A 288,358-nucleotide genomic window follows, 5' to 3' on the forward strand; every position below is an offset into this window, starting at 1 on the left:
AGGCACAGTTGGTTAGCTCCCTGTGGGGGAGAGCAGGAAGCAGGGGTTCTTGACTGATGTCTCAGCAGGAACCTCTGGGTCTGTTCTACAGGGGGCACTGTGGGCTGACTCTGCTCCAATGGCCTTCCCTCCTAGTGTTCCTCCACAGGAGATTCAGCTTACAGGGATAGGAAGTTTACTGATTCAGCTTGGGTCAGCAGCTTGCTTCTCTAACCAGAGGATGTTAGATTCTGTTGATTGATGCCTGGAAAGGGGCCTGGGCAGCCGTTTGCCATCGGGAAGGGGGAAAGAACAGCAGTTGAACCAACCCCAGGCAGCGTCCTGATTTTTGCTTTGTTTTGTTTTCCATTTCTGTGTCTCTCACACCTTTAACTTCTACTAGGAATTTACCCAGATTTTCTTTTTTCTTTCCTTTCTTTCCTCTGTCCCTCCCTTCCTTACTCTTTTTAATTTTTAAAAAATATTTTAAAGTTTATGCATTCTCTCTCATTCCCTTCTTTCATTATTTCATTCTTTCTTAAGCAAGCACTTGATATCATCGATACAAAAAAATGCTGTAGAGTGTGGGGGCTAGAGCAATGCTGCAGCAGTGAAAAGCACTTGCTGAGCTTGAAGAGGACCCAGGTTCAGTTTCCCAGGGTCCACATGGTGACTTGCAATGGTGACTCCAAGTTCAGGGAATTGATGTTGTCTTCTGGCTTCCCTGAGCAGCAAGCACATATGTACACACACACACACACACACACACACACACACACACACACACACACTATATATATATATATATGTTTTTTATTTTTTAAAAAGCTGTAGATTTTGATAAACTTGGAGACAAATACACAGCTAATGCCTAGCCTTCATATGCTGTGTAGTTTTTTTGTTTTGTTTTGTTTTGTTTTTTTAATGGCTCTTTGAGGCATAGGAGACAATTCTACCAAGAAGGTCATATATCAAGCACTAATGAGTATCCTCAAATATCATTGTTTACTCCCTGATTTTAAAAGGTATATGTAGATTTTTAGTGAAATAAAGCTTGTATCCAGTATAACTTCGAAACAGTCCAGCATGGTCTTGCACACGGTTATTCTCAGCACTTAAGAGGTAGGAGGGGCCGGGCGGTGGTGGCGCATGCCTGTAATCCCAGCACTCGGGAGGCAGAGGCAGGCAGATCTCTGTGAGTTTGAGGCTAGCCTGGTCTACAGAGCTAGTCCAGGACAGGCTCTAAAGCTACAGAGAAACCCTGTCTCGAAAAAACCAAAACAAAATAAAACAAACAAACAAACAAAGAGGTAGGAGGGTCAGGAATTCAAGGCCAGTCAGAGCTACATATGATATTTGGGGTCAGCCTGTGCAACGTGATACCCTTTCTCAAAACAGCAACAACATGAAAACGTGAGACTTTGAAAGTGAAATTTCTTTTTTTCCCATCAACAACCCTAATAACAGCAGTTCATGACTTAATCTACATATACCAATAACACATGTGCGATGGTTTCCCTGAAGTGAAAGGAGAGTTGACATGCATCATTGGCAGCAATCTTTTCTTCGTGTAGTACTTAAAATATGTCAAAAAGTAAAATAACAGCCCTATAATCACAGATGGTATATTAGTTACTTTTCTACTGCCATGGAGAGACACCAAGAAAGCATTTAATTGTGGGCTTGCTTCTCACATCAGAAGGTTAGCCCATGATCATCATGGCAGGGAATATGGCAGCAGGTAGGCAGGCTGGCATGGTGCTGGAGCAGTAGGTGAGAATTTTCATCTAAACTACAGAGAGCAGGAAGAGAGAGTGGCCTGGAATAGGTTCCTGAAACCTCAAAAAGCCCACCCCCAGTGGCACACCTCCTCCAACAAGGCCACACCTCCTAATCCTTCCCAAACAGTTCCACCAACTGGAGACCAACCATTCAGATATACGAACCTATGGGAACCATTCTCATTCCAACCTCCACAGATGGTAATATGTAAAATCTGACAAAAGTGTTGCTTCATTTAATATTATAACTTATTTGTTCCTCTCGACGATCAGCGCAGGTCCATCAGTCCTGTTTCACAAATTTAAAACAACAATAACAAGAAGTCAGGATCAAAGTGATTTCTAAATCTTGCTCAAGGTCATGTAAGCAGAGTCAGGGTTCAAACAGAGCTGATGTGCCCTTGTGATGCAGAAAAAGAGGCCAGACTACTGGTGTCTGTTTAAAAGTCTCTTTGTATTTGACCAGATGGAACAAACTGGATCTGTTAGCTGAATCTGTCAACAAATCTTTCTCAGAAAGTGACTAACATCATGTAAATACTGGACAGATATGTGTTAAGTAAATAAACAAATGTATTTCATTTACAATAATCTTGTGCAATGCTATTCAAAGTGCTGAGAAGTAGTCTGTGTATCTTACAGGTATTAGCTAGTATATCATTCTCAGGCCAGTATCCAGGCGATTTCAGCTCTTAAGCGTTAAAAGCCCCTGGCTAACTTTCTTCTTCACTTATTCCAAGTTAGGAAGCACTCTATTTTTCAATGTTCTTGACCTTTGACCCCTGGATCCTGCTACTTTTGCATCAGATTCCTAAAGATCAATTCAAAAGCACGACATTGAACACCCATTCTTACGCTGAATTCTAGAGGGAAAGAAGAACTAATTGATTTTCATCTGTGACCTAGCAAATGCATCCTTAGCTTTCAAAACCTCCTGACAGTTTTCTGTGTTAGCATGGATGGGAACATCAGATCTCCTGAGGATGGTCTCTGCAGGCCTTCATGACAGGAAGTATGTGGGCATCTTGGTTTATTTCTGTTCTGATTTTAGTTCCTTTAATAAGTGCTAAATAGTCTCCATCCGGTTATTTTCCAGTGCGTTTCTTCAAATCACCCAGTAGCATGTGCTAACACGCCTGTCTCTTGCTTTAATGAAGAGGTTGCAGCCTCCTCATCTGCAGTGTGCCCTGGGGACACAGGCTAATTTCTATCCTGATAAATCAGTGTAGACTGGGAGAGAGTTCTAACGATGGAAAAGTCACTTATTTTGTCCCATCCATATTTGTCTGACGTGCACGTGAAGATGACAGCCGACCTAGTGACAAATGACGCTTTCATGTGCAGTGTTGTAATCATTACAGAAAGGAACAAATGCAGCCACTAGGGCTTGGATAAGGATCCCTTAAGATCCACGTAGCAGAGGCCTGGTGGCCAACCTTCATTATCAGACAGAGCCTAGAAATTTAAACCACTGGGGAAGTGTTCTTGAAGGGGTTTGGTATTGGTGAAATTATTAAGGCCACTCCACGTAATTAAAAGGGAGGTTTATTTTGTGGGGTAACTTACAAATGAAGAGATAGGTAGTTTGCAGGGTCTGGCAAAGGTATGGCACAGTCCGGCGGTGTTCCCTGGAGAACTCTGCTCGGACTACCTCCAGCATCCAGGGTCCCTGAACCAAGAGAAGCCTCCCCTCTCAAACCTGGGTCTTCAGCATCCTCCCTCAGCCCCACCTTGTGAACGTGACCATTACCGAGGCCTCAGTGTGGGTTGGAACTTCCAGGCCAAGGCTGCAATGGCTACCCACTACAGTTTGGGGATTCCATTCTCTTCCTATTTTTTTAAACTCACTCTGAAACTACCATAAAAGGAAGAGACTGACTGCCACTTGCTCTGGTCATAACACACCTTGGTTTTTCAGGCTCAGACTGATGAGGTCATGTGACCACCGATGGAGCCCTCTGAAATCTCAAGTCAAAGTAAACTCCCTTCTTTCCTTTTAACTTGTCTGTCTCAGGCATTGTGTCATAGTCATGAAAAGTAGATTAACTTTTTACTCGTGGTCAGTTCATTTGCTCACTATTCAAAATCAGCCACAAACATGGCCCCTGCCCTCTAAAAGTCCACAGACTGGGCAGAGGTTGGAGTGTTTGAGATATGTGTGTGGCTGCTGGTGGTGGAAATGTGTGGAAAGTTAAGCAGATAATTAGAACACAGTGTATCACAGTCTATTGCGTTGACTTTGGGAATGGGCTGCTGGAGTGATCTGGGGACGTACTGAATGTGGTAGAGGCAGGCAAGCCTTCCTATAATGGTTGAGCTGAGTTTTAATATCTAAATAATGATATTAAACAAAAGAGCCAGAGAAAGGAAAGGGCAGAGGCAGGTTGGCACTAAGACAGTGCTTCTTAACCTTCCTAATGCTGTGACCCTTCAATACAGTTCCTCATGCTGTGGTGACCCCCAACAATAAAATTATTTTCATTGCTACTTCATCACTGTGACTCTGCTACTGATATGAAACATAATGTGAGTGTCTGGATTGTCCAATGGCCTTAGAGACACCTGTGAAAGGGTCATGTGAGAACCACTGGTCTAAGAACTTAGTCATGTCAACCCTAGGAATGATGTGAGTAGACTTGAGAGGGGCCAGATGGCAGGACAGGAAAAGATGGGTAGCCGGTGTTATAGAGCTTGGCCTTGGGAATCTGGAAAGACCTGAAATCAGGCAAAAATCAAAGTGAGATAAATGTTTAGAAAAAAAGTTTCTTTTGATAAAAGTCTAACAAACATGGATTTTTTTTGACATAGTGATTTAATGTCTAGGAAGTTGCATTATTGATAGAGAATTCTTCATGAGATTTTCTTGTTTTGTTTTTGTCTTTATGAGATTTTCTTTAACTATAACCATGGAAGCCATCTAAGGTCTGTTAAGGCAGAGTTTTGAAGAATAAATTTTAGTAAATTCATATGAAAATGAATATTAGGTATTTTAAAATATGAAAATAATTTGTAGCTAATGTAAATTACTCATAATAACTACACAAAAGGGAACTGCTAGGGACAAGGCAGTATATTCTGTGATCTTTCAAATATTTCTTCACACCTATCTATAAGAATACATTCAATGACATATATTTAAGTATGGGCGGCTCTCAAATAATGAGATTATTATTTTTTCTTTTAACTTACTTACATTTTATAATTCTAAGTACTGAGTAATATTACTTTTCCAACAAGAAAATAAATATATAAAAATATATTACATCGACAGGCCCACCCAGCCCTGCTTGGCCTGGGCAGGTGGAAGACACCCATGGGCACACTGGACACTATTACAATGAGCAACTACATGGTAGAGAAATGGGAGAGAAAGAGAAGCTTTCATGTGCTGTGGAGAGAGGGCTAACTGAAGAATCAAAGAAGACGGTGAGAAAGAGGCTGATGTGGATGGCCTGTTCTGCCATCGGGGCCATGGTGATGTCCAGGCCCAGGCTGATGCTTAGGGTCATGTCCAGGTTCATGGCCCTGTAAACATCCAAGGACTATGTTTATGTCCACGGCTCCTGTTACCACTGAAAGCTATGCAGGTGCCTGGGGTCTGGCCCTCATTTGAGACCATGTGGTGCCCAAGGGCCATGCTTTTCTGAGTGGCCTGCACTAATACCTGGGGCCATGGTGACATCTGAGCTGGGCTGCTGCTGAGGACCATGTTTGGATCAGTGGTCCTACCCAAGCCAGGGTCTGTGTTGATGTCCGTGGCCCATGTTGCTACCAAAGGTCATAAGGATGCACTGCTGCCCGGGACCATGGCGATATCCTGACCTGAGCTGCTGCCAAGGACCATATCTGGGTCGGTGGTCCTGCTGCAGCTGAGGTCTTTGCTGACATCCATAGCCCATGTTACCATCGGGGACCATGTGAACCATGCCTGTTGAATTCTGAGGGTTGTGCTGAGCCATTGTCTCCATTCGATGGCCCTGGGAGATCTGACTCTACTGGCTGCTGGCCGCTGCAGTGGGAGAGCTGGCACCACCCCACCCACATGGGAGAGCTGGCTCACATGACCCCTGGAAGAGCTGGCTCACTCCTCACCACCAGTGTAGTAGACTGATCTTCCAGATGGCATGGGTGCAGGAGAGCTGGCTCTGCCCCTTGCCTGCAGGGTTAGTCCCAGTGGAAGCTTGAACTGACCTACTCAGCTAACACCCAGGTCCACATCCAGTGCTTTGAGTTGGCCCACCCCAACATCTATATCTACGACCTGCATGAAGGGACTGGTCCTATGGTACCAGAGTCACAGGATCACCATGACTTGGGGCAAAAGCAGGATACCTGAGAGGAGATTTGGTGAGGTCCAGCACTGATGATATACTGAAAGCCAGAGGCCTTGAATCAGACCAACAACTCATTACAAAGAACAATTGCAGGTAAAGCTGATTGGACAAAAGGGTAGACTGTGTGATATACCGCAGCTCTCAACGCCGCTAAGACAAATGAAGAGGCGATGGAGAGGCAGGAAAGATGGAGGAGTGAAGTGTTTTTGTCTTTTTGTTTTTTTAGTAGGTTTTTTATTTTTATTTTTTTACTTCCTTTTTGGAGGGGACTCTGCAAGGGTGAAAGGCAGATATGGAGGGCCTGGGAAATGAATGGGACTGAGGTGCATGATGTACAATTCCCAAAGAATCAATAAAAAAAATTACGTTTAAAAAATACATTACACCTCAGCACTTGGGAGATAGAAACTGGAAGATCAGGAGTTCAAGGTCATTTTCAGCTAGGGAGTGAGTTCGAGGCTAGTCTGGGGTACATAAGCCCCTTGTCTCACACAAATGAATGAAAACCAAGCAACCAAACAAAAACTACCCTACCCGAGGGTGATTCGTAGTTTACGGGGAGGCGGGAAGTAGAAAGACTCCCTTTGGGATTTGTCTTCTTTTGTTGTATTACCTCCTGACATGTTCTGTGTTTTCCTTCTTCCTTCAAATCCTGTGGCCTCAGACAAGCTTGACTTTCAGGACTGTTGAGCACTGGGTTTGGAGTAACCACATCTGAGTCCTGCTCGTAGGAGCCCTGGGATGGCAGCTGCCTGTTGCTGCCTGCCTGCCTCTGGGCTTACAAACCATCAAAGGCTCTTCCTTGCCTTAAAGAAGGGAAAATCCTCCCCAAACTCCATGCTCAGCCCTCAGCCCTGTTGACTCTCCCCAAAGGACTGTAGATAGCCAGCAACTCTTGAGGCCCTCGAGGCTCTGTTTCTGAAGTCATTTAAGCACCCCCAGATCTCAGCAAAGCCCCTCCTAACTTCCTTGTGTCGACTCTGTTCAGACCCAAGTTACTCAGACTTTACATTTTATTCTTTTGTTATGGTTGGTTTAATTTTTTCTTTTTTTCTTTTCTTTTTAAAGTATAATATATTTACATCATTTCCTCCTTTCCTTTCCCCTCCCATATACCCTGCCTTGCTCTTTTTCAAATTCATACCTTTTTCCATTTATTGCTGTTACATGCACATGTATGTATATACGCACACATATATTCTTAAATATAAGATGCTCAGTCTACATAAGCTTACATGCACTTTTAAAAAACCATCTTCCGCTAGCTCCCACCCCTTGCTGAGAAACTTTGGATGGTTCATAGCTTCCAGGGGAGGGAGAGCCAGTTTTCTTTAATGGTGTGGTACCTGATAGGTCGGCCACACTCCAGTGGATAGTCACACACCCATGAGTTTATGGGCAGCACAAATTGGACCTGGCCAGTTATTTGAAAAAAAAAAAAAAAAAGGATTCAAAGTTGGGAGGAGATAGAAGATTTAGGAATTTGGAAGGTATTAGGGCTGACTATGATCAAAATACATCCTATGACATTCTCAAAGAATTAATAAAAGATTGTGTTAGGAATGTTTCTCAAGGTTTCACACAAAGGAACTCATTGGGAGTTAGCTCAGTGGTTAGGGACGCTTGCCACCAAGCCTGACCACCTGACCTGAGTTTGGTCCCCAGAATCCACATGGTGGAAGGAGAAAACCAACTCTTACAAGTTATCTACTTCCACACAGCAGCCACGGCATGTGCCTCATCCTCACACAAATAAATAAATGTAAAAGTTAAAAAAATCAAGCCATGTATGGTGGTGCAGGTGTCTGATTCCAGCACTCAGAAGGCAGAGCCAGGTGAAGCTCTGTGAGTTTGATGCCAGCCTGGTCTACAGAGTGAGATCCAGGACAGGCGGAACTACATGGTGAGACCCTGTCAAAAACACAAACAGAAACAAAAGAACTCATTGGGAAGCTTGCTCTAAGTTCAGATTCTCAGTCCCCATCCCGGCTCTCAGCTTGGCTATCTGTAGTTTGATTGACATCCCCCATGGATGCTGGTGGACTCCAGTCGTGACAGCACTTTGAGAAAAGTGTCACACTTTCTGCTCTTGCTCTGCACAGTACAACTCTTGTTCCCTGTTCCTCCAGTCTCTCTCCCTCTCTAGCGGCTCCAGGAAACTGCATCATCACGCTGCACTTGCAAGAACAATGTATCTAGAGGCCGGGAGAGCAGGATCCCCATAGACTTCTTTGTGATAGACGGTCACAAGGTTGTCTTCAGTACCTTTGAACTTGCAGATGATGTGAGTGTGCACTTGATAATTCTTTTTTTTTTTTTTTGGAAATAAGATCTAAACCTTTGATCAAACTCTCAAAGAAATGCAATGGATGTGCCAGTAAATCATCCTAACAAGCCATGGAGCACACCTAAAATCTTGGAACTTACTTACCTCCATGTTTTTCATGCTCTATGTCTGTGCAGCTTCGATTGTTTTTCTGGGGCGTGACCCCCATCTTGGCACAGACTCTCCTGCTTTGGTGAACAGAAGAATAGCAGATGCTGGGAGGTGTGGAAATCATGCCTGCTGACCCTTCTCCATCCCTGGCAGCCATGTCCCTTGGCTCTGTTATTTACATTGTTGTTATGTGGGACTCTTTTTAAGCAACTGGATAGCCTCCTGCTCCCTCCTGTGTCCATGAACACATTTTTTTCAAAGGCAGAATAAGATTAAATTCTGGGTGGACAGTGGTGGTGCATGCCTTTAATCTCAGCACTTGGGAGACAGAGACAGGCGGAGCTCTGTGAGTTTGAGGCCATCCTGGTCTACAGAGCATGTTCCAGGATAGCCAGGGCCACACAGAGAAACCCTGTCTTGAAAAACAATGATAAAACAATAACGGCAACAAAAGATTGAATTCTGTTTAAAAAGGAGTGGGGTTTGGGCAGATGTATGGGGTTTTGTGTATATGGTTGAGTTTATTGCTACCAAGGATGCTGCAAAATAATTGAAATATTTCATATCCTCTGAAGCTGTGAGAGAAAGAGGGTGCCAGAAACTTGAGAGAGTGAGCTTGCTTTCAGGTTAGAACTTGGGCACAACACCTAGATCTACTAATCACATCTAGCATTGACCTTGGATTGGACAGCAGAGAGGTGAAATAGTAGGGACTATACTGAAATGATTTTGGTGGTTTGGGCCACTTTCTGTCTCCAAATGGGATATTGTGACAGTGTAATCGAAAGTTTCTGTCCTGCCAGCAACTCCCAAATACCCAGTAACTGCTTCCCAAATTACCACACAGAGGTATATATATTGCCAGAGCTGAGGACCGAACCCAGGGCCTTGCGCTTGCTAGGCAAGTGCTCTACCACTGAGCTAAACCCCCAGCCCCGAGGCTTATGTTAATTACAGAAGACATGGCTGATGGCTCACACTTATATTAACTAACACTTACATTTAAATCAACCCATTTCTATTCATCTATGTATTACCGGTTCTCTGGCATCTTGCTTCTTCTGCGGCTCCTTGCTTCTCTTCTGATTCCACCCTTCTTCATCCGAGTCCTCAGTTTTGGACCCCTACCCTTATCCTGCCTTGCCATAGGCCCAAACAGCTTTATTATCAACCTATGAGACAATACATATTCACAATGTACAGAAGGATCATCCCATAGTATGACAAAGTCTAGTGTTTGGGGTGCAAAACCGATGTTTACTGTCCAATGATGGCCTGAGTGGTTGCTCCCTAGCCCAGTTCTATCATGGCACAAGTTACCCAGTTGCTCCTACAGGCAGATTTACCTGTTGGGCTCTTCTACTTTCCTTGAAGGTCTAGAGAGACTTTACATTTTTCCTAAGTCTCTTTCTGCTGAAGCAACCTTAGTAAGTTTCCACTGGTTCTTTTCCTCAAACACAGCATGTTCAAATCTGTTTCCACAGCCTTCTTGTGTCCCCTCTTATTTTCCTTTGGAATTATATGCTTCTAGTTTTATCAAAATTTAAGACATGTAAACATCATTGTGGCTATAGAGATGGTTTAGCCCGTAAAAGTGCTTGTCACACAAGCTTGATCCTTAGACTTATCTAAGAGTGGAAATGTAAGTGCTTCAGGGGACTGTCCTCTGACCTCTACATGTATTCTTTGTGGTGTGTACTTCCCCCAATAATAATAAAGTAGAAGAAATTGGAAAATCATCGTGACAGAGTGTCCTATCTTCCCTAAAATTACTTGGTCATGGTGACTTGGCAGAATGTTCACTTGGTAAAGGGCTTTTGATGAAAGCGTAGGGACCTGAGTTCAATCCCCAGAACCACAAAAGAACTGGGCTAGATGGGATGTGCTTGTAACTTCAGTGCTGCTGAGGCAGAGGAATCCCTGGGGTTCACTGGCCAAGTACTCTAGCCAAATTGGTGAACTCCAGGATAGTGAGAGATACTGTCTCCTAAAACAAAGTGGATGTGACCTGAGGAGTGATATCTGACCTCTACACACACATTCACCTTTACACATGTGAGCACAAACAGAATGTGTTCTTCTATCCCATCACCTAACTTCAACATGTCACCATTCTTTTCTCATTGTCCCTTTCCCCAGGCCTTTTGTGATTAGAGAGGGAGGAAACAGTTTAAAACACCTCACTTATGAGTAATTCCTGTGTATCTCTGAGATAAGAAGTTAAAAAAAATACAGTGGTGTTGGGGGTGTGATCCAGTGGTAGAACCCCTGTCTATTACAAGGGAGGCCCTCCCTGGGTTACATCCCCAACAAAAATCAAACAATTAACAACAAAAGCATACTGCCATTGTCAGACCTGATAACATTATTCAGTTTGGGCCTGTGAGTTTGTTTTAGTGAAGGTCCAAATGCATCCCACACAGTATGTTTAGGAGATATATCTCTTTTTCTCTATTTTTAAAACTTGAAGTGTAAGTCACACGTCGATTATATCTCCACAAACTGATGACAAGTTTTTCTTTCCCATTTGTTCCATGATATTTGTTTATTTAAGATGGTGTAAATATTAGGGTCTGGAGAGATGGCTCAGTGGTTAATACATCAGTAAGTCACCCATTTTCAAACCAAAAGCCTATATGGGATTCAGGATCTCTTCCAAGTCTTTTGACCCCTTCTGGGTCAAGGGCTTCCAGGTAACAGGTTGAAGCAGTGCCAGGCAACTCTAGCTTGTTTTAGAGCAGTTTCTGTCCCTTGGGGTTCCCCTGTGCGGGAGTTGTTCTTCACAGAGGCAATCCCCACACCATCGTTTTGGTGTGCAGGAAAAGGCTTGTGAATGGGTACTTGCGGGTCCAAGTTCGATCTCCAGACAACGTTGGGGTGTGTCCTGCTAAATTTATCCAAACTGGGCGTGTCTTGCATCATATGTTGGTTTGAGCCCCCTCGTCCAGGGTTAACTGCCCCTTCCCTGTTGGCTGTTTGTGTCTCTGCGCCCCCCCCCCCCACTTCACCTGCTACCTGCTTCTCATGCCTCCATGCCAAGATGACTTTTTGCTCAATCACGCTCCCAGTTTCCCCGATGCACTAACTCTGCTGTTCCTGCTGTTTGCTCTTAGTGGCACACCTTGGCAGGGACTGTTGAAGGGTGTCCACTTTGACTTTGCTTACCAGGCTTCCCTGGTGGTTTGTTTTTTTTTGTTTTGTTTTGTTTTGTTTTTCTGGCCACACTGGGATTCTTCTTACAATAGATCTGTTCTCTCTGTTCCTAGCTGTTCTCCCACCCTAACCTGCATAAATGTCAAGTTCTTCTGTTTGTTACAACATGTAAATGAAAGCTGGAGACACCTGCTGCTTCATGCCCAGCACATGGCTAATCGCTCCCCTCCCCCAACAGCCTAGGAAACCCACAGCTTAAGTTCCAGCTGGATGTATTCTCCATGTGGCTCTGGGTCTTTTGGCCTGCAGACCCACGTTGCAGAGTCTCTACAGCTCTACTTCTTCACTCCTAAAAAATATTTTATTCCTATGGTTTTTTACATGCTGCTTTATACTGTAAACTCTTATTTCCAGATTTTTAAGTTGGTCATCTGACATGGTTTCCCTCAAAAAGTTTTGTTTCTCTTTCTTTAAAAAAAGTCCCATCTATTTTTGTGTGTGTGGATGGAAATGTGGCCACTGCATGCTTGTCTCAGACTGGTCTTGGATGCCTGACTTTACATGTTCCATGTGTCTTGGTAACAGCTAGCTGCCTGGGCTCAGAATTTGCCTCTGGGTTTTCCTGAATCTGATGTGATGACAGAGAAGATTATTTTATGCTGTTCTACCTTAAAAAAAAAAAAAAAAGCCCAGCTAAGGAATTGGGTATGATTAAAATATCTGTTACAAAGGTTAGCTTAAAACTTATTGGAATTGCTCTGAGGAACAACATGTGGTCGGTCTGCCACCGCCTTAATTAAGTGCAACACATGGGCAGCTACCATTTTGACTTAGGATGGAAAAGGGGGAGGTCATATGACTTCCCTGCCATCTTAAATAAAGGTGACCACATGAAGTAGGTCCACCTTTATTTAAGACAAGAAGTCTCCAAAATATTTTAGATTAGGATAGATTTCTGTATGATAATCTCTATCCTGTCTTAGAAACAAGGTTTGTAAAAGATAGGATTTAAAACAATGCTGGTTTACTGAGGTATCAAAGCTATACCTCCACGTATTTCTGTACTGAGATGTATCATGTTGGCAGCCGTATTTTTTAACATAAGAGTAATACCTTGATATTGATTTTAGAAACACTAAATTGTTTACACTGTGAAACTAGGTTTTGCCTTCTAGAGATACTAAGCTGCTTATACCTAACAGATATATCTGATCCTCAAACACTTCAGAGACCTGAAATATGGCATTTAATAGAAAAGCTTCTCATGATGGAGACATGCCAGCTCCTGAAAGCATCCCTATATCCTCCAAGGAAGATGGATGGTCTAAGAAGAGCTTCCACCTGGAGCTTGCTTTAAATGTAGCAAAGCCAGCCATCAGGGTGTGGGGGGACCCTGCCCAGACTGTGCACAAACAGGACACTGGAGAATTGATTGCCCCACTTTTGAAGAGAAGTCTGTCAGATCTTCTGTGATTGGCAGCTGAAGATTGACACTGCCTTGGGACCTTTGTTCCCAACGACCAAGGAGAAAACTGGGATAGTTGCCTAGGTACCCAGAACGCTGTCTCAGTTCTGTTTACTGGGGCAAAATTTATACTTCTCAGGTCTGATGCTGTTTAATGACTAGGGTACTGATAGATCTACCAATTTCATAGCTCCTCCCCCAAGGCTACCACCACCCTGGTAACCCATTACTTCATTAGTTAAGTTTCCTGTTGAAAAATAGACAAGATTGCCTTGTTCATAGGCTTCACAGTAAAGGATAAACGAGGTTCAGAGTTTTAGCACTGATAAATACAGTTTTGTTAAACCATTTGTTAAACTTTGATAGAGCACTAACTATCAACAGTTTTTAGAAGTTCTTAAATTTCCGTGGATTTTATTGGTCCCAGATTTTAGAACTGCTTGGAGGCTTTTTCAGCATTACTATATTGTCTCCAGCCACATATGGCAAAACTCTGCTGAAATGCCAACTCCTCCTCCTCTGAAACAGGTTACCATTAAAGAGGGTGTGGAAGCCTGCGGACATGTTCAACTCTGTTCCTGCTCCTCAGTCTTCTTCCCTCCACCTCTTTCACTGGCTCAACCTCTTTTGTTCAGTAAATTTCCTCTGGTTATCTTCTAGGTATAGACTTAAAGGTATGTTTTATGGGATAAAACAGGCCCTAGGGAAAAATATTCATGCATTTTTAACCCAAAGACATAGCCTTTGCTATGACGCCAAGATATAAATCTGTTCTAGCTGTTTTACATGCACTTGCAGGTTCTTAGGGAAAGAGTTATGCTACTGTATTGAGAAATCTGGCCTGGTGGAAACTAATATCAGTCTCTAGAGCTCCTCTTTTATCCCACCCACCTTCAAGCCTGTATTTTACAGGTTCACTCTTCCTGCCATACTTATGCCAATGCCAACACACAGGGGGCCTTCCAGATATGTCAGCCCTTGCACCAGTTCCAAGGACATGAGGATAGCAGCTGGCAGGTTGAGTTCATCCACATGCCCACTCATAAAAAGCTCCATTATCTCTTAACTTTTGTTGACACCTTTACAGAATGGATGGAGGCACTCCCTGTCTCAAGGGAGACAGCAGACGTGATGTCTCAGGTACTGGAACATATCACCCCCCAATTTGGCATGCCACCTGCCCCCCAAGCTCCTGAGACATCAATGTTGGTACCATCTCTCCAGGCTCAAGCACACACCTATCCAGGATAGATGGTCTGTCCAGCAACCGGAACCCTCCATCCTCCATTTTTCCAAATTGTCCCAATGAAGGGCCTATCTGCCTTTTGCCTTACTCATTCATCTTTGTCAGTACAACCAGGGTACATCTTCATTCCATTCTTCCTGGCAATCTCCAGTCTCTCCATGGCTAGTCCCATTCATTGGGCCAGTGTTAACAACCTATTTTTTTCTCCTAGCAACTTGCCTTCTCTGCTTCCTCAACAAACAGATCCCTGAGGCCTCCAGGATGGCAGTTAATGGAATGCTTGTTCACCCACACCTCCCACTGAGCATGAGCCCACTGACTGCTGACTCCCTCTCCCCAAGTCATCTCATGCCAACAGGAAGTAGTCAGACTTGAACTGGTACCCATATATCCAAGAAGATTGGGATGTTCCAATCGGAAGCTCCACCTCAGCACCCTCACTCCAAACCCTGCACATTTCAGAAAGCCCACCAAACAGAGGAGCTGCTCAAGACTGTGCCTACAGGGCGTTTAAGCTACAGTTCATAGACCTGCCACATGATTTCTCCTCCTCCCTTCTCCTGAGACCACCCAGGAATGCTTTGCTCAGATTAAACCTAGTCTTTTACTTTTAAATCAGCTTGATCTTATTGTATTGGTGGAGAAACCTAGTACCAGGGATTAAAAAATACTTATCAATATATAATGAATGATATAATGGACTGTTTATAGTTTTTAGATGTCCAATTGTTTGGGTGGGAGCTCCACCTCAACCCCTGGCACCCTAGCACCCTGGCATCCCTATACCCAAAGAGTCTGAAATGTTTGGGTGGGAGCTCCACCTCACACAGCTCCTCCCCAAACCCGCCCCGCCCCTTCAGAGCCCACTAAACACAGATCCTTCTCCAGAGAGGCTCAGAATGACTTCCACAGGGGATATAAAAGTGGAATCCCTGAAAACAGACTTGTGGTTCTTCCAGTCTTTTGTCCCTGTCTCCTCTCTGAAGGGCCGGGGAATCATCCAGAAACACTTCACCCATTAAACCTGGGCTTTTCCTGGCTTGCTCTGATTCGGTTTGTTATGACAGTGGAGAGGCCTTTAGGAGGTCTAAAACTTATCACCAATGTAGCCAATATGATGATCTTCAACTTCTTGAAACCACCTCTCCCAAGAGCTAAGATTATAGGTGTGTGCCACCACACTGTTTTATGCAGTGCTGAAGAATGAACCCAAGACCTCATACATGACAGCCAAAGGTTCTACCAACTATGCTATATCCCAGGCCTCATTATAGTTCTAAACCTCAATTCTGATACAAGTCTGCAACAGCCTTTAAAAGACAAACAGACAACAATTAGGCACAATGTGCTTCTATTTATGCATCTTAAGAAAGAGGTGCATAGCTTTCTTCAGTTTAGAAAAACTCCCATGGGCCAAGAGCTTCAGACAATGAAGAGGCCCAATGTTTCTCAATGTGGGCACCAATGACATTTGACCAGAAAGCTTGCTGTCATGCACAGTGTTTAGCATCTACGGTTCACACCCCATCAGATGCCTGGAATTGCTCCAAGCCCATCATTTCCTTCTCTCAAATTCCAGCACTGATAATGGAGGACTTGGATGAGATTAGGAGTCTAAACACATGCTCCCTTCTTGGTTTACTTTCCCCTTCCATTACATCATTCCTGAAATCCAATTTCTAGTAGTTCATATATCAAAGAACATCTTGAAACCTTTAAGGGTGATTTCAGATATCCTGTCATGTTATTGTTATTGTGAAGGGCCAAAAGAAGTATTTTAGAAACTATATTCAGTTACAAAATTTTGGTAATTGCTACCTCAGTGCAGTGTGCACTTGTCCCAAATCCTCAGTTCTTAATTACCCATTCCTATTGGTGATCTTTCCGATACAAAATAAAAAAAAAATGCTTTGTTGTGAGGCAAGAGATAAGAGTGCCCAGCCATCGGTGTAGCCTTCTTAGGGCAATCATTATTTATTACTTTTGAAAGTGAAAATACACAAAGAGGTGCTAGTTTGAAAAGAATGTCTTACGATGGGGGGGGGGGACCCAGCCAAAATCAATGATCTTTGAGCAGTGTTTCAATTAAGAATTAATTAATTAATTAATTGTGTGTGCTTCCATGTATGCATATGTGTGGGCACCTGTATGTGGCTGTCAGAAGACAGCTTTCAGGAGTTAATGGTTATCTACTTCCACTCCTGGGTCCTGGGCATCAGTCTCAGGTTGTCATGCTTGTGGACAAGCACATTTACTTACTGAGCCATCTTGCCTGCCCAGCAGTTTATCAGGTTGCCAGTCAATTTTTCTGACTTTTGACCTTGCAACCCCATCTCAAACAGGTTTCCTAATCTTTTCTTTTATAGATGAGGAAATTGAGGCTTCTAGGAATCAAACTGACATGCTTAAGATTGCACAGGATTTCTTAGAAGAAATCGGCATTTCTAGAATTTTAAATGGCACCCTTAACACTGACGTCTCAAAGCACTTGTTGTTGTATACAAAACGAAGAGTCCAACCGGAACTAATCAGAAGACAGGTCTGGAAGGACAAACAAGCAAAAGTGCAGTCATTTAATACGTTGCCTAGCTCCGTGCCTTGAAGCTGCACTGTCTTGTCTGAAATGTTAGGACAATCTCATTTGAACTCCCAGCCCGCTGAGAAATCAAAAGCAGATGGTGGCGAAGCTGTTTGGTAACTTGGTGCCTTTTAAAATTAACTGAATCCTTCAAATGCTGCTTTAGATCAGATGTGACTAATTGGATAAAAGGAAAGGAGACTTTCAGCTGATGAAGAGCATTGTGAGAGCCCAGACTGAGTTAGTTCCAGAAAAGGAACGCACAAGAACAACTTCTCCAGTAATGTTTTCATTACAAGAGTGAAGTTTCCAACACTCTGTTCCAACTGAGGACAAGCTGATGTGTCGCTGCAGCCCAGAGAAACTTGGGGGCGAATAGAAAGCCCTTTCATTTTAAAGTGGGCTTTAACTCTGAAACTTTCTAGTGCCAAACCCCTTAGTGTTTTATTTTTTAAATGAACACTAGGCGTGCTCTCACAGATGTCTGAGCTGGGAGGGACAGTAGGAGATCAGGCTGAGTCCGTTCTTATTAATATTAAACAGCCAGGTCTGTACCCTTGAGGCAAACGGGAGAGACACGGAGAGGAGCTGCTGACATTGACAAGGAATCCAAACAGGACTCGCACTATCGGTATCCACCACGTTGCCGCTCCCCGGTTTGGCCTTCTGGGAGTTGTAGTCTTTGTGGAAGCTGCTCTCCTGAAGAGCTGGAATGCTCGGACCGTGAGGTACTACAAATCCCAGGATGCATCGGGCTCTGCCCCTCCCGCCCTGATGTGAGTGTAAACTCACCGCGCCGGGGCGGGCGGCCGGCTAGCGGGCTTAGCGGGGCACTGCGCGGGGCACGCGGCGGCTTGGGGGACCCAAGTCCCCTCATCTTTGTCAGGTGCCGTGATTCTGCTCCAAGTTCCAAGCAGTGGAAGGCGGGCAAGCGGGAGCCATGCAGTCAGAATCTGGGATCGTGGCGGATTTTGAAGTCGGGGAGGAGTTTCACGAAGAACCCAAAACCTATTACGAACTCAAAAGTCAACCTCTGAAGAGCAGGTGAGTGGTGACAGCTGGAGGGAGGCGCAGTGGGAGGCCTAGGGGCCCCGCGCTTGCTACCCTGGAGCGAGAATAGCTAGTCTGACTAGCTCTCGGACAAGGACCCCGTGCCCTTGCCTTGGGGTACAGGGCGACCTGGCCCCTGGCATTTGGGGTCCTGCTCTCAGATGACTTTCTTGCATCCTAGGGTGTCTGATAGACACTTCAGGGACATCATGGGTCTCTTGGGGGTGCCACATCCAGGCGCAGGGACCCTCGGCTTCACGTGCCAGCTGCTGAGCTGAATGGGGGCTGGGGCTGTACCCGGCTAAGGTGGGGTAGGAGGAGCACCGGACTGGGACGGTGACCTGGTGCTATCAAGAGGAGTTTTTCTGAAGATCCTAGCAGGCTGAGGGCTCAGAGGGAGAGCTTGGGGTGGCTGGAGATCCTATGCTCCAGGGAAGCAATGAACTGGCCTGGAGTCTCTTCTTGTAGTTCTGCCTCTCTGGGAGAGACTGCTCTGGATGGTCCCTAAGTGAAGTTCACCTGGGCTTTATCCGCCACCGGCCACCCAGGGGGAGCACCAGAGTCAGGGGGTGGTGGTGGTGGCAGCGGGTGGGCGTGTCTCCCCAGGCTGGACAAGCTCTCAGGAATAGAGTTTCTAGTGACTGCAAAAAGAAGGATGGATGGATGGATGGGAGGGAGGGAGGGAGGGAGGGAGGAAGGAAGGAAGGAAGGAAGGAAGGAAGGAAGGAAGGAAGGAAGGAAGGAAGGAAGGAAGGAAGGAAGGAAGGAAGGCAGGCAGGCAAGCTAGTTCAGAGGCCTGTGGTGGTTGGGAATGATCTCTTTTTGGCTGCTACACACGTTTAGTTCCCCAAGCACTTCAGAAACTTTGGGACTGGAGTGTAAATGCCCTCTGGTCTGGTGCCTCCCAACGCTGTGCATCTGCAGCACCCTCATCCTTTGCATCACTGTCCATTGCTATTTACCCTACAGAGTGGGTTCTCACTCTCTTTGGTCACTCTGGATCTGTAGCACTTCTTATTTGTGGTGATTACAGAGAGCAGGATGGTCACTGGAGTCTGTGAGAGTCAAAGAAAGGCTTTATTTCCACCCCCTTCAGTCGTGAGCTAAGGCTGAGATTGGAAGCATCATCCTTGTACCTCAGTTGTCACTAGGGCCTAGATGAGTGAGATTCCCCTGGCAGAGGAGCAGAGGGTCTTGTTTTCTGGTGAATGAAGGACCAGGAAGGTAGGAGTGAGGGGTGGGATCCTTGCTTTTGGAGAGAAGGAGGCTGAGTCTGAACTCTGCTGGAAAATGGAGCCAAGTTACTTTTCTCCAGGGCTGGGGCAGGACCTTGAATCCAGTTCTGGGAATAAACTCTGGGAAGAGCAGATGTCCTGGCTGCCCTTGCTAAAGCAGGCTTTTTGGACATGCTTGTGGCAGAGTGGAAGGAAATGTGTTAGGCATTGAGATGCATAACCTCAGCCTTTCCCTGGTGGCTTCTTTTCATAATGGCTATTTTGTATGTGGACATAGATTGTGTGTATTGGGTGCTCTGAGTGATATTGTGTAAGGGGTATTGTTGGGTGTGCTCATTATGGCTTTATCTGCATGTGGCTGAAGGGACCAGTGTTTTACTGAGCAGTCCCCTGCTTTTGCTTCTATAAGCAAATGCTTACATGGCCAGAATGAGTGAGTGTATGTGTGTGTGTGTGTGTGTGTGTGTGTGTGTGTGTGTGTGTGTGTGGTGTTCCTGAAAGAAATGAATGAACTGGATTGTTTAGAATATTTTGATGGTGGGTGATACATTAAATGAGTTTGAGGGAGCGAGGAGACTATTCTCTGGAGAAAACCAATGAGTGCTCTGACACTTATGTGGAAGGATTTGGTTCTGTTCTTTGTCACAGTCAGCAAGAATGGCACGCAGACGCACATGTCCTCTGTAGCTAGCTGGGGCAAGGAAAAATATGGGTATGTGGGCATAAACTGCTTCACACCTTGGTACTAGAAGCAGGTGCTAGGTAGGATGGAGGAAACATGTGCTCTTTGAAATAAACCAGTTAAGTAAAATCTGTGAGTAAGTATCTGGAGTGGGTGACATTTCCTTATACTGTTTGTGACAGTTGTCCTAATGGTATTGTCCTTTACATATGTTGTGTGACTCTAAGTGGGCTTCCCGTGGTCAGGGTCTTCTCATTGTTTTTAGTGTGAAGTCTTTCCCGGCACCCCTGGTTGGGAGAGTGTGGTAATGAAAGTTGCAGACCGTAAGAAGGCCATAGCCATTGTGTTGTTTAGATCAGTGATTCTCAACCTGTGGGTCTCGAGGCCTTGGGGTCAAGTGACCCTTTCACAGGGGATGCATATCAGATATCCTTCATATCAAGTAATTACATTATGGTTTATAACAATAGCAAAATTACAGTTATGAAGTGACAATGAAAATAATTTTATGGTGGGGGTTCACCACGACATGATGAACAGTATTATAGGGATGAAGCAGTAGAAAGGTTGAGAACCATTGTTCTAGATTGTTCTAAAATTCACCTATTTCTTGCCTGTTTCTCTGCTGTGACTTTGTCCAAGCCAGTGTCAATCCCTGCCTGGGTTATTGCAGCGGTCTCTTGACTCTCTCCTCCTTGACCACTTTTAGATTTTTAATTTAGCAGCCACAGTATTCTTGTTAAACTGTCTCCTCCCCCCCCCCCCCCCCACTTAGGGCTGAGACCATGATTCAGTCAGTAAAGTGCTTGCCATGCAAATACATGGACTGAGTTCTATTTCGAGAACTCCCATGAAGATGCCAGGGATGGTGGTTGGCAGTTATAATCCCAGCACGCGGGAGGTGGAGATGAGCTTGCTCACAAGCCAGTCTGTCTGAATTGAAAAGTGACAGATAAAAGTGAGAGACTCTGTCTCAAAAAATAAGAAGGAAGAGTGACTGGAGGAAGGCACCTGAAATTGATCTCTAGTCTTTACATGAATGTACACACACACACACACACACCCCTGTGCACAGCGTGCCTGCACATACATGTGAACACGTATACATAGACATACACACAAACACAAAAATAAAATTAAAAAACCCATGTGATTTTTCAGTCAGCAATCAAATCTCTCTTCCTCTGGAGACCTTTAGATGTCACTGTGGAAGAGAGCTGTGATTAACTTTCAGCAGGTAGATTCCAGGGATGCCCTAGCCTGTACACAGGACAGCTTCTACAGCAAAATATCATCTGGGCCCTGTGCTTAAACTCAAGCTGGATCATGCTATTCTCTCTGGTCAAAGCCCTCCAAAGCTCTTATTTTTCCTCAATCCTTTACATGGCACAAGGCAGCCGAGGTAGTCAGGCGGCCTGCCAGCTCTGACCTTTCCTCTTGCCATTTATCATTTATCGTTCTAGGAAGATCCCAGGCTCTCCCCTTGCACTTGCCTCTGCTTGGATCATCCTTTGCCCAGACAGCCACAGTCCTCGTTACCCCACCAACTCCTGACCTTCTTCTCAACGTCATGTTCATGTTCCCTTGATTCTCGTCACAGGGATAGTATGGCCCTCTGTGGCCATCACATTCTTTCTCTCCAAACTCTTGCTCTTCCTTTTCTGGCTGTGTCTCTTTCATAGTGTTAATGGTATAATTTATAATGCAACTTGATAATACTTTTGTTATATATATATATTACATATATAATACACATGTATATATACACATACACATATACACACAGGTACACACACACACACACACACACACACACACACACACATATACACACATGGTATATATCAGATCTCAGGGCAAGGATTTCTCTTCATGCCTTGATGACTCTGGAGTCCCCAGAACCCAGAACATTCAGCTTTGGAGCTCTGGATGTTCCGCGATAGATGATTCTTTACTGTAAAGGACTGTCCAATGTGCAGAATAATGTCTGGTAGTATATATTTGTTGAACACATACATGGCTTTTTGCTTTAGTATGCCACAAAGGTATCATGTTTAATTTTTGTTTTTGTATTCACTATTGTATTTTTAAGATAAATTCCCAGTAGGCTTTCTTCAAGGATGGATTTCCATATTCTTCACTGGGGCTCAGCCTGGATATTCAAATATTTCAAATACGTTGCTGAACTTAGATTCTGTGAACCTCATCTTGGTCTTACTGACTGGTGAAGTGTTGTAGGAAGAGACACAGTAGGAGCAAAGGTTCTCCTGATAAATGACGCTTTCCTGGGAATAACTTCTCCACAGTGGGTCACAGAAGAAACAATCACAGTAGACCCAGATTTACACACTGGCAAGTCACACCAGAGAAATGTCTTTGAGCTCCTGGGGACAAGGAGGCACAGCCTGTAGGGGTTTTGGTCTGAAAAGCAGCATTGCAGACCACAGTGGCATGGCCCATGGCCTTCTGATGGGTTTGTTCTGCAGTAGCCTACAGCTTTGTAATTGCTGGTGTTCCTTTCCTGAGCAGACTTAGGAACTAGCTTCATTTGGTCCCAGTTTCCTCCTACAAATTTTAGTACTGTTTCAGACAGGATTAAAATTCCCGCAGATTAGAAGTGGGAATGTAAACCAGTGTTAAGTTAATCATGGCAAGATGGGATGCTGCAGCCGTGCCAAGTGTGGATTCAAAGAGAGGTGCATGGAGTTTGCATATGCTTGTGATGAGATGAGAAACCTAGACTGTTCTCTTCCCCATACTCACAAGCCCACTGGCTTTTGCTGAGGTCTCCCCTTCGGTTTTCTTGCTAAAAATGCCCCTTTATTTTAGGAAATAATAATCCATGCTTGGCAAAACAAAACTGCTAAGTCAATCTCAATCTCCTGGCCCCCCAACCCCTGATTATTTGTTTCTGGATATTTTCTTGTTTGTTTGGTTTTTTTCCCCCCTAATCTTTCAGATCTGCAGGGGACCATTAGCGTAAAAGCCTGAAAGTCTTTCTTTGTCATTGTATTTTTCTGTCTCTAGCTGGGTGATCTTGGGCAAGCCTGGTCATCTCTAATTTAGTTTCCTCATCTAGCAAATAGGAGCTTCTTCCTCGAGACTGAGACGATTGAGAATGATACTAAATTTGGGGATGGTGCTAGACCCAGTCATCACTCACCAAAAGCAAGTATATGTGGCTTATTGTTTTTCCTTTCTCTTAGTGAGCTCCGACATTCTGGAATGTGTTTGTATTTAGTAGATTGTGGCTCACTTCTCCAAGGCAAGTCTTGTTATGTAATAAAACTTCCTCAATCTTGCAAATTCTTTCTTGCTTTCCTTCTAACAAAGTGTTCAGAAATTTATTTTTGCATTTTATATTTTTGAACCATCTGATAATGGTTTATTTCTGCAGGATAAAAACTGGCAAGTGTGGCAATCAGCACACACATAAAAATCTATAATCAGCATGTATTTTCAAGTCTCAGTACACCAAAATTAATAGCTGTAATGATGGCTAACAGGCATTTAGTATGTACCATGTGCCAATCCCTATTCAGAATGTTTTTACATGAATAAGATATACTTAATCTCAGGCTTACGAGGTGGCTCAGCTGTTGAAGACTAAGGCTCACCACCAAAAAGAAACAATACATTTAATCTTTACAAAACCCAAGGAGGTGCTAGCTGGGAACAAAGGTGGTACTAGTTATGATGTTAAAATGATCTAGTCCTAACTTTTCCAGGCACTCTTCTCAATATACTAGTTAATTCTCTCTTAAGCCTTGGGCATCTGTATTTTTATTTTCCACTTTTTTACAGAGAGGGAAACTGAGGCATATCAAGTACTAGATAGGGCCCAGATTTAAAAAGAGGTGGTCTAGTTGGACCTCCAGGTTCTTGTCAACGAGTGCGCACTGTCCTGTACATGATGATGCAGAATCCAAAACTGCCACCAAAACTCGTGGTGCCTGAGGGATAGACAACATGTCCATCCAGTGACCACACAAGGCAGAGTGTGGCTTGCTGTGGGCATCAGCAATGGGGGTTTATTTATTAGAGGAACCAGAAGTGGTGTAGTGGGGGGCAGTGGTTCTGTGAGTGAATGAGGGAGTTTGAATTTGACCTTCAAATGAAGCAAAACTCAAACAGCTGAGAAGGCATGAGATGGCATGGAGGGCTTACTCCTCAATGCTAGCAGACACTGGAAGGTTTAGGGCTGGAAGGTTTAGGGAGCCACATTAGTGTTGTGACCATGTCTTGGCCACTTACCCAGTGCATCTGGCATCATGATGCCTAATGTCATGGAATCTCAATGAACATACCTCTAAGATGAGACCAATAGACCTTATGTTCTTGAGATTGGTATATGTGTTAAAACAATGGCAAAAAGATGTATATATGCTTAACATAGGCATTTGGTAATTGATAGCAGGTCTTTCTTTTCTGGTAGAATACACTGTAGCCTTGTCTCCTCTTAACAATAACTCAGCTCTTATACGCTCAGAAGCAAACTAGACAAGACTGAGGTGCTTCAACCTGGCAGATGTTCCAGCCTCATTATGCAGATGAGCTTTGCGATATGATTAGACGGAACACTTGATTAAAGTGGGATTCTAAGTGTTGGTTTTGCCTGTTATTGGAGATTTCCTCTTCCCAAGTGCCGCTATTTATAGAGTTTCTTTAAGTGTGCGAATGTTTAATTCCCTTTGAGTTCTGCAGTGCAGTTTGCACGAGCTGATGTTTAGATCTGCTCCAGTTGTGCAAGAAGTGGAAAATACCCTTTTTTTAGAACAGGTCACATGCGCTTGCTGTCAGGAATAGGACCTCAGTGTAGAAAAATGTATCTCGGGACAAATCAAAGTTACTAAACTTCTCTCTCCAACTGCTTTGTTTCAGAACTGGCAGTATTAGGATAAATAACAGGAAAAAAAATAATCCTGAGTTACTGTTCTTTTTTTGGTCATCTGTCAAGGACAGCAAGAAAGTTTGGTTTGTTTTTGTGTGTGTGCTTGTGTGAGTAGTGAGTATAAAATGTGCTATCCTGTTAGGTTTGTCTAATCGAAATAAATCATAAAAATATGTTTAAGCACCCTCCAAGGGTGGATGATTTAGAGGAAATGATCAAGAAGGCAGGTCAGAGACAGTCACTGTGGTAATTGCAAGCTTTTGGTATTAGAATGATGACTCTACAGTTTATCTGAGGGTTTTCTGTGTCTAAATACTGTGACAGGAGAAATGGAGTTACACCAAGACACAGAGTCTGCACCTCTGTGGACTCGCGGGCTGAGCTCTCCACTGGAAAGTCCCCTCCCAGCTTCTGGTACCAGCATTTCCCAAGGCTTACTTTGGCTTCTTACTGCTAAACCCATTTCTCTGGGTTGCTTCTTAAATAGGGGTTCCATGTTTCTTTGCTCCATTGTTTTCTTCTGTGTTGGGTCAAGCATATTGTGGAGGATGAAGGGGTGGCACCTTGAGGTGTTCACAGGAGACTCTTCTCTTGAGGTTCCAGTGATGAGTCTCCTATCTTCCACAGTCACTTCCTGGTACTTCTCACGTGCTGTGTGCTGTGGTCCAGATGCACAGGCACAACAGATGTGACCTTACCGGTGGTTTTCTATTCCAGCTGGAAGCTGAGTCAGGGTGGGCTGAACAGCAGAACTCTGGGGGAAGGGAATAAGGGTAATTGGTGAGAAGAGGGCTGAAGGTCATACCTCAACTTCATGAGGGCCCTCTCTCAGCTCCCCAATCCCTGTCCATGCCAGTCACTCAGTCATGTAAGCAGAAGAAACACAGCTCTGAGGTCAGAAGGACCTGGACATATTTGTTTTTCTTCTTAAACACCCCACTCCATTTCTCTCCCTTCTTACAACAATTATGTATTAAGCATTTCTACTGTGTCTGGCTCCTGCTGGCTGCAGGGAATGAAATGTAAATTAGATAGCCAGAGTGTTTTACTAGCATGGTGCTTCCATCTTGGTGGTAGGGACCTCTAAGTTAATAATGAACCAAAGAAACAAACAAGGTGATTTTGGTAACTGCAGCAGAGTGTGACTGAGAAAGAAGCAGGCTGTGTGAGGTGGGAAGGCCAGGGAGGGATGGTGAAGTAAGTGTTTCTGACCTGACACTACAAAGAACATCTGGCATAAAGGTACACATCCTGGTGCTACCACTCACCACCTCTGTGACTTTAAACAGGTTACCCAGCCTCTCTGAACTTGAGTTCCCTCTCGAGTAAAACAACCGCTTTGCAAAATTTCTGCAAAAATAAAAGGTGTAATGTATAAAAAGCAGCTAACATTAGTTTGATGGTAAGACTTATTGAAGGTAAGATGTGAAACGTGGGGAAAGAATAGACATTAATCTTTGTTGTGAATATTTGTAGCTTGGTTTTGAGGGTTTTTCTTAGTATTGAATGAGTCAAGTTTCACACTTAATCTTGGTAAAATTAACCCTGGACTAAGAGTGGAGATGGGTCTTGCTTTTTATTATCTCTGATTTCCTTCAGAATTGTCTGGCTTTCTGTTGTTGTCCCTGCTATGACTTTGCTGATGTCCCATCTGACCCTGGCTGGCCTAGGAGTGGGCTTTGGGTGGGACTTGGGGTTACTTCTTTGGTTGTTAAGGTAAGGTCTGAGTAAATGAGGATTCGACAGTAAATTTCACAAAATACGCCCATCCCCCTGACTCCCAGATGTGAGCCTCCACAGTGGGCCATGCCTCTTGATGTGCAGTGGTAGTGTTGGTGCAGAATCGAAAAGAAGAAGCTCACTTCCCACGCTCCGCCCAGTTCTTGCCAGCCTGACTGTCACAGATGTGTCCTGGCCTCTTGGAAAACAGTTTTGTTTTGTTTTTTCAACCATCATTTGGATTTTGATAGCTGTATTCTTTCATTCACATACCTGTGGAATGGCAACTTTCAAAAGGAAAGGTCCTACATAGTGAGACAATGAATATTTTCACTCTAACTCAGTGAGTTCAGGTCTAGGGGGAAGCACTGATGGACTCCAGTTCTTCTAGACAAAACTGAGGCTCATTGAGCAATGTCAGGAAGGCGTGTGTGGGCTTCGCCTTCCCTACCCTGCCCCTTCCCCAAAGTGAGTCACTTGCTGAATCATTCCCACACATTCCCTCACTTTCCATCTGATCAAGAACAGCATTGGAAAAGTGATTTCTTGCCCTAGTGGAATCTACACAGCTTATATTTGCAGACTATACATTTGCATCAGGCAAAGCTTGGCTTGTCTAGAACAAGTTGTGAGCAGAAAAGATTTATTTAGCATAATGGCTGGGGTTATATATGGACTTACAAAGTGACAGTCAGATGAGGCTGCTGTGTTTACTCTGGTCCCTTTTTATGTGGAAATCGCAAACATGGCTTTCTTGTTTAACTCAGGCACCAGAACCATACAGGTGAAGTCTGCCAGAGGACCTAGGTGACACATGGCCCCACTGTTATTTTGGTATGAACAAGGTCTCTCCTGAACTAGCAGAGACACTACTCTATAGTTAAGTGGGTGAATCCAAACATGGGTATGTCTGTGGTCAAGTCTCAGCTACCATTCCTTCAAAAGGACTGGGTGCATTTTATCTTTCAGTTTTCTGCAGAGGGAAGTGAGTTCCTCTGGTGTCAGCTTTCCCCAGTTGTATTTCTGAGCCTGCAGAGTGGCCCCATACAAATTTAGTACATTGGTTAGTAGAACCCTTTGCAACCAGTTCATCATGCTTTTGGCTGAGAATGACAGAGAATAAACATTACGATAGTATGACCAGTTAGAGTCCTTTATTTGCAAAGCAATAGGGTAACCTCAGGTGTGCATTCTTGACAAGTCTATTTGTTTTTAAAGCAAGCATTTACAATAGCGTAGGTGAAGCAAGGCCAACAAATATGAGCCCCTGGCGCAATTCCCTGTGACAAGTCCAATGCGGTTCTGTCCATTTTCTGCAAGGAAACGCACGTGGAGAGTAATTTGAGAGGTTGTCTACTGACCGGAGTGTCCTGGACAATCAGACTGCAGACTTTTTGGAACCACACCTTGCATCATTCATTATAGCATGGTAATTTCCCCCTGTCATTCCACTAATAATATTTTACCCAGGTAAATGCTGGGTGAGTAAATGGTGAATGATGCGAGTTTGGAATGCAGTTCCAATGATGCAGATTGCAGAGGAAAGCTTTCCATCTGTTGAGTTAGAAATGAAGGAGAGGGCTGATTGGGCTTGCTTGGTCATCACAGCAAAGTCATTGAAATGTACAATTTAACAGAAGTGAGTGACAGAGACAATTAGTCGAGTTTTTTTTGGGGGGGGGGTGCGGGTTTCAGTGATACTCTATGGCACTCCATGACTTGGGAGACTTTGCCTTGTTACCCCCCTTTTATGTCTCTCTCGACTCCACATAACCGCCAGCATTCTAGCTAGTTCTCACTGGCAGCCGGTATCCCTTCCCTTGAATGTTTCTCCTGCTGGACAGTTTCATTTCACTTATGAACAGTCTCTTTCCCAAGTTCAGTCTCTTTCACATGCTCTGTCCTTGTGGTTGAGTTTTGTGCTAAATGCCTGGTCCCAGGAGTTGGCTTCAGGGATGTGCTGACTTGTGAACCCTAAGGGGACCCCAAGATTTCCTTGGGTATGGCCAGATCATTCATGTAGTTCCGCTAAAAAATCTTTCTAGAGAGAATTACCCTCCTCCCGTAAACAAACAAATAAACAGGTGATGGTTTTTTATCAGTGGTTGTTATTTATCTCTGACATGACAGACAATACAAGTAACACCATGATTTTTACCGAGAGCATTCCATGTCAGGGAAGTTTTCATTCTAAACCATCAATCTAAGAATAATTTAACGTAGAGGCATGGGATTTATGGAACTGTATTTGAACAGTAGTTTTCAGTAAGTGTGCATCGTTTAGGTGTACTCCCCCTGGAGGGCTCCTGGAATGCTCCCCTCCCTTACTGATCTAGTAGCCCAGGATCGGGTCTGAGAAGTCGTATTTCTAACAGGTTTGTAACTGTTACTCTGGTAAGGAGTTGGGGTGTGTGTGTGTGTGTGTGTGTGTGTCACACTTTGAAAATCATTACTATGAAGAGGTGGTAGATGGTGATTTTGCTCAATGAACTTGAAATTGCCAACATGATGGATATAAATAGTGTATAATGACAAGGTTGGCTCCTGTCAGATGACAGAATATTCAAACTAATCATGTCTAATTAGAAAAGGAAATTGATGGTTAAATGACCCAAAAGTCCAGGGATCTGGATAGCAGGTTTGCCCAAGAGTTCGACTTTCAAGTGGCTTGCAGGTCACATCTCGAACTGGGGTAGTTTCTTCCCACCTCTTCGAGGGTGGAACTGGAAGCAGACTGAAGTCACTTGACTGAGAGATTGGGTTGAGAAACAGGGTGATGGTGGTTTGGGGCACGTCCACATGACTGAATTGTTTTCCACACAACTTCTGCTGAATAAAACTTGAAATACGACTGTCAGCCTGTTTTCCCATCTCTAATGAATTCCAGACAGTTTGTAGAGTGTGGGAGCTTCCAAAACAGAGGGGCGGAATGACTGGGCCCAGCCAATGTTCACTCTATCACACACAAGGCTGCCCTGACATAACAGACTCTTCCTCTTTGTTCTTAACCTCACCACACTGCTCATCCCTCGGCTTGGGGGTGAGGGTAGGGTGGGGGGACTGTGAGAAGGAAGGTCAGAGCCGGACAAATTAAGTTCATAAGAAAGTTCCAGACTCTGGGTTTACCAGAAATGCAACCTGCCTGTGTTTAATCCACTTAGACCCAAATGTTTTGAATTATGTGTTTTTGCTGTTGTTGCCCAATGAACTTATCCAGAGAAAGAGCCCTCATCTGTTCTGACCATAAACTGGTTAAGAGTTTTCTCCACCAGTTCAGGAAGTCTAAATTTAGGAGAAGGTGGAATTGAACTTAAATTGCACTTTTGCCGCCCCTTAGCTGAGTGCCCTGAGCATGTTATCTATCCCTGGGGCCCCAGCTTCAGCACGGGACTGAAAGGAAGTAATGAATGGGTAACACCCCAGTGTGAAGTTAGAGGGTAATTATATGAATTGACAGAGATTTGTAGGGGCTGGAGACATAGCTCAGTCAGTAAATGCTGGCAAGTGTGAGGACCTGAGTTTGGTCCCCAGCACCCATGTAAAAAAGTAGGGTGTGGTGGCATGTGTTTGTAACTGGGGCTCAGGTGATGGAAATAGGTGGATCTGGGGGCTTGCTTGCTAGAGAGTTCAGCCTACTTAGTAAGTTTCAGGCCAATGGGAATCCCCCCCCCACACACACTCCTATACACACAGAGAATAAGTGGATAGCATCCGAGGAACCACACTGGTACTTGACCTCTGACTTCTGTATGTACTTGTACATATGTGCATACATACCCCCACCCCCACACACATATGTTTCTGTGCACATATGGACTTTCTCACATACACATAGAGAAACGTGAAGAAATATGGGAGTATAGTCATTTGCCCAAATTCTGGCTGTTAGTCCCTCCCAGTTAACCTTCATACATGTCATCTATTGGGTTTTTGACGTGGAATGAACGGTTAGTTTTGATACCAAAGTAAGGAGGGGAATGACTCAGGAGCAGGCAGCACGAGAAGTTGGTCCGTAGCAAAGGCCCGAAGTAGTCACCAAGTTGGGTAATCAGCATGGGGATTGTTGAGAGTTGATCCGGGTCAAATAGTGGGGAATGGTGGGATGCCTCAGAGGGAGATATTTAAGGCTGGCACGAGCTGTTTACATGCAAGGCGTTACCCTGTGTGGCCAGCCTGGTCTTTATCAACCTGTTTCCTTTCATCATAATTACAGCGCATGGCTGGGTGGAGAACGCCGAGCACTAATTGGAGTTGTGCAATAAATATCATGGCAGCTCAGTGCTACTGCTGTGTCTGCCCAGGCTCCTGTGATTGCTAACTGTCCCCATCCAGTCTTGTCCGTGGTGACTTCTGTGCTTACACTATCATCTCTTTATGTAGTCACATTCATCCCAGTATCAGTCAGAAGACCCTGTATGCCCAAACTTGAGGACTTTCTATCTTCCTGTGTACCTTAGGAGGTTAGAAACTGAGTTTGAAATGCTCTCCTCCTACACCAGTATGATTGCATTTCTTGGCCATTGCAACTGTTCTCTCCTGAAAGTGGTGGGTAGCTAGCTCAGTGTTTGGAAAATAGCAAGACCCTACCTACCATCTCAGCAAACCAAACCAAACCAAGCTAAAACAGAACAAAAGACGTCGTCGTATGCCAGCTGTGACGCCGGGTGTAACAGCTACTGTTACTCACTCTGTGCTGGTTAATGGCCGTCCTTGCCCACTATGGCAGCCTGTGCTCTCTGTGCCCCTACTGGTGTCTTTGCAGTGAAAACTGAGGGGCTTGCATGGCAATGGAAGAAGTGGAGAGTCATAGAAATGTTCCTCTGAAGGAGCTGTTGATTTTTCCATTGCTCTGACACACCTAAGTCACAACTGGATTTTCTAGGCTTGATCTTCAAATGTGTATGGATATATAGAGCAAAAATTTGAGCCCATACTAGTCCTGAATGAATTGAAGAGTCTTTCACACTTCTTCCCTCAGCTATTTGCTGTTGTGTGCATAGGAACAGGAACAGATTTACCGACCAGTTAATTACACCCACCCGCATACACATTCACACACACACACACACACACACACACACACACACACACACACACACAAACACGCACACACACACACACCTTCTACCAGAATCCATATGTGCAAACACAGTATTTTTTCAGGGTTGTTGTAGCCTGGCTCTGTCATTCCAAATAGTGCTACTTTGTTTCCGAGGAAACAGCTTCTATCCTGAGGATTAAAAGGAAATAAACAACATGAAAATTTTCTTCTTTCCATGTTGTTGAAACAAAGATGTACAGAGCAGGTTTATTGGGGTTATAGAGGATGGAGCTTGAGCAGTGCTGCTTAGAGCCATCATGCCTGATGGGTTTCTCTGAGCCCTGAACTTCAATGAGAGGAATGGACGAATCTATGAAGAGCTAGGGGCACGGCTTGAGGGGAAGAGCCAGGCAACTATGATGGGAAAATTGTCAGAGTAGATTTATTTATTTATTTGGCACCTAGGGGTTTGGCTCTTAGGAGATCTGCCTCTTGCTCTGATTTTTCTGAATCTTGGCTAGGGAGTTATCTGTAGCATCCTCAGTATATTTATTTTGCTCTTCTAGGTGAGGGTATATCTCAGGCATTGAACCCATGTGGAGTCAGGAAATAATGATGAGCAAGAGAGTCAAACTGAATGAACATTGTTGCCCTTGGCCAGCGGAAGTGGGGCTTGCTGGGTAATGACTCGAACAAGGGTCAGAGGAGGTCTTTCTGGAAGTAATGAACCTGATTGGTGGTTATATCAGCTACTCTAGAAATAAATACACTTTAAATGGTATTCACTGAGGGTATCCTTCAACTGTCACTGTTTTTGAAGACCTTATTTAAAAACTAATCAAGCTCCTGTATTTATAAATAGGCCAGTGGTAACACTCACTTTACTGTCACTGAGTACCCGGGAGAACAGAGACTTTGTCAGTTTGTTGGGCATGTCAAGCACCCAGGACACTGAGTGGCCACCATATCTTTTTGGAAGAAAGAATAACTAAAATGTGCCAGGGATGTAGCTTGGTATCTAGAGTGCTTGCATAGCATACACCACACACAACACAGTGCTGTCCCCAGCACCAGCTAAAGCCAGCTGTGTGGCATACTCCTGTAATCCCAGTTCTCCCAAGGTTGGAGGATCAGAAGGCCAAGATCATCCTCAGTGTGGCATGGGATACACAAGAATCTGTTTCATAAAACTAAAAATACAAGAAAGCCCTAAATAAGAATTGAAGAAAATTTTCTTCCTTGTTTTTTTTCTTCTCTCTCTCTCTCTCTCTCTCTCTCTCTCTCTCTCTCTCTCTCTCTCTCTCTCTCTGTGTGTGTGTGTGTGTGTGTGTGTGTGTGTGTGTGTGTGTGTGTGTGTGTGTGTGTGTGTGTTCAAAGGGCTCTTCTGGGAAATGGGCAGGAAGTGGTTTCAGACTTTACCCTTATTAGCTATCCCCCTTGTTAGGTTTTCCTGAGCCTAAATTTTCTCTCCTGTGTAATAAGACTGTTGATAGAATTTCCGTCTTGGGACAGCAGAAATGGCATGTAAGGTGCTCGGTATCTACAACCCTCAGAACAGTAAATGAGTAGGCAGGGGATTGCTGTTGCTCTTGGTGCTAAGAGGGGCAATAAATTGCAGCTAGCATGCATTATTTTTGGTGGTTATGCTCTGTAAAATCACTAAAACCATCAAATTTATGGATATTGAATTATTCCTGGGGACAATAATGAGGTAGTTTCCTGACAGCCCCTGGTCTCAACAGTTTTTGTTAACCAATCAATGCATAACAGTCTTCTGTGTGGTTTCTTTTTAAGGCACTGTGTTTTGTGGATATTACTGAAGAGTTAACACTGAACTGACCAGTGATACTGTATCTCATGGCTGAGGATGTTCACTTTACTCTCTGAGTTTTCTCCTCTCCTGAAAGTCCCCTTCACATGTAGCTGTACAAGGGCCAGTGACCCAGCCTCAGCACTGTGCCGGGAACTGTTAAAGTACGTGGGGTCACCAACACAAAACACAAAAGTGCACTGGCAGGCTGTGGGAGGATGCCTGTCTGCAGTGTGGAAGTAGGATGGAAGGTCCTAACCTCATTTGACCTCAGTGGGGGAGTGTGTGCATTGGGCTATTTGGATTTCTTGCTAATCTATACATGTCCACCATTAACTTCAAGAAAACCACGAATGTTGATATTTGGGGTTACAGAGTTTAATTACCAACTGAATTTGAAAATGGGGAACCCATAAGTAATGAAAACTGACTTTGCTGAAAATGGTCTTCTTATAGCTATCCTCCTACAGCTTGGTTGTTGGATGTGGTGGGTTGCACATCAGCCATGCTAATGAAGGAACTTAGTCTTCCATTTTGCCTGCTTGTCTGCTCTAAACATGACCCATCACTGCCAAGTTGTTGGTGTCTTCTGGGCCTCACTGTTCAGGTATGGTACTTTTGACTTGGGTATAGTTCCTTTAGTTTGTTACTTAGGAAGATGGATTATGAGAGGCAAGTCCTGGGGGAAAAAGATAGAGAAACTATGAGGTTTTTACTGAAGAACCCAATAGAGAGCAGATGGTGTAGAAATGCTGGTGTAAATAGTTCTGAAGTACCCAGGCTGGCTCACTCAGGTCCTGGAGCTTACAGCGAGGGTTTTGATTTCCTCCTGTATGGAAACCAGCATATTATAGTTATCAGCCGTCATTGTTGTGAACATTACTTGAGTACTTGTTATTAGTGCTTGGAATTCTTCTAGAAGGAAGGAAAGAGGAACTAGTTTCAGACACACAATTTTCTAAAACAAGAAAACACAAAAGGCCACCAGTAATAGCAATAGCAGCCACATCTAGCATTTTAAAAACCCTTATTATGGCCTGTGTCTTAGGCTGTAGTTTGGCTTGTTTTCTTGTGTGTTTGAGTACTATAGTACTATAAAAAGTACGTGAGTGTGTGTGTGTGTGTGTGTGTGTGTGTGTGTGTGTGTGTGTGTGCGCGCATGCGCGCGCCTTAGTTCTGGGGTAAGGAAGCTTACCTGTGTAATTTTTTCCTAGACTTTTCAGTGTTAAACTATCAGGAATGAATAATTTGTACCTAGGTGAATTTCAAACACATCAAGTCATCTGATATCCAACAGATATGGTGTGAAATGTTTAAAATGTTTTTTATACTCTAATTCTCCCGTGAGATTGGCTGGCTCCCATTTAATAGATGAAGAAATGGAGGCTTGCCTGACTTCTTTTCCTTGGATGTGTTAGGCTACTCAAGTAAAGATGACATCAAGTTTTTAACGTAGGACTGTCCAACGTGGGTGCTCACCTCTTTCTCCGTCACTCTCTGGTGGGTGCTGGCTATGTTGTGGTTCAGAGGGAGTGGTGGGTGTGAGCAAGGGTGACAACTCATTGTTTTTGGAAAGAGGACTAGGTTTCTAATGAAGTAAAGACCAAGGACTCAGGGTGTGGCTGAACATTTGCTTCCAAGATAAATAGATCTGCGTATTAAAGGTGCTCGCAGCATACCTGGATAAAAAGCCCTTTGTTTTCCAAGTTGCTTCTGAAGGAGGAAGGGGAGATAGGTTGTGATGGCTCCCACAGAAGATAGGATGTTGCTGCCTTCATTATTCTCAAGGGCATGGTGGGTAAGTTGTAGGTTTCCCTCGTCATCAAAGCTGTTCCTTCAATGTTGCTTCCTGATAGCTTCAAACAGTCTTCTTATTGACACACCCAGCATCGTGTTCCTCCACTGAACATGTCCTTCCTAACATCTGGATGTTTTTCACTAGTTTCTCTTAGTCGTTGTTGTCCTCCCCCCCCCCCCAACTTGTTAATTGCTTTTCTTGTGTGCCTTCATAAAGTTGTAGCCAGTCTGTTCTCTTTTGGACTGTTTATCTTTGACATGCCAGACTTCTTGAAACATCATAATGTTGTGTAATGAGCATAACTTCTGCCTTGACATGTGGGTGTTAAGAGCATTAGTCATTGTAAAGTATTGAGTTAAATATTTTCAATAAAAGGCTGTAATGATCTAACAGAGAGGAAAGAAGCTATAACCCTCCCAGTTGATGGCGTTTATAGTGAGCCATGCACTTAGTGGGTTCCCCAAGCAAGTTAGGAGCCTTAGCATAGATGTACAAACCTTCTTATTCTGCATAGTGAGCGAGGAGAGAGATGGACAGTTCAAAGGGATGTCATGAAGAAAAACACCAACCGTTTAGGTTTCCAGAGCTCTTGCTCCCGAGTCTTTATCGGTCACGTATCTTTAACTCCCACAGGAAATGTTAAAGCCTGCTGGGAGACATTATCAATAGAGACTCCTGGGCTGTGTCTTAAGCATCATTAAAGGCCCTTAGGTTTGTAATAATGATCAGTCAGTGTTGGAGAGCCATCAGGGAGTTCTCGACAGTGCCGTGGAGAGCCAGAATCTTTGTGAGTGAATGAAAAACTCCTGCACTACCAAGTTGGCTTTATGAAGAGTTTTGGGCAGCATTACTCACTGTGAAACTATGTTCCTGTTGCCCTGGTTTATCTCCACAGACATCAGTCCATGGCAGAAGGTTGACTACTTGTCTCTCCGTGTCTCTGGGCATCTGAAGATGGTTGAGGTACATTGCTTTGGCCTTTTCTGGGGAGTGCATCATGGGCACTGGCCTTCTGGGAATATTGTCTAGATAGTGTTTTGGTAATCGGTTTGTTAGAGTGATGGGCTGTCTTGTCCTTTGGGTTGAAGGTTTGAATGGGATCGTGGGCTGCTCCTCTTGTTCCTTGCCAGAGTTCTTCAGTTGTTTCGTCAAACACCCTCAGATCCACCTTTTCCTTCCTAGAGAGTTTGCAAACAAGGGGGTTGTTTTCTTGTCAGAGCAGTGTCTGTTAAGGTATCTCAGTGCTTGACATTTTCAAAGGAGGTCTGAATCAGAGTGTATTACTTCTTGCAATCATTTTCTCTTGTAGTATGGTGTCTTGTACACATTGATCTCTATTTTCATGATCTAATAGGCAAAGGATAACATTTCCGGGCCCGGAGGCTTTGTGGAGGGGAGACCTATCTATTCTCATCATTTACCTTTGTGTTTTGTCCTTGCGAGTATTATTGATCTCTTGTCCCCCTGTATGAGACATTACATTTATTTGTTTTTACCATTCCGTGAATCTATAGATAAGGACACACTTTTGAATGGGAGCCCAGTAACCTGTTGATGTAAAGTGGCTTTTACCTTTTATGATTATCATCGTTAGCACCTCCCTCCTTCCTGGCTGGGTTCCCTGTCATTTTAAGCAGGCAACAATTACAGGTTTGCTAAAGAAGCTGGCTTCTGCTGCCAAGGATCCTATTAATTATCACTCTATCTCTAATTTAGCCTTCCCCCCATGTTGAGAGAAGGCACATGTAAGCCTTCTGCTGAGCGGCTATAATGGAATCTCCATAATAACCTTTCCGAGCAGGTTGCGTGGCCTCTATGTTCAGCCAAAGGGCCAGGGTGGCCCTGGTGAGTGTTTTCATCTTTCTTCTGTAGGTTGCTTGGTTGGTCAAGTTTGGTATGCTCGGTTTTCTCCTTCTGATTCTGACCTGAGTAAGAGCCAAGGGTTGGTCTTTACCTTGGGAACTCAGACCAATTTCCAGTCTGTTCTTGAATCGAAAATGAGGCAGCTTGGAAACATGTAAGTGATTTTCCCACCAGCTGCTTGCTCTGTGGGTGAAGAGTGAAAAGGAGACCATGGAATTGACTCTATGCTTCTCTTCCAGAAGGTAATAATACAGATGTTAACCAGTGCATAATAATGCAGATGTTGACCAGTACGTTCCAGTTATGGTTTATAGTGGTGTGTGTGTGTGTGTGTGTGTGTGTGTGTGTGTGTGTGTAGGACGTTGTTCTTTATTTGATATTGACTCTTTCCTCTCATTGCTCAGAAGTGGCTGGATTGCTTTTGTTTGTATTCAGAAGCGTTGAGTTCACTTGTTTCCGTGAGCACTTTTTTAGAAGTTTCTAGGGCTCATTTGATCAGGGCTGGAGTGCTTACGCTTCCTTTCCCACTTTTTCATGTTATTTTTGGCATTGCTGCTGTTGGAAGCTGTGGAAGTGATTCACTACAAAGTGAATTAATTTTCCGAGTTTTCTGATGAGTTCTCCAGTCGCCCCCTGTTCCCTTCTCCCCGAGATGACTCTGCATTTACACTGCTGTCATCCTCGCTGGCTCAGGCAGAAATGCTGATGTCACTTGGATTTCTTAAATTACAGCTGGTCGGAATTAACAGAAATCGTAAAAGTGTACCGCTTCCTCATTTTGCTTCTTTCTGGACTAATTATTGTACTTTCAAGTCCTGTGGGAGGTTGGGGACTTGGAAGCAAATTCTCTGTCTTTGAGATCAAAAGGCACTTTTCAAGTTTCTTTTTCTGTTACTCCAGAGATAATGTTGTCCTTAGGATGGAGCTCTGGTGTGACTTTCAGTAACCCCAGACTGGCTCCTCACTCAGGATCTTACAGGTTGGACTGTTGGACCCGTCTTCTGGGTGAAGAGTTTCCAACAACTTCCCCTAAGTAAGTTTCCTTATATAGAGCATTTTTACTCAACCATCTCTTGCCAGTTCCAGACTGCTCTTGGTAGGAGGTGAAAGGTCCTGACTCATTTACTAATTTTCTTCAGAGCCTTTGCTCTTGGAGGAGTGCTCTCTTCTGACCCCCTCGTTCTCTTGTTTAGAACGTTTGCCACCCTCACACATTTGCTGTGTCCACCCCCCATCTCTGGCAGCTTGGTGGCCGGCCTCTGGCTCTCTGCTTGGTGCTTTGAGTAATGGCTCTGAGAACCTGTGCCCGGAATCCCCCAGGCTTTGGAAAGGCCTGTGTGGCTGCCACCTGGAGTGAGCATCAGGATGGCCATGCCCCCTTTGGCTCTATTGATTGAACTGAACCTCATGGAAGCAGAAATAGAAGGGTTCAGCATTTGCACTTTCCTGTGCTGAGGTTTTTGCTTATTTCGTGTATTTAGAAAAAGCACCCATTTGCAAACTGCTGACTTACTATTTTCTCTGGAATGGAAACTATTTGGATTATTTCAATGACTTTTAGCTAAGATTTGTTTGTCTATAGTATTAGTTTTGTTTTCTGGTGTCCTGTTTAGAATAAGGCCAGAATGTATCTTTTTTACCTTATAGAAACAAATATTCCTTGGTGCTTTGGAATTTTGCAAACCAATGTGCATTTGAAATATAATGTTTACCCCACAATGTCAAAATAGAAACTCTAAAGTGAAAATTGTAGATGTGTAAATATTTCTATCTTGGGACATTTGCTTTCTTTGAAATTTTTTCTCTTGATTGAAACATTTTCAGATTGTAGAGTACTCCCTTTCACTGTTCATTTTCTCACTAATTGATTTCTTGGTGTTTTGAGAGAAAAGCAAGGTTTAACAGCAGACTTGTAGATGGAAATCATATGTGCGTCATGACTGTTTGATGGGAGGCGGCAATGGGAGCATTGCTGTTGGCTTTCACTGAGTCGATTTAGTTTATTTATTTTTTTCTGAGACAGGGTTTCTCTGGGTAGCTTTGTGCCTTTCCTAGAACTCGCTTTGGAGACTAGGCTGGCCTCGAACTCACAGAGATCCACCTGCCTCTGCCTCCTGAGTGCTGGGATTAAAGGTGTGCGCCACCACCGCCTGGCTGATTTAGTTTAATTTTAAGACAAAAGATTTAGCTTAGGAGTATGAAATAGTATTTGATAACTTGAAGATCCATTTAGCATCGATTCAACATTCTTAGGATGAAGTGTCTTTGTTGAATCTCTGGACATCTTGTTGCTTTGAGATCTGTATCTAGTTAGTTAACATTTCTGCTGATAGTGGCGGTGACGTTTGAATTGAGATTTTAGAATGTCATAGGAGGAGCTGTAGATTAAGCATTAAGCAAACTGTAAATTTCACTAGATTGGTGATTGTGCATGCTTTATTTTTATCCCTACAAGTAGTACTGTGGTAGAACTAGTAATTACTTAGTAAATATTGAATGAATGAATGCATGCATGAATGAATGAATACATTGGAAATCCTGGTTGTAGGATCAGTTGTGCAGTAATTAATTGCAGGGCCATGGGTTACTGTTTATGAGGAGACTATCTCTCCTTTTTTCCAGTGAAAGGGAGGGAATAGATTAGGGATGACTGGGAAGGGTGCTTGCTGGTCCTCGGTAGGAAATGTGAATCTCTTTCTCACCTGCCCAGAGGCTTCCTGCTTCTACCATTCACTGTGGTAGGGTAGATAAAGCCATGTGCTATCTCTGAAGCCTTTTTCTGAGGTTTCTTATTCTGTTTCTTTGATTTGAGGCTTTGTTTATTTGTTACAAGTCAGCAACATTCTGTGAAGCTTATTGGTCAGCAGGTGTTGACCTAAACAACAGCAATGGCATTAGCATGTAGCACTGGCCTCTCCTTCAGCATGTACCACTGGCCTGTCCTTCAGCATGCACCATTGGCCCTTCCTTCAGCATGCATCACTTGCCTCTCCTTCAGCATGCACCACTGGCCTCTCCTTCAGCATCCACCACTGGCTTCTCCATCAGCATGTACCACTGGCCTTTCCTTCAGCATGCACCATTGGCCCCTCCTTCAGCATGCACCACTGGGCTTTCCTTCAGCATGCACCATTGGCCCCTCCTTCAGATTGTTTTGATATATCAGCACATGTATGCACAACTTAATCAAAAGGCCCAGTCAGTATTTCTCTAGTGGAGTAAGATATGAAGAAATCCACAGTTTCTCCCCTTTTTCCTTTGAATCCTTTTTATACATGTGGCTTGTGATTATTGATACCTACTACATTCTGGACTATATGCTAGGGATAAAATATCTGCCTATAAGACACTGGATCTGTCTTCTTGCAATTCTCTGTGTCATAAATATGAGGCTAAATCTGTAATTGTTGCTGTTAGTCTAAAAGACAGGCAGGTTCTTCTGAGGGACCATAGCATGTGAAGAAAAGTCTCCTAGTAGGAGTGAGCTTGACTTTATCACGAAAGGGCATTGCAAAAGAAGTGAGAGGGAAACATTCCTGATGGAAGGCCTGCAGAGTGTGACTGGAGCTCCAGGAGCATGGCTGGATCCGTGTAGGTGAGGGACAGCACTGCACTTGCCACTTGATCTGGAGCTGCAGATCTTGTCCTAGTTAGAAAGCTTCTAGAGCAGCGGTTCTCCACCTTCCTAACATGGGACCCTTTAATACAGTTCCCCATGTTGTGGTGACCCCACCTGTAAAACTATTTCATTGCTACTTCATAACTATAATTTTGCTACTGTTGTGAATTATAAGGAATATCTCATAGGCAGGTTATCTGATATGTAACCCCTGTGAAAGGGTCCCCCGACACCCCCACTCCTAGGGGTCACAACCCACAGACTGAGAACTGCTGTTCTAGGTGAAGCTTCTTTGTGAGGAGAAATGACAAGACGTGTGTTATGCCACCGTGAAGATGAGTGGTGACTGTAAGAGGGTAAAAGTAAGGCTGGCACGCTACTTACTGGTGACAGGAAAGTGATTGCTCATTCATTCTTCTATCAAGTCCTTCCTCACATAGTCAGGAGCCTCTTCTGTACCCAGCATCATGAGTAAAGCAGACATAGTCTCTGCTCCCTGGAAGCCTCTGCTCCAAGTGGAGAACGGACTTTGAATTCTTGATAGGGTAAATGATCAGCATTCTGTTTGTCCATCTTGTCCACACTCATTTCTTTCCTCCAGCTAAGTTAGAGACTGATGACATGCTCCTACGACAGGAGTTGGAAGGTGAAGTTAGATATGGGGATACGGCCCATGCCTTGCATTGCATATGCTTGCATGTATGCACAGGACCAACAGTGAAGTATTTGGGGATTTTCATAGGCAGATTTGTTCCAGGAAGAGTTCCAGACATTTCCCCATACTTTCCATGGAATAACCCTGGCCTTTTAGTTCACGATCCAAGAAGAAAAGTCTTGAGTCTTGTGGACCTTGAAGGTGGGTTTGATGGCCGCTTTCATGTCTGTGTTCCTGTTGATGCTAGTGCTTGGGATTTGCATTGAGGAGCAAGAATTGGTCTCAAGGCAGCAGGACTGACAGAGGTCAGATAAGTAGCATACTGAAAAAGGGATGTTTTGGTATAGAAATGGTAATCAATTCCTCCACCAAATAGAAATGTTCCCCTAACGTCCTCATCCAGGCCAGCATTGTCCATAATAATACAGAGTCACGATTCAGCTGACTGAGTGATACAAATTCCTGGGAAGATAAAGCATCGGAGCTGATAACTACAGCTGGGGATTGCGGGTTTGACCGGAGAGTCTCCCTTTCCTGTTTTGCATGACTGGCAGTAGACTGCTGCTGAAAGAGCTGTGGGGTCAGCTTATTCTAGGTTTGAATCTCAGCTGTGTTGGGAAGAGCTGGGTGAGTCTAGGTGGATGATTAGGGCCCTCTGTTCCTTCACCTGGGAAATGAGGTTGTGGTTAAGCACCTAAGACCTTTTCTTCAACTTGCCTGGGTTTGTATGTCTGCTCTACTGCTGTGTGACAATGGACAGTGTGTTCTCGTTGTGTCTTAACTGTCTTATCTGTACAATGATAATGACAAAGGTGATAATAGTAATTCTTACCTCATAAGGATGCGTTAAGAATTACATGAGATTATATGTACAGAGGGTTGACACAATGCCAGGCACTTAATTTTCTCTCAGGATCCCTTACTCAGCCATCTTCCATAGCCTCATTGTACTGTGCTTTCTAGAATGTGCTGTAATACCATTTTCAGACTGGTATTTTGTTCTGTCTGAAAATTAGTGCTGTATAAAATACACTTGCTGCTATGTGCATTCCTTGGTGTGTGGTGTGTGATACAGTCTTGTTCTTAGCCTTGGCTAGACTGGAACGCATAGACCAGGCTGGCTTTGAATTTGTGACAACTGACAATTCTCTTGCCTTGGACTCTTGAGTGCATGGGATTATACTATGTTCCATTATGCTTGTTTTTTTTTTTTTTTTCTTTTAAACTTAAGACTTAATTGTAGAATTTCTGGGTGAGGAATACATTTCCAATTCTTAATAATGGATGTCCAGTTAAATTTTAAACAGAGAACAATTTTTTTGTTTACATATGTGCTAAGTGTTTTACAGCATGCTTAGATTAAAAATTGCTCATTTAAATTTAATTTCACAGACAGCCTATATTTTTATTTGCTAAATCTAAAACCTAGTTCCACACACACACACACACACACATATATGTATGTATATATTATTTTTATTTTTGTTATAATAACATTTATTATGAAAACAGGCTGGTGTTTTCATAATATGTATGACACTTTATATACCATATTATGTGAAATTCTAAAGTGTTTTGACATAGTTTTAACCTAAAAGGGACTGGTAATGATGCCCTACTGGGTCGATGCACATTCCAGAGAATCCTGAAGGTCTCATCACCATTGAAGGAAATTAGCTCATTATTCAGAGTCACCTAGCTGGGGAAGAAGGTCCTTCCTTAGGGTTGGCCCAGTTGGTTTTCCAAGTAGAAGAGTAAACACATCCAGTGGTTAGGTTAATATCTGGGAATGATTTCATCATATTTACACCCGAAGCTAATTTGTTGAGTAGCTTTGGCCTTGAAGCTACTAGACTAGTTGGCGACTTTCAAAGAAGCTGCATCCAAGATTGAGAGCCTTTGAATTCATTCTTCCCCAAGCATTACTGTGCACACTGGAGAGATAAATGTTTCTGCCTTCAACTCCTTTCATGTTTGATGGTACCAGAGCAAGAAATGACACTAACAAAAGGCAGACTAAATAAGGTCATGGTCCATGGCAGGTCAAGCCAGGTCTCAGTGGGTTGAATGTTGGCAGGAACTAATTGTGGCAGCCAAGTGGACTAGAAACAGATTAAATTAGAAGTGGCTTCTTTAAGGGTACTATTTGAGAGAACTAGACAAAAGATGAGAATAATTTCATTTGGGGAAATGGAATGTTCTAGGTATGGGGCTAGCATGAACAAATACCTGCAAGTGTCCACAGTTTGAGGTAAACATGTTACTTAAATGCTACAAAAATATGTACAGTACCCCAGTGTCTTCTGCACACTTCCTCTCATGGGTAACTGCTGATGGTGTAGGATACCCTTACTTGACTTGAGATAGGTGGAGCTGGATGTGTTCCATGTTGGGTTCCTAAGTATTAGTTGTGTACCTGCTGTTGTCATGTATGAGCTGGCCAGAAAGACTTGGACAGTATTTAGGGACTCTAACTTGGTTACTTCATCCAACTAAAATGAATAAAGTGTGATTCCCCAGTAACCTCTGGTTTAAATCGGACAGGAAGATGCCACAAGAGGCCTCTTGTGAGGCATCCTTGCTTTCAGTATTTGCTTAAATGACTCTGAAAGCCAGTTTACCTCATTTCCTGTTGGGATGGCAGTTGTTTATTAAATTTGGTCTAAGTCACAGTTAATAGGCTTAATGATTTTGAATGGTTCCAAATAACTAACTCTCCATCAGGGTGCCATTCGTAACCAGGGAGGATTCCCCAAATGGGGCACAGCACATACAGAGCTGCCTGAGAGGGCCTGCCATCATCTTAGACCTCACTACAGAAACCAAGAATCTGGAAAGAAAGCAGTAAAATTGCAGTCAGTGTTAAAATATGTCCAACAACTCTTCTGCTACTTACGACAGCAATAGCAACAGCAGCAACAGCAGCAGCAGCCATTTCATGCGGTTAATGCCATTTGAAAATGACCTGTCTGTAGAATTTACTGTGACCAGCACTACTCCTCTAGCAGAAGGATGAAATAAAGTGTGGCAGGGCACTCATCTTGGTTAGGAGCTGTGGTGTGGAGAACTAGGCTGGGTAGCCTGCCCTGTGCTTGAGTGGGACTACTGAGATGGTTGGGGATGGGCATGGGAAACTGCCATTTGTCAAGTGACATCCTTTAGATGGTAAAGATCCAAGCTAGAATGGAAATTAGCAAAGCATTTGGGGTCTCAGGTATATTATTTTTTTTCCATTAGGATTGGTGTGTGTGTGTCTCAAGTCCAGGCAGGTTATTTGTGGTGGATGTTTTGGCTACCTCAGGTACGAGTGTGGTGAGATGGAGCCTGGATCCAAACCTTTATTGGCTTCTTAAACATGAAAGAACATAACTGCTTATGTAAGTTTGGGCCTGGCTGAATGTTATTGTTTTTTCCCCTTGATGGTCAGGCCAAATAGTAGGTAGTTTAAATATCTACTCATGATTCTTACTGCTTTATTTTTGGCCATGCTTAATATCTTCCTTTATATATCCATCATTAAGTTATAATTGAAGGTTCATGTTTTATATTTACAATGATGCATGGAAATTGAACTATGCCAGCCATTCAGACTTAATAGCAAATGTTGGCACATGCCAGAAAGTTTTTAAAATCTGGCTCTTTTTCGAGGATGTCCAATCAAAGCGGTCCATCTCTCTTCCTATCAGGCTGTGACTGCACAGGGAGGCACTACAGCGTCTATGTATGTACATGGGAGAGTATCTGATTCTAACCTACTCCCAGTGGTTTGCTTGACAAGACTTTCTGTCACTCCATTCTTAGCTCACTGACTGTCATGCAGGGTCTCAGTGAGTATCAGTTCAGGAGTGGCCCCATAATGATGGTAGGTGACACCCATGCCACAAGCTGTGTCCGAGGGCCTGCCAGACACTATCAGACATTTCACAGCCCTTGAATTCTCTGGATTTGGCCAATTTTTAACTCTACCCATCAATCCATGGAACCAGCTGTTGGAGACTTATAATGGAGGTTTTCCCACATGCCAGGCATTTGCTTTGGTGTGAAGAATACAGTGGGATGCTAAAGTGGTGGGTGCTAAAGTGGTGGGGTATTTGCACCCATGGAGCTTTCCTGTTCCTGTGTGTGTGTGTGTGTGTGTGTGTGTGTGTGTGTGTGTGTGTGTGTGTGTGTGTGTTGGCATGAAGAAAAAACTAGATAAGTAAGTGAAATATCTATGTACTAAATGTACTAAATGGTGATTAATGTTTGGGAAAAAGAGAAAGCATGAGTAGCTTTACAGTGATTTGTAATTTAAAATTGAGTGGAAAAGGAAAGACTTGGTAAGAAAATGGCAACTGAGGAAAGGCCTCAGGAAGATCAGAATGGAGGCATTGAGGGAAAAGTATAGCAAACAGCAGGGGAACATACAAGGTCCCTGAACAGATGTGGCTGATTCTGGAAGAACATTGTGACCATGCTCCCTGGGACAAGCTGAGCAGAGTGAAAAGTGCTGGAAGGAGAGAAGATGGGCAAGGGTGGTTAGAGGAGAAATGCCATCTGGCCAAAGGCAGACCCGTGGGGTCTGGACGTCTTAGCATTTTACTTACTGAAAATGGTAAACCAATGTAAACTTCTTGCCAGAGGAGTAACAGGATTGATAACATAGATAGTGGTCCAGTGTGATGGGACACAATGGTATAAGAATTTGGATCAGGAGCCAGCAAGATGGCTCAGTGGGTAGAGATACTTGCTATCAAGCTTGTCCACCCAAGATTGATCTTCAAGACCCGTATTGTGAAAGAAGAGTACCAACTCCTACAATTGTCCTACGGTGTACATGTGCATGTGGCACATGCTTTGGAACCCACCCTACCACCCCAACAAGAATCTGGAGATCAGCTAAGCCATGGCTTTGTCCCCATTAGAGGCAACTATATTCAGTATTTAGAACTTCGATTTTTTTCTTCCTGCAATATAGTACTCTTATCTATCTATCTATCTATCTATCTATCTATCTATCTATCTATTTATTTATTTATTGTTTTTCAGACAGGGTTTCTCTGTGCAAAAGTCCTTGCTGTCCTGGAACTCACCTCACTCTGTAGACTAGGCTGGCTTTTTTTTTTTTGGTTTTTTGAGACAGGGTTTCTCTGTGCAAAAGTCCTTGCTGTCCTGGAACTCACCTCACTCTGTAGACTAGGCTGGCTTTTTTTTTTTTTTTTTTTTTTTTTTTTTTTTTTTTTGGTTTTTTGAGACAGGGTTTCTCTGTGTAGCTTTGCACCTTTCCTGGATCTCATGCTGTAGACCAGGCTGGCCTGGAACTCACAAAGATCCACCTGGCTTTGCCTCCTAATTGCTGGGATTAAAGGCATGTGCCACCACTGTCCGGCTTAGGCTGGCTTTTAACTCACAGAGATCCGCCTGCCTCTGCCTCCCAAGTGCTGGGATTAAAGGTGTGGGTTGCCACCTTTAATTAATATTAAAAACCACCACCATTAAAAATGAGCTTACAGTGCTCATTTTTTAATGACCTTCCAGCTCTGCTGGACCAGCATCTTCATACCAATTTCAGGATGCTGAATGTTGCGTATATGTGGCTGATTGCATTTCACTTTGAGCATGCAGAGCTGGATCACTCACTAATGTGTAAATGATCTTATTGCCCCTTATTTTTAATTTTTGAAAAATATTCCTATAACTATCTTACACTGAGAACCTTGAAAATTATGAAGTAGGTTTATATGTTGATGTCAAAACTTGCTTGCAGGTGAAATTTGTGGGCAATCACAGATCTTAACTGTTATCTGTAACCTTATTGTTATGTGGAACACAGAAGATAGATGTAAAGTTTTGTGTGTTACAGGGAGCCTGGAACACAGTAATCAACAGAACAAGGGTTCTCAAAAGTTGAGTAAGAGGAGGAGGAGGTAGTTTGGGTTAAGGCGGAACCCTGGTCATCTCAGGAGAGAGGGAAAGGGCTGGATAGTTGGAGGCCTGTGAGAGTCTTAACTGATGTTCAGGTCCATCTTTCCACCAGTGTTGGTGAAGTTGTTTGCAACATCCACCCAGTCCCAGTGCCACACAGGGAAGATGTGCCAGGACCTGGCAGACTCTCTTCTATAGCCCTGAGCCATTGGGCTCTTCCCCAAAATGGCATCATGCTGCTTAGCACATCAAGGGCCTGTAATTAACCCTCTCTAGAGGTAGTGTAGGACCCATCTTTTATTACTCTAGAATATCCTTGGGGAGTCTTAGCCCTGTCCCTTCTCTTGGAACATTTCTTCTGCTTTCTTTGTTGCTGTAGTGTCCTTTCTAGATGGTGCCCAGCCCAGCTGGCATTTTGGCTGGCAGTTCATCTGTGCCGTGTGGAGAAGACCTTCCTTCTTTTTGCCATGGCTTCAAGTCTCAGTGTGAAGGGTCAGGGGCCTGTGGAACCCAGGTCATGTCATCCATGGCTAGATTCCACCCATACCTCCTCTTCTGTGGTTGTCTTTTTCTTGGGAAGCCCAGAGCTAAGTTTCTATGTCAAGCGTTCTGGAACAACTTTCTAAGAGATAAGAGGTCTACTGTTCTCCTAGACTGGCCTTCTGTCCGACTCCTGGTTGATACTGAGGAGTGAGGTATGTGGATGAGGAGAGTGATTGTGGCTACAGGGCTGCAACTCTCAAAAAGGTGAGGCCTGGGAGCTGCCCCTGTGGTGATGCTTAGGAGGCAACTAACTCTACTTGTAAGTACCATCACAGAGTGGGTGGGAATCTGAGGGCAGGAAAGGTGAGCGACCTGCTGAAGTTAGAGATCTGGTTGGATCACACACACACAGGAATCCTTGCCTTCACCACACATGGCTTCACTGTATTTCTCCATTAAACTGCAGGCCTTGCCATACCTTCTTGCTGATGTCTCCAACACCTGCCTACCGTTCTTCAGTTTGCTTCCTGTAACGTCCTCAGTGTAAAGGTTGCTCCTTTACTTCCTTTCCCGCCATCTGACTTGGGCTGCCATATCCTTCCTTTATGGAACCTGACCTCTCTAGTTCTGTTTACCTGTGCATACAGGGTCTGCTTTCTACCTCCGTGAGGCCAGAACTCATAGCTGGTGTGGTCACGATAATGTTTCCAGAGGCTAGACCAGACAAGGCCACAGATAGGCTTCGTAGACATATTTGTGGGTTAGATTAGTCATTCCATAATCAGGAGATTAAATGGTGGGAAGGCAAACTTTGTGCTTTCTCTTATGTATGTACATGAAATGTCTGTGCCTACCCAAGCTTAGACTAACAATTGTTACCAACTTGGGATATCATCCAAGGATATAGGAGATGTGATTTCTGTCCCTAGCATGACTCAGTCTGTGGCTTTGTGGCATTTTTATTAAGATTGTCTTGGCACACACCAGAATGTAGTGAATCATAAAAATCTGCATTCTTGAATTGGTGCATGCAAGGCTATGATTTATCAATTTATTTAACTATAGTTGTGTTTCTGTTCCTTACTTCTGTTTCCCAAAGTGAGCTTTAATGCATTTTGGGTTCCCCATTCAACTTAACTAAAAACAAAGAGAGAAAGCACTGCTTGACCTTACTAGGTCCCATAGAGGGTTTCTTTTTGCGGGGCAGGAGGTTGTTTTGACTTGTAGGTTGAAAATTTTAAGGGGCAGGAGCAGAAAACTAACAGGTATTTCTCCAGAAGAAAGAGCAGGGTTTCTGACTGTATAAAACAACAGCTGTGGACTTCATTTCTGAAAGTATTGATAGAAACAAGATGTTTTTTCCCCTAGCTGAGTCAGTGTGTCTGATGCACAGAGAACGTGTGCATCGTTACATAGGGCACTGAGGTCTGTTAGATTCCAGAAGATCAGCTCAAAGGGACATATGAACAGTGACAGCCTAAAGTGCAGGAACTGAACATGTTTAAGGAGCTGGCAAATCTGATTTACACTGCTTCCCAGCCGGTCATGCTTTGAGGAAACAAGTGGTCAGAGTGAAACCTAGATGTTGCTGTTTTATGTTTATTTGTGTGACATTTGCTAGCTGGGTGACCCTCAGTTACTCAGTTTATTGTTTTGAGCCCCAAAACTCTCATCCATAAAGTGGAATGGAGACAAAAAACGTCAGCTGCCTTCAGTTATTTGTGAAGATTTCACGAGTTAATGAATGGGAACCCTCTCAATGTTATTGAACACATCCCCTCTCAATACTATTATTTTGTAAGGGGAAAGTCCACTGGATAGGGTAGTAGGTAGTTAAGTGTTGGACTTTGGAAGAGCCCTCACCTGGGTTTGAACCCTGCCTCTGTGGCTTCCTGGCTTAGCCACCTTTTGTTAATCAGTAGCCTGGACAGTGGATGGATTCCCTGTGTAGAGTAGTGGTTAGATAGCTACAGACGGTTTGCCTGCAGATTAACTGAGTTAGAATTTGTCAAGTGCTCAGAGCAGCTCCTGGGAAGTGCTGTGCAAATATTTTCATTATGATTGAGAGGCCTGAGCTGGGCTCCATCACTACATTGGAGCCATGAAGTGGCTTAGCATCTATGAGCCTCAGTTTCATTTTATAGTGTGAGGTGATTGTGAAAAACCACCTGGGAAATCAGTGATACCAGGTATGCATTAAATATTTAGTTAAGGCTTAGAACATGGACTGCCCTGTGTTCTCATTCGTCTTCCCCGTCATAAAACATCCGACTAAGAATGTAAGAGAGGAAGAGGTTATTTGGGGTCCTGGTGTGTTCATTACATCAGGGATGGTATGGTAGCAGGAGCTTGAGCCTCTCTAGTGAGGAAGCAGAGAGAGATGGACACTGTGATTCACCTGTTTCTCCTTTTGATTCAGTCTGAGACCCTAGTGTATAGGATAGTGCTGTCCAATTTCAGGGTGGGTCTTCTCTCTTCCGCTGAACCTTTTTGGAAATGCCGTTTGCAGACAAGTCTCCTAGGTGACTTTGAATCCCATCAAGTTGATGGTGAAGCTTAACCCTCACATTAAATAAGTCATGAGTGTGTCTAAGACTTTCCTTACAGTTGTTTCTACTATTACTATTTTAGTTTCCATTGTTTTTATTGCTACTACTACCATGTTATATACAGCATTACAGTTCAAGATAGATTCCCCAACACTATATCAAAATGAATATGATAACATGGACATGAGTATTGAGGTCTGCTTCTTCCTGTAACTAGTGGGATAGTTATCCAGATGAACCCTTTTGGTACACTGAAAAGTATATAGTGAAAAACTTATAATCAAGCATGCATGGTTTTACAAGTCACAGAAGATCAAAGGGTCAATGATAGGTATAAAGCTATATCTATTTGTGGAAAATGATAAAGAAAAAATGGGAAGTGAAATTTCCAAAAACAGCAATAAAGTGTGAGCAAATCCTGTTCAAGTCAAGTCTGTATCATTTCCTGTGTTGACTGGGGTTGAGCTCATAATGACATAGCTTAAATTTCCAGTGTCGAATCTCAAGTGTGGCTGATAGTCGTGCATCTTCAGGGAGTAAATAACCACCAGTTCCACCGTTGTTAGCATTTTCCATACTAGTCATTTGTGTCATCCTCAATACAGTAACTATATTTAGACCTTTGATTGTTTTGCAATGTGTCTTTAAGTTCAGCTTCCCCCTTTTATTTTAGAAAGAAACTAAGAGAGTGACACAGCATTCACTAGAACACAGAGTGATGAATGGTGTTGGAGAAACCTAGAGCTTTGACTAGTGCAGTGGTTCTCAACCTGTAGCTCACGACTCCTGGGGGGGTGGGGGGGTCAGACAGCCTTTTTATAGGGATGGTCTAAGACCGTGTGCATATCAGATATTTGTATTACAATTCATAGTTAGCAAAATTGCAGTTATGATGTAGCAGTGAAAATAATTGTATGATTGGGAATCACCACAGCATAAGGAACTGTATTAAAGGGTCACAACATCAGGAAGGCTGAGAACCACCTGTTGGGAGTCACCTGTGCTTTAGTGAAAGGGGGAGACTTGCATCCAGCCATTATGTAGGCAAAAAAATGCAAGAGTCCGAAGCTCTGAGAACTAGACACCTAAGTTATAGTAGAGAAGGGCTGATGAAGTCCCTAAATTGTGTGTCCAGGAGGGAAAAGAGCAACTGAAAATATATGAGAGGGCTAGAGAGATGGCTCAGTGACTAAGAGCACAGGCTGCTCTTCCAGAGGACCATTTCTCAGCACCATATGGTAGCTAATAACTGTCTGTATCTCTAGCTCCAGTGGATCCAACACCCTCTTCTGGCTCTGTCAGCATTAGGCACACATGTGTTACACAGATAAACATTCAATCAAAGCATCCATACATAGCAAATAAAACACATACATCTTTCTTTTTAAATGAGAGACCTTCATTTTGGCATGTGAAGATATCTTTAGAGTATGACTTTATTTGAAGGCTAGAACCTGCGGGGAGCGATAAACATGGGTTTTTTTTTTTTTTTTTTTTTTTTTTTGAGATTGGGACCCGGCCTTGTAGTTTCTTTAAAGCCATGATAGGAGTGATGGGCTTTATTCCAGGGCTAAGAGGGAGGCCCAGGAAAGCTTTAAGTAGGGAAGATGGGAATCCTTCATGTTCCTGAAAGGTCACCGTGACAGTACCGAGGAGACCAATTGCAGGCAGTGGTGATGGAACCAGTCACAGGCAGTGCAGGCAGGGGATCCACAGTGGCCAGGGAGATGGAGAAGATGGGTGTAAGGGAGAGGTATCAGGGAGACAGAGTCATAGCTAGGATGATTGGCAGCGCATGCAATGGTAAGATGGGGAAGAAAGGATGTAGTTAGATTTCTCACTTGGACAAGTGGGTAGAACAATGGCACTGTTCATGGTGATGGCTGTTGGGAGAGGCAGATTGAGGAGGGTGAACATTGTTTGATCATGTAGGTGATGGAACAGTTGTTATAGTGACCTGCGTGGGGCAGACTTTGTGTATTAATCTGGTTTTCATTTTCATCTGTGAAGTGTAATAGCCAATTAACAGCTGTCTAAGCAAAATGAAGCACAATGTTTTCTGTACGAGAAGCTCGGGAGTCCTTTACTTTAGTTACTCCAGTCAGAACCAGCACTGATTTTTCTTGTTTTTTTTTAGCTAATGTTTGTCACCTGGTGATGGCGATGTGACATCCCATTGACTTTAAGAAGAGGGGAGCCTCCAAGGCGGTAACAGTAGCCAGGAAAACAAACTTTCCCCAAACTGCTCCCAGAGACTGTCAGAAAGTCATGCCTCCGTGCTCATCTTGATATCCTGAGCAAATTATGGTCCTTGGTAGTATGAAGTAGGAGATGGTATATGATAATTAGTTGTTTTTGCCTCAGCTAGGTTTCAGTCAAGGGATGGAGGGATGTGTAAGGGTTGAGAATGTAGAAGAGCTTAATCATCTGGTCAAGCAGTTTCAATGAACACATTTGCTCTCAACTCCACTGTAAACCCCACATCACAGCTTCTCATTAATATGGAAATGATGGGATTTGTATAAAGTTTGATGGAGCCTTTCTTAGAGCCCTTCAGACACATACAACTCTGAATTGTCTTTACAAATGTTAAATACAGCTTTTCTCAATCTGCTAAGAATCTTGACCTACAAAAGACATGCTTTTGTGCTCAAATATATTCCCAAATTTTCCTTATTCTTCAGCCCTCAGCAGACCTAAGTGCAGACCAAATGTGGAAAATTCCACTGGGTGTTCACCAAGTGATATGCCAGTCAAAGCCGGGGATGCATGATGGAAAATGTCATACCCTTGACTTTTGTCTCTGTGAAGAAAATAATTATTCTGTGTAAAAGTAGAGGATGAAATGCTTGTTTATTTGTTCTGAAGGTAGTATTATTTAATATTATATCAGTATTATATGATGCAAATATTTGTTCTCTACTCCACTTTAATTCAAGACAATCTCATCAGCTGATAGACCCGGAATTCTGAAAGTGACTATTTTAGGTAACAATGATTCTGAAGATACATATTGTTCAGGCCCAGAAGAATAGCAGAAACAGCAGATAGATAGTTAGGAAAGATCCTGCTGTGTATACTGGGTGAATTTGGAAATGTTCTGAACTGCTTTCTTTCTTCCTTAAACTTGGGATGAGATATAAATGGTCTTACAGTAGGTATACTAACATCATATCCATATCACCCTAAGATTGTAAGTAAGCTGAGGAAAGATTATTGTGTGCTTTGAGATGTTGTGGGGAGGGGATTAAAACTGCCTGTTGGATGGTGGAGGGGAGTTCCAGGGCAACTGTAGACAACCCCAGTATGCAGGTATGCAGTGTGAACTGTGTGTGTGTGTGTGTGTGTGTGTGTGTGTGTGTGTGTGTGTGTGTGAAGGCTTCAGCACCAGTATGCAGGTATGCAGTGTGAACAGTGTGTGTGTGAAGGCTTCAGTCCCAGCATGCAGATACATTATGTATATAGAGTGTGAAGGCTTCACCCTCAGTATGCAGGTACGGTGGGTGAAACATTCGGAGGTTTGTTTTCAGTAAGGGTTAAATGAGGAGAGACTTGACTGGTTGTCTGTCGAGTGAGTTGGGACCTTGTTCTGTCAGTAATGTGGAACAACCAAGGACTTTAAGAAGGTTTATGTGAATTTAATTTTGGAGAAAAATGGAATCAATGTGTCTGAGATTACAGGCATTTAACATTTCCATAGATACTTTGAGATAACTATAGATTTTATATGCAGTTATAAGAAGTACTGGAGCTGGGCATGGTGGTGCACAGCTTTAACACCAGCACTTAGGAGGCAGAGGCAGGCAGATCTCTGAGTTCGAGGTCGGCCTGTTCTACATAGCAATTTCCATGCCAGCAAGATCTACATAGTGAGACCCTATGTCCTAGTCAGGGTTCCTGTTGCTGTGAGGAAACACCACACTAAAAGCAAGCTGAGGAGGAAAAAGTTTATTTGGCTCATACTTCTACATCTTAGTCTATCACAGAAGGATATCAAGACAGGAACTCAAACAAGGCTGATGTTGAGGCCATGGTGCAGTGCTGCTTACTGGCTTGTTCATCATGGCTTGCTCAGCCTGCTTTCTTATAAAGCCAGGACCACTAGCCCAGGGATGGCACTACCCACACTGGGCTGGGCCCGTCCCCATCAATCACTAATTAAGAAAAAGTCCCAGAGTCAGATCTTTTTTTTTTTTTTTTTTTAAACTACAACCTTTACTTTTAACCAAGATCATGCATTAACATAACAATAAAAAACACAGCACGACTTCAAAAGCTCCATGATCTTTAAAAATTTCTACACTTTAAAAGTCCAACATCTCCTTAAAAATCCAAAGCCTCTTACTTGTGGGTCTCTATAAAAATCTCAAAACTTAATTGCAAACTTTCTAATTCCAAAGTGGAAGAACCAGGGATAGTTCTAATCAGATTTAAGTAAAAACAACTTCCCAAAGTATAGTTAGCTCAACCTCAAACATCTGGGACTGTCTCATGATTTTCTGGCTCCAAAGGGCTCAAACAGCTCCATGTCCCTGGCTCTGCTACCTGCAGCACACACAGCTAGGCTCAGGATGGCTCCGTCCCATATCCGTCACTAGTGGCCCTTGGTGGTTAAACCACAGTCCTGACATCTATATTATCTTGAGTTCTCCATTGCATGAGCCTTCACCTTCACCAATGTCATTTCCTGGCTTCTCTTTAGGGACTCTAACCTGACCACATGGCTCTAAGCCTCAGCTTCTTTCTATGACCCCTTCAATCTTGTATCTTCCAAGCCGCCAGAACCAGTATTACATGAGAGACTCTTATACATTGCTAAATATGGCTACCAATTGAAGACACGTCCTTGGTCCTGCTGCAGCATGGCTTCCCACAGTCGGATCTCATGGAGACATTCTCTCAATTGAGGTTCTCTCCTTTTGGATGACTCTAGCTTGTGTCAAGTTGCCATAAAACTAGCTAGCACACTTATCTCAAAAATAAAAATATTGGGACACCCGTGTGCCCTTTATCCAGTTCCTCCCATGGTAACATTGATTGTATCACAACCTGAAAATGAGCTGATGACTGGAAGTCCATGGTTTGTCAACATCTGTGCTGATGTCTGTTCCTGGGACCTATGCCTGGGATGTAGTGGAAGCCATGGGATAGCATGGGCACAGGGGTGCCCTTCTGGGGCTGCTGCAGTCATCCAAGATGAGCTGAGACAGTGATGGAGGCAGTGGGTATTCGGCTAGTAACCACAGGATCTGGCAGACCCCTGGGGATGCTGAGAGCAGCTTGTCTGTTTCATTGAAGGCTTCTAATAAGTTCACATGAAAACTAGCACAGTGTATTTTACTCTAGGGATATGTGTATCACCCCTAGAAAGAGGTTGGTAGACTCTAGACAGGTTACCATAGTGCAGGACTTTGGGGGCATGTCAGAGATTTGCAGCCCCTGCCATGTTCAGTGCACCTTCTGAGTAGCCATGCATGAAGGCTCTGACATGGAAGATGATCAATCTGCTATAATAATCTACAGACGTGTTCAGGGATCTGATTTTTGAAAAGAACACATGAGCCACTCCGAATTCCTTCTGTGAGCCCTAGCCTGTAGCATCACCAGCTCTTAATTTTTTAAATGGGTATTCATCAGTAGATGCCAAGGCCAAATTATGTTCACACCCACACACTTGACCCTCGTGCTAGAATAATGGTAGCTAACTTTTATTGAGTGCTTATTATGCGTCAAGCAGCCTGTGTGCATTATCTAGCTTGACCTTCACAACAACCCCATTAGTGACTGTTATTCTTCTGCTGAACAGATGAGATCACTGAGGCTAACTGGGGCTATGTGACTAAGTGACAAACTGTGACTGGAACCCAGGACTTCCTGATTTCTAAGTCTGAGCATGTGCTGTGCAGTTTTAGGGTTCGTTGGGATGTCAGAGTATTCACTGTGCAGTTTCTTTTCTTGTCGGCCATTCTTTCTTTCTACATCATTACCCTCTTAAATACTCTCAGCCTATTTTGAGTTCCCAGTACCTTTGACTCTTTGCCAAGTAACCACCAGTCCTTTTAAGTGGGCTTTTGCTTTCCTTTGTTGCTATCTGCTTGAGTGAATGTGAGGATATTTAATATGAATTGGCCAAAATTAAAATGGCGGTGCACATGCCTTTAATCCCAGCACTTGGGAGGCGCAGAGCCAGGCAGATCTCTGTGAGTTCAAGGCCAGCCTGGTTACAGAGTGAAATCCAGGATAGGCACCAAAACTTCATGGAGAAACCCGGTCTCGAAAAACAAAAAACAAAACAAAAAACCAACAACAACAAAATGGCAAATGCTTAAGGAGATTCCACCCCAGGTGAATTTTGCAGGTTCTTAAGAAACCATGGACTCTAATTCATAGCCTTGACACAGAGCCAAATGTCAGTTACCTGGTATACACTTTAGGGAAGAGGGAAGAGACTATTATTCCTTCTTTCCCAGATAGCCATCAGAATGTTCTTTACCCATCAGAGTGAAGTTCAGTTATATTCACGAGTGCCTTCCCAGATTCGAGAACAACACTGGCTTAGAGGCAGAGACCCAGTAGTCCCCTCATACATCCTAGGAAAGTTCAGATGCAGAAGGAAGCTGGCATACTTCTTGTCTCTCTTCCCCTTCCTTCTGTATTACATTCCCCACAATGTGAGAGAAGCAGTCTGCTGATAACATGGTTACTATTGGCTGGCAGTTTTTGTTGGGTGGGTAGAGAAAAGAGTAAGGTCCTTGTTTGGTTACTTCAGTTGCTTAGTCAAAGATGGATATATATATTATATGGATGTGTGTGTGTGTGCACGCACACACTCTCGTGCGTGCATGCATGTACAAGCATGCATGTTGATATGTATCACTGTCTTTTGATAAATGGGAAGTCTGGTTTTATTGTTTCCTGTATCACATGGAATGGCTGAGGTCCTGCCTACTCACTTGCCTAAGAAATATGGGATGCCTTATTTTTATTTATTTATTATTTATTTAGGTTTTTTTTTTTTTGTTTGTTTGTTTTGAGAAAGGGTCTCTTGTAGCTCAGGCTGGCCTCAGACTTGTCTGGTAGCTGAGGAAGACTTTGAACTTCTCATTCTCCTGCCTTCAATTCCCCAAATGGCCTGTGTACCACAACCACAGGGTGCTTTATTACACTCACAAAGTTCTGAGTTTAAATCATCGTGGTATTTATTTGTAGATCCAAATGCAGTGCCATCCAGAGTGCAGTTTGAGGACCACCTGTGTCACAGTGGCCTGTGGTGCAGTGACAGTTCTGAATTCCTGGGTCTCAGACTCCAGCCGTCCTGACCTGAAGGCTGCAGGCATAGTCTGATGTATCGGAGTGAGGGCCAGGATGGACTTCGAGTTTGTCCATTCTTTTCTTCCTCTTTTCACTGTGCTGTCCTCCTTCCTTCTCCCCTTCTTCACACAGGGTAGAGGAAAAGATGGCAAGGGTTGATCTGTCCGTTGTTATTGTTGATGAAAGGCTTTTGTCAACTTACTGGAATGGCATTTCAACTCCATCCTTCCCTTTGTGGTCTGTACAAAAGGAGCCATTGCACAGAAGGTTTTTCCCCTCCCCCCTTTCTCTTCATTTGTCCCCACTCCTGTTTGTCTCAGCTCTGCAGGAAGGAACAGCGTGCTGTTTGTCTCTCAGGACGAACCCTGCCTTCCTTGGCCACTGTGCGTTGTTATGGAGACCCGACTGGAGCTTGCTGGTCCTTCTTGACATAAGTCAGAGCACTGCAAACGTTTCTCCATTTACAGAAGGGACTTTTAGAGGCATCAGAACTCTGAGAAGTCAGTTCGCCAATTCTTTAGTGCCTCAGAGTCACAAAGCCAGACTCCAGTGGATTCTTCTTCTTCTTCTTCTTCTTCTTCTTCTTCTTCTTCTTCTTCTTCTTCTTCTTCTTCTTCTTCTTCTTCTCCTCCTCCTCCTCCTCCTCCTCCTCCTCCTCCTCCTCCTCCTCCTCCTCCTCCTCTTCCTCCTCTCCTCCTCCTCCTCCTCCTTCTTCTTCTTTGTCTCCTCCTTTTCTCCTTCTCCTCCTTTTCCTCCCCTCCTCCCCCCCCCCCTCCTCCTCCATTTGTGATTTGGGTGAAGTCCTTCACACTGGAGAAAGCCCCTGATGGAGGGTACTGCAGTAGAAACTGGTCCCCATTTCAGTCCATGGGACTCATAGTTGCATTCTTAGAGATGAGGAATTCTAGGTTATTTGGGACTCCCTAAAGATGTGTGAATCTAGACAACTCTACAGAGTTACATTCTTTGTTTACAGAGGGCTTCAGAACAAAGAAAATGGCAGTTTGGGTGTTATTAAGTTAAAGGAGTATGTGCTGTGATTTCTTCCAAAGTGTCAGACCCAAGGTGTGTGTGTGTGTGTGTGTGTGTGTGTGTGTGTGTGTGTGTGTGATTGGAGATCTTCAGATCAGTCTCAAGGCCCTTTATCCTTATCTAGAATTCTGGCTGGCCCATGGGTGCTGGTCCCTAATCCTTTGACCTTGGACTTTTGGGGAGCCTGCCGTCTGTTTGGGCTGTGCTTGAGGTTTTGTTTAATAGCACAGACTCTGTCTTCCTGTCTTGCTTCTTCCACAAGAGCTTCATGTTGGCTGAGAACCTTGGCTGCGGAGCTTTATGTAGAGTATCCTTCAGGTTGTTTAGCAGTAAGGGCCTAGAACATTCCTCAGGAGGGCTGAGCAGGGCAGGCTGAGTGGAGCCGTGAGTCACAGCGTGCTGGGGCAGTGCTGTTCCTAGAATAATAACAGTGGCAATGGTAGCAGCTACGGAAGCCCTTTATTGGCAGCAACCAGCATTTATGGAAGCTTCCAGTGTGCCAGGCCCTCTGCTAAATGCCTTCGCTACATTATCTCATTTAAATCGGGACAGTCCCATAGAACAAGGGCATCTTTTATGTCAGCCTTGTAGATAATGATCTCAAAGTCATGTGACTACTAGGAAGTAGGAGTGGGACATGAACCCTGATCTCTAGGATGCTAGAATTCATGCATTTAGCAATAGTATCACATTGTCTTTACCAAAAAGGGTGTGGTGGGAACAGACTGGCGAGATGGCTCAGTGGGATAAAGGTGCTTACAACTAAGCCTGGCAACCTGAGTTCAATTCCCCAAGACCCATGAGGTGGAAAAAGAGAACCTATTCCCACAAGCTGTCCTCTGATCTCCACACACATGTGTGGCATGCATGCATACCCCCAATAAATGTGATAAAAACTATGTCACACATGTGTGACATGCATGCATACCCCTAACAAATGTGATAAAAACTATGTTAAAAAAAGAGATACTTTCTGTTACTGACTTTTTCTGTTTTCCTTAAATCACATTACAACCAGTTTTCACTTTGTAATTTAAGCTCTAGTGACAGGAAAAAAATTTTCCCCTAATATTTTTTTTTTTTAATGAGTTGAGGCTTGTAAGTGATAGGAAAATACATTATGGGAAGCCCAGGTTTGGGAGCTAGGCAAAACCTCTGGCCTGACACCATGTCCACCATTACATGGTCAAAGACAAAAACTGTCTTGAGAAGTGAGGGACTGAAGAGGTAGCTAGGCAGAAAAATGCTTGCTGACCAAGCATAGAGACCAAGTTTGATACACAGAACCCACGTGAAAATGCCAGATGTGGTGATGTGCACACACATCTGCATTGATTGGGAAGGCAGAGTCAGATGGAACCCTTGCAGGTAGCTAGCCCGTCAGTCTAGCCTACCTGGTGAGCTTGAAGGTCCCAATGAGGGACCCTTTCTCAATAAACAAAGTGGATAGCTTCTAGAAAACAACACTCAGGGTTGACTGCTTACTTCCTCATGCTCACACATGTAAGTGCCTGTGGTCCCTGACCCTGTTTCCCATCTAAAAATGAAATAATGGTTGGACAAGGGGGGAAAAGGAGACAGGTGGACAAATCCAGAGACATTTCTACTTTCATACAGGAGAAAGATTGACATTAGATAGAGTGTCAGAATACAGTCAGTGGTCCACTGCATAATGATAAGCGCCACTGTGGGCATTTAATGAAAACTAAAGTTCAGTAGTCATGCCAATGTGGGAAGCTGTGCATCCGAATACCCGTAGGGATCAGGTGTGTAAGCACCACAGCCTAGCCCTGCTTGAATGCCTCTTGTTTCTACTTTAAGTGTTTGTATTTACTAGCTGGATGAAGTCAGTGTTGTCCTCATTCCCATTCACAGGTGACGACAGGTGACATGATTAACCAAGGCTGGGATGCTAACCACAGTTAACCAGGGCAACGATAGTCCAGAGCCTGGAATCCTTATACATACCATGCCCGTAAAAGCCTGACTTAGGGTTTTCTGGTGCTGTGAAGAGACACCATGACTATGGCAACTCTTATAAGGAAGGCATTTAATGGAGCCCCTCCATTGAATGTTTCAGAGGTCATTCCATTACCATTATGACAGGGAACGTGGCGGCGTGCAGGCAGATGCGGTGCTAGAGCTGAGAGTTCCGCATCTTGCAGGCAACAGGGAGTTGACCGTCACACTGAAAGAAAGCTTGAGCAAAAGAGACCTCAAAGCCCGCCTCCACAGTGACACACTTCCTCCAACAAGGCCACACCTCCTAAGAGTACCACTCCCTTTGGGGACCATTTTCTTTCAAACCACCACAAAGTCCTTTACTTGTGTGGGTGGCTTCTCATCTAGCCTTCTCCACAATTACAATGAAGAGTTCTAAAATGTCCATCAACTGACTATCAGATTTGGGTATGTTTATGTCCCAAATTTATTTGACTATAGACTGTTCATGTTTTCAGAAGGGGAGGAGAATTGATGGAGGAGGTCAGCCAGTGTACTTTGGCAAATGTGGAAAAAGAGACCCATTCTATTCTGATGTTGCTCCTCACCAAATATAGGTTTAGAACAAGTGACTTTCAGAATAGAATGGAATAGAACAGAATAGAGTGGAACAGGGAATCCTTAAGAACCTGGATTTGTCAGTATTGCCCATCATCTGCTGATCTTAGTCAGCAGCATGGCTTTACCTTGCTGTCTTTAGCAGGTACATGTGTACCTGCTCTAATGCTTTATGGACTATTGATGTAAAGGAGCTCTTTGGGCTCCTTCTAAGAAATACATGTTGAAGTCTAAAGTCTTTGTTATGTCTCATCAGATGTCCATAGTCATTCCATAAGTGATTGTATATCCAAGTAGTCCAGATGATGTAGGTTTAGTTCATACAGAGGAGAAGAAATGCATCTAAGCAACCTTTACTGCTCCCAGGAGCGAAATCTTGAATTTTTTTTTTGGGGGGGGGGTAGGAGATGTTTTTTTTTTTTAACCACCACAGACCTACCTTGAATGATATTGTTTCATATAGGTATGATTTTTATCCTTTTGAAGTCCAAAATTTTGGGGCCAAGGGCCACAAGAACACACTTCTGGTACCCCATCCTGAGAACTATATGTTATTTACAAGTTTTATTTTAGAAATGGCTTGGTCAGGTTAAAAGCAATTCTGTCCTAAGAGACAAAGGCAGCCTCAAACTGCAGAGAAGGCTTGCTAGTTCATTCAGGTGCTCAGTCTCTCCAGTCCTGAGTACTTGGTTCTATCCGGAGGTTACTGGTTGGGACCTGGTTTCTGATCCACCTTTTGCTGTTGACTTTGCTTCCTGTCAAGGTGTCTCCTGAACACTTCTGTAACTGCTCATTTCTTCAGAGTGTTGAGGGAGAGGGAGAGAAGGAGCATAGAGAGGGAGAGTGATGGAGATGGAGGGCAGCAGAGAGAGAGAGAGAGAGAGAGAGAGAGAGAGAGAGAGAGAGAGCGAGAGAGAGCGGAGGGGCGTTCTTTAAGGCCTATCAGAACAGCACAGAAGAATGCCAAGCTGTTCTTAGTAGTCAGACACGAGTCCTGTTACCAGCTGTCAGCCACTTTCTCTGGGGGAAGAAGAGTCTCGAGACTTGGAGTGCAGATGCTCTACTTGCAGATTCTCTAATGGAGTGAGCTTCACCCAAAAAGTAGATGTGAGAAGAAAGTAGGGCATTTGCAAGGTCAGTGAATATCGGTACAGTTCTAAACCGTGACCTGGTGGGTTTCTTTCATGTCGGTGGTTTTTGATGAAGTTGGCCTTTGATGAATGGAAGGCCAGATCAAGATTTAATGGCGAATGGGCCTGGCTGGCGGCAGCAGCCCATCCTCTTCATGTTTGCTCCTTAGATAATCTTCGTGGTTTAGTATTTGAACCTGTGCAGCACTGCACTGAGTGTGTGTCTGACCAGTGGCTCTCCCCCACCTTCCTTGTGGGTTCTGTGTCCGTGACCCCAAGCTTTCACCAAGGCGGTGTAAATTCCGCTGAGTGGACTCCTTTTGTCTTTCTTATCTCAGGAAGGCTCCTTGTATCTGGCATTGGCCTCCATGACCTTACATTTTATTCTTTCAAAATTACACTACTGATGAAATTGAAATAGTGATTACTAGCAGGCACTAGGAACGCCATGGCGGTCAAAGTCCTCGGGTGCTGATTGTACTCTAGGCAAGCACTGTGCTCAGTGCTGTAGGTAAGTGCTGTGCACAGTCTCCACTTTGAAAATGAGAAAACGAATGTTGAGCAAGGTGTACAAGGCAATATGGACAAAATCTGGCAGAGCCAAAACTTAAACCCATCTTTCAATGTAAAAATAAGAACAACTTGTTTATATATTGAGGATAATGATGATAACGTGTATGTGAAGGGGTGCACCTATGTCCCACCCAGCACATGTGTGGAAGTCAGAGGACAACTCTGGGGACCTGGTTCTCTCCTTCCACGTATGGGTTCAAGTGATCCAACTCAGGTCTTCGGGCTTCGTGGCAAGCTCTTTTACATGCTGAGCCCTGAACTCAATTTTGTTTGACTCTAGGATCTGTGCCCTTAACCTCAGTTCCTTCGACTTGCAAAGCTGTGAAGCTCGGATGTCTTCACCTAGTGCTGAGTCAGCAAGTTCTTGGACTCTGTGCTCTGCTGGTGAATTCTTCCAATGCTCCTGCCTCTGCCTTCTAGTCATGTGGATGGTGGAAAGAGGACAGTTTCCAGCCTGGACCCAGGAAGAACCTGATTCGGAACTATTGTAGCATAAAACCATGTTTTACAGAAGAGACGGAACAGTTTTGAGAAGTGAAGCACTGGGTTGGAGGGTGAACGCATCAGGATTTCAAAGCACTTTGTGACCATCGAGTAACCCATGCTAGGTGGGGCTGATGTGAAGACACAGCCAGACCAGAGAACTTGAGTAGAGAGGCGAGCCGTTAAGTGCTCCTTCACACTGGTGCCCAGACATAAACAGGCCAGTTTACTCAGTGAATGGGGATGGGAAAACGTATATCCACATACAAAAGCATGAAGCCAGATCCTTACCTTACATTGTACACAAAGGTTATAAGGCCCCAAATGATAAAAAAATCCAAGAAGAAACATTAAAGAGAACCCTAAATGATGCTGGGGTTGCCAGTGACTTTATGAAACTGTATTCATAAAGGACAGAATTCACAGAGTGCAAAGGGACCACACACAGAAAATTTGTGCAAATCATGGACTGGATGAAGAGCTATGATCAAGACTCTATGAAGAGCCTAGGAAGACAGCTCAGTAGACAGAGTGTTTGCTGGGTAAGCATGGTGGCCACTTGCAATAGTGGTAACTGGGAAGCAAACACAGAGGGTCCTAGTATCAAGATGATTGCTTAGACTAGCCAAATCCGTGAGCTCTAGGTTCCCAGCGAGAGGCTTTGTCTCAACATAAGGTGGAAAACAACTAGGGAAGAGAACATCAACCTCTGGGCTGCGCACACATGTGCACTCATACATGAATATGCATTTCCATAAGAAAAGAAAAAACACTTACAACTTGACAACAATAACAAGGAAACAAATAAAATAATCCTACCAAAACTGGACAAAGGGCCAGAACGTGCAGAGATGATCTAGAAACAGCCATGAGCTGGTGAAGCGGTTGAATATCATTAGTCCTCAGAGAACTGCAAGTCAAAGCCATAGTGACGGACCACCTCCTGTCTATCATGATGGTTGCCATGTTTTCAGAAAGGAGACGGTGTTGATGGGGCCTGGAGAAGCTGGAGCCCTGGGCACTGCTAGTGGACCATCTGATGGAGCAACTGCCGTAGAAACCAGTGTCAAGATTCCTCAAAGACTAAATATAGCACTGCCACATGATCCAGCAACTTCAGTTCTGGGCATTAACCCAAGTGAATTGAAACCGGAGACTCAGAGAGAGATTTCACACCCATTTTCTTGATCACAATAACCAATAGGCAGAAGCAACTAACAGATGAGTAGGTGAGGAAAGTATGTTATCTATACTGTAGGATATTAGTCAGTTTTAGCAAAAGAGAGGAAATCCTGATCCGTACAGAGGCATGGATGCATCTTGAGGGCATTCTGCTGATGACATAAGCCAATGGTGAAAGACAGACACTGCACGATCCCATTTATTGTTTTCTGCCCACTGAAGTGGATGATTAATGGATGCCATTTAATTTTGCAAGAGGAAAAGTTTCTGGATCCACTATTGTATTGTGGATCTTCTTAACATTGGCGAGCTGTAGTCTTAAAAATGGCCAAGAGGAGGGCAGGGCAGAGGGCTCCATGGATACGAGTACTTGCTTTGGAAGCGTGAGGATCTGAGTTCAAATCCACATCACCCACATAAAAAGCCCAACATGACTGTGTCTGCCTGTGACCCTGGTACTGTGTGGGATGGAAACAGGAGTATCAGCGGGGCTCTTTGGCCCCGATCCAGGTTCATTGAGAGACCTGTCTCAAGAGAATAAGGTGGAGAAGGGTAGAGTAAGATAGCTTGCATTATTTGGCCTTTGTGTGTTCATGGGTTTATGCACCTGTGTATACATATGCATATACACCATACTCATGTCACACACACACACACACACACACACACACACACACACACACACACGTGCTTGCGTGCATGGCACAAACACACACATGCATACACAGAGGGCAAAACAAAAAGTGGCTAAGAGAGTAAAATTTTCTATTGCCTGATTTCTTTAAATTACATCAGTTTCATGTAATTATCTTTGTCTCTTGGTACTAACATAAGTGCCATATTTGGAAAGTGGAGTATCTTATTTGGAGTTGTATACCTTGAACTCACATAGTGAACATGACTTATAGACACATATGTTCACATGGACTGACAGTCTGCTACTGACAACCTGTGACTGCATGGAGCTTAAAAAGATGGGGTCGGAAGGGCTCAGATCACAGTCCCCCCTGGCCAGCTTCTATTTCTGGGCCCAATCCTCATGTGCAGGCTTTAGTAAGTTTTAAAATCAACTTTTGGTTGGCTGCCTACCAAATGAAGGTTCTCTTTGTGTCTCTACTGTATTACTGATTTTCCTCTTATTTGTATTCCACCTTTCTCCGCCTCCATCCCCCACTGCTCTTCTTGCTCTCCCCCAAATAATACTCCTCCATCTGCTTTTTAAAGTGTTATATATGCACATGTGTATGACACATTCATGTGAGAGAAAACAGCTGGCGTTTGGTCTTTTATCCCTCCATTCCTCTCTTTTCTCTTTCCCTTCTTGGACTCAGTATTTGTACTTTTGAAATATCAAACCCTTTCACTCCTGATGTCCCCTCCCACCCTGATGGCAGGTACCTTGCCAGCTCTGCACTCCCCACATTTTAGAGTCACTGAGCTCTTGGTGTTCTGGTCTGTCTTAGATCTTACTATGATGTGATGACCGCAGGTCTCTATAGGAACAAGCACAGCCTGACCCGCCCTGTTCCCTTTGCCATCTGGCAGGCAAGAAATACTGTCCTGTGAGTCATATTCTAAATGTAGATGGGTTAACTTTCAGATGTGTTTTTGGCGAGTCTCAAACCAGTCAGCACAGAAGGGGAAGTGCCGTGATTGGCACCTGTCCTTGCAGGCCTAGGAGAGGACTGTGAAAAGGCTGTCCAGCTTCCGCAACTGCCATTCAACTCTGGTATGAAAGAAGGCTCCAGAGCCACCCCAAGCTGTTCATCTTCTTTCAGGGTAGTGGGTGGAGTACTTTGAGATTATAATTTAGAAAAGCTAAATATATTTTCCTAGTCTCTTTTACTGGCACTGGATTAATAGATGCTAATAAATCATTATTCTGTAAACAAAAAAATATTCATGTTTTGTGAGTCTTTCATGTGCAAACCGTCCAACATAATTCTGTGTAGTAAGGGACCCAGAGACCCAGGGTGACCTCTTCAGAGAAGGCTGAGGGTGGTTCTGAAACAAAGTATAAAGGTCTTGACTAAGGGATGGAGATATGGTCTAGTGGGTGTGGTGATTTGGTTGAGAGCCGTCCCTAGGGTCTAGGACATGTGAATACTTGGTCCCTGCTGCTGGTGCATTTGGGGAGGTGTGGTGGTGCAGCCTTGCTGGAGGAAGTGTTCCTAGGGACTGGTTTTGCCTTGCTCTACTCCCAGTTTGCTCTGTCTGCTTTGTGCCTGTGGTTCAAGACTTGAGCTCCCTTAAACCTGCTCCATCCGCCACATTTGCCTGCTGCTTCCGCCATGTCATTAGGGACTCCGGCCCTCTGGAACCATCATCCCAAATAAACTCTTCATTTTCGAAGTTGTCTTTGTCATGGTGCTTTCTCACAGTGAATAAGAACACTTATTTTGCTAGCCTGAGAATCTGAGTTTAAATCCGTAGCACCCGCCTAAATCCCTCACCTGCAGTGTACCAGTGCTTTGGGGAGCAGAGCTATGAGGATCATCATGGCTTATCGACTGCCAGTCTAGTTCCATGTCCAGAGACCCTGTGCCAAAGGAATAGGACAGAGTGCAATAGAGCAGGACATCTGATACCCTCCTTTGGTCTCCACATGTCTGGGTATAGAGGCATGTGCGCTGCATACACATGCTAAGACACACACACACACACACACACACACACACACACACACACACACACAGAGTGTCTTGGCTATTTGAAAGTTCAAACTGGCTCAGGTTTTCAAATCTTTAATCATGTAAACATGATTAGCTTATTGTCCTAAGATAGACTCCCTATATCCAGTGCTTGTGGGAAACATAGCAGCCATCTATTAATCAAAGCCACACCCACCACAGCATTCACATGTGTGCATAGGACATTAGAAATGCCTGTGTGTTGCATGCTGAGTCTCCCTGATTTGTGCCCTAGAACCTGGGAAACACAGCCTAATGCTTCGAGTAATGGTCAGCAGACCTGGAGGAGGCCTTTGTTTCCAGGATGGGGGAACGGAGGAAACATTCAGAAATGAGCCTCAGCTAAGGAGGCCCTTGTGTGCTGACAGTAGATCTTTGTTGGCCTGTCCTTCAGAGCAGGCAGGCAGTGTCTCTGTGTTGCTGTGGCCTTCTGGATCCCACCAATCTCTAGTGAAGACCTCTCAAATGAGTAGTAGAAGAAAACACAAATCAGCAAGACAAAGCAGCCTGCCGCCGGACCACACTCTCCCGCTGTGGGCCTGGGCCACTGGCCAGATGTTTGGAGGGCTGTTCCTGGTTTTGTTTCCCTGCTTTTCTGCACCGACTTGACCAACAGCAGCACTAGCTGGTGAAAATGGGAACAACAGAGTATTTTCCTCCCACTTTCAGGGGCTGCCTTCTTCTCTTCTGGGTTACCCCTCTCCCTTGCTGAAGCCTGAGTTTACTTCCGAGGGCCTTGAGATCCCAAGAGAACACTAATACATAGTAAGTTATCCACCTTCCTTCTCATCCCAGACCCTGTTGTTTTAAAGAAATCAGCATTGACAGTTTGGTTTGTCCCAACAGCTCCTCCCCGTGTGAACAGTGTTGCTCTAGAAGCTCATTTGTCTGGGTTTTTAGGGGCGTGTGCTCAGGCTGTATGCAGTGATGCTTTTTATCTCAGGGATAGCTTACAGCAGACTTCCCAGCTCTCTGGCTCTTACACTTTTTGCCCTCTCTCCCATGACGTTCCCTGAACTTTGGATGCTGGAATATAATACAGTGTGGTCAGCCATGAGATGATATACACACAAGCAACACCAAACTGATTCAGCAGGTTGTATTTATATATTTATGTTTATAGATGTGTCTATATATATTTATCTCAGTAAATTTATGTCAGTAATAATCCATGAACCATGCGCACAGATGCTCAGGGAAGCAAGGTAGCCAATGCCCAATGCAGTGATATATATATGTGTGTGTGTGTGTGTGTGTGTATACATATATGTGCATTTATATACATATATGTGTGTATATATATATATATATATATATAAAACCAATAATAATCAAAGGAAGAAAAGATCATCAATTTGAGAGGGAGTGAGGGGAGTATGGGAGGGTTCAGAGGGAATAAAGGAAAGAGTGGAAGTGATGTAATTATACTTTAATTAAAATTAAAAAAAAAAATCACCATTTTTCCAGGCTGCAAAATGTATCACAGTGTGATTTGATGACAGTTTATCCGTGTAAGTCTCCACTGATGGACTCAGATGGTTCAGTTTTTCCAGCCACTGGAATAAGTAGTGCTGCATATTTTAAGTGCATTTAAAGGAGGACTAAAGGGTGTTGCATGTGTTTTTTTATGTACCACTTCTAGTTTTTTCCCCTCCCCTCCATTCACTAAAGTCTTTCAAATTTCCAATTTACTAATGGACTGTCTGGAATCCTTGCATTTTGCCCATCTGGACTATCACCTAGTATTGACCTCAACACTTTCCAGTCTTTGTCTTAGATAGTTATTTGGTGGTGGTGGCTGTCCTGTGTGTCAGGGGATGCCACAGAGCATCCCCCATCTAGTGCGTATCTAAACAATACCTCAAGTTGGGATGACCCAAAATGTCTCTCTAGACATGCCAACATCTTCTCTGTGGTTGGGGATGATCCTGATTGAGAAGCGACATCATCCTGTGTGATGTGTATCAAGTGTGTATTATACCAAAATCAGATACATAGCAGCAGTTGCTTTTCTTATATATCCATCTACACCTGATAACATGAGCCTCAGTCCACAAAGTAGAGCCACATGCTATACAAGGACACTTTGGTCAGTGATGGGTCACATACATGACAGTTGTCCTGTAAGTTTGTATCACCTGGTGACATTGGAGCCATCTTAATTCCAGAATGTGTAGCAATGATATTCAGATCACAGTGAAATCACCTTTCAACATATTTCTCAGAACAATTTCCCATCAGTAAAAACCACTTGGCTGCACTGGAAATAAATCTCAGTATTGTGTTCAGAATAATGACTTTCAGTTAGTTCCTTTGTATACTTGACACTAGAAATAATCAGTTTATATTTTGTGTTTAGGAGCAGTGTTTTTGTTTATAAAGCTCTCAGTGTCATTATCAGGAATTTGAGTATTTTCTGATTGTCACGGAGGCAACACCTACCCTCTCACGTAGCCACAGAAACAGCACAAGAATTCCATTATTTTATCCCCAACACTTGTGTCTAAATGGGGATTCAAACCATTCACATTGTCCTTCCCAGGTCATTGTGGACACCTGAAGTGCGTAGGATGTAGTGATGTCAGTCAGCCGTCACCTCTGCCCCCTCTTCTTGTTACTTCACTGCACAGTCTTCCCAAGCTCTTGGCTTCCACTGATCCCAGGGGACTCTGCCCTCTCCACTCTTGCTCCTGTGAGAAGATGCACTGTAGCGTTCTTTAAGTTTCTTCATTTTTTTTTTTTTTTTACAAGTGGCTATCTAGGTGATTTGTTTAATTAAAAGAGGGTGTGTGTTATTATATCTAACAAATCTGGCATCAGGCCTATAATTAAAAGTGTGACCTCTTATTAAGGCTTTGTTTATTTGTTTTTACAGTAGGCCAGGTGGCTAGGTGACTTACTGACTTAGTGCCCTTGCCAGATAGCCTACTATAAAGAGTCCCTGATACTCTGTGACTGGTCTACTTATCTTCATGGTGAGGGAGGATTATTGAACCTCATGTTGTGTCTTTGGTTGGTGTCGAATTCAGTGGTCAGAGTAACAGGCAAACATGAAGACCTGTCCATGTATAAAAATTAGCATTGTCATCTGGACCAGTGTCATCTAAACCTGTGATTTATCAATTTATTGACCCTAGATTGGAACCTATGCAGCTACTGCTCAAATCAACAGCCAGAAGGATCCACTACTCTAGAAGACTCCTTTGTGCGCCTCTCAGTCAGGAGGAAACTGCAGTCTATTCTCTGTCACTCTGATGGAGCTCCACTCTGTTTTGAGCTCCATGGTGTTTGTTCTTTGCTCAGTGGCCTCCTTAATGTAGCAGAGCATCTGTGAGACTGCTTGCCTGTGCTGCAGAATGGGCAGCAGATTGTGATCTCTGCTGCTGTGGGTGCAGTAGGCCAGGCAGGCATGAGCACACCACGTTGTACTTACTCTCTTCACTCACTGCATTGGGCGTTGGCTTCCTTGCTGCCCTGAGCATGTGTGCAATGGTGTTGTTCATGGATGGTGGGTGCTTCTTTTTGGGGGGACTGCCCAGGAATAGATTATTTGCCTCATCTTTTGTTTACATTTATTCTTAGTGTCTTGAGCTTCTTGGTATTTATTCTGCATAGATTTTTCTCTGCTCTCCCCCAGTAACACATTTTCACTTGCACACCTTAGTATAATTTAATAGATGTCATGTAGCATTCGTTAAAATATCCACCTCTTCTAAAGCAAGCATAATGTAGAACATTCTGATTATTAAAGAATATATAGAGCACTGTAAGTTCACTCTTCATGTTACAAAAGATCTCATTTATTTAAGAATAATAATTTCCATACACATGGTTAGTACAGTAAATAAGTCTTATTTCAAATGAGCATATTTAAAAATATGTGCTCTTACACAATATACATTTAAAATTTTAATTTATAACTTACTTTTTTATATGTATGGCTGTTTTGTCTACATATATGTCTGTATACCATGTGCATGCCTGGTTCCTGCAGAGGCCAGAAGAGGATATCAAATTCCCTGGAACTGGAGTTACAGGTAGTTGTGAGCCACCAAATGGGTACTGGAAGTGGAATCCAGGTCCTCTGCAAGAGTACCCAGTGCTCTTAACCACTGAGGTATCTCTCCAACCCAAGAGTGCATATTTTTAGAATATCTGTGTTTTCTGGTATTTTTATTCACGTACCTACTATACTCATTTATATAGAACAGGATTCATATTCATCATAGTTCAAATGCATTGTTACAGAAAAAGAATATATTTTTATGTTTGAAGATCGGGTTTTATTACAACTTATTTGAGGCTATTGTGTATCATGTATCATTTTTGGTTTAAAAATAGAACCTATTCTGAAAGGTCTTATTGTGGTTGCTATTGTTCATTGGTTTGCTTGTAGAGTCTGTCGGAGTATCTTGAGATGGTTTTGGTGTTAAAGCCTCGGGCCCACCTGGATACACTGCAGGTGTGGGACTTCCACACACTGTCTCTTTAGAATCCTCCTGAAACAAAACCCAGGGCAGACTGACTTTTTATTTAGGCCATATCTGTTGCCTTACAACAAGCTCAGCATCCACCTTCTTGCGTTGCCACGAGCAAGTGATGTCTAGGAACCGCACAGTTAAAGCAGAGGGACTGGACCACCTAGGCAGAGGCTGCAGGGGCCACAACATCAATTTCTTTCGAGTCTGACTCTGATGCACGAGAACCGCAAATAGCCGAGAGGAAGCCATCCATGTACGTTGATAATTTTTTAAAAAGCAGTATGCAGGAATTTGTAGGGTGTTTTAGTCCAAACAAAGCATTTCTAATTATATGACTCTCTTCAAACCAACTTCCTGCCACATCTGTTTGTTAAGCTGTATTATACTTGTCCTGTCGTGGAAGTATGGGCCCACAGGGAGATCTCAGGTAGCAATCTTTTTGTCCAAGTAGGTTTTTGTTGTTGTTGTTATTTGGTTTTTAAACCTGTACACACTGTACAATCATGCAGAAGTTGTTTGTTTGTTTGTTTTGCTTGGGAGGCAATATCTATAACTCATACAAGATAGTTTATTGAAACATCTACTGTTATACTAAAGATGATTCATTAACGATTTCTGGGGAGTGGGTAAATTGCAGGAAAAGAACATTCCTTTTGGCCTAACAGAAAAGCTTTTCTCCTTTGGTAGGTTCCATGGAAAAATTAGAGAGCATTTAAATTTTGTTGCTGTGGGAAGGTTTTGAAAGGGGAGGGTCATGGTGGAGTAATTAGGAATTCAGGAGTGTGGTTCACTTTCTTCTGTTTCTCTAAATTCTTTCTTTGCTGTTTTCTTGTTTATATTTTTATGGCTCTGGGCATGGAATCCAGAGCCTTGGACATGCTAGGAGAGTGTTCTACCCCTGAGTTACTTACATCTCCAATCCTGTATTCTTTGATTGGAAGTAGCATTTATTTGCAGTCTTCTGGTGCTGCTACTCTCAACTTACATTTTGGGAGGACTTCTGACTCTACATGGATTACTTAATTGCTGTTTCTTCTGACCATCTTGGTAGATATTGTCCATACTTCTTACTTGTAGCCGAAGCTATCTGCATCTTTGTGAGCTGTCAGAGTGAGGTGACATACAGCGATATGAATCAGGAACTCCCAGCACTGTGGGGCAGAGATTATGAATGATGATTGCAGAAGTAACATTGGTTTTACATTTTTTCAGAAGGCTTTAAACTGATCACAGATAGAATGGTGACTCATAGTTTTAGTTTTTAATTAATAATCATACAAACTCATGAGGAAGAATCATCCACAGCTTTATTGGTTTAGGTGGCTCAAATTCCAGTCCTGTGATTTTTAAAGCCTAGAAGTTTTGTGTTTATGGTAGACTGTGCCTCAGTTTCCCCTCCTGTAAAGAGCAGCTTCATATCACAGAGCTGTTGAGAAGACTTAAAAACACAGTGGGTAGAGACAGCTGGCCCAATCTCATGGGAGCTCACGGACTCTAGACTGACAGCTAGGAGTGCCCGCATGGGCCTGACTAGGCCCTCTGCATGTGGGTGACAGTTGTATAGCGTGGTCAGTCTGTGGAGCCCCTAGCAGCGGGACCAAGATCCATCCCTGGCACATGAACTGGCTTTTTGGAACCTCTTCTCTATGGTGGGATGCTTTGTTCAGCCTTTTGCAGTGGGGAGGAGCTTGGTCCTGCCTCAACTTGATATGCCATGCTTTGTTGATTCCCACGAGAGGCTTTACCCTTTCTGAGAAGTATGGGGGACGGAGGGTAGAAAGGAGATCGGAGGGAATGGGAGGAGAGGAGGGAGGGGAAGCTCTCATTGTTATGTAAAATAAATAAATAAAAGACAAACGAATATCAAAAACAAAACAATACCAAACACAATGTGTATAAACAGGTCTTGCACAGTTCCTGGCTTCATAGATTTGCTGTTCTTATTCTTGGTGAGGGCAGAAAACTGTATTAGAACTAGACAGCTGTATCAGCTAGGGTTCCCTAGAGGAATAAACTCACAGAATGACTATCTATCTGTATATGCATACACATGTCTAGACATATACATAGTATGGACATATACCTATATCCACATTTATATTCTATACATAATATATGTTGGGGTTTATTAGAGTGGTCTTACAGACTGTGGTTCAGCTAGTTCAATAATGGCTGTCTCCCAGTGGAAAGTCTAAGAATTCAGTAGTTGTTCAGTCCACAAGGCTGGATGTCTCAGTGGTTTTCAGTATATTTTAGAATCCCACAGAAGTAGGCTCTAATACCCATGAAGGAATGTTCTTGCCAGAGAGAGGGTATGTAGGCAGAGAGAGAGAGAGAACTTCCTTTTTCCATGTCCTTTATATAGGCTTCCACCAGAAGGTGTGCCTCAGATTTAAGGTGGATCTTCCCACCTCAAAAGATCCAGACTTAGGGTGGGTCTTCCCACTTCACATAATTAAATTAAGAAAAATCCCTCACAGGTGTACCCAGCCTCTTTAGTTTTACTTAATTCCATTGGTAGTCAAGTTGACAACCGAGAACAGCTGTCACAGAAGGGCAGGGAGAGTTTATTTAGCTCCTGTTGTATGCACATGCCAGCTGCATGGTGTGACTAAGTATGTCTCGAGTGACTTCACCTCCTGTGAGTCTCAGTTTGCTCACATGCAAAATGAAGACCACACATATGCATCACCCAAGGCAGCTGTGAGAAATTATGATCACATATTTAAAGAGTACTGCTCTAGGCATCTAATAAACTGTTATCAAATAATGGATGCTGGCATAATTATGGTGCTGGTCGCTCTTGTCATTTTTCTTAAGATTTGACTGCTTATCCACGTGTTATTAATTTTTTTATTCCAATAGGCCAGCTGGCACCCCCTCCCTCTGGATACCTGTGGCCACCTTCTAACTCTTGGCCTTACCTTGGTAGAAAGATCCCGAACCATCTGGCCTTTCCCACACTGTCTGTTTCCCTTACATTGCTTCCTTTCTATTTTCTTTGCACTTTGGCACAGAGGAATTCACTTCCGTTGAATGTGCCATGTTTCTTTCTCGCCCTGGGCTTTCATGTCCTGTTTCAAACACTGTTTTCCTCGTTGGAGCAGTCTTTCCATCCACTCTGCTACCCACTCTCCAACTTTCCCTCTCTTAGAGCTCTCATGTGTCTGCACTTGACTTGTATTGTGCCTTGTACTAAATCCAAGCTTGTTATTGTATGTCTATTGGGGTGATGGTCTGCTGAATTCCGGGTTTGAACCTTGTCTGTAGGTCTTCTTCCAGCAGAGATGTCAGGTTTGGATTGCCACCAGATCTTCAGTGAGTCTCAGAAATTTCCATTTGATGAGGGGATGAGGGGATGAGGGAAATCAAGGAATGATTAATCGGATGGGCACCATTGGCTCACAGAGAGCCTGTGGCGGGGAAGACCTGTCCTGGAGAGCATGTACTTAGAGAAAGCAGATATTTGCTGTTTAAGGCTCCATGGTGAGCTTATATGGGGGTAAGGCAGGGCCTGAAAGTCAAGGCCTGCAGGTCAGAAAGCGGGAAGATGAGCAGGACTTAGCTGTGAAATAGGAAATTTCTGAGAAATAACTCTGACTGATTTCCTTTGCTGTGGTTCTGAATTTCTCTGACCTGAGTGTCTGTCACCTGGGGAGTTTTGCTTGTTTATGATCCTGATTTATAGTGTTTTCTTCACCCAGGGATGCAGCATCCATTTCACAATTGTGTTAATGCCCCATAGTGATCACAGGAGCAACAGTGGTCGAGGGAAAACATTTATCTGGCCCTTGCCGTTCTTCCCAGGACTTGCTCTTCCCTCTCCCTTCAGTTTGCCTGTCTTGTTACTTGCTCAATCAAAAACCCACTGGGTCTTTCTTGTGGTTCTTTGCACCTAATGACTTCATCTATCGGTTTGTGGTCTGTTGTGTAGGATTTCCCTTGCTAGTTTCTTGCTTCCTGTGCCCTGGCACCTAAGGCAGCAGGGAGATGATTTTAATAGATGGAGTCTGTGCTGTCCGGTGCTCACAGAGCGAAGAACCACCAATGTCTGTGTTGCGTGTTTTCTTGTTTAGTTACTAATATTTTCTCATTTCTTCCCTCCCTCCTTTTTTCCTCCCCCTTTCTTCTCTCCCTTCCCCTCCCCTCCACCAGGGTCTCATTTAACCAAAGCTGGCTTTGAACTCTTGATCCTCCTGCCATTGTATCCCTAATGCTGGATGACAGGCATGCTCCGCCACACCAATTTTAGCATCATTTTAAACTGAGATACAATTCACATAACATTATTTTATCATTTTTAACTGACTATCTTTAGTATGTCTGCTGGGCTGTGGAGTCATCACCGCTATCTACTTCCAAAAACTTTCTCTGGAGTGGACTTGCCTAGTGGATATTTCAGGTGTCTGAAATAATGCATTTTGTGACCTTATGTGTTGGTTTCTTTCATATACCATATGTCTCATCTAGCACACTGGTGCATACTTCTTGCAACATTTGCTTTCTTTTTTCCTGGGCAAGTAGAAGCCCTGTGCTAAGACAGAGGGCACTGTTTATATTCCTTGGATGACGCGTTTGATGCTTCTGTTATTTTAGCTATCATGAATAATGCTGCTATGACAGAAATTCTTACACAAGTTTTGGTGTGACCCTTTGTGCCCGAGTAGCATTATTTGGTCATAACTTGCTGTGTAATACTCTAGAAGCAGCTGGATGCTTTCCTAACAGCTATCATTTTCCCTTCTATAATGATGTCTTAGAAGGAAGTCCAGGCTCCAGTGTTTCTATGTCCTTGTCAACATTTGTTATTTTTTCCCCCTCTATTCTTGGGTGTGAAATGGTCAATATATCTTATATTTTTATGGTGGCTTTGATGACCTTAGTTAGTTCCTTTCCTCTTTCATTTAAATTTTGCATGCTATTCTTGCCATTTTTATTGGAACTGTTCACTGAAATGAGCCTTCTCAATGACCAAAGGAATCTAAAGCAGTATTGGAACCAGGTATGGTGGCCCACACCTGCGCTTCTAGCTTTCAGGAAGCTGAGCAGAAGGAACTTGAGTTTGAGGCCAGCCTGAGCTGTGTAAGGAGACCCCATCTCGAATAAAAACAGTAAAAACAACCACAGACAAAACTAATCAAATGTCCTCAGGATATGGATTTATTGTTGGGAACCAACATATATAGAGAAGCTAAACAAACAAGAAAAAGGTAGGTATTACCTAAATAAAAATTGGATTCTTGCTACCAAGGGAGGTCTCAGTGTATAGGTGCCCATCATCATATCAAGCTGAAGAAGCCTATATCATAGAAATGTGCCTCTCCCCACAGCTTTGTCTTTTTCCCTGTGTTACTTGTCCTTCCCTTTGAATGCTCATTCCATATACACTGTTGCTATGTAGTGTACAAGGAGTGTCCCTGTGTGGACCAGCGATGTGAGAGCCTTGAAACCCTGTAGAAAGCTCCACCAAGCTTTTATATGTTTTTGTTTTGAGTGGATGAAGCACCATGGTAGCCAAAGCCTCCATGCTAAAATGTTTAAATATGAGTGTAGTTAGAGTTTTCCTGCCTGGCCTACAGTCAGGTCAAATCTCTCAGTGCTGTGGATATCATTCTGTATAAATAAAGTGCTGTTTGGCCAGTGGCCAGGCAGGAAGTATAGACGGGACAAGAGAGAAGAGAATTATGGGAATAGGAAGGCTGAGTGGAGAGACTCTGCCAGCCACCGTCATGACAAGATGTAAGGTAATAGTAAGCCACGAGCCACATGACAAAGTATAGATTAACAGAAATGGGTTAATTTAAGATAGAGGAAGTAAATAACAAGAAGCCTGCCACGGCCATACAGTTTGTAAACAATGTAAGTTTCTGTGTGTTTACTTGGTTGGGTCTGAGCATCTATGGGCATGGTGGTTGAGAGAGATTTGACCTGACTGTGGGCCAGGCAGGAAAACTCTTAACTACATATGAGCAGATCTTCTTTCTTTCCATTCATTAGGTATAAGTTAGCATTTTTTTTTTTAAAAAGGGAGAACATCAGTAGAAGTTCTGTTTTAGCCCCTCTAATGTTCTGTACATGACATTTTTCATTGTAGAAGATAATTTAAGATTATGGGGTTGGGGATTCAGCCTAGCAAGCACAAGGCTCTGGGTTCTATCCTCAGCTCTGGCAAAAAAAAAAAAAAAAAAAAAAAAAGATTAATGACAATATGAGTTTTGTTTTGTTACAACCTAAGGCTACTAGTATAAGTAACACATAAGGCACATATTGTACACGTTCTGGTTTTTAGTAACATACTGCTGAGTGCTGAGATCATTGGGGCCAGTGGGTATGTGGGGTGGGAGGTGTTCTTAGCAGAGCTGGCTGGAGGGAATCCTTAGAAGATTGAAAAGAGACAGTTTTGATATATTTTGCAGGAGGATTTTAAAGAGATCTTTCTAGATTTTATGTAGCCTAGAAAGACATACTGAACTAATTATTGAGGGAAAAGAAATAGGTGAACAGTGTTAGAAAGTTAGGAGTACCTGTTGAGGTCTACTTGGTAGCACACTGCTGGTTGACCTTGTTGTACGTATGTGGTAAATAAGAACCAAGGGCCTTGAAGTCTTTCAGTTTGAACCTTGGCTTTGGCAGTTGCTGCTTGCACGATCGTGTTTCAGTAGGAGCACCACACAGTCCCTGCTATTGTGAGGTTGGTGGAAGTTGACTTAATTATTCATTTATTCCCTGCCTAGTACAGAAAGGAGAACTCAGGAAATAATAGCTTTATTATTGTTAGGATTGTAAATTTTTTTATAATTTAATTAATACAGCTATTATTTGAGGAAACTGGTCTTACACTCACTTTTCATATAAACAAATGAGGCATAAATAGTCAGAAAGATTTGACTGGAGTGGTACATCTCACCTAAGTTTAATTTGAGAGAAACTTGGCAATATCTGAATAGATTTAGGTAGTTGAAACAGTGGCTGCAGGGTGCTGCAGGCATCTAGTAAGCAGTGGCTGGGATGTCTCTGAATATTTCACAGTATGTAGTATGGCTCTCCATAACAGAGAGTTTCTGGATTCAGAAGAATGTGTGCATCACCAAGGTTGAGAAACCCTGACCTAGGGATGTGGGCCTCTAGGGAAAACAAGAGTATTAGAACCACCTTTTCTCATTAATAGGCTTAGATTCACTGAAACTATTGTATTTCTTCACAAGACCTTAAGGAGTAAAATAAAGTAAGCTTTTGACACTCTTCCTCCAATGTGTCTTGGCTGGACTGTCTCTGAAGAGACGCTGTCACAAAGAGAGCAATGAGCCAAGCAGAAGAAACACAGGACACACCCAAGGGACCAGCCATCCATTATCATTCATTCTCCTGTGGATTCACTACTGGCCATTAACTCTGCGTTCTTAATGAACACTTGCCCCACGTGGTAGATGGCCCACACTAGCCTGTGTTTACTTGCAGCTTCTGCTTTATTAGCCAACTGCTCAATGCACTGTACTGGCCTCATCCTGCAAGGGTCAGTGTTGGTCCTGACAGTGGTTTCCACTGTCTTTTTGTGAATTTTTGTGTGTAATTGTAGTTTCATTGAAGAACTGGATCTGGGATGGACCTGTCCCTCAGGAGACTATGGAATTGAGGTTAAGGTTTAGGGACAGAAGAATCTTCTGTGAGTGTTTTCTCAGCTCTGAGGTTGACATTCAGAAGTTATCTTGGTAAGAAATGGTTTGTGGTGTTTGTAGGAAGTATTATAAAGTATCCATTTTCCTTCAAATATGGGATTAACTTACAAAAAGATTGGATTTAATAAAATGACTAATTTTTTAAGGTGTCTATTTTGATAGACATCGCTTTAATGACAGAAAGAAATCACGGGTAGGCACACACACACATACACACACCTCTCAGAATAATGATTTGAAGGCCATGACTTTCAACAGTTTTCCTTTTAAGCCATGAAAAAACAAGACTGGCTTCTGTGGTTCCTATTTTTATGAACTCTCTTGAGTTCATAAAATAACTCATCGTTATTTCATTAACCAGAAAATTTCCCACAGTGAGGAAGAGGTAAACTGTTTCCTGGGTGACGGGAAGTCCCTGTCTCAGCAGTACATACTCATCATGGATAAGCTGGGCTGGTACTCACATTTTTCTTTCCATTCTTGTCTGAATAGAAGACATCCCACGAGGCAGATTTTCCCTCTGTTCTACTTATGTCCTGTGTACTCATGGAAGAACTTACATTCTTCTGGACCAAAAGCCACTGTCTCTGCAGCCACTCTTGTGTCCCCTGAAGAGTTCTAACAGGTCAAATGCACATGCACTCTCTCAGCAGTTGGATGCTCTCACTCTTAGGACAGCCAATTCTGGAACTCTATGTGAGGTTGTGAAAATAAGTAAGCATTTGTTAGGAGGTACCACACCATGCCCTAATTGCTCCCTTCCATCTACTGTTTCTTCCTTGACCAACACACAGTGAATCTGTATGGTTACAGCTCTTTAAGGTAAGGGTAATCTTGGGTTTGTTATTTTCACCATAACCTTGGGAAGTTCATGTATAAAAGTGCACTGCCATTTGCAGTCTGAAGATGTGCAAGACTTTCCTTCCTCTTGATCCTAACATCTGCATCCAACTCCTGCTTTTCATGGAACTCTTCAGACTTTCAAAGAGGTTTAGAAGGTCGGAGACTTGTCCTCCACAGAAGTTCTAGCCCAAGGAAGGTGTAGATGTTGATGATTTGCTGAGTGGAGGGTTGGCATGATACAGGCTATATTTTGCCAAGCCACACCATGGTCCTTGAATTTGCAAAGCTGTGAAGTGCGTGTTTTGTTTCTCAAAGCCATACAAGCACATTATTGTACAGGTAGAGGGCTCATTCTTGCTACACAGGTGTGTGCTGCTCCTTCTGAGCCTGGGTTGCCATTTGCTGGCTGTTTAGTAGAGACAGAAGACAAGGGAATCCATCTCTGACTCTGTGCTCCTTCTCTTTAAGCAAATGAGGAAAACTGAGTCAATGCTATGACATAGCTTTGCCTTGTAACTTTTTAATGAGTGTACAATTTCCTTTTGCTTTCTTAGCTAAGCATTTCAAATTAGAAAACCAATTTGTCTGTTGCCACGTTTCTAAATATTTTCTCCACATCTTTCCCATATGTAACTTTTTGTTCTTATTCACATGGAAACTAAAGTCTTAAAGCAACTAACATCTTGATGATTGTTATGATTTTAACTAAATATTTAGTAATAGTTTGATAGTTTTGGATGATTCCTTATGGTCCCTTCTGATCTGGATTATTTAAATATTTGCTCTTTGTTTCTTGGACCAAAAAATAGTGACCTGTGCCCTGTGACTCTCTGATGTGATGCTCTGTCACAGATACCTATTGGCTCCGTTCTTTGACAGGAATTAATAATTAACATATGTGATCATGCATGTCAATCATTTTCATATTTGTTTGTTGTCATTTCTTTTCCTGTGTCATGAGGACAGGAAGAATAGTCACATTGTTCACAGCATCTCACCACTAAAACGTGATAGATAATAGACAACAAATACTCGGAAAATTAAAAACATATGTTTACCTGACTAGATATGTACAGTTATAATTTATTCTCCCTATTGTAGACTGGTTATGGGGAGTACTAATTTGCAAAGTTTGGATGAATGCATGAGTCGCAAGAAACTTTGATTTATGTTCATATTCTTTTAATAGTTTTTTTTTAGTAAAAGGATTTATTTGAATGTGTGTATGTATGTATCTGTGAGACTATCCATGTGTGTGTATATCTGTGAAAGTGTGTATCTATGTGTGTGTGTGTGTGTGTGTGTGTGTGTTTATGAGAGTATGCCACACGTGTGCAGGTGCCCCTGAGGCCAGAGGAGGGCACTGGAACCCCTGGAGCTAGAGTTATAGGCAGTTGGGAGCCATCTGATGTGGGTGCTAGACTCTGGTCTTCTGGAAGAACAGTAAGCACCCCCAGCCATCTCTCCAGTTGCAATTTTATTGTTTTCTTTTGTTTGTTTGTTTTTCTTCTTTGTTAATATCTCCCCATCCCCTGTGTTAGTGATTGAATTCAGGGTCTCAAATGCACCAACCAGCATCGCTAAGTAGCTTCCTCACACACCAGCCCAGGAATCCATTTGCTAGTAAGAAAAACTTTAACATTGGAAATCAACTGGATTTATAATTCAAATGTTCTTTTTTTCCAGAAGCATACATTTAATCCTTTCTAAGTTTGTGGAACTAGTTACAGTTTTCCAGGCCTTTATAGTGGGTCATCAAAGCCATATGCAAAGAGCCCGGATGCATGCCCCAGTTACTTTCCAGGCTGGATTTGCAGCAGCTGATGAAGGTGATGATTCTTGTCAAAGACATAAGACAAAAGAGACAGATGCAGATCAAGGGAAGGCTATCTCGCTGAGGCCTTTAATTCTTGCCTTCATTCTCTATGAGGTTTTCTTAAGAATAACACGATTCTAATGATTTAAAGATGAGGCTCTTTTCCTGAAGACTTCACGAATCTGTGGACTTGAAATTGGATTTGTAGTTACTGCTAGTTCGATTCCATGTGTAATTAAGACAGGCAAAAATGCAAGCCAGTAAAATGAGTAACACAAGGAATGTTGATGCCCAGTTTCCTTTTGAAGATGGCCACAATCTTTCCTGTCTGGCTCTTTGTTGGAGATTCTTATCTTGGCTGTGGAGATTGTTGTCAGTGTTTAACTCGGAGGACAACAGTCAAGTGGTCCTGCTTGTCTTGGGGGAAGTCCCCAGGGAGATATTTCTGACTGGACCCGATTCTTCCCTAACTGACATGATTTTACTTGACATGGAGGTGGTATTGCCTGCCTCCTTTTTTACTACATTGCTGTTGTGCACCATGACTTTGAAGCCATGGGAGGGATGAAAGGACACATGTCCTTGTGCTGCTTTCTTGAAACATTTTCCATCCACAACCTCTTTTTGACTGAGAAATTTGTATTAGTTAATTAATTTTGCATTCCAATACAGTTTCCCCTCCTTCTTCTGCTCTTTGTCCCCTCCCCCATCTCCCCTCTGCCTCCTCCCCCATCCACTACTCATCAGTTTCTGTGTTTCTTTTCAGAAAGGGCAGGCCTCCCATGGATAGCAACAAAACATGGCTTATCAAGTTGTAGTAAGACTAAGCACCTTGCCTTGTATTAAGGCTGGGTCAGGCGACCCAGTATAAGGAATAGGGTTCCACAAGCCAGCAAAAGAGTCAGAGACAGCCCCTGTTCCCGCTGTTAGGAGTCCCACAAGAGGACCAAGCTTCACACTGTCACTTATATGCCGAGGGCCTAGGTCAGTCCCAGTTCAGTCTCTGTGAGCCCCTGTGAGCCCAGATTAGTTGATTCTATGGGTTTTCTTGTGATGTCCTTGACCCCTCTGGCTCCTACAGTCCTTCTTTCCTCTCACCATTAGGATTCCCTGAGCTTAATGTTTAACTGTAAGTCTCTGCATCTATTTCTACTACTTGCTGGATGAAGCCTCTCTGATGACTATCAGTCCCAATCTATGAGTATAGCAAGGTATCACTAGGCATCTTTACATTCACATTTGTCTTCCTCCAGCTGTGTTTGGTTCTATGCTAGGTCTCTGGGCCATCCTGCCTCTGGATCCTGGTACCAGGCCTTGTCAGTGTTAGGCTTACTCTCTGGCATGGGTCTCAGGCTGGACCAGTCACTGGTTGGCCACTCCCACAATATCTGCACCACCCTTTCTCCAGCACATCTCATAGGCAGGACAGACTGACTGTAGGTAAAGGTTATGTGGCTGGGCTGGTGTCCCAACACCTCTACTGCAAGTCTTGCCTGGTCACAGGAGATGGCCAGTTCAAGCTACATACATACCCACAATTGCTAGGAGGTTTAGCTTGGGTCATTCTTGTAGATTCCTGGGAGTTTCCCTTGCACCAGGTTTCTACTTGATCCCCAAACGCTCCCTTTTCCAGTCAGCTCTTTCAGTACTCTCTGTCCCATCCTACACACCCCCCACCAGATCCCTCATGTTCCCATTCCCATCCCCCCACCGCAAGTCCACCTATGAAATCTATTTCTCCTTCCTAGGGAGATCCAACTGTTTCTTTTGGGCTTTCCTTGTTACTTAGCCTCTCTAGTTCTGTGGATTGTTACATGGTTATCCTTTACTTTATAGCTAATATCCACTTACAAGTGAGTATATACTATGTTTGCCTTTCTTGGTCTGAGTTACCTTATTCAGGATGATTTTTTTCTAGTTCCAGCCATTTGCCTTCAAATTTCATGATGTTATTTTTTAAAAACATATACACATTTTCTTTATTCATTCTTCAGTTGAAGGACAGCTAGGTTGTTTCCAGGTTCTGGCTATTACAAATAAAACTATTATGAACAGAGTTGAGTGAGTGTCCTTGTAGTATGAATAAGCATCCTTTGGATATATGCCCAAGACTAGTATAGCTGGGTCTTGAGGTAGATCTATACCCAGTTTTCAAAGAAACTGCCATATTGATTTCTAAAGTGGCTGTACAAGTTTGCACTCCCACCCGCAATGGAGGAGTGTTCCTTTTGCTCCACATCCATTGTAGAATGAGCTGTCACTTGTATTTTTGATCTCAGCCATTCTGACAGGTATAAGGTAGAATCTCAGAGTCATTTTGATTTGTATTTCCTTGATGGCTAAAGATGTTGAACATTTATTTCTTTAAGTGTTTCTCAGCCATTTGAAATTTTTTTGGTTGAGAATTCTCTGTTTAGATCTGTACCCAATTTTTAAATTGGATTATTTTATTTTTTGATGTCTAGTTTATATAAGAAATCATCCTTTTGTCAGATGTGGGGTTGGTAAAGATCTTTTCCCATTCTGTAGGCTGCCATTTTGTCCTATTGACAATATCCTTTGCCTTACAGAAGCTTTTCAGTTTCATGAGTTCCCATTTATTAATTGTCGATCTTAGTGTCTGTGCTATTGGTGTTCTATTCAGGAAGTTGTTTCCTGTTCTAGTGAATTCAAGACTATTCCTCATTTTCTCTTCTATCAGGTTTGACTGAGAAATTTTTAATGGACTTCTTGTATATGGGCATGTAGAAATGACCCCTTGCATAAGAGCATAGAACAAGGGTATACAAAGAGCAGAACTTTGTCCCATCCAACAGTTTAAACCATATGCACAGTCATCTCCACTCTGAGCTGGTGTTTCAGGCAGTGTTTGTTGGTGCTGCCTGTGTTGATGGGTACTGTAAAGTGCACACATACCGTATTTCAGAACCAAGGCTATAGTGCAGTCGCGTGTTGCAACACCAGCAAGCTCTGCCAGAAGCACTTTGTATTCAGTATGAATTTCATTTAGAATCAAGTTTACCCATGGGACATTCAGGAATCTTTTACTATTGCCAAATTTTTGTGAACCCCCTATACTCAGTTCTATGACACCATATGGGTTTGTGAACCACAGTTTAAGAAGCTTGGATCTAAACTGAGGAATGCTTGGATGTTATTTTCTGATCTTTGACGACTTGAGAGTCTTTTCTTCAGTTTGATTAATAGGGGATTCAGACATATAGTTAAAGAATAATTCACATGAACTGTCATTGCTTTGATTGATTAATGATCAAATACTGGCGAATGCCCAAAGCAGATGATTTCATGACCTCTGTTTAAATTTATCTTTCCTTTTTCAAGGACAATTGGTAATCAAAGACTTTTTATGTTCATTAAAGTCTACTAATAAATGAAAATGTAACTTTCTTTCTTCTACCCCCATGGCTGAATTTGATGAACCTGGCTTATCTACAACAACATGCATGTGGGCAGTATCTTCATTTACTAAGTGTGGCAATTAAGAGAGAACATTCCATGCTGAACTTTTGTGCTGGATAAACCACATTGATTCCTTTATTTGGGTCAATGTTCTTTCTACAGCATTTGAGGCACTGACCTCATCAAAGCAGTTAATCTTCTGGTGACCCATTTTGTAGTGCTGTGGGTACCATGTTGCTTCTCTGGAGTCTGTCTAACATACTGCTTATTTAGAATCTAAACCCAGTGATTCAATTGCCAAGTACAGTGACAGGAGTTAAGGGAATCTTGATAATGCTCTCTGTTGAGTGATCTGTAACATTGGAAAGCCGCTTAGTGGATCTCTGTTTTTATTGATAGGAAACAATATATGTTTAACATTAGGGTGTACTAGGCTGGGGATGTAGCTCAGTTGGTAGAGTTCTTGCCTAATATGCATGAAGACCTAGTTTTAACCTTCAGCACTGCATAACTCTGGTTTGGTAGTGCTCACCTGCAGTCCCAGCAGGCAGGAGGTGGGTCAGAAGTTCAAGGACTCCTTCACTACACAGCAACTTCTAGACCAGTCTGGGATAAGACCCTGTCTCAAACAAGATTAGGGTATACTTTCCTAAGATTTTTATACTTATTAGTAACTCAACTATTACTTTATAACTACTTTATATTGTGGCTGTGCTTTATCCGTGGGCATTCAATGGTGAAATAAGATGAACATACAAATTTTAGACCAGTTAGACACTTCTGTGGGTCAGATGGGCTACTCTTAATTGCTTTGGGCTGTCACCTGAAGACAGATTCTGTTCCAGGAAAAGTGGGAGGAATGGTGATTTTTGCTTAAACTGGACAATGCCTCTGTTCTGTGAAGCTCTCAGTCCATGAAGGAGGCAGAGATGAACTCAGTAATGATAGTATCATTTTATCAATAAAATCTGTTACCTGTCATATAATAAGGGGATTTGGTCTGGTTATGGTCTAACAAAGAGCTTCCTAAGAATCAAAAGGTTTTATTGTGACCCCAAGGAAGATTAGGGAAAGAGTCTTTCAAAAAGAAAAAGCCAATGTAAAAAACAAGGTTTTGGATGGTAGGGGAAGATGGTATGTTCATGGAATAGCAAAATGACCAGAGTGACTCAAGCAGGGGCCTCCTCGTGGAGCGTATTGTGGGAGGAAACTAGGAAACCAGCAAGCATCCACATTGTGCAGGACTTTGAGCATCCAGGTAAAGACCCAGAGCGTTACCCTACCTGCCGTGGAGAGTCCTTCCAGACGTTATGGAGAAACAGGGATTAGGAGGATGTGACTCACATGACTGTTATGTGACAAGTTCACTCGGACTGCAGTGCAGAGAAGAGCTGAGCTGAGCAGAGCCGTGTGAAGTGAAGCAGGGAGCGTGGCAAACATCTGGGGAACATGGGTAAGTGGCTCCGTGAGTCAGACTGAGGGGCTCTTAGGACTTTAAGGATACTGGAACCATGGAGTCACAGCAAGGAAATAATTAGAGAAGAACTTAGCAGCAGTGCTGCATGGGGTGTGGGGAGAAATATTATTAGGAGTGTAAGGGGTGGGGACACTCTTCTGTGTCCCCTATTAAAGACATAAAGTTCTGTTGTGTCTAGTCAGCGTAATTTGTAAGTGGATTGGGAACACTGAGCAGATGTCAGTAGCTCTAGGGACTTTGGTGATAGTCCCCAAGTGACTGAGAAGGTTTTGAGAAGTCTACATCTCAGAGAATATCAAATTTATCAGTTATTAGGTGCCATCTGGATTCCATCTATTGAATGGCCATAGAATAGTATGAGGTGTCTATTGAGGAGAGCCACAGGTATTTAAATTTGTATGCTGGCTAGCTCTTCGGCGTCATTGATCTCTTACCTGATCTCTACCACATCAGTCTATTGGGCAGTGTGACCAAGGTGTCATTTAGGATGCCAGAGCAACAATTTTCTAAACAATAATAGCTTGGTGCATTCAGAGGTTAAGGTTGTAACTCCCAGCTGCTTCCTTATGATCAGGTACATCTTAGACACTGGGTCCAACTGGTTTATCATGTGATCCTTTTACAAGGTTGTTGCTCATATTAAAGTATGGTGTAATGGAGCTAATGCATTGAAAATAAAACCTCTGAGCATCACGTGAGCATGTACAAACACTACTAAACTAAGTATGCCCTTCTTTGTAAAATGTATGCTGTGTGAAGACTTTTGCTTGGGCCTACAGTGGAGCATCAGGCTAGCAGTGGCGTCTGAATGCAGATATAAACACAGAGGTAAAACACAGAATAATGTGCCATAGTTTGCTCTGTTTATAGGCTTGGTGAACTCATTCTGCCTTCTTTGTGTGCATGGCCTTTTGGCGATAGTTGAGCAGGTCTGTCTCGAGTCTCCTATAGTCTTAGCTCAGATATGGCCTAAGAAAGTCAAATTTCTATTTGCAAGAAAAATTCTGCATACGCTTTAGAGATTAAAGGTTGGCTTTCGGCATCCTAAGATTCTTAAGATGCTATTTTCAACATTCTTCCATAAATACTTATTTTAATTAAATAAGGGGGGGCCCTTTGATGAGTTTCTCTTCATTTCTTTTGCTTAGCTCTTGGTTGCCCCAAATGATGACACTTCTACCCTAATAAGACACAGAGATTTAGTTTCCATTGATGGTCCTCTTTGTAGTTTTAGTGCCTGTCTTGGATCTTGCTCTGTAGACCAGGCTGGCCTCGAACTCACAGAGACCTACCTGGCTCTGCCTCCTGAGTGCTGGGATTAAAGGCGTGAGCCACCACTGCCCAGCTGGATGATCCTTTTTGATTGAATGGATATTGGGGAATGTTAGAAATCATCTCTGATGTTCACTGTCCGCCCCCTCCCCTGTTTTCATTTTCTTTTATTCATCTTGAGCATTTATGGTAAGTAAGATCATCTAATTTCGGTCCTCTGTCCTGAATTTTCCAAAGTTTCCCACAGAGTTTGAAAACGACCTTCTGGTAAGATTTGATTCTGAGAATGACTGAAAGGTATCCGTGTTCAGGGACAGCCTAGGTGGCTCTGACTTCTGCTGGCCCATTCATTCCTTTACTAAGCTCCAACTCACACTTTATACTGAATGTGGTAAGTGTCTGCATTCAGTTTTTGACACTTCTAACATGGAATTACGTATATGACATCCATCCAGCCTCTTTACCTGAAGCCTAACCATTTTATTATTGCCCAATATGAGCTTGGGCAGCCCAGGGGTTTATATGACAGCATTATGCTCACCTTTGAAAACTAAATAATAAAGCTAGTATTTAGAATAGTTTTCTTGTTGTTATTGTTTTGTTTTTTTTCCCTACCAATTTTGATCTTCAATCAAAAGATGAATCTTGTATGCAACTCTAGAAAGACATGATTTCAACACTATAGTCAGTAAAGGGCACATGTTGCTTTAAGTCTTTGAGGGTCTTTCTTAGCTTCAAAGTCCTCATTGGTAGCTGTCCATGATGGTGCACGCCTACAGCACCAATCTCCTGCCTACTGAAGCAGGAGGATTGTGAGTTTAAGGCCAGTGTGGGCTACATAGTCAGAATATCTCCAAGGAAAGGGGGAACATTTTGCCATACTGTCATAGATTCTTGCAGGGGAAGGCGTTTTCTGAGCCTTTCACATAGCAGGTACGTGAGTGCAGTTCCACATGTGAACAGAGTGAGTAAGAATTGGAGAGTGCGGGTCTGGAGAGATGACTCAGCACTTAAGAGCACATACTGCTCTTGCAGAGGACCTTACTCAGTTTCCAGGACCCACATCCTGTGACTCACCACTTGTAACTGCAGCTCCAGGGGATCTGATGCCCCTGACCTCTATGGGCAGTTGCATTCATGTGTACATACTCACATACAGATACACATACATACACATTTAAAAAAAACAATCTTTAGAATCCTTAATTTTGAAAAAAAAAAAAAAGGTGGGTGGGTATTGATATATTCTGCATTGATTTAAAAGTTCTGTTAGTTCCTCTTATGTTTGCCTGTTAGAATGAAGAAAAGAGCTTTGAAAACACTGCTCTCAGGCTGGGAAGAGTGTCCAGTCAATAAAACACAAGGACCTGAGATTACATTCTCCAGAACCCACACAAAAAGCCAGGCATTGTGGCCTGTGTCTAATCACAGCACTGGGGAGGAATGTATGTATATCCCTAGACTTCACTGGCCTTCAAGACGAGTTTACTTGGTGAGTTCTTGGCTGAATAAGAGACTATTCATGACACACACACACAGATACAGACAGACAGACACACCACTACCACCACCACCACCAAAACCGAACATTGCTGTCTGAGATTTGGATGATTGATTGGAGTTAAAGTAGGGCACTGATAATACTATTGAGCAGCTGGAGGTGAGGCTTCATGCTCTAAAGGTAAGATGTTTTAAGAGTTACATGCTGGAGTTGATGATAGACTTGCCATTAGGTATCAAGGGATATAGCTTGATATACAAGGAGAGCTATACCACTGGCTGTGGACTGAGCCAGTTTGATGGTCAGTTTCTGTGCTTCTGAGGTGCTGTATATAGGGGCCATGGACATGGGAGCTGTACCACTTCTTGCCACCTTAGTCATGTCACTAGGTAGTGTCAGTAGTCTCACCCATAAAATAAATAAAATAAAAAAGGGCCTTGGTTAAATCAGCGAGGGTGCCAGCATAGTGGTAGCATTCTTCTGTTCTCTAGTATGTTGATGAAATGGCCCAGTGTATGAGCTGTCTATCACCAGAATGGTTTCCTGCCTTGTTGCCACCTTTCCCCACAATCAAATTAGTGGGCATTTGTCCAGAGCTTGCCCTATTATCAGCTAGTCAACATAGAAGAACTTCCTTGAGAGAAAATGGTGATATGCATAGTTTTATCATTCGGGAAACACAGAACGAAGAGGAAGGGCTGGGAGACCTTGATAATCACCTTGGACCCTGTATGAACCACAAAAATGTATATAAAGGGTGACATGATACAGTAGCAAGCAAAATGTGTGGCACTATAGCTACATGACCATGAGACTAAATGCTGGTAAAGATGCCTTTGCCTCTGACCTATTCTCAGTTCTAACCCCTAGGGATGTAGCCATATTCACTCCTGTCACTGAGCTACTGTGAGATTTCCTGCTGTTTTCTGGCCACTTCTTCTTCCCCACATTCCCCTAAGTGGGTTTCTGTTCCTTGGTAACCTCAAATGCTTTGAGTAGAACATTAGGTCAATAGACACTTTTCAGTAACCAATAGGGCAATACTAAAAATAGAAATGGGGCAGAACAATAAGCTAAATAGTGCAATGTTGTGGAAAGAATGAGGATAGTAAATTATAGTCTTAGCCTTATCCCAAAAATAGCACTGTGACCTTATCCAAGGTGCTCGACACTACCAGGGTTGTCTAAAATGGGAATAGTGCAATCTCATAGGGATAGTGTCATGAAAAAAAGTAGACTCTGGTTGTAGAAATGCTTTGGGGAGGCAAAAGGGCATGCCAGTGAGGGGTTCTCCTTGTTAGCTATTTGGAGATTGCTGGCTTTTAGATGTTGGTTTTCAGCCAGGTGAAGGGTGTCTGCTAGGCCACCTTTGTTAAGGGTTCATTTCCCTCTCTAGTGAGATTTCTTTGCTCCTGACTGCTTTTGATAGTCACAGTCTGATTTTTCTCCCAATGGTTATCATTCATTCTTACAGTTTCTGATTACTAATGCCTGGATTGGCTCCAAGTTTTCAAATATATATTCTGAGGTATCCTCAGTATTTTTCTGTTTGTAATATGAGTTGTGATACTAGAACAACTTTATATCTGTGTGCTATGGGTTAGTGACCAAACCATTGGCATTCTTTCATTTCATGTAGGTCAAGAGTTGGGTTGTGCGTGTAAAACACTTGGTTGGTTGGTTTTCTTGTCCTCTGCTGGCACATGTAAAATCACTGTGTTGTCTCACACTCAGTGAATTGAGGGTAATGGGAAAAATAAGGGTCAAATGTTTTTCCTGATTGAACATGCTTAGTATCTGCAGAGATGGATCGAGAGTTAGACATGGTTTTCTTATTCAGAGATGTTGCTGGGGCCCCCTATCAACACAGTAAGGGAGATAAGGAAAGGTGAGGTAAAGTAAAAATCCAGTGTGCTCAGACTCTGTCCAACCCTTTACTTTCCTTATGCATTTACACCAAGTGGAATATACTTCTCCTTCCCAGAAGTTCTTCTGCGTCTGAGAACGTCAGACGCAGTAATTTTCCTTCTCAATGCCACCTACAAATTCAGGTTTTCAAGAGGATTTTTGATGGATGCTCTTTGTGGAAAGACCGAGGCCAATGTTCTCTGCAGTCCAGATTGCTTTAGGGAGAAAGTAGAGTTATCTGGCCCTGCACTAGAATTTTCCTGGACCCTTAGCAGCTTTCTGGGACTCCTCAGATCCCAGACATTTGAGTTTCCTTTAGAAGGAGCAGACTTTTTTCTCTCAGGAAAGTGTGAATGGAGACTCCAGCAACGTTTTTGGGAAAAAAAATTCAGTGACAGGTGGTTAGAGATCATAGTGTTGGGTCAGGAGACCAGTAAGTTTTAGAGGGCACCCTTCCTCTCCCCACACATTATTATTATTACCTTTTTGATAGGTATCATTAAAAAAAAGTGAGGAGATGTAAGGCTGTTAGGTACAATTCTGAAATGTGCTTCACCAGGCTCTGAAAGAGGCTTGGCGAATCCATTCACTACTGTGAGTTCATTGAGAACCACAGTAACCAATGAGGGACCCGTGTCTCTAGAAGGTGTTAGATGCACATAGACAATATGGTTCTTCTTTGTTTCATCTGGCCCTGGTTCACGAAGGAAATGGCAGCAAGTTCAGCTCGTGGAAACTAGAAGGAGTGCCATGCCATTGGCCAGTCAGCTGCGTATCTGGACTGCTCCTTGCTGTCCTTTCACAGACATGGGTCGTCTTCCCAAATGCAGTGAGTTGACAGTGCCTCATGGTGTTAGCATGGTGTATATTATATAATGTGACTAAGTAATCAGCTGCTTGATTCATTTTAGTAAGTCCTCTAATTGCATATTTTAAAGATATTTTGTTACATTTAATTGTGTGTGTGTGTGTGTGTGTGTGTGTGTGTGTGTGTTGCACACTTGTGTGCATTCATGGAGGTCAGAGGATAACCTTTGGGAGTCAATTCTTCCACCACGTGGCTTAAGGGGATTGAACTCGGGTCATCATGCTTGGTGGCAGGCATCTTTCCTTGCTGTGCCATCTCATCAGTCCTCATTCCATATGTTTAAACTATTACTTTTATTTCCAGTTTTGTAAAATCTAAATGTTGCTATTGCTATATATCAAAGAGATGCAACAGATATTATTTCTAATGCTTCACGTGAAACATGGAACAAACTTCCAGGTGTGCTCTACCCATGGCAAGTGTGGCCAGCAAGCGAAGCTCTCTAGCTTTGGTGTCCAGGGTTTTCATTAGAGTGCATATAACATCTCTGGGAGCTGAGTCAGATCAATTACTCCAATTCCAGAAGCTCCTCCCTAGTCAAAAGAAGCATCTACCCTAAATCATGCTATTATGATAACTGGCTCTGGTAAACTCATATAGAATGGTCCAAGGCCCCACAGTTATAAAAATAGATACTCACTATAAGTAACATGAACCAAAACCTCAGACATATAGAAGAAACACATAGCAAGCAGCAATTCCATGTAGATCTTTGTTTGGGTTTAGGGGTTAACTCCCAGAACCACTCTTGAAGACAAGCCTCTCTTGGGACTGTGGCAAACTGTAGGGTATGAGCAACTCTGTCTTGATAAACTGATTTTTTTCCCTTCCCAGCCACATATCTAGTAACCCTGCATTGGAAGCCAGTCATTATGAATGTTGAACCTGTTGGATTGTGGATTTTCATCTTCCTTTAAAGAGTGTGGTTTATTTGTTTGTCGATCAGCTTGCTTGTTTTCAGGTTTACTTTTAAACGTTGAAGATTAGATCTAGAGTACTCTTACTTATTGTCTCATTCCCTCTTCCTCTCACTGTCTGTCTGTCTATCTGTCTGTGTGTCTGTCTGTCTCTGTCTCATGCAGGTAGATGTGTATGCAGACACACGTAGAAGCCAGAGGACAATTTGGTGTTGTCCTCGGGCTCCCATTGTACCTTGTTTTTTTGAGACAGGATCTCTCACTGCCTGGAGCTTGTCAAGTAGACAAGCTGTCCCAGCCGTGAGCCTCGGGCATCTGCATGTCCTCCCCCAGCACTGTGACAAGCATGTGTCACCACACCAGGCTTCTAGGGATGGAACTCAGGTCCTTAGACTTACAAAGCAAGCGCTTTGCTGACTGAGCCTTCTCCTCTGTCCTGGTTTTTCCTTTTCTGGGCATTCTAGGGTTAAAGAGGTCTCTTCTCTGTGGCAGGTTTCAGTCCTAACATCTTACACCCCACTGTGAGTTCTGAGAGAACTTCCTTATCTGATTGCCTGTTCTTTTTCTAGAAGGTGCTCTCTCTCTCTCACTCTTTTTTTTTTTTTTAAAGTTCACTTATATATTCTTCTCTCATATATTACATCCTGATCCCAGTTTTCCCTCCTCCTTCCTCTCCAGGCCTCTCCCCCTGATCCACTCCTCCTCCATTTCCCTTCAGAAAAGGGCAGGCCTCCCAGGGATATTAACCAAACTAGTCATTGTTCTTGGCCAAGACCCAGAAAACCCACCTGTACATGCATATCGATATCTAGCTAAAGACTGCAGGGCCCTCTGTGAAGTTTTCCACATCTTTGTATTGTTCTAGTAGGGGAAGCCGTGCTTATCTTGATGTTGCTTCCCCCAAACACAAAGTAGGCATGGAGTCATTTGTCAAGTGAGTATGAGGAAGAATTACAGTCTTGGCTTTTGGGCTATAGATTTTGGTGTTCCATTTGAAACACATTAGATTTAAGTAAAACTTTGTGTGTGAATGTTAGTATCTACTTTATAATTGGATTTGAGGTCAAAGATCTATGTTTAAATTATGGAAAAGGGTATATGAGTATCTCAGTGAGTGCTTGTCTGATGTGTGAAGCCCTGGATCTCCTCTTCAGAAGTAGATAAATAAGAGAAAGTGTTTACTCTTAAGGGAAGCTACACTATATTCCATATCAATAGTTATTTAATTTACTAAACTATTTTAAATGTGGCAGCAGTGGGCTGAGGAAATGAATAAGTGCTTGTTGAGTGGGTATGAAGACCTGAGTTCAGATCCCCAGCACCCATGTAAAAGCTGGTAGGTGGCTGTAATCGTCTTACTAGTGAGCTGTGTACAGGAAGAGCCCCAGGACTTGCTGGCCATCCAGCCTAACTGAGTTACTGTGCTCCAGGTTCAGTGAGAGACCCTGTCTCAAAAAATCAGGTGGGCTATGAAAGAGGATGACACTGCCCTGATGTTGCCCTCTAGCCTCCATGTCTACCCACACATGTGTGCATATCTCCACGAACACATATACACACATAACAATACATGCAAATACAAAACATGATTGCAAAGTTTAAATGCTTATGGATAAATTCAAAGACTGACTTGTTTAAATGAAAAGCAGAAATTGTCCATCTCTTGTCAATCTGATTGAAAGGTTAAAATTTCAGTAAGTTACTTTTGAGAAGAAATATGTGTTTATGTCTATTATTGCTACACTATTTAGGAAAGGTAACCGTACTTAGTGAGTTAAAGGCCAGATGGGAATAAATATTAGCCTGAAGTGACTTTAAAAAAAAGTTATGTAAAGACAGAGCTCTCTCAGTGTTAGATGTATTTCCGTTAACTTTCCTCAGAGGCCCACCCTAAACAAGGCTAGCCTTGCTTTCCCCCTCTTTGCAAAAAAGACACTATATTAAAAGAGCCACTAATTTAAGCCCTGACAATGTCCAGATGCAGCAGCTGGAAGAATGGGGTTCAGAAGGTCACCGTTTGGAACTGCTTAAGCCAGGCCAATCTTCTTGCTGTGGTTGCAGGTCTGCTTGGAGAAGTTGGTAGTTCTTTTGGGCCAGCCTCATTCCATTACAACAGATGGGCCGCAGTGTAGCTGGGCAGAGAGAAGCCAGAGTGTGAGCTTGTCTAAGGGATAAGATGCCACCCCAAATAGCTGTTTCTCTTGACAATGACCATGTTCTTGTAGCCAGAACTGTTTGTGTTGGAAGAGAGAAATCCAAAGAATTGCATTTTCTCATATGGTAGTGTTACATACAGGTGGCCCCTGAATCCTTGAAATATAGCTGGCCCTAATTATGCTTATGAGGGTAAAATCCACAGCAGATTTCATAGATTTATTTTTTAATGTAAAATACCTTAATTTTCATATTTTATTCTTTTGACAAATTTGCACATGTATATAATTTACCTTGATCATAATAGTCACTTGTTAATCATTTATAATATGAGTCTATGTTGAAGTAGTAGTATCTGAGGCATGTTGAGTTAAATATGATAACAAAAATGATTTTTACCTCCATTTTGTTTTTTCCTTTCAATACAGCTGCTGGAAAGTGTGTATGTGCCTGTTTGTTTCAGTTCTGTGTCTGCTGAACAGGGAGTCTGTGGGGGCATCTCTACTAGGAACATGCACAGATACTGCTCCAAATTATACTTTGATTTTCCGTGTTGATTTAGGAATCCATCATCAAGTATGGAATTAAGTCCTTTGGATTTCCAAGCTAGTACCTCAGTAACCCATTAGTCATGTGCAATAATGAAAGCAAGAATGCAATCTTTTTTTTTTTTTTTCAGTTAAAAAGCAATTTCTAGAAACCATGAGCTTTGCAGAGCTAAAAATTCATTCTCATTGTTTTATTTTTAAGCTCTATTTTAAGTTTCTGCCAGGACAAAAATGTCCAGTCCCCTCTGGGTTCTGATGTCCTGGTAAAACTTCTTTGTGGACTTTGGGGACGTGATAGAATTGGCACAAGAGAAAATTAATTTGGTTGGGATCCATGAATGGAGCAGAGGTAATGTGCGGGCCTTGCAGAGCCTCTTGTAATCCATCACTGTACAAGTTTGGCTAAGTTGCTGGGCTGCCCAGCACCTTCTGCTTTGGAGAGCATCATGCCAAGATTCACTCCTGTAGAACTTTGCTTTTCTGTATTAGAAGAAAGTATGAGCATAGAAGTCATGGGCATACACATTTGATAAAATTGCTTGTATCTGTTCTTCTGTACGTATGGTGTGTGTGTGTGTGCATGGGTACATGCTGTGTGTTCTATAATAAAATTAAATGGGGTTTACCAGGGTTTTTCTTGCACACTAATTATAGGATATTTTCCTACTGCTTATTTTCTAGTAATTTGGACTCAATACTCACTGCATCAAAGGTGAGTCAATGCCAGGAACCCTAAAGTCTGTTTATTGCTTGACACTGGACATGGTGATATAATTAGAACAAGCTGCCCCCACCCTCATCCTCAGGCTTGCTTCTGTTTTTCTTCTTTCTCATCACTGAGGCCCAGAATTCAGAATTGGTTTGGAGGTTCTGTGTAGAAGTGCATTCCAGAGCATGCACACTAACTGGGCTATAAATAGCATCTGCCCTGACAAAGCTGGGATTTTCTCAGCTCTGGAGACATTGAAGCCTTTGTTTTGTGGGTTGCTGCCCCCTCCCCTCACGCTTGAGTCATAAAGCCCGAAAAACTAATGAGGTTGCTGAAATGTAAAATCTAATTGGTAAGATGTATGGGAAACAATGAGAGAGCAGATCCCTAAACCACCATTCAAGGCCACTTCCCCATGGTGGCCCTGCGGCTTGCTCACTTTGCTTTGTATTGTTCCAATCCCTCTAGTTAAGATGTTTCTTCCAGAAGGATCAAATTAGGCTTAGATTGGGGTTAGGGTGTATAACCATATAGATTAAATAAGGATCTTGCATTCCCCATTTAGAATAGGGGAGAAGTCCATGAAAGAAAAAGTATGTTGTATTTTTTTGATTTATATATATATATATATATATATATATATATATATATATATATAAATATTTATATATATATATGTGTGTGTGTAATATACATATATTTGATTACATGTGTACATACAGATATAAACTTGATTGTATATATTTGTACATGCATATAAACCTGATTATATATTTTTACACATATACAATTGTTTCTATATCTGTGTAAACATGTACATGTGTACATAAATATATGTTACACTGTACTATATATAGCATCTCTATATACCTATACAACATATTATCTATTATACCATAGATAATATTAAATATATTATATGTCTATTAAATATTTATTATAGTGTATGAATATTAAATATATATATATATATAATAAAATATATATCCTAAAATATTTTGCTATTATATTCTGTGTTTATATATAGTAGTTTATCTATGGAAGGATAACCTATATCTGACCTGCCTATTGTTCCTGAATGGCCCTGAAGTAAGAATGGCTTTTATGTTTAGCATTTTTCCTAGTCATCTGAAATTGAAGAATCAAGAAACAAGAACAGACAAGAAAGAAAGGAAGGAAGGAAGGGAGGAGGGAGGGAGGGAGGAAGGAAGGAAGGAAGGAAGGAAGGAAGGAAGGAAGGAAGGAAGACAGACCAAACAGGCCCCTCATGCATAAACTACATGCCTGGTCAATGGGTTTCTACCCCTGTACCCCAAAAGCTGCCTGCTGCCTGCTGCCTGCTATAGGATGTGCTTGCTGTTAGATTCACTAACAAACCCACAATTCCCTTCTTAATTTCCCAATGTTTTTCTTTCTATCCCTGCCCGGTCCTATCATAGGCACTGGGGAAGTAAAGTTTACAAAGTGACGCCTCTGCCTTCACAGACCTTTCATGCCTGTGGAGGAAAAAGCCCAGGCCTGTGGAGCGCACAGAAATGAGGAACTGATAAACAGTCACAGGGACACAAAGCGGAGTGTGAGGCCCGGTGTCCCTCACCCAGGGAGGCCTGTGAGGCTCAGTCTCTGCTGGCGCTCTCTGCTGTGTGCTGTGGAATGGTGACTAAGCGATTTTCCAGTTTGAATTCATCCATTCCCACCCCCACAACACACCACCTGCTTGCTTTTCCTGGTTGCTTCCTTATTTTCGGCTTTCTTTCTTCCCCAAAGTCTCCTTCTGTCCTGGGTAAAACTCATCATCCCCCCATTATCAGTTGGCGGCTCTGAGGTATGCCTGCTGGTTAACGTCGTTTTTCCCTGTTAGCTTTTCTGTGACTTAACGTTTCCTGCTATGTCCAGCTTGGAGCTGTGCTTCCAGCCTTGTTTTTGTAATAATGAGCCCAGGTTACCTTAACAGAGTACTCCCTACAGGCCAGGTGGTGCACAGAACAGATACTTATTTCCCCAGACTATGATGTGTAGAAGTTCAAGGTCAGGGTGCTGGCAGCCCTAGTTCCCAAGGAGAATGTGTTTATTTTGCTGTTACCTATCTTCTTTTTGTGTCCTCACATTGCCTTTCCTGAGTGCAGGCAGGTCTGTGTCTTCTTCCAGAGAAGGTTCGAGTCCCACCTAAGCCTTCCACCCTTGACCCCATCTCTACCTGATAACTCCAAAGCTCCCTTTGCCAAATACTTTAGCTTTGCTTTGCAGGGAGAGACTCCCCATGTGCGAATTTTAGGAGCCTGTAAACAGCTCATAACAATAGTTTATGATTATTTCTTTATTGTAGAAACATGAGCTTGGGTTTTTGAAATTCCTTTTGGCATCAGGGTCTTCCCAGATGTGTTCTCTAGAAAGCCAGGCTTTTCTGCCTGCACTCCATGGACTTGGTCACAAATGTTTGACCCTTGTCTTTATTTTGGATCCTTCCTGCTTTTAGAATCCTTTGTACCAGATCACAGATGCTGTAGATGACAGCAGTCACAGACTGATTTGTTTTGTTGTTCAGAATATGCCCTCCAGCCTATGTTTTGGCTAGCAGACTGACCAGAGCATGGACAGAAGGCCACGGCTGCCACATCCTGAACACACGTAGGCCTCAAATTGTCCTCTTTCAAAAACAGTCACAACAGTCATGTAAATGGCTAAGTAAAGGTCAAATATGAGCACATTATTTATGGCTCAGTTAGAGATTTGATATCCAGAGTGTGTCAGCATTTGTCAGAAGACTGGCCCTGCCCGTGACTGTGCCAGCCTGCGGAGCATCGCCACCAATGGTGATTGGGGTGAATTCAGAGTCTAGTAGGAAGAGGACCACCAGGATGGATGCCAGGACACAGAAGCACCACACATGACTCACAAGTAGTTGCATTATTCTGGCCTGCTTACATCTTGACAGTTCTCCTGCCACAGAATCAGTTTCATCACCAGTGATAAGGGCATCATCTCTCCAAAGAACATGTCCATGTCTGTGGCATGAGCATATGTCTATAGTGTGGTGGGCTCTTAGGGTTTCATGTGGTTGATTGAAATTGGTACATCCTAGTTTTTTTACCTCTAAGATCCAAGTTGAGGGGTTTAGGGGGATGGCTCTCTTGGTAAACTGCCTTCTACCCAAACATTAAGACCTGCTTTGGTTCTGGAGCATCCCTGTAAATATCCATAGATGGTGGTGTTTTCCTACCCCCAGAGCAGAGAAGAATGAACTAGATGCATCTCTGGAGCTTTCTGAGCAGCTAGTCTGGCCAGTCTGTGAGCTCCAGGTTCAGTGAGAGACCCCATCTCAAAAAACAAACCAAGGTGGATGGAGAGTGAGTGAGGAAGCACCTGACTTTGACCATGGCTTTCTACATGTGTTACAAACGTGAACATATACCTCACACATATCACATACACAAATGAGTGTAATATATATACAAAAAGTAGGGAAAACAAACATAGAAGACTCAAATTCATCCTTAACTCTCTGAGCTATGAAAATAGGTGTGGGCCTTTTAGATAGTACAATGTTCAGCTGTGTCAGATGGGCCTGGACCCTGTTGGTGGCACAGTGTTCAGTCAGGTGGGATGCTGGAGAGACATTGCAGGAGGAAGGTGTTTTCCTTTTTACATCTGGGTGCATGCTCACTGACTCCGGCAGCTCTCCTGGCTTCTCCATGGCTTGGCTCTGGTAGCATTGGAAAGATCACCAGTGCCTGTTTTCTGCAGTGGTTGTGATGTCTTTATCTCCTGGCTGTCATGGTGTGGGTGGCTTCTCATCATCAGAGTACTCCCGTTCCTGATGTACTCATCTCCATCACCAAGGTTGTTAGTAGCTCCCCTTAACGTCACTCCTTGGGCTGTTATGTAGCAGGTAACTTTGTTGGGACAAGTTCCCATGACCAGCTTTTCCTGGCAGCCTAGGGGATGGATTCCAATAAGATCCACAGATAAAGCATCACTGCAATACACCTCAGCTGAGGAGGGAAAGGGCTTTAAGATGAAGCCTTGCTCAGAAGCAGGTAATGACTGCTCCTTCTATCTGCCTTTCCTGTATTCTTTAGGGCTCTCTTTGTCGCTTCCCAGCTGATCTGTTCCTGTAGCTAATCCTATCTTCTGTTAGCCTGCCATTTCAGGCTACTATGTGCTTCCTCCCTCTGGCTTGGACTTTCACACCATGGCCCATTGATAGATTTTGGTTCTGTTCCTGCATTGTGTGTCAGCCAGATTTTCTTTGCTGTAACATGTACCTATGACACATAAGTTCTAGAAAGAAGAAGTTGATTTGGCTCCTAGTTTGGGAAGTTTAAATCTGTGAGTGATCGGTTCCTTGATTGGCTTTCTGCTGGAACACCATAGTGAGAGTGCATGGTGGATCAGAGTGCTCATGCCCAGGAAGAAAAGAGAGTAAGAAGACACCATGGTGAGTGGTGTCATCTTTGGGCTGGTGGTTCTGGGTTCTGTAAGAAAGAAGGCTGAGCCAGGCACTGGTGGCGCACACCTTTAATCCCAGCACTCGGGAGGCAGAGGCAGGCAGATCGCTGTGAGTTCAAGGCCAGCCTGGGCTACAGAGTGAGTTTCCAGGATCCAAAGCTAAACAAAGAAACCTTGTCTCAAAAAACAAAACAAAACAAAACAAACAGACAAAAAACAAAAAAAGAAAGGAAGAAGGCTGAGTGAACGATGAGAAGCAAGCCAGTAAGCAGCTTCCCTTCATGGCCTCTGCAACGGCTCCTGACTCTGGGATCCTGCCCTATTTTGAATTCCTTTCCTGACTTCCCTCAATGATGAACAGCAATGCTAAAGTGTAAGTCAGATAAACCCTTTCCTCCTCAGCTTGCTTTTTGGTCATGGTGTTTCAGCATAGCAATAAAACCCTAAGCAAGCACGACTGTAGAGAACAAGCCTTTGAAGATGTGGGTTTTTAGGAGACATTTGAAATGCAAACAGTAGCATAAGAAGTAGAGGGGTTCTGGTGGATTCGTGCAAAGGAGTCTGCATGTAATAATGGTGCATGTATGTGCTGTTATATCTGGCTGAATAACTTAAGCTCAGGAAAGTCTCTGGCCTTACAGTGAGAGAATGGTGCTTCTGATCATCCTGGGGCAAAACATCATAAACTGACCATCTTGCCTGTGCTGGGAGCTTTCAGGGGCTGTGGACTAGGCTGCTGAGGGGCCCAGTTGGTTTTGGGGGACTGTCAGCAGAGCTGTTTATCTGCACTGATGATCCTGAGTGATTAAATGGTCCATCAAGGGTGGACTGCTTCTCCCTTACATCCTGAGATAGGGCTGCAGGCAGGCCTCCTTCTGTTCCTCTTTCCGTGTGAGTCCTGCAGCAGGGTGACAGAGCAAGTGTCACGCCCAGCAAAAAGGAGACAGCACTAGAATGGGCTGCCTTGAGCATGGTCTGCTTTGATGCTTACGTGTTTGAGGTTGAAAGATGGCCACAGGTGAAATTGGGTGTCCCCCTCTCAATGTGCATGTACCCCCTGAGAAAAAAATCCCTTCAGTCCATCTGAGTGTCCTCATCTTCCTATAGTTACTATTTATAAATCTTGAAACAATATCCTGTGGACTTTATTAAAGAATACTTGGCGACTGAGGGGATGAATTCCTGAGTAAAGCGTGAGGACAGCAGTTTGGATACCCAGCACACACACACATGTTAGCCTGTGTGGTGCCCCCCTCCCCTGTAATCCTGAGCTCTCCTCATATGGAGACAGGAGATTCCCAGGATGAGCTGACTAGCTAAGCTACCTGATCACTGAGCTCTGTGCACAAATTAGACCCTGCTGCAACATATGAGGTAGATGTGTGATTGAGAAAGGCATGTCATATCGACCCTTGGCCTCCAAACAAATATGGATACATGTGAACATGCTTATGTGAGTGCATCTCCACCACATATGCACACAAAAATATTCAGGGGTTGGGCAAAGAAAGACATGTATTTAATGTGTTTGGATATATATATATATATATATATATATATATATATATTCCATAATTAAAAGATATATGACCTGAGAAGAGAGGGGTGACTATTTGTGGTAAAGGAAAGGGACCACCTGAAGACAGGGTTATGGAAGAGCAGAAGGGTAACATGAGCAAAACACAATGGTATGTATGTGTGAACGGTCATAACAAAACCATTTATTTAACAAACAGCTTAAAAGTAAATATTTAGTCTAGATATGTGAAAAGGTTAGGTTGGAAATGGTTTGAATAGATACATCATTTTTGACATGATATCTTACTTAAGTCTAATATATGGAGAGAAGAATGCATAGTTCTTAAGTGGACAGTATGGCAAATATTTTGCAAATATCTGATTAATTGATCTGATTAATGAATTTTCAGATCTATTTATTGATTACTTGTCTCTAGATCAGGGGTGACCAACCTGCAGCCCATGGGCAATGTGCTTCTCAGGAATGAATGCTGCCCACTGTCTGTAGATGTCAGGGATCATATTGCTATGTCAAAAGGTCAGACACCCCTGCCCTAGTGCCTCCTTCATTCTTGTGTATGCTTATTAGCAACCTCTCCTCTCCTCTCTTCCCTCCTTCCTCTTTCCTGTCCTCTCCCCTCTTCTCTCCTCTCCCCTTCTCTCTCCCCTTCCTTCTTTCTTCCCTCTGCCTCTTCTCTTTTTTGACCTTTATATGAGCTGTCATGTCAAACCAGTAATCAGACAATATACCAACTACACAGAAAACCAAGTTTGTAAGATAGGGGCCCAGGCCCCGAAAACCTCTTGTTAGTCATTAAAACATACCTGAGCACTGGGCAATGGTGGTGCACGTCTTTAATCCCAGCACTCAGGAGACAGAGCCAGGCAGATTTCTGTGAGTTCGAGGTCAGCCTGGTCTACAGAGTGAGATCCAGGACAGGCACCAAAACTACACAGAGAAACCCTGTCTCGAAAAATAAAAACAAAACAAAACAAAACAAAAAACATACCTGGGTATCTGTGATGGGCAGCATGTAACACCCGAGGAATCCACAGGATAGAAGCTCTAGGAAGCTTCAAGGTGGTGATATTGGATTCTGCTGCTGGGAAATGTGTGTGTGATTTCTACTTAAGACCATCTATGCCTTTGTGTGCAGCTGGCCTCAAGCTATGACTCGAGGCCCCAGCACCAGGCTAATCAGAGCTAATGCTATGTGCAGCTTGCTTTACTCTGGAATGCACATCGCTTGGGCTTTGGGAAAATCATTAACTCTCCTTGGCTTTAAGGAGCTTTGACGAGAGATTGCAGGATTATGTGTGTATAGTTTCAAAGGTTGTATTTTAAGATGAATAATTTAAGAAGATTAGCTAGCATCCTTCATTAATCTGCAGCTATTTTAATGATAAAAAGGACAACCTACTTTTACCCCAGAAGAGAAATATGACAGTTTTGCCTATAGGTTCCGTGTAATTAAAGTTTGTGTCAGTTGTAGCAGGTAGCGTCAAGTAGATGATGCTAGCTAACCTGGAACGGATGAAGGAAAGCATCTGTGGCCCAAATCTACGCAGACTCAGCAACTTTTCAAATCTTTACCATACTAGTTTACATGACAAATATGCTTCTGTACTGCTTCAGACACAGAAATGCAGACTGTAGTCATAAGGAGAACATGTCCTAAAAAGAAGAATTTAAAAATTACTGGACATGAGATGAATCTAGTGGGAATTATTCTCCTCAACATAAAACCTGTTATGAAATGAACAATAATCTGACTTGATTTCTGTGTTTAAAACCTGGTTGATTTTGGTCTGAAACCTAATCAAATGCTAACTTACCTTTAGATCTGATATCACAAGCATCATGGACTTGTTAATTTTATTCCTTGGTGGTTCATATAAGTGAGGGGCAAGAATTAGCAGGCGGCAGAGAGCTAATTGTTTCATTATTTGCTGGAGAAGAAAACATTGGCAGTGAATTAAAGGATGGACTCCAGTGGTGTGCGTGCGTGTGTGTGTGTGTGTGTGTGTGTGTGTGTTGGGGAGGAGTCAGTATTACTGTAATGGGAATGTGGTATAAGATTTAAAGCCACCTTGACATGGATTATAAATACGGAAGATTGTGACTCATGTCCCAGTAGGGTTTCAAAGTCCCTGTCCTTTTATTTTTAGCACAATTATTTTGTTTGCAGTGGTATTTAGATCTACCTAGGTCCTAGACAGCAACTACTCAAGCTTTCTCTATCTACATTTTCTTTTTTCATGAAAAAATTTTAGTTGATACAGGCATATAAAATACATTTGAAAAGCAAACATTTACTGATAATAAATCATAAAGAAGTTTATTCAAAATGACTTTTGGTATGCATGTAATTTTGTTTTTATTAAAGACTTAATTCACATACTAGTAAGTGGATTTGGCTATATATTTTTATATAAAGAATTAAAATTTGGCTGAATCTGTGACACTAGAGATCACAGAACATCTTCGGTGGTTTTTAGAGTTAGCTTATATTTTGATCTTATGATCACGGTGCAGGGAACATTGCCTTATATAATAAACAGGTAGGATAGCAAGGCATGGTGTTGCCATAACTCTGGATATATCTCTTTCCTTTTATCTTTCCAGGCTTCAAATAGTCCCACGTGGCATCCTCTTACATTTCCCCCTCCATTTGGTCTTCCCTCATCCCACAACTTAGCAGGAATGGCAAGTTAGCCTTCCTGTCTCCACACTTCCCTTCCCTCTTGCTGTTGAGCGCTGCACTATCGCTAGAGGGTGAAAGGAGGTGGTGCATAGAAAGTGGCCAGCATGGTGCTGGCTGTAAATATTGGCTGCGGTGATGCCCATGGAGATCACTTAAGGTACAGGTCAGCATGATGCCTGGCAGTTTGCCACGATACTTGGCACGAGGTTGGTGAGAGTAAATGACGGCTGTGAACAGTTGCATACCTCCATCATTACCTTCACTAATGATACCCTTGCTCCCAGATAGTCAGCAGAAAGGAGGATACTAGCAGAAGATTTCAGACACCCAAGCGCTGGCTTGGCTTTCCTTTTCTCCTCTTCCTTTTTCTCCCTTCCCTATGCAGGTAGTGACTGGTTTTTCTCTCCTTGTTACGCAAAGGAAGGTCTGTCAGATCTAGAGCCTATCTGTGGTTGTGTGCTATGATGGTGGTTGTGAGGGCGGACTTTTCCCCCTTTATTCTTTTTCGTTTTGGGGGAGGTAACATTCTGTGTGAGTGTCTCTCATTAAGTAACTTACCTGGATCCTCAAGAAGTATTTCCACATATGTATTCCACAGCCACGTGGTTTTCTGGCTCTGATCCCGTTTTCATGAGGGCATTTCAGGGAGCTGCCTTACATATTCTGAGATTTCCAGGTTACTTGCCCTCCCTCATTTACCCCTCCGTAGCAGGTTAGTCAAGGCTGCTCCACTTGAACCTGACAATGAATTGCTCAGTCAGCAAGTATTTAGTGTTTGTCCATGGAGGGATGGCAGACAGACATGGTGAAAGGTGAGCTTTAGAGAGGTTAATCTGGAGGCCGAGGCTGTAACTGGCCTCCCAAAGGCAGCGGGGAAGGGAGGATACATAGGAGACTCAGCCAGAGTTGAGTGGAGGAGGCCTCACAGGAGTAGTATAAGTATGTATGTATACCCAGAGTCCCAGAGTCCAGGCAGTTCCTCAGCTCCAGTGTCTAAATTTGCATTTCATTAGCAGTGATGATCTGGGGTTCTGCTTGGTCCTTGCTCTTGCCTATACTTACTATTGCTCAAAAACTTAGTAAGTGAATGGGGTACCTGTTGCCCCATTCTCTTTCATGACTTCTATGGAGCTGGGCTGGGCAGTCCTGGCTCCGTCTCTCCTGAAGTCATAGACATATGGTGGCTACCAGGCTTTCAGAAGAGGAAACCACTGGTGTCACGTTTATGTCCCTGTTTACAGTATTTTTCCATCTCCGGGATAGGGCTGCGCTGGGGCAAGGCAGAGAATCTTCTTATTCAGCGTCAAGCAATGTGATCCTGCAAAGGAATAGGCAACTATTTATCACGTGTCTACTGTGCAGTAGGCTTGGTCAAGATGGTTCCCGTTTTTTATGGGTGATTTCATTTTCTTTAATCTGGTCTTCCCTTTAGAGTGAATTCTTGGACAGGCCTGTCCTTGGCCATTCTGCCTTCCAGGGCACGTTTTCTTTATCCATCCCCCACTTCAGTGGCCTCATAGCCCTTTCTCTGTTTGTACTGGGTAGCTGTTGGATGACTTGCTTCTTGTATAGATATTGCCTATGACACCAAGCAAAGATCTGTGATAGCCACTCAGGTATCTCTGTTGCTCAGGGGCACTCAGTAGGAAGATTCTTAATGCTAGTAAAATCTGCATTATAGATGAAAACAAATAGCATTTTAATATACATATAACCCGAACAGGAGACTTTAAACAAAGTATCAAACAGGGGACAAGCTTGCAGTGAGAACTTGCTTGATTTTTCTGAACCTCAGATTTAGCGGGACACCTGGTGGTGTCCTTTGCTAAACCTACCAGCCCTATTAACTGGAATTTGCTACAGTGTTGGATCACAGACACTCAGGATGTGTTTGAATGAGTGACGAGTAAATACATTAAGGAATGTATTTCTTTATCCTGAGCAGTTATTGTATAGCTATGAGATGTGCAGACAATATAATAAACCTGTCCATGGGCCCAGAGTCAGTTAGTACGACATGGGGATGGGAGTCCGTTTGTGGAGGCAGAAGTCTTTGGCTTTCAGGTCATGTTCAGATCTATGTACTGCATCACTCTGCCTCACTTCATTAAGAGAACTTGACTCCTGTGGCCCCTAGATTTCTTGGCTGTGTCCTAAGCTGGACTCTCTCTGGAAGCCCAAAGAGAGTTTTCAAAGGGCCTAAGAATAAGGTGACGATGGGCAGTGAGGAGCTTGAGAACAGCGGGGTAGTGCTGAGCCCACGGGGCTACTGATGTTCTTAGACTGCCATTTCCGTCATTGATGCCTTCCTAGTGCCCGCTCACACAGTACCACACAGCCACATTCTCCCCATCAGTGAACATGCCCACATGCTGGTTCTGACTTATCTGATTGGCTGAGCTTACCTGTCTGCATCCTACATGCAGAGGGGTCAGGGGATGGAGACCTTTGGCTTCTAATGCAAAAACCATCTCTGTCTCCTTGTAAACTCATGACAAGATGTTTTGTTTGTTTGTTTTACCCTACGAGGTGTCTTCAAAGGTGCTGAGGAGCCTGAAAGATAATGTTTCCACATGGTGCCAATATAAAACTATGGTAGCACTGTGCCTTGTGATGTTTTCTTGAACAAGCCATTGTTTTTAACTTGTTAGAAAACTAGAATGGTGTTTTCTTTGGTGTGTGTGTGTGTGTGTGTGTGTGTGTGTGTGTGTGTGTGTGTGTGTGTGTGTTGTCTGTATATGGCCAAGCTGGTACTCCCAGGAAGTATGTAATACATTTACAAATAAAGCCCTCAGCTCTCTGTGTGGTGGGGTGCAATAGTGGTTTTAATTATTTCTGAATATCCTGTTAAAATTTCCCTTTATGAACGTATGTGATCAAGACAGCCAAAGTATTCAAAACTTGGTTACTTCACTGAGCAACACTATAGGTCAGAAATCCCTCATCCACAGTTCTGAAATCAAAAAGTCTCTCTGAGTGTTGAAGGGTATCAATTTTTTTTTCTGAAGTTTCATTTGGCAGAATTCCCTAACCTGAGATGACAAAAGGTTATTTATAGTCTTTATTATACCACTTAGTTGAATATTCATGTTTCCCATCCAAAATATTAATGTGCTTGATTACAAATATTGCTTTGATCTCAATGAGGATATTCTACTGTGTGTGGTCTCCATTACCCTAATAAAATTTGGAATATTCTCATGTTCAACACTTACCAATCTCCAAGGTTTTAGTGTTTTTGAAGTATATGACTGTGTTTGTATATGTATGTTTGTGTGTGCACGCTTGATCATGTGTGCCTGTGTGTGTGTGTGTGCATGCGCGCACATGTGTGTGCATGTGTGCGTGTGTGCCTGCAGGAAATATGTACATAGAAGGTTCTAGAAGTACACAGTGCTTCGTTGCTCAGTTTTTAATGCAAGGATCAGGTAGAGAGACAATGAGAAATTGATTAAAGCCTCAATATTTCTAATAATTAGAATCAAACAATATTAACTTTTTCAGTTCAAGAGGAGAGTATAGGGTTGAATGGATATTTCACAGGGCTTAGACAAATAATAGAAGTATAGATTGTCAAAGCTGATTTGTCTACCAGGCCATGTCTTCATATGTTAGCTCAACATTGCTGCCTGCCAACAGAGACCCAGAAAAAGTGATACATAAAACAGGCAGTCTCCTGCCTCTTGGATGAGGGCAGGGAATCGACATCAGCAAAAAACACTAATTTCACTAAAGAAAATAAATAAAAGCACATAAAAATGTGGTGAGTAAATGTAACTGCTCTTACTAGTGACGGGTTTGGCATGTTTGAATGAAGTCGCAATGATTACTCATCCACCATACATTTGCAGAAGTTTTTTTACAGAAGCCAGACGCACAGGCAGTCACAGGGGTGAGGTGGATGGGAAGATTAAGCCCGGTGAAGTTAGGTAGCTTGTCGTCAGGCTCTTCTGTGTCAGCCTAGGAGATGGCTCCTCAGGGTAAGTTTGATTTTGCTTTTTCAAGGCTTACGGGTGAGTGGCAGAGAAGGGCTGGGTAGCCGCCTTTTGCATGGGTTACATAAATCACCGATTTCTTCAGTGAGAAGGGCATTTACCGGACTCTAGCATATCCTGGAGTTTCTGCTTCCTGGCTTCCTCCTCTCCTGTTCATTTTTAGTGTCTGATGTCCCAGGGTTGAAAAGGCTTGCAAGGGGACTTTCTGAGCTTGCATGTGAGCATGGAGCTGGTGTGTGGAGATTGGTAGGGCTCAACTGCAGTCTCCAGTTCTTTATGGGGCAGTTTCTAGTCATTGTGGCACACTGCTTGAGCTCGTTTATGAGCTTAGCCAGGGTTTGGTTTGCTGACTGGTGACCACTGGTGCTTTGTGACATGTAGCAATGGTTCTAATTTTTCTTTCAGACTGGAAAAATGTCATACACCAGTCAATGTTAAGTCAGTTTTTTTTTTTTTTTTTTAAACTTATGAAAACATTAAACATGACCTTAAGTCCTTTGGTTCTGACTTCAGAGAACATTGGCTGTTGGGGTCAGACAAAGTGAGGATTGGCCACGCTGTTACAAATGAGCTTTGTAGTAATTACTGCTTAGATCATAAAATGCTGCTTTCCCACTGGATGTCAATGCTTCTTTTCATTACAGTGTTAGAGACAAAAATCATGTGATTTTTTTTTTTTCCCCTCAAAGTTTAACTATAACCATGCTTGAAAGGCAGTTTTCATTTTGTGGCTTTTTTTTCCTTCCCCCTTTCCGGTGTCTAGTGCAGCCAAGGATTTTATCTTCTTGTATCTTTTTGACACTGTACTGAGAAATGGATTCTGAGTTACTTTCTCAATAGAGGAGCCTAGTTGCATCCTTAGCCATGGCTGGCTGTTCTCTCCCTTACTTCCTCTCCAGCTCAAGGAGGTCACTAGGGACCCAAGACATGGCTGTACCCAATTACTTATGCAAGTGATAGTGACATCTGAATGGAAGCTCATCTGGGGCGTCACCTGGATTCCCATTGACTAATATTCAGTATCTCCATAGGGAGCATGAGCCTGTAAATACAGAGCAGTTTCCATAAAGATTGATAGGTAAAAAATGTAAGGGAATTTCATTGATATTTTAACAAATGAAAATATTTACACGAGGGCTTTTATAAAGCAAAGCCCTGACTTTCTAGTGTTGAGGGTCTCACATGAAACACATTTGCATCCTTTAGACCAGGGACCCTGAGCCAAGGGCTTTGGGAAGATGTGCCTCTTTACTCTCTGAGGTATCAGTAGTTCTTAGGTGTTTACAGAGACACAGATGTGTCTGTAATTCGGCTGGTCAGTAACAGAGTGCTCTCTCATACTGATTTCAAAACATACAATGGAGCAGAACATGTAAAGAGACACTTGCTGTACTCAGGGTGGCTTCAGATCACCTCTGAACATTGCCACTACCTGTCCTTGAGAAGATGGTCCTGCCTTCCCTGTCCTTGACTGTAAGTAAGGTGGGCTTTGGTAGAAACTTCTCGAACACAGCCGCTTTAGAAAAGTTGCTATGGGCCTAAGGGGGAGTCCTGGGATGTCTGCAAGAGTTACTGGCTGGGTTCATCTGGACACTGCATCCTTCCTGTCATACACAGAGAAGCTTTGAGAGAGGCAGGAGTCTTGACAGAAGGCCATACTCCCAGGCAGATATTGTTGGGATAATGAGGCCTTGTGAAGAGAAAGCATAGCATCAAATGTGGAGGTAATGCTGGAAGGCACAAGGATGTAACTGTAATTTCCCAGAGTTCTTCTTTCCTCATTCTTAGACCACAACAGTCACTGACAGAACAGCATACTCTTAAATAGGAGAGAAATCAAGTATAATTTCAGAGCTGGCAAATGTATGAATGGGTTGCCAACTCTATTTTTATTTTTGGAGCAATGTCTCCTGTAGCCCAAGGTGGCCTCAAATTTACTATGTAAATGAGGGTGCTCTTGAACCTCTGACTTCTGATTCTCTTACCTCTGCCTCTTTAATGCTGGAATTACAGTCTTGTACTACCACACATAGTCTATGGATGTTGGAAATCAAACCCACGGCTTTGTGCATGCTAGGCCAGCACTTTGACAATTATGCTACATTTCCAGCCTTTCCAGGCTTTTTTTTTTTTTTAATTTCATCTTGCAGTCTTTATTTCTAATTAGTTCTTAGTGTCTTATCTAAAAATGATACATGGAAAACCCCACACAGCTTTTAATGCTGACTTGTGTGTCATCTTTAGGAAATTTAACTTACTCAGAAGAAGGAGAATCAGGCTTAAAGATAATGCTCCCATATTATATGTAATGCATACAAATACATATATATGTTAATAGTTGTATATATGTCCATAGCTATATATCTTTCCACATAATTTATTAAACCCTTAAGTATACACACACACACACACACACACACACACACACACACACACACACACACACACACACACTCAAAATAACCATGCTGAAAGAAGAAAAAAGGAAGGAAAATAGTAGTTATTCATCCTGACATTTTAATGTGTGTATTTACTACTTAAAAATATTCTGATGCAGCTTTTTTTTATGTAGTTAATTTTGGGGGTACAGTGTTTTGAGGGTACAGACAAAAGGGCAGGAGGCAGTTGTTAAAGTTGTAATTTGCAGAAGCTTAATAATACAAGTCCATTTTCTTTTCTGAATGTGCTATTTATATAATTTGTATTTTTAACAAATCTTAGAACTAGAATGAAAATAGTAATTAATCTTAAGAGTAAAAAAAAGGTTAGAGCTAGAACAAATTTGGAAACTAAGAAATCCTCTTGGTTCAGCCTACTCCACTGAACACTCTTGTTTGTATCACAGAGCAGATAACGAATGCTCAGTTAATATCAAGAGGGTGGCTCATCTGGGTAACACTGCGCTGTCATCTCAGGAAAGCATACTAAACTTAGAAGTAGCAGTTTAGTTGTAAAACTGAGTTAAGAGAAATAGAATAAATAGTTTAAGCCACCATTAGAGACCATTGGAGACACAGTGTTCATAGCAGGAAACCCAGAAAAGGGACAGAGCAAGAGTTGAGAGTGTTTGCATGAGGGGATGATAACAAAGTCATTTTTTTTTTCATATTTTGTTTGCTTTCATTTCCTACAGTGAGTAAACACACTGTTTGGAGGATGGTGCTTTTGGGACACATAGCAGACTTACTTATAAGCCTATTTAACATGTTCTTTCTTAAACTGAGTTAATGAATTCACAAAAACTTGAACTAGTGCCTGTTTGTATCTCGTATCTTTTGGTTGAGCTTGCCTTCTAGCAAAATTCATATTGAAAATAATACTTTGTATAGATTACTAGTTCAGTCAGTTATGCTCTAGCACAAAACACTTGAAAAATTATTTTTGATCTTATGTGTGTGTTTGTATGTATGCGAGTTTATGTGTGTGCATGCCAGTAGTCATGGAGGCCAGAGGGTTTGTCGGATCCCCTAGTTCTGGAGTTACTGGCAACTGTGAACATCCTCATGTGTGGGTCCTTTCTCTGCAAGATTAATATGGGCTCCTACCTGGTAAGTCATCAAAGTCCCATAGCCCCATATACATTTTTTTTTTTTTTTAAAGTCACCATCCTGTGCAAAATCATGCATAAACATTTGCAAGGTTATATAGGTAAAATCAAACTAGAAGTATAATATTAAAAATCTTTCAGAAAAAAGAGAAGATAGGAGGCTAATGAAAATAGTTGCTATATTTATGCTTGTTAATCAGTTAAGCAATGCACCGAACACAGTACACTTGGCATTTCGTCTTGTCTATGACCTAGAGGTTGTCTATGAATGTGGCCTCAGGTAATTTGTTACAGAGCCATAGAAGTCAACTTATCTGAAGTTGGGCATGGTGTGTATACCATGTGTGTAAACTGAGACAGCTGGTATGTGTTTACACTGTACATCTGTGCTTTCTGTATGGCCTGATGGGTGTAGTGTCCTGTGGTCACCTAGTGGTTCTTGTGGTCAGACCCACATTCCTTGGGTTAGTCTGCTGTTCTCTAATACTTGTGCTGGAACAATGCATTTCCCAAGCAACACTGGAATAGAACGGACTGCATGTGAGGGAGATGAAATTTAACAGTGCTTGTTCTAGCTGTGATAAGAGCCCGGTTTGAAATCAGCCTCCCCATCATTACTCATTACTTCAAGGCTTGCATGAAGCATCCCTGTGCGGTACTCCACTCCACCATCCTTTAGTTCATGACCTGAACAGACACAGAGCAGCAGCATTCTTAGGGAGACATTCAGCCCTGCTCCTGTATTCCCCCTTGGCCAGTAACTGGAGACCTGCCAAACTCTGCAGCTTTCCACATTCAGTTCCGTTACCAGATGGGCTGTCCAGCCAAGCAAATGGCCTTGAACTTGAAACACCATCAGATAATGTACTCCAGGTCCTTGTCTGGAAGTTTAACCTTGATCATAGTGCAGCTCAGTCCTTGTAAAGGCTGCCATGGAAACCTGAAGTTTATGCATTGTTACCTCAAAGAAAGAGGTTCCCATTTTGGGACCCTACTTCTCATACTGGATTGCCTTGCACAGCCTTAATGCAGGGGGAGGAGCTTAGCCCTACAGCAACTTGATATGCCATGTTTTGTTGATATCCGTGGAAGGCCTGCCCCTTTCTGAACAGAAACAGAGGCGGAATGGGTTGGGGGCAGATGGGAGGTATTGGAGGAGAGGATGGGAGGAGAGGAGGAAGGGGAAACTTCATTCAGGATGTAAAAATAAATAAATCAATTTCATTTAAAAAAAAAAAAAAGGAAAGAAAGAGGTTCCCCTGTTCCTTCTGAATACCTTATTACAAAGAAGGGAGAAAAGTGTGTCATCTGAAACATTTAAGGAAACTCTGGGAATTTTATAAGTAACAAAAGTGATCACTTAAGGGAAATCTATTGCACAATCTGTGCCTGAAGTCATCCAGATGAGCAGAGATTTTGATTATGAGATACACCAGAGATATCTTCCCTACCTGCCCACCACTTATGTAACTTAAACTAAATTCCATTTAGCATTATGCCTCTACCCTTATTACAAGAAGATCAATACAAGGTAGGGATTTTAATGCTGGTTATGTGTAGTGCCTGCCTTGTGGGTTTTACACTGACCTCTTTATGACTGTTGGGAGAAGTGTCCCTGGCTTCAATACCGCAAATGACTGTGTTTCTGAACAGCTTTGGACTTGTCCTCCATGGATATAGTTAGTCATACCACTAATGCTGTCCTCTTCCTCTTCATGGCCGCAGACTTCTTTGCTCTGACCCACACATTGGAAAACAAAAATGACCCAAAAGAAAAATCACTTGCCAACCAAGAATGAAGTTTTCCACCAGTGTATTTGAATGATCAACATTTAATTCAACACCAGATCTGGCCACATTGAACTCATATCTCCATGGTGATGGTGGGGTCCAGTGAAGAAGTAATACCCTTTCCCTAATATAGAATAGGCTGTCTCCAGTTGCTTTAGCTAATTCCACCTGCCTCATCCTAGAAGATGCCGGACTCTGGCTTAGAAAGCAAATTGGGACTCACCTCAGGAAGCATGTCAACTCCGGCTTGCCTCTGTCCTTACTCAGGAAATCATTCCTTGTTCCTCTTGAATTATCTTTCGTTCATCCAGTTATACTACTTTCTGCCTTTGTTCTTTTATCTTGGGACACTACAGACTCCTTTTCATAAAGTTCTTCTAAGTCTTTTAAGAAGAAATGAGTATAAATAAGCAGAAACAGGAAACTGACTTTGTTCTCCCAGCCATTTTATTTTTACTTTGCCAGGTGAGTTCTGAAGCATTTCAGTGTTTTTCCTGTGACCTCTTTTTGAGCATACTTGATTCTAGTACCATTGAAGAGTTGGCAATTTTTTATGCATTTATTTTGCAAGTCCACACAATTGTGATTGTGTGGTTTCCTTCCTGACTTGCATCCCTGCTTCCTCCCCACCCCCTTCATCTTTCCTTCCCTCTCTTATGCCTTCTCCAGTCCTCACAGAGACTAAAGACATGGGAGTTTGTTTATTAAGCAATTTTTTAAATTAAGGATCTGCCCTGCCAATGACTGCATTGATGTTAGGGATAGAACAGAGTAGAATGTGTGCTGTGTCAGAGATTACAGGCTATCAGGAATGGGGTGGAAACCAAACCATAACAAGCAAACAAGCAAACAAAAACAAGAGATTTCTGATCAAGGCTAATGGGTTAGGCCTCAGTGTTCCAGTTTCTTCTGATCGGAGTTCTGAATTAACAGTAGAGTGAACTGTACAGACATTTAGGGAGGGGCACTGTGATCCAGAAGGACAGAGGCAAGGGTAAAACCCTCCCTTGGAGGAGGAAGCATCCTGGGTCTAGGCCCAAGATGCCTCTTTTATTCTGCATGCTGCCTCCATGAAGACTATCAGGAGAAAGGCCTCTGGTGTTGATCCCATATTTAATGGTACACAGCCTTGGCTTTTCGACCTGGCAGCATTGGCTTATACTCTCCAGACCATGTCTGAGAACTTACTTCACCCCCCCCCCCCCCCCCCCGAAGGCCACATTTTCCTTGCTGGTTTCTGCTCTGCTCCAACTTTGGTCATTGGCTCTTCATAAGTGGTTAGTGAATATTTGTGCAGTTAAAGAATGAGCATCAGGAGTTTCAGAAGAATAACAAGCTTCTCTGCAGCAGAGTTTATTAAGCTATGTTCTCGCAAATATGGGTAAAGCCTTTTCTTTTGATCCATAGTCAGGGCCATTATCTATTGTGCCACTGACCTACCCACAAGGTCCTTTTCTTTGGTGACATTTGCACAGTTTTTACACTTAGCAAGACACACCCACTAATAATTATGAGGGCTTGTCATCCAAGAAAGGGCCCCGAGGGTCTCCACTAGGCACTAGGGTTGGGAATGCATCCTCCAGGCTCACTCACTTATTTGGGCAGACTGTATCTTTTCCATCTGTTGTTTGCCATTTGTTTATTCCAGCTTCCAGCACAGAACTTGTGAGCTCAGAGTGGGAACCTAATACATACTGAAGAATAACTAGGATTTAAGTATGGTCACTTTTATAGAGTAACATTGTGTCCACCCTGGAAAACTGCTCTATGTTCTGTGATGGTCTCCTAAGGACACCTCAGAACCAGGAAAGACTAGATGCCTAAGTGGGCATGAAGGCCAGGCCTTCCTGTTGCATCTGTCACTCATCCTTTGCCTCAACTCCTTAGTTTTTAATCTCTTTATGCACAGGGAAACTGAGGTTCAGATTAGTGAGGACAGAGCATTGTTTAATTGTAACCATTGTGTTTCCAGTTCTTAGTCTTAGCGAAGAAAATCTGTGGTTACATCAACTGAAGAGTGAGAAAAGTTCTCAGGACAAAAGGAATCTTGATGGGGTCAGCAGCCTCCTTTCCTGCTGTATGCACTTGGGGACCTCCCATGTGACTGGCGTCAGGTGCAGAGGAAGGTCTGTTTTGTAATGCGCCCTTTTTGGTTTTTCTGAATGCACTTCAAAGACTGCTTTAGCTCCATGTCTTGAGACTTCACCTGGGCTTCTACAAAAACATTTGGGAATTCCTTCTTTGGAGGAATCCTTGCTTTGGCTATGATAAGACATTGGTATTTTATAATTATTCCATTCCAATCCCCACATGATGTTCAGCTTGTCAGCCCGTTCCTTCACGTTCTCAGGCAGGGATGCTAACAATTTTATCCTCTGGCCACTCCTTCTCTCTGTCCCTGTGTCAGGAACAGATTTTTCTCCTCGCCCTAGAACAATTGGATTTTCTGCTTATTTTCATTGTTGACAGACTTGAGCTCATCAGCTTCCCTGCTTTTGCTGGAACACAAATTTAAAGTGGTGGCGGGGGAAGGTTGGTGGATGCACCATAGTCACTTGGGTTACAGAGGCTCTTTGGAATCCTTGCACTCCCCTTTCATGGGGGTGCATTGAATCGAGGAGACATGGCGACTTTTGTAGATCATGTCTGTGGAGATGAAAGAGATAAGCAGGTCAAACCCAGGTAACTTTCTGGGGAAGATGACATGGCCGAGTCTTCTCATTGCTTCCTTTTTCCCTAGCTCGCTCAGTAGCAGCATTGCTCTGGCAGATATTGGCTGGCCATGGAACATTTGAAAGAGCAAGGGTCTCGTGAATGTTCTGTGTGTCACCGTGGCTGAAGAGTCAAAGCAAATCATCCTTGTAGTCAGAAGTTTTCCTGACCCAAGTAAACACACAGAGGCTTATATTAATTCAAACTGCTCAGCCATTATTAGCTCAGGCTTACTACTGACTAGCTCTTACACTTAAACATAGTCCATTTCTGTTATTCTATATATTGCCACGTGTCCTGTGGCTTTACCTGTGTGCCATTACATGCTTCTCCCTGGACAGCAGGCGAGTGTCTCCTGATTCAGCCTTCCTCTTCCCAGAATTCTCCTTGTCTGCTTATCCCCCTTTACTTCCTGCCTGGCTACTGGCCAATCAGCGTTTTATTAAACCAGTGTACAAAAGCATTATCACACCGCACATCCTCCATGTGTTTCCTCAAGCGCTCATGAATAGATTCCAGCTTTTGTATCAGTCCTTTGATCACACTGTTAACTGAAAAAAAAAAAAAACTATTGATGAAAAGATAATGGTAAATAAATATTGGACAGACATTTGTGCCATTGTTCTCTTGGTTCCCATGGCATGCTCAGATGGTAACACACACTGGTAATTGAATGTGGACAGTCTTTAAAAAAATCACGTTCTTGAGTCTGCTTATGGGTGTGATGTTACTGACATAATCTCATGAGTTTTTAGTAGTGAAATACATTCTCATTAAAGAGTAGATACTGGTGTTTTTAAGAGAACCTGACATCTAGGCAGTGGTGACGCACGCCTTTAATCCCAGCACTCGGGAGGCAGAGGCAGGAGAATCTCTGTGAGTTCAAGGCTAGCCTGGGCTACAGAGTGAGTTCCAGGAAAGGTGCAAAGCCACACAGAGAAACCCTGTCTCAAAAAACAAAACAAAACAAAACAAAAAGAGAACCTGACATAGATACCCCGAAGACTATCATAGTTTCCCCTCCTTTTCCGTACTGTTCACCTTGTGCTTTGGTACTGATGAGAATAAAACAATAAGGTATGAGCTTCCAAGGAGAATATTTGGTAGTCTCCATTCACCTGGAAACTTTTCAGGCATAGAACCTGGCAAAGTGCCTTTGGATGTAGCAGGGTAGTGATAGTTTTAGTGAGGCCGTGCCAGCCTCAGTCTTTGGTTATGAGGCTGTTGGTGGTGATGGTGTTTTTAATGAAAATGTCTACAGTGTATCAGACACTTACACTTGTCTGTTCCAAGTGTATATGAGATAATACTCCCTGTGCCGTGGCAGAGCCTATCAATGGGACTGTTCTTATTTCCGTTTTGTAGATGAGGAAACAAAGGGGTTGAATAGTTTCCCATTGGGTTGCAGTTCCTGAGAGAGGGGAGGAGCTTGGATGTGAAGCTCCTGTTACCTCCTCCTCACACCCTTTCCACAGGTCACAAACTCATGCCTCAGGTATGTTTGAGTCTGTTACCTATTTCTCTGCTTTGCTCCTCGTTCTTCTCATATCTTCGCCTGGGGCTCGCTTGCTGGAATGCTTATCAACTGTCCCAGCTCTTTCCATCTTAGTCTCTGTGGATAGCTCTGTTTTCAAAACTTCCCTACCCTTTGAATTCCTGGCAGTGTACTGTCGCTACTCAAGTAATCCAGGAATCACCAACCTCCACTGAAAGTATTCAGTGAGTTTACCCTGCTTACGTGTGCTCGAGTTTTCTCCAGAAAGTGGGGTTTTCCTATGAGTCTCAGAACAGTGATCCAAGAGGTGACCATACTGTTGTTGATAACTCTCTTACAAATGAGTACCCAGAGGCAAGGAACATGTCTTCTTCATAGTTCTTTCTGTAGATGGATTTAATAAGAATATAGTTTTAAGTGTCTGGATAGATGATAATGTTTACTTACAGCCTGTGATTTAAAGAACATAGGATGTGGGTTCAACTCTCCTTGGGTTGACTTCCTGTTTCACAAGTAATCTCTCAAAGCTACATTCTCTTCATTGAAAAAAGGCCATCACAATGATATAAAAGTTAAAGCATTGTTATTGAAGATTAAAATAAGGCGTGCATGGACATACTTAGTGTGGAGGCTCCTTGTGTACCTTCTATAGTCAACCACACTTACTACTGCTTCTGATTAAGTGTCTCTGAAAGGTCTTGAAGGAAGAAGTCACAAATTTCTTTAGGACTCTCACAGACATAAAATGTCTTCATGTCATTCCTGAGCCTTAAAGGCTTTGAGGCACTATTGATGAAGTGACAGGTATAGGCAGCTATGACCCTGAAATGACATTATCAGACATTCTCTTTCCCTGTAGCCATGACCCTGGCCCTACCATGACCCAGGCTTAACAGAAGGACACCCATAATGCCATCTCATAGAGCTGTTATTATGCTCTGTATACACTCTGCCCCCTAGGATTCAGACATATGCTTTTTATGTTTAAATCAACAGAAAAAAGTGCAGCTCTAGCCATTGTGGTGCATAATTGTTGAAGTAGCCCTTTTTGTGGCATGCTCTCAGAGTCCCCAACCTCTTTGCTTTTCACAGGTGTGTGTTTATATTAGGTCAGTTAAAAGTCAGCAGCCACTGGGCATTGCCACTCGCTGACACCATAGTGATGAATAGTTGTACATAAATCAGGTTGTAAGTTTGTGGAAGTTCAGCCACAAGGGCCATGTTGGCAAAAATGAGCCATTTGGAAGCTGCCTCGGTGGGTGCTTCTGAACTCCACCTTAATGATGTACACTCAGAACAGAAAAGGTTGCTTATAGTCTCTGAACAGAATACATTCTGAAGTTTATTGATATTTGGTCAGGGGCTCCTTTTCTATAGTTTGATGGTCCTTCCTTTCTCCCTTCCTTCTTCTCTCCCTCCCTCCCTCCCTCCCTCCCTCCCTCCCTCCCTCCCTTCCTTCCTTCTTTCTTTTCTCTCTCTCTCCCCTCCACCACATCCCATCTCTCTCTCTTTCCCAAACAGGGTTTCTCTGTGTAGCCCTGCCTGTCCTGGACCTCACTCTTTAGACCAGGCTGGCCTCGAACTCACAGAGATGCATCTGACCTTGCCTGCCGAGTGCATCCATCATTTCTTTTATCAGTGCTGTTGTTTCGGTTGAATGATTGGTGAACACCCCTTTCCCCCCTAGTCTTCAAGAATGGATAGCTCCTTTATGACTACTCCAGACTGGAAACCATCCTGAATGCCCATTCCCTTGTAAATGATCAACCAGTTATGGTTCCAGGGAAATCTAATTAGCAATTAAAAGCAATAGACTCTTGATATCTGTACCCTTGTGGGCAACTCTCGAATCCATTTGCCAAGGGGAAATCCCAGACTCCAGATGCTGTATATATTTGGGGCTGGAGGTGTTGGTAGAGCACTTGTGTAGTGCAAAGCCCTGAGTTTGACCCTCAGCACTGCATAAACCACGTGTGGAGTTTCCCACCTATAATTCCACAGCTCCAGAATTGGAGGCAGGGGGATTAGTAGTTCAAGGTCATCCTTGGCTCTGTAAACTAGCAAATGGTTTCTGGGAGATAGGACTCCGGGGAGTTTTAACTTCCTCTGGGTTAGCATAAAGGAGTGGTGTTCTCACATCTTGACTTTGGGAATGACTGTTACCAAACTCTACATTCCAAACCTTATAGAACCATACACCAAGAAAAGGCATATTTTTTGGTTGTGAGCCTAGCCTTTAATGGCTGAGCCATCTCTCCAGCCCGAAAAGGCATAGTTTAATGGTTATAAATAACAATTGAATAATAAAAGTGGGGAAGATGGTAGCTACTCCATGTGCTCATAAAGAAATGCTTTTGAAAGTATAATACATGTGATTTAAATTCTATAAATTTTATATAAATGCCATAATTATTTACTGCCTAGTTGCAGTAATTCTTTGCTTCCTGGGGGACCTTAGAGGAAATCCTGATCCATGACATCTCACTGTCCTTTCATAAATAAGTCCAAGAGGTTATAAGGTAACTTTAGGCTATAAATTTTCTGATGGGAATGGATATTGGGGGGAAAACACATCAGTTAATATTAGGGAGTTATTGTTGAAAAAGTAAGAAAAGTTTGTCCACAAATGATCCTGAAGGGATATTGGAGAAGAAAGAGATCTATTAGTATTAGGAGGTTATTAAGAAAGTGAGGAAGGTTTGCCAAGTAATGATCTTGAAGAATGGATTAATTTTAAATAGTTTTAGAGGACTGTTACTTGAACTATTATAGCCTATTGAAACATTTTTAGGTCTTTAAATTTTATGTTATGGGTATACATGTTTTCTTGCATGTATGTCTGTGTACTACATGTGTGCCCCTAGAGGCCAGAAGAGGTTATAAATCCTCTGAAACTGGAGTTATGGACAGTTGTAAGCTGCCATGTGAGTTCTGGGAATTGAACCTGAGTCCTCTGAGTGAACAGCAATTGTCCTTAGCCACTGAGCCATCCCTCCAGCCTGAACCATAACATCTTATAGAAAGTATGCAAATCTTAATTTCACTTCCTGATCATTTTTAGCAGGTTGCCAACACCCAGCTTGTGAATGAAGAAAGATGAGCACCCTTTTGGAACCCTCCATTACCCCGAACTCTAAATACCAACCCTCTCTTCATTTCCTTTTCATATATGTTGTATCTACATGTCCATGTGGATGTGTACACATGTGTGTGCAGGCTCATGTGCATGTGAATGGATATACGTGGAGGTCATAGGACAATGTCAAGTATCTCCCTTAGTTGCTCTATCTGTTATTTCTTGAGGCAGAATCTCTCAGCTCATTGAGATGTAGCTAGAGCTCATTGATTTGGCTGGGCTGTCTACTTGTCTCTGCCTGCTGCCTCTCAGGTGCCACAGTTACAGGTGCACATTGCCCATGCCTAGCTTTTGTGTGTGTGCTGGAGATCTGAACTCAGGGCCTCATGTTTGTGTGGCAGGCACCTCACCCAGTGAACCATCTCTCTACCAGCACCTTACCCTGACTTCTAACCCTGCATATAAATGCTGTTCTGAGTTTTATTTAAGTATGCAAATAGAATCATACATTATGTACTGCCACATCTGAATTATTTTGTTCATCTGTGTGTATGTGAATTTACCTCTTTTAGGTGGTAATGGTAATTCGTGATGTAGTGGCATCACCAAGTGTGGATTCTGGTATCGATGAGTTCTTTGGTGTTGCTGCAGTTTTGTATGAATCTTGTCCCATTTGGGTAGATAATAAGAACCATTTTCAAAAAGGCTTTGGATGAATCTGCACAATTAGCCAGGTGTGCCATTGCTCTCTTGCCCACTCACACTGGTTAGCACATCTGTCTTCCATTGTTGAAGAATGAGGAGACCTTGGGCCAGGAAGGGAGTGTGAGTACATGAAGGGTGTTCCAGGAAATAGAGCAACCTCAGTGAGCACGCACAGCCAGACTTAGAGCATGAGTGAGCTGCCCATGTTGACTGGAATCATTAAGTCTGGGAAGGTATGTTGGCCCTTGATTGGCAGGCTAAATAAAACACTTGAAATTCTTTCACTGTTTATTGGTAAGCCATTAATTGCCTGAGAACAGCAACCCCCTGCCTAGGAAGGGGTTCTCTAGTCATAGGCAGGGAAGTTCTGCAGTCCAAGTCAGCGCTGAATCGTGTCAGAATAACTGAGGAATGGTGAAAAAGAAGGTGCTGTTCTGCTCTTGCCAGATGAGGTGATAATGCTGCTCCTTCGGAGGTGAGATATGTTTGACATGGTGGTACCACAGGTAGCTATATGACGTCACTGTTGTCCTTTTTAACATCTCTAGTGACTGACACTTGCTATCTCCATTTCCCCTTTATCCTTACTCTCCTTTTTGGATTTAAATATATCCTCCTTTCCTTCCTTCTCTCCCCCCTCCCCCCTCCTTCCCCTTTCCTCTCTCCCTCCCTCCCTCCCTCCCTCCCTCCCTTTCTTCCTTCCATAGGGTCACACTGGAGTCCAAGATGACCTGGAATTTACTATTTAACCTAGGCTGCCTTGAATTCATGGCAATCCTCTTGCTTCAGCCTCTGGAGGTTATAGATATGAACCATCACACCGGTCTTATTCTTAAATATACCTTACATTTAGAAAAGCATCAAAACCCATCAGTTTACTAAAGAATAATGAAACAAAATACTTGCGAGCATGCCAGCCTTCTTAAATATAGAACACACTTCCCACTAAGATAACAGCCCTGCTGAATACTGTCCTGACCACTCCTTTATTATTATTATTATTATTATTATTATTATTATAGTCTACCGTCAATGGATCTTTATTATTATTATTATTGTTATAGTCTACCGTCAATGGATCCAATCCTAGACAGTGCCTTGAACTTTCAGTTGTTGGAATCACATGACAGTGTTCTGGTGTGCCTTTTCTTTTTTCGTTCAGTATTTGTTCTGACTATCCAGAGAGGATTATAGTCGTGGCTCACCTGTGTGTCATGGTCCACTGTATGGCTCATTCTCACTTTAGTGACCTGTTCCCTCTTTACCTTTAATTGCTGACACACTGACCCACATATTGTGGCACGTGTGATAGATTCAAGTTCATTCACACACTGTGTCCCACAGACCAAAAAGCTGTCCATCAACTCACTAAAACTTTTGGTTAATAATTTAATGTTTATAAAGACTTGGAAGGACTTTGTGTTCTGTGTGGGAGACACCTCCCCTCTCCTCCCCCCCCCCCTTTTTCCTTTCTCCTCCTTCACTTATGTCTCTGTATGGTAAGCATTGTGTGTATGAGTGGTCACATTGTAGAGGCACACATTATATGTGAGCCGTGAGTGCACGTGTATGCGTGCATATGTAAGCCTTGGCCTGACACTAGGGAGTCTGTCTTGATTGCCCTCTACCTTATTCATTTCATCAGCCTCTCAGGGCTCACCTATTCAGCCAGTCTGGAGAGCTTGCTTTAGAGACCCTCTATCACTGCCCCTTGGTATTTATGTGAGTGCTGATGATGGACGTCTGGTTTTCACTCTGGTGTGGCAATCGCTTCAGCAGCTGAGCCACCTCACATGTGTTTTCTTTATAGTAGAGTTCTTGGAGCCATGTCGTCTTCTGAGGCTGTTGCCTGCATTGCCCCACAGCCTGCAGCATCCCTAGCTTTCTCTACTCACTGTCGCTGCTAGCACCCCCTCTCCATTTGAAAAAAAAATGTCCCAAGGCCTTTGTCCCCAAGACCTGCTGGGGACAGAGTTTTCACAGCTTGAGAAGCATAGTTCTTAACCTTTTGTACCTACAGAGGGAATCATGGACTTCCCCTCCTGCCCCATCCCAGGCCCAGGTAGAGGACTATGAGCAGGGATGTTTTCTTTTGTCTTTGACAGTGGACTTTTCCTGTCCTAGTCATCAGCCATATTCTGTTACACAGAAGCTCTTTCTGGGTTCTCATGGACCACAACAGGCCTCCCTTTTCCTGAATGCCCTCAAGCCTTCTTCACTTCCTCCTTCCGGTGAGACCACCACGCTATCATATTTATAAAAAACAAACAAAGGAGAGAAAATATATTATATATTTTTTGGACTTGCCAGCTTAGACGATAATAATAAATACATATTAATAAAGTTAAAATGCTGATGAATTATATGATGCCCATATTTGAAATGCACATATAAAATATTCACTTATTTTTGTGTGTATGGTTGTTTTACCTGCATGTATACCTGTGTACCATGTGTGTTACCTGATGCCTGAGGAGGCCAGAAGAAGACAATAGGTTGCTGAGCCTCAAATTATAGATGATTGTGAATCTCATGTAGGTGCTGAGAATGGAATCTAGGTCCTCTGGAACTGTAGCTAGTACTTTTAGCCATCTCTCCAGGCCCTGAAATGCACATCTTGCAGCACTGGTTCTTTGCTATGAACTTGAGTCATGTTCCAGAAAGTATCCTGGCATCTCCAAAACATGGTTCATGAGTCCCATGTAGCCAAAGATTGCTATGAAAGTAGCCCAGGACAAAACCCAAAAACTTATTTAAAAGATTTTAATTTTAAATTATGTGTGTATGTGTGCGTGCGCACGCGTGCGCGCCTATATGGGCATGTACACGTGAGTACAGAGGTCCATGGAGCCCAAAAGAGGTCTTTGGAACACCTGGAGCTGGAGTTAGAGGAAGTTGTGAGCTGCCATGGGTGGGTGGGTCCCAGGAACCAACCGAGTTCCCTGTAAGAGCGGTATGCGTTTTTCATTGCTGAGGTACTTCTCAGCCCCCCAATCATCAACTCATTTAAAGTAGTCTAAGTTTGTTTTTCTAAGTTGTGTGGTTCTTGAGCAGGGAATTTATAGATAATAATACTCTATTTCAGTGTCAAAAGGTTGACAAGACATTTTTACCTGCAAAATGAAGATTTGAAACATGGAAATTAAAAATATATTTAGAATTCATCCAGCTCTTCTAAAACTTTGTGTGCAAATTCCCACCCCCCTCCACCCTTGCAACAGGAAGCTTACCCATGAATCCCAAAGTATTATAAAGTTAGCTCCATCTAGTGTATGAAGGTATTATATGGCTGAGGCGGTTGGGGACTATTTCTAGGAATGCCTTTGGATAAGTCATCGTGAAACGAGAAGAATACAAACCAAGCCCAAACCCAACCATTAGCTAGATGTACATCCACAGAAAGAGACAAAGGCAGCATCAGTAGAGGGGTCTTCATAGGCTAAACCGTGCCCTCTAGCCCCCGTGATAGTCTGTCTCCCTCTCAGGGCAGAAGTCCTGTGTCTAGACTCTGTCAGCACCCCCGGGTGTCACTTCCATTGAGAAGCTCTAAGTCTTCCCTGGCAGGACCCTACATTTCCTGAATGGAATCCTATCGGCAAGTTACACTCATTTTCCACTGGGGTGAGAGATTAGGGCTAAGCTCGCCTGTGGTGATATCAGAGCCCTGTATGGCTGGTGTATGACCCTGAAATTCTTCATAGCTGTCAGTGTCTCACTACAGTGCAGGAGGCCATTATTTCTGGGCTGTGTTTAATTGGGTTTCCCCTGAAAGATTCTGGCACATCCTTCATTGCTCACAGTGACTGTTTCTCTGACTGCCACTATTTCCTGCTAAGTTCATTTAGATACAGCCTAAGGCTTCAACTACTAAACATAATTCAAGAGGATGTTATAAAGTGTTTGGATACAAGTACAAGTATGTGTTAAGTGAATATAATGAAACTGAAGAGAATGTTTAGATTCTTTCAAGATATGTAGTCCGAGTAGGTGGGAGGCCTGAGCTTTCTGCTTAACAGGCTAGTGTTGAGAGGCGGAAATATTAGCATCAGAGACTTTTTCCTGAGATGAAAGAAATCTGAAAGGCCCCTTTCAGCGTGTGACTCCAGGGCTAGTTAATGTGGAGTCAGTGTGTCCAGATTGGAAACCGTCTTGAACAGCACACTTAGGAGACCTCCTTCAGGAGTCTTTTAGCCGTTGAGCTCTAAATTTCCCAAGACTGTGTTTTCCCTACAAAAGCATCTTGAATCATTCTTTTCTGAGAATTTCTTCATACCTTTTCCCATCAACATGTGTAAATTGTGTCATAGGTGCCGGAACCTCTTTTATTTATATTTAACACTGTATTTATTTGTTTCTGTCAATGTGTGGCACAGCATGTGTGTGGAGGTCAAGAGACAACTTGCAGAAGTTGGTTGTCTTCCCAGACTGAATTTAGGTGCTCAAAGGCAGGCTCCTCTATCTGCTGAGCAATCCAACTCCTCCTCCTCCTCTTCCTTTTCTTCCTCCTCCTCTCTTCTTCTTCTTCCTCTTCTCCTCCTCTTCCTCCTCCTTCTTCTTCTTTTGTTTTTAATCATTGCAACGTCACATTTTTCTCAGTCCCCTGTTAAAGCAGATGATTTAAGGACAAGCAGTGTCTCTTCTTTGTTTTCTTCTAGTAACTACCATTATTTTAACTCTCGATCATTAGGAATGTTCAGGGAAGTCTGCCTAATGGTTTGCATTGCTCTAGGAAGTCAGATCCTGGCTACAGGTGCTTGTGAAAGCACCATGTTAATGATTTAATCATTTAACACACTGCCCAATGGCTGCTCAGTGTCTCCTTGGTGTGGAGGGAGCTGTACATGGCTAGAGAATGGAATGGGAAACACAACAGATATGGTCCATGCCTTCATGGAATGCAGAAGCCAGTGGGGAGCTGGGTTAGGGACAAGAATGAAGTGACTCCAGCCCCTGGTTCTAATTTTAGAACTGGTTTGTTTTTGTGATCCTTGAGTGGCTTTCAGAAACATGAACCAGAGAACTAGAGGTTGTAGAGTAGCAGGGCCCAGACCTGTGCTTCATTCATGTGCTCAATTCTGGAAAGTCCCCTCACTTCCTGGTCCTCACTTCCTCTATTTAAATAGATTAAATCACTGTAAGGTGTGATCTGCAAATGTGGGAATTCTTCCTGTCTTTGTCTCTCCTACTTCTTTCTCTTTAAAGATGAACCAGAGACATGATCTCACTTAAACCCCTCCCCCCAATTTTCCCAATTTCCTAGTGACAGACCAAGAAATGAAAATGCATTGATACTGGACCCAGGATGAGGAAGCGGACCTCTTTATTAATAGCCATATTATTATGGATAGTGAAGATTATAGGCTATTCAATTCCCAAGCTGTCTCTTTAAGCTAATAAATGATTATTAACACAAACATTTGTGCTATACTACTGACATATATCAGGCACATCAACTAGAACCTAAGCTCTAGGAGATACTCACATATTTGTTGAACCAGTTAGTTTTAATAAGAATATTTTTACCTTTCTACCTTTTTCATGATTTTGTTAGTATTGTTTAAACATCATTCACCTTTTTGATATTGGAGGCCGGATGAACTTGGATTAATGTACCTAGTACTTCCATGGCTCCAGCATCTGAGCACTGTCAGTGTTCAGTAACTGTTCACAGGAGAGGCAGACAGCTTTGCTGAGCACTAGATGTTTAAGAATGTAAGGTTTAATATGTTAGAGCAAAGATACAATTTTTCCTTATTGACTCTTCATGGCAGTACTGTTCAAAATGATTCAGACTATTAATTTAAAATATTGGTTATTTTAACTTTTACCATCAACATAAATATATGCCTTGATTATAGGCAGGGCTCCCTAGAGTGTGAATTAGGTACAGAAAGCTAATATGTATCCAGCTTATTATGAGTGATTGGATTTAATCAACAGACAGGAAGGATTTTTGTGCAAATATTATTTTTCCCAATTTGAATCCTGTTTGCTCAGCATAACTGAAGCAGATGTCATTAGTACAAAGTGAATGTTTGAGGTAGCTCAAACATTTGGGAAATTTGGCTATTAACACAGATTCGGGGTAAGGTGACCTACCTTCCGAGCGCAGGCAGTCCAGAGTGGTGTTTGGACCAGTTTTGAATCATACTAATTTTGCTATTTAAAGATAAGATTTTCCACTTGACGCTTATTTATGTTTATATAATAAAAATAAAAATTACAAACATAATTGACACACAGAGCCAGAACAGAAGGCTTCTGTTAGAATTTGTAAGGCAGCTAGTTATCTGGTAGCAGAAGTTACAGAGAGCTACCACCATTGCAGGGCTTATCTGTCCATTGGGGATACTAAATCATACATTCATCTAGCCCTTCCTTTAGTTTTATTTTATTTTTATGTGTATGAGTGTTTTGAATACATGTGTTTATTTGCTCTACATTGTGCTTGATGTCCAGAGCATCTAGAAGGGGGCATTGAATCTGTAAAACTGGAGTTATGGATGATTGTGAGCTTCTTTGTGGGTGTGGAGAACCAAACACGGTTCCTCTGCTAGAGCATCAAGTGTTCTTAACCATTGAGCCATCTCTCCAGTCACACTGGCCCTTTCTTGGATTTACATATATTTTAGATACTTATAGCCACTTCAGGCATCAGGTTTGAAAAGCCGCTTTACTTTTGTCTCTGAATAGTAATTTTTCTTTGTTCTAGAATGCAGAGTTCTTAGATACTTGGTGTAACACTGGCTTTGAATTGTTGATCAGTGTTCTGAAATAGAGTTCCTGTTTCTTAGGCGGCACTGAGGGAATGCTATTTTCCAGGCACTCTGCTAAGTACTTTTTCTGCCATACCACATTTAAGTATCACATTTATTTCTAGGAATTAAATGACTTGCCCAGGGAAATCCATGCTGGAGGCAGGCTTGCTTCTGTGTTCACATTGAAAAACTATACTGTGCATTCTTTAGTTGGAAAACGCTGCTGTATTTGAGTCCAGCTTAGAGACAGCTACTAGTGTGCTTATAAAACAGTGGGCTGCTAAGAGATTTGTTGCTTATGGTTGAAACCACTGCTTTAGTTCCTGACCACACATGTTGTAACAACTGGTGTTTTTGCAATTCAGTGGCTTCCAACCATCCTCCACTGTAGCATCACAGTCTGTGAGACACAGTTCCTCTCTACTCCCTGCTCAGTTTTTTGTGCATGGATATGGTCTTATATAGTGACCAGTGGTGGTTGCATCTTTGCAAGAGCAGCAGATGTGATGTCACAGAATGTAGATGGTGTGGGTCAGGCATTTCACTTGGCCTTTTAATTCAATCAAGAAGCACAGTCAGCATGAGTCTGATGAGGCTGTTGATAAAATTTCCTGGTACGCTGCTTTACAGTGAATAGAAAGGAATAAAAATGAACACCCAAGTCAGTAACAGAATCACTTCTGCTTTCCAAGTGTTATTCCCATTGGTGTATGTCAGACGCTGTGCTTTTATACATCTTACAAGGCTGGAGATGTGTTCACAAACAGCATCACCACGGACCCCAAGGAATGCATTGTGCCTTGATGGCCCTGCTGCCGCTCCAGCCTAGTCTTACCACACAGCCTTCAAGTATTGAAGCTTTGACTGATGGAAAGGTCATGTTTGGGCACACAACCTGTTGTGTGTAGACCAGAACACCTAGATGGCCAGGTTGTCTTGCTTCTTCCTCTCCATCTCTTTCCCACTCTTCTGTGGATCACAGAGGACTTAGGAGTGGTTCTGCTGCTTGATGTCCTGGTTTGTCACTGGGAGTTGGGGGCAGAGGGAGTTGTGTTCACTTTCTTTGGCAACCAAGACCACAGCCAGGGTGGCTTGGGGAGCCACTTCGATAGCTGAATATTGGGATACTTTAAAACCCCACCGGACTCTTGCTTAGAAGGAACTGCTGTTCTAGATGGTGGTGGGGGCCCACTTCCTATTTTAGCCCTGATGGCCCTGAAAAGGCAGGCAGAGAGAGGGGTTCTGTGTTCTTATCTCTCCCTTTGTTTCCTCTCTTTTCATTCCCCTCTGATTCCCTCCCTTTCCTCAGTACCCTGGCTGGCCTCAAACTCATGACCTTCCTGCTCAGCCTTTTCCCATCACTTTTAAAGCTACTAACAATAAAAGAGAAGCCCATGCTTTTTCTTTTGAAGTATGTTAAGAGTCATAGAAGAGAACCATATTTTAAGGTTCTTCAGTAGAAAATTGTGTTATAAAGTCATGGTGAATAACTGGCCTCTCCACAATGGCCTCCTGTTTCTATTACTTTACTCTGGAAGGTGAGTAAATGACATTTTACTAACCTTCTTAGGTAAAGGGATTATCAAAGTAGCGGAATCACCCCAGGCCCCCAGCTCCCTGTCTTTTTACTCTCTTGGCTTACATGGCAGATTGATGGTGTAGGGGCAACAGAGATGTGCTGAGGACTGTGGAAGGTGTACTGTGGGTTTTATTACCACAGTATTAGCTGTCCTGGATGACCTAAGGCTTTCACTACACATGCAAAGCATGTCCATAGGAATTTGTAGTGGATCCTTTACAGAGTTCAAAGGTGCCAGCAAGTTTTATTCAGCAAATAAAGAGAGCTTATTTTCTTTGGTATTTTCCTGCCTTCTGTAGAGATGACTTATATAGAGTATATTGTATATGATTATATCTATACAACAGTAGTACAAATACCCGTTGCCATCTATTAATAGCAGACTGCCTAGTCACCATTGATGCCAGGATAGGTATTTTTTTTTTTTAAGTGAACCCAAAGAGAGAAAATGAGAGCATTGGAGCTAATGGATTAATTTGCTGTGTTGATGATTAAAGAAAAGAGCCAAGTTGATATTTAAAATATTTCTCCCATCATTACTTCCTTAAAAATCCCCACAGACAGACAATGAGACCTCTGTCTGCACATTGCCTTTTTATGCTTAGGACAGAATTTTCTAAACTTTTTTTTTATATAAATTAAGTTTTTAATTAGCTGATTGCATAAGTATCTTCTACACAATTTCTTAATAATGATGGATATTTATAAGTCAGATTTACCTGCAGTAACCTGAGTCTCCTCTGGATCATCTTCTCAGCCTTGAAGGACTTCTCTGGGTGCCAGGGATTCAGAGCTGTCTTCCAGAGGATGCTGCTATATCATTAAGGTAGCAAGATCTGCTCTTGGAAGGAGAAAAAAATAGAAACAAGATAGGAGAGATAAAGTGATGGAGTGGTGCTGGGCAGTTATTTCTGCAGAGAAGTAGTCATTAAAAATTTCCTCTAGTCATGCTGTGATGGTTTCAATAGAACGCAGTTCCAGCTCCTGTGATGCCGAACTCAACTATTTTATCTCCCCAAAGAAGTTGTGCTTAGCCTCTCTAAAGCTTCCACATAAAGAATATACAGTCGAGTGTCCTATTTACAACAGTGAGTTCCTTTCTAATTAATTAAATGTTCTCATCAAACCATACTCAATATTTCTTTCCTGAGTGACTTTCATTTGTGTCAATCATTTGTCCGTCCTTCCTCCAACCAATCCAGAAAATATTTGTCCAGCACTTGCATTGAGAACAAAACATGTACACACACACACACACACACACACACACACACACACACACGCACGCACGCACATGCGTGTGCACACACACATGCACGCACATGCATGCGCATGCATGCGCATGCATGCGCATGCACACAAACACACACACACACACACACACACACACACACACACACACACACTAATAAAAGAAGCATAAAGCATTCTGTCTGTTAGAATGATTACAGGTTTGACCATGTGCTGTCAAAGAAAGAAGTCAGCACCACTTCCTGAGAGAATTAAACCCAGAAGTGGATATTTCTCCTTTAGGAAGGATAGTCAGTGAAGTCATGCCTGAGGAAGAGATACAGAAACTGCACGCCTTTAATCCTAGTGCTATGGATGCAGAGGCAGGCAGATTTCTGTGAGTTCCAGGACATCTGGGTCTATGTAGAGAGACACTGTCTCAATAAAACAAAACAAAATAACAACAAATCTCATGTGCAGTGGAGGGGGAGCCAACCTGAGAGGATCCTTGAGGGCTCTGGGCAATCTTCCATGCCTCCCTTTGATAGAATGGCTTGTGTGATCCATGAGAGCAGGGTGTCTCCCATCTTCAGCTTAGTCTTTTCCACAGCAGTAGGAACAGTGTCTACTACACAGTGACACAATGTGGCCATCAATAGGTGTTCAAGACAGAGGGCCACTGGGAAGGACCTGGCCCTTCCCAACATGCAAGCTAGATGGTGTAGGGGTGACAGAGATGTGCTGAGGACTGTGGGAGGTGCACTATGAGTTTTATTACCACAGTATTACTCGTCTTGGATGACCCAAGGCTTTCACTACACATTCAAAGCATGTCCAAGGGAATTTGTAGTGGATCCTTTACAATTTTATTCAGCAAATAAAGAGAGCTATGTTCTTCAGTATTTTCCTGCCTTCTGTAAATATGACTTATATAGGGTATATTATACATGACTATCTACATTATGCTTATTTATTTGTATTTTATGTGGATGGATATTTTGCTTGCATGTATGTCCAAACTCCACTTGATTGCCTGGTGTCCATGATGTCAGAGAAGGGCATCAGATCTTCTGGGACGAGTTACAGATGGATGTGAGTCACTAGGCAGGTGCTGGGAATCAAACCTGGGTCCTTTGGAAGAGCAGTCAATGCTCTTAATGGCTGAGCCACCTCTCAACCTCTGTCTCTATCATATTGTATCATATCATATCATCATATTTATTATATATTAGTGGTTTCCATGTTGAATTCCAAGATATAGATATTCTAAGCCATACTGTAGAAGAGTTGCATTGATTTAATTTGCTTCAGAAAGAATCCTTGACACTGGTATTTTTAGGATCTGTTCTCTTTTTTTGCTATTTATGGGGATAATATAAGTAGAAGGTGCCCTGAGTCCCTTTGATGAGGACATGTATGGAAGCCGTTGACTGGAGTAGCAACCAGGTGTTTGTAGATGAAACAGATGCTTTCTACATTGTATGTAAGATGTAGTCATGGGTCCCTGTGGCTTATGGCACACAGTAAACACTCAATTGCTGTTGTCTGGCTAGGGAGTTCATTAAGAAGAGCTGTGACTTTCAGAAGAAAGAGGTGTGCTTTGGGACAGTGATCATTTAATCTCCAGAGAAAATAAGAATCCTGAGCTTTGATAAGGCAGTAGCTTTGCTTTTCTTGAGCTCCAATGTAGACAGGATAACAAGGGAAGCATCTTATCTCCTCTTTGTAGTGATTGGATTTTTCTTTCCCCAGAGATCACAGTTTAGCTCCCAAGGAAAATCTGGCTGTCATGTGGATCCCTGACTGTTTTAAATTCCATTATAGTTAAGGCCCAGTTTTTGAAAGGTCACAAAGGTTTCTGATGACTCTGGTTGATTTACTACAATTTAGGGCAAGGAGGAATAATTCTTATTTGAAAAGAATTAGTATATAGGTAATAATTTTATTCTGCTTTCTTTGTTCTATCCTCCTCACATATATAATTCCATTCATTTTTTAAAAAAGTATATAGTTCAATATATGTGTTTTTATGTGTGTGTGTGAGTACATGCATACTTATATGCATGTACAAATGTTTACAAACTCAGGCTATAAATAGAGATAATACAAGTATGTTTGATGAAGTTGCTGACAAGATTGACTTATGTATATGTGGGACAGGAAGATGGCTTAGTGATTGTGGGTGCATACTATTCTTGCAAAAGATTCAAGTTTGTTGCCAGCATCTACCTTGAGTGGTTTCCAATTGCCTGCAACCACAGCCCTAGGGGATCCAACAACTTAGGTCTCTGTAGTCACCTGCATTCATTTATGTGTGTGTGTTCACATGTGCATAAACATAATTAGAATAAAATTTTATTTTTCTTTTTGTATGTTTGTGTAAGTGTATGTGCACTCCTGTGCACATATTCATATGCCTGTGTATGCACAGAAGTCATAAAATGACATCAAGTGCCATCTGGTATATTCCTTTTGAGACAAAGTTGCTCCCTAAATATGGGGCTTTTGTTTTCCCCTCAGTGCTGAAAGCCAGCAAGGCCTAGAGATGCTCTTGTCTCTCTTGCCTTTGGAGCTTCAGTGACAGGTATTCAGAAGTCACTGGGCTTGTTAAGTGGGTGCTCGGACCCGAACTCTGATCCTAATGATTGTGCATCAAGCACCCTTTAAAACATAATAAAAAAGATGGCATTTCATCTTTCTCTCTCTCTCCCTGTCCCCCCACTCTGTGTGTGTGTGTGTGTATGTGGAGGCACGTGTCTGTCACAATATACATGTGCAGATAAGAAGACAATTTTGGGGGAGCCATTTCTCACCTTCCACCTTGTTGTTTCCAATGCTGTGTGTGCAATGAACTCCAGTCTAGCTAGTCCACCAATTCTGGTCATGTCCTCCTATCTTCCCCAAAGTGGTGCTAGAATTACAGATGTCTGCCATTACATCTGGATTTTGATATGCTTTAAGGATTGAACTTAGATCATCAACCTTAGGCAGCAAGTCCCCTTTTTCTTTTTTAAATCAGAACTCACTTTGTAATCTTAGCTGGCCAGGATGGAACTGTACAGATCAGGTTGGCTTTGAAGTCATAAGATCCACTTGCTTCTGCCTCCTGAGTTCTGGAATAAAGAGTATGCATGATCACCCCTGGTTTGGCTGATTTTACTCACTGAGCCATGTTCTTAGCAAATAGCAAGCACTCTTTATTACTAAGCCTTCTTTGTCGCCCCCAATACATTATAGATGTTTTCATTTCAAGAAATTACTGACCACCAAACCATGGTCTACTCGTCTGAGTAAGGATGCAGTGTCAAGTCACGTGACATGGTTCCTGACTTTCCAGAGACATCTTCTGAACAACTGGGTGATAACTTGTAAGATATCTTTGTATTGAGGATATTTATGTAGGCAATATGTAGATGATGGCGCATGTATAAATTCAACTCAACCTTTGGTCATTTCTGGAGGGTATATGTCAAGAAGATTCCTTGAAAGAACTGGTGCCATCTAAATCTTTTTAAGACACCACAGATGGATTGTACACGTGTCTTTTAATAGTCATTTTACTTAAACATATATGTAAGTAATCTATGAAGATCTTTTGGGGCAGTGGATTGACCAAAATGAAAAGCCTGGGAATGCTGTTGGCTGAATATTACCAGGGAAGCATTTGAAGCCATGTTGTACTAAGTGTCTGGAACTGACCCCATTCTTTCATGGTCAACATTTGGGAGCCCATGGGAAGCACATGTGTTCATTTTTGTGGGTAAATACTAATAAATCACATGTTTAGCACTTATACTTAGGGAAGTAGGCTCATGCAGCTTGAGGTAGTCTCCAAGGCAGGGTAGAATGTGACTAGATCCTTCTGAAAGCTCAACCCCTCACAGACCTTCACATACTAAGTCTTCCCTCTTTTATTCTCTCCTGTATTTCTTTCTTGATGTTTTCTCTCACTCTTTTCTGTTCCTTAGTTCTCTAGATGGGTCAGCATTGATCCAAAATAGGTGATGCTGACCATAGTCAGAACCACACAGACTATTTTTTTATTGATTTTTTTTTTTAACCATGAGCATGTTGGCTATTGTCTTATTCACAGCTCCAGTCAACAGTGAAACATTCAATTATCCCTTCTTCTTTGGCGAGGAGACTGGGCTACAGAAAGTTCAATGAATTTGCACAGGGTCTCAGACTTAGTAAATGGTGGGATTTTAAATTGGATTCATGAACACCAAGAGAGAACCTATGTGGGGTTGCTTCATAAGAGAAGAGGAATGGCCTCTCAGTTATCTTTTTATAGTCCCCAGGGAAGTCCCCATGTAGAAAGTACCTAGTGACTTATGGATGAATACAACTATTCACCAGGGATTTGGTGCAATTTAATTTTCTCCTTCTTTCTCTTTACTGGCCATTAGTTTTACTGAAAACTTGTGTACTTTTATGATCTTCTTTCTAATTTGGCACGATCTTTCTGAACTTCACTGGGCTATCATCACCTCCTACTGGGACCACTGCAGTAGCTAATATTGCCTGTCTTCTCTTCAGTTCTCCACATAGCAGCGAGATAGACTGGTCATACAGTCCCACTGTGAGCTCCTCAGTCCCCTATTGACAAGGAACAAAATCAGTGACTTCTCACTGGCTTGACAGATCTGGCCTGGTCTGGCCCCAACTTCAGTCTCCACACACACCGTTCTTGTCCCTCCTTCCAGGCTCTGCCACTGCTCCTGCTAACTCTCCCAGTTACTGCTCCTACGTGTGTTGTCACAGCTACATGGAAGACTCTTTTACTTCCTCCCTACCTCCAGTCTCAGAGATTCTTGCTTAAGGAAAGCCCATCTGACCTCATTTAACTCTTTTCATCTCCTTGTAGCAATTTTCCTGTGTGTAATCATGGAATAATATGATTATTTAATATGTGTTTCCCACTGGACTATAAAGCCATAAGAATTTGCACAGTACTTGAACTGTTGTGGGTATTCAGTCGGTATGTATCAGACAGAAGAGTGGATGAAAGAATAAATGAACAGAGAGCACACAGACTTTGTTTGGCTGGAATCCCTGGCTGAATATCTCCTATTATTGGAGGGGCGTTTTCAAGATGTAATTCATCCCATTGTGGAATGGTGATGTATAGAAGCAGCGTGCTTTCCTATATGTTACGTTTGGAGATAATCTCTGAGACACAGACAGGTGAAGTCACTTGCCCAGGGGACACAGCTAGTCAGTGTCAGATGTCTTTGTTGTGACCTTTGGATTGTGTACAGGGAGGGACTCTGTCTTTCATAGCTCTGTAAGACGCTCTGGTGTGCTGAGTCTGTAGTATAAATATTTGATAATATTGATGTTGTCATGTCTGCATTTTAAAGTGTTTTCTCTTTGAGAACATGTATTGCTATTTTTTTCCCTTCTTGTATACCAATGCGTTCGGAATTGATTGGATGACAGTCTAAAATACACAGATGTGTGGTCTCAAGATTTTTGTGTTCAGAAAGGGGGCCACCAGTAGAAGCAGCATATGCTTTCCCTCTACCGGGCTATGGCCAGCGCAGCCCTCCTTCTTCTCTTGGGTAGATGGAAGGGTAGAGAAAACAGTGCATCAATAGCTTGTCAGCTCTAAGATGCGCTCAGTGCCCAGCACCCTAAACTGCGTATACAGTTGTGAAGTCGACAGAGATGTGTCCTAGGCTGTGCTTGATTTATCCTAACTGAAAATAGCAGGAACTATCCTATAGTCTTTTTTCCGTGAGTCTGTTAAGTGTTAAAAATCCACCAGTATGTGACTTCCTTTTCCTTTCAAGTTCTCTGATGACATATGTCCCCTGCAAGCTTGCATCCCCTGCAAGCCTGAACTGATGCCCAAGCTGGGGAAGGTCCAGTCAGCATTGCCAGAGCTTGCCTGACTGCTGTGTACATTTCTGGCCTGGCCTGGCTTGAGGAGTGTCCCCCCTCCCTGTGCAGAGTGAGGAGTGTTTCACCCCTCAGGTGCTATAGGTACTGGATTAAGCAGGTCTGCTATTGCAGACAGACAGCAGGCTCCATTCTAGCGTGGAGCTGTGTTTGGATTGGAGTTTCCAGGGCCTTATCAGGAGCCACCCCTAGTGACACAGCCGGTGCCAGAAGTAACTTTGACTTTCACTCTTCGCCAAGGGCTTGCAGAACACCTTAAAGGAAAAAAGATGGAGGCGCTCAGAGTTCAGATGCTCATGCCCTGCTCCTTTGAAAGCTTGTATCTGTAAGTGAAGTTTTTTTCTGGAGATAATTCTGGGACCACTTAACAGAAGCCTTTCATTCTCTGGCTGAGGGGACGGATGGAGAAAGGAAAGCTTGGGAGTTAGAAATAGGGGCTGGTTCTTTGCGACTGTGGCTCTAATCAGCTGCAGCCATTGCCTCTTGTGACTGGATGTGACCAAGGGCAATGGTTCATTTGGGGAGGGGGCATCAAAATGTGAGCCCTCTCATTTGAAATTGAATTTTGATCATCAATTGATGATAGCAAAAAAAAAAAAAAAAAAAATCCCGACTGTTTAAAAGATGGGTTAAGGCAGAACAGAGCTTGGTCCGTGATTGTAAAATAGATCACAACCCAGTTTTATTATGAATAAAAAGGCATTTTCTTTAGGAAGACACATTTGAGTGTCATATTTTCCCAAACTGCCCCATTGTAAACACTTTAGAGATCTCTCTCTTCCTCCCTGTGGTATGGTATGTGTGTGTCTGTATGTCTGTCTCTCTCTGTGTGTGTGTGTGCATGTGTGAGTGTGTGCACATGTGTGTGTGTGTGTGTGTGTGTGTGTGTGTGTGTGTGTGTGTGAATTCTCTGACCACAGAATAGTGGCAGTTGTATTGTAAAATGTTCTCATTTGTATTTTGTGGATTTTTTTCTTTATGGATTCAGATTTATTGTTGTAGAAATGTCAAGCAAGGTGAAGGAGCAGTTTGAAGGGAGCCCCGAATGGAGGCAGACTAAGTAGCGAAGCCCCTCCCCTCTGTCCTCTACTTTCGCTGTTACTTCCTAAGACTAGGGAACAGTACTGAAAGCTGGGTCTCCAAGCGAACAGGCTTTCAAGCAGATTAACTTATGCAAAAGCCACTTCTGGAGCTTAATAATTATTTACTGAGTGTTCCTGGGTCAGGAAAGGGGTTCTGATTAAAGCAGAGAAGCATTTTATTCCACAGCCGGGGAAGGTGTGCTTGAAGACAGCAAGAAGAATGGAAAAATACTAGGTGTAGCAGAACTATTTTTAGAATTTGATTCTTAAAAATGAAATTCCTGATAATTGAAGTGTGGGCTAAGAGTCCGTCATTTGCAGTTGATGGGTCTTTAAGAGGTCCTATAAAAGGTAATTTTGAAAATGACTTCTATTTCTGCTGAAGTTTGCTTTTATATATACCTTGTACATTTTCATCCCATGTGTCATTAAAACAGCTAATTACTCATCTTGCTAAAATGATAGAGCATTTTATGAACAATATAATTATGCATTTGAAATGTCATTATGCTGAAATTTTTAAAAATAAATCTCTGCTTTATAAATCAGATAATAGTTGGGAAGACAGTGCCTGTTCTTTATGAATTATACCCTGCAAGAATGTACCTACAACCTGCAAATGTTTTTAGTTCTGATCTTAAGCAAGCTGAAGGTTGAAACTAGATCAAACTTACTTTGCAGATGCAGCATAAGGACAGACCTAAATCTGTCGCCAAATTAATCCTTAATTTTGAATTTTTTTTCTCTAGTTAACTATAATACTTGTCATAGGAGTATGTGTCTCTCTAAACTCTCTGAATGAATTTTCTAGCAAATGTCTTTGACAAAACTTGTGTATTGAACTGTTTTCCATTACCTTTTTGCCTGCCTGGGAATTAACTGTGTGTTTCCCTCTATGAAAGCCAGTGAGCACCACAGCTGAAAGCAGCATTCTGGAGACTTCCCCGTCCTGAGAGATTTCACTACTTCGAGACAGTCTGGTGTTCAGAGAATATGATTTTCTGGGATTAAAGTACAATGTTGGGCTGGGAGAAGACTCAGTGGGTAAAACTTGCACACAGGGATGAGGACTTGTGATCAGACCCTCCCACCCATGTGAAGCCACACTTGATAGCATGTGTCTGTAATCTCAGAGTTGCTATGGTGACTTGGGAAGTGGAGATGGGAGAATCCCTGGAAGCTTATGGGTCAGCTAGGCTGGCATGTGCAATAGTGCCTATCTCAAAGAGGATAGAAGGTAAGGACTGATACTCATTGGTGTTCTCTGACCTCCACACTCATACCATGGCACTGATGTGCCTATACTCTGACACATGAACATGTACAAGTACATGACATACATTGTACACATACATTACACATGCACACTCACCACAGGTGTGCACACACACACATGATATGAAATAATGTGTTGTGACTTTTACAAACTGTCCAGATTGTCTGTGGGCCCTGTTAATAGTACTTTAACTGTCTTGATACATTTTTACAGCCCCTTCATGTAGAACATCCTTGTTCCATTGCCATTTTGCAAATGAAACATCTAAGCTCTGAGCAGGTACACAGCCTGCCGAAGTCTCACAGCTAGCATGTGACAGAGCTAGGACTGGACTCCAAGCGTGCTGGTTCTCTTGTTTGTCTTATTTGGTATATTTTCACCTGAGATGACAAGACAACTGCACCTTCTTCCTCTGCTTCTGTGCTGAGTTTCTCATGTCTCCTTTCACTGATAGCTAACAGGGATGTGTTTTGTACGATTGTGGTTACTCTGGATACTGTGCGATATTTTTTTTGTCAGACATTTCACTAAGTCTAACTCACAGTTGACTTCATGCACCTATCAGGGGGAAGAGGAAGTCTCTGAGTAGATTCATTGATGGGAAGGACTATCTCAACCTTGAAATGCAGAGAAATTCCTCTGTGAATGAAAGAAATATACAAGATCCCTATGATTCAAAGTTCCTGGCCACTGAATGACTGAAACATATCCATTCTTTAGCCAAAGGTCCCCTAAAACCAAGGTTCTAGTATCATTGATTCCATGAGGTGGAGTGTTTGTTAGAAGAGTGATACCATATTTACTCATTGAACAAACATTTATCTTGTCTGTGTGCTGGGAAGTGTAGAGTATGAATAAAACATGTGAATGTCTCTGCCTTCAGTGGAACCAACTCTCCCAGTTCTAAAGAGTCAAGAACAGCTTGACTTTTAAATCCTTGTCATCTTCATGGTCCAAAATGGCTCCCAGAACTCCAGCCAGTGCAGCCACATTACTGGAGACATGATGGCAGAGGGTTCAAGAGTGAATGTCTATGCAGTTCCTGGAAGTACCACCTGACATTCTTCTTTAAGAATCATTGGCCGGATTTAGGCATGTAGTGATTGTAAGTCCATGGGAACCTGGAAAATATGGGTAGCAGTATGGCTAGCTAATGTCGGGAGAAGAGGGGAAGACAGGTTAAACATCCTCAGTCTGAAAATCTGCAGTGCTCTGAAATTCAAAGCTTTCAAGTACTACTATGTCATAAGGAAAAATCCACACTTGACCTCTTGTGACAAATTGACATTAAAAAATGGGCTTAGCTACAACCACTATATAAAATGGCCTCCAGTCTACATGTGTAAGGAGTACATGAACATGAGTGGATTTCATGTGCAGATTTGTTTCTGCTCTCAAGTTTCTAATTATGTGTGTGTGTAAATGTTCCAGAATTGGAAGACATCTATGCTGCCTTCCAACACCTTAGATAAGAGATGAACAATCAGTACATTGTGTGAATTATTTTGGGCAGAATCCTGATTTTCCTTTTTGAGAGCTGCTAAGATTTCTTATAAAAGTACAACAGACCATACTGTACTCAAGTGTTCATGTGTTTACATATGAAATGTCTTATTGGCTAGATTCCATATGTGAATGAGAATATGCAGGGTTTTTTTTCCTGAGATTGTGTGACCTCACACAACACACACAGACACAGGCACAGACACAGAGACACACGCACGCGCACACACACACACATGCACACACTCTCTCTCTCTCTCTCTCTCTCTCTCTCTCTCTCTGTCTCTCTCTCTCTAAGTCCATTGATTTTCCCGCAGACATTTTAACTTCAGATTACTTTAATGTTGAGTAGTATTCTGTATTTGTTTTTCTAGTTCTAATTCTATCGTCGAGTCTTTGCTTTTGGTGGCGAACAAGAGCATAACATGTATTCTACACTGAAATTGTACAATTTAAACATGAGGCTCCACGACTTCTATTCTGAATGTCCTTTCTAACTGGATAGAAGTTCACTGAGTTATTGTATAGACTTTGAATCTGGTTAATTTTTGGTATGTGGTGTTTTTATTTCTCAGTTGTGAGATTCTTAGTCATATCAAACTAAAGCTTTAATAGAGATGGACTGACCTTTCTGAACCATTGTTTAGGATTAGTCCAGAGTTACAAAGAATTCAGGGGGTACTTGATACAGATTTTACATGTCGTCTAGACACAATAATCTTCCTTCCCCACATCCCTTGTGACTTTTTTTTTTTTTTAAATTCACATTGCTGTTTTTGGGTCTCTTCTCTCATAGATGCAAAAATTCTAGATTCACTTCTACTGCCAGATTACTGGATGTAAAAGAGAGTCCCTGCTCCACAGTTCCTGTCGGAAATGGAACCCTCTGTACTGTGGTAGAATAATGAATGACCCCTTTCTGACCCTAGTGCCAGAGGACAGATAGGCTGATTGGATAGGCCTACCCTGAGTATCCATGAGCTGAAAGGAAGGGAGACTGGCTTTGCAAGGTGAGATCAGTGGCACAGGATGCTGGATAGGCATGCATAATGGGTGGGCACAGTAAGCCTTGATGGCCACCTGTGAAGTTGCCTCCCTACAGAAGTGTGTACCCATTCACAAATCCTTACACCACACTGCACACTTTCAGCTGGCTGTCAATGTGCTGTTATAAACTTTGGATCTTGGTAGATATCTTCTAAGCATGCAGTGATTGTCAAATATTGTGATCTGAAACATTTAAATATTCTTTAACCCATACCAGTGTTGTCTAGACAAGTGACTGAGCATGCTCTGTGACTGGGGCAGTTGTCTGAGTACATGTAGAAAAATTTCATGCCTTTAAAAAGTTATTGCCGTACATTTTTTGGAAGTTGTATGCTCTCTAGCAACTTTGTGTGAATTTTTATAAAGCACTGTTTTATTGATGATATAAAATATAAAAATAGAAAAAAAGTTATTTCCAATAGCTGGGTGTGAGTGAAAATCCACATTGGACAGAGTGAGCAAGAATTGGAGAGCATGGGAATTAGAGATGGCTCCAAGGTTAAGAGTACTCTTCCAGAAGACCTGAGTTCAGTTTCTAGAACGCAAGTCGGGTGGCTCACAACCACCAGTATCCAACACCTTTGACCTCCACATGACCATGCATGAGTATATACATGCATATGCGTGCATTTGTGCACACATACAGAGAAATAACACATTAAAAATTGGAACTTGTGTTCTAGTGGAAGTTTCATTTGAAGAACAGAACACTTGAGTGTGGTGTTTCACCACTGCTTTGTACCCTTGCAGTGGTCTGCCTTAGAGGGGAGTTCCTGAAAAGGATCCAGGCATCAAGGGTGTGTCCATCCCGAATGGTGTCTGTGCAAAATGGCGATAAGTCGCAGTGATAAAATAAGGAAATAGCAAAATTCACATGTTGGTTTATAATGTTTCTTTTTGTTTTAAATTTTTTAATTAAAGTTTTTCATATAATATTTTTGTTCATATTCTTTACCCTTCCTCAGACCCTTCCCCTTCCTATCCACACAACTTCATATTCTTTTTCTCTCTTAAAAAGAAATACCGAATCAAACCAGCCAAACAAAAAAAGCATACACACATACAAATAAAAAAACATGGAGTCTATTTTGTATTAGCCATCCACTTCTGGGCATGAAGTCTTCTCTGGAGTGTGGTTGACATACCCAATATCACTCAACTGAAAAAAAAAAAAAAACTATCCTGGCAACTATCAATTGCAAATAATTTCTTGATTAGTGGTAGACTTGTGCCTATATCCCCTTCTCCATGCTGGGATTTTTATCTGGTTTGAACTTATGTGGATATCATAGTCTCTGTGAGTTTATATGTGCCACCAGCCCTGTTGTGTCTGGAAAATATTATTTTTCTTGGAGTTGTCCACCACTTCTGGCTCTTAAAATCTTCTTGTCTCTTCTTCTGAATAGATCTTTTAGCCTAGAGGGGAGGGATGTGATAAAGACATCTCATTTAAGCCAAGTGCTCCAAAGTCTCCCACTCTCTATAAAGTACCATCTACTGCAAGAACAAACTTCTCTTGTGGGGCTTGAATGATGCACTGATTTATGGATATAGTAGCATGTCATTAGGAGTCATTTTATTGCTATTTTTTAGCAGAATAAAAATAATAGGTTTTCCCCTAGGTTCGTGACCTAGTCTCAGATTCTTGGTCACTTTAGTAATGTCATGTAGGAGTTCCAGCTCATGGAGTGGGCCTTCAATCCTATCAAAACATGGTTGGTTACTCCCATAACATTGTGCCATTATTGTACCGGTGGGTCTAACCTTGCAGGCAGATCTATACCATAGTTGGGTTAGACTGATGATTATTTTTCTTCTCAGGTAGCATGTATAGCATTTTCCAGCACTATGCTTCCTACTCCACAAGGGTGAAGCTTGTAGTTGAGCACCAACTCAACTTCTCCGTGTTTGATGACATGAGAATATGATGTCCTTGTTGATAAGTTCTTACTTTGGCTAATGACTCAAAAAGGTGTAACCTAGTCTTGGCACTGTTAAGAAAAAATGGAATTATGAAATTCACACTAATGGATGGAGCTAGGAACAATCATTCTTAGTGAGGTTACCCAGCCCCCAAAAGACAAACATTGCATGTTTTTTTTCTTATTTGTAGAAGTCAGCTTTTAAGATTTTGATTAAGTGCATATCATTCAGAACATCCACAGAGACAAAGTACCAAGGTGAAACCGATGATCTCCCAAAGACAGGGAACTAGAACATCATGTTGTGAAGGGATACAAAGTAAATGAGAATAGGAGAATTAAGTGGGAGGGGGTGAGAGGGCAAAATAGAGGTTTACAGTGTCTCATTAACAGAGATGGGCAGTTCCATTTGAAGGCTGAAGAAGTGAGAAACACTTGTGAGACAGTAACAAGTCCAGCTTCAGCAGTCTGGTGTTGGAGTGCCTGGAAGAGGCAAAGGTTAATTGCAAAGGTCTCCAAAGATGGCATTTCTCCCTCCTCATCAGTTTATTTAATGTAAATCTTGTCAGCACAGCCCTATTTCCCTACTTCATCAATTACACCATTATGCTACTGTAGGAAAGTGCTGAATATACTAAAGCATACAAATAGAAATAAAAATGACAAGCTCAAATGCATATACTGGAATGTTCTAGCTGAATTAAGGATTTCTTAGACTTTTGATTTAATTTATTATTGAGTTTACTTATGTCTGGTATCTGCTGATCCAGCTTAGAGAATATGAACAGTGTCTCTACTTTCTACCTACTAATTAGGCTCTTGTATTGGTTAGATAAAATGTCAAGTTTGAATTCCATATAGCTTGTGTGCATCTTAATTTTTTAAAGTTTTCTTTTCTTTTTTTTTTTTTTTGTACAAATGAAATGCACAAATCTCCAGAGTCGGGACCACCCAAGTTTGGACTCCACGTTGTCCCAATAGCACCAGGCCATCAGAAAAGTTTCAATTATTGATGGGAAATTTTTAAAAAGGGAGAAGAAATATCTGTGTTTGACACCAAATGGTGATCACTGGCACCTTCCATCTTGATAGATTTTATTCCTAACTATTGTCAGCACTGTAACAAGTGTGATGGGATTTCATTTTGATATTCCCTTGCTCTTTGTATATTGAAAACATCACCCTGAGTCATGTGTAAGTCATGGAAAGGTTGAGCTCCTGGCAGAACTGCTCCATCACAAATGACAGACACCAAGACTGCCACTTCATGAATATCCATGTGTCAACTTTAATTTGTTGTCTGCAGGCACTTTGAAAAGCTGAAGAATGTTTCTTAATGGCCCAAGTCCCTGGTTGAGGGCATCATCTGTGGATGCTCCTGTGAGATCCTTTGGCTTAGGGTAAAGTGTTCTGTAAGCATGAGGAGTCATTGGGAGTTTCTGGGTAGATGATTCTGTTTGGTTTCAGTTTGTTTGGCCTTCTGCTTCTGTCCCATCACTTGAGGACTCTGCTCTCAGAGACTTGGCAGGGCCTGCTTGGCTCTCTGTAGCATGGCAGTAGGATGGGACTTTTCTGGGACACTGAAGAAAGTGTTCTTGTCTGAGTCATGTCCCTGAGTTTTTGTTAAACACATCTGTGATCTTGGGTGTTTTATTACTCGTTACCAAACACAGCCAATATCAGAATGGACTAGAGACGTTTTGTTGATTAATTGATTCCTAGGTCTTACTAAACACATCCACATTCCCAGGAATAGGATCACGCATCTTCACTTTAGACAGAATTCTTACAACCAAGCGTTTGCATTCAGAAACCCAGGAAGTTCATCCTCTCTGGGGCGTCAGTACTATTGGGTCTTCCGTGTCTCCATCGTGTATCTTAAGCCCAGCCATAAGCTTTCCTGATTAAAAAAAAAAACAAACAAACAAACAAACAAAAACCTTGCATCCCACTGCAAGCAGAGACTAGGCTCTGAGCTCTGTATATTGAATGACTAGAGCAAAGGTGTGTGTGTGTGTATCAGAGAAAAATGCTAATATTCTCACCTTACAGTTCACAAGAGAGTGCAGGTTAAATCGCCTTCTCTCTCTATGTTGTCAAGTTGTGTTCTCAGAATTTTACAGGGATACCCTAAAGGTTGTAAGGCTTATCTCCTTTAGTCCAGACTTGTAACAAGGCTTAATAAAATTTGTCTCATTATGTCAAAATGAAATGGCAAGTTCATAACTTAATTCTACATTTTACCACTAGTTTCATGGTCATTGTGCCAAGACATATGTATATAATACATATGTGTTTCCGTCTTTACCACAGTACAAGGGGGAAAATGTATTAAAACATTTCAAAAATCAGGAGAACCAAGGAGGAAAACGCTGGAGTCATTGAGCACTTTATGGGGTGTCTATGAAAAGAGTTTATTCTGTTGGAGAAATTCTTGTTGTTATTTTTATTTATTTATTTGAGTTGGGGGTCCCTTTATATCTCCCTGACTAGGCTGGAACCCACCATATATACCAGGCTGACCTTGCACTCATAGAAAAACACCTGCCTCTGCTTCCTAAGTGCTGGGATTAAAGGTTTTCCTAAGTGTAGCAGAAATCTAGAAACACTGGCAAGTTCCATGGTTCTCTCAGGTTTTCTGGGTTTCAGCTGACTGGATTTCCAGGACTGCTATCTCTAGATCAGAGATGGATTTAAAAGGTCTCACAATGAAGTTCTGGCATCACTGTTAGAGGTAAGGGATTAGCATGTGATGCTGGCCAGATGTTGGGGATCTCATGGAATTTCTAATATCTTTAAGTGGTTGGGAAAGCTAGTGGAATAAAATATTTGGATTTAGGAATATAACAGGTAAGACAGAAGAACTCTGTCTATATCCCTTTACCATCATAGAGAAGGAGACTTTGAAAGCTAAAAATGTAATTCGTCAGGAGGGGTGGTAACTGAGGCCGCATGAAAGTTTACGTCTTGCCCATGTGCTGCATTCCAGCTGTCTTCTTGAGCACTTTATCTAACATTTGCTCACTCAGTGTGTAGAGGTAGGTTTGGGGGACATTCAGAGAGGTTGAATAGCCCATTAAAGCTCACATTACTCAGCAGTGGCTGAGTAAAACTTGAGTCCACTTTGTGACCTCCTGCTTGACTAGTATGGAACATATCTCATGCTCTAAATTCGTTTGGCTAGGAAGCCAGGGAGTTGTCAGCAAAGGCACATGTAGCACATCTTTCTGAGAGAGAGATGTACACCTTCCCATGCAGAACTAGAGCAGAATCCAGCAGTCTAGAGATTATTGACTTCCTGTGAAAGCATCTGGGTAGAATTAGTGTGCTCAGGGCCACACTGTGGGGTTAGAAGCCAGATGTCTCTTGCACCTGGCAGTAACTATTCAATCAATAACTTCATATAATCAGGTTAAAAGGAATCATACTCATGGAATTAGGATTATCTAGCTAGAGCTGAGGTTTGTGGGCCCAAGGATGAGCCCAGTTAGCTATTAAAATTCAATACATTCAGACATCTCTGCATGTGTGTCATTAGTGGCTTCTTCAGGAAATCCTCATTTTTAAAAGTAGCCATTCTAGCCACTTGGAATATTCCTTCCCTAAGCTTCCATTCCTTACCTAGACTTCTATTCCTTATCAACCCTTTCATAAAGGCACAAACTGTGCTCCCTTGTTCTGTGAATGGGGTAAAATCTAGTTGTGTCTGTCACTGTCTACAAGGTGACAATTGTAGGGTCAGTTGTTTCTAGGAGAAGTAGATACTCAAAAGATGATGAGCTCAGCTGCGAACCTGCTTGTCACGTCTCACAAGGTGGAAATACCCTACAGGGTATATGTACATAGTTAAGTAATCCCAATGTTTCTGTTGTCCTGTTCCCTTAGAAGCCTTGTTAAAATGTCAATTAGCTGAGTTTTATTCTATTTCTATAAATATAAACTATGTGTACTATCATTTCTTTCATATGTTTCCTGTATTTGTACCATTTTATTGTACAAGTCTGTATTGTTTCTTTCCTGGTGGGCCATTATAGAAGATACTTTAAATAGTGTTGTTATTGTGGTTTAAGTATGAAGCCTTAGTGGGCTTGCTCACTAATAATTTTCGTTTGTCTCTGGGATGCTTTACTGTTAATTGAAAGGATTTTCCCCCTGGTATTGCAGCCAGTGCCTTGTCTTGTGCAGTTAATTAGCACGATTATGCTACAGCTCCTTTTGCTCCTTCACAAAGGTTTGTTCTTGTTTTTATCAAAAGGATCATTCTCTCTGTGACTGCTGGTACCTGACAGGCTTTGAATAGTCAGACATCTTATTTATTTTTAAATAGCCACTTCCCAACTTTTCTTGGCTTAGGAAAGTACATTCAAGCTTTGAAGACTCACTCCAAAGTGGGAAATACATTTTCTTCAGATGCTCTTTTTGGCAGATCTTGTGTGAGTAAATAGACGATTTTAGATTAACAGAGCAATGAATTAATTGATTATGTGGAGGAGTTTACAATGTTCATAAGGGAAGTATAGATGCTGCTTGCTCAGTGTTCTCTGCGTGTCATTGGAACGTTGAGGAAAATGGCACAAGGAAGATGTTTTATGTTTGGGGGCTGTTGAAGACACCCAGGAGAGCTCATAGCCTGGATTAGGACACTGTGATCCCTTCCTGCAGTTAAAGTATTATCTGATAGATCAAGTCTCCTTTCTTCTAGCCTAGCGGTGAAGTTGATCATCTTTCATCTGCCATTTTTCTTTAGTGTCTAGTGTATAGATTGCCACTGAAAACATACTTTGGCTTTATTGTAGCTTAAAGGAGAAAAGTTAAAAGAAAATTGATTTTTTTTCCACTACGTTGATCCCCACTCAGGCAAGTGTGGTCACCCTACACATTCCCTTCGAGGCTCTCTGTGGATTTACACACACGCATGCTGGGCTTACTCTGAATCAGTCTGCAAATGTACTTTGGAATTCAAGTTTATGATTTATGCTTAATGTGTACACATCTGCTTTGCTGTTCAGTTTGCATTTTTAAGGAAATAAGGTACTATGTTGCTGAATTCATGTCATAATTTAATTAATTGTGGTCCTATATGAAGGAAAATTAGGTGACTCAGGATATTTTAAAACCTTACCTCTGTATATGTGAATTCTTCCATTTTTGAGTTCTTCTGACAATTACATGTCAAGGAACTTTCTGAAACAAAATGAATAATTTACTTTTAGCTTTTGGATGTAATTTTCTTAAAGGTTAATAATAATACATTATCATTATGCTTTTCTTGTCATGAATGTTTTTTAATTGGGTATTACCTAGAGTGATATTTTTCACATGGATTTAAAAAATTATTCTATTGTATAGTTTTATTCATATTGGCAGATTTGTTTTTATGGCACTTAGTAGATACATGATATTAAATTTTATGAATTATTATAATTTACTGAACCAATTTTCTGCATGGATAATAAATAAACTTCTGGGTGTTTGGGGGACTACATGAGAGTGTAACACAAATCTGTCCCGTAGCACACCTGACACTTGTGCAGCCTTTCTGTCCTTAGGTTGTTCACAGTGGTAGCATGGGGCCTCGGGACCTTTGTCTATGGTAGGAAAGTAAACAGTGCTGGGCTTTGCACTCAAGAGGAAAGTTAAGTCCAGATGCTGCTCCTGAAGCGTGATGAATGCAAATATTCATTCCCCGCCCTCTTTCGAGAAGCCAGAATCTTGTATTACAAGCTTGCACAGAGATTTGAATAGCTATAATTAAGTTTGATTCCTATACTGGATGATAACACTGGCAAGCACAAACATTTATCAGGGCAATGCTCATTGTAGATGGGGATTATGGGGATTATATTGCTTTATTTAAACCTCACAACACCAGTCCTTAGGAGTGAAGGCTTTCAATATGAGCGTGCATTCATATTTAAAGAGCATATCCCTACTTTTATAAGTGGGTACAAAGCTGTATACTGCTCCTCCAGGTATAGAAACCCAGGCAGAAAGAGGTTTATTATTTGTTCATATCACAGAGTTGGCAAGATAAGCAACCCAAAGTCTCACCTCGGGAAAATAGGAACTCTATTAGTCTTACCTGTCTAGCATTTAAGCATGTTAGGTAATAGTGAACAGAATGAGTCCTTGTCCATTGGAAGTAGACCTCATGGGGAAAGCATAGAACACTGGTGCCTTGGACATGCTCAGATGAGTCACAAAGAAAGACACACAAAGAAAACTAGGAGGAAAAGAGTTGGGTTGTCAGTCAGCTTCTCTTTTGTCTCCTTGCCCAAAACAGGGGTGGAGTGCAATGTCAACATCTGGCCCAGATGCTTCTTCATTAATGATTTGTGTCATCTCTTGTCTTCCAGGTTTTTCCCATAACAGTGCCTTCTTACTAGCAACCATATTAAACATCTTCAAGGAGTTTAGATAACACGTAGGAGTCATTGGCTAGTTAGACTTCGCTATTTAAAACAGCAAATCAAGTAATTTATTTTTAACTGTGGAGACTTGGGTGCTTGGGAGACATTGAGATGGATGGCTTCTAGTTGCTGCATATGGTGGCATTATAGTCAGTGGTGATGAGTGGTGTGTGGCATAAAATGTCAAAAAGAAGTAAGTGATTTGATAAAAATACCTAGATGCAATCAGCCTGACTTATTTAATTCAACGCCTAATGACTAGAATCCTGTCACCTCTTGATTTTCAATTACATGGAGTACCGTGCCTTGATTATGTCTGTGCAGACTCACCTCTTAGTTGGGTGGCATTTAGGATACCCCGCAATGCAGGTGATGGGTCTTATCAGGATACTAAGTGCTGTGTGCCTTCTGGTTTCCCCACAGCAGTTCTGCAGAGCATCCTGGGGCCTCCAAGCCTCCGTTAAGCTCCTCCAGTATGACATCACGCATCTTGCTACGCCAGCAACTCATGCGTGAGCAGATGCAGGAGCAGGAGCGCAGGGAACAGCAGCAGAAGCTGCAGGCAGCCCAGTTCATGCAACAGAGAGTGCCCGTGAGTCAGACACCAGCCATCAACGTCAGCGTGCCCACCACCCTTCCCTCTGCCACCCAGGTGCCGATGGAAGTCCTCAAGGTAAGTGAATGTTGCCCTTGTGTTTGGACGGAGTCTGTCCCTTCTCCACACCCTATGTGTTATATTCACTGGACGGTGTCTTTGCTTGTCTTGGTATTAGAGTCTTATTTATAAACATCATGTCCAGTGGTTCCAATGAAGCTTTGTCTTATAAAAGAACGATTTGAACTAACTGTAAATGTTATAGCAACCTGAGAATGGCAGAAATGGTCAATGTTTTTATGACCAATCCCAAATGGGATCTTGTGTTTGCTATAATGCAGCGCATTTCTCTGTCTTGCTTTTGGAAATGGTTTCAAGCGTAAGATTTATCTGAAAGAAGCCTCGTCTAGATACTTGTGTGTATGTTTTCATAAATGCTTTCCAGGGCTACACTTTAATGTTGCTCTCCAGTTAGCAAATCCTGCTGGCCCTAGAAGCTAATTGTTTTAGAAAGTCTCTTCAGAAAGAAAACTGTGGTCAAGCGCTCTGTCTGTGCCTTAACAACCAGACTTCATAATCCTTTTACACCAAGTGAGCTGTCTGCTTTCTCTTTGATTTCTTGCTAGAGTGGAAACTGCAGGAGCTTGTTAACGTTCTTCCATCAGGGACACATAGCTTCCTAATTACTAGAGGAAGTTGTAGCCGCTCTGAGCATAGACCTCCATCTCCCACATTGTCTCCCATGCCACATGGGGAGTTGCCTTGTTTCATAAACATTTCAATTTGTAAATATGACTGGTTCAGGAAAATCTAAAAGTAGGGAAACTTCCTTGCTTTTTATTTATTTATTTATTTATTTATTTATTTATTTTACCCATCCACCTAATTGATTCATTCTGAAGAGCCAAGTGTTCCTGGTCATTAAGCAATGTTGAACTCCTCGGCCTGCACATTCATTGTTGGTCTTTTGCTTATATCTTTGTGCTCAGAAAAAAAGAAAGTCCCTCCATCTCCCCCTACTTAAAAGTTTCTTATTAAAGTCAACAGGAGTGATGTGCTACACACAGGCTCTGTCAATGATCTTTTCCACGAGGAAAGGGATTCTTTGAAAACCAACTTTAAAGTAGCACATATTTATTTACAAAGACTTTAAATTTAATGACACCATTATGGAACTCTTTGGTAGAGAACCCAGTTGAAATTTTGCTAAAGCAAAAAACGAGGCAACTGGTGTAGCAGCATAAACTTTTAATTAAATATGACTGAAATTCTGAATAATGCCACAATTATGCCTCTTTTGTTCTTCTACTACCCCATCTTTTTACTCCAGAATAAACTATACATGGAATCTCTCTGTTCTGCCTGAGTAGAATTGATAGTCCCCATTTAATTGTTGCTTCCTATTTGCAAGAGTCATTATCATTTTGTTTATACTTTATTTAAGCAGTGTGACTTTTATGATAACAAGATGCAGATAAGTGTATCGGTTTTATTAACTATAATCTTAAGTTTTTTAACTGAAAAGCAAATGTTAGGGGCAGTGACATGGATTTGAGCATAGTGGTTAACATCCAGTTTGAAGGTAATGCTTAATATTGGTATTGAGGCATATTAAATCGAAATAGATTTTCCTATTAGAATGGTTATATGGGTTGGTGGAGAAATTACCACAAAATGAATATGTGGAAACATCATTTCAATATTATCTAAAGTTTATATAATTTCTAAGTGTTTAAAATGTTATTTTCTAGCCTTGTTACAATTAACATCTAAATGAAATAATTTGAATAATTTATGTATTTTCCCTTATATTCTGTTTATCCTGGTAACACTGGATTGAACTGCAGTCTCTCCCAAACTAAAGAATACCAGGAAAATGCCCCAAGTTAAAGCAAAAATAAATAATTAAAACTAAAAGACATGACCCACCCGGAAGTGCCATTGGTTAAATGTATCTGTTGCGTTCAACTGTCATTACCTCTGTTTAACCTGAGAGTGTTTCTCCTTGGGCTGTATAAGAGAGTCAAGTGTGCCCCCTAAACGAGAAGGACTTGTTAGGCTAACCTTCTGTGGGAGCTGATAGCTGCCTAGACAAGCTTTGGTGCCTTTAAGTCAAAGACCAAATGAAAACAGAATTTCATTCATTTGAAGTAATATTGTAAGACATTCACACAAAATGTTAAGGCAAGTTTCCTGTTGGTGATTCCTTATAAAAATAGTTTCATTAGGTCAGTGTATGAAAATACTAGAAATGCTTCATAGAAATGCATACAATACTGCTCTTTTTTCTATTGTGACTTTTAAATCATATAACACAGTTTCCTGAAGTAAATGGTTATAGAGAAATAGTTGATTTGTTCAATCTTGGACAGGTTTTTTCTTTTTTTTTGGTGAATATATATCTTCAAAACATTAGTAATGCGAACATAGGCTAATTGCATGCATTCTGATGTGCTGTATTCCATTAAACACATTTTTTTTTCTGATAGTACAGCCTCAGTAAAATATTGATTTGGTTTTTAAAGCTTTAAGTGGCAGTCCGTGCATACCCTTCTCCATGAAGGCAGACAGGTACTGAGGTGGAGAGTGCCCAGTAAGTGTGTTTCCCACCGTGTTTGTAAGAACATGCTAGAAGAAAGGCCACAGTTTAATCTTCACGTGTACATGCACACACACAGTCCTGTCTCCAGTAACCCACTATCAATGGATTGAACTACTCATTTTGACATGTGAAATCAGCATTTTCAGGTTAATCCCTTTCCTTGGCAGCATTTCACTCAAACTACGGAGCTCTGTGAAGCATGTTTAAAAATTGTTGACATCTGAAAACTTAGGACTCCTTGGAATTTGTATTAGAGAATGGAAATTCCCATAATTTCTTCCTCAGTCCTTGGCCATGGCTCATGAGGTGTAACTTCTGTATTCTATATTGGTTTCATTAATTTCTGCATTTATTCCTCGTATTAATTTTCACATTGGATGACATAGAGTGTTGGGTCTTATTATAGGTATCTGTACATTAATGAAGTATTGATTTGGTTTCTTAAGAACAAGCTAAACAATTTGGGAGGGTAACACCAGCATGCTTCTTTACCATAAATAGTGACACTATGGATGCATAATAGATTTTTCACAATTGTGAACATACCTGGTATTTCAAATTGTGAATTCAAAGAAAATTTACTAAGAACTATTTCTGGAGCACTTTCTTCTGTATGGCAGGCAAGTCCTACAGAACTGAGGCTTGAACTTGATGTAAACAAAATCAGAGACAGGAGGGATGACCTTTAGTCGTGGTGGGTTTCACAGCTACAGGAACATCACAGTCCTGACCGAGGACTTGGTGCTCACATACTCACTGAGCTTCTCCTGTCCTTGGCTCATTTCTCTATCTTTAATTGATTATTGGAGCAGCTGCTACTGTGATCTGAGACCGTCAAATTTTTCAGATGAATTCTCCATTATCTTCCCCATAGACCCTAGCAATGCAGAGCATAATAGTTTATAGTTTGTGTTCATTTCTCTGTTGGGAAACTTGTGGCTCCTGTCCCGCTCCCTCCCTGCTTTCTGATAATTGAAGAATCTAAAGGCTAGCTCTTCTTCCTGTTGTACATTAAGTTTTCCCTTACCTGTTTTGGAGCAAGCGTTGATAGATGAAAGGAGTTCATTTGATGCTTTATTGCTTTAGTATATTTCATTTAGTTTGAAGGAACTAATTTTTAATATTTTTCTCTTTTTCTAGATTGTTTCAGGGAATGGGCAAATTGTTTATCAATTAGAAATAATGCTTGCTGTCCATCAAACACAGACATGCTTTTGGCAGGACCCTGCATGTTGTAAACTGTGTTAGCTTGGGCATTTGTGGGAGAGGGGGTGGTTAGCTTATCAACACTCTGCCCATTTAAGCAGAAACTCTATTGATTGCTGCCTGCAGACTCTAGCGCATGTTAGACTAGTGTAGTAGTAGCTACATCCCAAACTCGGTATCTCGGTTTCCTGAGATATTTAGCTGGTATTGATGAAGCTGAATCTCATCACAGTGGATGTGCAAGGAAAGAAAGCCGTGGCCTCTCTCAGGTCAGCTTGCCTTGGTCCCTGAGTTGGGATCTGTAGCTGTCCCCAGAAGATATGACCTGCCATGTCTGAGTTCTCCACTGATTCCATGTTCATACATTTAAGCTGTCAATCGGTGTGACATACATGGCCTGCACACCTTGATTTCAGAGAGTTTTATAAATATTGGTGCCCTGGTGACTTTTGCATAGAACTGTATGTCTTCAAGACCGTGTCATTATTTAGAGGGAGAAGGAGACTCAGTTTCCTTCCACAAACAGCTCTCCCTCCCCTGAAGAGATACTTTATGTCCCTGGAGGGTCAGACTTGTTCCTTGTCACCTCTAAGGGAATTTTCCTTATTTTTAAAACCCACTAAGTGATTTTTGGAGGTTGTAGACTGTACGTGTTAGCTTCCAACAGATTTCCACTGTAGCAGGCAAAATCCACTAGGAAACATCTAAGTGGCCTTGCTTCCTGGAGGATCTTTCTGCCATTTCCCTTGTTACAACTCCACCATTGCCTTTCACAGGGGGCACTGCTTAAAGACATGTGATGGGCAGTGGTGGGCATGTAGACATGACCCTGTGTGTATCTCTCTGCATTGTCTCTACTTTTGAGACTATACAATCCCCCACTCTTGTCTGGGCCAAGTGGGGACTCTCACTTTATCTCCCAAGCCAGTGGATGTCACTGGTGTGCATAAGTGCCAGCTTGCTTGGCACTACCTGGGAGTCATTCATGTCCCATATTGGAAACCCCTATGAATGAAGAGTCACTGATGTCAGGGCTGGCCCAAGAAGGTATTCCACTGAGCTGTCTTGAGTCTCACAATCCAACTTAGCACAAGCCACAAGGGGCAAGATGTGCTCTGAGCACGTTGGTTCAAGTTCTTTTGGTCTCTGTCTCCACTGCTTTTGTGACGGGTAAGTAGTGATACAGTGTTTTCTGGATAAGGCCCTCCTTACTTGCATTTGTAGGCAACTATCCACAGCAAAATATCCAGCCTTACAAATTAATTTGCATTTTTCTGAAAATATGGAAACATCAGCCCTCGTTACACTTATACCTGGTACTGTCAGGAAAAAAAAAAAAAAAAAAGGAAGGCACTCTCCTTTTATGACCTCAAGACCAGTGTTTTGTTTTGATTTTACTTTTTATGTGGCCTGGGGTTCTGTGTGGCCAAGGACTTCCATAGAATCTTGATTTCTACTTGGCTTCTTAGATTGGGGCTGGCTTGGGGCAGCAGTTCATGGTGGATATGTGAACCTCACAGCATCTTGTCTTAGAGTAGGAAGGTCTTTAGTTTGTCTCCACAAGCCACTTGGAGTTACTGGAGGCACCTTGTGGATTTATGTGAGAAGAGGTGCTAACTTGCTGCTTTTCATTTTGTCGTGACAAAGGAAGACACAGTTCGCTTCCATCTATCATAATTCCCCACTACTTGGGGTAAGGGCAGTATTGTATGGAAATTATTATTAAGGGATGGGACTCAGGGTGAGGTCTAGCACCAGGGTCCGGGGTGTGTTTAGTTTAATGGACTCTATACTGTGATAACTCTTTAATGTGACAAGGCCTGTATGTAGATGTACAAACTCAACAAGGGTAATAGCTTCTTCCCAAGGGGAACTAAATCAGTTTTTGGAGAGCGAGAAAGTCCAGGGCTGGGAGATGGGTAACAATGCTTGCAGTACAAGTGTGTAGACCTGAGTTTAAATCCCAGGGACACGCATGCGAAGCTGGGAGTGGCTCTGTGTGTCATGGGAGGACAGAGACAGGAAGATCCCTGGACTTGCTGTTAGCCTCGCTCCAGATTCAGTGAGAGACCCTGTCTCAAGATAATAATGCTGAGTGACAGAGCAGTCCACCCGACATCCTCTTCTGACCTCCATGCATATAAGAGGTATAATACATGACATCCACGTATGCACATGCACGTACACTGCACACATATGCATCACTTTTTTTGTGGTTTTTCTAGACAGGGTTTCTCTGTGTAGCTTTGAGCCTTTCCTGGAACTCACTTGGTAGCCCAGGCTGGCCTAGAACTCACAGAGATCTGCCTGCCTCTGCCTCCCAAGTGCTGGGATTAAAGGCTTGGCCACCACCATCTGGCTGCATCACATTTTTAACACACACACACACACACACACACACACACACACACACACACTGGCACATGCGCACACACACCATAGATGCTGCAGTTGTCTGTAGCCTTCCAAAGCTACAGTGCACAGCTAGGAAAGCCCTGTTAGTGTGTCTGTTAAATTTTGGGGAGGTGCGGTAGAAGAGGCAGCAATCAGCAGACCACCTGAAAGGTCTCAGAGGCACACTAATGAGGGAAGGTTGAACAACGTCACTCTTGAGGCTTCCAAATTTTTCCTCTCTCCCCATTGAGCTTCAAGAACATCTGTCAGGATTCCTACAGTGTGGCTTCTGCATTCTGGCTGGACGTAGTCCCACAGTCACACTCGTGTTTAGCACAGGGCCATGGTTCTAATTCACTCCCATCTCTGTTCTGTGAGGCTGTTATTAGCATCCCCATTTCACAGATGCCTGGATTGTCATGGAGGAGTTAGATGGGTCTGGGAAAGTCCTAAAAGTCCGAGATGTTGTCAGGTTAGCCTCCTGGCCCACAGTAGCTGGTATCTTTCTTGGAATGAATAACTGTAGGAGCTTCAGGAGAAGATATTCAACCCCTCAGATGGTTTGGCAACATAAGAGCCGATAGCACATGTTCATCACAGAGTTTCTGGCTATGGCTTAAGACTTTGATAGGAATTAATTTGATGACATAGCAGAAAGGCAGGGCAGCTTCACTGGCTTCTGGAACTGATTGTGGACACGTCTGGTGACAGGTTGAAAATGTGACGTATTTTAGTTCATTAGTCTCTTAATAGCTTTGTGGATATACAGGACTGGCGCAGGTAGGGAACAGGCATATGGGAATCACTGCTGGCCTGTGGTCATGCTGTTGAGCCCACATCCTATGCTCTCTACTAGACTCCCCTACTCCCAGCCCAAGGGCGTCTCAACCGCCACCAGGAACAGTGCTGTATAGTGAAGAGGCAAGCCAGAGGGAAATGGCAGTGGAAGCTTTTGGACTCAATACAAAGCTCCACAGTCTTCATTCGGGATTAGTCAAGGCGTTCTCTGTTGAATAATTAAATTTTCTTTCCTAGTCTCTAAGATGTAGGAACTGACCGCCTTTTTCCTACATAAGAATTCTGTCCAGCCACACTGACCTAGATGATAATTTTTGGTTTAGGGAGAGTTATCATTATGGGTGAAAGAGCATGTAACAGGAGGTTTCCTACAAAAGCATCCGAAAATCCAAAGTCAGGGCCATTTACATTCTAAAGATCTCAGTGGCTCAGCCTACCCCCAGTTCATGTGTGCTCTCCGTCTCTGTAATTAATAATACCTCCGTGTGGATCTAAGTGGTTTTTATACACTCGCTGTAGGAATTTCCCCCTGAATTTATGGTTCCATTTTTGTTGGCGAGGATGGGGGTTTCTCTTCCCTCCACTCCTCCCTTCAGTATCAGAATTTTCGCTGTTATTTTAGCACTTAAAGCCAGAACTTTAGCTCTGCTTGTTTTTCTATTGGCTTGTAAGTGATTGCCAGCTGTAGTAATGATTATATTATTGCACAAGAAGGTCAGAATCCCCTCCACAGATGTCACCTGTTTCATCTCTGCAGTTAAAGAAGAGCTAGGTTTAAAGACTACTGATAGATGTAAGCATGCCTTAGAACAAGAGAGACTATGGACACGTGTAAGCAAAATCTAAATTTAGCTTCACCCCACTAAAATGAGTGGCTGGATTTGTGTTAAAATATGTAAATTGGCACAGTGGCTTTGCTCAAGGTGATAGCTGCAATCAGGACTAGAATATTGGCTCGTGCCCCGAATGTGTCTCTTTTTATTGCCTTTTTGAGTGTCAGCCTAAACTTGAACACTGTAGCAGCATCCCACATAGCATCCCCCAGCTTTTCTGATCTTGTTTATAATTCCATCACTACGTGAGAAGAAGATGAAATAAAACTTGGTGTATGGAGAGCACATAAACCAGGATGCAGTTAACATAGAATGTTCTAGAGAGAGTACTGCTTTAATCACTGTTTAAAATGGATAATACCAGAAGATGGTCCAGGTGAGTCGAAGGCAAATGTTCCTCCTGGAGATCTTGAGGATGTTGCTGGGTTTGAATGTAATGCCAATCATAGGCTTTTTCCTTTAAACTAGATTTGGGGCTTTAGGGTGCTGGAATGATAGCTCAGTTGGTGAAGTGCTTGACTTGCAAGTGTTAGAAGCTGTGCTTGATCCTTGCACCCAGGCCTACAATCTCAACACTGGGGAGGCAGAGACAGGAAGATCACTGGAGCTCACTGGCCAGCCAGGCCTGCTGAATTCATGAGCCCCGGGTCCAAGAAAGCCCCTGTTTCAAGATATAAGGCATAGATTGACAGAGGAAGACACCATGTCAACTGCTAGCCTTCACATCCATGAACATGTGTATGTGTAGCCACACACATGCACACACATACATGAGACACAGAACCTAGGAGACTGGGTGCATGCAGTCTTTATGTAACCAAAGTGGATGTTTTGAATGCATTTTACCTAAGAGTTTAGTGAATTCCTGTTCACCTACTACTTTCTGAGGAGCACACTGCTTCTGATGGGTGGGTTTAGAAGACTCATGCACACCACACAGGTCTTGCAGTTTTCCTAGAAGCAAGATAAAAAGGTTCAGGGATCTGGGCAATTAAAAACGAGCAGAAGGAATTTAATTACCCAGTTGTGAAGGGTTTTAAAGAGTTATAAAGAGGCCTAAAATAAAAGATAAAATTCAGATTGCTCCCTTCCTTACCAATGGCATACATAACTCCGTTGTAATCTCCTCTGTTGGCCCTGGTTTTTATATAATTAAATTTCAGAGGTTGGAAATTTTGTTGAGACTAAATTAGAAGTGACAAACCAGAGACATTCCTGCCAGTTAGGAAAGGATTAACAAATTCTTATTGGCCAACTTACAAATATGTAACATTTTTCACACTGTCTAAAGGTGACAAGATCAGCCCTGTTTTTCTAGTGAACTAGTAAAAATTAGATTAATAAGTACCAGGCAATGAACCTTTTCTTTTGTCCCCCCCACCCAAAGAAGTCTTACCTTTGAGTACTCTAGCTGTGGAGCTTGGTGCCTTAATTAGCCCCATGTTCCTTTTACCTCCTAGGAAATAAGTACAGGCTAAAATTGGGGATCAAGACACAGACGTACATTGACTTAGCACACGCCGCCAAGTAATTCATCAAGGAATGTTGGTAATTAGTCCTGCCTCTTTCAACTCTTGGCTTATTTTATAAAACTGGTTGATTTAAAATAATGCCTGCTGATGTATTGCCCACGCGTTTTAGGATGGGGACTTGGCTCCTCAACAAAAGCGAGATTGTGTCCCGATGGAAAAGCACCCTTTCGGTTTTGTGTTTTCGCAGATTCTGAAGGTCCATCTCTGTCCCCCATTAACTTGGTGCACATTCCTTTTATTTACCCCATTCAGCGTTTCACGGGGCCTCCTCTTTTTGCCTTGGTGGGAAGAACAGGGGAGAAAACTTAAAAAATAAAATGTAAGCTCCCCGGGGGTGGGTGGGTGTAAGGAGCTTGTCAAAGTGTGTCAGTTGAGAGCGGTTTGATGGAATTTCATTGGAATCCTTCATCTTGTGCAAGCTGCAGTAATGATCTTCTTGTATTGTTAAATGCTTGCTGATATTTATGGCAGACAGATTAATCTCAAAAGGTTGGGTTTCTGGGGTGAACAAGACCTTGTGACTACAGCCTCAAAGTGTGTGTAGTTAACTGTTTTAGTAGTAATAACCTGGATGTCAAATTCCCACACTAAGTGGTGTATTTACCATTATGCTTTGAGATGTGGCTCACACTCAGAGCTGCTCTTGAAAATCTGGTGTTAGCCTGAGCCCAGTAATGCACCAAGTGACCTTGGGCATAGCTTTCCTCCTTGGACATTGGTATTCTCCTCTGAGAACTAAGGCAGTGGAGTCTGCTCTAGAGAGTCTGGAGATGTAAACGAAGGATCCACCTGCACAGTACCACTGGTCAAGTGGAATGTGAGCCCAGCTTTGACTTCAGATCTTTGGGTACTCACATGAAAGAAGGAAAAGAAACAGACAAAATTAATTTCAGTGTATTTTACATTACCCAGTGTATCTAGAATATTATTATTTCAATATGTTATATGAGAACTAGCCACAGAGCTCTAACCATTTTTTTCCTTATTAAGTCTTTGTATTGAGCATCATACTGTCCTCAAATTTGCTCTGAGTTTGAATCTCATAAACTTTACACTCAAAAGAGTATATCTATTTGCCCAAGTTGTTCTAATCCTGTTTAAAAGATTTCTAGTAACTGGGCTGAAGAGATGATTTAATGGACAAAGGGTGTTGTCATGCAAAGGTGAAGAACAAGAGTGGATTTTACTCACTACAATCTATGAGAAGCTATACAAAATAGCATGCATCTGGAATCCCAGTGCTCTGTGGGAGATAGGAGGTAGAGATGAGAAAATCCCAGGAAACTCAGGGGCCAGGTAGCCTGGTGATCATGGCAGTCAACAACAAGAACCCCTGTTTGAAAAGGTTGGGTGATAAGAAGCAAGAATTGTGTTTTCCTCTAACTCTACACTTGCATAATGACACACACACACCTAAAGTCACACACCTGAGCACACTCACGCAGGATTAAAGAAAAAGATTTCCAGCAACTAAATTAAATATTTGTTTCAATTTAGATCTACATGAGATAGAAATTTCAGCTCCTTCTGAATTGGCCTCAGTCCCAAGGCTCAGTATGGCTGTGACCTTCGGTTTGGACAGCGTAGATCTGAAACATTTAGCATAATGTTGAGTACAAGGAAAGTCCTCAAGGAAGAACTCTGCTTTGGTGGTTATAATACATTTATAATATCTAGGGAGGGGAGATTGCTTACTTGGCAGAGTGACTGCAAGCATGAGGGCCCATGTTCATTTCCCAGTACCCATATGAGAAGCTGGTCAAGGAGCATGTAGTCATAATGTAAAAGTACAGACAGACAGACAGACCCTTGGGGTTTACTGACCAGACAGCCTAGTCTAATTAGCGAATTTCGACTGTCTCGAAAAACAAGGTGAATGGCTCCTGAAGGACAAAACCCAAGGTTGACCTCTGGCCTCTGCATATATACAAACACACATGTGCATACATACCTACATACACATATGTACCTGCACACACATGAACATTTATAATGCAAGAACACATCTGCATACCCACATGTACCTTCACACTTTACAGTGACTTGTATTTATTAATCACTGAGCACAGTAATTATTATCATCACCCCTAAGTTGTAGTCTTCATGTGCCACTATTACACCTGCCCATACAGACACAATTTAGTTATTAGTTTCCTTCTCATAATTTTGACCCATGTTGACTGTTAACATATCATGCATGACTGGCATTTCCTGTTAAAAACAGCTTCTGTGGGAGAGAGCAGTGAAAAGACACCCTCCCCTGAGGTGCCAAGAGCCTTCCATTCAGACACGAGTGTGGAGGCAGCTCTTGACTTGTTAGTCACACATCTTACTCACACTCTCAGTCCAGGTTCCTTTCCAACCTACACATGTCACACTTGCATAGCACTTCCCCAGACTGCTGAAGATGTCTGAAACTCTGGGAATGCACAAACATTCCATCAGGTTCTCGGTGTCAAGGAGACACTGAAGAATCAGATGAGTTACCCCGGTTTGTCATATAGTGAACGTTAGATAATGGCTTGAGTGCCTTTTGCTTGGCGTGGAGTTTTATGGGTGATGTTTACTTTCTTTTCTCACTGAACTTTCAGAGCATTTTAGGGAAATTTCAGCACAGCCCATAATTCAGTAAAATTAGTTCTTATTCACCAGGCATCCAAGTTTTCTGTTCTCATGCTAATTCTCAACCATTTTTAAACCAGAAATAACTCACCTAACGTGATAATTTATTTTGTTAAGTACCTTGTTATTCTTAGTTGAAAGAATGAGTCCATTATATTGGGATTAGTGCACTGTGGACAGGTTGTGTTCTTCCTGTACGTCCAAAAGCCTCCAAAGTCCCAGCATACTTATAAGCATGGAAGCCAAGACAAAAGAAATGGTCCTGATGCTACAGCCTCAAGGAAGAAAAAAATTCTTCTTCTTCTTCTTTTTTTTTTTTGAATTTTCCGGTTTCTCAGTTGGGAATCATGTGGTTTCCTCAGATGGGAATTGTGTGTGTGTGTGTGTGTGTGTGTGTGTGTGTGTGTGTGTGTGTGTTTAATTATTTATGATATAAACTATCTATTATAGCCTTTTATTATTTAAAATAATATCTAGCCAACCTTCTGGCCATTGTCAATTTCATTTCAGTTTCCTAGTAGCTTTGTAGGTTTCTTTTAAAAGCTCAGAGCTAAATTTTCTTCTTAGTTTATTAATTGGCACAATCTTGATATAATTTCTAAAACTATTGTGAACGTGGGCCATTGTGTTTATTTTCTGTTGACACTTGGGACATCCCATATTCATAAAGGGAAGACAGACTGGCTGCCCTGAAGAGACGTTGAATGTGAACACTCTCCATTCTGGTTGACTCAAAGCTGAAATGCTCAGGGCTTAACTGCCAGCCCTGCCCCTTAGAATGTTGTCTGTATCTCAGAGCTTTCTGAAGTGTGTTCAGGGCCCCAAAGGCCTTGCATCCCCTAGGGCCTCACTAAAAAGCAGATTTCCTCTGCCTACCCTACACAGTCTAGGCCACTCCAAAGTAGGTTCGAGTTTAAGAGTCGCTGACAAAGAAATCTGGAAATCTTCCAACACCACTGAAAAGATAAGGAAGTCCAGTCAACTAGGCCTCCTTCATGGAGGGTTTCTGAGGTCCTTTTAGGTGTAAGGATTCATGGTGACCCACCATCAAGGCCCCTCTGGGCAAAACCGAGAAGAGAGGGAGAAGTGATGGCGATAAGCAGTGCCTCCGGAACTGACCAGCAGAGGCTGCAAAGTCCCCAGTAGCTATTCAGTCTATTTTGGATAAATCCATTATATGCAAATTTGATTAAAAATACAACAAACCTTTCAAATCTGGAGTAGATGACATGAGAATCAGAAGAAACTCTAGCGTTCCTGTCTTAAGCTACAGAAACCACTGGGCCTCTGAGAGCTGCAAAAAGCACCCAGATCCCTTGGTTCACAAAATCTGTGAATTCTGCAGAGACCTCCCGTACATTCTCCTCCTAAATTCAGACGCTGTTGTGTTTAACAAAATATAAATCAATTATGTGAAGTGCATGTTTCAGTTTTTCTCCCCCCGCCCCAGGGTTTTTGTTTGTTTGTTTGTTTCTAATCAAGGCAAACCAAAGGGCAACTCTTAATCAAATAGGAGCTTGAAACATAGGCAACTGCTATGTTTTAAAAACTGGTAAAAACACGAGGATGTGTGTGCCCGGTGGGAGGGTGGTGCTGGTCAACATCTGGGGTCTTTCCTCATCGTGTTCTGTCTTAACTATTTTGGTTCAGGGTCTCCAAACTGGTCCTAGCGCTTGTTGGGTTGTTTAGGCAGGTTGCCCAGTGAATTCAAGGAAGCTACTCATCTCCTCCATCTTCAGCACTGGGATTATACAGACCCTTAACCACAGCGCACAGTATTTTGTGTGGGTGCTGGAGAACCAGACTCAGTTCCTAATACTTACCTGGCAAATAATTTAGCAACTGAACTATATTCCCAACACCAAAGAATTAGAGCGGTTGTAGGTTTGTAGCAAAACTGAGTGAGAGGAACAGAGATTTCCCCTTTAGCTTCCTCCCTGACCTTCACCCTACATGTGCGCAGCCTCCCCACCCCAGTTCTCATCATTCCCTCAATCACAAGGTCCATCTGTAGCAGGGAGTGAACAAGCTTATGGGCATATCATTGCTATGTCAAGCCTGTACTTTACATCAGGTTCACCCCAGTACCTTTTGTGGGGAGAGAAGAACATCTAGTAAATTTATCCATTTATCATCGGGGGCATCTTTCCACTGCCTGGGGATTCTTCCTGCTCCTCTGACATAAAAAGCTACTACTCCCTTATAGGAAACAATCTTTTTTTTTTTTTTTTTTTAAAAAAAATGATAGTTAGATTATACTTTGGAAATCAACTTAAAGTGTGGATTTAGTTGAATATAACACAAAGTCACATTATTATTATTATTATTATTATTATTATTATTATTATTATTAACAGCAGCTGGCCCTGGCTGCCTGCTCTTTGACATCAAGGGTCTTTCTTCTGACGTGTGAGTATGATCAAATTGGGTTTTCCCTCGTCACTGGAGTGCTGATATCTACAAAAGTGTATTTCCTTCTTTTCTGCTTCACTGTCTCAGTTTTCTGCCTTCAGGTTGTAGATCAGGTCACACAGCCAGCATGACTTGCTCTTTGGGAAATGATTGGTTCATAATTTGGGAGGTATCACAGAAAAAGCAGCGCTTTCTAATGCTGGAGTTCTTTAGTTCTTTATGGGACGGTGGGAGGTGGGGGGCACATGCATTCTTGTCAGTATGGGTGTACATATACATGTATCTGTGTGTCAAGCCCAATGGACACCCTGGGGGTATTGCTCCTTGGAAACACGGTCCATCTTTTTTATTGAGACATGATCTCTTACTGACCTGGAGCTCACTGAGTGGCTAGCCATCCAACCACATGGATCCCCTTGTCTCTGCTTCCCTGGCCCTGAGATCACAGAAGCATGCTTTTGCACCCACATGCTTTTTATGTGGATACTGAGAATCAAACTCAGGTCCTCGTGTTTGTACAGCAAGCACTTTACAAACTTGGCCATCATCGAGTCCTTAATAGAGCTTTAGAAGATGCACATCTTAGCCTGGTGGCTGTGGCGCACACCTTTAATCCCAGTACTCGGGAGGGAGAGGCAGGTGGATCTCTGTGAGTTCGAAGCCAGCCTGGTCTACAGAGCGAGATCCAGGACAGGCACCAAAACTACACGGAGAAACCCGGCCTCGAAAAACCAAAAAAAGAAAAAAGAAGATGCACGTCTCTAAAGTGAGCCATGCCACACACTCCACTTCGCCAGAAGACGCTACTTGAGTCCTCATCTCTTGTCTTCCTTTCTTCCACACAATTATTAAGAACAGGAAGTCAGAGGAGCTGGGAATATGGCTAGTCAGAGCACCAGCAAGCCCCTAAATTCACCCATCTCTGCCTCTATATTACAGGTTACAGGTGTGCTATCTATGCCCAGCTCTTTGCACGGGCGGGGTGGGGGTGGGGGGATTTGAACTCTGTTTCTCATACTTGCATAGTAAGTACTTATACCCTCTGAGCAATCTTCTAGGCCCATTAAAGCTTTTTCAGCCAGTTATTGTTGAATTACATTTCAGCAGCAAGAACAAAGGACAATTTAATTCTTTTTTTTTTTTTTTTTTCCAGAGCTGAGGATCAAACCCAGGGCCTTGTACTTGCTAGGCAAGCACTCTACCATTGAGCTAAATCCCCAACCCCGACAATTTAATTCTTAAAAAGCACCTGGTTCTTCAGGTTCTCAGAACAATAACATTTGGGGAAGGTGAATTTTGAGATGCCTGGTCATAGTTTTCAATCTTCTTGACTCCCCCCCCCCACCCAGCCCATAATGTACCCTTTATATTGAGGTCATCAAAGTTGTTTTGAAGATTAACATGGAACAAGTTATACACACAGAAAATTCTGGGGAGCATGGTAAAAACTGGGATTAAATTTTCAAGAAAAATTAATAGAGATGTTGAGCTATCAAAATGTTTCTGATTCAAAAATTAAATTTTTGTTATAAACCCAGAAGCCATCATCTTGAGCCTGGAGCCCACATTAAATATGTGTGACCATGCCTGATTCTATTAATATTTAACTTTCTAAAGTATTATTTTTCTTCAAGTAGAGATTAAAAATATATTTAATTGCAGCCTCTGGCTAAGCCCCAGGGCTTGCACTGTGGAACCAGCTAGACATTGTAGACAATCAGACTGTACTCCCAGAGTTTTTAAAGTTATTTGGCTTAGAATTTCCACGGTATGTTTCTCACGTAGTAATCCACAGCTAAATTGCTTCCTCCCATCTAGACTGGATTTATTTTGATCTCTGTGTTCTGGAATTGCCTGGTTTCTTTCTAGGTCCTGCTGCCCAGCCCAACCCCCATCTCTTTATAATGGAAATACAGTTTTAACATTTTCCTTTGTTCCTCTTTTTCTTACATTCTAGAAGCATGTCAGCCTGAGTGCTCTGTTGTCAGTAGTGGTGACTTGATGGCCTTTCTGTTTGCTCTTGAACCATTTACCCTATTTTCAACATATTGTTCTACTTGAGATAAGACTGGAGGCCATTGCCTTCTGTGGATCCTGCAAACTTCACAGCTTTACTATTGTTCCCATGGCTGTGAAATCAAGCACACATACGTGGCCTGCCTCAGCATGGACCTCAGGTGTGACCTTGGGGAAGTTCTGGGGCTTGATCTCCACGTCTGGTCTCAGTGAATGAGACTCCCCTCCCACCTCTTACACGTGAAGAACCCACCCCTTTGTCTTTGAGATGCATCCACCTCCAACCGCTGAAGTTCAGAAGACTTTAAGGCTCCTGACTGGAGCATCAGGTTCACATGGTGTATTAGATATACATTCCAGATGTTGAGATAAAGAAGGGCAGTGTTTATATCAGTTCCCTTGTGGACTAAGTCACCAGTTTCTCCTTGAGAGTGGCTGCAGGTGAGTCAGAAAGTCTCTTTTACTTTCATTGAAGCATTCTAGTTATTTTTAATCTAACTGTGCCTTGCTAAGTATAGTAAAACTTAATCCAGACTATCACTTACAGAATTTCTGAGCCTTCCCTGAAGAGTCTGTAAAGATGAGACTGAGCACGAACATGTGGCTCACAGGTGACATCGGTGTCAACCCAGCTGCCCCCATTTTATTTATGTACAGGGGCTCCAGAAGCCCCACACTGAATATTTATTTAATTCTCAGGTTTGATAATTCTGTACAGTAAAAGGGAATCTCTAGGACAGTTCATGGTCACAGAACACTCTTCAACTCCTGTGGACAGGAGACAATAGAGGCTGGGGCGTGCCTTTCTGTTGCATGGCATGCACATTTTGCTTTCACCCTCAGTTAACATGTAAACACCGGTTTTTGTTGTGTTAAGAGAGACTTGGCTTGTGTTGATCACTGTCTTTCTTGAAGGCTTCCTTTAGAGTGATCTTGACATTTTCCCACTCTTATTTCTCAGCCTAAGAGAATACTCTTATAAAGTTTTTGTATCCATATCTACTCTTCCATCTCCCTCCTTCCTTCTTTACCCTATTTTCCATGTACCATATACTTGGAATCCACCACCTACCTTCGATTTCTAGCTCTGTCCTTAGTTAGCTTTAAACATGGGACAAACTCCCATTAACTAGCTCTCAGTGTAAGCCTCAGCTTCCTCATCTGTAGAATGGACCTGCTCCGTCCTCTTGCTCTGGTATGTAATACCTGAAGTGGTCTGATTAATAAGCAAATCATGTTTGTGGCACACAGGGGTCTTTTTGGTGTATTTGTTACAACATGCTAATGTTGGGAGCGCTGGGTGTTTGTCCATAAAGTGCCTGCTCCTCCTTTGGGCTCCATTCTGCCTGGGCTGCAGGGGCTTTGCTCTCAGGGGAACTGGTAAGGGCAGAGTAAGCAGCCCAGGTAGGCTCCTTGTGAGCACAGAACAGTCTCAGGGAGGCAGGGTAAAAGGGAGGCTCTTGGTGTCTGAACTGTATGCAGTTTGGGAGAAGAGACTGGAGGGTCCGGTATAAGGCCCTCTGCGCAGGCCAGAAGACATTTAACCAGCTGCTGCTGCCTTAGGGGTTGCTGATTGTTGTTATGGGTGCTCTGCTTACAAAGGGACTGCCCCTAACCTCCCTAGTTTAGCAAAGAAATATAGGAAGAGAATCTTAAGCCAAAGAAACTGTGAACAAAGGCCCTGTGGCAAGAAGGAACAGACACAGAACAGAACGAAGGCTGCGCTTACTGTAGGCATGTTTCTCAACCTCTGGGTCGTGACCCCTTTTGGGGTTGAAAGACCCTTTCACGGGGCCGCATGTCAGATATCCTGCATATCAGATATTTACATTACTGAATGAAAAAAAAGGAAAGTACATGACTGCTCCTAGGTATGGTAGTGGAGAAAGTTTAATGTAGATAAAAGAGAGTCATAGTCAGAAGCAGGAACATCTTGGAGAGTCCAGAGTTGATGGACATGACCCTGAGCCATGTGAGGAGATGGGGGAGGGGAAGGGAGAGGGAAGAGAGGAGGAACAGGTCCAACAGCTAAGAGGGCAGAGGTATAAAAAAAAAAAAAGTGGGTAATCAAAATGGCTGGATTATACAGAGAGGAGCAGCCCAGCCCCCTGGGCTGGAGAGTTCAGGGTAGGGGTGCTGGGTCTGCAAGCCAGGAGGACCCTGTAACAGGCAGAGACTGAGGGATGCTGGGAGAACCTGGCGGCCAGGTTCACTTTGATGTTAAATAGGCACCTCAGCCACGTGACCCAGGGTTTGAAACTTAACAATTAGGATTCATCACAGTAGCAAAATTCCAGTTATGAAGTAGCAACGAAAACGATTTTACAGTTGGCGGGGGGTCCCCACAACATGAGGAACTGTAGTAGAGGGCTGCAGCATTAGGAAGGTTGAGAACCACTGCTCTAGGGGACCTTGATGAGAAGAGAGGTGCAGAGCTTGAGGGAAGGATAGGGGAAGCCATTGGCCTCTGGGGTCCTGTCTAAGTCCAGAAATGTGCTTGGGACTCAGTATAATCAGCACTTCAGTCCAGGAAAATTGTTGTGGAGAGTGTTACAGGAGAGGACATGAGCCTTGGGACTCTGGAACCCACCAGCAGAGCACAGGGAAGAGAAGAACTGTTGCAGAACCCAGGAGGAGGAGCACTTGGAGAGCCTGGTGTGGTGAGCATGTGAGGAGAGTGAACAAACAGTGCAGAAGAGGCTGAGGATTAGAAAGGCCCACTGAACTGGTCCTTGACATGATCCTTTCACACAAACAGGTTGAGGAAAGTGGAACCTCAAAATTATTCAGTGGTTGGGGAGAGGAACTGGAAACAGGCATATATTTCATTCATTCATTCATTCATCTCACAAATCATCATCAGATGTCTTTATATTGGCATCTAATGGTGAGGAACCACACAAAGGCCTTGTTCTCAGGGGGATCTCTGGTAAGTGGGAAGATGGATACCTACTCAGTCTCCCACCACCATCCAAATTGCTGAGTGGCCAATAAAGGCTCCAGTTAATGGTCAAAGGCAACAGAGAAGGTGTGTGGGAATAGATAGCAGAGGAGAGAAAGAGTTAAGAAGGGGAGAGATGACCTGTTAAGGGACTCGGGAGCTGGCAGGGGCATAGGCGTTGAGTATGGGAAGGTTGTGGCGGAGTCCTTGCAGGAGACAAAGCAAAGCTGGTGCCTGTGATGTCAGAAGGTGTCACGCTCAACAGCCCAGAAGTCAGTTCTCCAGTGGTTGCTTGTGCATCTGGAGGGAAAGGATTGTGCTTGTGCAAGTCTCCAAGAGGTCAGTAACCAGCACATCCAGAGCATTTATAAAGCATCTTAATAATAAGTGTCTTTAGCTCTAGAGCACAGGGGTGAGGGGTGAGGGGGACCCAGAGAGGCAAGGGCAGAGGCAAGCCCCAGACTTGGGGTTTAAGTGGAGTTTATTGTTTGTGGACCTGTTGCTCCTCTCTGACATGATCTGGGCACGTGGTCTTGAGACCACTCCTCACTAGCTCTTCAGAAAGCTGTCAGTTCAGGTACACTCTTAAGACTGCCTTTGAAGCTTCTCGTGAAACCTCCTGGGTTAAAATTCTCCCAGGAGAGTTGGATCCTCTGGGGCCCTGCACAAGCTGTTGTTTTAGGAACCATGACTTTCTGGTCTAATCAGTATCAGGAAAAAAGGGAGAGAAAAGTAGGAGACTTCTTAGAGGCATGAATTTCCGTGCCCCTGAGTTTAATTTTTATTTTATGTATATGGGTGTTTTATTTGCATGCATCATTTTCATACCTGGTTCCCACGGAGGCCAGCAGAGGCCATTGGATCCCCAGGAACTGCAGTAAGATGGTTATGAGTTGCCTTGTGGGTGCTAGGAATCCAGCCTGGGTCCCCTGAAGAGCAGGGGTGGCTACTTACTGCTGAGCCAGTTTTCCAGCCCCAGGGCCACTAACTGTAAGAGGAAGTTACATCTGAATGTTGCCTCTCCCTGAGGCCACATGGGTAAAGCAGAGCTTTTCGAATCTCCCACCCCTTAGAAAGCCTTCCCCAAACCTCTCTGCTTTCTTTTGATGCCTTAAGTAATTTTAACAAGGGTTCCTTCCAAAGGTTTTTGCTTATGAAAAGGATGATCATTGCCAGAGGAGAACTGGGGAGAGAAGGGATGGATTTTCCCAGAAAGTAAATGCAGACCCTGGTGGGGCCTAAGGGAAGGAATGTCCTTCCTGCCAGGCCTCAGTGCCAGTGGGAGGCTGGCCTTCTCCTCTGCTCCCAGCTAAAGCCCACTTGGCTTGCTCACCTACTCAGCCCTGCTGCTGGCTCTTTATTATTATTATTATTATTATTATTATTATTATTATTATTATTGCATTGATAATAAGTTTTCTGTGAAGAAATTAGAATCATGACACTTCCCTGCTGCTGTTCTTACCTATATTGTGTTTCTAGCTCCCCATTTTGTTTCAAGAGTGCCTCATTAATTAGTTTTACATAAAATGTGTGGCACCATTGAGTTTCCTTGTCTCCTTCCCAGCCCTGTTAACTAAACACATCCTACATCCTGTTCTCTGCTCTCAACCCCGATTGACTCATGAGGTGACACTGGCTGACACTTCGCAAATCAGTGACCTTCTTTTGGAGCTAGAGTTGACAAAGCTGGCAGGAGACAGGGGTCAGGGGTAAAGCACTTGTTTCAGACATTTCTCCACTGCAGAGGAACTAGCTAGCACCTTAGCCTATAGACAGCAATGTGTCAAATTCCTGAATTTGTTGCCTATTAAAATTTAAGTTATTTTTTGTTTGTTTTTGAAAAATTATATCCAGGGAGAAAGGTGGGTTCAAATACTATTAAGCACCAGAAGCAAGCAACCATTTGTAATCTTCCAGAAAAGTTGTTTTAATTTAAAACACCCCCCTCCCCAACTTGTGAGGGTGGAATGAGATATGTGTGAAGTTTGTTGAGCTCTCTGGATGAAGGTTGCCTCAGCATAACTTCTTAAGATTTATTTTTAATTAAAAACAATTGTGTGTGTGTGTGTGTGTGTGTGTGTGTGTGTGTGTGTGTGTGTGTAAGAGAGAGAGAGAGAGAGAGAGAGAGAAGCAAAGGCAGAGAATATGAATATGAATGTAAGTGTCTTCAGAGGCCGAAGGCATTGGATCCCCTAGAACTGGAGTTCTAGTTGGTTGTGAGCCTCACAACATGGATGCTGGGAACAGAACCCAAATCCTCTGGAAGCGCAGCAGCGGCTCTTACCCACTGAGCAGTCTCTCCAGCATAACTTTGTGTATCTGAGGCTTGGGCTTTTGGTGTAAGCTCAACCAGTTTCTTCTCAATGAGCTCCATAAAAGGAGCTGTTGAAACAGATCTGCAGTGATATGAATTTAATTTAAATTTTTTGGAATTTAATTTTTAGAAAGTCTGAAATATCCTTAGACTTTAAGTCTTACATTACAGTCTATAGTATTTACCTTTATTTGGAGTTTTTAGTAATATGAATAATGTATTTTCACTAATGCAAATGTTTTAGGTCTTATTTTACCCTGCTCCTTTAAGGCAAGGACTGTATAGCCCAGGCTGGTCTTGGGCTTGTAGTATAGGTGGTAGCTGAAGATGCCATTTGACTTCTGACCTTCCAGCCTTTGCTCCCCCAGGTGCTGAGATTGTAGGCATGCACCAACAGGACATAATTCCTTTTTTTTTTTTTTTTTTTTTTTCGAGACAGGGTTTCTCTATAGCTTTGGAGGCTATCCTGGAACTCACTTTGTAGATGAGGCTGGCCTCGAACTCACAGAGATCCACCTGCCTCTGCCTCCCGAGTGCTGAGATTACAGGCATGCGCCACCACCGCCCAGCATAATTACTTTTTTAATGATAATATTTTACTCTTTCTGTCTTGCTATGGCTTAGATAACTTTCATGGACTTGGGCACGGTCTTTTTTGCTTCCGGCGTAAGTCTTTGGGCCAGTGTGCTTCTGAGCTGCCTTCCTATCCACGATCCAATCATTGTCCTTTTAGACCCCACGGTTAGCTTTCTTTAAGATTGTCTCTGTCCGAATCGAGTCTGCACCCGTGAACTCGATTTAATTTAATTATTTTCCTGCCCGTGGCCAATCGTCTCATGTCATGTTTGAGACAGAGTAACTAAGTGGTCCCAACCTCACAGTAGCTCCATACTTTTATGTCGGTTGTAACCAGCTGAAGAAATTAATTAATGTTGTGTATTCTGAACACTGGCACTTAAAATGCCTTGCCTATATGATTCAGAATTCCATCTGAAAACTAGGCCAGTGCTTTAAACGTCTACACATGATATATGCTGACTGCAGCCTCCCATTCCTCCATCACTGCCTTCCCCATGACATAGGAGATAAGTGACTCTTATTCTGTGATGTGTCTACCATGCTAATGGAAGTGGCCCAGACTGGGAACTGCCTTCAATTCTGTACCTAAGTGAGAGTCCAGAGGGAGAGGAGGTGGCCTGTCTAGTCAGGCAAGGCAGTGAAAGGCTGGTAGTGATGTAACTTGCTAGATACATGTGTGCTGGGTGTTAGAAATTAGAAATGGGTGTGGCTTATAGGAGTAGAAGCTGGGCCTTATGTCTACATTATATCTTCCATGTTGGTTGAAAATAAAAATGGAGAAATGGCTGTTAGTAGATCGGACAGTTTACATCACTGCCACAATATCTACTAGGAAGAAATACATTCATGTTTCTCTCCTTCCCCTCTTCACATCTCTCTCCCTCCCCTCCCCTTCCCGTGTGTGTGTGTGTGTGTGTGTGTGTGTGTGTGTGTGTGTGTGTGTGTATCTTTTTCATCCTCTCAGGCTCACTTAGTTTTTCAATTTACATAAACCCACAAGGCCACAGCAGCCAGCCTCTTAGTTACAGTCCAGTTTGAGCTTCTTGAGAACATAGGCTGTGTGTGTTTAGTACCCTAGTGCATCTCCAGAGCCTGCAAGGAAGCAGAGACTTCCTGTGGGATCAGAAAATTTCTTGAAGTTGAATCCCTCACCCATTCTTCATCCCTTGATTTTCATGTGTGAGGAAGGACTGGCTGTTCTGGCTGAGTGGATGATCGATGTCTTCCTCCACAGCAAGGGTTAAGCCAATGGCTCGTAGGTTATTCTGATCTAAAATAGACCCGTTTGAAAACCAGCCCGAGGCTCTTTTTTGAATATATGTATACAATGCTCTTTTGATCTTTAGACAAAAATACTACTTTTAATTACTGTGCAGTTGTTCGTTACACCCCTAGCCTCTGGAATGCTGTCATGGTTCTGGGCACATACAGGGCTTTGTGTTTGACTGGGTTATGTTGACTGTCATTGGCAGTTTAAGCCTTTTACTAGAAATTGCCTCTGAAACATTTCAATGTATACTTTGTTTTTAGATAAAATGTGAAAACAACCCTCAAATGGGTTCAAATTTGAAAATTAAATTGAATTATTTTGCTTTATTTTTACCAAAATGCAACAATGCTACTTTCTATTGTATTTCATCATTTCTAGCTTTATTTGTAGAGATTTTAAAGCCTTCTATGTAGTGTAAGAACTAGAGTTTCCTTCCTAGCACTTCAGTTTCAGTTGCTGTGAAAGCATGTGGTGAGAACTTGCTGTGTAGCCAAGGGACAGTTTTTTCTCTATTCTCTGGGTCTAGTTTGTGGTTGAGGATAGCGATTTCCACATTAATCTCTAAGATGCTCAACTGTAAAACATAAAGCTAGCTAGACCCAGCTCTAGAACCTGAGAGTGGCTTGTTATCTGGAGCTCCTCAAAACTTCCAGATGGGTTCCCATACTACAGAAAGCCTGCTGTAGAATACTGAATCAAGGAGTTCAGGATCATGGTGTGAGTTTTCTGATGGGTTCTTGATGTTCCTTTATGCTGGACCAATGCCAGTGGGTGTTCATGATGGAGAATAGATAATAGGGTGGACTGGGAGATCTTGAACCTCCATCCATCTCAACTATCATTAAAACAAAACAAAACCCAGCCTACTTTTAAAGATGGAAGGAGAATTTGCTGTCAAAGTATAGAGGACCTGAGTTCAGATCCCAGCACCCATGTGAAAAAAGCCAGCAAGCATTCACAGACACCTACCCAACACATACACCTCTAAATAGATCTTAGATGAGGAAACAGCATGAGTCATCATGGCTAAGGGCAATGGTATTACTTGTATCAGGTTAGCAGCCTTGTCATTGGGAGTTTCTTTTTTCATCTGGCCTTTTCAAAATGAGTAACAAGCAGGAGGGGCATCCTTGGGTTGCTAACTAACTGCAAGGCAGTCATCTTTGCTCGTATGGACTATGGCTGTCATCAGAAACACAGTTCCTTTCTGTAAGGCACGGATGGCCTCTTGCTACACCCTGGTTTGGAAAGTGTTTAGGCACCATGTGAGCAAGAGGTAGAGGGATCAGGTTGCCCAGGATCTCATTCTGCTGTCCCCAGATGCTAGAGTACGATCTTAGAAAAGAGAACTACCTAATTGGTAAGAGCCCTGTTTTACTACCTAGGGAAAAACATTGCTTATGACAGGAGGCTTGTGGAGGCTGGTGTGACACAATGCCCATGTATGTACAGAGTCAGCACGTAGCAGATGTCACTAACTGCTATTCTCACCCTCCTTAGCATCACCACCAATACTGAATGACACGTGGATGAACAACCTGGCGTATTCAGGTTGATGCCATGCTGTTCATCCCTTCTCATTGATTTCTGTCCCTGTTAATACTGTCTAGGATTTATATTTAGTTTTGTGCTTATCATGGATATTTATTTTAGAACCTACTCTATGCCATGAACAGCATTAGGCCCAGGGGATACAGTGGTGAACAAGAGAGGCAAAATATGAATGTTGAGTTTAGAAGTAACACTTCACTGCATTTTACATGTTTTTAGTTTTTAAAGATTTTATTTTTAATTTTAATTGTGTGTGTGTGTGTGTGTGTGTGTGTGTGTGTGTGTGAGTATTTGCACATAAGTGCGAGTGCCTACAGAAATTGGCAGAGGCCAGAGGTGTCAGATACCCTGGAGTTGGAGTCATAGGGAGTTGTGATATGCCAAACATGGGTACTGGGAACTGAACTGAAGTTCTCTATGAACAGCGAATGCTCTTAAACCTCTTAACCACTGAGCCATCTCTCTAACTCCCCCTTAACTTTTCATAGCCCCACATGTAACAATGTGAAAACTGAACTGATATGGTTAATCATTTTTAGATTTCCTGTATTTTCTCGTCCACCATCAACCACCCTGAAATCAGTCACAGAAATGCTGTGTGTTCCATGTGTCTCCTTCCTTACTTGACTTTTTTTTTCATTTAAATTTATTTATTACTTACTTATTTATTTTACGTGTGTGTTTTGTCTACGTGTATCTCTGTGCGCCACATATGTGTAGTGCCCATGGAGGCCAGAAAAAGGTGTTTGATCCCCCTTGGAACTGGAGTTACAGGTGGTTGTGAGCTGCCATATGGGTGCTTGGCAGGAACAACAGGACTCTTAACTGCTGAGCCATCTCCCCACCCCGCTATGTGGCCAAAGCTTTTTCTACCAGTGAAACTCAGTCTTGACTTCCTCTTCCCGCCCACTCTCCCCTTACCCATCGTAGAAGGGTGCTTATCTGACTTCGGATCTATAGGGCATTTGTGTTGCTGTGATAAAATCCACCATGGAGACAAGGAAGGGGAGATTCCTTTCACTCTGTCTTTCATGGGCCACTCCATCCATTAGGGTGGGAAAGTCATGGTGGCAGGCAGGGGTGGCCAGTCCGTGGCAGCAGGAGGGTGTGAATCGAAAAACAGCAAGACAACTGAAGTAGGCTCTAGTTGACCTCAAGTCCCTCCATGTTTCTAAGCTGGGCCCCACTTCCCAAAGAGTCTAAAACCTCCCCAGACACTGCCACTAGCCCAGGTGTCCAAAGGTTCAAACACAAGAAGGGACATTTGAAACCATTATCATTGTCACTGGTCATTCACCCTTTCTCCGTTAGCTGCTTCTGTCCTTACAGACTGTAAGTAACCTGGGAGGGTTACAGCATGCTAACATGCCCTGTCTCTGCTCCTTCCTAGGATGTCCCAAGTGCCTATGATATAGTCAATATGACCCTGTTCAGACAGACAGACAGACAGACAGACACACACACACACACACACACACACACACACACACACACACACAGAATGAGAGAGAGAGAAAGAGAGGGAGATCTGTCTATAAGTGATAGTTACCTCTCTTATCTCCTTTAAAAGGAGAGCAAACCATGTGTAGGTGACTATTCATGTGTAGGTGACTGTTCATGACATAGTACATATGAATGGAAGTATTTGCACATTCCTGATACTCACTAATAATTATTATTGTTTTCAACAGCATAATTGACATGTGATAAGATATGTCCAAAGTATGTGATTTGTACCTTTTGACTCATCATTCTCCTGTGAAATGACCATGATGACCAAGATGATACCCATGGCTTCGTACCTCTTTATCATCTATGTTTCCCTCCCAGATCAACCTTTCTCTCTTGTCTGTAGAAATCTACTGATTTGACTTATTGATTAGTTTATATGTACTTTAGAGGGGAAGGGCCTGGCATCTCTCACTTAGTCTCATTAACTTGAGAATCAGCTGTGTTGAATAACAATATCTTAATCCTTCGCATTGTCAAGTTCTCTGTAGAGGTACCCCACCATTAGTTGTCTATTCACCTCTTATAGATACTGGATCCTGTTTCTAGTCCTGGAACATGATAAATTAAGCTCCTGCCAACAGGAGACACCTTTCATTTCTCTTGGGTAAACTAGCACCTAGGAGTGGCATAGCCAAGAAGTACAACTGATATTTATTGAACTATTTAAGGAAGAGCCACACTTCATTTTATATTATCAGCCACAACATAGAAGATTGTATACAGTATCCAGGTCTTTACATCGGATAGCTTTGCTGTACTCAGCCATTTCCATCATCTGATAGGTTTGTGTATTGGTGGGTATGGAATACAATCTCATTGGGATTGTAATTAGCGTTTCTCTAATGAATGGTTATGTAGAATACCTTCTCTGGCATCTACTTGTCCTCTGCAGATCTCATTCTGATTAAGTATTTGTGTAAAACATTTGCTCATTTTTAAAGTAGGCTGTTCAAGTCCATGTCTTTCGTATATTTCCCCTCATCTGTGGTTTATCTTTAATCATGTATTTGTAAAAATGGGAGTTGTCAACAGTGATTGGGCCCAACTTGTTGATGAATTCCACCATTAATCTTAGTTTTGGTGCAGGGTGAACTCTTTGCTTAACCCAAGATCATGAGGATCTTCTCCTATGTTTTCTGAACAGTTTCAGGTTGCTTAAGTCAACTTAAATTAATTTTGCAACTGTTGTATGATGGGAATCAAAAAGTTCCTTGCTTGTAGGTATACTATTATCCCAACAACATTTGTTGAAAAGACCCTTCCTTTTTCATAGCATTTCCTTTGCACTCTGTCAAGACTCAGTGCAACCAAGAAGTCTGTTGTCCCCAGAATTTGGACTTAGTCCAGCACTTTCCTATATATGATCTCTTTGGAAATTACTGGTGAAAATTCTGGTCTTATATTGAGATTGGACTCAGTGAATCAAAGTGGTTGCAGTTGCCGTTTTGAACACAAAGTTCTGGTAGACCATCTGCTTTAATGAGCTTGGACCAAAGTGGCTATCTTTTCCAGAAAAAAAAGTGGCTTTTCTAGGAGCTGTGTAAGAATGAGGACCTGAGTTGGGTTCCCTAGAATCCACATAAAAGATGGCTGTGGCTGGGCGGTGGTGGCGCAGGCCTTTAATCCCAGCACTCGGGAGGCAGAGGCAGAGGCAGGCGGATCTTTGTGAGTTCGAGGCTAGCCTGGTCTACAGAGCAAGAGTCAGGAAAGGCTCAAAAGCTACACAGAGAAACCCTGTCTCGAAAAACAAAAACAAACAAACAAAAACGATGGCTGTGGTAGCTCTTGCCTCTATCTCAGTCCTAGAGTGGAAGACATCTAGAACTTGCTGGTTAGTCAGCCTGGCCTACTTGTGAGCTCCAGGCCAAGTGAGAGACCCTGTCTCTAGAAACAAGGTGAAAACAAGAGGAAGAAACTATATCTATATCTATCTATCTATCTATCTATCTATCTATCTATCTATATATATATATATATATATATATATATATATATATATATATATATAATATGTTTTAATTTTATACATCAGCCATGGGTTCCCCTGTCCTCTCCCTTCCCGCCCCCACCCCAACCTTTTCCCCAGCCCCTCCCCTCCATTCCCATGTCCTCCAGGACCAAGACACCCCTGGGGATTCATTTAAACCTGGTGGATTCAGTACAGGCAGGTCCAGTCCCCTCCTTCCAGGCTGAGCATGTATCCCTGTGTAAGCCCAAGTTTCCAAACAGCCAGCTCATGCACCAAGGACAGGTCCCGGTCCCACAGCCTGGGTGCCTCCCAAACAGATCAAGCTATTCAATTGTCTCACTTACCCAGAGGGCCTGATCCAGCTGGGGGCTCCACAGCCATTGGAAGAAACCATATATTGACCGTTAGTCTACACACACATGCACATCCACATGTACCTATGCATACAAGCACACAGGCTTGCATGCATTCATGTACACATGCACGCACACATCCACACCCACACCCCCCCCCACACACACACACAATGAATTTTTTCCAGACCACTCATTTCTCTACTGACTTTTCTAAGTCTGAGGGGAACTTCACAGAAACAGTCCTTGCTCTTGAGAATAAGTAGATCTCTGTGAATATAAGATGCGATGCTTCTGGCCAGGTGTCGTGGTGCATACCTTCAATTACAGCACTCAGGAGGCAGAGGCAGGCGGATCTCTGTGAATTTGAGGCCAGTGTCATCTAATTAGTGACTTCTAGGTCATCCAGGGTCTTGTGTCAAACAACATTCACAAAACAAACAATGACAACCAAAACCACAAACTAGAGCAAAGCCATCCGATACTTCTGCCAGCCTCAACGGGATCTCATCAAAGTAGACAGGGCAGAAAATGAAAGCCAGTGAACGTCAACGTGAGTGCTAGAAGGAGGAAGCAAATGAATTTTGTCTTATTTTCATTGTTTTCTCACAGGTGAGGCAAACCAAACCTCCAGACCTTTTTCCTTCCGGAGTACCTCTTGAGAAGGTCTCCTGGTGTTCGCCCTACTCTTTTTTCCTTCTGGACTTGTTGTCAAGTCTAGGCTGAATATAGATGGAAACATAACAGAAGTGGTCTTGGTAGGATGGGTTCTGCCGTCCCCAGAGCTTTGAGGTCATGGCCAGATCTTATTCCAGGTCACCCAGCAAGAAAACATCCCCGAAGAACTCTGCATCCCCATCCCCGAGCACAGGAAGAAGGTCTTGTGTCTACAGCAGTTGCAAATGACTGAGAGTCTCGACTTCCTGCTTTGTCTGATGAAAATAAAAAACAGTCTTTTATATCATTCCTGCCCTGGTCACAAGTTTCCAATCAGTAACTTCCTTTCCATCATCTTCTCGCCTGTTTTATTTTTAAAAGTTTCTCTAATCAATATAACAAAGTCATTACTCTCCTAAGAGAAGTTTTATTAAAATAACAGTGCCAGGGACAAGGAGATTGACCCGTGGTAAAGCAGTCCTGCACAAGCATGAGAAACATTTTGACTCTCTGGAACCTGTGTCAGAAGCTGGCACACTAACACTCAGTGGGCAAAGACGGGAATCATATGGCAACCTGACTACTTATGCTAGTCAGAAGTAATAAGTTCAGGGCTCAGAAACAATAAATAAAGTATAAAGCCATCAAAAAAGGCATTTTATATCAGCCTCTGGACTCCATGCACATGTGTCCACATGGCACACCCACACATGTATATGCCCATATAAGTGCAAATGATGTACACATTCCACCCTGATGTACATGCACATGCAAACAAACAAATAAAATAACATAATATGTTTTTAAGTTTTTTAAAATTCATCACATTGATATTTGTATTTGTGGCTCATTTATACACTTCAGTTTAATTTCTTAAATTGATGTGTGAAAATGAGCTGTGGCTTGTCATGTTGCAGACGGTATAGTTTTCCAGGAATCTGGCAAAATACATTAGAAGCTTCGGTGGATTTTATGTCTTTTTATCTGGTAAGTCCACTTAGGATTTATTTTTCTCCTTGGGGACAAGGAGTAGGCAATAATTAGAGAGTCGAAAAACTTCTTAAGATGTGTATCACAGTTATTTCCTTTGTATGGCTAGTTCTTCTTTAAATTGAGAACATATCCATGATAAAATCTGGTTAATATGAAATAAGCCCTTAGAAAATCTTTCTTTGAATCTGAGGGCAGTAGGATATGGGGGTCTCCTTTACAAGGCACTAAGTTCTGTTCAGTTTTTTAACTGATCTCTGGGGAGGTCATATTAAAAACATTGACTTAAACAATGAATAGTCTATAGGAAAATAATATTGATGCCATAAACAACAGTCAGGGGACTAGAACCCCTGGGTATCAATAAGAAAAAAGTGGAGTATGTTTGAGGGTGGGTGAAGAACATAGATGCTCCATTTTGTAACTTGTAAAAAAAAAAAAAATCTCAGCCTCATTGGTAATTAGGAAATTGTACATTTAAGCTATAACCAGATGCAATTCAGATTGGCAGAATTTAGAAGGCCTGATACATATTTGGTATAAGAACAGGGACATCAGAACGGACCCTTCAAACAATGCCATGAGGAACCTCATTGTGAAACACCTCAAGGGACCATTTGGCAATATTTAGCAAAGCTTTCCTTATAACACCCCAGGATCTTGGCAATTCCATTTCAGAGTCACAACAATAAGGACACTGAAGAATGGTCACCCCAGCATCATTTATGTTTGCAACAAACTTGGGTCATTGTCGATGTCCACTAGGAAGGGACAGCTTTCATGGATCAGAGAGAAAGTAAATGAACTGCACAGGGATCATCATGGACAAACCCTAGCTGATGTGAAATGGAAGTGACATGTTGATTCTAGTGTTGCTGTGTTCAATACTTACGTCGTTTTAAAGGAAAACCACACAGAATAACAGGCGTCTCACAGAATCAGTATTTTAAGTGAACACAACTGTGAGTCGGATGGTTTCGTAGCAAATTCTAGGTGACAGTTACTTATGAGAGGGGTGACTGGGTTTGGAGAAGGAACGTGGGTATTCTTATCTCCAATCTTTACTGCAAAGCGAACATGGAAATACTAAAGAAGTTTTCACCTCAGGGATGAAAAGTTATTATTTTTGTGCACCCAAAAAGTTAAAAATTAAGTTGGAAGCACTTTAAGGAAAACAATAACAAGGTCCATCCCAACACAGACACTAGAAGAATGTTCTTCTGAAGCCACTGACTGCTTCATAGACTTCCTTCTCTGTTACCTTAGACAGTTCTGTCTTCCCAATTGCTCTTTTCCCTTACTCTTCTTTGTTTATACTTTTTGTATGTAACGTATTCATTTGTACGTGTGCATTTGCATACCGGCACATTGTGCATGCATTTGTGCTTATGGTCCAGAGGTCAGTATCTGGGGTCTTCATCTGCCGCCTGCACCTTATTTTTAAGAATGGTTCTTTCATTGAACTAGAACATCACCAACTCAGCTTGAGTCCAGATAGACTCAGATCTCTGCCTCTCTAGTATTAGGCTTACAAGTGTCCACTCTCATGCCTGGCATTTAATGTGGATGCTGGGAGAAGGGGCTTGGGTCCTCAGGTATGCCAATTAAACTGCCTTCGTGGCTCCTGTGATGATATAGTTTAGTTAGTTAGTTAGTTAGTTAGTTAGTTAGTTAGTTAGTCAGTGTCACAAATTTGTAGTGTTAGATTGGGAAGATGTGACTCAATGGGCAGTTGGCTTCTCCTTGGGTGACAGTGTAAATAGGATAATCTTTGTAAAACCTGAGGTCAGAAGACACCTTGTGGGAGGTAGTTCTCTTCCTTCTACCACGTGGCTCCTGGGGACTGAGCAGATTCCGCGACAAGTACTTTGCCTGCTGAGCCATCTCACAAGCCAAACATTAAAATATTTCCTCAGCACAAACTAAACATCGGACGGCAGCTTTTAAAAAGAGACATTCACAGAATTGATTGTGTTATTACTTACAAACAAACAAGCCACAGGAAGCTCTACATTGTGTCACTGGACACTTATTTTTAAATGTGTGTGTGCCACATACATTATTATATTTTAACTAATTATGTTTCCATTAACCTTGAAATAAATGCGGGAAACACATATGAACTCTAAAATCCAAAGAGTAAAATTGAAAGAGAAGGGGGGGGGCGTTTTACTTTGCATGCATGAGCTTTTGCCTTTGTTTGTAGGGCTTTTTTAAACATAAGCTTCCAACGTTGTTTGTGAACAGTTACTGATGTTTAAATGACACTTCTGTCTAAATCAATGAAGGAAGCAGCACATCATGTACTGTATTTTATGGCTTACGCCACAATTTCCTTCAGGAGACAAGTTCTTCCTTGAGAGCTCACATTTGCCCTGCATTTGTAAGTTTTCCCAGGCTTTAGAGAAGCAGTGGAGCTAATGGAGCAGCGATGATGGTATACAGTTGAGGTGGCATGAAGGTGACTCAGCCCTCAGCCCTTGAGATGCTCCATCATCAGGTATAGTGATCGACTGTACCTCATGTGTGACAGTGCCATCAACTCCCTTTAGATATGGGTAATAGCACAGTTCACTGGATAGAGTGGAGAGCCACTGTTCCATAGGTATCACCGTGTATAAACTAAGCCAGTGGTTTTACATAGCCCTAAACCAAAGTGTTAATAGTGTAATAAAACAAAGCCCCCGAAGAGCTGCACGGCAGTATATACTCAACCTGGCTGTATTCAGGACAACAGAAAGCTATAACAGCTTTAGGGTATACAATAGAGATTCGATGCTGAGTTTTACTAACTGTGATTCAGGGGATTACAGCACTCTAAATGGGGAGGGGAATGTGACCAAAATGAATATTTTCAGTAAAAGTTTTTATGGCCTCCTCATGTTCACCATTGTTACACTCTTCTCCCGGTCCTTTAATAGACAGGTAGACATAGAGCTTCCACCCAATGTCCATGTAAATACACATGTGCACACTTACCAAATCTTGCCATTAAAATCCTCCCCTCCCAAAAAATCCCCCCAAAGTCGTTTGATGTTCCATGAGAGTTTACTTCTTTGGTCCACTCAGTGAAAATTCCCCCCAGATGAACTTGACACTACTGGCTGTGTCTGTGTTATATGTCTCTAGACAGATTCTTACGTTGGACTACATTGTCTGCGTAGGCAGTAGCAGTAGTGATGCTTTGTGCTGCACTGGAGCATTGGGCCACTGGCATCATTGTGTGGTGTCAGTGAGTACTGGACTCACTGTGAGAGTCACCTGGTTGGTTAAGTCCAAGCCCAGACTCCTCTTTTCAGCCTAAGACCTCATTTTTCTCAACCGTCTCCTTTAACAGTCAAAATCAATTCCACTCTAAGAAAATAGCTCAGGAGAACAGGAGGGGCTTGTGTGGAGAGCAAAAGTCAGTTCAGGACACTTCGTAGGAATCCAGCCTTTGAGCAAGTGAGCATGGATTATGAGCTGTGGGCAGTGGACTGTGCCTATCATGGAAAGCACTACTGGTTTCTGAAACTGAGGGATTATGTCTCTTCACACCACAGAGAGCTCTGCTCTGTACTCAGTTACTGTGCACTATAGGTATAATCAAACATGATCAATCACAGTTTATACCCAAATTATGCCAAGGTACTTCCAGCCTTCATAGCTTATATTTTTAGAATCTTATTTCATTTGCTCACACTGGGAAGAAATATAAAAGAAACCATTTTTGACATTTTTTCAGTAGTAAAGAATTCATTTCTACACTGATGTGTATAGGATAATCCATTTAAACACAAGAAGTATGTATCATAATAAGATATAATAAAAAGCCATCATTCCATATACTCCTTGTTGCATAAGGAAATTTAATACATGGAAATGAACTACTGATACTGGCCTTTTATATTAGGTGTATACAGAAATCTATGCTCACATGTATTTAAATATGCACATTTATATAGCACATACTAAAGACATTATAATGTATGTGTTTGTAGAATCCAACCACAACTCTACTGCAGAATTTTTTATAGCTAGCAAAAGTAAGCAATTCTGGTTAATTTTAAAGAAAATGCATTTAAAGGAGATATTTGTTTGCTTGCAGAACTGCTAGGGGCAGTGAGAAGTGGGGAGGGGGGGTAGGAAGATGGGCTTGGAGTATGCCGCTGAGATCAATTCCTCAAACTGCATCACAGAAGTGGACTAGAGGACAGCCACTGAGGCCTTCTCTGCTGCTCTAGGGCATCAAGAACCGAGTCTCCCCCACTTCTGGCTGTCCCCACTGGTTCCTGCATCGTAGAGTCTAGCACTTGGGTTTGGTGTGTGCTCATGATTGGTGGAGCTTGACTCAAGTGCTATTCCCTAGTTGCAAAAGAGGCGGGTAAAGAAACACTTACTTTTCACCACTTCTGTAGAAGGAGGTGTGGTCTTCAACCAAAGAGAAAAACTACCAAATTGTGATAACAATGTTTATATCAGAAAGTTTGGAAGTTAGAAATGAAAAAATCATATTTTACTCTGATGAAAAGCTATTTTAAGGTAGAAGTATAATAGTCTTTTTCTAATTCATACATTTATTTATTTTATTCTTTGACAGTTTTCCACATACATATAATGATGTTGTTTGTTTGTTTGTTTGTTTGTTTTTGTTTTTCAAGACAGGGTTTCAGTGTGTAATCCTGGCTGACCTGGAACTCACTCTGTAGTGCAGGCTGGCTTCGAACTCAGAGAGCTCTGCCTCCCAAGTGCTGGGATTAAAGGAGTGTGCCACCACTGCCTGGTTAAGCCCCATTTTCCTCTCTCACCCACACCCTCACCCATTAAAACCCTTCTTCTTCCCAGCAAATCCCCTGCCATGTCCACATCTTTTTAAATATCCTTCCCACTAATTAGTTGGGGTTGCCTGTATGTCTTGAAGAGAGGCTACTTAATGAAACATAGGCAACTTAATAAAAGGCTGCCCCACCGCGGAAAAAAGACACCCTTCCTCCAGCGAAAGTTGGCTGCCAGTGTTTCCTTATAGAGGGTTGCTGCCCTTTAGCCCTTTCTTACCCGTGATGGAATTGTGATGGGCCTGATACTGGTAATGGATTCATGAGTGCAATGAGCCAGTCATGTCCAGAAGAGGTCTTTTTGCAGCAACCCCAATATCCTCTAGCTCTTACATTTTTTAGCCTCTCTGGTGTTCCCTGAGCCATGGGAACTATGGTTATAGTGATATAGATGTCCCATTTAGGGCCACTCACATGTCCTTCACTTAGTCTCAGCAGTTTGGCCAGTTTGAGCCTCTGTATTGTCTGCTGCCTGCTGCCATAAGAAGTTACTCTGACAAAGGCTGACATCACACTGGTCTATGGATAGAAATCTGAATACATACATGGCAGTTGGCCACAGCCAGCTAGCAAACAATAGCAGTAGGTAGGTTCACCCTCGGGGCCTGTGATCTCCCCAGCCTTGGGCTGGTGTTCAGGTTACAACACCAGAGGTCCATGTTGGGTGGCTTCCTCAATTTGGCCTCCACCTAGTTTTTTTTTTTTTTTAGACAGAATCTCTCATTGAGTCTGGAGCTGATCATTTCTCCTAGACTGGCTACACAATGTGCCCCAGTGGTCTTTTCGCTGCCCTCAGCACTGGGGTTACAGGTGCACAAAGCAGTTCCCAGCTTTGATTGGGGTTTTAGGAGAGACCCCATTCCTCTTGCTTGCACAGCAGGCAGTTTACCACCTAAGCTGCTGCCCAGCACATCTACTATTTATTACATCCGCTTTTTCTTCATTATTTGTTATTTCCAGAGAGCCTCCAGACCATACCAATGATTTTATATCAACAATGAACGTTCTAAGCATATTCAGCAGCAGGTATAACTACATCATTACTCCCTTCTGTTCCTAGAACAGTCAGGGCACTCCTTCAGTGATGGCTGTACCCTGTCTGGAGTGCCAGCTGAGTGATGCACACTATACAAGGAAGCAACCCTTTGGGTAGCTGAAGCCACTTGTCACTTTGCTGACAGTACAAGTCCACTTAAGGCCACTTACTGTCTGTTGTTCTGTTGTAAGTATCATCTGAAACCTTTTTTTTTTTTTTTGTGTGTGGAAAGAATATTCTTTGATTTTTGACATTTCTACCATCTCAGCTTTTTTTGTTCTATGAGTGATTTATATTTAAAAAGTTATGTGAGGAATCCGAGAGTGGAACGGGCCTCAAACAGGCATCAAAATTAACCAGATCTAAAATCTTGAAAGCTGCAAAGAATGCCAGGATTAAGTTATTTTATATAAATATCCAAAGCAACATTTATGTGTATTTGTGGGGGAGGGCATGTTTGAGAATGCTTTACATTTTTTATTTTAATAACTTTTACTGTGGAAAATTTCCCACAGTTTGTATAATAAAAGCACAAGGCTCTTTCTTCCTCATCACTCAGCTTTACCAGTTTTCAGTATTTGTGACATTCTAATGTAAGCTGTTAAAAGTAATTAGGACTGAGGATGTAGTTCAGTGCCTGTCCAGCATGCTGGAAAACCCTGGGTTTGATCCCTGGCACTGCATCAAACAACTGTTGTGACGCACCCTTGGTAATCCCAGAACTCGGGAGGTGGAAGCAGATCAGAAGTTCAAAGTCATCCTTAACTACATAGTAAGTGTGTCTAGCCTAGATTCCAGGAAACCCTGTCTCAAAAAAGTTAGGAAGTAAAGGCATGTGTGCAAAATTATAAACAAGCTAACGCACCTGGAGAAACCAAGGATCAGCTTACCAAGTGCAGTAATATGGCTTTTTTGTTGTTTTCTGAAGAAAGGTGCAGTGGTAACAAATGTCTCCTCTGGGTATGCTTTTAGAGCCATCTAGATTGTCCCTTTTATTCTGTCATTTCTGGGCCTGGCTTAGCATTTCTGTAAGGAAATTGCTAAGTCAATTTCTCTCTCTCTCCCTTTCCTTCTTCACCACACACTTCCTGTTACTGTCCAGAACTTGTTGATAGGAAGTCTCGAGGTTAGTCTCTTGTCTGATAGAGATAGCATCTCCCCTCCAGTACAAAAAAGTATCTCTATTGCCTGTCAGGTTAAGGCACAAGATAGCTAGCTGTTGACTAACTCAGGCTCAGATCCAGGAAGAAGCTGTTCAGTTGTCCTTGGGGTGCCTATAGCATCCCTGTGCCTTTTATAGAATCTTCCTTTAGGAAGAGTGAGGTGGTAGACTGGCATTTTGTATGTCAGGGTCAGATTCTACACTAGGGTGTTACTGACTGTGGGCCAGAGAATTCTGCCAAAGGCCATCTTCGATATTTGCCATCACCTCTTTGCTCTCCCACTACATGCCAGTAGCAACCCATCCACCCCCATTCAGTTTTGACAACCGCACAGGTCTTTAATCAGCACCCAGCCTTCCTTCCTCAAAGGGCAAAGTTGCTGGAGCTTGAGGCCACTGTAGTCAATACACAGTTCTATGTGGCTTAGCTTCTGCCAGACCCTAGACCTAACCCTGCAATTGTTAGTTCCTTGGGGACAGAAATGACATACTTACTTTCTTTCATGTAGCAGTCTCTCTGTGTCTGCTGCACATGATGTATAGTATCATTTGGGAATGTTATTAAAACACTGACATCTCTCTCCCTCCTCTTTCCCCTCTCCCTCCTCTTCCCCTCTCTCTCCCTCTACTTCCCCCCTCTCTCCCTCTACTTCCCCTCTCTCTCCCTCTACTTCCCCTCTCTCTCCCTCTACTTCCCCTCTCTCTCCCTCCACTTCCCCTCTCTCTCCCTCCTCTTCCCCTCTCTCTCCCTCCACTTCCCCTCTCTCTCCCTCCTCTTCCCCTCTCTCTCTCTCCACTTCGCCTCTCTCTCCCTCCTCTTCCCCTCTCTCTCCCTCTACTTCCCCTCTCTCTCCCTCCTCTTCCCCTCTCTCTCCCTCCACTTCCCCTCTCTCTCCCTCCACTTCCCCTCTCTCTCCCTCCTCTTCCCCTCTCTCTCCCTCCACTTCCCCTCTCTCTCCCTCTACTTCCCCTCTCTCCCCCTCTACTTCCCCTCTCTCCCTTCTCTTCCCCTCTCTCTCCTTCTATTTCCCCCCTCTCTCTCCTCTTCCCCTCTCTACCTCCCTCCTTTACTTTGTGTGTGTGTGTGTGTGTGTGTGTGTGTGTGTGTGTGTGTGTGTCTAGCTCTATTTTTTTTTTATGTTACCAAGCTATATAGTGTGACAGTATTTCTAACAAAAGGGTAATATGGAAGTTCCTTTCTTCCCTAACCTTTTTGATAGTGGTTTATAGTGGGGAATATGGCATCTGGTATTTCAGAGACACAGCAGCCTATTTTTCTTCTTATAAAAGACACCACTATAGCATACAATATTTTAACCTTTACTTAAAACAAAAAATCCCATGATACTTAGATTCACTGGGCTAACAAAAATTCCTATTGAGCCTAGAAGATTCTGCTGCCCATTGACCCTCTCCCCCACAAAAAAGGGCAGAAAAATCCTCCATCCTTTAATTACTACATGTCCGGAGGCAATTCTCATAAAGCACACATGCTGTTTTGACCTTCTCCGTTCTTAAGTCCATCTTTGTTGACCCGTTCCTGGGTATGGTGGCTGCTACTTTTCTGATACAGTATGGATTTAATGGTGAGGATAGAATTTGAAAGACAAAGCTAATTCATTCATTTGTTTGTTTGTTTTTAGCAGCAAGGAAAACTTTTATTCTTTACAATAGATTGATAACAGCCATGGAGAATTTTAAAGATGATGTGATAAGTAATTTATGCTAGCACACTTAGCAGTATTTGTCTTGTACAATGCTAGGAACTGAATTAAGATCTTCATAAATTCTGGCAAGCTCCCTACCTCTGAGCTATAGCCCAGCAAAATATTACTTTATGAAGTAAAATTAATTAAGCATTGTTGGAAATTTTGTACATGAGTACTGCATTACATTATTTCTACTCCTCTCTCTCCTTCCACCTCCTCCTATATCCTCCCCCTCTCAAATTCATGGCTTCTTCTTTAAGTATTGTTAATACATATATATCTATGTATAAATACAGCCTGCTGAAGCCATATGCATATTTGCTTAGGGCTGGTCACCATGGAGAAAACGGATACTTCCTCCCTTAGAAGCCATTAATTGCTTGTAGCTTTTTATCAAGAGGTGGCCTTGTTGAATGAAAAAAAAAAAAAAAGAAGAAGGAAAGAAAGAAAAGGAAAGGGACATGGCTGGTCCTAGGTATAGTGGAGGAGAAAGTTTATTGTAGATATGTGGGAGAGCATAGCCACAGGCAGGGACATCTGGGAGAGTGCACAGTGGTCATGACCAGACTGAGCTGTGCCAAATGAAGAGACAGGGAGAGGATAGAAGGGGACCAGGTGCACCATCCAGGAAACCCAAATGAGACCAAAATGGTTGGATTATATAGGGAAGGGCAGCCCAGTCGCTGGGCTGGAGAAATCAGGGTAGGGGGGCAGGGTGTGCCAGCCAAGAGAGCCAGGTAATAGTTTGGGACTGGGGAGTTACAGGAAGAACCTGACCACCAATGTCTGCTTTGATATAAGTAGGCACCTCAGCCATTTGTCACAGGTTTGAAACCTAACATCCCAGACATTTTGTGGATAATAAATAAATGATAAGGGGTGAGACAGTCTTCTCTATGACTAGTTGCTGCTGACATTGGAACATCATTGTTGGGAGAAGCTGAAATGCTGGCCAAGGCTGGGAAGAGCAGACTGTTTCACTCACGGACCAGAGAGACCTTCTGGGGTTAGGCCTGTGCAGGCAGTTATTTGGAGCAGTCTGTGAGGCTGGGCCGGCGGGGGGGGGCTGGCTACTTTGAAGCTGGCCTGGATGCAGATTTTGAGGGAATAACTGGAACTGGTACTGGAGCAGTCTGTACTTGATTTAGAATCTTCTAGAACAGATAGACTAGGGAGAGAAGGTAAAGTTAAGGAGTTTAGGGGGAAATTTTTATGCAGGATGTACATTTGATGTTTGGTCTATGGTCCTGGTAGTTAGGGGAAGTGATACCCAAGACCAGGGAAGAAAGAGAGAGAGAGAGAGAGAGAGAGAGAGAGAGAGAGAGAGAGAGAGAGAGAGAGAGAGATCACACTCTCAGAAATAGTCAGTAGGCAGGAAAATTTAGGCTGTTGGTTGACAAAAGTTCTTACCTGGAGTCCCTTTGACCTGTCAGAGGTGAATTCAAGTTGATTCACTGAAGCTTACAAGAATTTTTTTTAATAAAAAAATAAACATTTTAGATATGTTAGCATTACCACCATTTGTAATCTGTATTGAAATCTACATTGTAAAAAGAGCAGTAGATTCATGTTTTTGAGCCATAGTAAAAGCTTGGGGACCCAAAAGTGATTTGAGGTTAAATGCACTAACACAACTTTCCAGAGTGCTGCATATATAGACTGGACAGAGATGACTTTAGTATTTTTGAGTCTATACTTAGAAAACAACCAAAAGAAATTTAAAATATTGAGCTTGCAACTATGATAACATTAGCAGAACTTACCAGAGCTAGATTAATAGCTTATCAGAACTCCATTAATTAATGTTAAAACCCTGAACTTTTAGTCTTAGAACAATAGCATAGAGAAAAAGAAATCAGAAAAGCATTTCATATACCGTAAATTACTTCCGTCCTTAGACCTTTATAACTTGTGTTTACATACTTCGAAACACCTTCTTAGACTTTTACAACTTAAGCTTTCATATCCTTAGACCTTTGTAACTTACATTTATGTATCTTAAAACATTTTCTTAGACCCTCAAAACTTACACAAACCTTAAACTCTTTGATTCAATTATAATTATTCACCACAAGACACAGGTGGTTGATAACTAAGATCAGTCATTGTAAAGCAAGTTCCTTTAAGTAAAGGAATAGTTTAAAAAGTCACTTTGAAACCTGCTTTGTGAGCTTATCTCTTTTTAGAGTCTGGTAGCAAGGTAAACTGTTTTTCTCAGCTGGAAGTCTGGAAGCTCTAGGTAAGGGAAGCCTGAGGCCTGATCGTCTCACATGAAGTGAAGGCAGCTGTAGCTTTGGAAAAGGAGCTGGTATGCTGGCCAGTGTCGAAGCTGCAATCAGGTCAATACTGTCAGAAATCTGAGGATAAATTATAGCTGGAAGTATAATCTAAGTGGTCTATGTATCACTTAAAATGACAGAGATTCATTACCTAGACAGGTCACCCTAGGCTCCTGTTGTCTTGGGAATTTCATTGGGGGATGTGGTAAGTCTTCAGCTGTCGGTCATACAGGACAGCATTTAGTCTTCAGCTGTCATTCAGACACCATGGCCTTCGGCTATCAGACCAAGGTCTGAGATTTTTCCTGTCGAGGAACTTGGGAAAACTGGCCTTACTTTGACAAGGCAGTTAGGATAATCTACCCAAAAGTGTCCGCAGTTTTAGTAGAGCCCTGGTAGCAGGCCAGGCACGGGGCAATTTTGTCCAGTGGTTAGTGTTACCACAATCCAGGTGGAGTTATTGTGCCCGATCTGTCTTCTTTGGGGACCTTAAGGGTTCTCACTATGAAGGGGCTTGTCTGTTAGGGGAAACTTAAACATTTCAAATGCTATTTTCAGCAGATCTCTGGAGAATCTGAGGAACATTTATCTATTAAATATACCAAATTTACTTGTTTTAGGCTTAGTGTTGAAAACACATATAGAAAGCTAAATAAAGCTTGTCATTAAATGAACAGCTAACAAGTTAGTAGCTTAACAAAGTGAGCCAAGACCAAGAAGCTAGACAAGTATTACTGTGAACCTAAGTGGACCTTAGGAATTTATAAGCCTAGATTATCAAATACACCTTATTTATCCAAAAGAACATGACTGGTCCCGCAGTTTCGGCACCAAATGAATGAAAAAAAAGATAAAAAAGAAAGGACGCACACACGACCGCTCCTGGGTGTGGCGGAGGGTAAAGTTTATTACAGAGGTGTGAGACGGCAAAGCCACAGGCAGGGACACCTGGGAGAGTCCAGAGTGGACATGCCCAGACTGAGCTGTGCCATGTGAGAGAGGGGGAGGGGAGGGAGAGTTGAGCAGGGGAACCAGGTGCAGCATCCAGGAGGCCCAAAAGACAGTAGACTATAAGGCCAGGTAACCAAAATGGTTGGACTATATAGGGAAGGGCAGCCCAGCCCCTGGGCTGGAGAAATTTACAGTTGGGAGCTGGTCTGCCAGCCAGGAGGGCCTTATAACTGGTAGGGACTGAGGGATGCAGGGAGAACCTAGAGGCCAGTGTCTGCTTTGAAATGTTGATGGGTACCTCAGTCATCTGTGTCAGCTTTGAAACCTAACACTTGTGAGACTTCCCTCATCCACACCGACATATCAGTTGGTGGCGGTGTCAAGATTTTGTTTAGGCAGCCATATCACTGATATCTCATTGGTGCTGGTCTCCACGAAACCTAGCCTCACATTTAACACTGTAAACAGCCTCTCTCCATCATGCACTTTCAATTGGGCCTCGGCTGTATGTCTTAAACAGGGAAGCATGTGGTATAGGGTTATAAGACATGTCAGTTATTTGCACCCAAAAGTCCTTGAATGTGTATGGATGGTGTTTTCAAACTAGATTTGTCACAAGTCAGAAGGGAACAGAGACAAGCTGTAGCCACACGTGTTTCACAGCCAGCTGTCTTTACACTACAATCTCCAGGGTAACTGGTGCATGGCCACCCTGAGTCCATTTTTTCCTGTTGTCATGAACACCTGAGTGAGCTTTTAAAAGGTTATTCCTGGAGTGGTAGAGTATGTCTGCGATCATAATGTTTAGGAGGCTGAGGCAGGAGGATCATTTCAAGTTGAAGGCCAGCCTGAACTTCATAATGAGTTTGAGGCCAGCCTGGGCTACAGAGTGAAGACTTGTATCAAACACCCAAACCAAAACAAATGCCATCAAGTCAGCTCATGTGTCTGTTAAAATCCTTCCAGAGGAGTCTTGTAAACAGTAGGAGAGAAGTGCCCAGTTCCTCCAGGGCTGCAGACCTGGATATGATCTGCCCTGTCCAGCTATTAGGTCAGCGCTGACTTGGTCCCTTTGAGCCCTGCTGACCTTGTGACTACTGTTTTTATTTCCTTTCCTCCACAGAGCATAGCTGCTTCATACTGCAGACTCTAGATGCTTCTTTGGGGGCCTCACCATAGCCCACTGTTTTTCATCCTTCAGGTTCTAAGCCAGAATGTCACCTCACACCCACACAAGCCTTTACTTTAATGTGTGTGTGTGTGTGTGTGTGTGTGTGTGTGTGTGTGTGTGTGTGTGACAGGTGTCACTGCCTGAGGCACTCAGTTCTTTTCGGTTTAAGGCCTCTGTGTCTACCATTGCTCCTCCAGTTTGAATATGATTTCTGTAAGGTAGGCTGTTTAGTTGAGGCTCCCACTGCTATGCAATGGGGACATTCCTCCCTCAGAGGTGTAAATAGTTGAGTTAGGTGGGGTGGCTCTGGCCTTCACAGGCCTCGGCACAGTGCCTGTCACCATCAGGTGGCGCTCCTGGGCTGCTGCTGCTGTTTATGAAGTTTTACTACCATATAAATATATAAAGCAGGTTTTAGGTCTCACTGGAGACAGACCCCCGAGTCTCATGACAGGGACCCTGAAGCTGGTGTCATTACATCGAGGCTTCTCTTTGCCAGATTTTAGCTCACGTGGACTTGACCTTTAAACATTCAGCTCTCATGTCTGATGGGGGCTTGCTGGCTGACCTTTTCCTTAGGCCCAAGGCAATGGTTTCCTCTGTGACAAACTTACCTCCTGCCAGCTTTTTAAGAGCGCGGGTCCTTATGAGGCAGAGCTCGGCTGCCTGTTTATAATCGGTCCTAATACCCGATAAACTGTGAACAATGGCCTCGTTTGAGAGAAAATATTAAGACAAAAATACGTCTGCCATGCAGAGGCCGTGCTAAACTGGAGCACACAGAGAAGTGGGGCACGTGGGAAGCTGCCCCGGTGACTCCTCTAAGGAGGGGGAGGCTGGCTGGTCTTCACAATGGGCCATTATAAGGGCACCATTGAACCACGTAATCACAGCCCTTTTCAAAACCAGAAAAATGTGTCAAGTATTAGACAAACGTAAACTGTGCTTGAATGTGAGACTAGAAATTTTATAAATAACAGAGTCAGTTTAATCTGATCAAATATTTCAAGAAAAAAATAAAAGGAAACAAGGCAGTTTTCTTTGCCGAACAACAGTTGCCTGGCTTGGTTTTTCATTTGCAAAAGTTTCAAAAAAAGAATTCTGTCTGATTCTGTTGTTTATTTAACAGATCTCTAGGCTTTCATTTTTGTGGGATTCATCTTTGTTTTTTGTTTTTGTTTTAATACAGAAACTTTAATTTTTAAGATATTTGTTGCTTCCACTAGAATATATATGTAAATATATGTATTTACAAAGATACAAAATACTTCTTCAAGTACTTCTTTCTTTTTTTTGTGCTTTTCTTTTTATTATCATTATTATTATTATATTTGTGTTTTAATTGTCCACATCAGCCATGGGTTCCCCTGTCCTCCTCCCTCCCACCCCCACCCCTGTCTTCTCCCCATCCCCTCCCCTCCATTCCCATCTCCTCCAGGGCCAAGACTCCCCTGGGGATTCATTTAAACCTGGTGGATTCTGTACAGGCAGGTCCAGTCCCCTCCTTTCAGGCTGAGCAAAGTGTCCCTGTGTAAGTCCAAGGTTCCAAAGAAGCCAAAAATGTACAATGGAAAAAAGAAAGTATCTTCAACAAATGGTGCTGGTATAACTGGATGTCAATGTGTAGAAGGCTGCAAATAGATCCATTATCTGTCACCGTGCACAAAACTTAAGTCCAAGTGGATCAAAGACCTCAACATAAATCCAGTTACTCTGAACCCGATAGAAGAGAAAGTAGGAAGTACTCTTGAACGCATTGGCACCAGAGATCACTTTCTAAATATAACACCAGTAGCACAGACACTGAGAGAAACAATCAATCAATGGGACCTGTTGAAACTGAGAAGCTTTTGTAGAGCAAAGAACATGGTCAACAAGACAAAGCCACAGCCTACAGAATGGGAAAAAGTCTTCACCAACCCCACCTCTGACAGAGGGCTGATATCCAGAATATATAAAGAACTCAAGAAATTAGACATCAAAATGCCCAACAGTCCAATTAAGAAATGGGCTATAGAACTAAACAGAGAATTCTCAACAGAGGAAGTTCAAATGACTGAAAGGAATTTTAAGAAATTGCTCAACATCCCTAATTATCTGGGAAATGCAAATCAAAACGACTCTGAGATACCTACCACCTTACACCTGTCAGAATGGCTAAGATCATCATTTTTAAATAACACAATTAGTGCCTTATATATTACAGAAAATAACAAATATAAATAAAACATTACTCATCTATAATTGTAACCCAGGGTTGATACTTTAAAGCTTTCTCAGTGATTTGTCAACAGTTTTTAATTTTACCCACACACATGTATAAACATGTTGAAATTGACATTGTGTTTTTACTTAGATTAAGAACTTTACCCTCTCCTTCCACAGGTCTATAAAATATGGACCTCAATGACTGCATAATACCATCTCTGTGCCCTGGTTCTCCATGGGGACAGCTGTATTCCTTCCCGGGGAGGCTTCTGACAATTCCTGGAGACATCACTGGTTATGTCAGCTAGGGTTGGGGTTAAGGTGTGAGTCTCCTGGTATGTAATAGGGAAGGCCGGAGATGCCACTGAGTGCATAGCAATGCACAGATAAGCCTCCACAGCCAAGCGTTATCTGACTCCACTACAGTACCAAAGTTCATGCCTAAACTAGGTCACTCCCTCATTATTAATCTAACCCATTGTCTCTCATTAGATATCTATGAGCAACTGTTTTGTTATCAGAAATACATCATTAGCAAGTATTTTGCAAGGGACCAGATGGTAAGTATTTTAGCTTCTGTGGAGCACTTACTTAACTCTGTTGTCACAAACAGTGATGGACGATTTATAAATGAGAGGACAAGTGTGTCCAGTAAAACTTGCTCTCAGGAGTGGATGGTAATCAATAGGGTGGGCATGGACCCACCCACACCTGCTAGTTTATGCGCCAATAGGTGTCTTAAACTTAAGATCATGTGTATGTGTGTTCATTATTTTTATCATCTTTGTGACGAAATACCTGGTTGAGTGAACGTGGGAGGAAAGAGGTTGATTTGAGCTCCCATTTCCTGGAGCAGAACACATGGCAGCTGGATAGCTCTGTGCAGGCCGGGCTTGTTGCCTCATGGGTTACCATGGAGCCTAAGGTTACAGTAAGGAGTAGGGCTCGGCTCTAACCCTCAAGGCCCGCCTCCGCTGACCCCCTTCCCTCAAAGTTCCACAACCTCTCAAAGCAGCACCATCATCTGAGGACTGAGTGTTCAAATTCATGAGTCTGTGGGGACATTTTTCACTTAATATTATGTTTTAGTGTCAATTTATCTGGTTTTTCACTTGAAAGTTCCACCCATTTGGTTTAGCAGATGAGATCGGTAATTTGATATGCATTGAATATGTATTGTACAAGGTCAATATCAGAAGCAGGTGGAAGAGCCAAGAGATACTTTTAGTCATCCATATGACAAATGAGGATGGCTTCGGTTAGTCCCAGTGGAAGTTAAAACTTAGTTAAATTTTGATTTAACTAATACTGATGGACAGTAACTGTTCATGCACTGTGTACATGATACATGGGAAAGAAAGTAGTCAAAGTTGATCAAGTTGTTTGTAATATGAAGACTATTTTGACCTGTAAAAAACAGTAATTCCCATAAAGTCTTAGTGGCACATACTTGCCTGCAACCCCAGATGCTCAGGAAGCTGAAGCAGGAAGACTCCAAGTTCAAGGCTTACCAGGCTACAGAATGAGTTCAAGGCTTACCAGGCGATGCAGTGAGTTCAAGGACAACCAAAGCAGCTTATAACAAAACCAGAAAAGGGCTAGGTGTAACTCAGTGATGTTTGATGTTTGTCTAGCATAAGAAAGGACCTAGGTTCAGCCCTAGTACAACACACACACACACACACACACACACACACACACACACACACACACACACACACACCATCACCACCACCACCAGCAGCAGCAGTAACAGTAATAGGTTTCATATGTTTCAACACCCCCTCTATTGAAATGGATGGGCTGACTTGGTGAGCATGCTAATTGTGGGCTGTTTGCTCTATAGACAGTTTTATAGACAGGTAGAGATGAGTCTAGTAGTCAGAGGGGTCTGTGATGGGGGCTTTATAATCACAAGACTGGCTTGCATCACTAGGGTTGAGGGTAGATAGTAGAAATCAAGCATGAGCCTTCATAGATAAGATGAGGAATATGAGAAACTAGCAAAACAGGCTCAGAAGTCATGATGGAGGAGAGAAGGCCCACAGATTGTGGTGAATTGGGCACCAAATAAAGAATGTGAATTAAGCCTTCTTGTTGTGGCTGCATCATGCAAGGCTTATTCACTCCTGGGGCTTCTTGTCCTTGTCTGGGTGGCTCCTTCTGCTGATAGGCCAGTCCTTACCAACTTCAGACCTGCATTTAAACACCACAGTCTCTCTGGGTCCTTTTCTTTAACAACTTCTGAAGGCTTAGTTTTCTGGTTCTGAGCTGGGACAAAAGCAGTTATTTGTTGAATGAATAGAGAACATACAACTTTTTGATGGAAGCTAGAGTTTCAGTGAAAACATTGAAGTCTTATGATCAGGTCAGGATGTAGTGTTTTCCCTGCACCAACTGTATCCACATTTGTTGGAAGCTTGTTAGGAATACAGATTGCTTTTAGACATATTCTACCCCACACCTATGGATTCACACTCTGTGTTCAACAGGGTCCCTCAATGATCTGCACATGCATAGTCTTTAGTTCTCTAGTATCTAGGCAAGCAGGTAATTGAGTATCTCTGATGGCAACAACTTAAACAAAGGTGTTAAAACTATCAAAAGCAGATCTCTTTAAGAGTTGTTTTGGGTACTCATTCAGAAATTGTCTTCATGTTGCCAGCAGCAAAAGAGACTCAGCCCAGTGTTACTTGCTGTAGCCCGGGGAGTTTCCCTAAAGGCTTTCTACTCAGGGGAGACCAGAACCTTCACTTCTTACCCCAAATGAATTTCAGAATGAGTTGCTGTGAAGCAAAGCAGGGGTTTACAAAGAGGCAGCCCGGGCTGTGGATTTAAATGCACATGTGTGTGTGTTGGGGAGGTCTTGTGTATCTTAGTAGCTGTACTGTGGTATTTTAGCCATTGAAATTACATCATTCAAAGGGTATAATTTACAACCAGATTCAGTGATTAATCTAACTTCTTAAGTGCAGTTGAAATCATAAGCTGGATTACGTGTTTCTCTTGGAGTATCTCTCCTCTCATGGAACTGTCAACGTGGTGTCTGAGGTGTTCAGCTTTAGGGATGAGAGAGTCATGGCTGATAAGGCCAGCTCAAAAGTCACGTATGTTTTTTTCCTCAAGCGTGGCTCTTAGCAGTTCCAACTCTCTTGGAAGGACCTCTCAGATGAGGATCGAGGGTCATTGTCTCTGCTTGCAATCTTCATAGCAGCCCTGATGTTATCAGCCTGTTGAAACTCTCTTCCCTTCTGCTGATTTTCTCATTGCTTTCAGAATTCATCCAGTGTATTTTGATCATACTCACTACGTCACTCTTCCAGGGACACCACACCCTTCCCTCCAACCCAGCTTTGTGTCCCTTTTTTTTTTCTTATTAAAGTCATTAAGTCCAATTTGTGCTGCCCATGTACTCATAGACATGCAGCCTTCCATTGCTTAACCTCTTTACTCAGCCAGTGAGAAACATAAACCAGATCCTAGAGTGGAGACTTCTTTCCACATCCTTTTTATCCTTCCTGTCTTTCTAACCTGAAAAACAGAAGTATATGTAGAAACCTTGAAGACTATGTTGTAGTATCATTCAAATGGCTTTTTTTTGAGATGTGATTTGAATTGACTCACTCTAGGATAGATTATAAAATTCATTTTGGTACACTGTTGGGCACATGAGAGACATTTGTGAATGATTGCACACAAGTTCATTTTTCTATATTTTAAAATATATTGGTATTTAATAACACTCATGTAACAACTGAAGCAATGAGTATATCAAAATGTTAATATATTAAAATTTTAACCCTTATTTTTATTTTATGAGTGTTTTGCCTGTATGTATGACTGTGTATGCAATGCCTGAGAAGGCTGAAGAGGGCATTGGATCCGCAGGGACTGGAGTTATGGAAGATTGTGAGTGGCCGTGAGGGTGCTGGGAATTGAACCCAGGTCCTCTTGAAGAGCAGCCAGTGCTCTTAACCATGGAGCAATCGCTCCAATCCCCAAAATACATTTTTATGAGGTCTCTAAATACTGTTTACCCTATAACCAAAACATTCATCCCTCTCACTTCATAATAGGTGCATTGTTTTATAGGTCCTTAGCTGGGGACAACAGGCTTACTGGGTTTTATTTTTTTTTTCAAAATAGAGCTGTATATTATTTATTATAACATTAGAATTTTAGGGAAAAAAAGTTCTTTATTCTTTGTGTATACCATTATACCCCCATAGCTCTGATTCCAGCTGCCTACAGAGACACACAGAAAGCTACCTGTATACTTTCATGGCCTCCTTCCTTGTTACTCTGTAGGCATATAAGCGTGGCACATTGGTCACCCTAATAAATTTCCATGTAAAAACCAGTATGAGCAGAATGATTAATAGAGGGTATGATGAATAACAAGTGACAGGATGATAATCCTTCTGATAGTTCTTTATAATTTACTGAACACAAGAACAAATTTCCTTCCCAAACTTGAGAAAACAAAACCTTAATATTTTTTGCCTTTGCAAACAAAAATAAATTCAACTATAAACTGAAAGGATTGTGTGAATTTTCAGTGGATTTGTTCAAATTAAGAATAGCAAAGGGGGAGGGGAAAAGAAGCCATGATGGGTCAGATGAGATGTGTGTGCCCCAGTGAGTCCTTTAGTCAGCTGACATGGAGGTATCCGTGGCCGCCATCTTGCATTGAACAGTCATGGCTGAATGAAGGTAAATAGCCTGCCAGTGTCACCAGAGAGTGGCAGAGCTACCCTGTGATGGTCAGGAAGGCATCCATTCCAGCTCTGCAAGCAGTTCAGGATCTTCATGAAGACAGGACAGCAGGAGAGGAACCAGAACCAAGACAGTTGAGATCCCATGGATGTTCATATGGACAGCTAATATGAAATGTAAATGATGTCAGTGTATACTGTATTATGGTAAAAGTTTAGAATATCATAGTCTTACCTTGTGATTTGGACTTCAAATGCTCGGAAGCACTCAATTTTTGCACCACATTTTATTTACTTGGGCTTTTACTTTAAGGGCTATAGAGCCTCATAAGGATGGTGTGAACGAGTGAGAACAGAGTAGGATCTTTCTCCAGCATCTTCAGGATGAGAAGAGCCAGACACAGAGAGGTTATATCTGTTCACAGTGGCGAGCAACCCAGTGTAATCAGGACTCTCCAGGACCCTCAAAGTGTTTCCAAAACATGAAAACTAATTCTATACTAATACTAAGAACCCCATCCCCCCACACACACACTCTCCTCCCACTGGTTTAGAAGTATGTAGTATCTCAGGAAGTCACGCAATGCTAGTATGTGATCTTCTGTTTTCAAAAGCTTCCCATTTTCATGCTAAGCTGATGAATATTGATAGAATTCACAATAACACAGCAATTTCAAAGAGCTTAAGGCCCCCATGACTAAAAGCTCTGGGGACTGCTGTTTCTGATATTTGATGGGCTTGATGTCTGAAACTGAAAACAGGTTGTAAGAAGCCCTTATCATCCACATTTGTACATGAGGACTCCAGGGTCTGGAGATGTTAAGGACTTGCGTAGTCATTTGTGCTGTCAGAGTCTGAACATGGATATCCGGTCCTCAGCTCCTTTTCTCACCATGTGATCAGGCACCCAGCCTCTCAGGGAATTTCCAGGAAACACTGAGATTTGAGCACTAACTTCTCAGAAGAACAACTTCTCTGAACCGAGCCCATTCTCCAGGGCATGCCTGTGAGATCTTGTCCAGAGACACTGAGAGAGAAAACACACCTCAGTGGTTTGCTGCCTTAGACCACTCCCAATATACCTGCTTTGTCTTGTGGTACATGAAAAATAGAACACTGAGCTGGGCGGTGGTGGTGCATGCCTTTAATCCCAGCACTCAGGAGGCAGAGCCAGCCGGATCTCTGTGAGTTCAAGGCCAGACTGGTTGGTCTATAGAGTAAGATCCAGGACAGGAACCAAAACAACACAGAGAAACCCTGTCTTGAAAAAAACAAAACCAAAAACAAAAGAAAGGAAGGGAAGGAAGGGAAGGAAGGGAAGGAAGGAAGGAAGGAAGGAAGGAAGGAAGGAAGGAAGGAAGAAAGGAAGGACGGAAGAAAGAAAGAAAGAAACATAGGACACTGAATGTTTTAAAATTTAAAATATTTCACTTCAAAAATTTAACAGTGCTAGCCACCCTTGAAAATTTGGGTGACTAAGCTGTATAGATTGGTGTACCCATAGAGCAGGTCAGCAGCAGCCTAAATCTGCTGCTTCTGCTTCTTTTAGAAGTGAGTGGCTTCCAGTGTCCTCAGACCTCGCTGCTCCCCACGACCTTATCCACAGCTGGGTCCTTCAGTTATATCACCCGTGTACAGTGTCTAGGTTGGGCATACCTGCTGGGGCTCTGTCTGCAGCTTAGCATTGTCAGGCTGTCTCTCTCCCTCCCTCAGCCCCTCCCATGTGTGTCTGAGGTCCTTGCTCAGTCACTATCCACCATTTTTATCTAGGCAGGGACGCTCACAGCAGCCGATATGGATTGCCTGGCTGGCCAGTGAGTCCCAGGACTTCTCTCCTTCACGTCTCCAGTGCTGTTGGGATTACAGGATTACAAGTGGCACCTTGCTACTTTATGTGGCTTCTGGGGATTGAACTCAGCTCCCCACGCTTGTGCAGTAGACACTTGACTGACTGAGCCTGAGCTCTGCCATCTGAACTCACTTGAAAATCCAAACGAACTGATAGAAATGTTGCAAAGAAAGTTTCACTCTACTTCCAGACTTGAGTGTAGTAAAGGCCTCTCTGTCAGTGCCGGCTAGAGAGTCCCTTCCTTACTAAAGCATCACATTCTGATTCATTAAAGAAAGCGGCTCTGCCAGTGAATTAATGTTTATTTTTAAATGTGCAGCCCAGTCTCTTTTTTAAGGGGAGTAGTGAAATAAGCACATTCCGCTCACTGCCCTCATTTCGTGTTTATTTTGGTACCGTCTATTGTCCTCATCATTATCGCGTCTGGACCCTTTTACAAAACTGGAAATGCCTGTGAGCCTCAGTATGCAGCGTCCAACAGGTTCGAGATGGTCAGCCAACAGTTCTTCAGTGGCCACAGTGTTTGGAAAAAAGGAATGAATATTTATGCTTAAAATACTATCACCCCATTTCAACAGTAAGCCACATTTACCCTCATTTCTAAATATAGATCTGTCTCTTTTCTCCTTTTGCTTCACCCTGCAGAGTAAATTGTTTCATATAGCTGGAAATCATATCTCTATTCTGATTGCTCATGGTGAATGTCCTATGATTTACATGTTTAGCATATAATAACAGTAGATAATGGAATGGACAGATGGAAAGACCAAAAATGCATCAACTATGGGTCTTCTTGCTCCATAGGTCTTATCACATTTTCCAGTAAGAATCTCCTTGCTTCCTAGTTTGAGGGTTAGCTGAGAAAGACGGTTTTTGTTCCTTTGTTTTCTTTCTATGTGAGTATGAACCCAGGTTTCTGTCTCTGTATGTCTGTCTCATTCTCTCTCTCTCTCTCTCTCTCTCTCTCTCTCTCTCTCTCTCTCTCTCTCTGTGTGTGTGTGTGTGTGTGTGTGTGTGTGTGTGTGTGTGTGTGTGTATGTGTTGCACAGAATAGCTCGCCTGCTTGCTGACTTGAGGTCAGGAGGCAGGTTTCACATCTACCTAGTTCAGAATAAGCTGTCCATTGAGACTGGGGTGCAAGGTGAAGCCAGAGTTGGAGAGTGTCTTCCATGCTAAAAGCCCACCTCCTGGCTGTCATACACGGCGACATGATTTGGCCGTTAGGGAAGTCTCATGTGTAATGGTAGCTTTTAGGCAATGTCTCCTCTGAAGGGGGCATCCAGCTCTTAACCTATTGCTGAAAGAGAAACACCATTGTCCATTAATACCACTGGAACGAAAGATGAATGGTGAATTGGCCTTGATCTGACAGTAAGCTTGACTTTGATAGCTCATCCTTTAAAAAGATTCTTTTATATCTATGAAAAAAGCATGACGTCAAGCCAGGGGGAAAACTGATATCAATATTTAAGCCCAAACTAATAGGAATTAGGAAAAGAAAAAAAAAAAAGTCCCCTGAGAGAACTGAGAGAACAGCTTTTTTTTTTTTTTACACGCATAACTAATTAGCTTGGGTTATTATAAGCTGTGCTGCTGTGATAAGGTTCCTTCCGGCCGGCCGTGGCTCGGGACGCCTGGTTTATGGTGCCTTCTCTAGGCCAGTCTCTTGGAATGGGAATTACAGAAAGCAGAAGGAGGAGGAATTAGGAGTCTGGCCTGTCTCCTTGGTGTGGGGCCGCCTGAGACGTTGCTATGCTGGAAATGCTAGAGTACAGTCACTACCAGGTGAGCTTTCCTCCTTATTCAATCCCCGGAGCTGGAAGGGCCAGGGCGTAAAGGGCTACTTGGTCTCTTTAATGTCATTTCGCTTCGTACCCTATTTGTAGTAAGAGCAGATCTGCTTCTTTAATGCTGTTTCTTTTCTGATGCCCTAAGAAATAATTTAGTATAGTTTTCGACGTAGGGAATCACTGTTGGATTTGTTCCCCTAGCAGGTGGCTGCCTTCTCTCCACCAGCTCTTGTTTAGAGTGTGTAAGATTAAATTGTTTGTCAGTGACAAATAACTTTAAATGGAATGTCACTGATTCTGTTTATTAGGGGGAAAAAAAAGCATTTCTAATTCCCTGTTGATGTCTATGGAAGAGGACAACAGATACCTTGTTGGCTCACAACTAGCCATGCCTTTAAAGAAACATACATGCAAGTGTTATGCATTTGAAAGTAGGTGTTTCATGTGGGACTGCTTTTTCCATGAGCCCATTCATGATTAGAATCCTGAATAATTATATTCTTGTATAAAAGGAATTAACCTATAACTCCTAGATTTAAATGAGGCAATGTTTCCAATTATCAAAACGATTTCATAGTTAAAGGATTCTGTGTGTGTTTGTGGGTATGGGCATGTGTGATGTGTGTTTTTGTATCTGTGAGTGTAGTGTATATGTGTGGGTTTTTGTGTGTGTGTGGTTGTAGGGGGGTTGGTGTATTGTGTGTGTGTGTCTATGTATGTGTATCTACAAGTGTATGAGTGTGGATTTTGTGTGTGTGTGTGTGTGTGTGTGTGTGTGTGTGTGGTTTTGGGGTTTGGGATGTGTGTGTGCTTGTGTGTGGGGGGTACATGCTTGCTATATGCTTGTACATGTGTTTTAATAGAAAGCTATTCTATTTGCCAAGGAAAGTGAGATAAAGTGAATTGTGCGTTTTCAAGTTTGTTATTTTGATTTTTACTAAATCCTTTCTGGTGTGTTGGGGGAGATTCTTGCCTCACAGATACTTTCAAATTAGCCAGGAAGAGAACGGCACTAGGATTAAAGGAGATGTATCGTTAATTATGGAAGTCAATCAGGGTAGTTACCATCTCCTAAGAGGTCTAAATCCTGTAAGTTAGATTCTCAACTTCAACTCCTTTCAAACGCCTTTAGCACAGTGCCCGGTACCTCACAAGAGATTGACGATTTGGTCCGTTAGTGGACTGGTCAGCCTCACGGAGTATGTGCTACAGGAAGAGCTGTTTGCAACCCTGGAATAACACTGCTGTCTTCTCTTCCCTTCATGGCCATGCTCAGGTGCAGACCCACCTGGAAAACCCCACCAAGTACCACATACAGCAAGCCCAGAGGCACCAGGTAAAGCAGTACCTTTCTACCACTTTAGCAAATAAACATGCCAGCCAAGTCCTGAGCTCGCCATGTCCAAACCAGCCTGGCGACCATGCCATGCCACCAGTGCCGGGGAGCAGCGCACCCAACAGCCCCATGGCTATGCTCACTCTTAACTCCAACTGTGAAAAAGAGGTAATTCACGTCTCCTCTTCTCCTCTGTTTCTTACGCTCCATTAACTGTCTCTGGGATATTCCTGTCACCCTTAGCGATGGACTAAGACATTTTGTCCACCTGGTCCTAATCACTGGCCTCTGTCCCATATTTACTGGTGTGACATTTACATTCCAGCCTCTTGTCACTAGCACTAGGTACACGGCAGAAGCCCTGACTTGCTCTAAGCAGAATGTGGAGGTGAGGATGCAATGCTTCCTTAACTCCCATCTCCTTCCTTAGATGAGTGGTCTCTTCCTTTCTCTGCCTTCCGATTTGCGAAGCAGTGAAAATGCAGAGAGGAGAAGGGGAGGTGGAAAGGGAAAGCCAAAATAGAAAAGGTGTGGGGCAGGAGGCTCAGAAGTTCTGCCTGCTGTGAATGTCTGGGGTATTATTTTTATTTTTCACGGAGTTGGAGAAAGAAAAAACATGGAACATGTATGGGTGGATTTAAACAGTATGGCACCTGAGGATTTCAGAGTAAAAGCAAGGCTCATTGCAACTTCCAGGTAGTTCCGTAAGGAATTGTTGCCAAGTAAATCTGTCTTGGTAAAGACTGGGTTGGAGACAAGACTCAAACCCTCAAGCTAATTTTTGCATCAAAATTTGGAGCATAAAAATACCAGCGGGCGCTGCTGTGATTGGGTGCCTGTTATTTCTAAATTACGAGAATGTGTCTCATTTTACTAGAGTTTTATTATATATTGAAGTGTTTATGTGAGTACAGAAGTGACTGTTATGTAACAGTTGGTTGATTTGAGTCACGGGAGGGACTAAGAAGTCTTTTCCTCTGCCCAAACCAAACACGTTTTATCCACCCATATCTGTCATTTGCTTTGACCCAAGTTCCCATCCATCATTCCGTTCCTGGGGAAGAATCTACGTGTTTGAAAGCCCTGTCCATGTCACCGCCGTGCCACTAACCTCCTGTGAATGTGTTGTTGAAAAGGCATTTGCAAACCCACGTCATGGGCTGTCTTTGCTTGTGTTTCTGCAGGCGTTTTATAAGTTTGAAGAGCAGAGCAGGGCAGAGAGCGAGTGCCCAGGTATGAACGCGCACTCTCGAGCGTCGTGCATGCAGGTACTGAATGACTCTGCAGGCTGAGGATGTAACACTTCATAATGAGAATCTATATTTGTCAATGATCACACCTCCTGATGACTTCAGGGCCTCTTTTCCTCTCATTGATTTTTTTTAATAGAAAAAGCTATGAACAGACCCATTTTCTTCATAGTAACTCATGAATGACCAAGTAACAATTAAGAAGATTAAATGTGTATGCCCCTTAAGTTGCCTGCAGTCACAAGGAGATTGTTGTGAATAATGCATGGTGATTTAGTTGATTTGCATAAGTCACCAGCACATATTGTGTAGCATATACCGGCTTCTAAAACATATTCTTGAAACCAAGCTGTATCGATCTCTTTGTTGCTTTTATGAATGGAACCTCCTGCTCCATATATTATGAAGCTTTAGTAAGTTAGGAATAGCTAATTCGCACTTCCCCAAGCAATTGAAGATCATTATTTAAATTCTATTTAGTGAATAAATGGCACCATTTATTTATGTATTTATGTGCTTATTCAGATACACAAGAGAGAATATAATATAAACAACAAAGTTTTTTTTTTCTTTTTTACATGTAATAGAGTAGAGAATGTCTTAATGATACATTAAAGACACTAATTTTGCTCTCCTAAAACTAAAGTCAAAATGTATAAAGAAAAGTTGTCTATAGGTCCTCAACCTATTTTCCTATTCACCAACTTAGTCCTAAAGCCATCTATTACAAATAAATAAGTTGGCATGCCTAGAAATGGAAACTAATACACAGTATGCTGGCATCTATTCCATTTGACTATCGGTCATTCTCCAGAGAAATTACTTGGTAAGACATATTTAGATGTTTCCTGCATTCCTGAAATCTCATCATCCCCAGTGAGACAGTATACATTATTGTCCCCATTTGGTAGATTGGCACCTGAGACTTCTGCAGACTTCTGGAGGCTTTGCCCTTTATTCAGGAAGAGGGGACAAGAAAAATGTGAACGCAAGCCTCGTGATTCTGGATCCTCACCTCTTTAATGAGAGGAGTGAGCCCAGGAACACAGGACGTTCTTAGATTTCACTGTGAACTGCGCAGCACTATTCAGACCCAGGCACACACACTTCAGCCAGCTACCAAACAGAAGGTGTTTACAAGGAAATGTTTCCACAGGCTCCGCCACTGCTGCAATGCACATGTAATCACTGTTGTTTATGATGCTAACTGATGTTTTGGTACTTCAGCAATAAAATTGATCTAGTGGGAATGTCAGCTCCATGACTGTAATGATAATCTCGTCCTGGTGCTCTCCTCCGGGAGCACCAGGCTCACTGGAAGCTGTACCAAGAGGTACTTGTTTTAAAAGTCACTCTACAATCCTTGCAGAGCCAGCCAGTGGCCCGGGGGCCCCTGGGGAATGCAGGGATTGAGAACCTCTTGGATTTGCCTTCTCCGAGAAGGCGGTGGGAAAGGAAGAGGGAAGTGGTGGCTTTCGTGCAAGGGGGATTTCCTGGCTCATCTTTCCAGTAAAGGGCAAGCAGTTCAACACAGTGGTGGACACTTAGGTTAAATCACACCCTGGCTCTGCTTGCAGTGGCACTCTAAACAGGCTGCTGCTTGTTAGCTCACCTGGACAGCAGCTGCTCTTGTTAGAGCCCCATACCCCTCAGGGTGATTGTCTGAGGAAATAATTTACTTCAAGGAAATGCCCAGGCTCAGCTCTTGATACCTAGTAATAGCTGAAACGTTAGCTTTCAAGTGAAGTTTCCGTCACCTGCTTGTGTCAGTGGCTTTCAGTAATATTTTGATTTTAGTGGGGAAAAGAACACTTACTTCATAGACTAACTAAGGATCACTGTTGCTTTAGGTAAGAAATTACCAAAAAGGTCCTTCTTGGGTGGGCCTTGCACCTGTTTCTCATTCCTGTCTCTCTTTTGTGGCTCTTTTCTCTACAGATGGATGATGTAATTGATGATATCATCAGCCTGGAATCAAGTTATAATGAAGAAATCTTGGGTTTGATGGATCCGGCCTTGCAAATGGCAAATACGGTATCGATGGCCTTTTTGTTTTGTTTTCTAAGAAAATCTTGAGGTCTTTCTCTGTCCATTTCCTTTTCCTCGACTCAGTTTATTTTCACACAGACTCTTTGAGAACTTTAGTAGTAATAAAATGGGAAAGTATTCACAAGTAGGGAATTTTGACTTCAGAAGTTAAGAAGCTTGCTCAAGTTTATCAGGAGCACTTTGATTAAGCTCTGCATCCAGGAGTGCAAGTTCTCCTTGTTTCTGTTTATTTTGTGTTTCTCTATTTCAGCACTGAGCATTGAACCTAGGGTCTCACAAATGCAATGCCAATTATCTGCCACTGATCCATATTCCCAGGTGTTCTCACTCTCTCTCTCTCTGGAGGCGTGCACACGTGTGTGTGTGTGTGTGTGTGTGTGTGTGTGTGTGTGTGTGTGTGTGTGTATTTGTATGGGTACACATATATACACAGGTGTTCATGCAATTATTGAGTGGATCTGGAGTCTGATTTTTAAGAGGAAACTACCATTTCAAGGAGTATATGAATATATGTAACAGACTGTATGCTCAAAAATTGTGACTTTTGCACTGTGTGTATTTTTTTTGAACACAGTAAACATTATTTCAAAAATGCTAACTTCTATTAGTAAATGCCCACAGCCAGGAACAAGATAGCCCCTATTTAGTTACCAACACAAAAATTCAGTTAACTGAGTTTTCTTTTGTTTTTTAGTGCATAGCAGTTTCTTTTTGATCTTGTCCAAGTTGGCTTTGAGGCTTTGAGCTCCCTGTGAAGTGAGAATGCCCCCTGCAATCTCAAAACTTCTCCTTAAAGACCTAGTGTCTCTTTCCAACCCACATCAACTCAGTTTGTAACTATTTTTGCATGTGGGGTGTGTGTGGCTGTGTACATGTATGTTCACATGTGTCCTGGTGGTTTGTGTGCACACACGGAGGCCCGAGGTTGGGCCTGATTGTCTCCCTCCATTTCTCCCTTCTTCTTTTGCTGAGGCAAGGGTTCTCACTGAACCTGGAGCTCACTGATTTGACGGGACTTGCTAGCCAGCTTGCCCTGAGATACTCTGTCTCAGCCTCCTGCACAACTGCTGGGAATTCAAGCTGATTGCCACACACATGGCTTTTCATGTGGGTGTTAGGAACTCATATACTTATGCGTAGGTGGCAGGTGTTTCATCCACTGTGCCAACTCTCCATCCCCTCACTCAGTGATTTTTGAAGATCTTCAATTCCGGTCAAGGTGCCTGTGCCAAGCTCTCCCTATGTCCTTTGACTGCCATGGAACCCTTACCTCTCATGTTCTTATGTCAGATTAGATGCACACTTTGTCAATAGCCAGTGTTCCGGGATAAACATGAACAAGACACTACATGGAGCTTCCACTATGGAATTTACAAATAGATCCAAAGACGTGGGCATATTCACAGTGTGAGCTTCAATGGCATGGTCATCTCAAAAGGATTTTGGTCATTTTGCCAGATAGATAAATACATACCTGGGCACACTCAAAAGGACTAGGAAATGACTTATTTTATAATATCATCAATTTTTAAATAAGTTTTACAACGAAGGGAACCTTTGAAGTCATTGGCTCCAAATCAATACTAAGTGCACCAACTTCCTCTTGCATATTATTTAAATTCATACAAAATGTCAGAAACCCTGCCTCTTGGACACCTTTAATTAAAAGATATGTACCAGCTCTTGAAGGAAGCAGTGAAACACAGTATTTAGGAACTGGAAAAGTATAACCAGACCTGAGTTCAAATCCAAAGTGTGCTCTTACTCTGAGCTTGCATGCTTCCCCAAAGTCCTTTGTTTCCACATCTGGAAGAAAGGGGAGCTATCAGTTCTCCCTAGCTCATTTGCCTTCTTACTTGATAAAGTATAATTAGCATTTAGCTTTGGAAATAGAAGCTGCATTCAACTCTATTGTCTAAATTATTCCTTGTAATTTGTTAGTTGCAAGATCAAATACTTTTGATAGTGTGGTTTGGTCAGCTGATACTCCTTAAGGCTCAACAATGTGCCAAACTCCTTGTTAGAAAAACTTCACTTAATAATCATGGTGCACCTCACAGTGAATTGCACATTAGCACTGGTCCCAACTTGCTTCCAGCTAAACTGTACTTGCCAGTTCTCCTAAAGACAGTTAATTATAACTCTATCCACTTCTATAAAATAGAACACATACAGTGCCTTCTCTATCTATATTGACACTTGTAGGTGGAATTTTCCCATCCCATCCACCTGCTCCCAAATAACAGACACAGAGACTCAATATTAATTACAAATGCTCGGTCAATAGCTCAGGCATGTTACTAGCTAACTCCTACACTTAAATTAACCCATATTTCTCATCAATACTTTGCCACGTGGCTTGGTACCCTTTCTGGGCACTGTGTGCCCATCTTGTTCTCTTTGCATCTGCCTACAACTCTCTTACTCCACCCCTCTTCATCCCAGCATCCTCAGTTTGATTGTCCTGCCTAACTTTATCCTGCCTTGCTATAGGCCAATCAGCTTCTTTATTAACCAATGAGAGTAATACATATTCACAGTGTACAGAAGGATTATTCCACATCAGACACTGAGTCTTGTTCCTGAGTACTTTTCCTAAAGTTGACAGAGCATCTATCTACATGTATCAAGGGGACCTGGTCATAGCTAGTCGTAGAGCACTTGCCTAGGATGTATAAGGCCCTAGGTTCAATTCTCAGTTCAACAATAATGCAATCTTTCACAGGAAGTGGTGAATTCATTCCCACCCAGGGGATAGTGTCCTGAAGGTGCCCTCAGGAATCAGTGGCCATAGTGCCATATTCACTTCTCTTCTGTGTCACAGGCTAGAACAGGCAGTGTCACCTTGAGGGTGTCTTGCCCTGACATAACTCTCTGCAAGGAGAAAGACTGCCTTATGGAGATGTTAGAAACAGACTCTGAATGTGGGCTGGTTTTTTGGTTTTGTTTGTTTGTTTGTTTTGTTTTTGTTTTTGTTTTTGCCATGCTGGGTGTCAAACCCCAGACCTCATTCATGCTGTACAGGTTGTCCTACACTGAGCTGTAACCCGAGCCCTTGGGTTGGGTTACATAAACTGTTGAGTGAGGCATTTGACTTCTCTGCCTCTGTTTCCTTGTCTGTAAAATGTTGGACCAACTGAGATTTTTGCATTGATGGGAGAACTTTAAAACTTCATCCACAAGAAGTAGCCTAACACAAATAGGCTCCCAGTCATAGTGGGGACCAACCCTGGTTCTTCACCCTCTTGGTTCAGTCGTCTAAGTTGAATAACTAAGCATCTGCAACCTATCCCATTTTAACTTTTCCCACCAGAGTTAAGGTTAATGTGAATGTTTAGCAGTATAGGCATTTTTTCCCTGCTCATTTGATTCTTTGAGATGCTTTGTTTCAAGTTAACTACTTCTTTAAAAAAAGTGGAAGGAACGCTTAGGGAAGAAGCTACCCTAAGGGAACGGAGGTCTAGAGATAACTCTTCCAAGGGCACAAGGCCCTCTTGTACTCGCAAACAAAGAATAAAAGTCTGTTTTCATGTGTTAACTGCACAATTGATATTCAGAGACAGAGATGGGGCCTGTCCGCAGAGAAAAGCGACAACATTTGACAGCGATCACTTACTTGGGAAAATATTCCCCAAACATACTTGGTGGCGAGAGGCGCCAGTGCGCTCTGTTCAGACCAGGGCAGAAGCAGAGGCAGCAGCAGCCTCACCTTGTCCTCACCTGCGCTGGTCAGACCATGGCTCTCTGGGGCAACACTTCCCTTGTGTTGTGGAAGGAAAATCTTGTCCAGCAGGTGAACGCTCTATGTAAAAAGCCCAGGAAAGATGCCGAGCAGCCAAATAAACATTCGATTCTTCCTCTCTTAGTCCAGGATTGTTATTTTGACCCAGTTTTGACTTAACTGATCTTTCTACCCCACAAAGTAAACTATAGAATTTTTTTCTTTTTCCTCACTTCCTTTTTCTTCCCCTCCTCTCCATTCCTGTGTTTTTTCTCTTCTCTCTTCCTGATCATTCCTTCCTTCCCTGTCCTTCCCTCTCTTCTCTCTCTTCCTTTCCCCTTTCCTTCAATGAACAATCTCTGATGACCTAGAGGCTTGCTTTCAGTTAGTTTATTTGGTTTTGATTTTTTTTTTTTTTTTTTGAAACAGGATCTCATGTAGCTCCTGCTAGCCTTGAACTCCTGATCCTCCCTCCTTAACTTCTCAAAGGCTGGATCCCAGATGTGCGCCACCATGCCTGCTTTTTAACTGGCTTACCTGTCTTTCATTTGCTCCTAACTCCTGATCATCAAAACCTAAGTGCATGTTTGTATCCAGTTTGCATGTGAGGACCTAATGCACGCACGCACGGTTTCTATTTCTAGAGCCATTGTTTCTAAGTGTTAAATTGTGTTCTTGGCTTATTAATGCTCAGACATAAGTCCCTGCAAACAGGACTTGGTTTATTAATGTTCAGGTGTTAAGTCCCCCTGTCACCTCCCCCCCACAAAAAAACCCATTTGGACTTGGGAGATGATTTGAGACTTCAGTTTCTAGTAGCTCTGTATGTTTCATCTTTCTGGCCCTTTACAGTGCTCTATGCAAACATGCTAATGCCTCCCACTTCGTGTTAAGTTGGACAAGAACAAACCCAAACACACAAAGAGCATAGTTGACCCTGAGGTGACCTGTTTCTCAATAGAACCACTCAGAGATTTGACTGCTAATAATCAGAGTCACCTTTTATCAGAGCCTTGGCTGGAGGGCCTTGAAATGTGGCCCAAGGACATTTTCAATTAGCATGATGCTGTTCATTGGCACGTGCGCAGGGTGTGGGTGTATATATTATGTTTATGCAGATTCTGTAAGTGCTGCCTTCTCCTAGGCCTGCCCACCTGCCTGCCCTGCCTGCCTGCTCTGCCTGCAGGCCACAGTCTTACTGGCACACCTATCAGAAAGTTAGCTTGCTTTATGTCCAGCGCCCTCCAGGCTTATCTCTTTAGCCGGGACTTTAGCTCAGGCCTGTATGGAGGCCAGAGTCCAGCATCAGAAGCCTTCCTTAAGGAACCTACCTTAGTTTTTTGAGACATTGAGGCTCTAGACTGGCTGGCTGCTTGTAAGCTTTGGGGATTCTTCTCTTTCCATTCCCACTTCAGCACAGGCGTAAAAGAAGTGTACCTAGATTTTATGTGAGTGTTGGGACTGCAAACTTGGGTCTTTATGCTTGAACAGCAAACATTTTCTCCACTAAGCTGTCTCCCAACCCTCAGATCCAAAACACTTTAAAAAATTTGGTTTTCTGTACCTGGAGAGTTTCTCTCCAGCTCTCGCCAAGCCCCGGCAGTCCCGTAGCCCACTTTTAAAATAAACACACAGACGCTTACATTATTTAAACTGTTTGGCCTAATGGTGCAGGCTTCTAGCTATCTAGTTCTTACATCTTAAATTAACCCATTTCTATAAATCTGTACCTTGCCACATGGCTTGTGGCTTACCAGTATCTTACATGTTGGTACTCATGGCAGCAGCTGGTAGCATCTCCTGACTCAGCCTTCCTGTTCCCAGAATTCTCTCCTCTGCTTGTCCCACCTACACTTCCTACCTGGCTACTGGCCAATCAGCATTTTATTTATACAGAGTGATATCCATAGCACTTCTCTATCCATCTACCCCCCCATCCATGTGTTTATGTAGTGTATGTTGATGAATGTGACTAGAGCACACATGTGGAGGTCAGAGGTCAGTTTGGAAGTCAGTTTTCTCCTTCAATTGTTTGGGTTCCAGGGACTGAACCTAGGTAGTCAGGCTGGGCAAGCATCTTTATGCACACAGGCAATTCACCGGCCCCCTAATCCAAAACTTTTTAGTGTCAGCCTGATGCCTTAAGTAGAATTCAATACCTGATTTATGAGATAGGTCACAGTAAAGAAAGCTGTTGAACTAAAAAAAAAAAAAAATTGTATACTTGTATAAGATATAAATGAAACAAATAAATTCTGTGTTTGTCTCTGAATGTTGTACCCAAGATAGATGTGCACTTAAACATTATAAAATTATAACATGATAAAAAAAATCCTAAACCCTTTTCAACTTTCTCAAGTAAAGGTAGTTATACTGGGTCGCGCCATGTTTTAATTACACTTAGACCATTTCTGAGATTACTCGTCTCATGTAAAGCAGAGAGCATATGATCAGGCAAGGAAGAGGCTAACTGGCAAGGTGTTGCCGATGCAGTTATCAAGGAATCATTTGAAATCGTCTGGAAATGCTAAGGGCTTGTGACAGAAAGGATAAGGCATAGCTAATGTGTAGAAGGTTTTCAGGGCATACGAAAACATAATCTCCAACTAGCTATGAGGAAATCCCTGTCCAACTGGGACATCATTGTCAACAAAAATGAAAATGACTTTGCTACTTTACAACGTCCCACCAGAACCCGTGGAGACAACACCACTCACAGTTAAGCTGGTTTGGCTACACGGTTAATGCTTTTCTTAGCCACGTAAATTCTTTACTAAAGTCTTTGGGCTCCCTCTTGTGGTTCTTTGAATAATTTCAACCTCAAGGAAGCCAGCTCTTTCTTTTGCCATAAGGACATCACTTGACAAAAAGGAAGCATTTGCCGGTTGCTTTTCATTCTAAGAGAAAGAGTGAAAAGTAGAGAGATGTGAAAGATAGGAGGAAGAAAACGTACTCTGATGGAAGTCGCACACGGAATCCTTTTTCACAGAAGTAGCCGGCGCCGATGTGACATCTGCCTCTTTTGGTAGCAGGTAACACTTGCCTCTATGCGTAGAATGCGCCCACCAGACAGCAGTCAGTGCGAGGCCATCCTTTCTTCTCCCTGTACATACAGATTGTATAATTCTGCGTGAATGTGCATACTTTCCTATTTTTAAGACACAGCACTTTATAGCAAAGAGTGTCCTTTACACAAAGCCTGGAATAGGGCATGAGTTTCATTGGAAAACTTCAGCAGTCATTCAACAGCTCATTGCTTTTTTTTTTTTTTTTCTTCTGGCTGTGTCTAGTTACCTGTCTCTGGAAACTTGATTGACCTGTACAGCAACCAGGGCCTGCCACCCCCCGGCCTGACCATCAGCAACTCTTGTCCAGCCAACCTCCCCAACATAAAAAGGGAGCTCACAGGTATGTACCTAGCACATATGCTTCTTACCATGATACTCAGCTCTGTGCCTCATTGGACAGTATTATCAACGTAACAGCAATGTTTCCTGTCCCGCTGGGGTGTGGTCCCTGAGATGTTGCGTGGTGATTTAACGTGTAGTATTAAGATGTTAGAATGCTGGTTCCCAGCGTTTGCTGAGTGCCTTTGTCCACGACTGCCATGCCCTTTGAGCTGGGGGTGAGAGTCAGTACTACCCCCTATAAAGAGCCTCCCCCCCCCTACCCACTGTATATTTTGCTTGCCAAGCCCCTGAAGATTTGAGTTGGAGGACCCTGTTTTGAATTTCCCATTCAAGCCCACATTTGGAATCCAGCGAAGAATTTATTTCTCACATCTTTAGATGCCCCCCGCCCCGCTCTTTTTACTGTATCATGTGCAAGAGATTTATTATAGAAGGAGGAGTAAATCATACAATGGAGCCATCCGAATGTTTGCTCCTGAGGCAAGTGTGAAATTACCTATTTTGCCTCTTTGTTTGATGCTTTAGGGAAGGCATTTGACCAATAAAACATGACAGAAACTGTATTAGAACTGGCATTCTACCATGGTGAATTTTATGGTCCTTGCCCCCAAATCCCTTTTTATTATTTAGTTCTTGCCTCTTGCAGAATTGGGGGCGGGTGAGAATATGGCATATGGATTTGTTGTAAAAATTCCTATCCTGTCCAAAGGCATTACTACAAACACTATTTCAGAAAATTTTAACAGAAGAAAAACATTTTTTAGAAAGTATTCATTGAAGTTTAAAGGTAATTTATTAATAAACAAAAACTTACCGAGAGCAAAACCATGAAAAATCGTTAGGGAGCCATGGAAAGTAAAACCTTTTTATCCTTCTATGTGAGAAAAAGACAGAATGATTTGGATTGGCCATCTGACTTTGGGAGATTCTAATTTTAATTCTGTCTACATACATATGTGTGCATGCATATGCAATTAGGAGTTCCATGATGACCAGGGTATGTTCTGGAAAACAGGTCACATGGTGACTTATTGTGGTATGAACTTCACAGAGTGGCTTTGCGTAGACCAAGAAGGCTGTAATACCATCAAGTGATTAATATTGATTAATCTACATTCTGTGCAGCCTCTCTTGGACTCTGTTGTGATACAGGGTGGCATAGGTGTTTACATTTATGCTGTATGCATGAAGTATAATGTGAATAAATCTGCCTCAGAAGCTGTAAGTCTTGCTGTTTTGTGGTAAAGTGCCACATCTTTAGCGTACTATTTCAAATGTCACATTTGAAAGAAAACTAACTGGGTATAGTAAGACTTAGAATCAATGAACAGCACAATTTGATAGCTTTATTTGTTCCTTGCAAGGCAAAAAAAAAAAAATCTTGATACCAAAATACCCTATAAGTTGCTATTCCAATACATCCTTTTAAATGGAACTGTCACCAAATGCATCTACCCTTCCTGACTTATATTTCCATAGACAAACAAGTAGAACATACATAGTGACTCCTAAGAATCATGACATGATTCTGCTCTAGTAGATTCTGAGAGAACTTGGCCTCACATCATTCTCATGAGCTAGTCAGAGGCCATGGAGAACAGATTCAGAAACGTCGCCTCAGTTTTTATGTCATTATGTTACAAAGTCATAAAAGTACTGAAAAGTTACTTGTCCTGAAAATAATTCCCAATCATAGAATATGCTCTCAAGGGCTGGAGTGATGGCTTCCTGTTTAAGAGCACACACATGGTGGCTCACAACCATTTGTTATTCAGGTCTCAGAGTATCTGATGCTCTCTACAGGCCTCCTTGGGCATTGCACACACATGATATACACCGGCAAACACTTATGCACATAAAATTAAAATACGTAAATCTTAAAAATGATATGACATCAAATAGTTTCTATCTCTTTTATTCTTTTTAGTACTAAAATGTAGACTTGGTTGCTGTGGCTTGCTGTCCCTCACTTCATCTGGTTGTAGAAACTGAGCTTTGCAGCGTTGATATATGTAGCATTAGAGGAAGTAGAAGTTATAATTTGAAAAGTGTCGTTTTCATTAGAGTCCAACAAGATAAGCTTCAAGTGTTCGGAAGAGATGCTTTATGATTGACATTGCTATATCCCTCAAACAGTTCCAGATTCTAATGACTTCATTCACGTGCACAGCGTGTATTTTCCCCACAGAGTCTGAAGCAAGAGCATTGGCTAAAGAGAGGCAAAAAAAGGACAATCATAACTTGAGTAAGTTTGCTTTCTTTACGTCCGTGGCATTTGACCTTAAAGTCAGTGTTCTTCATGTATCAAAGAGTTGCTTCCATTAATTTCAGAGGAGAGTTAATTTCTGCAGTTGTTAAAGGTGCATTGAGAGTATTTCAGCGAGATTTTATTTCATGTCAAACATATATTTATATATGTATGTGTGTATTCACATACATAGTTTTTCTATTTTTGAAGAATTTCTGCTTTTGTTTGTTTGTGGTAGTAGGGTGTGTGTGTGTGTGTGTGTGTGTGTGTGTGTGTGTGTGTGTGTGTAAAGGGAGTCTTGATCCCTAACTACCCAATTATAAGTACTGCGCACACTGAAACTTATTAGCAAAAGGGGATTTGGGCATCCCTTTTTCCAGTGAGGTTTCAAAGTTAAAAACAGAAGACAAAAGACAAGGAAAGAAACACTCGTGATAGGAAGAGTGGGTGAAGTAGTCCCAAAATTTATGATGTTTATCTTTTTCTCCAAATATTATGTAACATCGGGTTTACTCTTCATTAAATCTTGAAGCCTTTTCCTGGGAAAACGTTATGTCTAAGCTACACAGTTAGCAGAGACCATGCAGTGAAAAGAAAGATTGGGTTTAGAGGTGGGAAGTAGTATGGGATTCTCTGTTTACTTTTTTGCCTAAATTGTTTTTTGAGAACACGAGTCATATATAGGATCCTTGCTTTAGATTTAAAAGAAAAAAGAAAAGAGAAGAGCAGCACTGTGCTCTAATCACCAGATATAAATGTAAATATTGCTTGTTTTCAGTTAGACATTGTTTTCCCCAACTTTTCCCTATGAAGTTAGGTGCACACAGAGAATGAAAAGCATTGCTTTGCATGTTTTTCTTTTCTTTTCTTTTCTTTTTTTTTTTTTTTTTTTGGTTTTTCAAAACAGGGTTTCTCTGTAGCTTTGGAGGCTGTCCTGGAACTTGCTTTGTAGACCAGGCTGGCCTCGAACTCACAAAGATCCACCTGCCTCTGCCTCCCGAGTGCTGGGATTACATTGGAGCTGAAGATCGAACCCAGGGCCTTCTGCTTGCTAGGCAACCGCTCTTGCACTGAGCTAAATCCCAAACCTCGCTTTGCATGTTTTAATACGTTATGGCATAGTGTCCATATTTTGCTGCTGCTTGCTCTTTATTTATTTTTAGTTTAACAGTCTGTGCTAAGAGCTTGATGTTAATTTCTTCAAAACTGCCACCTAGTATTTATTCTACATTATAGTTCTGTTCTTAGCTGTTTCTCCTTTGTGTTTTTGTACTGTTGCTAACTTTCTCAAATCTGGTCTCCTGGGAACATGTTCTGTTGACCTCCTGTGCACACAGGGTTTACTTCTCTGTTCTGAGTACTGAGAAAGGCCCTGGTGAAGCCCCATGTCCTGCCTGCCTTCTCACATCACCTACTGCTTTCCTCACATTTGAGTTCAGCTTGAGAAGGTCTTGTCATTTTTAAACTGAAGAGCTGAACTTACAGCTTAAAAATTTCCTCCAGATTCCATATAATTTTACTCAAAGATAGTCCGTTGCTTAAAACCCCCTAGAAATAAAATAATGATGTAGAGTCTAAAGGACCCATAACTGAGACCTAGGAAATGAAGTTGGATCCTGTCAAAAATGGTATTTGAGTTCGAGTCCCCACCAGAGCCTTGTTCCAGGTTGTCAGTAAATTGCAAGTGGGATCAGCTCTAAGTTGGAGAGCTGTAAAACAGTTTTCAAGTCCTGTCTGACTCCTGGGAATTAATGCTCAAGGTCCTGTTGACCTTGACTCAGCCCTCTCTTTCTAGGACTTAGCTTATGAAAGAGCTTGCTGAAATGTGCAAATGAATGTCTTAATGTATTCATTCATTCTTTCAGCCATTTCAAGTTATTGAGTGCCAGTTTGATACGAGGAACTTTTCTATAGGAGTGAATTGGACAAACAGGTTCCCTACCAGTAGGCACATTCAAGTCAGATGTCAGGTGCCGCATACTAATTACTGAGAGGAACAAGAAGACCAGCGATAGATATCACGCCCCTTTATGAAAGGAAGCACACAGGAGGGAAGTGCCTATTGGATGTGTGGGTACAGAGGACACGATCTAGAAACCAGCCTGTCTGTGATGGTTGTGCCAGGCATGTAGATGCCGGGGAATATTAAAGGTTCCTTTAACCTTTACCTGAATATGCTGTAGGGTGGTTTTTTTTTTTTTAAGAAGTTTTATAAAGATATATCACTATTATAATAAATAGCTGAAGAGGAGACTCCTACATGAAAGGTAAATGTGGCATCTCTGAATGTTGACATGGAAGAGCCCAGAGGTGTGCAGGGGAGTGAAAAAAGGCAGGTACAGAATGTTTTAGTGTGATCCTGCTGTGAAGATACTTTTGTTATGCTTATGTGCCAGGCTCATGTGGGTGCTTGGAATGCAACAGAGAAAACTAATAGGTGAATAAAAAGCATTGGATTCAGAGTTCTCTGAGAAGATGAAACGGAGCCCAGTGAATATAGTATCATAGTATAGGCATGGGGATAATGAGTCATTTTGAATAGGCTAACCTGGGAACTCATATCATAAATTTGAGTTGCTACTTACGGGAGGAAATGGCTCTTTAGGGATCTGGAGAAAGAGTGTTCTAGGCAAAGGGGAAAGCACATGAATGTGGCTAATGCATGTCTGGCTTGGATGTGGGAGTAGTAGAGTGAGAAGGGACAAAGCAGAAAGAACACAGGTGAGTTGCCAAGGAAGATGCTACACTCTGGAGGAGGAGCAAAAAGCCCTATCAGCAGGGCAGGGCCCACCAGATCCTGGTAGGATACCTCAAGGACTTGACTTGTCCTTGGATAAAATGGGAAGTGATGGGGTGGGGTGGGGTTAAAGGTTGACATAACCTTACTTAGGATTTTGCAGAATCCCTCCCTCTGCTTAAAACTTACTTGGGACTTATTTGCTTGATTAAGTAAAATTAAAAACATTTATTATCTTACAAGGTCATTGTTGCCTGAGAGTGTTAGTCCTGGTGCACATAGATTATGGGATGGGGATGCTCTCGGGATGCACAGTGTAGCTAAATGTTGTGTGTTGTCCAGTATGGTAGTTACTTGCCATTTAATGCCTGAGCATCTCAATTATGGTTAGTTCAAATTGGGCTGCACTGGCCTGGGAGCGGGGTTGGTAAAACACTTGCCTAGCACGTACAAAGCCCTGCGATTGATCCCCGGCACCGCACAAAAATATTGGCTGAAGTGTAAAATATTTTAATTTTGAAAGCTTTAGTGTGAAGAAAAGAATTAGCACTTTCTAATTTAATTTTTTAGTATTTATTACCTGCCAAAAAGATGATGGCTTATATAGAATGGATTTAATGAAATATTAGAGTTAATTAAATTTTTTTTTTACTGGTTTAACATGGCCACTAAGGAATCTAAAATTACATATGTAACTTGTGCATTTATTTTTGTCAGTCCTGGGCTAGAGGAGGAGTTTTTGTATGTCTGATGAGCAAAAACAAATATTTTGCTATTTAAAATGCTAAAAGGAAACCAAAATCAGAGTGCTATCTTGTGATCAGTAGGAATTGTGTAAAATTCACATTCCACCATGGAGAGAAATTCTGCTGCTGGGCAATGCTGTACGAGAGCGAGCAGGTGTGTGCCGCCCAGCGCACGGTGAACTGGTGTTGCTGTATTCCAGTTGTGCCATTACAGATCTGTGCACATTTTGGCAGGAAACTTTTGTTTTCTCTCTAGTTAAACAAGTACAGTGCAGATCTGTCCCATTTCGACATGCAGCTGAGGATGCAGCCCAGATTTTCAGGGTTATTACAGACTCAAGTGGGAAACTAAATGTCTGAGAGCTTTATAATTGACAGCACTCTGGAGGCAGCTCGTTTCTTCCTAAAGTTCCTTACCTCTAGTGCCCAAAAGTAAGATAAGCACAGGGGAAGTGGGTTCGAGTTTCCACTGTCCTGACTGGTGCAGTCAGTGTGCACGTGCCTTTCATACGATGCGCTGAACGCGTGTGTGCCGCTGCCCTAACAGCCCTTTCCCATGCTCTTTTCTTGAAGTTGAGCGAAGAAGAAGATTCAACATAAATGACCGCATTAAAGAACTCGGCACTTTGATTCCCAAGTCCAACGATCCGTGAGTACAATTGCATGTTAATCTGCATCATACATTTTCACACCTGTCCATTTTTCTCCTCTGTTGCAAAATGCGCTCTTAGAGAAATGAAAGAACGCTCCCCTCGCCCCCTGCTTCCTTTTCTAAGCATTTCCTTTGGTTTATTTCCCCAAACTGAAATGTCGAGAGAAATGAACTAAATTGTACAAAGGGATATCGGAGCTGAGACAGTTAGCTTCGAATGTGAGGAATGGGACGTACGGGAATCTGAGAACTCGGCAGAAAATTTTGAACCTGGGGCCTGGGGGTGGGGTGGGGAGCCATCTTTAATGGTCATGCATACAAGATCCCAGTAGCTGTTAAAGCAAGATGTGTGCTGTGTATGAACCTCCACTATGTAGCATCTCTAAATGGGCACTGGTGCGCAGATAATGGAAATGTCATGTTCAAAGATACTGGAAAGACAAAAGGTCAATTGTTTTTTTTTTTTTTTTTTTTTTTTATGGAAACTTGCATATTCTTTGTGTGTTTTACCAATCTAGGGGAAAAAGCAATGGTTAATCCTCTTATGAACTACAAGTCAGCTGATCTGTAGTTCAGCCTTTGGTCTTCCCCCGCCTCCTCTCTGGGAGATAACAGTTAACAGATAATTTTCAAGTCTTTCCTACCCCGTTATCTGCCACGTCAGCACACTGGTCAACAAATATACAATTTTTATCCATTAGAAATTGGCCCATTTGAGGTAAAGGGCTGGGGGAGGTATATATTTTAATGGCCCCCACAGGCATTCTATGAAATTAGCCTTTGAATATGACCTTTTAGCTATCTAATAAAAAGTAAAGACGCAATGAAGCATTATTCATGCAAGGTTTATTAAATTCACGATTCACATTATTGTCGGGGAATTTGTAGCAAAATAAAATAAAACCATTACCTATTGTGAGGTGGTTTTGATGAATGTGCGCAGTTTCTGTCTTCTAACACTTTGCTTTCCCAGGCTTCAAGGAGAGGCATTTTCAAACGGGAAGCATCCAGATTCTCAGTTGTGCAGCACAAATTTATCCTCCTAAAGGCTGTGACCTTCATTTCCTATAGTCAGTCTTGCATGGTAGTTGAAATTGAATTCCCATTTCCTGTTCTTTATCAGCTTTCCATTTTTTAGCATATTCTTTTTAAATTGTAAGCATGCAAATCTCTTCAGCAACAGATTATGAAATTATGGGGCCCCAGTGTAAGCTTGGATTTGCATGGCTCCTCCATTGTAATAGAATGCTTACATGTTTGTAGCCTGAGCTGATAGGGAGCTTGAGTGGTTGACACTGTCTTCAGATAAAACAGACTGTCACATGGATAGTGGCTTTCTGAAAGCAGGTTTCTAGTGTGTGCCTTGAACTGAAATAGAGACAGACTTTACCTGATTAGTGTCCCAGCACATGTCTCAGCACATGCCCACTCCTTCCCTCAAACAAGTAAGCTTTGGTTGATTTTATATATTTGGGAGACATATATACTTGTACATGGAAAAGGATTCCTTTAATTACCCAAAACCCAGTATTTGAATCCTTTTAAGCCAAGAAACATAATTGATTGAGACTCATAAGGAAGTACACCCCAGATAACTGATAGATATACTTCTTGAGAACTGAGTGGCCAATGGTTTTGGCTGGAAAAGCCCGACTTTGACTTTTCACTTTGGTGGCCTGTATCAGGCAGCATCCAATACAGTTGTGTTTCTGCTGGCTGCTGCAGCTTTTGATGCTTTGATTTTTAGCTTTGAGAATTGGTCCCTGTTTCACTCTGGGTATCTTGGGACACCTCTGGATTGCTATTTTTGGTGTTCAGACACTGGAGAACCACCGTAGGGACTTATGGGAGCTGTGACTATCCTCTTTGGAGTCAAAGTAGATAGCCTGGTTTTTTTTTTGTTTTGTTTTTTTGTTTTGTTTTTTGGTTTTCCCTCAGCCAACCTATGTAAGGACCAGTTACTAGGTGGCTTGTTTTAATGGCCTGTCACTCATCTATTCCATGTGATACTTCTGATCTGCTCTTAGTAGCTCTAGGTCATGGGGTTGATGCTTCTATTTACATCAACTAGATTTTCATTTTATCATTCTCATTGACGTCACTGTGTTGAAGGTTATCTACAAGGAAAGATTGGAGAGATTACTTCCATAATAAATAGAGTTCATTCTTCATTGTCTGTTCTGGGGAACTCTAAGATTTTTTTAGGGTGACTTTGTCCCAGTTTGCTTTTTGTTGCTGTGGTAAAACACTGACCAAAAGCATCTTGGAAAGGAAGGGTTTTGTTTAGATTTCATTTTCCAATCAGAGTCCATTACTGAAGGAACTCAAGGTAGAAATCTGGAAGCAGGAACTGAAGCAGAGGCATATAGAAATGCTGCTTACTGGCTTGCTCCACATAACTTGTTCGACCTGTTTTCTTGCATTTTCAAGGATCACCTTCATAGAGGTGTCACACAATAGTCTGGGCCCTCCCACATCCATCATTAACCAAGAAATGCCCACAGACTTGTTGTCTGAAGGCCAGTCTGATGGAGGCATTTTCTCAGTTGATATTTCCTCTTCCGAGACAACCCTAGCTCATGTTGAATTGACAAAGATCTAACCAGCATGGCTTTTGTCCACATTTCACTGATGATGGTAATTTTATTACATGAGTACACTGAGCTACAGTGATGAAACTGAAAGTCACACCTGTTGGCAGCTGTTGAGATTGGGATTCTGGGGCAGCATCTCACTGGGTATCAAACCATGGCAGTGCAGTTACTGGGCTGATACAGCCCCTGTTCCAGTATTGACTAGTATTCTCAGGTTCATACAAAACATCTCCTTTGATTCCAATAATGCACTTACAAGGCTGCTTACTCATACACATGTAGTGTCATCATTTTGCAGATGAGAAAATGGGTACAGAGAAAGGATAGATGACAGACCGACAGCCCATGATAAGTATGATGAAAATTCAAGAGTGAGCCCGGCAGTGGTGGTGCACGCCTTTAATCCCATTACTCAGAAGGCAGAGTTAGAAGGATCTCTGTGAGTTAGAGGCTAGCCTGGTCTACAGAGCAAGTTCTAGGACAGCCAAGGCTACACAGAAAAACCCTGTCTTGAAAAAAAAAACAAACAAACCAAAAATCCAAGAGTGGTGTTTTCACACCACGGACAAGTGGTGGGATCTCACAGGACTTGTTCTTATCATATCCCAGTGAGTAAATCTTTTTGGTCTCAGATATATGCAACTGTTGAAGACAGTTTACAAATAAGATTTGGTAACTCACACAGCACACATGAGTTAAATAACTGATTCCACCTAGTGAGACATATGTGATCTAGATGGAATTGCACTATCCTGGTTTCAACATCTGCACAATGTGTCCACCTTATAAAAGGAATACATCTGGAGAAAGTAAGATGATACACACCAGATGAGTGGCCAGTAGTCAGTCAGTGGTGAGCACTTAATGAGTACTAGCCATTACTTATGTACAAATACTATTCCAGATAGACATTGAGTGCTGATTTTCTTTGAACCTCAATTCCTAAAAGGGTCCACTGTCTTCTGTCTCATCATAGGGACATGCGGTGGAACAAGGGAACCATTCTAAAGGCCTCCGTGGACTACATCCGAAAGTTGCAACGGGAACAGCAGCGTGCAAAGGACCTTGAAAACCGACAGAAGAAGCTGGAACATGCTAACCGGCATCTGCTGCTCAGAGTACAGGTACCTACCCTGCACTATGTCAAGGGATTTTGGTACAAGAGGAAGGAGAATGTAGTGAGCCCTGAAGGAGCTGGAGACACAGTCTTAATATCTGTGAATTTACCTCCTGGTAGAACATTATTGGTAACTCAAAATTAATGCTGATGTCACTTTCACAGTCGCTCTTGGGCATGTGCAGAGTGGCAAGTTTGAGTTGCCTGCAGGCTCTTTGCCAGAAGGCTGAGCCCCACCCAGGTCGAGGGCTTTTTGTAGCAGTCCTCTGAGTTACAGCCTAATTGTCTTGTCTTCCACAGTGTTGTCAGTTTTGTTGGGGATTTTTCCATCTTACTGTGCCCCCCCCCCCCCCAAGCACCATTAGAAACGTGTACATGTTTCCTAAGGCCAAGAAAATTATGATGTGCTGTCTGGGTATCAGACAAGCTTCACCCAGCCAGTAGTTTAGTACTTCTAGATGGTATTCAGTGTGAATGAATCTGCATCGCATTATGCTCGAGTGTGGGCATCATGAACATTGAACACCCTTCTTCCCAGAACTCCCCAACACTTCACATTTCCCCCCAAGACAACACATTTGCTGTGGCTGCAGTAATCCTCAGTCACGGAGCCAGGAGGCAGAAGGTGGCACTCCCCTAGGCTGGCCTTTATAATCCAGAAGGTTAAACAGAGGCTAGATGTCATTTGAACATCTTTCTCCTACCTTCTCTCCTCGAATTTGTTATTTGTTTCATCTTGCATCTCTTCTATAAAACGGCCTTAGGTATTTACATACCTGGTGCTTGGGTACCTATTTATAAAGGTAGCTTACGAAGCTCCCTTGTTAAATTATTAAAATATAGTAAGTTTTTCCAAAGAGAAGCTCAGTTTGGTTTTGTGTTCAGGTTCCAAACTTGCATATTCATATTAAATATGACTGTTGTGAAATATGGACCTTGGCAAGCCCATGGCAATGTCGTCTCAGCCTTCTCCTGCTGACAGTGAGGCTGGCTTTACTGCCTTTGCCTGTCATAGGGAAAATCATTAATTAGGCATTTACAGAACCACAAAGCCTCAGAGCTCTGCATGCGATTTAACACCTCATTTAGAAACTGAAGTAACTGTTTTAATCTGTTGATAAACACTTTTAGTTCAACAACAAAGGAGTACAGTATGATGTTTGCGTCTCCCTGAGTTAATTTATTTGCTTGTTTTTTGAAAAGACAAGCTGCACTCCTGTTCCTCATGCTGGTGTAGAGTTTCTAGGGCCTGGGTTTTTGGCCAAGGCCTGGGGCCTTCCCTTCATTTTCACTCCAAGTGATCCATGCAGAAATCTTCATGGAAGAAAGAGCAGGGAGCCTTATTATCAAGAGAATTGTTCTCTTAGATAGCCCAGGGCTTCAGCATGATGCCTGGAGAGGCTTGTTTCTAGAGCTGGTCTGAAGGAGCAGGCAGACACTGATGTGGCATCTCATACTCAAGCATCCCCCATTCACACTGCTTCCAGAGTAGGAGCTCACAGACCCAACAGTTTTAACACAGACCATACATAGCTCTCCCCACACATGTGGGCCAAGTGGAGAGGCCATGTCATGTGCAAAGTCCCTTTCCTCTCATGAATATAGGACAGCATTCACATGTGGAGGAAGAATTGGGGGCCCCTGCTGTTCATTCTAGGAATATGTAAGAGGGGAACATGGATTGAAGGCGTCTTGAAATGAGGTCTGAGAAGTCCCAGGCTTACACAGTGTGTCCATCGTAGGCTAGTGCCACTGTGCAAAAGGCCACCGAGCAGGGGAGGTTAAGTAGCAGGATAGCTTTCTCATTGTTTTGGAGAATGTCAGAGATCAACCTTGCTAGCAAGAGTGGCTTCATTTTATCTTAACCTCCACTCCGAAGATCTTGTGTGCCACTCCGAAGATCTTGTGTGCCAATCTCACAGTTTCAGGAACTAGAGTTAGGACTCCAGTGTACGGATTTAGGAGCACAGTTCAGCCCATTGTAAGAAAGTACAGCTCCTTATAAGACATCAGTCATGTTATAGATGAGAACTTTCCCACTGAGTTAAAAATATAAAGGTTTCCCTTTGCCAGGGTGAGATGGGTTAGATTTCAAGAAGCTTTAGTGATTTGTGTGGAACATAGAGAGTGTTTACTTCATGGCACCCTTGGTGTCTTAGTAACCAGAAGCCATAAGAAATAGCTACTGTTTCTGTTACACCCAAACAATTGAATACTTACATCTCAACAGCTTGGTAACAGTTTGAGGGAAATGCAGCTAACTAAAAAACAAGCATTTTGTTTGATTTTTTTAGGACCCCACCCCTAACTATGGTGGTTACTAATACATAGTGCTTCTAGAGGTTGTACAATTCATGGAAACCTTGGGTTAGATGGTAAGCCACCCTTACGTCCCATTCCATGTCAGTGCTCATGAAGTCCTTGTCCCTACAGCCTCCCCAGAAACCTATGTGGAAGTGCCGTGAGGCAACCAAAAAGTGTGTATGTGCAGGCTCACCCTGAAAGTGGGGACTGCTGAAACTGAGGACTGAAATGTGTGTAGCACACTTGCCCTGAAACTGGGGACTGAAAATGATGTAGCACACTCACACTGAAAATGGGGACTGAAAAGTTTGTGGCACACTTACACTAAAACTGGGCACTGAAAAGTACGAAACACCCTCATGCTAAATCAGGCTACCGTCTGGGATTTGGGTAGTTGTTGAGAGAGTGCCACCATTACCATTTTCCTTGAAATCTTAAGCTATCTGCCAAGCAGTTTATATGCCCTTGTATTACTGTTTGCTCAGTATTATAGTTCTGTTAGTTCTCATTCTGCCTTGTACAAAAAGATGAGTTTCCTTGTAATGTTTTCATACATGTGAATCATAGACCATCCCCATTACCCTCTCTTGTCCTACCCAGTCTCCTTCCATTGGCGCTCTTCATCCTCCCTGGAGTGCCCCTTCTGCCTTCTGTCTTACGCATACATAGAAACTTTAAGAAACCTAGATTCTACCCTTGAGAGAAAACACAGTCTGGCTCATTTTGCTTCTCTCAGTGATCTCCAGGTGCATTCATTTTCCCGAAAGTGATTTTGTTGTTTCTTCAGAGCCGAATAAAACTCTCTTGTGTAGGTGTATCACATCTTCTTTATCAGCTCATCTATTGATGAGCACCTAGGCTGACCGTATCCTGGCCATTGTGAGCAGCCCAGCAATAAACATGGCTGCACAAGTATCTCTAAGTTGTGCTGACTTAGAGTCCTTCAGGAACGTGCCCGAGGGTGTGATGGGGACCACAGGGTAGTTCTGTTTTAGTTCTCCACATTGACTACTACAGTCGCTGCGTCAGCTTACATTCCCATCAGCAATGTGTAAGGATTCCTGTCTCCCCACACCTTTGCCAACATTTTCTGTAGATGGGTTTTGTTTAGTTTTTTGTTTGTTTGTTTGTTTGTTTGTTTGTTTTTACTATGGTCAGTCTGACCTGGGTGTGTAGCCTTGTTTTAATCCTTAATATCTGCAAGAGAGTGATTCTATTTGTAATTCATAATAAAATACATAATACCATCTCAAAGGATATTTTCTATACAACAAATGCCACCTGTCCTGAATTTCAGGAAGTGCAGAATTTGTTTTTTAAAAGCAGAAAACTTTAACAACTTATAACAAGTTGTCCCTAGGTTCTGACTTTTTAAAAATAGAAAATAGACTTCAGTTATTAAAAGCAGTCTCAGGAGCCATACGGTACAGTAGAATGCAAACCCCAGACAGCTCCACACATCCCCTGACCATGCGGTCCCTCTGATCATCATCATGGGCACCACAATGGCCCCTTAGTTAGAGCAGGCTTCTTACCCTCCAAAGCCTTGGGTAGAGACACTCACGGTAATGCGTATTCCATGGGTTTGGACAACTGTGCATAACACGCACCTGTACAGTTTCTGTGCAGTGGAAGTTGGCCATGCACATGCGCCTACTTAACTGTCCAACTTTGACCTTTCTGCAGGAGCTTGAGATGCAGGCTAGAGCACATGGACTTTCCCTCATCCCATCCACTGGTCTCTGCTCGCCTGACCTGGTGAACCGCATAATCAAGCAAGAGCCAGTTCTTGAGAACTGCAGCCAGGAACTTGTCCAGCACCAGGCAGACCTGACGTGTACAACAACCCTGGATCTCACGGACGGTACCATCACCTTCACCAACAACCTTGGCACCATGCCGGAGAGCAGCCCGGCCTATAGCATCCCCAGGAAGATGGGCTCCAACTTGGAAGACATCCTGATGGACGATGCCCTCTCGCCAGTTGGTGTCACTGACCCGCTGCTGTCGTCAGTATCCCCAGGAGCGTCTAAAACGAGCAGCCGGAGGAGCAGTATGAGTGCAGAAGAAACGGAGCATGCGTGTTAGCGAGCCCACCTTGCCCTGCCTCTGCGCAAACTGCTTCCTGTCTTCTTCAGTAGACTCCATAACTCCTCATCTGAAGAGGTTTTCTTGATAATTTTCCTTTAATATGAATTTTTCATGCTGTATCAGTAGCCCAGGATATATTTTATTTTTAGAATTTTGTGAGCCAGACTTGTATATTCTATTTTACAACTACAAAGGCCTCCAAAGTATTGTGCCATCAGCGTGCAGTATCTGTGAACTGATTTCTCGAAGTGTGAGCTTTCTGAGCAAGGGGACATTTGCTTCAGAGAAGTGTCTGTCCATTTTCATTCAGGGGAAAACTAAACTTGGTGTGAGCTTTGTCTGTCTGTGACCTCCTTGGAAACTAACATGTAAAGTTTAATTACATGAATGTAAAGAAACCAAAAGAAGAAAACGAAGATGATGATGATGACGAAAAATGTGGAAAGGACATCCGAGCCCTTTCCACGTCATAAATACATTGATTCCCTGGTACTGCCTTAACGACACAGGCCTCCCAGCATCTGTTACCTTCGTACTGCAACTACTCAAAGAAGACACATTACATAGAGACAAATATATCAGTCATTTTCATGACGATTGTCTGGTTAGAAAATGTAACTTATGCTAACCCAAACTGAAGGGAGATATTAGACCAAGGCATAAAACATAGGACCTTACCTTTCTAGCTTTTATTGGGCGCAGTTACAGTTTTCCTCATAATAGGTGTGATTCAATTTTTCATAAGATGTGTTTTATTTTGAAATGAAAATGAATGTCCTCTCTGAGAAAAATATCAAGGAGCACCAGAAGTTTGCTTCATTTTTCTTTTTCATTTTTGCTTTTGATAAAGACAACTGTACTGGGCGCATTTCTAATTGGCTTTACTATTTTTATTTTTAAATTATGTTTTAGTCATTTTGATGGTTCTTTATTATCATCATTTTTTTCAATGTTTGTATTAATTTGTAAGAATCTGCATCTTGAAATGGTGAGTTTTCAATATTTTTACAACTCACTGTTAGTTCTCGGCATTCTTTGTACACCATGAAAGACTACTTTTACGCAAGTCTTGTGTGCAAAGAGAGCTTTGCAAATATTTTGTATATTCCAGTATCACTTGAAACTGTTTTTTCAACACATTTAAGGTATAGTATTAATAGGTTAAAAACCAAGCTTTCTAGAAAAAATACTTACATATGCATTTCTAGGATATGAAAATAACTATATTCTTGAAGACTGATAACCACAGCATTTACTATGCCCACAGCGGTCATTTAAATTGGGATTTATTTCAGTAAACTGGCTGGTTTCTCTTTAAAGAGGGAAATACTGTATTGGCGAATTACTTGATAACAATGTTTAAACAAAGTGGCAACATTGTAAAGTTAGTTTCTGTGCATTACCTACTTGTGTAGCCCTATGCAATAACTGTAGAGTTACTCGTATCAAGTCTATATGTTTTATACAGATGATATATAGTATTACATGCCAGGCTGCTGAATGGAATTTCTCAGTAGCAACCTATGATTGGATAGTGAGTGGCATAAAGCATATCCTTTCAGAATGAAGTGCCTTAAATATTTCAGCAGTCTTTTTTGGACCAGCACTGACTGATCTGTAAAGTAAGAAAGTTTCAAGATGGTGTCTGGAGTGAAGAGAGAAGATGTAGCATGGTGCCTCTGTAGACATTCTAAGAGCTTCCAGTTTCCCTTTAGATATTTTTAATATGAAATATATTTTACTGACAGTGCCAAATTCTTTCATCAAAAAACCTTTTTCAGGAAGGTTTTTTCTTTCTTTCTATTTTTTTTTAAAAGTGTTTAAATGTCAAATGTGAATTGGGGATGGGTGATGGAAAGATCCAGGAGGAGTGATTGTCAGATGTATGAATGGATGGCTTTGGTAAGAATTGTCAAGTGTGCGGTCCCCATGCATGTTGGGTAATGCAAATCCTTGGAAACACTGATGATGCTATCCAGTCTTGTAGCTTTATTACTTAAGGGGGTAGGGAAAATAAGTTCCCATTCTTTCAACCTCCTTAAGTGTGTGACTTTTCCTAGAATAGAAATGCAAATGTGCATGAACAGATAATTGTACCATAGCGTTCACCAATACAATCACAGCATTGTCTGTTTTTCTCTTCATATTTGTGGGGGGGAGGGAGGGCTGGATGCAGACATTGAAGATTGCAATGCTATGATTCTAGTTTTTCTTAGTTGATTCTGACTTTTTTTTTTTCTTTTTAAATAATTGAACAAGGTTTCACAAGGTTGACTAACCCACGGCTGAGTGACTATGGCCAAAGCAGAGCGACTTTCTAGAAAGCTTTGTTGGGAGAAAGTATGGCATATTGCACCGCTCCCCTAATTTGTAACCTCCTGGGCTTGTTCTCGCGGGCTTCCCTGGTGCCTTCATCAGAAGACACAGCCACTGGGAGAGGCAGCTGAACACTTTGGAGGCTGCAACGTGGGGGTGGTTTTATTTATTTCTTTTGTGCCAGCGAGAATGTGGATTCTTTCAGGGACCGGTTAAGCTAAGAGGCAGTATTTTTGCTCACTGTTCTTAAGGAAAGAAAGATCCATGCCACTCCCCCACCCCTGGGTGCAGAATTGTGACTCAGGGTTGTACCTCCGTTTGGAGTGCTCAATATACCAAAATTATTTACCTTCCTCTGGGTAACATAATGGAAATACCAAACCTTCTAACTTTGCCAAAAACAGCAACAACAACAAAAAACTACTCAACCAATCTGGTCATACCCAGATCATGCCACAGTTCAGTCTGGTTGTTTATAAACAATAAAGCAATAAGAACAAATGAAATACACAGGACATTGAAAGATACAAAGCACAAAGGAATGCACTTATTAATATTTTTGAAAAAATGCACTGGGGAGAAGTTGATGACAGTATAAACAGCAACCCGACTTCTTGACAAAGACAACAAATGACTGTCTCTTGCGGACACTTGCTACTGTAAAGTCAATAACAGCCCCTGCTGTTGGGTGCGGCAATCCTCTCTGTATGTCCACAGCACTGTATATTATGATTGATATTAATGTATCCAATGAAATAATTGAACTGTTGTTCTTCATAGCCTCATTAAAGCATTTGGTTTTTCACGTCTTGTTGGCCAGTTGTGTCTGGTTAGTGCCTTTTTTGACTGCCATACCTTCTCGAAGCCATGGCAGCACACTTTTTCTCTCATCTCATGAAGAAGAAATTACTAGGGAAATGTAATTGCTAACAGCGCTTTGTTTAGTTGAAATGTCACTCCAAGGTGGTACTTTTTTTGGTTCGAAACATTTTTGATTACTTTATGACTTACTCTCCAATGAGATGTAATTATGTAGCATTTCCCCCATTCTGAATTTGGGGAGACTTTGAACTCCCAGATGCCAGGAATCCACTTTAGATGTAAGGGGTTTATGTAAAATATTTCAGTGAGCGTTGGCTTTATTAAAAAGGAGAGAAATTGTCAGAGAAACCTTTGCATATTTACTGAAAAGATCCTGGGTTTTTAAAATACAAATTTATAATAATGAATGCTTAATATACCCAGCCCGCCAGCTCCTTTTTACAAAATACAGTACTTATGAGTCATTTGATAAATGTTAGATTTGAATTGGGAAGTATGAGACAGAACGGGTCTTTATTCCCCAGCCAGACCTTAAACTTCTGCCCTTAAAAGAAAGTATGTGTTTAAACCTCAGGAGAAGACACCAGAAACTTGCTGTAATGCTTATGCTCCAACTGTCAGCTCCTTTCTTAAGTTTAAGTGTTTTTTTTCCCCCTCAAATTGTAATATACAGTAATTGAGGCCTTTCTTCTCAGAATTATTTGAATTATTTATATTTCCATAGAAATATGACTGTATGTCTAAAAAAATGTGCAAAATTAGGAAGATCCCACCTGATCAAGACAATTTTCTGAACAAAATGAGAAGCAGGTAAGTTGAAAGTCAGGGCTGTTCATCTCTGGAGGGGTGACAGCTATACTTGACCCGAGTTTCTGCCTGTTGACTGTCATCTTGAAAGCTCATGAAGTCTTAATCTCGAGTTACACACACACACACACACACACACACACACACACACACGTTCCAGCACTATTACCAGTTCTCCAGACATTTGCATACAATTTGAATGGCTTTATTTTATTGCATTTGTTTTACTTTACTTTATTTTTTTGAGATGGAATGTGAAGTTCAGGCTGTTATGTAGCCAAGAGTGACCTTGAACTTCTGATCTTCCTAGTTACACCTTCTGTATGCTAAGATTACAGACAGGCACTACTGCAACCAGTTTATGTGGTGCTGGGATTGGACCTTGGGCTTTTTGCATACTAGGTAAGTGCTCTACCAACTGCGCTTTAGCCTTCCCCAGCCATTAGATGATTGTATTTTATATCCACAGACATATCTTCCTTAAAATTTTACTTAGGCAATTGAGTTAAAAAGTTGTCCATCTGAGCACTATAATACATGCCTGGGTTCCCAAATAATTCAGGAAGCTGCATCCAGCAGTCTTTCAAGTTCAAAGCCAGCCTGTGCATTCTGTGTCCACAAAATAGAAAAGTGGGGCTCCCTGCTCAACTACTTGTCATTGAATTTTTGGCTTTTTCTTACTACATGATTTTGAGCAAGTTATTTATCTTCCTAGTATCTCCATTCTGTTCAATGGAGATAATAAGATCCAGCACACAGTGGTCTTATGACCAGTCAAGTTAATATATTTGATTTTTTGCTTGGCACTACAAGGGAATATTCAGTAAATGACAGATTTATTTCTAATATATTAATCACTTTTTTATTAACATGAACAATGTATCCAAGTTACCTAAAATCACTCTGTGTGTAAGCAATGGCATACATACCACATTTGGAGAAAAAGTGAATGCTGACAGGTCTAACAAGATTTGTATGAAGCTGGGAGGCATTGCCACACTTAGGAAACACAGCTCTTGGTTCAGCCTCTAGCAATGATGAGAACTGTGTGAATGGACAAAGCAGCAGGAGACAGACATAGGCTGCTTTTAGGGGAGAGACCTTGCTTTCTCTAGGAGCTAGTGTCAGAATATACTAGAGAATTAGTAAGAATCTCAAGGCCCTCTAAATCAGCTTGAGCAAAGCTTATATGGATTCATAGAGACTGAAGTAGCATACACAGGGCCTGCACAGGGCCACACCAGGTCCTCTGTGTATATATTATGGCTTCCAGGTTAGTGTTTCTATGGGGCTCCTGAGTGTGTGAACGAGTGGGTCTCTGATTCTTGTGCCTTCTCCTGAATTCTTTTTTTTCTCTTGGTTTGTCTTGTCCAACTGTGATGTAATAATTTTTGTTTTATATTTTATTTTGTTATGTTTTGTTGTTTTCTCTTAGAAGTCTGTTCTATACTAATGAGAGATAGAAGAAGCAGAAAGGGAGTGGATCGGATGGGAGAGGAGGTGGAGAGGAACTTGGGGGAGTAGGAAGGAGGAGAAACTATAATCAGGATGTATTTTTATGTGAGAAAAGAATCTATTTTAAAAAAGAAAAGAAAAAAAAAAGAAAGCCAACTCATCCCATTTCAACATATCCTCGATACCAGTGACCTAAATTTTAAATTGCATCAAACCTGCATATTCTGCAGGTACACCTTTGCCAGGAGAATAATTATATTACTTCCTGATGATAAGTCTTTCTCAGAGGCGGACTCTATCACATCCCTTAGAGAATTAAATGGAGTAATCCCTTGTGATGTGGCCTGATGTTATGTAGCAGAAAGTAGTGTCTTGACTATACCCTGTCTGCTCCATTTCCTGTTGATATTGAAATGGTTTTCAGGGTTTTATGTTTTGATTGTGCTTATATTCAATGACTTCTTTGAACATCGGCTAAGAAGCTAATCTTCATAATCCAGCCAACAGAGATATACCTTATAAGTTGCCCTGTTTTTATTGTTCTGTGTATGCCAAGATTTAATGCATCGCCAAGCAGCTAAGTAAAGAAGTTTATTTAAGAGTTGTGATGTGAAGTTCTACTTCTAGTATGTTTGAAGATTCTCTGCTGCCATATCTGAGGCTCAATAGAAAGAGCTTCATGTCTTTCCCCATACTAACACAGGTGCACAATACACATCTTCTACAGAGGATAAATGAAGAGATCTGCATTACCCTAATTGTCCTAAGAGGCACATACCAAAAAACAAACAAAATCAAGGATGTAAGTTATCATATTAAGATTGTCAGGGATCTCTAAGTGCATAAAATTTAAACATAACTAATCATATTTGTGTTCAATATTTATCAGTCTTTTGATCCAATAACCTATAGCAGATATGGTGGTAAGTGATAAGAGCCTATACAAAATCAAATACATTTCAGCAACATGTCTAAATGGGAAAGACAGTTTGCTTTCTGAAAATTTGCATTTTAAACTTCTAATTTTGGAGTCAGTTGAAGATATATTCAAATGGGTGCAATTGTCACTCAAAACTCCTTATATATTATTCAGACAGCAAAATCTGTGGGGATAGAAACCACTAAAGTAGAGTTCCCAAACTTTGCTTTATGGAGCTAGTTCTGCAAGCTGTTCCCAAAGTTGCTTTGAGGGATGGGGGGTCTGGAGGTGGGGTTGTATGGAAGGGGTGTGAAACGCTATAGTTAATCTTGAGAAAGTTAACTTTGGGAAATGCTGGGTTAAGCAAATTTGAGCAGATTATCTCTAACTGCAAGACTTCTCACATTCTAAAATATGTTAACGTGCCTTGAGAGTTTTCAAGACCCGGAATAGTATTTGATGTCTCCCAGTTGGCCAGTGGCAAGAACGAGCTAGAGATAGTCTGAGAGACAGACAGCAATACCTGTTAATGGCTCCAAAGAATAGTATGGTGAGTTTCATGAATTGGATAGAGATTGTGTAGTGGTGGTGGTGAAGAGGATTTCTACTGTTTGCTTAAGAAAAGTGTACTTAACATTTGCTTGTGATCTTGCCGGCAGAAACCACTGTCATTAGAAACTGATTACTTCTAAAAGAACAAATGCACCTTGGTCTTCATCTCCAATCATATAACAGAATGCTGGTTGAACAACTATGGCCACTTAAAAATAATAATTTAAAAATAAACGTTTTCATTTACTGTGAATAGCGATTTTACTTGAGCGCAAATCCAAGGCAACACCTTCTCTAGGAGTGGTAACAACGACAACAACAAAATTATTTCTTGTGTGTTTCTCTTATTTTAAATATACAAATAACAGCAGAAGCGTACGGTAGAGATCTTGGCTACAGGATAATTGGTTTGTGGCTTTGGCCACTTGTTGTTGGTGGAAGGGCATAGAAAGAATTTATAGTATTGAGGATTGTGATTTTCCAATGATACTTTTTTAAAACACCAGCAAAGCAATCAGATAAACTAGATTATATCTCCCAAGTTTACTAGTTTATTGGGTGTTGGCCAATTCACAAAAGCTACATCCATCATCATATAGCTGCAGTATATTGTACTACATAATATCTATTATAGAATTTTTTAAAACTTAAGGAATTTGGATTTGGTGGTGCATGCCCTTGACACTTCCAGCTCTCTGGGGACAGAGGCAGGCAGATCTCTGTGAGTTTGATACCACCCTGGTCTATATCGCAAATTCCTTGCCAGCCAGGGCTACATTGTGAGAATTCAAAAAAGAAAAAAAAAAAAAAGTCAAGGAAAATATGTTCAAGTAACTTTTCCAGTCTTTATTAGGATATTGAGATAATTCTTTCATTTAGTGTATCAAAAAATATTTTTCTGAATCCCTGTGCTTTGCTAGGAAGTTAACAGTGGCTGAAAGACCTTTCCTCAGGTAATAAAGTAGATTTTTACGAGAAAGTCACATGGGGTCTTAGTTTTCCATTGCTGTGATAATAAAGACCAGGACCAAAAGTAACTCAGGGAGGGAAGGATTTATTTCCTTTCAGAGGTTACAGTCTGTCACTGAGAGGTCAGGGCAGGAACTCAAGACAGGAATTCAAGCAGCAACTGTAGAGTAAATCTACTGTCTAGCTTACTCAGCCTGCTTTCTTATACCAACCTGGTCTTAAGACCACCTGTCCAGGGGTGGCACCACCTACAGTGCACTGGCTTCTCCCACATCAGTCATTAATCAAGAAAATACCCCTACATGCTTGCCTACAGGCCAATCTAATGAAGACATTTCCTCCTTTGATACCCCTCTTTCCAGATGATCCCTAATGTGTCAATTTGACAAAAAAAAAAAAAAATCTAACTAGTACAAATGATAAATGCAATTTCACAGATGTCTCAATTCGTAGGCTCGAGGAAAGCATTTGGTCTGATAGTCTCTGACTGTCTTGACTCTGCCCCTCTCTCACAGATGGGTCATATCTGTGAAGCCACCTTTGGCAGCTTCAGGGTAGAGGGCAGATGCAGCATCTCTTTCCTAGTTAGTATGCCAAAATCTCTGTCTTCACTGCCCAAAGATGGCCACACTAACTGTTTAGATCTGAGTCATGTGTCCACCTTGCTAGGTTCATTCAGCAGTATCTAAATGATAAGAAATTGTCCCAGACACAGAGCACCATAATGCTTTCAGAAGGGGAGAAAGGGATTTTGAGTAGGTATGACAACAGATACCCATTACTATCCATTTCAAGAGAATTGGACAGCTTCTACCTTAACCAATACAAGTGCTCCTCTCAGATGTTTCTGTTTGGGAGTTTTGCCTTTGCCTGCCTTCAACTACAGGGTGATGGAAATGCAAAAGTGGGAAGTATTAAATCGCCATGGCTTCTCTACCTTCACACACACGCACACACACACACACACACACACACACACACACACACACACCCGCACACACTTTCCTCTATAGAGACCCTATGAATGAAGCTCAGCAGTGAGATACTCAGAGGACTCCCCAAGGACATGCCTCTGAATTCACATGGACTCTTCCCTAGGTCATTTCCAGGGCTCCCTGGCTCCTCAGAATGAATCCAGTTGCATGTAGCAGAAACCAAACTCCATTGGTCTTACACCAATGTAAGAAAAGATGGTTTGTCTAACAAGAGCAGCAGAGGGCAGACTCCTCAGAGGTGAGCTGAATAACAGCATCATGAAGCTAGTTGAGGCTCCTTCCCACTCCCTCCTCTACTCAGTTCTGTTCTCCACTAACAATGCCTCCTTACAGAGACTCCTAGGAAGTGACTCAGGGGCTGGTGGCCCCAAACGCACCTTTGTAGTTATCAACAAGAGTATGAGATATCTTTCTCGTTTCTTAGGATCACTAGCACAAATTGACAATTATGCCTAACCCTTGGCCTCTTATTATTGCCGGGGATAGGAAACAGAAAGGCTCTTTGTATGTGTGCCTTGAACGGGTGGATCCTGTCCCCCAAGGAGGTGTATGACAGTTAATCCTGATTGTCAGTTTGATTGAGAAGTGCCTAGCAGGGTAGTAAAGCATACCTCTGGGTGACTATGATGATGTCTCTAGAGGCTATTAGACCATGAGTGATCTACCTTAATGAATGGTTTAATCCCACATCTGAACAGACATTTGGGAGTCGGTAGAGCTGTGGAAAGCAGGGCTTGGTTGGAGGAAGAAGGTCACCGGGACCATATATTTGCAGGCGGTATCTTATCATAGTCTCTTTCTGTTATTAATACCCTGTTTCCTGTATGCCTTAAAAACAAGTTTCTTCTGCATGCCCTCCTTACCACGGTTTGTCAGAGTGAAATCTCAGAGACTGAGGCAACGGTTGAACCTTCTGGACTTAACTGGTTCTCTCAGTATTTGGTCCAGAAGTCTGATGGTCACAAGGAGAAGCAAAGAAGTGTCCCTCCCTCTTGTCCTTTCAGACACGACTTTACACACTCAGAGAAGTGGTCCTCTCCACCCCCTGGAAGAAACTCGCCATTTGCATTTTCTTCACATGCCATTGGTTTTTTTTTTCCCCGTCAATGCCTTTTCTTTCTTTCTTTTTTTTTCCTTAAGCCAAGTTCAAATGGCTTCTTGTCATTTGAGTATAAAATATTCATATGCGTGATTAGGGGACAAAGGCTGACAAGTTTTCCCACAATATTGTCAATAGGAGCAGAGTCTTATTTTTAAAAATAGATGAAAGTATGAGGGTAAAAGAATCTGTTTGCTAGGGCTGTGGAGATAGCTGTTTACATGCAGTCTGTCATCACATCTCATTTACATGAGTTCTTGGGAGAATGAGTGTTCCATACAAATTCACTTACAGGCCATTGCGTTTATCTTCAAATGGACACAAAATTGTTTTTGATCTCTCTCTCTTTCTCTTCTCTCTCTCTCTCTCTCTCTCTCTCTCTCTCTCTCTCTCTCTCTCCTATGTGTGTGTGTGTTCTGTGTGCATATGTTTATGTATGTTTTCATGTGTGTGCTCATGTATATAGGTACATGTGGGGCTATGAGGTTGATTTAGGGTATCTCTCTTAATTGTCTCCACTTTATTTTACTGAAGCACGGTCTCTCACTGAACCTAGAGTCCCCTGATTGCAGTTAATCTAGCTGGACAACTCACCCAGAGGATTCCGTTTCTGTCTCTGGAGTGCATGGATAGACTGCAAGCAGAATGGTACACCCTCCTGCCTTCTCTGTGCCTGCTAAGGCTTTGAACGCATACTTAGGCAGCAAGTGCCCTATCCACTGGACCAGCTCCCCTGCCCCCGGCAGTTCTTTCCTAAGTCTCTTTCTCTCTGCCTCCGAAAATAGAATGTGATGCGCTCACTTTTGCCTGGAGTTGATGGCTCAGCATCATGTTTAAGGTTGTGATGATACAGAGCTGTGACACAGTGGTGTCCTGAGGGCCCCAGAGGTTTCATAAAGGTCTTAGTTCTGTGTTGAGTGGCCCTGGAGAGTGGCCATCATTCTCTCCTTCAGATCCTTTTGACCTTGCTGCTTCTGTGCTGTTGTTACGCATTAGATCAATTAGGTCATTACTGGTTATTAGGACTATGTCTTGGACAAGAAGAACATACCACATGGAATTGTCTAAATACTCTTCCCTTTTGTACACTGTCCAAGCCTTAGTGCTCTGGTTTCAGCTAGACAGGAACTGTTTTCTCCTCTAGTGTCCTGTTCATCTAGTGGACTTTGGCTAGTAGAAGCTACTAGATATGTGACCTGGCTAAAGAAGTTTGAATGTAATTAGAAATACGTGGCTGAGGAGATGACCCACCAGGTAAAGGTACCCGCAGCCAAGTCTGATAACCTGAATTTAGTCCCTGGAACCCACATTATAGGGGAGAGCTGACTCCTGCAAGGTATCCTCTGACCACTACATGTGCTCTGTGTCACACACACACACACACACACACACACACACACACACACACCAATCAATAGGCCAACTGATCAATTAATCAATAAACAGCAACACAAGACAAATCTCATCAAGGTGATGGAATCCCAGTTGCTGATTGACTTGTGAGCCATTCTTTATTTACTGTTAAGTTTCTTTCCATTGCTGTGGCAAAATGCCTGGGGACGGAAACAGTTTAAAAGAGGGAAGGTTTATTTGGACTCCTGTTTTCAGAGGAGGTGGTTAGCTCCTTGCTGTGGGCCAGTGGGAAGATAGTGCAGTGTGGCAGAGAGGGCATAGGAGCAGAGCTGCTCTCCTCATGGCAACTAGGAAGCAGAGGAACACACAGACAGCAATGTAGAGGCATGCACAGGGGACACTCTTGAGCGATGGGCCTCCAGTGGCCATTTTCTGCAGCCAGGCACCACCACCTAATTTCTTACCATCTAAGCCACTGATGAAGTTAGACCCATAGGATCTAGTCATCAAACCATTAAACCTTGTGCCTCTGGCGGGGCTGGGGGAGTGGAGGGCATCTTCATTGTTGAACTATAACAGATACTTTGTACAGATTCTGTTAGCGTGGTCCATCTCAGATGATGGCCATAGTTGACTGACCTTTTTTGTTAAGTCTTTGGAAGTGGAGAGGCAAAAGCAAGGATACACGCTGCTGCTCACACAGTAATAGAACAGATTTCCATAGATTGCTTAGGTGGTGAAATTAAAGTATTATAACCTTAGTTTTATTGCTTATAACGGAATATAATTTGGGGATCACGTATCTCCAAATGGAAAGAATGGATTTCTGTTCTAAAAGACACAACATTTTATATTGTAGGGAATCCAGAGGACCAAATAAGTTGCAAATGGTCTCTCTTACAGGCTGTTCAGGGTAATGAGCTAGATTTGGCGTGTGGACTATAGTTTTAAGAGTTTGTATGCAGAGTATGTTAACAATCATCCCTCCATAAGTTACTCTTGTCCCATTTAATGCTGAACTGCCCTGGACTTGAGCTGAGCACATGGCAGTGCTGCTGGCTGCCATATTCCTCATCTCCTTTCAATGTGTGTGCCCTTCCCATTAAATTCTGCACAGTGGGATCTGAGCACCTTCCTCTTTCTTACCCCTAGTGAGTTAAAAGCAGCAATAGCCTCCCGAGATGGAGAAAAAGTATCCTCAGTTGAATATTTCCAAAGTGTCAGACTGGTCGCTTCAGGACTACTGTGTAAGTGACCAAGACAGAAGAAGCTTCTGAGTAAGATGTGGACTTGCGCATTTTGTTATGACTGTTTAACCACATTATACACACAAGCTAGTCTCTTTACACATGAGAGTAAGGTTTCCTTTTCTTCTTTTTCTGTTTTACCTCTTTATCCTTTTTGTCAATGATATTAATTCATAATTTGCTCTATTTTCTGCTACCCCTATGAGTCAGTAATCGAAATTAATGAGTTTTTTTTTCTTCTTAAGCAAAAAATAAATTAAATTTTCCTTTGTAGCCCAGATAAGAATAGTTGAATTAGAATTTAAAAGCTGTCTATGGACTGGATATGTTTCCTAAACAAAGCTTGTGAGATGTAGCTGTTCCTTTGTAATAGTGGGAAGCAAAAATCATGGGACATGTAGCTTCCTGTGATGGGTGAAGCCAGCAGGCAGATGCTATCTGTTTATTTGGATTATTATAAAAGAATGATGATAGCACTTCATATTTATTTCTTTTGTTGGATGCTGAAGGTTTTCTTTAATCCCACGAGGGTTGAGATGAGAAGCTGTTGACAATAGAGTGTTATTTGTCTATACATTGTACAATACAGAAATACAAGGAGCACTGAAGTGGGGGCAGATAATTACTGTCAGTTCTGAGATGTGCTGTGGTAAATGAGGACTCTGGTGGCTATTTCCCTCTATGTCCTGGGTGTCTGGAATATATGGTTTCTTGCTATAATCAGAGCCTTCCTGCACCTAGAAGCTGACTGTCTGTACAGAAGTACAGTGTGCAAGAAGGATCCTCTGAGGATAGGGATGCTTTGTGATGCCTTTGCAGTGTTTTCTCTATGTCCATTTTCTCCAAGTCTTTCTGAGGTCTTTCCAACTTAAAATTACCTAAGGGTGGCAAAAATGCCATCTCCACTTCATCCTCTCCTAAAGCTACTGCCCTTGATGGCCCTACCGATACTTTACTAAAGTGTCTTTCTTTGAGTTAGGCCTTCACAATTCAACAAAGAAAGTTCTGGAGCTCCTGGTGGTTTAGCGATAGGTGGTTTAGTGATAGAGTGCTCGCTCAGCACACAGAGGGTCTGCTTCTGACCACAGGCACTATAGAGACAGGGAGAGGGAAGGGAAAGGAAAGGAGAAGGGCAGGGAGAGACACCTAGACATAGAGAAAGACTGACAGCCAGTCCTTGGTAGCCAGAGCTTACAGTCCAGGGTTGTTTCAGAAAACAAAACTCATTGTGTAGCTTCTGTTTCTTTGGTGTAAACAGCACCCAGTGGTAGGTTCTGCCTGTTTGTGCATAAACTTGCCCATGCAATGAGTTGCTAATGTCATTTAGCCTAGTGTCAGAATTACAGGTAGGTGGCTTGTCTCTCTACTCCAGTTCCAATGAGTACCACACTTTAGCAATTCACCTCTCCTAAGTAACACATTCCTACAGGAAGCCTATAAATACAGGAGGGTCCAGTGACTTCCCCATGCTCCAGGACAATCCAGTGCTACCCAATCATTTTCCTTTCATCTTCCTGTTCCTGAATTAATAAAGAACCTCACACATAGTAAGTTCTCAGTCAATACTCAGTCAATGATAAATGCTATGTGTAGGGATTGAATTAATGTGAATTGGATGACTGTTGTATGCTTAATAGAATCTCAAAATGTGTAGAGAGATTAGAAATAGCCATTCCACCGATTTACAACATAGTACATATAGTTTTTATAAGAGCTGAAGTAAATAATACAAATATTTTATATTAAAACACTAAGCCAGAATTGATGAGGTAGGCCTATGAGCCTCAATAATCAAGAAGATAAGTTCAGGCCAGACTGGACAATTTGATGATTCCCCATCTTAAAATAAAAAGTTGCAAGAAGGCTAGCGAAATTGTCTATCATGTATGAGGCCCTGAGTTCAATCTCCAACACCCCTGAAAGAATAAAGAAAGCGGCTGTGCTTCTCTTGAATGATGTTATGGGACAGAGCTTGATGAAGGGAGGTGAGTCGGGGTTGCTCCGTTCCCACCAGCAGCAGGGTGTAAGACTGTTTATGAAAATGAGGTGTGTGTTGTTAAATGTTAATGAATGATCAGTTAACCAAATTTGGACCCGAGAGAATTTAATTAACATCCCTAAGGCTACATAGGAGTGTTCCTGTAAAGCCCAGACTGTCTGATATTTTATGGTAATATCTCCTGATTTTGTGGTAGTTGAATCAAGTCATTATTTGTTCATTTGTTTGAAAAGGATCTTGTAATGTAGTTCAAACTCATCCATAACTGACTATATAAATGTGTTGAACTTGAACTCATGACTCCCTTTTCAGATTGGGATTATAGGCCTGCACCACCATACCCAGCTTGTGTGTGTGTGTGTGTGTGTGTGTGTGTGTGTGTGTGTGTGTGTGTATGTAGTACCAGGAATGGAACCCAAGACCTTGCATATGCTCAGTAACTGATCTGCCCCTGAGCTACAATCTAAGTCTAGAATGTTTTAAAATATAGTCTATTAGAAAACTTGAAACATTATAAGATGTGAGTGGAGAATTGTTGTTGAAAGTGTAGTTTACTATAGTATCAAGGAAGGACACTCACTTCTATAGGAACCATGTGGGGAAGCATCACATGGGAGCTAGGGACCCCTTACAATGGCTCCTCAGGAGCAGCAGGAGAGCATGCTTAGGACTGACTAGTTTGCAGAGTCTCTTCAGGATCAACATCAAGGCTTGTCCTTTATTGTCTCGTGTCCGGTCTTGAGAGACTTGGGGCAGTGGGAAGTCACCAGGATCATGAGCGAGGTGTAAACTCTGGATTTCTTGGTCTGTATTTGTAGAATGTAGTCACAGGAGGACTCTTCCCAAAGAGGGGAAAAGGTGGTGATACTATTGGGGGCCACATCAGGGGTGACATACACATATTGTTAGGTTATCCAGAACATATGTATGGGAGAGATTGCTGAATATTAATGTTTATACACAAAGAGATATGGTTAGAATACAGTGAATTACATTTCAGATTATATGAGGTAGAGTTGAGACAAGAAAGAAAGTAGGAAGAAAAGCTGGGAGAGTAATAGAGGCTATTTTGGATGTTTTGGAATTAGGGCGGTATGATTATAAGACATTGCAGATCTATAACATCTGCTGAAGTGTACATTTCAGATCATGAATTTTAGGTTTTATCAGTCAAATCACAATTTTAAAAATGGGCCAGGAAAGTACTGAGAAACAAGACAGAAGGCAGACATTCCTCCCAGGTAGCAGCATCACCGCAGTCACCAACACAATGAGAAGGAGCCAGCAAGACGGAGCAGCAGTCGCTGCCTCCATGGGCCTACCACTGTTTGTGGCTTGGCCCTAGCCACAACTTCTCCTTAGAAAGCCTCCGAGGCTGGCCTCAAACTCAGGATCCTTGTGCCTCTGCCTCTTTCAGCAAATCCTACTGGTGTATGCTACCACAACCAGCCGAGTGTAGCTTGGGCCTGAGTTGGGGCCCACAAAACCATAAGCAAGCAGTTTTTTCATGAATTCATACCACAAACATTGGGCACCAGATGTAGCATGAATCTTAACAGGTCATTAATAAAATCAATCCTGAAGCCAGGTATTGGGGTGAATGCTAGAATATCAGAGAAGCAGAACAAGCCACAGCCACCTCACCTCACCAATTCCTCAGCTCATCCTGTTTACTCAGACTGGAAGCCTCTGAGTCCTCATCCAGAATGAATCTCAGCTGAATTGTTGCTCCAAAGCCTGAAAGCTTAACCAGGCTCTTTTTTATTTATTTATTTTAATTGACTTGGACTCCTTTAATAAGATGCATGATAATTTAACTTTAGGGGAGACAAAACATCAAGATTTTTCAAGTAAAGCTAATTATAAATGGTTTCTAAAATTGACCACTTTGAATATAGCATATGACAATTGTCTTTTAACAGCTGAACACAGTCCACATTGGCTCATTGCTACTCAGTTGTCCACACTCATCTGCAGTGGTTGGGGGTGAGGATAACCTCTCTGTTCATGGCTTCTCTACCCATGGGCTGTGTTTATCAAGCTGTGATGTTCCCCTCTTCTCTATCACCTTCGTTTAGTCTGCCATGAGTGTCTACACTGGCTTCCTGTCTCATGCCGTTGTTTCCCTCTGAGACTGGAACTCTGCCCTAGACTCTAGTGGACTCTGGTATGGCCTGATGATCTTGTCTCAGGAGCTGGATATTTGCCCATGTCTCCAGCCACTCGCTGCTGGAGATCACATGGTTTGTCTGGAGAAAAAGTCCTGGGGGAGGGTGTCCTGGTTCATCACTGTGTTTTGAAAGCTTAATACTTCATTTGCAAACTTCATTTTTTTCACAGCTAAGTAATATCCCACAGTGTATATGTTCCACATTTTTCTTGTCCATTTATCTGTGGATGGACATCTAGATTGATTCCATTCCTTAGCTGGGCCTATACGTTGAGGTATAATACCCTACTTTTTTTTTTCTCCAGCCAATCCAGGGAAGAGGGTCTTATGTTGAGGTGCTTGATGCCTTTTGGAGGTCTTTAGTGAAGAGTAAGGTGAAGGGTGAGGATCTAGTTTCAGTCTTCCTAACACCATTTGCTCAAGATTCTTTTCTCCAATGTCTATTTTTGATATGTAGCAATGCCCAAGTTACTACCCGTTCACTATGTCCGAGCGACGGGCTGAGGATTAAAAAGAGAGACAAGACAGTGGGTCATTCATTTCAGTAGATAAGATAAGTTTATTAGGGTACACAATATTTTGGGGAACACAATATCACCACAAGACTCTGTCTCAGAAAATAATATTGATTGAGGAAGTCAGCTGACATCAACTTCTGGCCTCTGCATGGACAGGAAAACATGCACATACCACACCCATACATTGATATATACACACAAAAAGAAGAGAAGGCAGGAAGAAAATGGTTGGGGACGTGTCTGGTGGTGCAAGGCTGTCCTCTCTACTTCTCAGCGGACTGCAGGAGGAGAAGTCAAGTTGAAGGCCAGAGAGAAATACAGAATGAGTCAAGGACAGCCTGGACAATTTACCTAGGATATGTTTCAAAAGAAAATGTTAAAAACTGCCTGGGACATAGCTCAGTGGATAAGCACCTGTGTGGCATGTGTGAAGCCTGAGATTCAATTCCCAGTGTTGAAAATCAAACCAACGATCAAACAAACAAACAAACAACCACTGGAGTTTGAATAGAAGGGGACACAGTGGGAGGGATAGACACCAGACTTCGGGTGGGGACTGCTAGGAATGTTTGTTCCCAAATTATGGGTGGAACAAATTGCTCTGGTCAACAGAAAGGAGAGAAAATTTCTATCATATCAGAGGCAGGAGAAAATACTATTTCATTCAGTTTTCCTGGGGTGTAAGTTCAGGAAGACAGTTCATTCACTCATTTGCAAAGAGTAGAAGATGAGATGGATTCCCAATTTTCTAAGGAAAAACCATATTGATTTCCAAAGTGGCTGTACAAGTTTGCATTCCCACCAGCAGTGGAGGAGAGTTCCCCTTACTCCACATCCTCTCCAGCATAAGCTGTCTTCTGTGCTTTTGATCTTAGCCATTCTGACAGGTGGAAGGTGGTAGGTATCTCAGAGTCATTTTGATTTGCATTTCTCAGATAATTAGGGATGTTGAGCAATTCCTTAAACGTCTTTTAGCCATTTGAACTTCCTCTGTGGAAAATTCTCTGTTTAGTTCTATAGCCCATTTCTTAATTGGACTGTTGGGCATTTTGATGTCTAATTTCTTGAGTTCTTTATATATTCTGGATATCAGCCCTCTGTCAGATGTGGGGTTGGTGAAGACCTTTTCCCATTCTGTAGGCTGTTGCTTTGTCTTATTGACAGTGTCCTTTGCTCTACAAAAGCTTCTCAGTTTCAACAGGTCCCATTGATTGATTGTTTCTCTCAGTGTCTGTGCTACTGGTGTTATATTTAGAAAGTGATCTCTGGTGCCAATGCGTTCAAGAGTACTTCATACTTTCTCTTCTATCAGGTTCAGAGTAAGTGGATTTATGTTGAGGTCTTTGATCCACTTGGATTTAAGTTTTCTGCACGGTGACAGATATGGATCTATTTGCAGCCTTCTACACATTGACATGCAGTTATGCCAGCACCATTTGTTGAAGATGCTTTCTTTTTTCCATTGTACATTTTTGGCTTCTTTGTCAAAAATTATATGTTCATAGGTGTGCAGGTTAATGTAAGGGTCTTCAATTCGATTCCATTGATCCACATGTTGGTTTTTATGCCAGTACCAAGCTGTTTTTACTATGGTAGCTCCATAGTAGAGCTTGAGGTCGGGGATCGGGATGCCTCCAGAGGTTGTTTTATTGTACAGGATTCTTTTGGCTATCCTGGGTGTTTTGTTTTTTCCATATGAAGTTGAGTATTATTCTTTCCAGATCTGTGAAGAATTGTGTTGGTAATTTGATGGGGATTGCATTGAATCTGTAGATTGCTTTTGGTAAGATCACCATTTTTACTATGTTAATCCTGCCTATCCATGAGCATGGGAGATCTTTCCATTTTCTGACATCTTCTTCAATGTCTTTTTTCAGGGACTTAAAGTTCTTGTAATATAGGTCCTTCACATGCTTAGTTAGAGTAACCCCAAGGTATTTATATCATTTGTGGCTATTGTAAAGGATGATATGTCTCTGATTTCCTTCTCATCCTGTTTGTCTATTGTATAAAGGAGGGCTACTGATTTTTTTGAGTTGATCTTGTATCCTGCAATGTTGATGAAGGTTTTTATAAGCTGTGTCAGTTCCTTGGTTGAATTTTTGTGGTCACTCATGTATACTAACATGTCATCTGCTTGACTTCTTCCTTTCCAATTTGTATCCCCTTAATCTCTTTATGTTGTCTTATAGCTCTGGCTAGAACTTCAAGCACTATATTGAATAAGTATGGGGAGAGGGGACAGCCTTGCCTTGTTCCTGGTTTTAGTGGTATTGCTTTGAGTTTCTCTCCATTTAATTTGATGTTGGCTGTTGGCTTGCTGTAGATTGCCTTTATTATGTTTGGGTATGTTCCCTGTATTCCTGATCGCTCCAAGACCTTTATCATGAAGGGGTGTTGGATTTTGTCAAATGCCTTTTCTGTAACTAGTGAGATGATCATATGGGTTTTTTTTTCTTTGATTTTGTTTATATGGTGTATTACATTGACGGACTTTCATATGTTGAACCACCCTTGCATCCCTGGGATCTACCCCAAGACCCAGCTGTAGCACTCTTGGGCATATACCCAAGGAATGCTCAATCATACCACAAGGGCATTTGCTCAGCTATGTTTGTATCAGCTTTGTTTGTAATAGCCAGAACCTGGAAACAACCTAGATGCTCTTCAACTGAAGAATGGATAAAGAAAATATGTTACATATACACAATGGAGTACTACTCAGCAGAGAAAAACAATGACATAATGAGGTTTGCAGACAAATGGATGGATCTAGAAAAAATCATCCTGAGTGAGGTAACCCAGACTCAGAAGGACAAACATGGTATGCACTCACTCATAGGAGGATACTAGATGTAATACAAAGATGACTAGACTGCTATAAAACTCCAGGTGTTGCTACCTAGAAAACGGGACCCTAGGAAAGACCCAAAGATCACCCAATGTCAGAGAAATGGATCAGATCTACATGAACAACCTGGATGACAGTGGGAGTAATGAAGGGCAAGGTATGAGGGAAAGAAAGCTTAGGGGAGCAGGAGATCCCAGCTGGATCAAGAACAGAAAGGGAGAACAAGGAATAACACACCATGATAAATGAAGAGCACATGAGAACAGGAATAGGCAGAGTGCTGGAGAGGTCCCCTTAAATCCACAATGACACATCCTCTGTAGACTGCTGGCAATGGTCGAGAGAAAGCCTGTTCTGACCTAGTCTGGTGATCAGATGGCCAAACACCCTACCAGTCGAGCTGGAACTCTCGTCCAATAACTGATGGAAGTGGATGCAGAGATCCTTGGCAGGGCCCCATGTGGAGCTCCAGGTGTCCAATTGTCGAGAAAGAGGAGGGACTGTTAGAGCGTGAATTGTTGAGCCCAAGATTGGAAAAAGCACAGGGACAAATAGCCAAATGAATGGAAGCACATGAATTATGAACCAAAGGCTGTGGAGCCCCCAGCTGGATCAAGCCCTCTGGATAAGTGAGACAATTGAATAGCTTGTTTGGGAGGCATCCAGGCTGTGGGACCAGGACCTGTCCTTAGTGCATGAGCTGGCTTTTGGAACCTTGGGCTTACACAGGGACACTTTGCTCAGCCTGGAAGAAGGGGACTGGACCTGCCTGGACTGAATCCACCAGGTTTAAATGAATCCCCAGGGGAGTCTTGGCCCTGGAAGAGATGGGAATGGAGGGGAGTATGGGGGAAAGTGGGGGTAGGTGCGGGAGGGGGGAGGATGGGGGAATGTGTAGAATTGAAACACAAATATAGTAATAATAATTAAAAAAAAATTTAAGTCACTATAAAAAAAAAGAGTAGATGAACTCTCATTGTGGTCTTGTAATGAAGTTCTGTTTCCTGAACTTGACTTTGCAGCATCCTTGCTTTTGTCTTTGCTGTTGCTGCTGCTGTCACGAAAGAACTAAAATCCCATCAATAATTTGGTCCCAGTTATGTGATGGTTGGATCACGGCATGTAGCTGGGAACATTAGACTAAGCTACTTTAGTTAAATGTAGTATCAGATAAGCCGCCAGTTTGGATGTACATTAGTCATAGGTACTGAAGCCTTGTTTTCTTCTGAGTACACACTTATAAATGCTCACCCGTGTGCCAACACTCATATACACGTTCATACACACACACATCTGCCAAGATTGAATAGAAAGAATTTGTTGAAGGCAACTAAGACACTATTCTCAAATAACATTCTCAATGATAATGATAGTCCAAATCATGGCATTCTCATATTTACTGTAAAATGAGAAATATAAGAACGGTTTCCTTGAGCTTTCTGTAATACTAACCACACTGAGTTTAGCAGACTGTGTGTTGCTCTTAGATAATATGTTTATTTTTCCTAATTGAGAAAATATTCATTCTTTCATTTGCAGGCTATGGCCCTGTTGTCATTTATGCAGATGTTGGCAGATTATTAGTCTATAAAACCCTCAACCTGGTTAGTATAAACCCTTAAATAGAGTATGACTCTATTTGGAGTCTATGCATTTTCACACAGGCAAGAAACCTCCATGAGAGTTTCAGATTTTAATGTTGGTTGATTTCTTTTTGCCTTCACTATTTGAGTCCCCATGCCTAGAAGAAACAAAGTTTGGGGTAAAAGATGTCTCACTTACTGCGAAACCTGAAGAAAATAATTAATCTTTCTGAACTCAGCTTCATTCTCAAAAAAAAAAAAAAATGTTAGTCATGGGCTAGAGGGCTCTGTAAAAGGCTTTCCAGGTAAGTACAAGGATCCATAGAACACATGTTTAAAAACTTTGGGCATGACAGCACACATCTATACTCTCAGTTCAGGAAGGGCAGAAACAGGTAGATCCCTGGTCCTCCCAGCTCAGTCCTGCCTAGCATAATCAGCAAACTACAGGTCAAGAAGAGACTCTGTTATCCTAATTCAAGAGGAATGGCTCCTGAGGGACAAACCCAAGGTTGGCTTCTTGCTTCTACATGGATGTGCACATATGTGCATACATACCCACATGTACATATTCACCTACTAAACATGTGCAAGGGGAAACACAGGCTTATAAATGGCAAATTAAAATAGGAAGATAGAATGTGGAGGAGAATAGAAAGGCAGATTTAAAGAAGGAATACAGATAATTAACACGAAAGGCCAAGAAAGGCCTTATGGAAACCTACTACTGTAGAGGCTTCCTAAAATTTATAAATATGCAAAAGGAATTTAAATGGAGTTAGCATATAATGGGGGAGACATATCATATGCTATAAAATAAGACCACAGTACCAGGTATGGGTTGTATGTTTTTTTTTTTCTTATTTAGTTTTTATTCATAATTTATAAACTTAACTCTGCAATCCAGCCAGACTTGGAGTGGAATGAGGAAAATATGGAAACCCAAAGAATTTCAGTGACAGTGGAGATTACAGGGTATTGTGAGCAGATGGGGTGGGGGTGCTCCACTTAGCCGCAGAAGGAGTGGTCTGGTGGCTAAGATGCCCACAAGTTAAAAGAATTAGCTACCATCCGAAATGGTGACCTTCTTGGTGGTCTTGACATTTCTAGACCCAAACACTCCATGGCTTCCATGATGCTCATGCCTTCTTTTACTTTCCCAAAGACCACATGTTTGCCATCCAACCACTCCATCTTAGTGGTACAGACAAAAGAAAGCCAGGGGGGACCATTTGTGTTTGGTCCAGCGTTTGCCATGGACAAAGTACTAGGACCTGTATGCTTCAGGATGAAGTTCTCATCTTCAAATGTCTCCCCATATATGAACCTGCCACCAGTGCCATTATGGCATGTGAAGTCACTACCCTGCTACATAAATCCTATAATAATTCTGGGAAAGGAGAAACCCTTACACACAAATCTTTTCTCTCCAGTGCTCAGAGTATGAAAGCTTTCTGCCGTCTTTGGAACTTTGTCTGCAAACAGCTCAAAGAAGACAGGGCCCAGGGGCTCACAATGTGTTAAGGAACACAGTGGGGTTGACCATAGCTTTAGCAGGTGGTGAGAGGGGAGAGTGGTGTCTGCAAAGCCTGCTTGCATCTTTTTGAGTCACTGGCAAAAGGGGTCACATAGACCCCCCTCAAACATCACATGCTATTGCTAATGTTACTGGTTACTTCTATAACATCCTGTTAATATCTGAAGAAAACACATCCTTATGTCTTCAAATATGGAGAAATCAAACTAATACCCAACTGGAAGCTTCATCCTTGTTGACTAGCATTTATTGTGCTGAAAAGTAGAATATATGATACTGAAGAAGAAAAGTAATCATCAGCCTCATCTAACTATAAACCCTATATGAACTGCAGCATTGCCCTGTCTGCAAGATAAACCCACTAGTGGCACAGATGTCATGGGAGTAACAAACACTTTTTTTTTTTGAGACAGGGTTTCTCTGTGTAGCTTTGCACCTTTTCCTGAAACTCACTCTGTAGCCCAGGCTGGCCTCAAAGAGATCCGCCTGCCTCTGCCTCCCGAGTGCTGGGATTAAAGGTGTGTGCCACCACTGCCCGGCACAAAACACTTTTTGATTGGAGTTAAGGCCTACTCCATGCGCTAGCAGTATAGGGTTTTTTTGTTTGTTTGTTTTTGTTGTTGTTATTGTCTATTTTTACACCCTTTACTCTTTGGGGGCCTGCCACCCAGCTCCCAAATAAATACATAGAGACTTATTCTTACTTATGAATGCCCAGTTTAGTTTGGCTTATTTCTAGCCAGTTTTTCTTAAATCACTCCATCTACCTTTTGCCTCTGGGCTTTTACCTTTCTTTACTCTATATACCTTTCTTTCCTTCTTACTCTGTTCTTGGCTGTGTGGCTGTGTGGCCAGCCTGTGGCATCCTCCTCTCCTCCTTTCTCACTCTTCCCCCTTCTCTCTTCTTCTATTTATTCTCTCTGCCTGGCTGTTCTGCCTATTTCTCTCTCCTGCCTGGCTATTGACCATTCAGCTCTTTATTAGACCAATCATATGTTTTAGATAGGCAACGCAACACAGCTTTACAGAGTTAAACAAATGCAACATAAAAGAATGCAATGCATCTTTGCATCAGTAAACAAATATTCTACAGCATCAACAAATGTAACACATTTTCAACTAATATTCCACAACATAGCAGCCTTTCCGGGCACTGTTAATGAGGACAAGAATCTGAAACTAGAGGTCATGGGCCTAAGGAAAACCTACTTCTATTATTCTGCTAAATGAACATAGCAACAAAGTGATTCCTGGGGACATGTTGTTAAACACACATGCCTCAACCCTCATCAGAAAAGTGTCATCTTGCGATAGGTGGGAATTAATACAGAAACCCACAACTAGACAATGTTGTTTACTTTTACAAAAAGAATTGAATCTTGGCTGGATATTTGATGTTGCAATAGCACCAAGACTATGGTCCTTATTTTTTAGTTGCTTGAAATTTTGACTTTACAATCATCAAGGCTGAGAATGTTGCTTCACAAAAAATACAGTACAAACCAGGCATAGTGGTGCATGCCTTTAATCCTAGCACTTGGGAGGCAGAAACAGGTGGATCTCTGTGAGGTCTAGGCCAGCCTGGTCTACAAAGTAAATTCCAGGGTAACTGAGGCTATGTAGAGAGACACTATCTCCAAAAACAAATGAACAAATAAATATAGTATGCTTAGAACCATTTCAGAAATTGTTCTAATCAAAGCCAAATTTCACTGATCATTTGTTATGAAACTTGTCAGCATCTGAAGTAGCAATTTTTCAAACCAAACATTCTAGCATAATGCAATCTGAAGATTTACTAATTTGACGCTGATGTAACTAACAGTAGCAAAATATTAAAAGGCTTTGTTTTCTATAATTAAAGTACTATGTTTCTGTAAGAACAGATAATTTTATGTCTATGTAAAACCACTGAAATCCATAGCACAAAAAATAGCTTAAAATCTGATCTGAACTAAGAGGTTCCAAGCAGCATTTGCTGGTATTTCATGATTCATGCACAGTGCCAAGTGTTAATATTATATGTTCAGAACCAAGGCTGTGGTGAAGTTGTTCAGTGCAACATGGGCAAGTCCTGCCAGACAGACCTCAGATTCGTGGAGAAACAGTGGGACTTTAGAGAATAGAATGTATTTGGGATGGAGCTTTAGAGAGCCTAACTACCCCTTTAGAAATATCTGGAATCAAAGAACAAAAGAAACAATCAATCAAGAAAAGACCTTGCAGAGAAGAAAGACAATCTTCAGTCTCTTACATGCAACATTATTATTGCACATTTTATATATGTGTATTGCAAATCTTATTGACTACATATATTTAATGCTTGTGACAGTTTTCAGGAATAAGTTGGGTATTTCCAATAGAGCACTATGTGGCATTTTTTCATGAGCTACTCTGATTTGAGTTGTTTTATATTTTATTATTATCATACTTTGGATTAAATCCATTGAGAGACACTCCAGGAGTAACTTAGTAAAACAGAACTTGTTGCAAATAAGAGTTGCATTTGTTTATATTCAACCTTTCTCTCTCTCTCTGTCACACACACACACACACACACACACACACACACACGGCTAGTATTGTGTTAGATGTCTAGGGTTATAGAGATAAAATTGATGTTCACATTCCAGTTCTTCTGAATAGACCTAGTTCTTGGATCCCACAGATTGTCTTAGGCTCATAGCTAGATACATGCAAGATTATGGGAAATCTGGTTAGTTCAGAGAAGGCATCTATGTACTTGGAGTTTCTCCTTCCAGATGCACGGTAAAGAATGGCCTCTGTGCCATCCCCTGCCTTCTGTAGTCAGGAGACTCAAGGCAAAGCTTTGAAATGCCTTTACTCTGGTAGCCAAGCACGTTGCCTCATCTTCGGCAGTAGGGTGTGTTGCCATTGTATGATGTGTTTAGACAAAACCATGCACTTCAGTGATCTTTGTTCACATGAAATTTGCAGAAATAAACAGTATTACTGATTCCTTTTTTGTTTGATGTCAGTGTAAGATATTCATTAAGAAAATGTGCTGGATATAATGTCACCTTAATTACTGTACGAGAGGGTTTAATGAAGGCAAATTCCCCTTTATAGCATTAGGCTCAATGCCACTAGACTCTTCTGTTTATTCCAATGAATTACATTCTGGCACCCATGAAAATCATGTAACAAATGCATAACTAATGTGACATTCACACAAAACATCACATTAGTTCCATACGATCAGCTCTGTTCTGGTGAACACCAAACCAAATCACGTTATTGTAATGTGGGCTGTGATTTAATACCCTAATTTGTAAGTGCTTTTGTTTGAACCTGGCATGTTATTTATACCATTCATGCTAGTTCTCAGAGATATTTATTTGGTTTGGCTACCTCTTCCTATCTATAAACTCCACATATATCTGTACACCTAAATAAAATGCCAAATACCAAGTTACTACTTAATATGCTCTCTAACATTGCCCCTCATGTTCAAAATAAGATGACAATAGTTGATGTTTTTGATAACTCAAAAATTGCTGTGATATAATGCGCCCTCAATGTAGGAGAACAAAAAATTAGGAAGACCACAGATCATCATCCCAAACAGAACTTAATAGCAGCATACATATTATAGGTAAGCTAGAGCTATGTTGTGGGCATATAGTTTAAAATAAGTACCCTACTTCTGGCTCTCTTTCTCTAGTTCATAGAGGAAACTCCCTTGTAGTCTTTCATGTGTATAAAGATGCACATGCACATGTGTGTGTCTGTGTAGTGGATGTGCACACCCATGCTTCCATACAGAGGCCAGATGAGGTCTTCTGGTGATCTCTATCCCTCTCAATTACATTCCGTTGAGAAAGGATCCACCAATGAACCAAGCTTCTGTGTTGATTTTCACCTAAGCTAACAGCCAAGTCCTAACAATCCTCTGTCTCTCTGCCCTCTTTCCAACACTGGGATTACAGATACACATAACTGTGCCTGCTTGTTTTTCTTTTTAATGTAGATGGATGGGGACCCAAACTCAAGTCCTCATGATTATACAGCAAATGCTCTTACATTTAGCTATTCTTGCATTCTTTAAGGTCATCTCAATGGATACCTCCTGAAAGAAACTTTGGTTTTCTCTGTACCAGATACTGGATCACATAACCTGGGTGGCAATATGCATGATGACTGACTTTTCAGTAACGGTGTGCCCCTTTTCTTTAGTAACACAATTTCTGCTGTTTTTCCAGGTGTGTGTATTCCTATCCAGAGTGAAGGCTACCTTGGTCAGCTTCCTTTATAGCCATGGAATAAATGATTGTTATGCAGAAATAAAAGCGTCTTTGGGAGGAGAAGGTATGACCCTCTCCCTGCCTTTGTCTTTTGTGCAGATGGAATGGCTGCAGCCCACGTAGTCATGTAGGACCACAAGGTGAAAACCATCTATTGCAAACCGCGGACAATGAAGATGCAGCCATAGCCAGTTCATTCAGCTTCCTTATTGATTCTGAAGAGACTAGATCTGACCCTCTTTCATATGAAAGTCAGAAATACACTTTTTAAAATAAAAATCAATATTCAACATAGCAGTGGTCAAGAATAAGAAATTGATTTAACTAACAAACAGAACAGGGCATTGATTAATTCAAAGAGATGTCAATGAAAGAAATGACTCTACTGTGATAGATTAGCCCTGGCTTAAAGTGAATAAGTGGCTGTGAATGTTCTATCATTTTCAACTACCCTAATCTTGTGCAATATACTCCATGTTTCTCACAACACTGATTATAGCCTGCGCTTATTTTTTCATTGGTTTATTGCTGAATCACCTTTCCTTGCCCTTAACATATATTCTCAATGAGGACAGAGGTGTCCTCTGCGGTTTGCTCTCAGAACACATCTTTACTGAGTGCTAGAAGAATGAATGTACTAATTCTTTAATTTCTTTTTATTGCAAGATATAATATTTTAGAAATTGCAAATTTTATGGAATAAAAAGAATTGTATTGGGAGGGAAAGAGTTGGTAGTGGAATTGATAAAAGTATTTTTTAAATTTCCTTAGACTTAAAAAAAATTTAAAAGGGCTGATGAAATAAGTAGCAGATAAAAATTCATTTCTAGCTTCCAACAAGAACTCACAAACAATGGAGGCCATATAAATAGAGTAGCAGCCTTGTTAATAATACTCTCCCTCTCCCATCCTGATCCTTTGATGACAACCCTACTAGAAGCATGCTTTATCAGCCACCAAAGCGATTGCAATGCTGTCACATGTCTTTCTTGATGTATACATATTAGACATAAGGCAGCTTTCTGTTCCTTAGCTTATGTTAGCATATAATTAAAACTCTGACTGTCTGCTACTAAGCAACGGAGCCCGGCAGAGGTTGATCACATCCTATCACAAAGATAGAAAGGGGGAAAATAATAAAAATAATCGCACACATTCCTGTAATCAGCCTTCAGATCTTAATTATGTTTTAACTCCTTTGTTATGCCCAAGGCGATGCCTACTAGTATTTAAAGGACACTTTTATTCTCCTTCTTCAGTTCAATCTAGCTCTTTAATTCACATCTTAGTCCATTTGTGGGGGTTCTTTGAGGGACATTTAAGGTCACAAGGGCTGAGGGAAAACAGATAGAACTCAAGAGGTGTTGAGTTCATTGAGGCTTCTAAGTAGCTAGGTGTGTGCAGAATTGCTTCTAATCCATGAAAACTGGAAAACTGAGGATGAGATGGGGTGCAACCAAGGACTGAGGAAAATAGAGGAAACTGGCACAGAGTTTGTATCCCTGGTGGGCTGGCCTGCAAATGCACTTACTACACAATCTCCACTTCTCACCTGCCTGACCTGAGCTTCAATGGAGTGTTTTACTTTGTTCCTAAAGACGTCTCATGCCAGAGCCTGCACTATCATGTTATAAGTGTTTCTTTAATGTGCCAGTTTGGGGGGGCATGCTTAGAAGGAAAAGCTGATGCTTCTGTTCTGGACCCTTCCTTTCTGTTCTCCTCAAAAAGATTACTATGAATCTCACTCATTGACAGAGTCATTCATTCATGAATAATTCTGAGCCTCTGTTTTGTACTAGGCACCATTCTTTGTTCTAAGGTCATCATGGTGAACAGGATAAGCAGTCTGCCCCAGTGGAGCTGCCACTGAATAAAGGGACAGCCATCGATGTGATTTACATATGAGATGTCCTCTGAAGGCTCATGTGTTCAAAAATTAAGCTCCATATTGTGATGCTACTGAGAGGATATTGGTCTACCAGGCCCCTGCCTTCATCAGTGGATGAATTCATTGGTGGATTCACAGCATGGCAGCATTCTTGAGAGAGGGTGGTGATTTGAATAAGGATGGCTCCCATAGACTCATGTATGTGAATGCTTGGCCCATAGGAAGTGGCACTATTAGGAGGTATGGCCTTTTGGAGTAGGTGTGGCTGTTTGGGAGGAAGTGTGTCATTGTGGAGGTCGATTTTGAGGTCTTACAAATTCAAGTGTGGCCAGTGTGACACAGTTTTTCCTTCTGCTGCCTGTGGATCAAGATGTAGACCTCTCAGCTCCTTCTCCAGCACCATGTCTGCCTGCACACCACTATGTCTCTCCATGGTGATGATGGACTAAACCTCTGGCCTGTAAGCCAGCCCTAGTTAAATATTTTCCTTTGTAAGAGTTGCCATGGTCATGGTGTCCCTTTCCCAGCAATAGAAACCCTAACTAAGACAGGGATACAGGAAGTAGGGAAGGGCCAGGTTGGAGGAGTAGGCCACTGGGGTTGTGCCCTGGAGTGATGGATCTTTTCCCTGGCCTCTTCATCCTGAGCTTCTCTCAGCCTTCTGGAAATTGTTTGTGGAGCAGCTTCATTTTTCCAACGGCTTTCTGCCATGATATTCTGCTTTACCACAGCTCAGTAACATGGAGCCAGCAAACTAAGAACCTAAATCACTGAAGCCATTCACACAAACAAGTCTCCCCTCCATTAAACCACTTCTCTTAACTACTTGTCCCCATGATAAAATATCTGGCTAGCGGAGCCAGTAAGTAAGAGACACATTTTTTTTTTTTTTTTTTTTTAAGAACAACTAGTTACTATGTACAGCCCTGGGCTATTTTACTGTCATTTATTCATCTCTACCACCCATGAAAGTGATTCCACAATGCATGGGGTAGCACTAGGACACAAGATTCATCAGTCTGGAGCTTTGACAGCACAGAGTAGTGCAGTTTTACAGATAAGTAAATGGGGGCAGACATGAGGTTTACTTGTCCCCTTCTATTCAGTCAACTGAAAGTGGGACTCAGGGGCTGGACAGACAGCTCAAACAACGCTGGTTGCCTCATGAGCCTGATGACCTGGGTTTGAGCTCCAGAACCCATGTGAAAAAGCAGTATAAGGTGATACACATCTGCAATCCCAGAATTCCTGTGGAGAGATGAAAGGTGGGTACAGGAGAATAGCACAGAAGCTCATAGGCTATCTATTATGGAGTATGCACCGTGAACCACAGAGAGATCCTTCATCAGCAGGGTGGAAAGCAAACCTGAGTCTCTGACCTCCACAGACACACCATGGCACCTGTAAGACTTCACGAGCATGCATGTGCATACACATACACACACACACACACACACACACACACACACACACACACACACACACACACAATTAAAATTTGAAAATATTAAAGTGGGAATCATATTTCACCTCAAGCTTCTGCTTCTTCAGTGTGCATCCTCAACTACAATTCTAGAAAAATCCTCTTGGATGATCATTTCCTTTTGTAGTTTGGGCACAAGAATAACAAACTGCCTCCCTCTAAATCTGCTGTAAGGTTCAGTGGTGAAAAGTATCAGTGTTCTTTGAAAACTTTAAAGCTATGCGTAAAACATAACTTCTTCTTCTTACCTTGATTTGTTCTTGATTTCTGCTCACCACTTAAACTTGCCTGCGAGGACCCATATTTGCTTATTTATCCATCAAGGCTTTTCTGTTTAACTTCCCATGCTTGTTATAGAGCTGCTGCCTGGGCCCTCCGTGAAAACTTCCTGGTGTGCCTTTGGTGATCCCTTTTCTTACGAAGTAATACAGGAGCTAGACTTTGTTTGTATTCCTGTTCAGTGTTTGGTGAAAGCCACAGGTGTTTGAGCAGAAAAGGTGATAATACAAAAAAAAAAAAAAAAATCATGTGGACGGGACTTGGAGTGAGTCTGATAAAGATTGAGTTTATTAAAACAAAAAGGAGGCGGAGTCTCAACAAATCTGGAATGGTAGCTCCAAAGCGTTTACAGAAGAAGCTGGGGCCTCAGAACCCTATCTCCTTGCAAGTGAGAGTGACCTGTGGTTTTCAGATAACCTGGGAAGAGGTGGTGGTGTCTTATCACTTGGAATGTATTTCTTCTTGGACAAGCTTTATGATGCCACAAAAGGCAGTCATGTGACTTCTCTCCCTCAGCTGAAGGCATTCCATGTTTACCTAGATTTATAAAGCCCAAGGTAAGTCTGCATCAATTTCTATACACAGTGGGGAGCAGGCAAGTTGGGGGTTCTATTTCAGGTCCTTTTTCCAGAGCCACCTATTCTGACATCCATGCTCCACATCACCCAGTGATTTCTGACTATGTTAGTTTTAAAAGAGAAGTTTCTTTGAAGGGAGGGGGGCAGGATAACGGTTGTTCTCTGTTAAGATCATGTAAAGGCACAGAAGAACCTAAATTAGAAAAGACAGGCAGAGCTGTCTAAAGCCAATTAGTTGTATCAGGGAAGCCAGAAAGGGCTTGTATATGAAGATGACTGTATGCAAATGATATGAATCCCTAGTGGAGAGGTGGGGGAGGCAGGAATTTATTATTGTTAAATGTTATGTCTTTTTGCAAATTTATGTGGTGTGTGTTTGTGTGTGTGTGTGTGTGTGTGTGTGTGTGTGTGTGTGTGTGTGTGTGTTTGTTCATGTTGCCTGTGTTGGTTGCGTGTAGGCCTGAAGTGTCTTCCTGAATAATTTTGCTATGTATACACTTTTCTGAGGAGATAGTGGGGGTTTGTATGTTTCCAATTTGAAAGGAAAAAGCAAAGAAAGGAAGGGAGTGAGGGAAAGAGGGAGACGGGAAGGGAAGAGGTAGAACTCTTGCCTGTCACTCACTCAGCACCCATTCCTCTCATGTTCTCTGCAGGTCCACCAGCGTTTGTGTTTATCTGTCTACAGTGCAGAAGCTCCATGACTGCCCCAGAAGGAAAGTGGATGCCCAGAACTTGAACTGGAGTACCCAAGGGGAGAGACAATATAATTGATTACCAGCTCCCAATGAACTAGTTTAATCACATCCAGAAATCTGTCCTTCTGTAGTCAACTGTTGGGGAGAGTGACCTTAGTGGACTGAAAATATACTTCCTGGAAAGTGGACCACACTTTCTGACATTCCTCTATTTCTTGGTAGTTTTTAGAATTTTATTTTCCACCTAACACATCCCACATCCTGTTATCTCTTCTCTCACCACTATACTGCAGTTAACTGAACATTAATTACATCATCATATACACGTACTAAGCGTCTTCTTAAAGGTAACAGTGTACAGATTAATTTTCAAAGTAGATATTAGCTTCTTTATGAATGCAACCCCTCAAGCCCAAGATTCTCAGACCTTGGAAACCTCAGACTCAGACCTAGGAAAGTGGTTTCCACCCATGTGGGTTGATGCTTCCTAGTCAACCCACTGAGAGTATAAGGAGCCAAACCACCTGAGCCCTTGGGGAGCGCTAATCAAAAGTGGATGGTGACATATGTTATTATAGATTTTTACATTTTCTCTAGGGCCTGATAGAAAATGATGAACTTAATTAGTGACTTAGGAAAAAAAAAAAAAGCTTCCTGGGCCTAGAGATAGAGCTCAGCTTTAAGAATATATACTGCTCTTGCCCAGGTCCCAAGTTCAGTTCTCAGCACCCATATCACTTGATTCACGACCTCCTGTAACTCCAGCTTCAGGAATCTAGTGCCTCTGGCCTCCTCAGGTACCTACACTCCCATGCACATACCACCACACCCCGTGCCTACACACAAATACATATAAATCCTAAAGAAAAAGGCTTTCCTTCTTAGCATCTTCTGTTTCCATTGCTTGGGAAAGTTTTAACAATCCTTCCAAACTTTCACTCCAGTGAGGCTGTGCCTAGGATTGGCTACCATTCAGGAAAGCATTAGGAGCGTAGCCCTAGCTCAGCCAAATGGCCATGTTTCTGCTGCAGGGTAAACTTGTTAATATTGGGAGCGCATCCAGGGTCATCCATCTAAGAACACTGGGGCAGCGTCTTTGGATTGTTCGTGGTGCTACGGTCTAATTAATTTTCAAATGGACAAAATAGCTTCTTGGGCCATGTAACAAGCGTTTTCATTCACTTCAGGGAGGTTGGATTTGGCTCGGAGCAGAGTCACGAGAAATTCTAATGGCTCCTTCTCTTCTTTGTGTGTCCTCAGGAGAGCTCGGTTGATGTCAACAAAGCAAGATTTGTGCTCCAGGCAATTGGAGTAGATTCAGTTTCTAGGGAGCCAAGTTCTCTGCCTTCCCCTGGAAGGAAAGGCTATGGGATGGAGCATATGGGAAGCCTCTCTGGGCCCTTTTACATTATTGAATTTAGCTACGCTCACATAATGAAATTGTTGAGATTGTTTAAACCTTCTGCAGGGACTTCTGTTAGCTGAGAAGAAACTTGTACTAAAGCCATAAGAAGATTGGATTATAGATAGAATGGAATCATTTTTATCTCTTGCCTGCTTTTCTGTATAAGGACTGACATTTTTTTTTTCCTGGGCATAAAGCCAAAGGTCTATTTAATTTCTACTTAAAATGTCCCATGGTCACTCATGCTGCCTGCCAGATGGAGGTTTCGTACATTAGTAAATAAGGGCAGAGTCTATAGGAAAGTTGTGAATTTTCAGAAGGAATTTTGGGGGGTGTATGTGGGGGGGTGGATAAGGTACATATAATGCCACCTATAAAAGCATGTACTGGAATCTTTGTGGTGATGCCTCTCAACAAAATCACCCACATTTCTGTGGGAAATCCACAGATCTTTGTCCCAAGAACAAGCCTAAGATTAAGCAAATCTAGAATAGAATGTGTTTATTTGCCTTAAATGATTTGCATGGAGTTTTCTCTTTCTTGTTTTTATGTCATTTAGAATTTCGGGGCGGTAGTAGAATTTTTATTTGAAATTTTATTTTACTCACTTATTTTACATATTATAAGAGAAATTACAAGGCAAGAGAGAAAGAACATGCATGTATCTGGGCAACAATAACTGCCCATCGACTTCCCTGAAAGGGCAATCAAGACACTTTGGCCAGACAAATTGCAGCTCAGTGGATGCCACAAGCTCTTGGAGATGAATGGACACAGGAAATCCCTACCCTAAGCCTTCCTTGAAGAAGTCCCAGATGACTTGCCTGTATTCTTGCAGCCTGTCAAGAGCAATCACACGTACACAGGAGCTTCTAGAAATCCCACCTTTGTGGAATGCTCGTCCATGAAAGGCTGCCAGAGCTCTTACTTTTCACTCTAGAATATTCTCTTCCTGTCCTGCTGAAATGAGGACAGCAGCAGATGTGCTCCCTGCCACATCTCTGTGAAGAAATGGCCATGCTTCCTTTGAAGGCTTCGTTTTGTCTTGACAAATGTAGCCCTGAGTTAGAATGAGAAGAATTGAATGTGGACTTAAAAAAACCAACATATGTACTTATTACCTGCTATGGGACTACACTGTCCCCAGCAGTGACATATAAGATATGTCCTTTGCCCTCTGCCCCAATGTAGAAGGTCAATCCAAGAATCCCATAAATGACAGTCATCTATCACGGGCCTGGCCATGCTCACTGAGGTATTCACCTACTTCTTATACTTTGGAGACAAGTGGGTACTTTTTAATAAATGTTCCCAATACCTAATGCTTTGTCACGACATCGCAAATGACTGGTGATGGAGAAGCGGTCAGTATGTTGTAGTTAGTATCACCACCTTACACGGCCACAGAGTCTGGTGAGAGGGGCATCAGGATTTGAAGGACAAGGATAAACTCACTGTCACTTTTACAGAGGCTTTCCCTGGCTTCTGAAACTCAGTAGTTTTTGAACTGCTGGAACTATACCCATTGTTCTTTAATGATACATACTGACAATATTCTACTTTCACTCACGTCTTCTATCTGTGCTGAGGATTAAAGAAAGAAGGCCATTGTCAAAACGCTAGCCAAAAACAAACAAACAAACAAACAACAACAACAAAGAAGAGGCTTCCTGCCAAATATAAACATGTTTCTGTTCGGCAAATAGCAGGGGAATTGGAAACAATCTCATTCCTGTTCTCTCTCTGCTTCCTGTATTAGTTAACAAATTCAAGTCTGTTTATTTTGTTTCAAATTCCACTTCATCCATAAATGACAGCGTTACACAATAACGGCAGGACAATATCCCCATTGTTTGCTTTGACAATCGTCTCAGCCCACAAAATTCTGTCCCCGGGTCAGCTCCCTGCCACCCAGCCGTCGTCGCGGCTCCCCGCTTACCAGAGTCCCCCTCCTAATGGCATTCAAATTATTTAGACCCTCAACAATGTTTCTGCTGTCAGTGCAGACTTCTAAAGAGTTGGAGCCCCAGCGCGATGACCAAATAACCCTGTGCTATTTATCTGTCCACAAGTCATTATTTCCCCAGGCCCTGGAGAAGCTGAGCTGCTGCGTGTGCAGGCCGAGGAGGGGGTTCTCCGCTGAAACTAGTCTGTTCCATTGGACAATGAGGTTTTTCTGCCTGGCTGTCTCTGTGGATACACACACAATGGGATGGGTCAGGGTGGGGTGAGGCAGAGCCCTTCTAACAATGACACCACAAAGTCCTCAAGTAAGCAATTTTATAGACCCAAATAACTCATTGTAATGATTAATTTTCTTTATATCCCTTTCTGTAATTAAAAAGAAACTACAGGTACTTGAAAGGTCTCTCTTCCCCCCATCTCTGTTTCTCTGTGGAATTACATTTTAAACATTTCCCTTTGCCACTATTTACTATATGTCTTGTGGGTATGAGGTATTCTTATTAGGTGCTGGAAATACAGAAATGAAAGAGAAATTGGGCTGGGAATGTAGCTCAGTGGTTAGAGTGCTTGTCTGGCATGTTCAAAGTCCTGGATTCAATCCTTAGCACTATAATAACCAGGCATGGTAATGCAGGCCTATAATCCCAGAAATCAGGACCAGAATGTTCAAGGTTAACCTTAAAAGACAACATAGTGAGTTTGAGACCTACATGAGAGGAAGTGGGAAGAGACAAGGGGCAGAGGGGGTGGGGGACGATAGAGACAATGGACACAATGGTTGCTTTCATGGAACCAAGGGTCTAAAGGGAATATGGAAGGGAAGTTTTCTTGTGTACTAAAGATTCTAAATACCTATGTGCATGTATGGAACCCACATCTCCTCACTCAGAAGGAAACACACAAAGCAAAGGTTCAGAAACATGCTTTCTACCTTCTAGAGAACATCTTGATTTTATTTTGAGAAATCACTGATGTCTCCTTATACATACTTCTCTTGAGATTGTGATTCAAGTCTGGTGTCCTCTGATAGTCAAGGATTAGATGTGCAACCTCAGTTCTTCACTTCTCTCTCTTTAGAGTAACTTGCAACTTGAGAGCCTGAAGGATGGGAACACAAATGAAAGAAATAGTCACCATTGAGAAGATGCATGACCACCATTGGATGTGGAGGAGTCCAGGGTTTCCAATTCATGATGCTGTCTCTAGCCTCTTATCCATCTTACATTGGCTCCAGACCATTGCTCTGTACATAGACAAGCTTATATTGGTCCAACTCATTTGACTGGTATTTAAGGAAGCAAGAATTATTTATAATAACTGGCTATGGTTACTGAATAGAAAGGTAATTTTTAATTAATTTAGAAAGAGTTAAATATATTAAAATTAAAAGCTATATTTCAGCCTTTCATATTACATAACTTGTAGCCGAAGACCTTTTACTAAAGACTTGGAGTATATCTGCATATCTGGAGTAATTTCCTTCTTTTCTTTCACCCTAGAAATTGATCTAACCAGCCCCTGATATGCAGATAATTATGTCACTGTTCATCTTGTGTTGATAAATATTTCAAATATAAATATGTATATATTCATATATATGTACTTACACAGATATGTTGGTAGATTTGGGAAGTATCAATTGTCATAAGAAAAGGAAGTACCTGACCAAAGGATTTGTACCTTTTTAGGAAGATCAAACTGCCTAAGACCCTTATGTAAGTACAGAAACTATTGAGTGAGAACATAAAAAATTAAATGAAAAATGAAAGTTCATGAGAATTTGCTTATACTAATTTTATGGTCTCCAAGTGAAAAGGCAATTCTATTGAATTTAGAAAAAGTAAGAAGTCCTTTTTTAAAACCTGTGAAAACACATATAGACAGAGGAGAGCCATCCATCCAATCACTTACACTTCTTTCTCACACACTGTTAGAATAGTTTTTCATCAATATCAATTTTTATCCAACTTACATACTTTAAAAAATCCCTCCCTTCCCTTCTCCCCTCCCTTGGTGAATTTTGTCAAGGTCAAGGTCAGAAGGCAACCTTAGGTGCCACCTTCTATCTTTTTTGAGACACCTCTCCTGTTCACCCTTTTGTACCTCAGTGTAGCTGGCCTTTGGGCTTTAAGAGATTCTCCTGTGTCCACTCCCATCTTGCCACAGGACATTGGGATTACATATAGGTGTAATCATGTCCAGGTTTATGTGAATTCTGGAGCTTCAAACTCAGGTCCACATGCTTGCATGGGAAGTCTTTACCTGTTGAGCCATATTTCCAGCCCCAAGCTTTTTAAGTTGGTTTTGAAGAAGAGTTATAATCATAAGTAGATGTGGAGGTAGCTAAATATATTCCTTAAATAATGGTTATATGGGAGTCTCCAGTTATGTTTATTTTTCAAATTTTATTGCTGTTACTCTGAGGACATATTTTCTCTGTGGTCCTTACCTTTAAGAGTCATGGTAAATTTCTCTTTAAGGGTTGGTATTCCTTGTGGGTGTTGTTGCTATTATTATTATTACTATTTGGTTTTTCAAGTCAGGGTTTCTCTGTGTAGCTCTGGCTGTCCTGGAACTTGCTCTGTAGACCAGGCTGGCCTCAAACTCTCCTTTCTCTGCCTCCTTGGTGCTGGGAATAAAGGTATGCGTCACCACCACCTAGCCATGGTTATTCTTTTAAGTGTCTGTGCAAAGAGTTTATGTATTCTCTAGTTTGACCGAGCATTCTACATACTGATTTAACTAGGGTCTGTCAGTGGAGTAGTTCAAATACTCCGTATTTTTATGCTTTTGTTCATTTGATCTGATAGTAACACAGAGAGAAATGCCAGCTTTCCTACTGTCATTACAGGATTTTCTGTTTATCTTTAAAGTTCTGTCCATTTTGCTTCCTGTATTTTAACATACAGTTACTGGATGCATACAGATTTAAGATAATTGCATTTTCATAATGAGCTAAACATTCTCCATTTAAATTTGTGTCTTCAATCCCTGTGATGTTTTGGAGTTTAAATATATTTTGTTATTTTACAGCTTCTACACTATTTATGCATTTTTTCCTCTTTGCAAAATAGTTTACTTTCAGCACTCTGTACTGCAGCAAATAATGTCTTTCTCTTTGTCTTCAAATACAGTTGGTGAGTCTTTGTCATTTCAAATAAATCATATAGGGCATTTACAGCAAATGCAGTTGTTTATATAGTATGTACTCTAATTGTCCATCCTGCTTTCTTTGCTTTTTCCTTCATTGTTATTATTATTATTATTTTTATGTTTGGGTACCAATTTGGAAGGTTAAAGAGAAGGTTTTTTTGTTTGTTTGTTTGTTTGTATTTTTGTTTTTTGCATTTCCCTCCAGGAGTGTGAAACTTTTTCTTCCATTGTTCTGGCATTCACATGCTTATGAATTCATCTTTGACTTAGGAAAGTCTAATCTCTTTCACCTCTTTATGAACTTTCTTGCTAGCCATTTAATGCTGTTTACCTCCTAATACTGAATACTATGCATGGCTTTCAATTGCACATTTTACAAAAGCCAAAGCCAGCAAGATAATAACATTATTGTCTTGCACATTTAATATCCATCCTGACACATCCACATGTTTACCTTTTTTTGTTCCTCCTGCCTTTGTTACATCTGTGTTCTTTCATCTGGAATCATCTTCCTCCTGCTGAAAGAATACTCCTTAATATATTCTTTAGTAAGTATCTGCTGGTGACAAATTCTTTTAGTCTTGTAGAATGAAAGTGTCTTTATTTTGCCTTCATTGGGAATTAATTTTTTTTAATTTGCCAGTTTGACAGATGATAATGGTGTCATACTGATTTAATTTGCATAGATTTTATATATTTACTACCATTTTTCTTTCTTCTCTTGGGTACTTAATTTCCTACAGTGCTAAAAGCATCTTCTTTCTTCTTTTCCTTTCTTTTGCAGAAGAGGAGGAAAGGCTAAGTTCTTTACACATCTGGGAGTCAGCGCTGTTTGTATTTTCCTGTATTCTGTTCCATACGAGTCCATGCAAAGGCGAAGATGGTAAACTGGGTCTAAGGGCTGCCTGTGGCTTCTAAGTTAGCTCTACGTGTGTCCAAGCTTATTAATACTTCCAAGATTGCTAAGCTGTTCTGACAGTTACTCTCATTTCCCACTACAAACTATTATCCCTTGATGGGCTTCAACAGTTCAGAAAGGTGTCTTGATTTCTCAAAAAAATGTCTTAGTACTATAAAAACCTAGTAGAAAATTTACAAATTACACTTAATAAAAGTATTTATTATACATATATTATAGAAACCTAGGTGCCAGTCAACTCTTGGGGCTAAAAAGATACTGTGATTTCTTAAAATTTTGTTGTTTCTGCATCTTTTTCTTTTTCCTTTCTGATGATGCTGGAGATGGATCAAGTGTCTTCGGCATGCAGGCTGTGACTGAGCTTGATACCCAGTGTCTGGCATTTATTTTATGTGAAAATCTAACTCTTTTATACCATAAGGTGGTTAATTTACTCTCAACAGGGTCTCTAGCTCCGCACCCCACTGGCATGGATCATGCCTATGCCCAGAGATTAGAATTTACAGGCACCTCTTGTCACAGAGCCATTTAGATAATTGTCTACCTGCTGAAAATGGCCTTTGCCCTGTCCATTGCCCTAAGTATTGCCACTGGCCATGTGCTCTTCCTCTGCCACCCTCCTCTGTCTCAGCTCTTCATTCCAGCTTCCCTTAACTCAGGAGCAGAGGACTTCTCTCTTGGCGTTGCACTCCACCTGCCCAGGAACTTTGAGCTTGTTTTATGATGCGGTGCTGCCTTGGATGTCTACGTCCATCTGAAGAACCAGGGGCTGCCCCAGGCTTATGAGGTAACAGTATCAGTTTCCCATGCCTGAATGGTGGTACGACGGCTGTAACAGACATGGGTCAGCAAAAACCTCTAAGAAGTGTCACTGTAAAGAAGCATCCTGCATGAGGGTCCCTCTGGTTGTCAGTGGAACAACTAGGCAGCAGGTGATTCACTTGGCAGGTATCCCATGAAAGAGGACCCTGTAAAGATCCATGGTCAGTTCCTCTTCATACTCTCATAGAGTGAATTGCTAATCTGTCCAATACCAGAAATCTCAGTTTAGCTGGTTGTCTGAACAAAGCTAAAGATAATACCCAAGATTACTTTGTCAAGAAAAAGCTGCAGGTTATTCCCATCTACTGTGACTTGCAATACAGGACGAGCAAAGAAATGCTAAACTTGGCCTGGAGAGATGGTTTAGTGGTTATGAGCACTTAATGCTCTTGCACAGGACCTGAGATCAGTTCCCGGCACCCACATTAGGCAGTTCACAACAACCTAAATGCAAAAAATAAAAAAATGCTAAAATTGGCTGCAAAAATATATTTCTTACACTTGGACATTTTCAAATTAAAATTCTTAGTGAACATACATAATGAAGTAAGTGTTATCATTTAAAAAATAAATGTTAATATTATGTAAGAGGCAATGAATGTAATAAAACACATTTAATAAAACACAAATTTAAATATGCATAAAATGTAATAATTTTACACTCTCAAGTATTGTGCTCTGATTCTATATGAAAGTATTCATAGATCTCATGTTTTAGTATTTGTATGTATGGCTCGTTGAACCTGTAAATCTAAGCCAGATAACCCTTACTAACTTTGCCTGCACCTATTGTTTTTATTATCAGCCTTTCTCACTGTACCAGTGACACCATACAAGTCCAGAATGTGGACCACATTTCCAGTACCTTCTCAGGGAAAAGCTAGATCAGAATTTTTACTTCTAGACTCACATCTTCTGAGCTGTGTGGCCTGGAATTTTTTTTCTTCCCCACAGAATTGCAGCAGAGAAGATCTTTCTTTAGAAACTTCTTTAAGGAAGAATACTAATCTGGAGCTGATGGATAGTTACAACTTCAATCAGGTTGGTATCTTTGTTGCTATTGCTGCAATTTTTTAAATTAAAATATAAATATATTAATTCCTTTAACCACTCTCTCACTTCTCACATATCCTTCTCACTTCTCAAACCATTGTCCCCTTTAAATGAGTGTGTGCATGTGTGTGTGTGTGTGTGTGTGTGTGTGTGTGTGTGTAAATACATAAATGTAACCCAATGAGTTCATTTAGTGTTGCATGCTGTGGGATAATACTTTTGTATACTGGTTTAATAAAACACTGATTGGCAAGTAGTCAGATAGGAAGTATAGGCGGGATAAGCAGACAAGAAGAATTCCGGAAAGAGGAAGGCTGAGTCAGGAGACACCAGCCTATCATCCACGGAGAAGCATGTAATGGCACACAGGTAAAGCCATGGAACACTTGACATGTAGATTAACAGAAATGGACTGAGTTTAAGTGTAAGAGCTAGTCAGTAGTTAGCCTGAGCTAATGGCCAAGCAGTTTTAATTAATATTAAGCCTCTGTGTGTTTACTTGGGTCTGAGTGACTGCAGACTGGGCAAGACATAGAAAAACTTTAGCTACAGTTGTGTGTGTGTCTACAATTTGGGAGTTGACCACTTAGTATTGGATAATCAAGTAGGAAGCACCCTGGGGAAATTAATTCTTCCTCTCACTGCAATCATTAGTTGCCTATAGTTCCTTGCGTACTGGTGGGGCCCTATGAGATTTCCCCCTTCCACATTAGTAAGACCACTGGTGTTGTCACTGTTCAGGTCTTGTTTGGGCAGCCATATCACTGAGGTATCATGGGTATGGCTTCCCTGTCATTCCTAGGAGACACAACCTCACAGCAGACCCCCTGGGTCTCTGGCTCTTAGAATCTTTCTGCTCCCTCTTTCATGATGTTCTGTAAGCTTGTGGTGTGAGAGTTGTGTTGTAAATGGATCAGTCAAGGGCTGGATTTGATGAGTGGTTAGAACTATACTTACCTGTTCAACCAGGTATTTAAATTTTGAGCACTAGTCTGAGAAAGCTGGGTCCATGCCCTTTTCTTTTCAGTCCATTTAAGTTATCTATTATTGAGTAAAGAATAGCTCTGAAAGTGACTGAACATGGTGCTGACTTGTTCTCGCTCACACTGCGTACATCAAGAATGCTGATTATTTCATCCGGGAAGTTCTGTCACTCATAGGGTGGTCTGGGCCAGAAGCTATTTGAAGACGTTACTTGACCACAATTGCAGCTCCCTGCTTCACAGTGTGGTCTCTCTCCATATGGTGTCTCATCATTTTGTATTCTGGCCTAACTTTTTCAGAGCTGGGCATCTGGCTCACTGTGAATGCAGAGACCATGAAGGCCGCATGATGACCAAAGGCCAGAGCAGCTGGGTTCTTTACCTGAATTTTTGGCAGTATCACCCCCACCATAGTCCACTGGCCACAGAACACCAGGCCCAGGTACAGAGAGGTGGGAAAAGAGAATCCCAACCTCCAGTTCTTGGTGGTTGGAGTCCTGTGCACATACCAAGCAGGAAGGAATTAACTGTAACCAGTCACTGCTCTCTCTTAGCAAGTATTTGGTATTTCTTTTCTGGAGACCAGAACACATTGCTTTTTTCAAACTTATGTTTATTTTAAAGCATAAATCAGAACATGAGTTGCACATATGCTTATGCACTTGGTCCGTTTCCTTATTGACTAAAGATAGAACAGTCCTGTTGTGAACAGGCTTAAGTTGCTGCAGAGTATGTAGGCCACTCCTGTAGAAACTTGCTGCATAATCAAGGATTCACATGCAGCCTTAGGTTTTTCACTTATTTCAGCCCTCCTGGTATTCACCAATAGAGGAATTATAGTTTTAATAACTAGTTGACACAGCCCATTTTATCGATTTTAATAAATAATCAAACATGCCTAAAAGAAAAAAAAAATCAAACAAATGATTCAAATCCCTAAAACCTTGCCTGGGCTAATCAGGAAGCTCAGTTAAACGACCAAGATAAAAACAGATTAGTGTCATTAGGCAAAAAAAGGAACATGTGCTGATTACAGAATATGTCTTATCATTTTGCTTAATAAAAAGCTAAAATGCTGAATGAGCATCCATGCTCTGATGCTTGTGAAGTGCTATAGCTTTTTTTTCCCTCCTAATTTTCATCTCAGGGAAACCAGTCAACACAGCATATGGAAGAGTCAAAGAAAAAAGTGCCTAATTTCTACTCATGTTGTCAGCTTTCCATCATTGTAACAAAATACTTGAGGTTACCAACTTATAAAAAATAAAGGTTCATTTTGACTCACAAGTTTGGAGGGTTCAGTCCATGCTCAATTGGCCCCATTATTTTGGGCCTGTGATAGAGCAGCACCCCTTGACAGAAGCACATACTAGTGCTAACCCATCTCTCTCAGAGCTAGGCTGCAAAAGAGAGTTAGGACTCCCATCTGGAACAGAGGTGAGTGCCTGGGTTATAGTCAGAGAGGCAACTGTGCCTGGGTCCCACTGCTGGACACAGGCCACCCCGGGAGGACCTGACCAACTTGGCCCCAGTTTCCTGCCAATCGGTGGGCCCTGTGGGAAGGCTCCCCTTTTCCAAGACTGCAGGCAGACACTGCAGTCTCCACACCCTGCCCCCACACCCATTTGCCTGAGACCCCAGCCACTTCCTGAGAATCAGAGGTCAGCCCCAAGCTTCCATCCTGCCCTGGAACTCCCATCTGGACCAGAGACCAGAGGAACTCCCATCTGGACAAGAAGAGCTCCCATCTGGACAAAATAAGGAGACCCCAGGGACTTCCTGATACTCAGAGTCCAGCCTCCCAGCTCCTATCCAGCCAGCACTCTCATCTGGACCAGCGCTCCCATCTGGCCCAGAGCTTCCATCTGGACCAGAGAGAGGCTCCCTAAATCTGTCAACTCTCTCTGGACCAAGTACACTGATAAGACGAAGAACGAACACAAGAAGAGATGAGCAGACATCAAGGCAGAAGTACATACAACAAAATAAAGAGAAATACAGCATCACCAGAACCTAGCCCTTCTCCAACAGCTAGACCTGAACATCACCGAATGGAAGAAGAAGAAAACAACCTTATAAGTAACATCATGAAGCGGCTAGAACCTTATATAGAAGAAATCAAAAATAAAGTAGAGGAACAGACAAACAAAAAAATGGGAAGAATGCTACAAAAAACTAGAGGAAAGGACAATTAAAGCAGAAGAAAAAAATAAGTCCCTGAAAGAAAAACATGAAAAAGCAAGGGAGACAATCCAAGACCTGAAGAGGGAAATAGAAAAAATGAAGAAGACACTAGCAGAAGGAATGTTGGAAATAGAAAATCTGAGTAAACAAACAGGAACTTCAGAGGCAAGTATAACCAACAGAATGCAAGAGATGGAAGAGAGGCTCTCTGGTGTTGAAGATACAGTAGAAGAAATAGAATCATCAGTCAAAGAAAACACTAAAACCAACAAAGTCATGACACAAAATGTCCAAGAAATTTGGGACACCATGAAAAGACCAAACCTATAATTATAGGGATAGAGGAAGGAGAAGAATACCAACTCAAAGGTACAGAAAATATATTTAACAAGATCATAGATGAAAACTTTCCCAACTTAAAGAAGGAAATGCCTATGAAGATACAAGAAGCTTATAGAACACCAAACAGACTAGACCCCCCCCCCAAAAGTCCCCTCACCACATAATAATTAAACAACTAAACATACAGAATAAAGAAAGGAAAAAGGCCAAGTGACTTATAAAGGCAAACCCATCAGAATAACACCCAATTTCTCAATGGAGACTTTGAAAGCCAGAAGGACCTGGACAGATATAATGCAGACACTAAGAGACCATGGATGCCAGCCTAGACTAATATACCCAGCAAAACTTTCAATCATCATAGATGGAGTGAACAAGACCTTCCAAGACAAAACCAGATTTAAACAATACTTATCCACAAACCCAGCCCTACAGAAAGCACTAGAAGGAGAATTCCAACCTAAGGAAGGCAGATACACCCATGAAAACACAGGCAATAGATAACACCACAGCACTAAACCCCAAAGAAGAGAGGTACACTCACACTACCACCAAAAAATAAAAATAACAACAGGAACGAACAATCACTGGTCATTAATATCCCTTAATATCAATGGACTTAATTCACCTATAAAAAGACACAGACTAACAGAATGGATACGAATACAAGACCCATCTTTCTGCTGCATACAAGAAAAACACCTGAAAGTCAAAGACAGACACCTCCTAATAATAAAAGGCTGGGTAAAGACTTTCCAATCAAATGGTCTTAAGAAGCAAGCTGGTGTAGCCATCCTAATATCCAGCAAAATAGACTTCAAACTAAAATCAATCAAAAGAGATGATGAAAGACATTACATACTCATCACAGGAAAGATCCACCAAGATGAAGTCTCAATTCTGAACATTTATGCCCCAAACATAAGGGCACCCACATATGTAAAAGCTTAAATCACATATAACACCCCACACATTGATAGTGGGAGACTTCAACACTCCACTTTCACCTCTGGACAGATGGGCCAAATTGAAACTTAACAGAGACATAATGGAATTAACTGATGTTATAGCTCAAATGGACTTAATCAATATCTACAGAACATTCCACCCAAACAAAAAAGAAAATACCTTCTTCTCAGCACCCCATGGAACCTTCTCTAAAATCGACCACATACTTGGCCACAAAGCAAATCTCAACAGACACAAAACAACTGGAATAACCTCCTGTGTTCTATCAGACCACCATGGTTTAAAGTTAGATTTCAACAACAGAAAAAAGTACAGAAATCCTACAATCTCATGGAAACTGAATAATGCCCAACTGAATTACCAATGGGTTAAGGAAGAAATAAAGAAAGAAATTAAAGACTTCCTAGAGATCAATGAAAATGAATACACCACATACCCAAACTTATGGGATACTATGAAAGCAGTGCTAAGAGGGAAATTCATAGCACTGAATGCCCACATAAAGAAGCTGGAGAAATCTCACACTAGTGACTTGACAGCACACATGAAAGCTCCAGAACAAGAAGAAGCAAAGTCTCCCAGGAGGAACAGATGCCAGGAAATTATCAAATTGAGAGCTGAAATCAATAAAATAGAAATAAAGAGAACAATACAAAGGATTATGAAACAAAGAGTTGGTTCTTTGAGAAGATCAACAAGATAGACAAACCAAAAGACAGAGAGAGAGCATCCAAATTAACAAAATCAGAAATGAAAAGGGGGACATAACAACAGACAATAAGGAAATCCAGAGAATCATCAGGTCATACTTCAAAAACCTCTACTCCACAAAACTAAAAAATCTAAAAGAAATGGATAATTTTCTAGATAGGTACCACATACCTAAGTTAAATCAAGAGCAGATAAACCATGTAAATAGTCCAATAACCCCTAAGGAAATAGAATCAGTCATTAAAAGTCTCCCAACTAAAAAAAAGCCCTGGACCTGATGGTTTCACTGCAGAATTCCACCAGATCTTCAAAGAAGACTTAATACCAATAAATACTCTTTAAATTGTTCCACACAATAGAAGCAGAAGGTATATTACCAAACTCCTTCTATGAGGCTACAATTACCCTGATTCCTAAACCAAACAAAGACGCAACAAAGAAAGAGAACTACAGATCGATCTCCCTCATGAACATTGATGCAAAAATACTCAATAAAATTCTGGCAAACAGACTCCAAGAACACATCAAAACAATTATCCACCATGATCAAGTAGGCTTCATCCCAGGGATGCAAGGGTGGTTCAACATACGAAAGTCCGTCAATGTAATACACCATATTAACAAACTCAAAGAAAAAAACCACATGATCATCTCACTAGATGCAGAAAAGGCATTTGACAAAATCCAACACCCCTTCATGATAAAGGTCTTGGAGCAATCAGGAATACAGGGAACATACCTAAACATAATGAAGGCAGTCTACAGCAAGCCAATAGCCAACATCAAATTAAATGGAGAGAAACTCAAAGCAATACCACTAAAATCAGGAACAAGGCAAGGCTATCCCCTCTCCCCATACTTATTCAATATAGTGCTTGAAGTTCTAGCCAGAGCTATAAGACAACATAAAGAGATTAAGGGGATACAAATTGGAAGGGAAGAAGTCAAGCAGATGACATGTTAGTATACATGAGTGATCCCAAAAATTCAACCAAGGAACTGATACAGCTTATAAAAACCTTCAGCAACGTTGCAGGATACAAGATCAACTAAAAAAAATCAGTAGCCCTTCTATATACAGTAGACAAACAGGCTGAGAAGGAAATCAGAGATACATCACCCTTTACAATAGCCACAAATGATATAAAATACCTTGGGGTTACTCTAACTAAGCATGTGAAGGACCTATATGACAAGAACTTTAAGTCCCTGAAAAAAGAAATTGAAGAAGATATCAGAAAATGGAAAGATCTCCCATGCTCATGAATAGGCAGGATTAACATAGTAAAAATGATGATCTTACCAAAAGCAATCTACAGATTCAATGCAATCCCCATCAAATTACCAACACAATTCTTCACAGATCTGGAAAGAATAATACTCAACTTCATATGGAAAACCAAAAAACCCAGGATAGCCAAAAGAATCCTGTACAATAAAACAACCTCTGGAGGCATCACAATCCCCGACCTCAAGCTCTACTATAGAGGTAACATAGTAAAAACAGCTTGGTACTGGCATAAAAACCGACATGTGGACCAATGGAATCGAATTAAAGACCCTGACATTAACCTGCACACCTATGAACATATAATTTTTGACAAAGAAGCCAAAAATGTACAATGGAAAAAAGAAAGCATCTTCAACAAATGGTGCTGGCATAACTGCATGTCAATGTGTAGAAGGCTGCAAATAGATCCATATCTGTCACCGTGCAGAAAACTTAAATCCAAGTGGATCAAAGACCTCAACGTAAGTCCAGCTACTCTGAATCTGATAGTAGAGAAAGTAGGAAGCACTCTTGGACACATTGGCACCAGAGATCACTTTCTAAATATAACACCAGTAGCACAGACACTGAGAGAAACAATCAGTCAATGGGACCTGTTGAAACTGAGAAGCTTTTGTAGAGCAAAGGACACAGTCAACAAGACAAAGCAACAGCCTACAGAATGGGAAAAGGTCTTCACCAACCCCACATCTGACAGAGGGCTGATATCCAGAATATATAAAGAACTCAAGAAATTAGACATCAAAATGCCCAACAGTCCAACTAAGAAACAGGCTACAGAACTAAACAGAGAATTCTCCACAGAGGAAGTTCAAATGGCTAAAAGACATTTAAGGAATTGCTCAACATCCCTAATAATCTGGGAAATGCAAATTAAAATGACTCTGAGATACCTACCACCTTCCACCTGTCAGAATGGCTAAGATCAAAAGCACAGAAGACAGCTTATGCTGGAGAGGATGTGGAGCAAGGGGAACTCTCGTCCATTGCTGGTGGGAATGCAAGCTTGTACAGCCACTTTGGAAATCGATATGGTGCTTCCTTAGAAAATTGGGAATCCATCTCCCCCAAGACCCAGCTATAGCACTCTTGGGCATATACCCAAGGAATGCTCAATCATACCACAAGGGCATTTGCTCAACTATGTTCGTATCAGCTTTGTTTGTAATCGCCAGAACCTGGAAACAACCTAAATGCCCTTCAACTGAAGAATGGATAAAGAAAATATGGTACATATACACAATGGAGTACTACTCAGCAGAGAAAAACAATGACATCATGAGGTTTGCAGGCAAATGGATGGATCTAGAAAAAATCATCCTGAGTGAGGTAACCCAGACTCAGAAGGACAAACATGGTATGCACTCACTCATAGGAGGATACTAGATGTAAAACAAAGATGACTAGACTGCTACACAACTCCAGGGAAACTACCTAGAAAACGGGAACCTAGGAAAGACCCAAGGATCACCCAATGACAGAGAAATGGATGAGATCTACATGAACAACCTGGACGACAGTGGGAGTAATGAAGGGCAAGATTTGAGGGAAAGAAAGCTTAGGGGAGCAGGAGATCCCAGCTGGATCAAGAACAGAAAGGGAGAACAAGGAATAACACACCATGATAAATGAAGACCACATGAGAACAGGAATAGGCTGAGTGCTGGAGAGGTCCCCAAAAATCCACAATGATACATCCTCTATAGACTGCTGGCAATGGTCGAGAGAAAGCCTGATCTGACCTAGTCCAGTGATCAGATGGCTAAACACCCTAACTGTCGTGCTGGAACTCTCGTCCAATAACTGAAGGAAGTGGATGCAGAGATTCTCAGCCAGGCCCCAGGTGTCCAACTTTTGAGAATGAGGAGGGTCTGCAAGAGTGTGAATTATTGAATCCAACATTGCAAAAAGCACACGGACAAATAGCCAAACGAATGGAAGCACATGAATTATGAACCAAAGGCTGTGGAGCCCCCAGTTGGATCAGGCCCTCTGGATAAGTGAGACAATTGAAAAGCTTGATCTGCTTGGAAGGCACCCAGTCTGTGGGACCAGGATCTGTCCTTAGTGCATGAGCTGGCTGTTTGAAACCTTGGGCTTACACAGGAACACCTTTCTCAGTCTGGAAGGAGGTGACAGGACCTGCCTGTACTGAATCCACCAGGTTTAAATGAATCCCCAGGGGTGCCTTGATCCTGGAGGACATGGGAATGGAGGGGAAGGGCTGGGGGGAAGGTGGGGGTGGGGGCGGGATGGGGGAGGACAGGGGAACCCATGGCTGATGTATGAAATTTAAAACACATAATAATAAAGAAAAAAAAGAGAGTTAGAAGGTGGTGGGCTGGGGTTGGGGATTTAGCTCAGTGGTAGAGCACTTGCCTAGCAAGCGCAAGGCCCTGGGTTTGGTCCTCAGCTCTGGCAAAAAAAAAAAAAAAAAAAAAGAAGGGGGTGGGCTTTTATACACCACTTAAGGGCATTAGCCTAATAACCTAAAGACCTCAATAAAAGACTCCACCACCACCTTCTAAGAAGAGTATCCTGTACCTTTAACACACAGGCCTCTGAGGAACATTATAGAGCCATGCAGCAGCACTGCCCTTCCAGCTTTGTGTTTTATCGTGGATTCTGTGATGTTAGGTGAAAAATGGAAACTGAGACTTAAAGAGATGAGACAGTAAGAGAAGTGGGAAGGCCTTGAACTCAAGACTTGGTGGTTAACAGACTCTGTGGTTTCTAATCCTAGGTTGCCTCTCAAAGGGAGCCACACATCTAAGTTTCAGTTCAAGGGTTTATTCCATGCTACAGTTAAGCATCAACAAAACACAGAGAAGGGTGTCTGCAGGGAAAGGATGCCTGCTATTCTCACTGACCCTGGTCTCATGTATTGGCGTTCTATTTTATACACACACACACACAGACATACACACACACACACACACACACACACACACACACACACACACACACTGCTGTAATTTCCTTTAATACCCAATTGTTAACTTTATATGCAACCTGTTGGGAGTAACTGACTCTGAAGATGTATACATGAGATGCAGAACTGGATTTTGCAATTTGCTGTTCTTCACCTTGTTTGTACTTTAGACACTTTGCCTTAGTAGTGAAGATGCCATGGATTGATGCTCCAAAATCCAAAGAACAACACACAAAGTGAATACTTTCTTTTGCAACACAATTAAAGGAAAGCAGAATAAACAACAGGGCAGTGGTGAGTTTATTGGCTTGAAGATTTAGTCTCTGAATCAGCAAAGTATGGCTTTGGACCAGCAAGTCTTACCCATCTCCTGTATTTGTAAATTTTATTGGAGCAGGTTGCTCTTCTCTGTTTGCTTGTTTTCTGTGGCTCCTTCTAAGGAGGTCAAAGCAAAGGACAACCATCTCCCAGCTTCCTATGCAGAACAATGCAATTCTCTCCAGCCCTTCCTCCAAACCCCATTCCAGGACTCCTTTGAATCTCAAGGACTGGGATGTGATGTTGAAAGATTCTGTTAGGGTCTAACCAATGACATTCTTAAATTTAGGCCTCTTCTCCCCAGCTCCAACATGGGAGCTGAATGTAAGTCTGAAGTAGACATATATTTAAAGATGTTATTTGTGTGTGCATGCATGTGGAGGTAAGAATTCAGTGTTGGGTGTCTCCCTCAGTTACTCGGCAGTGTAGTTTTTGAGTCAGGGTCTTTCTTTGAACCTGGAGCTCACTGGTTATATAAGGCTGACTGGCTGGGGAGCTCCACCGATCTGCCTGTCTCCTCTCCCTCTGGGACTGGGCTTACAGACGCACACTGCCACAACTGGCTTTTTACAAAAGTGCTGGGGATCTGAACCTGGGTTCTCTGGCTTGTTTGGTAAGCACCTTGCCCACCAAGCTGTCTTTCTGGCCCACTTTAAAGCCTTGTTTGAATTTCAGAAGTGATGTTCATTGGTTATGAAGTGTCTGAATGCTGCATCTCAGTTCCATGTCTATGAGGCAAAGAAAGCAAAGAGAGGGGAAAACCTGATGATGCCTGGAACAGAATCTGAGAAACCCAGACAACACAACAAATAAACCACCTTCCAACTGGAGCATGGAAACCAATGATCTCAGCCGTAAAGAAGGAAATCATCTCTGCTCCAAAGATGATTTAAAATACAATTATTAAAGCAAGACTTGTAGAAACTTATTCTGGAATGTATTCATGGAGTGAATTACCATAGGTGATGCCAGTCTGGCCATCAGAAGTGACAGTGGTAGCTTAAAGTGTTGGGATCTTGGGACAGGAGAGACAAAGGTCACTATATTAATAATAACCCCTTGGTCTGAGCCCCATCCTAGGCAGACCACAAGAGACACTGTCTCCATCCTGGGATCCTGAAATGAAGGAGAAAGGTGCAACTCAAAACTAAAATCACAAAGCTGGAAATAGCCATCAAGGGATTATCTATTGGCCTCTAGTCAGTCTCCTTTGCATCTGAAGAATAATGGCCCCCCTCAACAACATCCATAGCCTAACCTTCCTTAAGACCATTCTTTCTCCATAACAGGTAACTGAAAACTGGGGCTCCCAACTGTGAGGTCTCAGCAACGAAGGAGGTAAGAAAAGACACTGCACACACATGGCACGTCTCCCTGGAAAGTCAACTCTGCTCAAAGGTAAATAATTCAGCATATTTTTCTTTTAAAACAAACATGGATATATTATGAAGGAGAAATGCAAATTTTACATGAATTTTTAAGACTAGGAGTGGATTATTCAACTACTTCTTTATTACAGTGTAGAAGTTGCTCTTCCCAGCCTCCCTCCCACCTCCCACCCCCAAACTGGTTTCAGGAGAAAGCACCTGAGTCTCCTGGGAGATAAGCTTTGGAGAGTTGTGTTTTGGAATATTGGCTGGATCCAAGGGCTCTGACAGGGCTGTCAGGAACCTTTATTTTGCCATGTTTCAAGTATGTTTTTCCTTTGCGCTGGTTCTATTTACAGGAAGGGCATCCCTTCCCTGATGGCCATAGTTCAAAGGCCTTTAGCAGCCACTGTTTGCCAAGGGAAGAAACCGCCTCCTGCTCCTAGGCTCCATGTTGACCTGGGACACGCACTTATCCATGGGACAGAGGGAGTGTGATTAGCTGTTATAACCTGCCTTCCAGTGTAGTTGAGAGTCTGCATCCTTGCCTGGACATACCACTAGTGCCTGGGGGTATATACAAAGCTGCTAAGACACACTAAACAGGAAGAGATTAGAGACACATCAACTATTGTTCGCTGTGTGACTTAGAGGAACTGATGCTTCTGAACCCCAGGCTCCCTGGTGTAATTCATTCCCATGCTAAAACCACTGCTTTTTCATTCCCCTTGTGGACAAGCAGAGATAAACAAGTTCAAGAGAAATCTGCCAATGAGTGCCTTCTCCATCAAATCTGAGAAGATGCTGTTTATGGGGAATGTGTTGAGGAACAGGAAAAATCACCCTATGTCTCCTTAAACATGCATTATAAATCCACAATTAATCTTCAAGTGGATACTGGAGTTTAGGGAAAGATTATTTCCATAGAAGTCAATGCATGTTGCAATGAGTTGTCCATCTTCCTGTATTCCCTAAAATCTGTAGCTTTAAAGACTCAGAGCCTGTGTTTTAGACAAATATCCTCTTATCTTTGCTAAGAATAGCTGCAAGAATTCTAAAGTCCTGCTTTAAAAATAAATATGGACTTTGGTTACTGAATCAAAAAAAAAAAAAAAGAAAGAAAGAAAGAAAAGAAAAGAAAAAGGTGAGAAAACATGAACAGTATGTAAGACCATCCCGAGCCTTGCCCAGGTCCTTCACAAGTCTGTAGGAGCTTGCTAAGTCCGTGAAATGTTGTGTGAGAATAGTACCAGATGGCACGGGAAACAGTGAGCCATATTAGCACATTGAAGGGTCTTGTGGCTTGTATAGGAATTTTGTTCACTTAGTATGCCAGCCCTGATGGTTAGGCTGATTGTCACCAGGATCAAACAATCACGGATTAGGGAAGCCACCGGGCATGCCTGTGAAGGAGATTCTATATTGGGTTAACTGAGGTGAGAAGACCCATGTAAAATATGGGTGGTGTCGTTCTAGGGACTGGGGTTCTGGACTGTATAGAAAGGAGACAGTGGACCAGAATCTACCCAGCTAAAGCAGCTGCTCCTCACTCCTGCCATCATGTTCTTCTGTAACCTCAAACTGTGAGCCAGAATCTAACCCCTTTCTTAAGTTCTTCCTGTCAGAATTCTGTCACGACAGTGAGAAGTGTGACTAAGAGAAAAAAAAAAAATGTAAAATCCTAAAACAAGTTTGGGGGATTTCTGCTTCGCTCTGCTTGGTCTAGACAGAGGACTTAGATGTAAGCCCCTTATTCATGTATCACAGCTGGACAAAGTGCAGCGTTTCTATGACACAGCAGACGCCAGTCCTATGTGAGGAGCCCAGACTTCTGGGGACACCTGCAGAAATGTACACTGAGTGTAACTTTGGGCCCCAAAGTCATCTTTATTCTCTTCCCTCTGATGTGAAGACCTGCTTTCTCATCTCGTGTTCCTACAATAACTTGCTGAAGACTGGGAGAGAGTGAAGCTGAGGGATAGTCCAGTGGACAAAGTACTTATCTTGCAAGCATGGGGACCAGAGTTTGATCCCCAGAACCCACACAGAAACTCCAGGCAGCACTCTGTCCATGCTTGTAATCTTAGCACTGGGGAGCTGGAGACAGGTGGATCTTTGGGTTTTGCTATCTTGCCAATTTAGCCTGCTTGGTGAGTTACAGACAGGAGAGATCTACAGGAGAGACCCTGTCTCTAAACGCAAGGTAAGGACCAAAGAGTGCTTTCAGTGGGTAAAGTACTTGCCATGTAAGAATAAAAACCCCATCTTAATTCCCTATATAATAGGCAGCTGTGACAACGTGCAGTCCTAGCAAAGAGCGGTAAAGAGAGACAGCAGGATCCCAGCGAGGGGCTCACTCCTCATTCAGTGAGAGATAAAGTGGAGAGCAACAGAGGCAGCCCCCCAACAACCTCTGCTCTCCATAACTGATGAACTAGTATTAATATGTGTACAACACAAATACCCCCTGTCCCAGAGAGAGAGAGAGAGAGAGAGAGAGAGAGAGAGAGAGAGAGAGAGAGAGAGAGGCAAAATTTCAGCAGGAATTAGGGCTTTTAGGCACCTCAGATGAAGGAGTTCAGTTTTAATCTCTTGTGTGAAATGATCCAGGAGTTTAAATTATTCACATAGCCTTTCTTTGTAGATTCTCCTACTGACTGTTCACCTACCTGCAGCTGTGGCAGTTGTAGGGTAACCAGAAGTATCAGGCCTGGCTGCCAGTAAAACAGTCAGGAAGCTGGTCCTGTAGCCTCCCTTCTTCCTGGGCAACCAAGCACCAAACCATCAAAATGCCACCCCCATACTACCTTCTCTCCATTTTCCACCTCTCTGACTAGAACAACATGGATCTCATTCCTTTTCCATTAGCTAATGGGACAAGTAATAATAATAATTTATAATAATAATGATCACAGCAGCCACAGTGACTGTTGATTGAGTGACTTCTATA

General features: G+C 42.2%; 1 protein-coding gene and 1 pseudogene across 6 annotated transcripts; one reads left to right on the forward strand and one right to left on the reverse strand.

Moving 5' to 3' along the window:
- Positions 1–17,782: 17,782 nt before the first annotated feature.
- Positions 17,783–234,800, forward strand: Mitf (melanocyte inducing transcription factor). Of its 6 annotated transcripts, none has more exons than XM_036182288.1 (10): positions 17,783–18,017; positions 151,950–152,199; positions 207,636–207,863; positions 208,880–208,963; positions 210,884–210,979; positions 218,006–218,123; positions 220,296–220,370; positions 224,430–224,505; positions 228,079–228,226; positions 232,210–234,800. In XM_036182288.1, the coding sequence occupies exons 1-10, from the start codon at positions 17,914–17,916 to the stop codon at positions 232,609–232,611; spliced, it is 1,581 nt and encodes a 526-aa protein (XP_036038181.1). In that variant the 5' UTR covers positions 17,783–17,913; the 3' UTR covers positions 232,612–234,800. The 6 variants fall into 6 exon arrangements, with proteins under 6 accessions (XP_036038181.1, XP_036038182.1, XP_036038183.1 ...); XM_036182289.1 differs by having other exon boundaries at positions 220,314–220,370; XM_036182290.1 differs by having other exon boundaries at positions 207,636–207,695.
- A 20,529-nt stretch (positions 234,801–255,329) lies between these two features.
- On the reverse strand, positions 255,330–255,815 carry LOC118580082 (annotated as a pseudogene).
- Positions 255,816–288,358: the final 32,543 nt, after the last annotated feature.

The sequence above is a fragment of the Onychomys torridus genome, chromosome 3, assembly GCF_903995425.1.
Source record: "Onychomys torridus chromosome 3, mOncTor1.1, whole genome shotgun sequence".
NCBI lineage: Eukaryota > Metazoa > Chordata > Mammalia > Rodentia > Cricetidae > Onychomys > Onychomys torridus.

Bases quoted from the DNA above. Each gene is read 5' to 3' on its own strand.
- Mitf (XM_036182288.1), top strand. From the start codon at position 17,914: ATGCAGTCAGAATCTGGGATCGTGGCGGATTTTGAAGTCGGGGAGGAG. The intron at 218,124-220,295 runs GTATGTACCTAG...TCACGTGCACAG, and splicing joins CATAAAAAGGGAGCTCACAG to CGTGTATTTTCCCCACAGAG. The intron at 220,371-224,429 runs GTAAGTTTGCTT...CTTTTCTTGAAG, and splicing joins AAAGGACAATCATAACTTGA to TTGAGCGAAGAAGAAGATTC.